The sequence below is a fragment of the Doryrhamphus excisus genome, linkage group LG12 (genome assembly GCF_037039965.1).
Source record: "Doryrhamphus excisus strain RoL-2023G ecotype Guam linkage group LG12, RoL_Dexc_Guam_v1.1, whole genome shotgun sequence".
NCBI lineage: Eukaryota > Metazoa > Chordata > Actinopteri > Syngnathiformes > Syngnathidae > Doryrhamphus > Doryrhamphus excisus.
This window is the reverse complement of record NC_136368.1, coordinates 16,457,121-16,736,485: the sequence shown is the minus strand read 5'-3', so window position 1 is coordinate 16,736,485 and position 279,365 is coordinate 16,457,121. Positions and strand designations below refer to the sequence as shown.

The window sequence follows — 279,365 nt, the reverse complement described above, 5'->3', positions numbered from 1 at the left end:
TCTCCTGGCTTGGCTCCAGCGGCCGTTAGGTTAAGCACCTTGTCTGTCAGAGTGTCCTGCTCGCTGGCCTGAATGCCATGGAGAAAGTTCTGGTACATGTCATCCTGGAGTATCAAAAGGCTACGTGGCCTCAAGAGCAGTGAGAAAAGATACCGATTCTCCTCTGCCAGTATGGCGTTGCCTTCCAGCTGATGGATGGGTTTGTAGAAATCCAGTAGGGTGTGAGAGCCAAGATTGATAGTGGTGACTGTCGGGTGGTACAGGGGACCATCTTCATGTGGCATAATCCCTTCTCCTCGTTTGTACTCATTCACCAACACATGGTTGGCTGTTTTCCCATTGAATGCACCATAACAAGAAACTTTCTCACAATATCCATAAAGCCAGGAAGGCATCCTTTCCTCCAACATGCCTTTAGGATGTGGCAAACCTCCCCAGTTCTGAAGCCTTCTGCCAGACAACTGGGTCCATTTAGGTATAGGTGACTTATAGATCTGCTGCAGGAGGTAAGACTCCTCGTCTTCAGATATGAAATTTGGGATGTAATACACTGTAGATGGAGCACCATGTACAACAAATTGCTTCAATTCCTCCGAAACACAAGCTGGATGTTCCATGTCTCCTTAAGAAAAATTACATGAAATGCTCGTTAAATAGAGTAAATATGACAACTCGCAACGTATCCACCTTTTAGCGACCCTATCACCGTACTGTGTAACATAAAGAAGAGCCGTACTTGTCAGCTAAGTACAGGTTTTACACATTTTTACAGTTTCCTTTTGCCTTCTCGTCGAGTTGGTTGTTTGGAGTGCCTCAACAGGAAGCACAAGCTACACATCACCACGTTGTTATCATATGGCGCTCAAAATGCGACAATAATATATGATATAGTGCACGAATAAACACATAAATATACTTTACCTCGTTTGACAGCAATACCTTTCACGACTTATTGTGTGGTCAACAACATCAGCCAACTCAACTGGCTCTATAGCGGAAATGCTACGGCAACTCGACTGGGACAATTACGGTTCTAGCGGAAGTGACGTCAGTTATGCGACCCCATGGAACCGGCGATCCGACCAGAAAATAAAATAATCAACGATTAGTTCCATCTGTGAAATAGCGAGGAAATGCAGATTTATTGCAAATACTCGTCTGCTGTCTGCCGTAATACGCCAAAGCACATCCGTAAAACAACAGTGGCTTTTCTCAACTAACGCCAAACCGCGCCCCAAGCTTGGTGCGTTTATGGCCACCCAAAAATTGAATTACACTACACTATCCACAGGCAGTGAACCTCTCCTTCAAGATAGCTGGTAAATATACTACGACGGACTACAATAATAACAACATAAATAACATTATATGTAGTATATGTAAGTATATTGTCATTAAAAAAGCTCACTGTGTACTCCGGTGCAGTAGGTGGCTGTATGCAATTTACATGGTAGCTTACCGGTTGAAAAAATGGAGACGAAAAAGGAGATGCAGACACAGAAGAACTTTCGCAATTGAATTGTAGCAACGAAGAAGTAATTTATCATTTCTTTTAGATAATCTTTAAATTGACATTATGTCTTTCTCAGTTCCTTTTCGATTTAAACTAATCTTTGGCTACTATTAACGTCTGTTAGCATGTTCGCTTCGAAAACAGCAACTATACACAGGCTACTACAATTGAATCGGTCAAGTAGATACCTTGTATCGGCGAGGAGCTGCCCACGACTGGTTTTGGGTATTGAGACAAGTTGTGATGACACAGGGGCGGCTGTTGTCGATGAGACTGGGACTGTACTGGGGGAGTCTCTACACTCATAGAAAGAGGTGCATCTGAGGTGAGAATACTTCTTAAAAGTCATTGCTGTCCTCTGTGATTTAGTTTTGACCTTGGTGCGCTTTTCCCAATAGGGCAGGGGGTATCATTCCCACTGTGGCACAAAAGCTCCATAGGGAACACATTGAGCATGTAGTCAAGGAGGCTTTGGAGAGGAGCGGTGTGGACCCAAGCCAGCTGTCAGCTGTGGCCACCACAGTGAAGCCAGGTATGGCACTGAGCTTGGGCATTGGTCTCGAGTTCAGCCGGAGGTTTGTGAGGCAGAACAACAAGCCCTTCATCCCCATCCACCACATGGAAGCACATGCCCTGACTGTCCGGATGTTAGAGCCCGTTTCTTTCCCATTCCTGGTATTGCTTATTTCTGGTGGCCATTCCCTTCTTGCTGTAGCTCGCGGAGTAGACGACTTCCTTCTTCTGGGTCACACTCTGGATGAAGCTCCTGGTGATTCACTAGATAAAGTACGGCCATTAACAATGATGTTCTAATAATGATATAAAGCTAATATTTTGTCTTTGTTGATTAACAGGTAGCAAGACGTTTGTCACTTATAAGACACCCACAGTGCTCCACGCTGAGTGGAGGACAAGCACTAGAACTCCTGGCTAAAGATGGTGACAGGACAAAGTTTTCTTTCAAGACACCTATGGGACAAAGTTATGATTGTTCCTTTTCTTTTGCTGGCCTTCGAAATCAAATTAACATGACGATAATGAAAAAAGAAGCAGAGGAAGGTATGAGGACACATGAGCTCCTTCATGACAACGCAGCTGATTTACAAGTTTGTCATTTTCAGAGCACTGTGGATTTTTCTTTATATGATAATGTCATAATCTAGTCCAAACTCATACAATTTATACTGATGTAATAGAGATTATATTTGGAATTATTGCTGCACTGTTAGCCCAACAATGTCCACAGTAGATAAACCAGATACAATTGATACATGATACAAAGGAGATGATTGGTTTGTCAACACTTATCTGGCAGGGTTGATTGGCCTAACCACTGGCATTGCATATATATTTTTGTTCCCTTTGTCTACAGGTATTGAACGTGGAAGTCTGCTGTCATGCGTGAATGATATCGCAGCTGCGACACAGCACACAGTTGCCTGTCATCTTGCAAAACGTACGCATCGGGCCATCTTGTTTTGTAAGGCCAATGGACTCCTGCCGTCAGTCAGTCCTACATTGGTAGGTGTATCACTCGTTCTTCAAAAATTCTAAATCTATTCCTGATCAAAATCTTCTAACACCTCAATGGTGAGCGGTATGGGATGCGAACAAAATTTCAATTTGTGTTTTCAGTAGTTAAATTTAACAGTTAGCATAAATATACAGTGGAACTTTTTAATGTCCCCAAAGATGTGTTTTACTTTTTTTGTGGAGCAGCACAGGGTGTTAAGAGATGATGAGCATGACGATAGAAAAAGAATATACAAAAAAAAACCAGATTGTGCTATTTTTTTTTACTAGGTACTGTCTGGAGGAGTTGCAAGCAATCAGTACATTCGCAAGGTACTGCGCATCATCACTGATGCAACGGGCCTTTGTCTGCTGTCCCCTCCTGCCAAATACTGCACTGACAATGGAGTGATGATTGCTTGGTGCGTAACAAGTAGACTGTATTCTTTTTGGCATTGAAATATATTTCACAAGACTACATGAGACATACCTTTTCTGTGTATGTTTAATCAGGAATGGTGTTGAGCGACTCAGGGAAGGAAGCGGGGTACTCCCTCCGAATGCAGAGATAAGCTATGAGCCCAAGTAAGCAATGTGAAGCGAGTACTATTTCAATATATGTTGTGATGCCAAACTAAACTGTGCTTAAATATTACATTGCAGGGCACAACTGGGTGTTGACCTCACAGCAGCCGTGAAGGCAGCAGCTATTAAGTTACCACCGGTCAGGATGAAAATGTAAAGAATCAATGGTGTATGATATACTGTGTATGTATTTTGTGCATGAAACTGTATAAAGGAAAATTACACAGATGTGATGTTGGTTTAATGCAATGTTGTTCTCTGTAATGGCATATTGTCTGATATCTTTCAATATAAATACTGGCTATCCTGCACAGGTTCGCACGTGCAGATCTTAGATGAGAGGTAGGGTTGCCAGTTAGTCACAGACCACGTAAGAGACAGAGCCATTCACACAATCATTCACACCATCGATGGGAACTGGCTGCAAAGAAGTCAGTGTGAGTGAAAATATACTGTAACATGTACAAAAAGAGTTCAGACAAAACACTGTTGACATCCGTCAGTCTCAGGAGACTACGGTAGTTGCACCTTGGATTAGTCTGTGGTAAGGTTGCAAACCCTACTGTGACTGTACAGTCCAATCCTGGTAGTGTATTTCAGTGTATTTCAACATACTGAGAAATAGCAACTACTATAGAAACTACAGCTCATCATGTTGATAAATGTTAAACTCCTTTGCACTGATAAAGCCATCTTTGTCACTGTCACTCTTGCGGAATATGTCATTCAAGATCTTCTCATAGAAGGGGTCATCTCGTGGCTTCCCATCTTTTTCAAATGAAAGTTTCAAGTAATCTTTTACCTGCAAACAATTAAACACCATGACAATTAATTATAGTTTAACAGCCACCATCTTACACACATGGTAAATGTTAAGTTATTTTTCTAAATACATCTCTTATATTGTGAATATTTATATATTGTTGTGACCAGTGAGTCTTTCTAGGTAAACACAGCTAATGTGTAATTTTTGTATAGTGTAAAATCTACATGGAATAATAACAATGATTGATTGGCCAATATACAATTTTTTTACATACAAGCCAGCCATCAATTTTGTCATGCTTAATTGTTACCTCTGCTTTTGTGAGACTGCGGTCTTTATCAATGTCTATGTTTCCAAAAGCCTCCATGCTGCGTGGTCCCCTGGACACGGAGAAAACCTCCACTTCAAATACGACAGTAGCGTTTGGTGGCACGGGGCCTAGTTCAGTCAGATGCAAAAAGCAAAACATCATTTATTGAGTATGTTTATCACTCAATATCAGAAAGGGAAGCAAAGCTGTCAGAAAGAAAATGCACATTCAGCAAAATAAATGTCTCAATGACAGCAAAACTACAGTAAATGAAGAATCTCCTTCAAAATAGCAATATTGGAGCTTTCCATAATAGGATTGCCATCATCGTGCTTAAAAAAGGTGACGCTGTTGCAATGCCAGTGAGAAAGGGTGAATGCTGTAGCAAAACATTAAAGCCTTCCCATAATGCACTTTGTTTAAGCAAACCATTTCATTGGAGGACAAGCAGCACAGAAAATGGTGGATGGCGCTGCAATGTTGCTTCTGTACACCTGAGGGAGCCAGAGGACCCAGAGCTGATAGGGAGGCTGATGTAATTGCAGCGCCCCAATGAATGCGTTGCTCAGATGTAATGCATTACGGAGAAAGCTTTATAAGATTTTTTGTTGTAATTTCAATCTCCTATTGGTACATGTTTCTATGTTTTTTATGAGGTATACCTTCAGAGTGTTAAGTTGCTGTGTGATGAGTTCAGTGTTACGAAAATGTTGATGACACCGTGAGTTAGACTTTTGTTATAATGTTGTCATATATAATGACCTCCTGTGTTTTACTTTGGGTTGACAAGCTTGTTGTGAGTGCACTGGTAGCTTGTGATTGGCTCCTGCCAAAGAAAGAATAACCATTTCCTCACTGACTTGCAAACAGCACAATATATAAACAATTAGTAGTGGTTCTGAATTGAATGCGATGTCACAAGATGAGAATTTAGCCATAAATTAGCAGCACCACTGTATAAACCGCAAAAAAAGTACACCGGAATTCAAGGTAGTAATTTATAGAGGTGTAGTACTCATAGATTAAGGTAAACATCAATTTCGATATAACCTAATGTTGTGTCCTCACTCTCTGCTGGTGTGTACATCTGTTTACCTTTGCCGTTCACTCCAAAGGCCAGGGCAGGAGGAACTGTTATCTTCCTTTTCTCCCCTGGACACATATCCATCATTCCAATGTCAAGGCCCTTGATAACTTGCCCGACACCCAGTACAAACCACTGTGGGTGACCAGCTTTGTCAGATCGACTGAAAAAGAATAGAAAATAGTTAGTTGTATGAACTTTTGTACTTTGGATACTGCTTCATCTTGCTTTCCCCTTCAATTTGGTATTAAATTAATATGCAGACTTACGCCACAGCCATTGTGAGTAAACAAAAAAAGTGAATCTCAAATTCAACCCATTCAAACAGAAGGATGGGACCATCAAATCGGAAGAAAAGAAATGTAGAATGATGATTACTTACCGATTTATCTGCGCTTATGTGAAACTGACGGAGGTGTTTCGGAAATGCTTATAAAGTTACATGAGTGAACATCACGTGACTACACTTGCGATGTTCCATATGTCTGAAAAGGAGTAGGAAGAAAAAGAGCTCATTTCATCCTCCCCCTTTTCCATTTGTCAGTATTAACTTATCATTCATTCAGATTGTGTGGTTAACATGTTGATACACGCTCACAATAAATGATGCCTTTACATTTTGTCATTAAACGTTAGTTCACTTCATTAAACCAGGTTTGTAAAGTGTGTCTACTACTCAGGTTTATGGATTCAGATTGTCCAGAAAGGGAGGCAAAGCTGTCAGATAACATGCACATTCAGCAAAATTACTTTTCCAAATGACAGAGAGACTACAGTAAATAAAGCATCTTTTACATGCTAGCATTCCATAACAGGATTTCCCCCATCACGTCTAAAAAGGTGAAGCTGTTAGTGCAACGCAAGTGAGAAAGGACGAAAACCTCTTTGCATGCTTAGTCATTCCATGGGGAGATGAGAAGTTAACACTGTAGGAGATGTGATGCCCTCTCAGCTCAACGGCTGTAATGTAAAACAGAAGACAAAAGCAGTAAAACAAAAACAGCCATGCAATACAGTTGAGAATTGGAAAACCAACATACCAGACTTGTTTATACAGTGCTTTAACAACAACCACGGTTAAAAAAAAGCAGTGATCCCATAGCCTGCACATACAGTAAGAATTGAGCAATGTGGTTTAAACAAAGAACAACAGGAGTGTGAAGGTGACTGTAGGGGTGTTATTTCCTGTCCACGGGGCTCTGATGATGGTCAAAACTGTATTTTGAAAGTCGTAAGCACATTTTCTACGTTTTAACTACTAAAATATACCAGTTAGTAATGCTGAATCCTAATTGAAATCACTTATCACAGTTGGGTCTTGAACCAATTCACCGTGCTAAATGAGGGACGCTTGTTTATTGTCTAATATGTTGAAACACGGTGGTTAAAATGGAAGTCACTGGGATTTTTTTTATTGTCTGCCGAAGTAGTACAACAGCATTTTAACAGAGTTTGGTACTCTGGTTAGCGCGCCGGCCTCACAGCTAGGAGACCCGAGTTCAATTCCACCATCGGGCATCTCTGTGTGGCGGTACCTCTGTTCCCCCGTGCATGCGTGGGTTCTGGTTTACTCCCAAATTCCAAAAACATGCTAGGTTAATTGGCGACTCCAAATTGTCCATAGGTATGAATGTGAGTGTGAATGGTTGTTTGTCTATATGTGCCCTGTGATTGGCTGGCCACCAGTCCAGGGTGTACCCCGCCTCTCGCCCAAAGACAGCTGGGATAGGCTCCTGCATGCCCATGACCCTTATGAGGATAAGCGGTACAGAAAATGGATGGATGGGTATTTAAAGGGTTAAAATAATTGTTTAAAAAACTCACGTTTATTGTGAGATTTGAGCAAAAAGTAGAAAAAATATGAATATTTTATGTTCAGAAAGAGAGTTAGCAATTAAGTCAGGTTAATGAAGTTCCTCAAAGCACTACAATTGTCTTCCAACTAACCTGCAATAGAACTGGGAACCATCTTTGGCGAGGAAGCCATCGTAGTGAACGTTCATCAGATCTCCTTTTTTGCTTTTTTTCTCGCATTGCTCCGGTTGGAGCACAACTTCAATCTTGACCTCATCGTCCAGTTCTGCTGCCCAAACACACACAAAACTCAGCTGAGAAGACACAAAGAGACAAAGTGTGTAGGTCACAAACTTCCACATCTTTCTGCTGCTGCAGTCGTGGCAACTTGAGGTGGGCAAGTCGATCCAACTCTGGATATTGTCGATCGTTATATGACCGATACTAACGTAATGAGAGCCATATTTTTAAACTTCTCTGTGTATCTGTGCTACTAAAGTAGCTGCATTAGTTTGGTTATTTTGAACTATTGACAATCGTATGTAATAAAATTGTATTATAATGTATTACAATATTTGTTTGTATTGTTTGTATTCCACATTGTCAAGTTGTTCTCAAAGAAATATGTTGATATCACGAGTTTTTGGTGGTTCTAATCATGGTCGACAAATAAAAAAAATCAATAATAATAAAAAAATCATCCAGACAATGAAAAATATCAAAGTAAAACGTATTGTTATCGGCCTACTGCATTCGGTTAGTATCAGATCGATAGCAAAATTTGTGGTATCGCACACTTCAAGTTTCCTGATGACGTTTGAACACTGGAAAGCTTTGACGCTTAGCCCTGAGTTTAAACTGACAGGTATTATTAATTCATGGGCGCTGTAGGAAAACACTAAACATCAACAATAATATGTTATATTAATGTTAGCTTATCTGCACTTGTTTGGTATTTATGACACTACGGGTGTTCTGATGCACATAACTGAAACACATTTTAATCCTGTAAAAGGAAAAGTAGGGCAGAACTTTATTTGATCTAATAGCCGGGCATCCATTTTTTTCCCAGTGACTCGAGGCAATTGTGATAGTTTTCATTTTGTGAAAAAGGCTATTACCAATATCCAAACTACACTTCTTAAAACCCAAAACACATAAGAACACCATCGATGGGAATTTTCATTTTGCTACATTATTCTCATTTTATATACTTTTTTCTAACACACGTACACACATACAACATTCACACACATTTTACTATCACGTAAGTAATCCTGTTAGTTACATTGGCATAATAGCTCAGGGGACACCTGAGCTATTATTCACCTGTTTGCATATTTACAAGCAGTTGTAAGTGTGCATGCTAACTTTAAAGGAGTGTCATGTCTGACGTATCCTTTTAACCAATAGGAGCGAAGGGGCGGGGGTGTGAACGAGGCCTGTATTTATAAGTCAGTGGCGGCTTAGATGAGTCATCGCCTCAGAAGTACAACGTTTTATTTGAGTCATCTTTCCCGACGCCACAGGATACATTCGAATCCAAGCTTGTCTCTCATCTAGTCTGACGGGATTGAGATGTTACAGTTTGGGTTTTCGACATTGCTTAAGGAGTTTTTTAAAGCCAACCTAAAACGTCCCGCGGCCGGCGCCAGGCAGAGAAGCTGGTGGTTAGCGACCCGCCACTGCTGCTTCGGTACCGCCTCTGTGGACTGCAGATCTACCCAACTGACTGTCCTCCATGGCTCCCCACGGCTCACAGCGTACCATGCGGCGAATTCACGCCCCTACTGCACGAAAGCTGAAGGACAGTTGAACTTGAACGAACAGACGAAGAAGGATGGCGTCAACAGTGAAGAAGACACCGACAAGTAGGTGCTGTCTTGAGCAGACAGGCTATTGCCTAGCTATGGCGTCGTTAAATTAGAAAACAGCCCAATACATTTGACACCCTTCGTATACTGTATACTCACAAATTTCGTTTTGAACTGAAGGATCTTAAACAGAGCTTGTAAATGCAAAAAGAAGAAGTGAAAGTGAGAGAAAATATCCAGAGGAAGTAATTTATTGCAATCAACCATTAAAGAGGCTGTTCATCAGCTGATCAAACGTTTAAGACCACAACATTTAAAAGCCAAAAGCTTTGCAAGAATTTGGATTCAATGTCATTTTCTGTCAGGTATTCACACTTGTCATGATTTCTTGATGGCAAAGGCAAACATGCTTTCTCTCATGGAATGTGGTTGAGACTGTTGAGCTGCATAAGCAAGACTGGTCACAGCATGCCTTGCTGCTGAGGTTAGACACATTAATGACAGTCATTTGAAAGTTTTGAAAAGATCCTGAAGGTTATAGAGCAAAAACCGAAAAGAATGTTACCAGCCATGAGCCTGAGATTCTGATTGGTTGGGGTGATCTCAGCCCAAAGGATTGTTGTCACTGGTGTCACTGGTATCAATGATTAATAAACAATCGGTTAACATAAGAAAGACATTGTAAACACAGTCATTTTGCAGAAGCAGTTAATGTATTAAAATATCTGTCTTGTACATGTGTTTTATCCAACATAGGAGAAGAAATTCTGGGATTCTACCGAGTCTGGAGGATTTGCTTTTCTACACGGTTGCAGAAGGTCAAGAAAAGATTCCTGCTCATAAATTTCTCACAGTAAGTTTTCATCTCAGCAATTCTCACCTATTGTCAGATAGCTAAAACCTAGTTCTATGTACTTCTATTTCTTTCCTTTCCCTTCAGGAACAATTGTGTCATGGGGGCACATGGAGTTTAAAATAAATCAACAACAAATTAAAAATACTTGAATAAAAATGTAATCCCAGATTTACCATGCATATTTAAATAGACATACAAAAATAGTACAAAATGCATATGAAAGCTCGTAATCATCCGTATAAATATCTACATACATCAGGTCGAACAATAATGGGAAAACTACAATGATGTAGGTATGCTCAGATCGATCAGCCACTGATCAGCATCGTCCGATTTCCGTAAAAAAACATGTGATTGGCATATGTCAAACACCTTTCAAAGTTGATTATAAAAACCAATCGACATGCAGCGGCAAACCCTGCATGTCTGCTGTGTCACATAGGGTTGCCAACAAAATTACATGTTTCATATTGAGCTGACAAAGGATGCAAAACAAGTTTGTAAAGCCTCAATGGCCTCAATATCAAACCTGTTGTCCTTCGACTTTCTTGCATCTTTGTTTGCACACATACAAAAAAAATGCACTGCTATTTGATAGATTAGACCTGAGACTACACTGACCCGGATGAATGATAATATTCAGAAGCAACATTGAGTTGCTATTAACCATGTTTCTCATATATTTTATTCAGCCGTAGATTTAAAATTTTTCATGTTCACATTTTAGGCTCTTAAAGGCACAGGACTTCTCACAGGAGATCCCAGACTAAAGGAATGCATGGACACCCTCAAAGAAACCTTAAAGACCACGCCAGATGGTGTTACACTGGACAAGCACCTATTCAAGAAGTGAGTCGCCTTGCATCTGTCTCTTACACACCCATCACAGTCAATTTACAAATATAATTTTATTGTTTTGTCATTGCCTGCTCTCAACCTCACATCTGTTCTGGTCCAGACACTGCTGACCTCGTGAAGCAATGGAATCGAACACATCACAAAACAATTCTTTGTACTTCAACTGCATTTTTATACTTCCATTCACATGTTAGAATGAATTTACTTTCTTCTTCTGGTTGCCATCATTCGTTTCGGTGGCTGCAGAGAAAAAGCAAATAATTGAGTTATCAGCTGCTGAAGGTGTGTTTTTTTTGGGACACATTTGATACATATTTAAAGACAAAGCTTTGTTATTACTAGTTATTGGTGTCAACATTTCTCATTGTGCCTTTTGTGCTATTGTTGCACTGGCAACTCTTGCCGGTTTTGGGGACTGAGCTCAGGGCTGGGTGCATGCATCTTTTGGCGGAGAGCGGTGAGTTGTACAAGCGTATGAATGTGTTGGTCGCCCTCCGGGAGGGGAAGGTCACTTATGTGATAATGCATTTATTATTATTTATTATTATTCTTTGTTATTTTGCGATTGGAGCGGAGAACGATGTGATATGTATGGGATATAAGCAAATTCCCTGGAGTACCTCGTCCCCACAGCCGTTCTGATCAGAGAGCGCGATGCAATGATTGTTTGATTGGCTTCGTTAATATACAGTTCATATTTTCATCTAGCTGACTGATTTTACATTGATAGTAACATCTGATGTATTGTCTGGTGTCTTTTATCACCACAACAGACATAAACATACACGCATATTTGAACAGCAGTTGCCCAGTTATAGTTTTAGTTATTCTTAATGTCTACTGTATTTGGTAATACAAGTGTAAAGGTTAGAAAAAACTCTGAAGCAGAGCATTCAGAGCCATTCCAAACTTCTTTCAGGGCTCACTTCCAAATGCGCTGTGTTGTGTTTTTCATGTATCTTTTGCTCAGGATACTTTTACGCGCGTGCATTATGGTGTTTCTGATGAGTTTCGTGTCAAATAACACTTGCCGCAAATATATTTAAACCCAGTAATGGCATGAATTTTAAGTGTGTTGAAATGTCACCCAAACCTTGGATAATTTTGTAATGTGGATGGTTTTATACAGCTTGTGGTTTGTAGTTTGTCATCTCCTGTATAACCAATACAGAGATGGCAAATGATGTGCTGATGAACTATTGATACTTGGGATGCTCCGATCAGGGTTTTATGCTGCTAATTTTGATACTGCACTTGCGCACAGGGACAGACTGCAATACAGTATGAGCCACAGGTGATCGGCGTTGAAAGGCATTTAACGGCATATGCTGATCACATTGCCTTTGTGCCTTTCGGCCAGGCCGATCGATCGGAACATCCCTCATTGAAACACTGTGATGAAGCCTCTTCATCAACCACATCTTTGAAGTTTGTTGTAAATCAGAGTTGCAAACTTGATTGACAAACTTTTTCCTTCAGTTGCATGCAATCACTGTGTTTGAGCATGCCATTTGTTGTGTGTTCATCAGGTGTGTCCAGAACAATATTGTCCTGCTCACGCAGGCCTTCCGCAAGAAGTTCGTCATCCCAGACTTCCAGTCCTTCACTTCCCACATTGATGACCTATACGACAGTGCCAAAAATCTCTGTGGAGGGCAGGTTTGTCTTTAAATCCATTGCCCCTTTATCTCATGAACCGGATCTTTTAATAGCAGTTCTCTAGGTGCACAGATAAAAGTTGTGATAATATTTTTGAAAGCCATCCATCGTCTATACCACACCATTAAGATTTCCTAGACTGGTTGGGCACATATATACAAACAACCATTTGTTGTGTGTTGTATGAAGATGCAAACTCCACACAGCGATTTTCCGACGGCGATTTGAACCCAGCGCTCCTAACTGTGTGACCAGCATGTTAAACACTAGACCACAGGGCAACCAATTTTAAAACCCTTTCTTGCATAATATATGAACATTCAGGTACATTGCAAAAAATAGTTCAACTTAATGATATGAGCCATAAGAATCCCAGATGCACAGCCTGACCAAAAGGTTCCTGTCAGAAAGTGTCTAAAGTCATGATGATGGCGCCTCTTCTGCTGTGTCGTGTGGAAAACTGCTCAAGGGGAATGTCCTTGTCATGCCAGTAATGTTGGAAGCCATCATGACCATAAGCTTCCATGTTTTTCTCATCAAAGAATACAATTTTTTTCCCAACTTTCAATGTCCCATGTTTTGGTGCACTTGTGCATCCAGTATTTCAAATGGGCAATTTTGTGGCGTTGGAAGAAAACAAGGCAAGGTGCACAGTGGCCTAGAGGTTAGCATGTTGGCCACAGTCAGGAGATCTGAAAGGTCTGGGTTCAAATATCCCTTCAAATCTCAGCTTGCATATTTTAAAGCAACTGATATCACTGACTTGAACAGGTCAGCTCTTTTTGATCTGTACCTTGAGGGTATTTTTTTTTTTATTGTTCTGTCTGTTATGCATTACGCTACAAGTGGTTGCTGTGGTCCTTGATTCAAGTGCCTTACTTCTTGTGTTTGATGTTTCAGGTTGCAGACTACATCCCTCAACTTGCCAAATTCAGTCCGGACCTGTGGGCTGTCTCTCTGTGCACGGTAGATGGACAGAGGTAAGACTGACACAAGAACAAAAGCAAGTCCGTATTTATCCACCATGCTCAGTTAGCACGTCTTGGACCATCATGTTTAAAATGCGGTTTGTTCGCTCAGCTGCTTGCTTGGGACTACATAATATATCTCAGAGACTGTAATGATTTACTGGAAAAGGAAATAAATAATAATTAGTTAAATTGACATTAGCAAGCGAGCCTGCCACACGACTAATGTTAGTTTCTAAGGTACATTATTAATGTTCACACGTCATGTGACATGTGACAACGCACGTAAATTTTACCAGTTAGATTATTTTATATACACTGCTGGTCAAAAGTTTTAAATCGAATTAGGAGGAAAAAGCTGATTACAAAGCTAAATGCCACAAAAATACACATCAAGCCTCCGTCCCGACAGTCAACACTCTGAGATGTTTGGTTGAACTAGTAAATAAAAATGGAACAGTGCAAAATGGTGTATGTGCACAGACAAGAGTTTTCTACATTGTGAAAGAAATGCTGCTTAATACAGTTAAAAAGCCAACATTTCTAAAAATGCTGCAAATATTTGACAGACAGTACGAATTGCCTGTCAGGTCTCAAAATAATGTTGACAATAAAATGTATTGTCAATTTGTGGGGGGGACAGTGTATAGTGAGGTTTGAGTTTTAAATATCTAGGTGGATATGTCAAGCTAATAATATTTTTTTTTGCCTTTTGTAGACACACCGTGGGAGACTCAAAGGTCCCCTTCTGTCTGCAATCCTGTGTCAAGCCTTTGAAGTATGCTGTTGCTGTTCATGACCATGGCACAGAGTATGTGCACAGTTTCATCGGGAAGGAACCCAGCGGTCTCCGTTTTAACAAGCTCTTTCTAGATGAAGATGGTTAGTATATGTATCTTTATCTGTATTTGGGATTCATTCATCTGTGTGCATTAGTTTAGCATCTCAGCCCAAAGTTTTGTTGCCTAAAACATTGACATCATGTTTCCATACTCGAGGAGAAATCGAGGAGAATTGCCTGAAAATGTTGCTGACAAAATGTCGACCTTGTTTTGTACACGGGGTTAATCTGTAATAATTCTTGTCAATCTATGTCTGTGTCTCTATTCATGTCCCTCGTGGCATCACAAAGGCTGCATTATAATAGTAAATAGTAATATGAATTACAGCCTGCATATTTCAAATTGCATATTTACAGTATTACATTACTGTAAGTATGTTTTTAGTGAGATGGGAGTTTAAACCCAAATGTTCTGTTGGGATTTTGAAAAGAAATACCAGTATTCAGAGCTATCTTGTCATTTAATGAAGGCATTTTGCCAGCCTGACTGGTATTGTGCAAAGAGATCATGTTATTGATGAATTATAGTTGACGCAATTGTGCCACATGAACTCGTAAAGAGTTCAGAGGCTTGCCGTCACCACCTTCTTGTTTACAAGCTATTGCTGCAACTGTTGATAGTGGGAGGTTAAACAAGGTTTATTTGTGTTTGGACAATATTGGCAGAATTCTCATGGCATCACCAACTAACAAATGATTCATTGCAATACACCTTTTCAATAGAATAAATGAATCAAGAATGGGTTTTTAGGCCCTTTTGGTGAACAGAATTGTTGCTTGCCCTCTTTGGTAGGAGCTCATTGTATTATTTTTAGTATTTTGACATAATTCAGCAATTGAGTATGCTTTGTTTCTACACGCAGCGTGAGGATATTTTTACACAATTACAGTTCACATATTAACTAAAGTTTTCTTGATTTGCAGATAAGCCCCACAATCCAATGGTGAATGCTGGAGCTATTGTTTGTACCTCCTTGATAAAGGTAAAAGCAATACATTGTTTTTGCTTCTGTAAATGGTAAAAAAAAATGAGTTTAATAGATTATGGCTTGTATGTGTACAAATAGACACACAGTACCAGTGTGGTAATTATTATAGCAGGTATTTTACATCCTACATGCAAATCATTTGGTTCTATCTTTCTTCTTGACTGAGAAGGATTTCTTTTTTCCCACTGTGGACTCTTGTGGTGATTTAGGGCCAGTCCCCACAGAAACGTTTTCAGGTCAAAACAGCAAAAATATTTTACCATTTCAGGCTTTCATCCACACGGAAATGGCGTTCTGGGTGCCCTGAAACAGTATTTTTTGAAACTGTTTACAGAATAGAAAATTCTGATCATGCTGGGTTGTCGTTTCCTTGTAGAGAAGCAAACTGCAGCTTTCAGGAAACGATGCCACCACACTATCATATGACCAGAAGTGACAAGCCATCATATTTTCCCAATACTTTAACTGGCATGACTCACCGCCCCATTTGACGTTCCTTTTGCTGATTCTGCAAAAGACCACAGGCTAATGCCCATGTTTTTTTCTGCTTCTATCGGTTGGTGTGTCACTTGGTTTGTTTACAGTGTCACATTTAGGTGCACTTAATCATCCTTTTCAGTGATTCATTCACATGCTAATCTGCGTGGATGCAAATGTTCACAACTTGGGGGGGCAGGGGAAAATTCCCAGGAACGTTTCCGTGTGGACAGGGCCCAAGATTTGTGTTAATCGGGAAATCACATCAACTCAACTTATCAATAACCCAGGTAGTAGAAGTCACATGTGGACAAATGCAGTGCAGTTATAAATGAACAAAAACCAATATGCACACGATGCCGCTGAAGTTTTCAAACTAAGGCATGAAACACTTCGGTAAACACCTGAAAGACAGGCACCCAACTTATTTAAATAATTCAAGGTGAGTTTCAGTTTACCGTTTCTGGTGTCAAGTTACACATGACTCGAATATGCTTTCCGTTATTCCGATATTGAAATTTGATAGCCATCTTACTATGATTGCAGAGACGCAGGCTTCTAATACTCCCTCGGTCCTTTTATGTGAACAGTGATGGTTAGTTGATAATGTAACAACGCTCTCTGACAGTCTCTGGGCTTATGCTATTTGAACAAAACCTTTTTTTCTTTACACTGTAAACCACAACACGGCCCACTAAAGCCACAGTACCAACATAAAATGAACAGTAGTGGAGTTGAGCCTTTTGAATACATATAAATGACATCTATTTTACATTCAAAACAATCAGCAGTTCGTTTTATGAGTATGTTTATTAGTACAGTATTGTTTTTAGATAGTGGCCAACGATATACCACTGCTGCTCTTTTATGAATGTATAGTTTAGGCCAGGGGTGTCAAACTCACACCAGGTTTTCTTTCTAGCTTTCACCAAAGCAGTTGAAGGAGCTCATCAATTAAATCACCTTCTGGAGAAACTGGTTTAGCCCTCAATTGACACGTGGTTTAGGCATACACCATTTACCAGTTTTAAGGTATACTATAGTATGTAAAAGTCACGGTTTCAAAACCACTAAAACTGTCCCGTTATACCATTCCTGCAGTTTAAGAAAAGGTGGAGATCTGGTGTGGCCATTACATGGAAATACTTTGTCACATCCAGTGTTCCTTGCAGTCATAACAGGCCGTCAATGTGTTGAAACTATTAGGCTTGTGCCGTGTTGCCAAAAGACAGTCATAGATAGCGTCGTCGTTAGCTGCCTTGTTAGCATTGCGTGGCGCCTTTAAGGCTGCTGTTGGTCGATATATTACTCACACCGAGGGTCACCAAATATGGAGATTCAGAATGGGACAGGAGTCGAGGGTACGTTGTATAAACCGTTTACAAGCAACAACCATTTAATGTTTCAGTTGCTAACAATGACCCAGAAACAAAAGTTTGTGGAAAAGTTTGACCTGCATATTCACCATTATGAAATAATAATGCAGCATCATCGGTTTTTAGCTGTTGGTGTAGACTGAAAACATTTGGGCCTCACTAAACTTCTCCCACACCAGAGTTATTGCCTCAACCACCGTAGAAGCCTGACAGTACCTATCAGCTGGTTCAGGAGCCCCACAAGCCATCCACCCTTGATCGCTCAATAGCTGCAGCTTGACAGCAGCCCTAACATCGGTTCAGGTTCCGGTTTTGCCGCCATGACTGGCACTAATCACTTTGCGGCCACAACTCTGATCGGCTGCCCAAGCAATGGAGACACAGAGTACGGCCCATTCTGACTCTATATCCTCATCCTCCCCCGGGATGCAGGCGAAGCTTTGCTGGAAGTGAGAGTTGAACTCGTGACGAACAGGTGGCTCTGCCAGACGTTCCCAGCACACCCTCACCTCACATTTGGGTCTACCAGGTCTGTCCGGCATCCTCCCCGCCATCCAATCCAGTTCATAGCCAGGTGGATCTGTTCACAGTTCAGCCCCTCTCTTTGCTTGCATATTCAGAGCATGCGAACACAGGCCTGATGATACGACTACAGTCAATCATAGACCTGCCGCTCATGGTGTCCTGGTGCCAGGTGCACTTATGGACATACTTGCGTTCGTACATGGATCCAGAACCAAACTTTGGATCTACTTTTAATAATATTAACTACTTTATTTATTATGTTTGGCTCCTTAGCCCATTTGTATAGCACTTTGTCAACAGGGTTCTTTTTTAAATTGCCAGTATGTATAAATTTGAGCATTAAGAGGCAGTTTGGGTATCTACACTATTGTATTTTTTAATATGATTATTATACATTAATCATTTATTTCTCTTAAAAGGAGGGGGGATCTCTCCAATCAATCTAACGCAAACCAAAACATATGAGTACATATTAAATATAGTGCATAAGTAGTTAATAAATGGTAAACTATCTCTCAGTCACGTATATTATAGGGGACCTTTTATTCTCATTTGTATTGAGTTGGGGACTCAGAGTAGCTACACACGATAACCCGCACAGAACGCTTTCGAGATCTTCCAGATTCTGCATGTCTTTCTATTGCTTCCCGTCCAAACTGTTAAATTTACTTCGCCCAATCGGCTGTGATTGGTCACATTCCCAAGCATTCATGAGGACGTCCGGATAGCTGCCCAAACCTAAACTAATTTTGCCACTACAGGAGTTGCAAACAGCAATTTTTAATTAGGTGTACCATTTCTTAATAAGACTGGCAGCTTTTCCGCTCTTTGTAATTGATCTTTACTTCTGAAAACTGGTATTCTACTGGCTCAGAGGGGTCCTATTCCAGACCCCCACAATATCTGTACTTGGAGGGGGTCGTGTATGAGAGAGAAGTGTGTGTCTGCACCCTTTGGCATCAGTGCCTCCATTTTTTTTGAAGGGCAAACCAGTAGTTTGCCTAGTAAACTTCACTCTTAATGGGAAAATGATGGTATGTTGGAGCAGTATGCCCCAAACTGTTACCTAGTGCTTGAAGGCTACATATTGTTGCTGTTTTTGTATGTTGTTGCATATTTTCCAGACTTAGGAACTGTGGGAAATAATGACTGCTGCTGCAGGTCAAATGACGTTGGTAATTTTTTACTTCCTTTTCCATATATTTCTCCATGCACTCCCCAAAACCCCTGACCTCCCCTCTTATCCTTTCCTTCTCCAAATAGCCTGTAGAAATCCTATGTAGTGATTCTCCATCAGTGTTATCGTTTTCTTCTTCTGCACAGTTAAGGGTAGAACTTTAAAAGAAAATGTGTTGTCATTAACATCTAATTACATAAGGTCTTCCAACTCTAAAAGTAAAAACTTGAATGGTTCACTGTTTTGAATGTATAGTAAGTATGCATGTCCATCTTTTGCAGTGTTTTGTTGGTGGGAATAGGCAGCATGTAAAACTTGTGTAGAACACTGGGCCAGAGGTTTTGAAACGTATTCACCGATTGGGTTCCTTTTTAAACACCCAAATAGAATACATGGGCCCACTTTTTGACACACCCGTACCAACATCTGCGCCCTGCCTCTCACCCAAAGTTAGCTGGGATAGACTCCAGCATAGAAAATGAATGAATGAATACTAACATCTGCATTATAGAAATGCCTACAACTAATTTCATGTATCTCAAAACCTGTGCATCAGACTTCATTTAGAAACACATACACTGTGTTTTGTTGTGATTTTGTACATATTCATATGTAATGTTTAAGCGTTTTTTAAACTGGTAACACAGGTCCAAAAATTTCCACGAAACTATAAAATTTCCCTCTCTGTAACAATAACACAAGCCAATCTGAATCTGTACTGTTTAATTCATGTCATTACTATGTGATTTCACAACATATCTGCTTATTCTTTAGTGGTCTGCAGTAGTATTTGATTTCATTGTTATATTTCACTTCTGAATAACCTTGTAAGACTTACATTAACGGCAGTGTTTTATCCCCCCTCAGCAAGGTGAAGGCAATGCAGAAAAATTTGACTATGTAAGTATGAGAAGTTTAATTCCATTATTTTTTTTCAATTTCATTACAAATGACTCCTATAACTGACTGCTCGTCATACCTGTTTGCCACTTTGTCAGATCATGAACTTCTTGAAAAGCATGGCAGGAAACGAATATGTGGGTTTCAGCAATGCCACGTAAGTCACTGTTAAAATGTTTTAAATACATTCATGTTGATATGCATTGATCATTAATTGGGTCTTTTGTGAACACGCTCAAAAATGATTCTGTACAGTGAGCCATTTGACTAAACAACTAAACAATGTCATTTAAAAGTTTCTAAATCAGATAAGCAGTTAACTGTAACATAGCCACATATTTCCCTTTCAACACTCCATCAGAGAGAGTTGAATGGTTCTACAGGTTTGGAGTTTTACGTGAACTGTAATGACTTGTAATTATTCCTCCACAGTTACAGTACAATTGGCTTCTCTTGTAAAAGAAGTGAATAGAAAGAGGGAGAAGATGCACATAGTCAAAAATATTAGATTTTTCTTTATATTTAATTTTATTAAACTGACGATGCGATTTTTCAGTTGCTGCTCCCGACTATAGTTTCTCGTTACTTTTGGCTTTGGACTGCATGAAGTGCGCCACATTACTTACTGCGCCACAGGTTATCTTATTTAATCATACTCAGATGTATTTCACTTTAGGTAGTGGGCTGTTGCAATTAACGGGCTCATTGTGTGCACAGGATCGATTTATGATTCAATTCTTTGATTTCAGTGTGTAAAATACACAATGTTTACTGATAAGAACTAAGTTAGAGATGTAAGGGTTGTTTGTCACATGTGAATGATTTATGATGGGAGCTATGGTGCAAGACTGTGTACTGGGATCCATGTTGTAAGTTTGGCACGTTACTGCACGAGTGTATTGGCTGTACACACACAAGGGCCCCACACAAGGGCAATGGAATTTTAACACACTCATACACGTGCACGCACACACAAAAACATGTCCTTCCTCCTTGTAATAGGGAGTGTTCTGTTTACTGACAGATTCCAGTCTGAGCGTGAGTCAGGAGATAGGAACTTTGCCATCGGCTATTACCTCAAAGAAAAAAAGGTTTGTCCACACATGTATTATGTTCTTGTTTTATACAGTGCTTAGTTAAGTTATCTCAAGGTACGTTTACACAGTGCATGTCTAAAACCACACTCGTCATACATTAAAGAGAACCAACTGAACCTCACGTGAGCAAGCACTTTGCAATGGAGGCAAAGCAAAAACTTGGAAGAGCTTTCTTCCAAGGAAGAAAGCTCAAATATAACCCAGGCTCTGTGGGGCGAGTGTCTCTCTTGAAAGGTGGTGTTGCTATAGGGCGATAGAGTAAAGGGACGGGGGTATATAGAGTTATCGAATAGAAGGGTTGAGCAACTGTCGGGATGAGAGAAACGGCCATATCAGATAACAGTGGTAATCCACAGCAACAATGCTAGTGGTCTGCTCCCACGACCACCCTCACCACTTAATTAATAAGCAGGGAAATGTAAAGGTACAATGGTGCCTCTGCCTGCTGCATCTCTGGAAGCAGGGCGCCCCAACCACAGGGGGGGAGACATAGAGAGAAAGAGAAACAGGTTATTAACATATTACATAGATGGGGAGATGGCGGAACACCTAACAGTAGTTGTATTGACAGCAATAGCCATGATATTATAAGTACATTGAGATAGAGGTAGGAAAGAGAAGAGGTGTAAATGTTTTTGTTTAAATGCAGATTGATTTTGCATACAAGGAAGTTGAGTTAAGCAACAGCTCTAATTAGTTACAGATATTTTCTATTGGCAGGAAGTAATTATGATTTCATGGAAGACATTTTTATTTGCAGTTAACAGAAATCTCCTTTTGTGGAAATCAAATTTTCTCTGCAGTGTTTTCCGGAGGGGACAGACATGACATCTGTACTGGACCTCTACTTTCAGGTGACTTTGTGTATTTATTCGCTTTTCCAAGGGCTACACCATCAAAAGATATTTTGTGTGCACCATGATGTAAATAGCAGAACATGAAAGGGTACTTAGAACAATATAATATATGCTGGCTGGTAATTCTCCAACAGGCCTATATACAATTCTCAAATTAAAAATATACATATACAGAAATATGGAAGGTTCGGATGGAAATATGACCCACCAGCCTCATTTGAATTTTATCACTTTGTAAAATGCCAAGAAAAAAACAACAACACTATTCCCAAGTCTTCAAAACAAATGCCCAGTACAGCCTCTGTCATTCTGTCATTGTAATTAACTTGGGATGAATTAGATTGGCGAGAAAGGTTTCAATAGGGAATGCTATTTGTTTGTCTTAATTTCACTGTGTTCAACCTCCAGTTGTGCTCCATTGAGGTGACCTGCGAGAGTGCTAGTGTGATGGCCGCCACACTAGCTAACGGGGGCATCTGTCCGATCACAGGTGAACGTGTGCTAAGCCCTGAGGCTGTGAGAAACACGCTGAGTCTCATGCACTCATGTGGCATGTATGACTTCTCTGGACAGTTTGCCTTCCATGTAAGTAAAACATTTCTTAGTACATTGCTGTAGTAAAACAAAATGTGTTTGACTTTCAAATACAATTTGCATTTCCATTCCTGTGACATCTATTGTTCAACATGAGCTTTAGTCTCATAGCAAATTGTTTGCATTCATGTTATGCGTTACAGGCCGCTGATGCTGGCCACACATCTGTAAAGGCAGGAGCAGTGTTCTAAACTGATCATCTGTATTCACAAAAGTTATTCCTCATTCCATACATTCTTTACCTTATGAATAAGAGAGCAGAACACTTAAAAGTTGCATCTATGTCAATGAAAATTCTTGATACCCTGTTTGGCAAGGTTATCAACACTCACAATTTTACTGTGTCTCCATAATTGTTTTTAAACCCTGCTTTTTGCTTGAAATCAGAATATATCATTTTTTTAAAGAAAGAAATGATTTTGTTTTTGTAGGTAGGTCTTCCTGCCAAGTCTGGAGTAGCAGGTGGAATCCTGTTGGTAGTGCCCAATGTGATGGGTATTGTGTGCTGGTCACCTCCATTAGACAAACTGGGCAACTCAGTCAGAGGAATTCAGTTCTGCACGGTATGTAACACTTGATGCCTGAAGTATACGCGTTATTTAACATACTTGGTAAGTGGGTCAAATAAGGAATGTACACAAAGTCAATAGATGTGGCATGATGCCGTTCACTGGACTAACAGTGCTGGCCTTTGTTCGGCCTTTATATTGACCTCCAAAACCAATTCTCAAATTAATTAATACTGCAATTCTCAGACACCCACGGAGTGTTGCACAATGTGTATTTGGTCCAGCATGACAACTCAACATTATCTCAACTTATTGAGGAGAAATAAAAGTAGAAATATGCATACAGTGCTACCTCAAGGTTTCTGTTGACTGTCAGTATAATTACGCACCTTGCCTCAACGTGTTCTCATTTTCAACATCTGGCCTGGACAGATTTGTTGAGCATTTAATCTAAATTTTAATTTAAATGGTCCAAGATTTTTAATAATCAAAATCTATCTAATTCATACAATGATGTTTGTTGATCAGATGATTAACATTATGCACACAATAACTTAGTACCTTTCATCCTAATATATAGTATGTATCTAATGTGTGCTGCATAGTTGAAACCTCATCGGACAATTCATAGAGTTCGTAAGTCTGAGTGTAATTTTACATTTTGACGAGTCATCTTCAAGTGTTTATAGTGAGTGCTAGTTAATATACTGTCTAGTCTCAATGAATGTTGCCTTGCAAATCTACCCTGCAATTCAGTATAGGACAGATTATATTGTTTCGTTTCAGGCAGGTGGAACCTGGCTCATTGCCCTAGATCAGTGGCTGTAAAGAGCCAAGTTATGTAACAGTAATATAAATAATACGCCATAAAAATATGCACCACAAAAAACTGTGACACTGTGTGCTCTGTCAACAAGGCAATGATTGTTTATATGCACCAATAAAATAACGTTACTTTTGCATTACAGGATCTTGTGGAACTTTTTAATTTCCATAACTATGACAACTTGAGGCACTTTGCCAAGAAGCATGATCCTCGCAGAGAGGGAGGAGACCAGCGGGTAAGGACACACAACTGTGTTCGCTCAAGCGTGTGATTGTGTCATCAAAACCGCTTTAGGCAGTTTTGACATAACATTTGGTCACTTTAAACAGCCACCAGGTTTGTGTTTTGTCATCTACTTATTAGCAGCTGACAAAGCTGTAATGGGGTTCGTCATAAACGGGTGAATTCTGTGGTTAAAGGGACTGTATGCAACACAAACTTCCAGTTGTCAAGAGGGCGTTTTAATATACTACAAACATTTTATTTTATCCCGCCTCTTCCTGTAAGCCAGAACGATGTAGCACAAGCGTGCACACTAGTTATGTTATGCTAGGTAATCATAGCAATTTGGCAAAGTTTAGCTATCACTGAATGTATACTCTATCATAACTTGTCTGACGCTTCTCTGAGACGGATTTGTGCACGTGTTGTAGGCGTACAGTGGAACCTTGGTTAACATCCACCCTGGAAGTCAAAAATATACGGCTAAATGTAGCCTCGGTTTGCATGCATTGTGCAGTTAGCAGCATGCATCTTATTGTAAATACACTGCAATACATCTGTATTCTTGTTTTTTTTCTTCCAATTAGCTAGCTAACAAAATGTGAGCCGTAAGCTGTGTTATGCCGCTTGTCTATTATGTCATCAGACATCACTACAGATGACTTGACTCCATGCAGTGAGATCAACCAGCATCTCCTTCCCGTTTTCCTGTTGCTTATTCTCTTGAATTCAATTGTGTTTCTCACCTCCATTGTCAAAATGACAACTTTCTTTTGGGTTATTGAAGTGAGAAACCATATTGAATTCAAGAAATAACCCATGGCAAAACAGGAAGGTTGTGTTGGTGGTTTTGAATTTTCGTGTACTTCTCGGAACGTCCAGTGGATGTTCTTGTTATCTAACAATTGCTGAGGCTGCTCCTCCTTTAGGAATAAGTGTTACAAAAAGTGAAAGCAACCGCTATTTTGAGGTACACTGAAGCATAACGATCAACCTGCATAGCAAATTAAAACACGCCAAAGCTGATGGGTCAGTGTTTTGTTGAGGATTTGCTTCAACTACACACAAGGAAAAAAAAGAGACTAATTTGTTATTCATGTCAATTGAAACAGCAGCAATTCTTCGGGCCGATGGACTATGACAGTCTACAACAAGAGCTAGCCCTGAAAGCCCCCCTCTGGAAAAAAGTGTCTCCCACAGAGTCGCACCAGGACACCTCCACTACTGTAGTCTATAGAGTGGACAAAGTTGGCAAGTGAAACTATAAAAGACCAACATGATGGTTCCTCACCCTCTAATATTTATGTAAACTATTTAGAGAATTGTTTTATTGCTTGTAAAGTAGTTACTGTGTGGGCTGATTTTTATTGTATTTTTCTGTGATGGGATATGAAGCGAGGTTTTCCACAGGATTAACTCCCAACCCACTAGTTGCCTTAGTGTGTGGAATCTGGTATCCACATAATGAGCTTGTAGTTATTAATGCTTTATCGTACCTCTCAGTGGGTAAAAAGCAAGTTCTCCATTAGGGTTGTCACGATACCAGAATTGCTGTTGTTGATACCGATACCTAGCAATATCTACCTTATTCAATACCGCAAACTCATTTTTAAATTCACTACATTTTCAAACTGTCAGATCTGTGAGGGTGCTTGCAACATCTTTTTGTACAGAATTAAAATTTCAGTACCAGCTGCCTAGAGGTAACTATACATTCAAAAAAGAGCAGCAGTGGCTCTATAGCATGCTAGTCTCTCAAAACAAACAATACAGTGCATGTAAATGTGCTCAGAAATAGCTATTTTACATAAAAAACAGCAGTTCTTTTGACAGGGAATATATATTTGAAGGTTCAACACTACTGTTATGTCTGTTTTTTTTCTTTTTCTATTTTTTTTTTGGTTGGAACCGTGGTTATAGTGGGCTGTTTTGTGGGTTGGACCTTGGGCCTTGGACCTTATTCCCCACGATTTGGCCTATCATCCACACAAGGCCGCAGATATCTGGCACTAAAAACGAAGGTTTTCCAAACCTCTGGCCAAAGTGTGGATTGGAGATACGGTTATGTGTTTGGGTATGTATGTAAGTAACCGGAATTATATGAAAAATTAAATTTCAAAAAAGTTCAAATAACTCATTGACAGAGAACATTGTGGATGTAATGTCATGTATCGTTACATTATTATCTCTGTTCACATAAGGAAGCAAGTGGGTATGTGAAGCCTGCGCCTGTACAAGCATAGTAGCATGGTTTTCAAGCCCAAATAGCAAAGCATAAATTTGGGTCATGTATAACGTGACACTAGTAAACAATGGTGGAGAAAGTGGAGAAAATGAGTAAGGCTGAAGGCGGAGGAGAAGCTCAGAAGCTCATGCAGAAATTGTCGCTAATCAGAGAGGTAGCTTTGTAAAATGGAAGTGGTTTGTTTTCGATAGAGCAGATGTTGTATTTACATGTGTAGTACCCGAGTGAAAAACTGGAATACACTTGCTTGCTTTAGCCACTCTACGCAGTGGCATAAGTAAGATTACTTTAAATTGTCATTTACTTGCTGAGACATACAGTATTTGTAAAGATAGCAGATGTTCTTCTGCGCTGACTGCTAAGAGAAACGAGCTACTAGCACTCTGAAAAAGAGAACATGGAACTTGGAAATTTGCAAGCTGTATTACAAAAAAACCAAGCCCAAAGTCACTTATAATAAGTGGACTTGGCAACACTGCTGCTCAGTTGCCTCAATGCTCATACCTACACGTATACTGTACTGTCCACGTCAGTTCGAATATATATGTATTACTGAATCTTATGCATATTAGTAGCGACTTGGTATCAAAGTATCAATTATTGTGACAACCCTATGCTTTTCTATAAAGACTATAGTCTGAAACCAAAAAATATATTTGCGGGTGTGCGTTTGTGTTCAGCTTTGATACAACCAACCTTCAAGCTTCTTTACTGTGACACTGATTGTATCAACGCAATGAAAAATGGCCATTCGGTGTTACTTTTTTTTTAGTCCGTTGTATGGTCGGGCGAAAACAAATTGATTTGTTGTTCGGTTATCATCCGCACAAATGGGCTTCTTGCTGTTGGTTCTGAATCCAGTTCTGTGGTTAATGTGTAATAGATTATGGCTGCTTATTACTCAATCTGCTGAAGATTAGTGATCAAAAGTAAACTGATCAATCACATACAACATTTATTGACCTGTTAGGAGCGACAGGACGTGTTGTATTTAATAGGAACATTATTAAACAAGTGTTAACTGTGTTAAGTGACACTGCTTTAGAGCAGGGGTGCCCACCCTTTTTTTAAAATGACATGTACCTACTATAAACATCTGCTAATCCTTACTGGTATATGTATATACCGTATTTTCTGGACTATAAGTCGCTCCGGAGTATAAGTCGTACAAGGCCAAAAATGCCCAATAAGGTAGGAAAAAAGTCGTACTGGAGTATAAGTCGCATTTTTTGTGGGTAATTTATTTTCCAAACTACTTGAACAAAACAGACATTACGTCACCTTGGAAGGCAAGTTCTAACATTAATAAAAGAATAGAGAACAGGCCGAATAGGTGTAAGATATGCTAACACAGTAGTTATTCAACTACATGAAAAATATTTTTTGAAATTTTGAAATTCCAAACCAGTTTATGAACATGTATTTCTGAATAAGTGACCTCAGCACGTATTGCTGCTCTAATATTCCTAGTTTTTTTAGCGAGCATACAAAGTACCTCATCATCATCATCATCATAGTTTTATTCTGTGGTGGTCTCGCTCTTTGTTTCCCCATTATGTTTTTGTGCAGTATTTTGTTTTACAAAGTATTCAACGGCCTCAAACAGGCATTTCATTGGCCTTTTTTGGCTTTCTTGGGTTACATAAATCAATAAAAGCAGATTACTGTTTGAAAATGATCTAATGCTGTTATTGTTAGGACAATCGTTTTTAGATATGTTACAATTTATAAAGATTGGAGGAAACTACGCCAAAGCTATGATTTATTATACAGGATCATTTAGTATCCTTAGGACCTTAACTGTACAAACAGCCTGGAGAAAAGCTTTTGGTCACGGTCAGAATGCCTCAGCTCTCTTTCCTCTAATTGGCATGTAATGTCAAATTCTGGCCTGTCATGTCACCTATTAGACTAGCCAGGAGGCAACCAATCAGGATGGATGACACATGATTGACGACTGATGTCACACTTTAGTTTCTTTGTATCCCAATGAACCTAAACAAGCCTCATGCTGTGTTGGAGGGTATGTGAACTTGGATCATTCTACTCGCTCTCTGTTGCACATCCTCATGCAATATAAAATTCATGAATAGAGCTGCAATACTTGATCGATTAATTGATGACTAATCATTAACTAATTCATCTACAACTATTTGGCTATTTGATTTAATATTTAAAAATGTAAATTTCAAACTTTTGTGTGAATATTTTTTAATTTGCCTCATCCATGAAAGCAAACGTATTTGTGTTTTAGGCAAAACAAGATATTTACACATATCAGCTTTGAAAAAACATTATCGCCTCTTTTCTGATATTTTGCAGACCAAACAGATTACTCCATTAATTGGGGGGGGGGGGACAAGATTCAAATGAATCGACTAAGAGAATAATTTCTAGTTGCAGCCCTAGTCATGAATAAGAGGCTTATGATTAAGATTTTTCATCATGTTTGCATCTAAAGTGTAATACTTTACTCTTGCATGCTCATTTTTGTATGAATTAAATAATGCCTGTTTAATCAAATATAAAATCATATATTGTATGTACTTTTAATTTCTATCCACTTATTATTTTATGTTGTTTTCTGTCTGACACTGCATATGCATATGTTTTATACATAAACATTGACCATGAACTTGGAAATGTAAGGTTTCTGGTGTTGAACAAGTAAAGACAAAATTTATTAAACCGAAACGTTACATTAGATTTGTAAATAAATATACAGGACTGGATGGAAAATGTCCTTAAATCACATAAGGCTTGGGTGTTGAGAGTGGTGTGGGAACTTTATCTCAGCCATGGGAAGGAAGTACATTTTGGGACACATCAGTAGTGCGCCTTTGAATCATTGGACGTTTCGGCCTTTCAACACTAGACACTCCATTCAAAGGCATAATTAAATCCTACATTAAATATTCATGATAAATTCCGCATATAGCTTGTTCATGAAATAACTCTACATTTCCAAGTTAGTGCCATCAAAATTGTTTGTCTTTGCATTTCTTTTCTCTGTCCACATGGGTGTAATTCTGAGTTACACAAACCTCTTAATTGTAACTGTGTGTTGTTACATGTAAATAAAAAAAGAAAAATGAATCATTTTCAGCACTCGTCAACACTTGGACATCTGACCATAACATTACCTTGTTGGTTAAGAAAAAGCCATATGCGTACTCCACTATGTGTTTAATTGACGCATTTCTATATAAATATTTCTATACATTTTTATAGGGTAAACTCCAGTAATGCTCTATGTCCCTCGATTACAGCGGTTAATTGTTTCCAGGCCCAACCGTGAAATTAATTTCCTTCTTTCAGGACTTCCAAATGCACAAATCCCATTATCAGAAACTTTGGCATCGTTTAACAGGAATTAATTTTTATTACATTTTTAGATTATCATTCAATTGAAATTCAGGAAAGTATTTGGGCAGAATTGATAAGAAAATATAAAATATTTATTAGCACAATAGATATTTTTTTATTCGGAAACAACACAAAATGATAAACAAAGCCAACCAAATTATCACACAACAAAGTCTTTGTTCAAGTAGCATGGATTTTCACATAGCAAAGTTCCATCTTGAATGAAACCGCTGCAGAAAACCAACTGAAGCCTAAGTTACAATGTTTTTACATTGGTATCGATCAATATTGATATTTGAATCGGGCACCATTATGGAATACTTATTTGGAATATGGATTTTTGGTTCATGGAGGACTACAAGGAGGAGCAAAATGTTTTAACAATGACACAAAAACACTACAGTCGGACGGCGCCGGGACGAGGCACATCAGAGGAATGAATGCGGTGAGTCCCAAAATTTCTTGTGTCCAAGAGATTGAACAATTTGAACTTTGAAAGTGTTTAAACAAGAGAGACGTGTGACAAAGTTTGAGGGGTTGAAAAGGTGTAAGGATTGGGATTATATGTTCCTGTCTTTTAGTACCAGTTAGCGAGCGGGAGGCTGCATTTTGAACCAGGCGTTCTGTTTTTCCTCATTAAGCTAAAGGAAACTGCTTAATATCTTTAAGGCAGTTCAAAAGGGCAGAGAAGGAGTCTGTACCAGATTTCAAAGACGGAAAGATTTGGCAATCATCTGCCAAACAATGAAATGTCAGGTTATATTTTGAGATAATAGACCCCAAGGGAAATATGTATAGAGCAAACAAGGGTGGACCCAAAACTGAGCCATGAGGCACACCAGACTAGCTGCTTTTGAAGTAAAGTGACCCACAATGACAGAAAAAGACCTTCCAGATAAATCGGACCGAAACCGTTGGATAAGAGTTCCTTTTTGACCTACATATAGGTCTAAAACAGCACATGATGTTAGAATAGAGGATCAAATAGCTCAAACCTTGTTGGTGGAAAAACACCAGAAACTGATCACATACTTGATGAGGGCACCATGCCAACATTGTTACAGGGCTTCACTGTGCGATTAAGCACATTAAAAACAACATGAGGCCTTTGCAGTCTTATGTTGTGTTGTGTTATGTTATGTTGTATGTAAAACACATTTGTCACTATAGTTTTACATTCATAAAAAAAATTCCAAGTACATCTAAATCATGAGTGAAGCAGATAAGTGAACATTTAAGGGTACTTTAACCTTCACATGAGCACACCATTTTCATATTTTGGCATTTATCGTGTTTCTCACACTCTTTATCAAATAATGACACTTTCTTTGGCTTCATTTTGGGATATTTGGATTTACATGATTTCTGAGTACGTTTCATAGTCTGACATGGAACGGATTAATGACGCTATCAAGGTTCCACTGTACATAAAATATATAAATTTTTTTGTATGGGATTCCCGGGCCAGTTGCATTGACTATTATCACACGTATCATATCGCACGTCCACTCTATACTTACATTCTTTTGTTGTGCAATTTACAACTTTGTACTCTCTCTAATCCTCAGGTCAAGTCTGTCATTAACCTGCTGTTTGCCGCCTACACGGGAGATGTTTCTGCTCTGAGGAGGTTTGACATTTTAGTTTTTGACGGGCTCTCACTTTAATTCACACTTCTTTGACCCGATGAGAAGGTGGATTTAAAGGCATTGAGGGAATAGTTTGGATTTTTATGACATGACATTGTATAACGTCCTAATCAGCAGTGTAGTGCATCAACTGTGACTTACCATCCTGTAAGTTCTGGTTGGTTTTTCTGGGACCTTCTGCATTATGCTAATTTTTTAGCTCTTTGTATTGAGTTGTTGACTCCTATAGAACAGCTACACACAATAACCCACACAGAAAACTTTCGAGATCTTGCACCTATTCCAGCTGTATTTCCTTGGATTTTCAAAACCGTCGATATAGATTTAGAGAGCTACTTAAAAGTGATTAGGAGCTACTGGTAGCTCATGAACTACTAGTTGGAGATCCCTGACTTACTGTGTATGAACTCAATAGTGGTAACGTAGGCACCACTGGCCTGGTGGAGCTCAGAAGAACCGGGACTCGAGAGTGATGCAGCCACCATGCCAGCCCGAGGAGGAGCACTCATTGTCGGGCACACTTTGTCAGAGGAGATGGCACTCAGAAGCCAGACTTGAGAGCGCCACATTTACCAATTGCAGACATGCTTGGCACAATATTGGTAGTGGAAATGTGGTCATTATGCGTTTTTTGTGGAACTAACAATGTTGCAGACATCGGTGAGCTTGTAATTTGCATGTACTCACTTTTGTGACATTCTGTTTGTGTGTGTGTCCAGATTTGCCCTGTCATCCATGGACATGGAGCAGAAGGACTATGACTCAAGAACAGCACTCCATGTAGCAGCAGCTGAAGGTAGCGTGTTGTCTTATAGCAGCCATTCCAAAACATTTGAAAGCACATACCATTACAGTCAGGAACAGTTAGTTACACTTCCTCCTTTTTCTTGAAGTCCAAAGATGGGCTTTAAAAGCATGGGGGTTGCCATGTTGCATGTTACTGCATTGATCTAAATATATGATGACTGATGATGTGCATTCATTCATTCATTCATTCATTCATTCATGGCATGTTATTGCCCTGAGCCAAAGACACCTTTGTGGTTACAGGACACTCTGAGGTTGTACGTTTCCTGTTGGAGGCCTGCAAGGTCAACCCGGTCCCCAGAGACAGGTGGGTCACCTCCACCCTCCACAGCAGAAATCATACAGCATCATTCATAGTTTTTACTCCAAACTCCAAGAAATTCCAGAATTTGTGTTCGAACATTTGAAGTCGCACTAGGGTAGAGAAAGTTTAAACTGCTGACATGTACATACATTTTTACAGTCATGTAGATGTGGCAAAGACATGACCCTGAGCAGAGTAGATGGTATAAGAAATACATGGATGGATGGAATGGGGATGACATTGAAATACGGTGCATATCACAGTTGTGTCTATCTATAGTATGTGCCATGGATATTTAATGGTAATGGTAATGGTTTTATTTCATTTGAACATGCATCGGATTACAATTGAATGCATCACATAATCAGTTCACAGTTCCACATGTCCAAAAAGAGTAGGAAGAAGCAAAGCTTATTAAATCCTACCCCTCCATCTGGTACTTTTACAATCAGTAACTGTTACATTTGTTCACTTCCTGCTTTCTTAATAGTTTAAGTTTGTTTGTTTTTTTTGTTTTTATTTTTGTTATGTACCGAAGTATGAGGTGATATGACCATACATTGACATAATGGGTACCATAGTAACTGTCAATATAGTGATATGTATAGCACATCATGATTGGTTCAAGACTCGTCATCCTTGTATTTATGCATTACTACTATTGACAATATTTTCTTTATAAGCTGCTCTTTAATTAGCACGTTTTATTTCCCTGCCCTGCACATTTAAGAAGCACATAAGTTGTACATGCATAATTTACACTATGATAAATGTGTACTTGTACAGATGGGGCAACACACCAATGGATGAGGCAGTGCACTTTGGCCACCATGATGTTGTTGTAATCCTGCAGCAATACAATGACAAGTACAGCCCACCTGTCAATGCTGCTGACACGGAGCGGGCTGAGAAGAGTTTGGACAGTCTGCTTTAGGCACGTCAGTGCAATAAAATAACAAAACACAGTGGACTATTGTGCTATTGAGCAGGTTGTTTTTCTTGTGTTGTAAATCCATTGTACGCTTTTCTTTCAGGTTGTATATCTTGGCTTGATAGCTCTTTGTTGGAGTGGGCGTCCGTATTGTTTTATGTAAAGAACTGTAGAATGTATTCTATCCATGGAAATTATTCTCTACCAGTTTTTGGGGTCCACTGTGTGGTAGTTGTATGAGATTTGTACAATGGGGATGTAATTGTGTGAATCTTTCATTGCATAACTCCGTAAAAGTGTATTGAAAGTATAAATTTAATGTCCACTTATGTATATTCAAGCTGTTGGCATCCAATTTCAGAACAGTATTATCAATTCACTGATTCACAGCACAAAACACCAGTATCTCGCAAAGAATGTATTTTAAATGTATTTTTTAGTATTACTTTCAACAGAAGCGTATGTGTGACTTTTCAAAATGTACATGCATTGATGATAGATGTGTTTTGTTTCAATAGAGATCATTGAAAATGCAATTTTAAACAACCAATACGGTATGCAATAGCAACATGATGATCAACATGGTTACCATGCAGTCATCAAATTAATAAACGCTCAATACCGAGACGTCCAGGAGAGCTTACTACCTGAGAAAAATGGATTCTGTATCCTCACTGTAATATATTCTGTGTAGTTAACGGCAGTTATGCAGTTAGTCATACTCTGTCATTAGTATTTCCGTTCTGTGTGGTTTTCTTGACATTACAAATATGCACATATGTATGATCGTGTCTGTCTTTGTTAAATTATGTTATACAAGAAGTGTTTCTGAGCCATAGTTGAAGTCATGCCTCACTCTAAAGAATAAAATACCTTTTTGGCTGGGTTATAACTTACTGGCTGTAATCAAGTTTAAATTGATTCGGTTCAAAGTCCTGCAATGAAGTACCACCCCTCGTGATTGTGACGTCATCACGTTTTTTTTCAATTGTTTCGCGGGTCTGAATTTGACAGCAAGCGCCATTTTCTTTACGCTGAAGACAATTCAATTGAAATAGGTAAGTCTGTCAAAAGTAGCTCATATATAAGTTACTGAATTATCATTCATGTACTAAACTATACCATATTTTGTTACTGAAAAGTTGTTTTCATTAAGTTTCAAAAAGCTTGTGGTGTCACTCAAGTATGCTCACTGGGATAAAAGTCCACCAATTAGCTGTTTCTTCTTAGATAGCGCCACTCTCAACTGCAGAAATGAGTTTGTATCCAGGCAGAATATTAATGCACTGATAGCTGGACTGAAGTCAGTCAAAAACTATGATGCCAAGTAGCTGTCAAAGAAGTAACCAAAACAATAAATGTTCTGTCACTAAAGACCACTCAACCCCATCCAAAGAACTACAGACCTCTCATTTAAGGTCGTGTTCACCATAAGAAAGACACTGGCCAAAAAACTTTGCAAGATAAAAGGCACTGCTGAACAAAAAGGCTCATCTCAATTTTTGCCAGAAAATATCTTGATGGGCCCATTGCAGCGATACGTCTGGATGTGGCAGATTTGCCCCTTAGAGAAATACAAGAAAATGGACCAAACTTAATAAAAATGTCTATTTTTATTATGTCAAAGTCAATAAATTCTGTTTGTAAAATGTTAACTGTCAAATACAATCAAATGTTTTTTTTCCAATTACCTGTGAAAGGTAATTGCGTGATTTGATGATCCGTTTGCCCTTACCACAGGCTGTCCGCCATGTTGTCTGTTTAAGACAGTGCTTCTCAAACGTAGTCACTCATTTCACACCAATTTGATCCCATCATTTCAGACTGTAATCCTAATGCATTTCAATATGATTTAAGCTTCCTTCACTGGTCTATGAAGTCCATGCTTGAAATGTTGTTGCAGATCTCAGTTGAGCTGTTGCTGGAAATGGGGATGGGAGACTGACGCCGTACATCAAGAACAAACTACAGGTGATAAGAAAAGAAAACACATTATTTGTTTGAATAGATCCACTCCTTACCAAATAACACATGGCAGCTAGAAATGGACAATACAAACAAACAATAAATTTACCAATCAACAGAACGACTCTTAGTGACCTATGGAAGCCGGCGGTGGTGGTCTGTTTTTCGGTTTAAATAGAACTTAATCTTGAGACAGCTGCTTACAGCCCATTTTTAATACAATATATGTATTATTACGTACGTGGTCTGGTATCTTGTATGAAGGTTGGAACCATCCTTTGATTCTCTTCTTCTGAAAGAGGATGATGTATGCGATGAGCGGTATGACAACAACCAGGACAATTACAACTGCGACTATTGCTTCCATTTTTTTTGTTGCTGCACCTGGAAAACACACAGGGGAGGCACTGATTATCATGCCTATGTGTTGTTGTTTTTTTTTAATAGTTGTACTGTTAGGAAGTTTAGTGAATGAATAGTTCAGGGGGAATGAAACATTATTTTCACACATGGATTGGACACAACAGTGGCAAAATCAACACCTGAACCCTATTGAGAATCTTTGGGATATGCTGGAGAACACTTTCAGTGGTCCAATCGATACAATACAACACAATATAATTTGAAGGGCAAGTCACTCATGCAGCACAAAAGCAATCTAAGCAGAGTGGTCTGTTAACCCCATCACAACAATGTTTTTTTTTACTTGTCAGAATTAGGCTTGAGAGTAATTTCAATGCCATAAAAAACGGCCACTAGGTGGCAGAAGTTCATCATGAGAGGAAGGAGAACCGCACATGACAGGAAGAGGAACTTCTGCTTTTATAATAAAGGTATTTCCATATAATAAAACCTTTTTCCCTCCCTTAAACAGATGCCTTTATCAAGACAAAAATGGTTCGATCCAGAGCATGAGTCAAAGCAGATCCTAAAGCAAGGGCCATTTACACACACACACACACCGGTACACACAGAGACACATGCAGATAGACACACCCACCCACAATTTTTGTTTCCATGTTTGTTCCTAAACTTATTCTTAAAATTAACAATAGAAGACATCCACTTCTTGTTGCCAAGTCCAAATGAGTGCAACACAGAAGAAATGTATGTGATTCTTAAGGATAACCTCCCCAGACAAAGAGAACATAAAGGATAAGGAACTTTTTAAAATGTACACATGGATTATTAAACATAAATGGAGACTTACTTGAATGGGGGATGGCTTTGCACTGGGTGCAGCTAGCCACTCCGATAGGCGTATCGAAGTAAGTGTACTGCACACTTGCACAGTAATGCTCTCCATCCTTTAAATTAGGAATGGGCACTGAAGACACAGCATCTTCATATGCCTGTTGAAAAATAATATTTTAAAATATTAAAAGAATAATGAAAATAATGCTATTCTGGCCTTCTCTGTTAATTTTCATGTTGATTATGCTAAGTTGACTATTTGCAGCAATACTATTTAACACATTTTTAAGACCTTTGAAAATTGTATTTAAGACGTTTTATGAGAACATAATATACATCAATTACAAATAAGTTACATGACAAATATGCCTATCATTATTCAAACGCTGGATATGCTGGATGTCTTACCTCTAAGGGTTCTCCTTCCTTCCCAAAGTAAATCCTGTGTTTCACATGGTAACCTTCCAGAGAAATCCCACTGTTTCTACTTAAATGAACGATCAAGGTGCCAGGATTTGCACTTAAGACAACTTCAGGGCTACACGAGTTACCTACAGGAGGAGGAAAAAAACAAACAAAATCAAGAATGATCATCTGATGATGACTGGGGAAGATGACTATGAGGGAGATTGTTCTGAATAGCTTTAAATCTGTATCTTTTAATATAAATAGTTTACAGTAAGGCACAAAACATTAAATTCCATTTGTTTAGCCTCCAAGACTAAATGGACAGCTTTACAGAAAGTAATGATAAGGGGAGGTGATTTCAATTTTTTTTACTGAATGAAAAAAAAAACATGCTTACCTTGACTGCTACAGGCTCTGGCTATTTCTGAAGTCAATCCACGCCTCTCTGCTAGCACACCAATCAGAGCACAGCCATGGTCTGCCTCCGCTTTCATGAAATTGACATTACAGGAAGTGGAAGACATCTGCTTGCATGTTGGGACGTCTTTCCATTGATCAGCATCAAAGCTGAATTATAAAAAAAAAAGATAGCGGACTGTATTTTACAATGAACCACCTTATTTAAAACAATCACAAGCCTAAACACAGTTATAGTTTCTAGGTTAGTTTTATTTCACAGCATGCTGGCTTTTCAAAGAGAGATTGATTGAGTCCTTCTAGTGTATATAACCGTTTTAACAATTTTCAGACATGAAGTGTTGTTGGGAGTTCAGATCCAAGTTTTAGCTTGTTGCGGCAAATTTCAGGATCCCTCCAAATCCAGTGCTCAATTTCATGATTGTTTCTTTGTGTTTTATGCTACTCCCGTTGACCTGCTTTTTGTACACTTTTTGCAGTGGGATTTATCTTCTGTTCTGTCTGACCCTACTGCTCTGTTCGTTGATTGTGAACAAATACAGATTACACTGTTGTACAGACACACACGTAACCTCACCTGTGGTACCAAACTGTGTAGGTGACGTTGCGCTCTTCCTTGGCAGGGGTCCATGTCAACTGCCAGTTGTTAAGATGGACATTCTGTGGCGGACCTGGAGGAGCCTCGCTCAGTACTGGGACACATTAAAATGAAAGGTGAAACACAATGAAAAGCAATCAACTTACAATTTTACAAGGGACAAGATTATAATTAATGCAAAGTGCAGGTTTTCAGAATATTCAGATTTTGATCTTGCATCAAAGGACGCACGGTGACCTAGCGATTGGGGGTGGTGGATGGATGGATGGATTGGAACCGACATGTAAAAACGTGACCCAACACGTATCGTGTCACTGCAACTCGGGGGGAAGCCAACAGATAACCAAAACCAAAGGGAAACAAACACGTTCCCGCGAAAACAAGACTGGATAACTTTATCAGAAAATTGTCTAGTATAGGACTGCAGTCAAGTCATCGAGACAAATAGCACTTTACTCACGCACCTTTGGTGACGAGGAGAAAACACAATACAAGCATAACCATCGTGGCCGTGTCATTTCACCTAAAATCGGTTACTAAACAATTGTATGTCCAAATATTGCTGTCTTAATGTCTCTTGGTTTTCATTTGAATTTTTAAAGTTGTCAGAGCTACCAGACAAGGCAAACGCTAGTGTTGTAACGCTACTTCCTTCTATTTCTTCTTTTGGGTGCTTGACAAGTACCACAATCGTGCAATACCGCCATCTACTGCTCCGGAGCCTGAAACGGCGTATTTTTTTAAATATAAAATGTCCCTTTGTAGAAATGTCTGACTAAAATGGTATGTAATTATTGCAAAGAATACCGCATTCAATTGTCACATAGGTGCTCAAGTGCCATAGGATTACCATATTTTGATAACCAAAACCAAGACACTAAGCTGGCAATAAGATGCTCAAATATGTCTTATAATTTCAATATATCATTTTTTTTTTTTCAATTAACACCATAAATACTGTACACCAGTAAGATATCAAAGCTCTGTTGCAAGAAAGCAAAAATGGAACCTACACGCACCTTGGCCTGCCTCACTGTCCCTGTGACAGCTCAAAAGTGGTCAGGTAAAGTGTCCCTGGACCCATTCACCCGGTTCTCCTGATCAACACCCTGGCTAAGAGGGCGAGGCATTTCACCTGGAAGAATATCCAGCAACGGCGGGGTCCAGGGCTGCGGGCGCCATCAACCTTGAATTGAGCTCACATGTTGCCAAAAAGTGCAGTTAAACGATGAAGCACACATACAAGAATGTATTCATGCAGACTGATTTGGTGTAAGAATACAATCAGACAGGTTTTGTTAGCATTATTTTCATTATGTCTGACATGGAAGATAAGTGTTCATTGTTGATAGGTCTTCATGCATCACACTGGAGCAAATTCATTCAATGACATGCACAAACATGCATTAGTTATATGCACAAACAACAAAAACGGTCCTCAATTCCCGATTCCCGAACGATCTCACAATTCCCTCCTTTTTATTTCAAATTTTAGTAATGAAATAACATGTTTTAGAAACTGCCGCAAAAAATGTATGTCAGGACAGACATGTCCCACATGCAAAAATTCAGCAAAGATGAGTCGGCCTAAATTCCTCCACAGCATTGTGAGAGACTCATTGCAAGTTATCACAAACGTTTGATTGCAGTTATTGCTGCTAAAAAATATGAGCTCAGGAAGGAAGCAATGAGTGGACCCCTCTCTCTGCAAACACGTCTTGTTTTGCTTCTCAATACTGCATGACACCCCATCCTCCCCCACATACTGGTGGTCAAACTGAAGGACCTGGGTTTTTCACACTTGCGTGTCCATGTGGATCCAAAATGTCTTGGTTGGTCGCAGCCAGAGGGTTTGAGTGGGCCACCACATGTCCACGGCCCTGAACCTCAGCACTTGTTCCCCAAAGGCTGTGTGTGCCCAGTCCCCTGTGTTTCATAGTTTTTCCCTTTAATTTACTCCTCTTTGACATAAGAGGCAGTCACTGCTGCATATATAGCTAGAAAGCTAACACAATAGCCTCCCATTTATTTATTCTAAACCAGCTAGGAAACTCTGGTCCTTCCTGTGGCAGGGGGGTTGGTTTCTGCTGGCTGGGACCAGATTTTGGCACCTGAAGAGGACTGAATGTTGTTGCTCCGCTGCTGGCTGCAGCTGCTTTCTGTGGAGTAAACTCCAGAGTCGTTGCTTCTTCTTTTATTCTGATGACTACATCGACCACTGCAAAACAAAACAGGAAGCACATTCTGTTAACTAGATACAATCACACAATTACAAGTGGCTGAGCTTAGGTGCCAACACAGTAGTCGTCAACGTGTGTGCGTGCATATATGGCAATATTTTCTGCATAATTTTGTGCAGGTTTGTGAGTTTGTCCTACAAATTGTTCATATTTGCCAAATTACAGCAGGACGTAAACTACATTTCATTTAGCAAAACAACATAAATGTGTATTCAAGCAACTAAAACGTCTGTTTTCAGAATATGTCCCCTTTAAAATGATTATTACTTAAAAGCAATTGTACAAAGTAATCAGTTGACCTGCTATATGATTCCGGGCCTGAGGTGAGCACAGTCGGTACCTCCAAGGGAAGACAGGAAAATTCTGGACGTTTTGCACATATTGTTACTTTATCACGAAATAGCTCTGCTTCTGAGCCCAGGGATAGTAGACAAGGAGTATCCGATCCAAAGGAGTCATGAAGATACTGAAAAGACATATAGTATATACAGTAGAAAAAAAGATTGAAAATGTGGGATATTCATAGAAGAGGTGAAAATAATACTACTAATAATACGTACCTCTTGAAAGAATGGCGGAAGTTGGATCATGGGGTAGAGAGTTGCCTTCAAGGTCATGAAGAACTTCAATAAAATATACAAGAGGGGCAGCACAACCACAAAACCTATCACCAAGGAGCCCAGGGAGTACAATAATATCTGCCACAATGGGATAGTGCCTGTTAAAGGTAGAAAACACAAAAACGATGATTACTGTGGACGTTCACATTGTCATGTATCCACTGAATCACATTTTGCTATCATGTGGCCATTGTCAAAGAGCACAGAGAGATTAACTCAACCAGACTACCAAACTGTTAATAAAAGATTTGTCAAGTTAGCCTAAAAAAATATTGACAAAATGTGAGTTTAGGATGCAGAACTATGTCACCACACATGCTTAAAACATTTTACCTTTGGTCTGAATGCATTGGGCTGAGGTAAACGTGCTGCTCTTATTGTAGAGATCATAACGTGACCGGACCTTCACACAGTACCATGTCCAAGATTTCAGGTTTGGCAGAGTCACCATGGAAACTTTGCTGTTCAAAATCTGGGGTTTTATTTCCTGAAAGACGAGTACAAAATACTGTATGTATTAGGTGCCTTTTAGAAAGCAGCACACTTTTGTTTTCAGCCAGACACAAAGCATGAAAAGGGTATGATTAGGCCTGTCACAATATCAAAATTTTGATAATTGTGCTACAAAATATTGTCCATCCATCCATTTTCTACCGCTTATCCAGGTCAGAGGTCGTGGGGGCAGTAGTGTCAGTACAACAGTCAATTTTATTGCAAATGCAGAAATCTGAGGAGAGTTTTGGAGGGGTACCAATCACTCATGGATTTTCATAATTTGCTGGTAGGCATGGAACTCAACTCCTGCGAAAATCTACTGTATAGGTCTTAAAATTTTACATTCTTTTTTTTAATTTTAATGATAATTGGGAATTCCTACCTGTGTGTCTACATTGTACTCCCAGTACAAGATGTTGTAGTACAACTTGGAAATTTCATTCTTCATGGAGCGGTTTGAACTGGTCAGCGGATCAACGACGTAAACACTGAGATTGCTTTCATCAGCATCCAGGTCCACTTTTGATGGAGGACCGATTACAGCTAGAAGTCAGAAAACAAAGGATATCAGAGAACTTGTGACTTTATTGTTATTATTTATTTATTACACTGTACAGTGGAAACAAAAAACTAAACTGCCATCTCCAGTCTACTTATTTAGAGAACTGGCAAACTGAGCCACTGCTCCATACATTATGCAATATTTTACCACCTTTCTCACCATGCTTATCAGGACAAAATTCTTTCAGCACCCAGTTGGAGTAATTGGCATTTATTTTGGCACGAACACGGAGCACATAGACACCCAGATAATGAATGCCACACCCAGAAAGGTCACATGACTTGTAAGCTGTGTTATCACAGGCTACGGCCCATTTGTGCCTTTTCTTGGATTCCAGCTTGAACTTCCTGCAGAAACAAAGAAAACCTTTATTAATGACCATCAACTTGAAACACTGCAGTATTCCAGCAGCTGGCAAACTGATTTTGTCAGAGTTCGGTTTGGATTTCAGTGCTGAAGAAAGTAGTTCCAGCTAGTTGCTGGGGACAGTTAAGTTATTATTTTCTCCTATCACTTCGCACTCCTGCCTGTCCAGTGTTAGGCACATTTGCTTCACTGGTTTCACAGCGTTTACCGCTGAGATAGTGAAAGTAAACAGTCAGCAAATGATTTTCAGTGGCCTATACCTGTCTCTTACAATTACATTATCCTACTCATAGAATAAAAGATGACAAATCAAACCAAAATCAAGAGACTACTTACCCTATACATTGTGCAGAGAAAGAAACAGCTTGACCGTTTGAAATACTCTCATCCCAATCCCACTTCAGCGTGTAATGGGTGTTCAACGTAATCAAGTGTACATTCTGTGGTGGAGGCAGCCCTGCTCTCACTAAAACCAACCACAAAAAAGACGGGATACATTAGTTCACAGGCCGTGCCATATATGTGTTTGCTTGTTATGACTATGCAATTTAATCCAAGGTGCAAAGGTAAGAAAAGTTCCAAAGAACAAACAGGATCTTTTCCAGAAGCTGGAGGAACTTTAGTGGGGAAGTCTGCGCTCATCTGCCATGCTTAACCTCTACATGTTCTAAACTGGTGTTCTCATATCTCCCAAGAGAGCTGAGAATCACGTGATTGCCATCCAGCCAATAAATGAGGATCAATCAATACTGTCTATCTATCTCTATCTAATATATCACTATATTTATGAACAACTGCGTTTCATGTGCAACCAAGTCAGCTGTGGTTGTTTTGTCAGGCTTCTGATAGGCAACATGCAAGTGGCAGCCAGTGAGTGTGTTTTAGGTGGACAGACATTTTTTTCCGTTAAAAGAAAACTACATTATCTATAAATTTGCCCAGTCATCCACAATCTTTATGTGAGACATTTATGCTCCATTGTTTACAACCCACATTACTGTGTACCCATTATTAGTGTGTGTGTACATTTGTTTTGCCCCGTTTCGGTGCGAAAGTCCCAAAATGTGTGAGTAAATTGTAAGTGTGTGTACAGTTTTTTTGATGTTTATCCTAAACGGCCTCCCGTAAAATCCAGAATCTTTAGAAGTTGAAGTTGTTGCAACACGGCGATGTCACAAGGAAAGTAAACAATGTCGTGTTTCGCTAAACACCCCAGGGTCTGCATAGGCCTCTAGTATACATCTCAGTATTTTAGTAAGCCAGCAAAGCACACAAAAATGGAACTTACCATATTGGAGCCAACAGAGAAGGACAATGAAATGACCACGATATATGTGTTTAAACGAGCCCATTTGTTGTGTCTCTTAGAGTCGAACTGGGTTTTCAGAAATATATTCTCCGAATGTGTCGATAACTGCAACCATACAACACTATTAAACCGCAAAATATGTCAGAACCAAAGAGGCTGCTCTCATACGAAATAGTTTGCTTAGGACAGGAAGGTCCGCCATGTTGATTGTAACACGTGACCTGGGCGGGGCTCACCAGCTCCGAGATGGGTGTAAAATAAAGTTACCACAATGCGTCACCTTCGATTAAATGAATGAATGTTACTTATTGAACAGAATTAAAAAGAGCGGAAATATAATGCGTCTATATTTTTTTTTAGAAAAAGCACTCACATTTTTTAGACATAAACTTTAATACACACAAAAAGAATCTCTTGATAGTATGTCAGTGTGTTATATTATATGGACAATTAACTTAGTGTTTACACAATGCAACATTTTCAGTCATGGTGTGTAGTAGTTGTTCTGCAACAAATTCATTCCATTCATTAATTTTCTACTGCTTATTCTCACGAGGGTCGTGGGCATTCTGGAGCCTATCCCAGTTGTCTTCGGGTGAGAGGCGGGGTACACCCTGGACTGGTCACCAGCCAATCACAGGACACATATAGACAAACAACCATTCACACTCACATTCATACCTATGGACAATTTGGAGTCGCCAATTAACGTAGCATGTTTTTGGAATGTGGGAGAAACATGCAAACGCCACACAGAGATGCCCGAACAGGTCTCCTAGTAGCTGTGTGGCCTGCACGCTAACCACTTGTTAAAAACAACTGGAAGCCCTGCTTGTCAGTCAGCCCTGCACATAATCACTCTGGACTGCATCCTGCACAGTTTTTCCTGTTATTCAGCGGTCCCTCGAGCAACTTTTCTGTTTTTCATGGTCTCACAAAGATGGTACTGTAACATCAAGTTTTCTGCCGTAGTAAGACACTGCCTCTTCCAACGACTTTCTGTTTTTCCGTTGACTCATTATCTGCAATAACTCTGACTGATTTGTATATCTCCTCACACTCTTAAAAATGCTGGGTTAAAAACAACCCAATCTGGGTTGTTTCCCAACCCAACGCTGGTTAAATATAGGACCAACCTCGCGTTGGGTTATTTTAACCCAACAAGTTGGGTTGGTTCTCTTAACCCAACAATTGGGTTGTACATTGGGTTGTTCATATGACCCAACGCTGGGTTCATATTTACTACACGGCTGGGTTATTTCAACCCAACAAGTTGGGTTGCCAATATACCATATATATATATATATATATATATATATATATAATTTATTTATTTTTATTGTATGCTAATATTATTAATAATATATTACAATGACACCAATGTAACAATAAAATATTTATTTATTATATATAATATATTTATATTACATTTCCAGAACATACAAATATAACAACTCACAACATTTCCTTCACATATGAACAAATTATGTCCAAAAAAATTACATTTTAAGAACGGGTGAGGGGGACAGCTATGAGAGAGTGATATATACATAGAACAAGAGGCTCTGTGAGCAGCAGCACAAATGGGTAGGCGATTGTGCCTGCTGCAAGTATTCCACCATGTTAGCTCCGACCTATGATGAGAAAAGAAAAAAAGGTAAGTATTTTGTAAGTATTTCTAGCAGTGCAGAGCAATTGTCATCAGCTCTCTACTGAAGCTATTTCAATATATATTCTACGGGGAGAAGTGTGACACCTGTAAAGTCAATGGCGTGTTCAACAATTTATTCAGGGGGTTTGGCCAGTCTAATGTTTGGTCTGTGGTTTATACGTCACACATCACTATGGAGTAACAACTTACACCAAGTTACAACTTGTAAGAATAGTGCTTCATGAAATGAGAAACAGCCAAATGTTACGCTGTCACACATTCCACGAAATACAATCGTTTCAAGTCGCTCCTCATAAAAAGAGTCCTGCTTTAAAACTGTGTAAAAGAACAACTGGAGTCATGTCACAATTCATTTACATTTTAATTTCTGTTGAAAGGTAAATTACTTACCAGCTTAACATCGATGAAGGCTCTCTTCACCTCCTGAATACTCGCCCGGGCCAATTTCCTGCCCTTTTTAAACACAGGCAGAGGGAGCAGGATGGGCAGCAGCGTCATGGGCAACTTCTCCCCTGGCATCTGTAGGACAATTATGGGTGTCATTACCAGATTGTTGAGAACACGAGTTTTAAATATTATAATATATTACAATTTTAGATAAAACTGTTTTCAATATGTTCCACTACTGTGCAGTGTTGTCGTATTGCAATCAACCCTAAAATAATATTGAGAAAATGTCTCGATTATGTTTACTTGGTCTATATTAAAACACAAAAACACACCCCAAACATTTTTTTTTACCAATTGGGATCATAATGTGTACCATAGAGGGTTTGTCATCATTGTCTCGAGCAGTGGTGAGCAAACTTTGACTTGCAGGCTGATATAACAGCAATATATATTGGAATCACAAGATGGCTCACCCTGTTAAAAATTTGGGTATTGGTACAAGCAACAGTGACTGACCCACCGCCATTTCTTATGTCTATAACATATAGCAGGCACAGTAGCTACTGTAAAACAATACCCATAAAATGAAGGCATGAAGATGACTTACCTTTCAATCAGCCCCGGTAGCTGCCACTCAGTCAATTTGGAACTGACAAACTCATCCATAGATACTTTTCAGCGAACTGAAACATCACAAAGAGGGTCCATAAGAACAAACATACCATGAAATGAAATAAGATTCAGTAGTCCAAACATTTATATGCAACTTACAAAACTGTCGTCGAATTCGCGCCCAAACTGATTAGTATACAGTGGACTATCGGTGGCTAACGGAAGCCCGCTAGCATGCAGCAGTCTAGCTTAAAAAAACACCGGTTCATCAGCACGCTCGTATTAATTCACGAGATTCTTTAACTTGATATCACATAAAATGGCAAATTGACGAGATAACTGACGTTGTCCTCATAACTATCACACATGTCTCTTGTAATTTCAACAACATAGTTTGGTTCCTACATAGCTCGCCAGCGAATGTGTTCGCTTGCCACTTTTGGAGGGAATGGAAGTTTGCTAAGGTTACCGATCGATTCCTCAAGCTAGTACTCAACAGTGCTTCACGAACTTACATTTTAACACGTTTATGAAGCGTTATATAATAATATAAAGTCATTTATACGGTAAAACAATAGTGGGAATGTAACAAACCTTGCTCCGTGCTGAAATTGGTCTCCTCAGATGAAATGTGGGGTCCGAACGAAGTAAGTTTTTGGGCGGGGCTTTGTTGCGCATGTCCAAAATTCTACCCAACGCTCTGGGTTGTCCAAAATAACCCAGCACAATATAATGGTAATCACAACCCAGCAGCAAATAACTCAGCACCCAACAGAGATAACCCAGCGAATTGGGTTCTCAGAATACCCAACTCAATAACAATAACCCAATTAAATGACCCAACAGGCTCAACCCAGCGATTGGGTCAAAAAAATAACCCAGCATTTTTAAGAGTGCAGGTTGGTCAGAGATCTTCATGGTCCAGTCGTGAGGCGAGTTCTGGGTTTCCAATAGATGCTGGAAAGAAACAGCAACCAAGTCAGGCTAAATGAGGTGTGATTACGTTGCTAGTACATAAACATTGTCACACATTTGTGTCACTTGCACCTGGACACAGTACTAAAACACACAAGTCATTATGCTTGGCATAGTGTATAATGTTTATATATACATAAACCCACAATCAAAACCAGCCCTACTTCCAAACATTGGTATCAAAGTGGGGGGGGATCTTGTACCAGGGCCATGGGGGGGACATGGGACATAGAGTGCAACATAGCAGGAATTAAATCATTACATTGCAATATATTGTCATATATTTTTCATTGTACTTTTCTTAAAAGCAATGTTAAAATGTCATCTCATGTCATAGACATGTATGGTCTCATCTTGTGGACCGAGTGTCTCGTGACACCCCCTACAATAGACTGATTCTGGACAGATAGTGTCCAGGTTCTACTGTGCTTCATTTTCTTCCAAAAAAAAACCCATACTTACCGAAGGCAGCACATCTTGCGGACAAAGAAGATGGGAAATCGTTTTCCTATAAGCCACTGCAATCACCACAAGGGTTACTGTTAAGGTCATGATGAAAAACGTGACCAGTGCCGGCACCCATGGAGCTTCCGGTTCTGTTTAAAGAACATGAATGAACTGACACAGAATTTGTTTATTTTACAATAAAAAAACAACAATGATGAGTGACGATGATATGGAATTTAATTGGGACAACCGGCGAAAAGTAAAAACTGAACCCAACTATGCGAATGTCTGCTCAAGAGTGTTTTGCTTGATTCCTTAACATTCAGCCCTCTCTGCAAAGAAATGTCCAATTTCTGAAAAGCAGATGAAAGGGCAAGGCATTCAGAGACTCCTGGCTCTGACGTTGATGCACTATGTACCCGTTTTTGAACACATCACTTCTATAAATGCTGCGTGCTACCATTGCTCAGTAGAGATAAGAACGCCAGTGCACTCAGTGACTATTAACGCCGGGGGTGGAGCTATGGCATGGCCAGGAGTGGCCGTGGCCATCCTTGGTCTGTTGATTACTTGCATGAACCATGATTACTTTGGATGGTTCTGGTCAGGTTTTCAATTCTGAAGCATGATTCAGTACATAAATCTCGGTTCTCTGAAACCACTATTGGTAAGGTAGGTTTACAGTCTGCTGATTGTGTTTTTTTTTGTTTGAAAAAGAAAAAAATATAATTTAGAGACAAAGAGGGATAGCACCTTTAGTTATGACAGCCCCTATAAAAACATAAAGAAACAATACAGACATTAAAATAGATGCAGCAAAAAGACACAAACCAGTGGTGGTGCTCTCACAGACAGTGCTGCTTGGAATGCTTAGCTTGGAGTTCCCCTTTGTCATCTCCCCTGCATTGATTTGGACCTGAACACAATACTTCGTCCAGAGGTCCAGTTTGCTCAAAATCACTCGGTTTTGCAGACTACTTATGCTTCTTGCCTGTGAGAAGCAAAAACAGTTAGCCTGTTAAATCTACTGCTGATGAAAAAGCCAGGAGAGTTCAGCCAAGTCTGATTTGGGGGCTTGTTTATGCTGCAGGAGCTTGCTTCTCCATCTCCAAACACTCTAATGTGGAAATAACTGGAAATAACTTCCTTTTTGTAGTGTTTATCTTCTTCCACTAAATAAATATTATGGATAGTGAAACAAGGGGTCACAATTTCACCTTTTCACTCTGGTCATCTTTCCAGTAGGTGATGTTGTAAGTAGCAGTACTAAAGACATCCCTGAGCGTTGAGAGCGCAAACACTGGATCTTCAATAGTAACATCAATTGTAGCCCCATTGGAAAAGAGCGAGACATTGGGTGACCCAATGATGGCTGAAAAGAAAAAGAAAAGAAGACCTTAGTGAAAACAAAAATGACAACGGGTCAAACATAGTGTAGTGGTTCACTCGGCTGACTTCCTTGCAACTAGCACCCATTCAGTGATGGTGTGAATGTGTGTTGTAAATCATTGCATGTCTCCATTTGGTCATTCCTTCCTTCATTCATTCATTCATTCTCTACCGCTTATCCGTACTGGGGCCTATTCCAGCTGTCTTCGGCCGAGCGGCAGAGTACACCCTGAACTGGTCGCCAGCCAATCACAGTGTCTCGATTTGTTTTCTCAGTCAATCTTTTCATTAACAGGTTTGATTCCCCGTCCGGCCATCTCTGTGTGGAGTTTGCATGTTCTCCCCGTGTGTGGGTTTTCTCCGGGTACTCCGGTTTCCTCCCACATTCCAAAAACATGCTAGGTTAATTGGCGACTCCAAATTGTCCATAGGTATGAATGTGAGTGTGAATGGTTGTTTGTCTATATGTGCCCTGTGATTGGCTGGCGACCAGTCCAGGGTGTACCCTGCCTCTCGCACAAAGACAGCTGGGATAGGCTCCAGCATACCCGCGACCCTAGTGAGGATAATCAGTATAAAAAAATTGATGGATGGATTGGCTAAGTAAACAAAAAATACATAATTAAAAGAGAATAAATACTTATATAAGAGACATAACAATACATCAATATGACTCACTATCAATGTCCATGGTAATATTGTTACTTTCCACCCAAGGAGAGCTCTCTGCCCCCCGCTGAGCGTGCACTCTGGCTGTATACGTTCCGTACATGCTGAGGGGGAATTTAAGGCTGCTGAAGTCACATTCAAGTGTTGAAGTGTTCACACAACCCACTCGGTACATTGTGACAGAGGTCCTGTGGAGGTGGAAGTTGGGTAGGGGAGCAGGTGGGGTGGAAAAATACAGCTACGTCATATCTTCATAAGAAACAAAACGCTGTGCTTTTATGACCTGTTCGCCCTTGCTCATGGAGACATTATCATTGTCATTACGACTGTCTGTGAATGTACTGTAGCTTGCTGTTACAACTCCATACAGTCGGTGGCAGTATGCATCGTACCACCGCTTCTTAACACACTTCATTAGCATCTGCCAGAGAATAAGAAGATGTAAAAGAAAAAAATCATAGCCAAAGTAAATATTGTCATCATACTGTAAAGACCTCAGTTCAAATGTGTGTGCAAACAAGCGGTGGTCTGAACTGTTTGTGTTAGACAACAAGGCTAACCTTTTCAGGTGTGCTGAGCTGCTTTTGATAAAGGTCAGGCTAAACGATACATACAATGATTCTGCAGTAGTTGTAGTTAATGTATGTACAGTCATCCCTCGCTACATTGTGGTTCGAACATCACTCCCTCGCTCTACTGTTTTATTCTTAATAATTGTTATAATTGTTGTTTCGTAGTTGACTATGGCCTATTATTAGTCAAAAATATTAAAAGACAAGTTGTATGTAGCATTTGGGATGAGCAAGTACACCACTATCTGTATGTGTTCACACATCTAAATTATCTGTACACACAATAAACCAGAAATGGGTGGAGCTTAAATTGGTACATTATTTTAAGTCTGAAATTGCCATGGATTGATCACAAGTTGCTATATTTATTGTTCATTATTCATCTATGTGTACTGTGTATTTGATCTCAGGACTTAATAGTTTTTAGTATCAACTCTTCTGCAACTTTGAGTTTTCGTTTTAGTTACTTTATGCTTTTGTTTTCTGTACTATAATTACGAAAATATTGTTAATTGAAAAAAACTGCATCCTACTTTGCGAAAATTTACTCACCAATTAACCGTGACAAACAAGGGGCAACAGTATAAAATAATACTATTATTATATAATGTAGGTATTAATATAGTATGCAATATGTCTTACAGGATTACATTACTATCATTGTGGTGATTCCGTGCTTACATTAAAGAGACTTACTTGACCTCAGTGGTGTAGAGAAGACCACCGGTTAGACTCTCCGGTGATGAATCCCACCTCAGCACCAAATTCATGTTTATGGAAGTTAGGCGGACATTACTTGGAGTGTTGAGAGCAGCTAAAAATCACAAGATATTCACAATGCAATATTGGGATTACACACACAACGCTAAAGATGACATTGCATTCGTTTTGGCTACATGAATATGAACTTGGAAGTGAAAACGAAACCTTAGGACCCTCTCGCCGTCACAGGTGGTATATTTGATCATGAGCTGCGCTACAATACAAAAGCATCATAATTCAAATTACCTCTGGATCCACCAAGTATAAACAACACCAGTACAGCATTTAAAGAAGTTGACGGCATATCGAAGAATATCTTTCATCCAGCTGATTTCGTGTATTTCCTGGAAGCCTGTGTTGATACAGGAGGTGGCCGCCAAAGACGTTACGTAGATAAGACTGGTCATTACTCGCATGGAGCAGAAAGTTCGCCATGATGGTAAGCAGCAAGAGAGGAGCGCGGGGCTAGGTTCACGTCGATGTACGAGTGTATATCACTAACTCGGAGCAGAGTGTAAAATAAAATATGTATATATGTGTGTAAAATGTACTTTAATGTAGCGTTCTTGTTAACTTTGACGCCAGTTCAGATTGCACACTTGTCTCTCCCTCGCTTTCGTTCTCTCCCAGAACACACTTCCTCTTCATCCAACGATAACATTGACAGTTTAAGGTGCTTTCACCAACATTAAAATATACAACATCAACACAACACCAATAGTTCGTGATAAAACTGTAGAAATATGACCGACATGTAGAACAAAACAACAGCAGCTGTATGAAAGAAACGTTTCCATTCTTTATTTTTACTTTTCCCGTACCTACCGTGTTGCCAACGGATAACATGCAATATACAAAATCATAATAAATAATACACATATTTCAACCGAACTTGGATTTGCAGGAAAAAAACATTATTGCATTTACATTTCTTGTTTTACTCCAAAACATAATTGAAAATGCACAAAAATGTTGCACATACATTTTCATACACATATAAAATGGTCAGGAAAACAATCACCATATATTTACTCTATTGACCAACAGTGGGTAGGACCACACATGGAATCATTAATTACCATTCCAGTTGTTTGATTTAAAAAGGTCAATGACAATAAGGCACAACAAAAAATAGATTTAAAAGTACTTATATGATATAAGTAAATACTTCGAGTTCACTAACTCAAAAGTATTTACTTCAGTGATGGCATTGTTAATCTACTCCTGCGACACAAGAGTTCTGCCACCTTGCGCAACTGCGCATAACAAGGAAACCAGTTGTAAATGAGCTAAATCTTATAAATGTGCATCTCTTTGAAGGAATGGATCTTTGACATAAGAACAATGTTTTCACCTAAAAATGTTATATTAGTGTATATTGTTATTTACCATATGTTTTAAGCTGCAACGTGTAGTATCAGTACCTGTACAAGCAATGAAACAATGCAAATTATTAGGTTACGCTATTCACATTAACATGAAAATGTACTTAACTCGTCTTATGTGCTTACGCATTAGTTCGATAGCTGCAAAGCCATGTGAAATACACACAGGACTCCATGAGGGCTCACGTTTTGTCACACTGCCGCTTGATGCTAATGAGGCAGCTCAATTCTAGCTATGGCGCGACGGTTAAGTTGCTTTCTTTTGGCATCACAGCTCATGCCTGTGGTTTCAGCACATCCAAGCCCAGTTCCAACTGAGGGGAATAACACAGACTATACCTTGAAACCGGTAACCGGCCCATTCCTTGTATCATTAAAAAAATTAAAATGTGGGGAAGCAGGGCAGAAACATAAGTCAAAGTGCTAAACTCGTTATGACTGTCACATAATATTAATTTCTCCAGGTACAGACAGTGAGTACTCCAACACTCCATAATAATATAGACATATGTGGGATTTCCAACTACTGTATACGATTAAAAAATAATGGCACATATTTCCAAAATTGATATCTATTTACATGAAATTTGATGTAATTATTTATTTTCATCATTGCACCTGAAAGTTTCCCGCATCCTGTATCCGGGTTTGGCCCCTATCACGGCCCGGTCTATTGGGGACCCCTACTCTAACACTGACCAGTAGGTCACAGACAAATGACTAATATTTATCTGAGACAGGAGGGAAAAAAGACAAGTACCAGAGTGATGATTAAAGACTAGCATGGCATTATTTTGGCATAGGTTAAAATAGTGAAGCATATTGTGTCAGTTTCATCTGGAGGTATGGGTGGATGTGGAAAATATGCTGAGGTAAATGCAGACGTTCAGTCTTTTTAGTACTTGACTAAGTAAACTAACTAAACTAAACAGTGAATATATCTCAATATCACATCTCGATTTGGAATCTGAGACTCTCAGATGTGACAGATTTGAACGAGGCAGTCGAAACACAAGTGAGGAAGTACAATTGAGTAAAAACACGATGACATAGAAGAATAGACACCCTTTGAATAAAAGGCATGTATCTCTTAGTGAAGATCATATCTCAACACTTCTCCCGGTGCTGCACCAATGAACTTCAACATACCTTTTCATTTGGTCACATGGCATAATAGTGACGACTACCGAGTTCCAGCACTTTATGAGTTGTGCCCCCACGTGTGAAGAGAAATCAAATCAAGCATTCTATTGATAGGCACAGGGTGGTGCATCGTCTGTGGCAGCAACCAGATGATTCACGTTTACCACCTAATAAGACAAACAATAACAAAGGGATGGAAAAATGTGAATGTTGATGAGCAATAGATTAACAAAATCATGTTATCGGTAATCAAAATAATCGATTTATAGAGACTCATTGACATTATTTCACCTCATTGCATGTTCCACACAGAAATCCATTGCATAGTACAGTTCATAGTTCTACATGTCCAAGAAGGTGTAGGAAGAAGCAAATCTTATTTAATCCTATCCCCATCAATTGCAATATTTGTTCACTTCCTGTATTCCAAATGTACTCTCATACATACATCACACATCGGGAAATGACAAGGTAATATAACATTTACATCAATAATACTATCTTTATCATCACCCAAACCGAAATTCAGCAGTTACGTAGAAGCACGGGTGTCCAAAGTAAGGTCTGGGGAACATTTGCAGCCTGTAGCTTGTTTTTTATTGGCCCACTGCACATTGTAGATATTTACATTAACAAAAAGAACAATCCAAAAACAGAAACAATGGGAAATAAAGAGCAAAAGCTTTGTCACCTATAACACAGACCTGACACAAATGTGTCTTTAAGTACAATAATGTATTTTTTAGACTGTTTACAAATAAAAAAATATCAAAATGGGCCCCCCACATTTCCATATGCGTTCATTGCTGGAAAAAAGGACATGTACCATTACTGGCCTTCATTCCTGTCAATCTGGAAATTTGTTTCTGTAATTTGTTTTTCGTTTTGTTACTTAATTTGTTGCAAATTTCACATTTTGAGAGGATGTTGAAAAGCTTTACATGAGGAAAAAAGGCACTTTGTTTAGGTATGTTCACCGTAACATCAGTTACAGTTGGCATGAGTCAGTAACACAGCAAGGAGCTTGACTTACTTGAATCTGGATCACGACCACAGGCTTCCTTCATTTTGAGAGACGGTGTGCAACGGAATAAGGCTTTCACATAGCTCGTTGTCCTCTGGCAGTCTGAGGGGAAAGAATATACTTTTTACCACATTCATTTTCACTGTCAATGTGCAATTATACAAAATACTCTCAAAAACAAGTTTTTCGGTTCACGTCTGTGTTGTGTTTTGGGGTGTCCACAACGGATCGATTGCATTTACGTATATGGGGAAAAAAATAGAGATTGTGCCAAAAGAAATACAAAAACTGTTACTGCTGGTATTGTGTCATCTTGTAAACTCAAGGAGAAGAATGGTGTTTACCTCTGGATACGATGTCTTCGAAAAATAAACGTGTACAGTCTTCTCAGTGCCACCATGACAGGATCCCAGTTGTTGTGGTGGCATAAGAGTGTGGCAATAAGGAAGGAGAGGAAGACGGGCACTGCCCCTGCAAAAAACAGCCATGAGAAACGTACCTGTGAATGAACACAAGGGAAGAAAATAGATTAGTATGCCGCTTATTGATATAGTACTATTATACTTATACTGTACCGTATCCAAAAACACATCTCCAAATGAATAATAATCTATGACAAATGCATACTTAAAAAAATGGAATGTGCAGAGTTCTGTGCTGCTCCACCTCTTGCAGGTGAGGTAAAGCTGCTCAGTCGGTCGAGTTGTTGGGGAAAAAAGATTTTGCAACACCAACTGATTAATCAAGGAATTGTATAACGTCTGAATAAAAATTAATTTAACTTGAATAAAATGACGAATACTAATAATTGTCGGCCTGATGTCAACATAGAATTGCGGTATCAGGATCTTGCCTTTATGGAAAGGCCATGTAAAGTCACAAAACTGCAATTTTGCTGGTTAATATTTCCCATACCTGTTACTCAGTGTCTTAAAGAAAGTATACAATGAATGTATAAACGAGAGGCATTCACTTAAAATGTCTTTGTAAGAAAGGTGCTTAATGAAAGCAAGACGAGAACTTAATCGATCCCACTCAGTCGTAATAATTCACATATATCAGCTATAGGGCCCAAAGTAGTGTATTTAACTAAGAGCCAACAAAATGACTGTTCTCTTTTAAGAGTATTGCTACTTTAAAACAATGATACTCAAGAAAAATATATGTGATGTTACACATATCGGTATCTGTTGATATCGGAATCGGAAATATCGGCAGTTATCGGCCAAAAGCCAATATCGGACATTCCTACATGTGACTGGGTGCTCAGTGTTGACTCTGCGTTGACATAATTGTTAAAGATATATCATATGAAAACTGACCTTCTGCATGCAAATATCTGCCAAAATAGACAGCGGTATGGTGAGACTCAGGGCCATTGTCCCAATCAGGGATGACGTGAGGAAACAGCCCCTGTGGAGAAAAAAAGGGAACCTTATCTAAAATAATAAATGTTTAAAATGCAATACATCTCTGATGGCGGACCCACCAGAGCCAAAGAAACTCTGAGAGAACTGTTCCAATGAGGCCATTAACGAGGATGTAGGTCCACACGAGCTGGCTGGGAAGCTCAAAAGTCTCAAAACCGGTGTAGTGAAGCAGGAGGAAGCCAGGCCAGAGTAGCAGCAGGTTGAACAGACCTACAAACCCTGAGAGACACACAAACAGCTCCAGCTTGGACAGCTCCTAACACAACGTTAGTTATCCATGATGATGAGAGTGATCTTACCAAAGAACATGGGAATATCTAGCTTATCCTCTCGATCTACCAGTCTTTTGATCATCACAATATAGACAGCATATAGCAACGCCCCAGCCAGCGACCATAAGGAACCTGCAGAAACATGTGCAAGACATGACATATACTGAAAAGCAGTATACTATATGCCACAAAAGAGAGAGCACCCCTTATAATTATGGAAATATTTGTTATATATATTTTATTTATATAACATGAAACACACTTTGATACAATGTAACATAGTCAGTGTACAGCTTTTAGAACAGTGAAAATGTACTGTCTTAAGGGCTGCAAGACAGGAAAAGTGGATCTGCAATTGGCTGTGGATTGGGTGACAAACAACAGTGTTGTAGTAATTATAGTTGTGTATCTGCTGGTCTTTTGGGTTTACCGATAGTGCCTTTTTCATCAGGCCGGTCCGTGCTGGAAAGACTCACAAGGGCAACACCACCAATACTAAACGAGAGAAACTATATGAATTATGGAAGGTCAAAACAAACAAAAGTACCTTTAGTTGTACCAGGCATTAAAATTAACAACAAAGGTGCTCTAATAATTTTCCCATGACTGTATATGAACATAATATTAACAAATAGTACCCCCACTGAAGTATGAATATTTGATCCGAGCCTTACCTCAGTGCCACTACTAACAATTTGGACAAGGTGAAACGGTCACTGCTGCTACTGGGAAATATGGCAGCAAAGATAAGTGTAAACAGGCCTGAAGACAGAGAAGGTAAAAACAAATTTAGTTTGACTAACCAAGAGATGTCAACAATCCTTTCTTTACTCCTGAGCTAAATTGTTTTACTGCATGGGAGAGTCACCTGATGTGGACGACAAAATGTTAACAATGGCAACCTGTGTGTCGGAGAGAGCCTCCTGATAGGACAGGTTGGCCAGGAACCACTGCAGGAGAAACAGAGGAAGGCAGGGCCAAACATGCCAAAGAGTTATGTTCCAGTTTTGCATGACAAAAATATAGAGAGAGACAAGGTACAGACAGAGCAAAGCAATAGAAACACAGTAAGTACACTGCACGTAATAAATCCATAAAATGATTGGCATACAGAAAACAATGTTAGTGACATGCGGTGAGATTCATAGCTGGTGAGTCACTGGAGTTCTTAAAAATCTTTATACATTAAGGATATTAATGTATGTATATTAAAGTTTGAAACAAAAACAAAACACTGGCTTTGGCAAGGACATATTAATTTGTTTTAAATGTTTCTCAGTTCTATGGGAATTAATGTAAAGCTACTTACCACAAAGCAGAAAAAGAAACTGATTTTGGCCACATCCGTGATGGTCAGCTTTCCCACTGTGCGCAACATTGCCTCATGGTCCTTGGCAGCAGGGTAGGACATGCGAGACAGTTTGGCCTCCAGGGCTTGAGTAGAGGGCAGCTGGCGCACCTCCATAACATTACTAAAGCGCACCCGATGCTTCTTAGAAGCTGCTGGGAAGCAGAGATGAGAAATTTGTTGAAGGGACTGAAAAAGGAAGCAATTAGCCATCCAAGTCATTATTTGTGTTTAAAACCCATTTAAATAAGCGCTACCAATTCTACCAAGAAAAGACAACAAATATCCAGCCAAATTTATGCCAGAACTTCGGTGATTACTACACAAAGTGTCTGGTTGAGGTCAAAACTGCTGAGTGACATCTCACCAGTTTTCTTGTTTTCAAAAATCATTGAAGATATATGTTGTATTATCATGAAAGGGACCAAAATTGACATGGCATTTATTTGTATGATGAATGTTTGTAAACTTCTGACTGTAACCGTAAGTATTGTATATGCAATAGATATGAAAGTTCTTCAAAATCGTCAAATTATTGTGGTTTGCGCAGTTGAGCCTTTCACAGACTTGTGAGAAGTCACCTACTCCATCCTCCCTTATACGGGTGTGCCCAGCACAAGCGTGCAGGCTACAAGCTGTTAGCAGTGCAAACTGAGTGGGACCAATCAATGCGGAGTGGGCTGTGGGTGGAATAAATTAAAATAGGCCGTTTTGGAAATCCAAAGAAATACAACTGGAATAGATGCAGATTCTCAAAGATCTAGAAAGCTTTCTGTGCGGGTTATTATGTGTAGCTGCGCTATAGGAGTCCAAATGAGCATAATAGATCCCCTTTAATATGTTTTTTTTTTCGTAGTCACATACATTTAATTTGATCATCATTTATTCCCTTTGCTGAACACCTTTCGTTTGTCCTCAATAAAATGTAAAGCTTTACAAAAAATAAATGAATAAATTTAAACTCACTAGATTTACAGTCGTCAATGAAACCATTGGAATGATCAGAGGGTACGTCTTGAAACGCCACTGGAACATATAGTGGTTCACTCTGCATATGGAAGAGACAAGGTCACTTAAAGCAGGGGTTCTTAACCCTTCTTAAATTCATCTCAAATATTCTAACACATTTTAACACATGCGCCCTACGATTGGCTGGCAACCAGTCTAGGGTGGACCCCGCCTCCCGTCTGAAGTCAGCAGGGATCGGCATAGAAAATGGATGGATGGATTTTAACACATGACAAGCGTACAACTGGTAGCACTGATATTTCCATTTCCATGGATTTGGGGGTCGGTCTAAAACGTGTCAGAAGCTAAAAACAATTAAGTCCTTCAAATCCCACAATTACTACCTACCAAGCAGTTGTTCACAGTGGTGTCACTGTTGCAGGGAGCAAAGTAGGCCTCAGCATCAGTAAACTGCAGACAGATAGCATTTATATTGGCAATTGACAGGTAATAGATATTCTTGATTGACAACCCCTCTTATCATCCCTTGAAGATAAATGGAAAACAAAATGAAAGGCAAACTTTAGTATAGAGTTAGATTTTTTTTAAGGCTACGGTCTAAAACTTTTGATCAGCTGATGAATAGCCTGCTTGAATGCTTTTAAATGAATTGCAACTGTTTGTTTTGATGTTTTATTTACAGTCTTGTTCCAATCCCCCGTGCTTCAGAAGTGTATTACTGAATGCTCTGCCTGACTCACCAAGGACACGTACAGCATGGAAAACAGTTTAGGTTTTTATTCAAAAAGACCTTTTAGGACATTTTTAGGTAGCTTTTATTGTTTTTCTTTGTTTTGTTAGTATTTCTTGATGTTTTTAAAGGTATAGTACATTTCAAATTAAATGTATCATTGTTATTAGAGATCCTGGTCTCTCCATAAGCCCTCAAAGTCTCACAATTTAAATTGGATTATGTCTACCTGTGTAATAGTGGATGGTGCGCTGACATTATTTTTTTGCATATAGAAATTACAAAAATAAAAATTTTGACAACTTACAAATGAAGCATGTTGGCATTTGTGGGAACCATTGCACTGTTGTCTCCACGGCCGCCACAGCAGGAAACCCAACAAATAGAGTACAAACATAGAGGTCTTGGTGAATGTGCTAAAGAAAGGCTTGTTGTACTCCTGATGCTTGAAAATGTACTGCAACAGAGATGGAAAGATGAAAATTGTAAGATAATTCATTTGCAGAATAAATTTCCACAATTTATGCTGTATCTAGATGCCAGTGCATTTATGAATAAACCTAACATGAAACAGATTACATGTTTGAAGTCTACGTTGAGTAACTTTCCGCCAATATACATACACTTGTTTGTACATTGGATTGACTCTTCCAATTCTTGAAAAAGAGGGTAAAATATCCAGCCACAATTATGCCAGAAGGTTGTTGAGGGCTGTAGCTTTGGACTGTCGAGTCTTTACTTCCAAATCGGATTTGGGATGCAACACATATGGCTGTATGTTAAAAGCGGACATTCAAAAGGATAAATCGCCATTTATTATCAACTCCTATACTGTTTATCACCTGCTATAAAGTTTGTTTTGGCAGCTATCCGGAAGTCCTCCTGAGCACTTGGGAATGTGACCAAACACAGTGGTCGTGCCTGGAGGCGGGTCGTGGGTGGAAATAAATTAAAACACACTGTTTTCACAAGAAGCACAAAATCCCAATAAATACAGCTGGGACAAGTATGGATTCTGGAAGATCTAGAGAGCTTTCTGTGCTGGTTATTGTGTGTCGCCGCTCTATAAGAGTCCACAAGTCAATATAAACGCCTGAAAAATTACCATAATAGGTCCACCTTATGCTCATATCCCATATTATACCAGCACAATTGCAAAATTGTCCTTACTGAAGTGATCTCAGATGAGGCTACCCAGATGACATCCACTAGCAGGAGTATCACCACCCCCAGAGCCAACCGTCGCCGCTGGGATGTAGAGCTACCCTGAGAGCTCATTCGATTCACCATCAACATCCACTCCATTGTGACACTATGAGACAAACAAAAATGCACACAAACAACAATGAATGGCTATTTAAGGTACCATGAAATTAACCAATTGTTGATGTGGACCGAACAATAAAAACACAAAGAAAAGAATGTAGTAGTACTCTGCAGTGTGCTTGTTATAATACAGAAGTTTAAATTAATAACAAGAGTAGACTAGAACAGACATGGCGTTGTAAATAGCTTATGGTTGCTCAGTACAACATCTGTCATAGATACACAACATAATAAACATAACAAACTAGCGAAGTCAGTGTGATATATCTCACTTCGACGCCTTCTCCTTTTCAGTCGCTTTGGGAAAGCTTTCGCTGGGGATTTAAAAAAAATCCTTTGCTGGTCTGTTAGAAGTAGTTTGGAGATGCCTTACTACCCGTAAACGTTTATAGCCGCCATTTTTACAAGTTTAGTGGAGGAACAAAAACGTCCGGAAGAACCCTTCAAAATAAAACACCGGAAGCGCACTTATTGGCATAACAATTTTGCTTTCAACGTCAATGAGAGCTATAACAAAGTTGTTCGCTTCCATGCTATGTTTGAAATGCCATCTATGACACTGATCTGAACATCTGAAACGATTAACAAATATTTATACTTAATCTCGACATGCTTGATCTCGACCATAACAACCCATTTTAGTTTAGCTCGTTATTGTTTGTTGCTGACGCTGAATAAACGCTTGTATTCACATTATGTGTGATAATATAATTCTGTGTTTCATTCGTTTGTTTGTGTGCTCTATACACCGATTCTTGTCCAATATTGCACTACCGTACTGCATTAACAAAATATAAAGATGTCCAGCAGGGGCACTGTGACTGTGATGCAAAGTCTTCTTTTCTACAGAACAAGAAAAACACTGCAAGTCAGGGCTTCGTTCACGAAAGAGAAGCGTCTGTGTCATTTGCGTTAAGGTAGTTTTAAAGAAAAATCTTTATTAAGATGTTGGTCACAGTTTAGGTCTGTTGAGATAGAATGTTTTTTTTTCAGGTTACATAGATGTTACACGCTTTTGTAAACAATTACCACAAGGTTAGCTAGGTAGTTAGCACGATCTCGCTAGCATGGCTGTAAACATTCAATTTATGTTGGGATGTAACTATAAACAAATCGGGTGTAGATTTACAAGGGATGTTGACATTTACTATGTTGATCTGTTTGCGTTTTCACACCGAGTGAACATTTTCCACGCGTTTATGTGGAGTATTTAGTTATACTGTAATTTAGTACTTGTGGTCGTCTTTGTTAATCGCTCACATCTTTTACAGAATTTGGGATATCATGTTATACATATAGTGAAGGAATAGCAGAACACAATAATGGCGTTCTCTGCAGAGGATGGAGACACCCCCAGTTTCATTGATATTTCAACCAGTGAAAAGGTACAGTATATCCTATTGAATCTCTAGTACGTGAAAAGATAATGGTTGACGATATTCTCAGTTGTCATCTGGATAATATGTGGAGATATTTACATTTTGAGCTATCAGTCTCTCAGCATGGTTACTTATGCATCAATGTACCTTGCATTGATATGGTGGAATGTGAAAAGTGATTTTTTTCCTCGATAAAATAAGTAAACCCTGTGTGTATTAAATTAGCATAAATTTGCCTTGTTTCAGGTGGTGGATCTTCTGAATCAGGCTGCCTTGATATCCACAGATGAAAAGCTAATGGTGCTCAAACAGGTCTGTGATCTCTCTTTGATACTGCTTATCCTCATTAGGGTTGTGGGCGTATGTCTCACATGATATTGTGAAAAAAACTTTTCCTCCCATTTTGTTTGGAAGTGGTAAACGCTTGGCTTCATACTTTGTCCTTCTTCACTCCGTTTGTAACCCTGTGGCCATCTCTTGTGTACCTGCAGTGATCCCATAGCCTGTGCATTAGCAATGTGGTGTAAACAAAGAATAATAAGATTGTAAAAGTGACTCTAGCAGTGTTATTTCATGTCTCCAGCCCTCTAATAATGGCAAAAGATGTATTTAAAAAGTAATTTTATAATCTAATTACACAAATATTACATTCATCAATATTCAGTGCTAATTTGTAAAATGTACTTATCACGGTCAAGTCTAGAACTAATGAGATAAACCAGTGATGACTGTATGAGCCAAATTGAATATGGGTTTAGGAGTGTTTAATGTTAAAAGTTGGAATGTTATATCCAAATAATTTAGCTTTTCTTTTTCAGGTCCAGGAGCTTATCATCAACAAGGATCCCTCTCTACTTGACAATTTCCTAGATGTATGGAAGCACATGAGCATGTTTCATACTTTGCTAAATTGAAGCCTTGCAGAATTATTGCAACATCATATGATTGCTGTCATACCCTGCAGGAGATAATCGCCTTTCAAACTGACAAGTCCATTGAAGTGAGAAAGTTTGTTATTGGCTTCATAGAGGAAGCATGGTAGGTTGTTCCCTAATGTCCTTGTGTCATTATTGGCCGTTGGTGATAGAAGACACCTTGCAGTGACATTTTTTTGTGATATTTTCTTTGCAGTAAACGGGACAATGAGCTACTCCTTAGGCTGGTTGCAAATCTGAACATGTTGCTCAAAGATGACAGTGTGAATGTAGTGAAGAAAGCCATTCTTACGCTCACACAGCTATACAAAGTTACGCTACAGGTGTGCGTACTGCTTACACGTAGATATATTCATGTCGTCTTGTACTTTTATAAATAAGTAAATGTGTCTAAAACTATCCCCTCCTTTCTTTTCATTCAAGTGGTTGGTGCGATCCAAAGCAGTGTCAGACATGCAGGAAGCATGCTGGGATTTGGTTACGCAGATGAAAGGAGATGTCTTGGCATTGCTGGATTCTGAAAATGATGGTGTGCGCACTCATGCAATCAAGTTCACGGAATCACTTATCATCACTCTGTCACCTCGGGTTCCGGACTCTGATGTCCCCAAAAGACAGGAGAGTGACATCAGCTTGGACAAAGTACTCAAAGACCACACATACATTCGTTACGGTATGAGTATTCAATGTTTTCCTTGAAATAACAGATTTCAATCCATATAAAAATCTGTATGAAATCAGGAGGGGATCAAGTACTTATTCTCCCCGCTGTAATTGAATTAAACTAATATATTCCTCTGTAGATGTTTTGTGTGAGGAAGGAAAGGCAGCATTGGACAAGCTTCTGAAGTTCATGGTACATCCTGCCATATCCAGCATTAACCTGACCACAGCACTTGGCTCACTGGCCACCATTGCTCGTCAGAGGCCCATGTTTATGTCAAAGGTGGTGCAGGCATATGAAACATTACACGGTGAGTACTGAATGTTGGACAACAATTGCATTGTCACAAACTATATGGACTAGGTGCCAGGTCCTGTTATCAACCAGCGGTATCCTTATAGTCTATTAATGTGCACAGCATGTGTGATTATGTAGCCTTAATGAAAATTAAATTCAACTAACTTTATTTTTTTTTTTTTTAGCTAATCTGCCACCTACCCTAGCGAAGTCTCAGGTCAGCAGTGTGCGGAAGAATCTGAAGCTGCACCTAGTAGCGGTGCTTAAACATCCCTGCAGCCTGGAGTTCCAGGGTCAAATCAGCACCCTGTTGTTGGATCTGGGTATGCCTCAGAGTGAAATAACTCGCTCCACCCCAGCAGTGAGAGAACAGCGAAAGAGGTCTCGCCACGAACACTACACAGACGGCAAAAAGCTCAAGATAGGTGAGTGTTAATTTGACTCAATACGTTTCTGTTTATTTTATTACATGTTGTTACCTGTTGTCCGGGTCACTCCCTGGGCTGTGAACTGGTTCGTATTTATATATACTGTATAAAGACATAATAGATGATGACTGTTTTGACTGTCTCGTCACCTCAGAATCATAGGTACTGGATTACAGGTGACGACTGTTACACTCAAATCACAAATGTTACTTGAGGTCAAAATCCACTCATTGCGCCGACTGGGATGCTGCTACATGCTGTTATGCTTTTTACTCATGCCTTTGTTTTGTTCATATCTGTTGTGATCAGAGCCGACTCTCATCGAAGATGATGAAGACAAAGAGGAGCCGGCTCCTCTTTCAGCACCCAAGCCTGCTCCTGTCCCAGTGGCACAGTCTGCCATCGACCTAACTGCTGACTTTCTGCGCCCGCTTCTCAACTCTGAGAATGTAGCCAATCTGGTAAGCTTTTCGGCTGTGTCTTAACATTTTTTTTTATTCATGGCAAACCTCAGCGTGTGGTAACTGCCCGTCTCTTTTCATTCAGGTTCTCATCAGTATGGTATATCTGCCTGACATCATGCCAGCATCCTTTCAGGCCACTTACACGCCTGTTGAATCAGCGGGCACTGATGCTCAAATTAAACATTTGGCCAGGCTGATGGCTACGCAAATGACTGCAGCTGGGATCGGTCCAGGTTGGTAAACAAAATGACATTACATTAATTGCATTACACAGGGTTCCTTCAACGCTTTAGTAGGAGCTAATTGCTTGGAAATTATATGGTGACATCATGGCAGTCAGTACATATGGCAGACAGTACATATTCAGAATAATGAAATCCAATTTTTGTGGCGCTCCAATGTGAATACTGTATTTAGGACTGGAGCAGTGCAAAGCAAGAGAGAGCGATGCAGGAAAAGGGGATACAAATGAGGACGATTCTGGCACCAAGGACCTGCTGATCAAGCGCAAAGTTCCAGTGATAGTGGGACAAGCCATCTCTGTAGTGGGAGATTACACTGATAAAGAAAAGGCTTCAAACCCTACAGCAGTCAAGAGGCTTCCAGAGCCCATCCTCCCTTCGGCACAAACCAAGTGAGTTCGTGTAACAACAAAATGGCAGAGGAAATACTGTCAGCTTAACATGGTTCACTATTGTTTCATTTTTCTTTTTTCTTTAAAAGACTGGCAGGCCCAACGGGGAGGAAAAAAGTCTTTAGATTGTCAGATGTGATCCAGCCTTTGTCTGACACACAGATCGAACAGTTAACCTCCAAGACCATAAAACGCATTCTTCATTCAGAAAAGACCATCGCTCAAAGCGGCATGTCCCATGTAAGAGATCTACATCTCATAATACCATTATGATCTATTATTGATTTTTAAGTAACCATGCTAAGTTTCTGTGACAGGTCAGAGTGAAGCTCCTCTCCAAGCTGGTGACACAATTTGAGGGCATAATGAAAGATGATGTGCTCAAGTTTATCCTGGATGACATTAGGACAAGGAGCGACTTAGCCTTTTCTCTTCTTTATCAAGAATACAACACCTACCTCAGCCAGATACCTTCTGGTCTGCTAGACAGTTACGACCACTGTCTTTTCACTCTTCTGTCAGGACTGCAAGAGAAACCCGAGCAAAAAGATGGGTGAGGACATGTTTCCTTATCTTTCTCTTTTGTACATAAAAAAGTAAATACATTGATTAAAGTATCTTTGCTGTGAAGCCTTTGTTGCTAAGAATATAACTTTTAATAAGGACAGTGTGTGTTTTTTCCCCTCTGACAGACTTTTCACCAAACTGGTACTTGAGGCTCCCATCATAACAGAGTCAGCACTGGAAGTAATCCGACGATACTGTGAGGATGAGGTACATGGTACACGGTGTATGTAATTGTAATGTAATGGATGCCGCAGGAGAGAGGAATGACTTGGATGAGACTTTCTTCTGTCAGGATGGCAGGATGAACACAGCCTTAATTTGTTCAGCAATCCTTCTATCGCATCCACTAAACTATTTGTACCATGTTGTTGCAGTCAAGGGTGTATTTAGGCATGACTACTCTGAAGGAACTTATCATCAAACGCCCTTCAAGGCAGTTTCAGTATCTGCATGTGCTTCTGGATCTCAGCTCCCATGAAAAAGAGAAGGTGGGAATATTTCTAATCTATATTTCACATAACTTCTTTATTTTTTAATGTCTTTATCTTTCAATGTATCCATAGAAGTTTACTTTTGGCAATATTCTAGTTTCTGTTCCGTCATTGTTGGGGAGCGAAGCCACTGTATCTATCCATCAATCCATTCTATACAGCTTGTCCTCACTAGGGTTGCAGCTTTTGAGTGAGAGGCAGGGTACACCTTAGACTAGTGACCAGCCAATCACATGGAACATGTAGACCAATAATCGATTTGAGTTGGAAGATATATTGGAAGTTTGTCCGATTTTCTGTGCCCGTCTCACTATGATTGGTTGATTTGCAGGTGCGAACCACCGCGTTGGCCTTTCTGAAACGCATGTATGAGAAAGACCAGCTGAGGGACTACATTGAGAAGTTTGCTCTGAACTACATGCAGCTTCTGGTCCACCCAAACCCTCCTTCGCTGCTCTTTGGGGCTGACAAAGACACAGGTACAAAAAAGATTAACACTAAAACAAAAGCTAAGGTGAGAGATGAATCGGGATTAAAAGAAGAGAGAATGTAAAGTCTTGCTGCAACGCTAACTCTCGCGCCACAGCGGCCTTCATCCGTGCATGTAAACGCTGGAACATATACACAAAAATGGACAAACGGCAGCACGCAGTGATACGAGAAAATAACACAGGGCGATTGAGAGGTCTGACTTATTACTCTTATTACAACGCATATTGTTTTGAGAAGCAAAACGCTTAACCTAAGAGACTCCAGCAACTAGCCGGTTGTTACTTTTCCTCCACAGTGACCAGAAATTGAAGTGGTCTCAGTTGATGCACGACACTGCTGATAGGGATGCCATACGACTTCATGTCAAAAAATCTGAACTATCTATCTCTTTTAGTCGGCATTCAACAGTTACTGTAAATTGGAGTGGCAGTAAAATGAAAAAGCAAGGTTTTGGCTGGCTTCATATAGTGTAACGCTTTGATGGAATTACTTTTCAAATGCTGTATACAGTACACGTACATCAACATGTACACATAACAAGCTCCCATTGACTTCAAGAGGAAGCATTAAAGTAAAAGGGCTGTGCATTGATAGGGGGTATCCCAGCACATATTACAGTATAATGATGCTGTAATGTAATATCTTTATGTTTGTTTGAGACAGAGGTGGCATCCCCCTGGACTGAAGAGACAGTCCGTCAGTGTCTTTTCCTCTACTTGTCTCTGCTGCCTTTGAACCACAAGCTGGTGCACGAGCTGGCATCCGTCTACACCGAGGCCATCGCTGACATCAAGCGTAGCGTGCTTCGAGCCATAGAGCTCCCTGTAAGTCACTCCATGGAGTTGCTATGTTCTTAGTGTCGTTTGTCTTGTCTACCTTCTTATATTTGAAGCTCTCAGGTAAGTCTAACATCACTTGTCTCAGGCCGTGTTTATTTGAAGCCCACAATGTGCGACTACAATAGCACTGACCTAGTTTCGCTATGATACCAGATCCGTGGAATGGGGATGAACTCTCCGGAGCTGTTGCTTTTGGTCGAAAACTGCCCAAAGGGGGCGGAGACACTGGTTACTCGCTGTCTGCACATTTTGACAGATAAAGGTAAAAACAACTGTAACATGTTAGTTTAGTTTTATTTTTTAATTATTACCATGAACAAGGGGTAACCAAATGTTTCTTTGTTTCTATATGCAGTCCCGCCATCTCCAGAGTTGGTGGAGAGGGTGCGCGACCTTTACCATAAACGAGTCCCTGATGTTCGTTTCCTTATCCCAGTCATCAATGGTCTAGAAAAGGTACGTAAGATTGGCAGGGAACCATGCAATAGTTAAAATTAAACATTTGTTCACCCTGAATAAAATAATTGCCGTTCATGGCTGTATCTTGTACAGAAGTACAAAATGTTCAATGACAGCTTAACTCGTAGCTAAACTCAGCCACATTGCTATTATTAGCTGATAACAAACATAACTAGTGCATGCGTTACCTCTTATGTGCAGCAAGAGGTGGAACATAATGCTTTGAATGTTCTCACCCGCGAGGCAGCTGGGGAATCCGCTGCATACAATCCTTTTTTCAAAACTATTTTTGTAATATAGATAAATTGTGAGTCATGCAGGAATCTTGATTGACCGCTGTTTGTCCAAAAAGAGACTTGTCACATTTCACTTTTGCCTGTTTTGAAGAGTGAAGTTATCCAGGCCCTTCCTAAGCTGATCAAACTCAACCCTATTGTCGTAAAGGAGGTTTTTAATCGTCTCTTGGGAACCCAGCATAGTAAGTCATTCACTTTATTTATTTAAGGATTTAAAGATATTTAGATTGTGAAAGATAATTTCACAGGAGAAACTCTGTAATGTTCTTTATTCTCTTTTTCATCATTCAGGTGAGGGAAGTTCATCAGTGTCCCCTCTTACACCAGGAGACCTGCTGATTTCCTTACATAACATAGACTCCACTAAATGTGATATGAAATCCATCATAAAAGGTCAGAGTTCAGTAGATAAACCCCAAGACTACTATCCTAGATGTTTTGGTTGGATTTTATAGTTTGTTTGTTTTTTTTGGTGTTTGTATCATGTTCTTTTTTGAGACTTGTAGTTGTTTTGATAGCAATTAACATCTGCAGATTGAGCCATTTTTAATGTTTTCTGTCATGGTTTTGCATCTTTACCATATTGTTAATGACTAATTGCATGTACAGCAACCAACCTTTGCTTTGGGGAGAAGAACGTGTACACATCTGAAGTTTTGGCGGTGGTGATGCAGCAGTTGATGGAGCAGAATCCCCTTCCCATACTTCTCATGCGAACTGTCATCCAGTCTCTCACCATGTACCCCCGACTATGCGGTTTCGTCATGAACATCCTGTCCCGTCTTATCGTCAAGCAGGTAAGAGCCACACTTAGTTTCTCACTCATAGTTTTTGCAGGCGTTCTTATGTTTGTGTGCTTAATAGTCATGTTTAAGGGTTAGTCTGCAGTGCTTTAACTTTTTAATTGTACAAAGTCGGCCCTCGATACATCCCTGGCTCATTCTGTCACAGGGCACATATAGACAAACAACCATTCACACTCACATTCATACCTATGGACAATTTGGAGTTGCCAATTAACCTGCATGTTTTTGGAATGTGGGAGGAAACCGGAGTACGCGGAGAAAACCCACGCATGCACGGGGAGAACATGCAAACTCCACACAGAAATGGCCGAGGGTGGAATTGAACCCTGGTCTCCTTGCTGTGAGGTCTGCGCGCTAAGCACACGACCGCCGTGCAGCCCCCAGTTCACATCTTGATGAATAAAAAGTGTTAATTACAAGTTGCGCGCAAAATTGTATGAGAGAAAAATCGTGAGACTGTGATTGGTCGGTTTACCATATAACACCTAAATTTATGTTGCCATGAAGGTGTGGAAGTATCCCAAAGTGTGGGAAGGATTTGTGAAGTGCTGCCAGAGGACCAAGCCTCAGTCATACAGCGTGCTCCTGCAACTTCCTCCCGCACAACTCACAAGTGTGTTTGAACGCTGCCCAGAGATGAGGGAACCCCTTCTATATCATGTCCGCTCTTTCACACCACATCAGGTAAACGCTTTGTCTCAACTTCAAGTTCAAACTAGTCTTCAGCCTTTGTTTGTCTTGTGAATGATAACCGTTTTTTTCCCTGTGCAACAGCAAGCTCACATACCAGCCTCTATCATGTCAGTTGTGGAAGCAAGTAAAAAACCAGAGCCACAACCTGTTGAGCCTGTGAGCAAAAAAGAGGTAACATGCGATATCGCGGTGTTGTCATTTGTGGACTAAGCTATTTAAAAGGTGGTTCAGTCCTACCTTAATTACGTTTGTTCTTGATGGGCTCTTTGATATTTTTCCATTCATATAACAGATTGAACCAGCTCCTGCCCCAGCGTCACCCATTCTGGGAGAGATGCCTGCAGAAGATGAGCCGGAAGCAGCTGACCAACAGCAGAGCATCGTCTTAAATGATGAGGAGGAGTCCATGGAGCAAGAAAGGCCTGATCCTGTGAGACACAAGGACACTATAAATACTCTTTCTGAGGTAAAATGACATTTCTAGGCTAAAAAGGAACTTGGGTATATAGCATATACATATTTTATTGCTACATTAAAAGTTCCTTTCGTGTCAAAGTGAAAAGTTAGAAATCTTTCAGGTTAAATTTTGTAATTTATTTTGATTTTCTTCAGGTTGAGGTAACAAGAGCTGAGGGAACACAAACACCTGAAGCTGAAATAGAAGCTCAAGCCGATCGTGACCCCGAACCTGAAGATGAACCTAAACCTAAGCCAGAGGCTGATCCACAGCCAGAAGCTGAAGCAGAACCGGAACCTGAAGCTGAACTTCAACCTGTGCCACAGTCAACTGAGGAGCCAATGGAAACCTCTGATTCGGTCCCTTCACACCCTCAGGAACCAGCTAAAGAGGGTGATGATGGTGATGTGCCGGATGCTGTGAGCAGCTGCGAAGAATTTTAATGTCAAATAAATTCCCTCTTTTGCTTTTGTACTAAATTTGTTTAAGGAAAATGCAACGTTATGAGGAAGTACAGGAAAGTTGCTTGCTTACCTTTTTTTTTTTTTTTTTGCCGTTTCTTTGTAATGCCAGAAAATAAACAAACAAGCACACCCTCTCTGCTTCATTAGCATCAATAGATAATGATCCATATACTACTTGAGTTGTGTGACAACATATCAATGTTTGTCTTCAAATTCATTAAAAATGAATGCAAATGGTGCAACACTGTGGCTATACATAACTCCAAAATATTTAAAGAAAAAAAATATATAGCCATTTCAGTTAAATATATCATATAGCAGACCAACACAGTGATAGATGAGAAGTGACATTTTAAATGCTATGAAACCATCGTTATTAAATGGGGTCTAAGATGATGTTTATTGTAAACATTGCAGTTTTCAGTTGCACTCATCAAACGAGGCGGGGCTGTGGTCCAGCCACGTGACACACCGGAAATGACACTACAGGTCTTAGGCGCCCATATTACCTTCCCTTCGGTACTTGCTCTCAGGTAATCCACGTCACCATCATAAGTGTCGTTTCATTTCGAAAAGTTAAAGTGAATTTTGGCTGAGGGAGCGAGTCAATCTCGATCACCAGAGAGTTGCATATTACCCACAATGCACTGCAGTGGTTCAAGAAACATACAGCCACGCGGTGGCAGTAATGAACATCAACTACTGGTGGTTGACCCTTCTCGGAAGAAGAAGCATACAACTGATCATGTTCATGATTCAATTTGACTACTTTTGCAGTTGTAAATTATGTTTTAAAATAACATACAACAAATACGGCTTAGCATAATTTTAATAATAATCGTAGTATTTATGTGTAGATATAACTCCACTCCTATCAGTAGTCGTCGACACATGATTGCTTGGGCTGAAAGTACACGAGAGAAGGTGTGTTCCATTTGTAACACCGACTCCTCCCTCCGCTTTGCAAGTGACCTCCGCATATCTTCGGCCATGACTCAAACCAAGTGGCGAAGGGAGGTCAACGACAAAACACTTTAACTGCTATTGGAAGGCACCCTATGAGTACCAATGAAGGCTGTTATTCTCGCTGCTGGCTATGGAACTAGGCTCCAGATGGACGTGGCGGCCGATACGAGCGAGCGCTACGCTCACCTGGTCGGTGTCGCAAAACCGCTACTTCCGGTTGGGAACTGTGCCTTGGTTACCCATTGGGTCCGTGCCCTGAGTGCCTCGAACTGCGTGGACGGTATCTTTGTCGTTGTGAGTATTTTACCGGTGTACAAGCGGTTCTTTTTGGACATTATAAAACCTAACATGTCACATTACACAAGGGAAATGTACTTTGCCCAGACAAGTGTCAATTTACAAAATGAACTGTTAAGAGTACACACCGTTTTTCAGCACATAAGTTACAAGTCAAAATGAATCAACCTATTATTATGAAACACAATGTCTTATATATATATATATATAAACTCAACTAAAGTTGTCAGTTCATCAAAATAGCTACTCGTCGTTCATTATACATAGGTTCTAAACAGTTCTTTTTTCAGACCAGAGTTAGCTAGTTTTTCATACCTGACCGTTTTGACTGCTAGCCAGGGGCGGACCTACCATTAGGCAAACACAGGCAATTGCCCGGGGTTCTGAGATTGCCCCTAAACGTCTCTTCCTGTATATAAACATAGCTGTGTAACTAGCAACTTAAGCTAACAGACAACTGTAACAGATTTCAAAAGCAAGTGCCAAAATGACATACTCACATTTTGGAGGAAAAAAAATGCAACTACTAATCCCCATTACTAATAGTGTGAATGTAACATGGGCCAGCGCTGCTGATTATGAAGGCCCTGGGCAAACCACATTGATATGGCAACACAAAGAAGCTGAAATCTGATTGGACAAAAAAAAAATACACAGTAAGAGTTATGCTGTGCTATTGGACTTATTTTGCTCAAACAATTGTATTTAATCAAGTAATTTTTATTAATATTGTTAAATTGTTTTGTTATTTGTATTTGTCAAATAAAGTTTGTATTGATAACTAAATTTGCAGTGTTGCCCAACCCTAGCAGACATGAGAATGGATGATTTCCTCTGATGTTCCTCTGATGTTCCTCTGTCGTCTCTCCACAGACTAACGCTCTGTATCTGGCTGCATTTCAACAATGGGCTGCACAGTTTTCAAATGTCAAGGTTGTCAGCGATGAGACAAGAAGCAACGATGTAAATATGGCTTTTACACTTTATCATTAACAAGAGAGCTGACAATAACCATACCTGCCAATATTTGCATTGGGAAATATGGTTTTTTTTTGTAAAATGAGGGCAAATAAGGGGATCGTTCAAACAAATGGCTTTTGCTTCATTTTTACACTAGATGCCCTTGGAAATGTATTATTTATTTGGCATGGAAGGTGGGGGGGGGGCTCAAGCATCAACACATCAAACCTTATCAGCCACCAGTAATGCTGGCATCGCTACAACACTCTGGGTCAAGTGCTTGTTCCTATCGCCGCAGCATTTGAAAATTGCAAAAAAAAGTTTTCCAGAGACGACTTAAGGGCTTAAGCAATTTGTGATTTAATCATGGAAATGATGACTCTGGATGACCATCATTGAAGATACAGGTTTTTGTCGCCTAGTGGAACCATGGTTTGAACATCTGAGATGCTTTTTTGTGTTTTGTTAATGGTGATATTTGGTAAGAGCAAATCTACAGGTAGGTATTGTCTGTAAAATTAAACTTTGTGTGAGTCGGGAAAAAAAATCAAAAATTTTTAATGTAAAAGGTTTTTTTTTTGTCGTCCCCCATCTTAATTCACTATAGGAACGTCTCGGTGCTGTGGCCTGCCTGCAGCTTGCAGTAATGCACTTCAACATAGACGACCATGTTGTCGTCATTGGAGGGTGAGGCATTTTTGGATGTACTTCATGGTGAGAAATGTTGATGGTATTTATTTCAATCCCAAATAGTGACACCCTCTTCAAAGAGGATTTCAGCCTTGGGAAAATTAACACAAGGTTTTCTGAGCTCCAGGCTCAGTGTGAGGACAACTGCATGATGCTCTACTATCAGTGCAAAGATGATGGTGAGTCTTTTACTGTCAGTATTAAACCAGTTAGTATATGCCATGCTCGTGGATGAGTGGCAGGATCTCATCACAGCGTATGTGTGCCTTCAATATGCCATTAATAAAATACCCCCGCCCAGACCATCGCGCCACTCCATCCACAACACAGGACAGCATACTCACCCAGAACGTATTTGGGATGGAACCTCATTGCTCATCACTGCATTCAGTATATATATTGGAGTAGACATCATTAATAGTAGCATCATAATTCTCTGGACTTGTGTGCAGAAACTCAAAAATACGGAATAGTGGAGGTTGACAGTGACCTTCGAGCGACATGTATGAAGGAAAAACCTCTGCCCTCCGAGACTAAGTCAAGAAGAGCAGTAAGTTCACCGCATAAAAATGAACCATAATCACACTTTTATAACTTCTTTAGACCAATGTATTGTAAATTTGACACAGAATCACACCAAACTTCAAAAAGTGTGTCAATTTATGATGTTGCAGGAGAAAGAAAGCTAATTATTCCCCCCCTGTAACTCATGTTACACTGGCTTCCAGATTCAAGAAATTTTATAATTTTTTTTAAAAATGTATAACAAATATAGTATCCCAACATAGTATCTGCATTTTAATGACCAACCAGCTTTTCTAGTATTTCAGTAATGCAGACAGCCTTCACTAAAACGCTAATTGTTGGCTTTACCATCCGTTCCAGTGTCCATGTTTCTACATGTTATCAAAGAAAATCCTACCTTTGTTGGACACCTTCCTTGAGGAAAAAAGGGTAAGTTTACTTTTAATATTATGAAGCTGGCATGTATCCACTATCTTTTTTTTTAATCACATACAATATTTTCATCATGCAGAATGCTTGTGTTGAGGAAAAAGATGCTCCTGGAAACTTTATGTCTTGGCTCATTCCAAGGTAAATCCAAGTAACTAATGTACAGGCGGAGAAGAATCACGTTTATTAATATGTTGATGCCTCTTTGTATGTCTTTTACAGAAAGCCAGTATATATGTATCATATCTCTGGGCGTTTCGACGTTGGAAACCTGCAGTCCTATACACAGTGTGACCTTTATTTCAAGGAACATTTCCATAACACTAAAACATACATGATGTAGATGTTTCCCAGCCTTTGCTAGGCTAAGGTACGCGTTTTAGATTAGACAAATCTCACGGTACACTACCAAACAAAAATGTTGAATGAATGGGATATATCTAGTAGAAGAGTATTTAACTGTTCTGCCATAGATTGATGAACATTTGTAGTAATTGAATAATTTACAGGCTAATTAAGTGAAATTCTCCGTGTGTGTGGGTTTTCTCCGGGTATTCCGGTTTCCTCCCACGTTCCAAAAACATGCGAGGTTAATTGACGACTCCAAATTGTCCATAGGTATGAATGTGAGTGTGAATGGTTGTTTGTCTATATGTGCCCTGTGATTGGCTGGCCACCATCATTAAAATGGAGGGCGTCAATAGATCTACTCAGTGAGGAGCCTTTTGCATCTGTCAGAGGCCTTCTCGCGTTTGTTCTCCATCTTTGCAATGCGGGAACCGAACTGCATTGCTCTCTTGGGCAAGACCGCTGACGAGCCGAGGCCGAGTTCTTTGGCAGCAAGTCTGAGGAGGAGTTTCTCTCCAACGCCTCGAGGAAGTGACAGGTCTGCCTTCTCGCACATGGGCAGAGAATTCAAATAATTCACCACACTCTCGTCCAAGTAGGGAAATCTGTAAACGTCAGTGACATTGAATTATGTTCAACAAAACTATAATATTTGCTCTGGAAGGTCAATGTTGTGTACAATGTGTACTCAATTTGATAGGGCATGTAATTGACACCAATTGTATTCAGTTTAGTGACAACGTAACATAGGTGCATCAAATTTGAATGGGAAATTTTAAATTCATAATATCAATTTGGCTGGCATTCCATTTCTTTCCAATGAACATAAAAATATGTTTTGCAAAGTTTTGAGGAAATCCAGTGAAATTTAGGGGTGCCACCTCACACATAAACTTTTGTAAAATTTCGGAAAATGTGCAATTTCTAGTCTAATTGCCAAAAAGTTGACCTGGAAATGTTGAGTACAATGAACTTCTATACAGCATCATTTTAAAATAATAAATAATATTAATTTATTATCATTATTAATATTAAAATAAATGCACAAGTGTATATCAGATTATGTAGGACTACAGTACTACTCTCAATAAATATGAAGCATCAGTAATACTGTCTACTCTATATTACTGTTGTTGATGTTAGGCTTGCTCAGCTATTAGCTAACTGTCATTAGCAAACTGTAGCTAGCTAATGTTAGCTACCGTAGAGGCAATGAGCACTAAATGCCTATAAATATGACTACAAATCATTCAAATTACAAAGACAAAACCACAAATTTGCTAGTAATATGAAATAGGAGTATAAATACCAACAAAAACAAAGATCACCTCAGATCTCCATGGCGACCATTGAACTGTTCACCACTTTATTCCACAAAAACATGTATGGTGGCACCCCTAAATAATCATGTATTGGGGAAAATATTATGTATGTGTTGTTTCTACATATATTGGAACACTTTCAGTACCCAGCCATATCAAAATTCAATAATTGTGTTTTTTGATGCACCCTAACGTACACATACCTCGCCTCTTTTCCATGGTCTGCAATCACCCGGTCATCTCTGCCCAAATTCCTGGAGGAAATCCTACCCAGCTCCATAGCAATTTCCTGGATCAGTCCTTCATGTCCCGATTCCTTGAATCGCATTCTGTGTCTCGAGTAACCTGCTAGCTGCTCATCTGCTCCAATTCCCGTCAATATGACCTGTCATCATATTTAGAGGAACTTGTGTGGTGCATCATGAAAGTGGAACGTAATATTTAATCAAAGTTAAGATATTGTTTCTAGAGATGGGTACCTTGGCTGATGAGGTGTACATTTTCTGGTCGTCATTCTCTGTGATGACCCCCGTGCCTCTCGCTGCAAACCACACCGCACAGCCGATGCTGTCGTCAAGCACCGTGTCCAGCGGATGCACCAAGTGACAGATGCGTCCGTGTCGCATTCTATGCAGCTCCTCTTGTGTTACATTGATTTCCACAAAATTCCATCTTCTTTCAGGAGCCAAGTCTTGTAACTCCCTGAGGCCAGATTTACCTGTGATTCGGTCTGGGACATCAAAAGAACTGAATGTTTCTGATTTAGTTCCATCAGCCTGTCTAATGTGAGGCAGATTAGTTTTGTGTTTTTGGTTTTTTGCGTACTCTTTCTGTACCTTCGGTTCCTGAAGTTGAAATGCTACGTTTAGAAGATCTATTGGATGATTAGCAGGTATGTGAGAATTAGCCAAGACAGCTAGAATCATAGAATCGATGCCACCTGAGAAAAGTATGGCAACAGCGGCCTCATCGTTGGTCTCGGAGTCATCATTTATGCTAAGGGGCATCGACTGAACGCGTCTTCTGACTGCTTCGCTGAGAATATCAATAAGACCTTTCACGTCGTGGTTTTTCTTGACTTTGGTTAAAAGCTGATCCAGATCCTCAATATGTGGCTTTACATCAACTTGATGCTCATCCGACATCTCCGGGGTCAACCTATTAAGAGGGCCAACAGGTGACCGGAGCAGACCTGACGGGTTCACCAAAATTGTACAGTTGTTCGGGACATAATCCCACATAGTTTGATAACGACTAGAAACATCATCTTCTGCATGAGTCCAAGCATGAAGCTCTACTGAAAGCGATCCGGATTCAAAAAGTGCCTTCAAGTCAATCCTGTACACACCGACTGCTGGAACTTCTTGCCATGTAGACTGACCAGGTCCGCCGGTGTTGCTCGCCACAGATGTCAGAGTCAGGGTCTTTATTTCCGCATCATATTTCCACAGCAAACTCCGTCTGCCAAAGTAATCTCTCCCAAACCACAAGTACTCTCCAGATTTTTGGTAGTAAACAAAGGCCCATGGTCCCCTTATAGTCGAAAGGACGGACAGAATCTCTGAAGAGCTGCTGCACGATGACAGACACTTCAAGACAACAGCCGTGTCATTCTGGGATGGCGATACTTCCAAACCTCCAAAAATCTCTCCATTCCATACCAGGATATTTCCAGTTGTGTCCTCAATTGGCTGAGGGGTCAGGAGGCCTCTCATGTGAAGAACATGGGCTGAAAAGAAGCACTGATAATGATGATGATGATGATGATTTGACCCCGTAACAATGCAATCCTTGCTGGAGTTGGGCCCTCTTCTTTTCAAATGTTCAAACAGGACATTGTCGGGCTTAAAAGGAGCAGGCGATGGACTCAAAAGACAAAAGATGCCGCACATGGTTGGAGGGGTGGTCTGCTTTACATATCCTGCAAATCCTTCTTCATGCTATCCAGTTTCCCTGCGGACAAAGGTACATTTGTTATCACAGCCATATTCACTACTATAAGTGGTCCTGGTTATGATGAGTGTCATCCTTACAACTAATCGTAAGCCAAAGTTTAGTGTAAGTCGGAATTCCCATCCAAATGAGCCATTTGAAATCCACGCTATTATGCGAAGGGGCATGACTGTGTGCACGGCTTGTTATTATATCGCACTAATTGCACGCTGATCCACATGTTTTTTCATAGGCGATACACTATGACATCCAAATCAGCTCAAAACTAGCATTGGTGGATAGACAATAAGTACTATTATTCTTCTATTCTACTATTTTTTTTTAGTTATTTTAGTCCAAATATGTTGATCGGTGCACAGTAGAGCCTCTATCCTTATTCTCCATCACTGTACTTACTGTATGCTGCCTCCTTGCACAATGACCTGTGCCAGTTTGCACCCGTCTTCCAAACATGCTCAAACTGCTAACTTATTAACATCTCTTCCTCCTATAATTTGTGTTACATTCATTCATATTCTATCGCTTATCCTCAAGAGGGTCGTGGGGGGTGCTGGAGCCTATCCCAGCTGTCTTCGGGCGAGAAGCGTGCTACAACCTGGACTGGTCGCCAGCCAATCACAGGGCACATATAGACAAACAACCATTCACACTCACATTCATACCTATGGACAATTTGGAGTGGCCAATTAACCTAGCATGTTTTTGGAATGTGGGAGGAAACCGGAGTACCCGGAGAAAACCCACGCATGCACAGGGAGAACATGCAAACTCCACACAGAGATGTCCGAGGGTGGGATTTAACACGGGTCTCATAGCTATGAGGTCTGCGCGCCAACCATTCGACCATCGTGCAGCCCCTTGTGTGTTACAATAATCTGCATATACTCTTCATATTCATGAAAGCAAAATTGACTGCCAGTGCTATGTTGCACTCTGCTAGTAGATCAGCTTTGCACACAGTTTGCACATTTTTTTTTTTATACGTGCAAAATGTTAGTATATCGGCCCCATAGTTTATTCTTCTGCTATATCTAGTTCCTGGCTGAGTCTCGTGTTGACAAACCAAAAAGTAAAAGGACTCAGCTCTTGACTTACTCTTGCATGAACTCAAGGTCTGTCCTCTGTCAGCCAGGAAGAATATGTTGCTGTTCCTTTGCTGGACATATACTTTCTAAAGGGGAAATGTAAATAAAAACATAACACAAACCATTGTATATATACACCTATAGGTGTGTCTAAATCAATATGATATTTTAATCAATTCTAAATGTTTTCTCTTTAAAGGGGATTTATTATGCTTTTCCCACTTTTCCATCTTATAAATGTTGTTACAATGTCACCATCACCATTTGGGTCGAAAGCAGGAAGACTATGGAAACACTGCAGAAAAAGGGGCAGTAATTGGAAGCCCCAGACAGCTTTCTATGCAGGCTATCATGTGTAGCTTTTCTATAGGAGTCCACAGCTCAATACAAAGCACCGAAAATGAGCATAATAGATCCCCTTTAATAAACGTATGCAACACATTTAGGCAGACTCACCCTGTTCTTCTTCAAGTTGCACAGCTCGTCCACAGCCACCTTTTGCTCCTTAATCTAACAGTTGCAACACAAACATGAAATAACAGATAAACTATACAATAAGGTAGATAATATATGACCAAATTGAGTGGGTTCCTGCATGTTGAATTGTGCCAATGCTACCTTTGTAACTTGTTCGGCAAGTCTGAAGCAAATTAACCATACCATGTCAGAATAAGTTCAGTCAGTACCTGTCTGTTCAGCTCGTCCTTAAGTTCAGACTGTGCTTCTAAATTGACGTCATTATTGTAGACTTTTGAAGACATTTTTGCTGTAAACAAAAAAGCCGTGGGTGACAAAATAGCTGCGTGGTACCAGTAGTGCAAGCTAGCTAAGCCATGACCAACATTAACATACAGAGAGTGGTAAACGCTTCCGGGTTGGCAGTTCCTACTTCCTGTTTTCGCCTTTTTATTTATTTTGTTTTGTGTGTTGTATTCTGAAATTTGTTGATTGGATTTATTTAAATTAATTTAAATAAATAATTTTAGTAACGCAAAAACACAAACGGACAGAAACTCATTTAAACAAAGTAAATCTTATTGTTAATAATGCGTTCGCAATTTAGGTTTTTGGTTGTTATTTTCTGGACTGCATTGTCCCCATTAATCAGTTGTTAAATATTTGAATTGTAGTTATTCATTTTTAAAAAATCCTGCAATACGTCCAAATTCCTCTAGAGGGCAGTATAAACATGAAGTCAGCACCGATCTCAGTTGGCGTTAAGTTTCTCATGTATTGATCTGAAACAGCTGTACAATGTTTACATTTTCAATTCTTGGAAAAAAATGAGTGGGTAGTAAAAAGCAGCCAAGACTTGTCTGGCTGCTGTCCAGAAAGTGGAGTTGTCATGCACAAACCAAGGCCACCAGCACTGAAAATACTGAAAATACTGTTATCAATGACAAAGCACCTTTCTCCCCATACAGTATATGACAGATACCTGCACCTTCCTGACTCACAGCCCACTAATAGTCCATCCATATGTTTTCTATGCCGCTTATCCTAACTAGGGTCGCGGGTATGCTACCCCATTTGACTTTGTGTGAGAGGCGGGATACACCCTAGACTTACGTATACACTATATTTATCATATTTGCTGGTTCTAGTCAGGACTCGAGCAGCAGCATTAAAACAGATCAGATGCTCTATGAGTAGAATGTTTTTTCCTTTGTCATTTGAAATAACCGGATAACTATGTTTTGGAATGTGGTAGTAAACCTGAACACCACCCCGCACCCACACGCCCCCCCCCCTCCCTCCATCCCCACCCCACCACACACACAAATGATAAAAAAAACCATGCAAACTCCACACAGAGGACATTAGGCCACCATGCGGCTCGCTCCCAAATACAAATACATCCAAATGTGTGCTTTGTGTGCAATTTCTGTTTGGTCAGTGCCAGTGACATTCTGTTCGTCAACTGCTTCTCAAGGACAAAGCAATGAAGAGAATCTTTGGTGCCTGAATGCTTGTACGGCATTGAATGATCTGTCAAGTTAGATAAATCGCCTGCATATCATTTTATTTCCTTTTATCACTTTAATTAATTCCTCAGTTGGAACTGTGTTAATGTTTTCTTAGGTTAAGATGTGTTGAAAATGTCAACAGTAAACGTTATTGGGGTTGACTAATACACATATAGTGCTATGTTTTACATATGATGGAAGATGAATTTACTTTTAATTTCCAACTTTTATTAGGGTAAACGTAAAGTAAAGTTGATTTGGTATTGGTATATCATTTATTATAATTATATGTTCACAAAAAGATAGGATAAAGGCAGCAATAACCTCAACCAAATGTTTCCTGTAGTTGCAGATCAGACGTGCAAAACAATCAGCATGAATTTCGGACCATTCTTCTTTACAAAACTGTTGCGGTTCAGCAAGATTCCTGGGATATCTGGAGTGAATATCTTTCTTGAGGTCCTGCCACAGCATTTCAATAAGGTTGAGGTCAGGACTTTGACAGTTTTTTTTTTAAAAAGAAGGCAACTTAACCTGCCACTGGAATGTAGCCAATTCTAAACAGGTTTATTTTCGCTAGTGGTCAGAGCAGCTTTAAGCCACACCTCCACTTTTTCGGAATTTCCAGACTATAGAGTCCATGGGATATTAAGTACACAGAAATTTTTAATTCAATAAATGCTTTTTTTTATAGAAACAGTGACGAACAGTGCATGTAATCGGCTAGTTAAATAGTAGTCTACCAGAAAATTCACTCATTGCTGTCCTTGTCCTCTTGCTGGGAACTTAAGCCACTAAAGTCATCTTCTTCACTGTCAGTAGCAAACAGCTCCGGAATTCTCTCCCCAAACATCCCGTCAGTCTTTTATTGCTCAGTCTTTTATCGAGAGAGGGTTTAAGGCATGAGAGAAAATGAGCAGCTAAAAAAACATTGGAAATTACTGAATGTATGTGTGGTATTTAAGCAGACTGTTTGTCTATTACTGTGATTTAAATCAAGATCAGAGTACATTTTATGACCAATTTATGTAGAAATTTAACATATTCTCTTCAGTATTTCCTGTAGGTTTTAACATAATCAGAATTTGCACATCAAATTTAGGACAGGAACTACAGATGAGGCTGCAGCAAACATCTACTCGCCTTCGTAAACTTAGTTGGATGGCGTGTCGCCAATACTTGTATATATATATGTATATGTTTGCTCATTTATCATGACTTTCTACAGCCTTTGTAATGTCTTTAATGTAAGTGTGACATCATTATTCTTGCTATCGGACAATGGAATACAGAGTAACGTCATACGGCAAGAAGTACAGTGCTCCTCATCATGAAGGGACGAACGCTTGTTGCTGCTGTTCTTCTATAGCGAGTGAAAGTCAGCATTAGTGTTTTTTTTTTAACTTTATTGAAATACATAAGATGCAATGGCAGCATCAATGTATAAGCTCGAGTCAGCAACTAGTCAAGTATAAAATAAGATATTTTTATGCTCTGCTGAATGAATTCATCTGACTGACAAGATGGAGGACTTTGTATACAAATAAAGGTAAGTTTGATAAGAAACCTGAGAAACATAATTAACTTCAAAAAATAACTTGTAGCAAAATACAAAGGTGTCGTCTGTGTGGCTCGTACCTCACCTTTATTGTCAACGAGCGTCTTCAATGAAAGGTAACAGAGATGTTAAAGGGGAACTGCACTTTTTGGGAATTTTGCCCATTATTCACAATCCTTATGTGAAACATGAACTCATGTTTCTTTAAGACAATAAGATAATATGAGCTAGCTTACAACGGGCGACATGGAAAATACCTATTTTGAAGCTAAAGCCCTCACAAAAAACAGTGTTCTATTTACATAACTGACTTGTATATAAACCAAACTACAGCGATATTATTATTGTAGCAAACTGTTTTTATCTCGAGGACTAACACGATGCGTCGCTAACCACTAGTCTGAGCGTCACTCACGGATGGAAGAGTGGATACCTAACTCTTAATTTAGCTACAAAGACATTTTTTACCTGAGGACTGGAGCACACGTCTTGTGCTGGAAGACACAGCCATCCCAAGGAGAGCGGACATCGTAAGTGTTGTTGCCGCTGTTGTTATTTAGGGAACTAGCATAAATATGTGTATCAATGCAGCACAGGAAGGAAATTTAGATAGTGTTTAAAACAATGCAACGTTGCTGGAGATTTTTTTAGAGGGCTTCATAGTCAAAATAGGTGTATCCCAATGACGCTTGTTGTTAGTGAGCTCATATTAACTTGTTTTCTCACACAAAAAGGATAGAAATATGTGTATCACATAAGGATAGTGAATGATGGGCAAAATTCCTAAAGAAGTGCAGTTCCACTTTAAATGTTCATTTATTCATTTAATTTATTGATATGTAGTTTGCATTGTTTTCTGGATGTTAAGCTAATTATTATCTACAAAATGTGTTTTTGGCTTATATTTGGGGAGTTTGGAACAGATTGCTTTACTTCTTAAAGGAACAATTTATTCGGTTTTCATATGATTCAGTTTTGGGAGGACCCTTTGAAATGGATTTATAATGAAAACAGAGGCAACACTGTACTGTAATTTTAATGATTATTCATTCATTTTGTACCGCTTATCCTTAATATTCACTAATATTAATTTAAAACGTTATTATGTTTGAAATAATTACACTTACACAGCCATTACAAGTGCACGACAATGATGAGGTGAGATTACCGATATTGTGCGGGTGAGCAAATCAAGTGCTCCTTTTTTCTCCTGCCTGTGATGTTAACCTTCCATTATAACTCCATTAATTGTTTACAAACAAAACATTTATCAGCCACCTGAAACGCCAGCGCCGCAACGTTAGAAAAGTGCAAAAGGTTTGCCAGAGACCTTCGTGGCATCAAACCAGCATGTGTCCAAATACAATGCACCTTGCTGGGCCACTGGAAGCTAGTTTCTCCCGCTTTATATGACGGTTCTTCTGATCTCCGTAGCAGCACAGCTTGGAGCATGTGTCCAAATATAGTGCACTTTGCTGGGCTACAACATTGGGCTCCGTCCGCTCTACAGTATATATATCCATACTCATCCACGTAAGACATCAGCAAGAGTTTTCGAAATGTTGAGGCACCGAGAAGCATCACGTGACCAGAAATGGAGCATGACGGGTCACGTGACGCGGTGGGACGGCTATACTGGAGCAGGACATAAACACAAGAGCAGCACAACGGAGGCGATAGTGGAAGAACCGTCTGCCGAAAACACCCCTTAGTTTGGTGGGTTTTTTTCGATATCTTCCATCGAGATATTTCTTTCCAACTTCAGCTACAGTGATAGCTAAGTTTGGAGGGGAGGAAAGGGGAGATACGCTGCATTTCTTTTCTTTTCTTTTTGACGCGATTAGATGAAGAAATAACCGTCAAAACAAATCCACTGTTTGAAGCGAATACGCCAGGTCTACTTTCAGCTTTAAAATGGAAAACTCTGCACCCAAGAAGAAGTCTTGCTGTGGTACGTTGCTTTTATTGTCTTATGCACATAGTATGTTTCTTGTTGTTATTTTCCAAGCGGACCACTATTGTACTGAAGATTCATTAGCATCATCTGAAATCACGATTTAATTCTGACATGGAAATATGTCTCCCTCGTAGAATCTATTCGAGATTTCTTCACCTCAGCAAAATTCCTTATCTATATGGGACATGCCCTATCAACGTGGGTAAGTGAACACGTTATATGTTTCTGTTGTTACGTGATTATGCTAGCTTGTCACATAATAGTAGGACATGGAAATGGACAAAAAGCACCTGTTCATATTTCTAGATTCATATTTCAGTGGTGTTAGCTCAGAAATTTGGCTGTATATTTTTTAAATGGTCTGATAAACAACTCAATTAATCAGTATTTGGTGATTAATAAGTCTTCGTGTTAGGTTAATTGATGACTGTAACCCTAGTGAGGACAAGAAACATAGAAATGGATGGATACAAATACAGTACCTGTGAAGTTATACAATGTATGCATTTAACAATGGTAATTGTAATGGTAATGGTTTTATATCATCATATAACAATTACAACAATGCATCATATAATCAGTTCACAGTTCCAAATGTCCAAAAGGAGTAGGAAGAAGCAAAGCTTATTAAATCCTACCCCTCCATCTGGTACTTTTAAAATCAGTAACTGTTACATTTGTTCACTTCCTGCTTTCCATATTACAGTTTAAGGTATTTTTTTAATAATGCACCTCGTACCAAAGTATGAGGTGATATGACCATCCAATGACATAATGGGTACCATAGTAAGTGTCAATATAGTGATATGTATAGCACATCACGACTGGTTCAAGACTCTTCATCCTTGTATTTAGCAAACATCAACTGCTTGTATTGTTTCTTGAATTGGCTCATCATTGTGCATTGTTTGAGGGTCTTACTCAATCCATTCCATAGTTTGATTCCACATACTGAAATGCTATGGCTTTTTAACGTAGTCCGAGCATATAAGTGTTTCAAATGTACTTCTTCCCTGAGATCATATTTCTCCTCTCTTGTAGAGAAGTATTGGATGACATTTTTAGGTGATTGGTTATCAGCAAGTTTAAGTATTTGTGATTTTAGAAATAAGGAGTTAGTATGTTCTCTGTAGGCGGCATTATTAATTAGTACAATATTACAAATATTATTACAATATTACAAAAAAAAGCCTCAGTGCTCATATGTACCGTTTACGTCACAACTCACAGAGGAAGTATGATAGTTGATACTGATGGTACAAAAAAAAACAGTTATCAATGTATATTTCATGTGTTGATATCGACTTGGTATTAAAATATGGAATCTTGTGACCAACTTAACCTGAGTTTGAACCCGTAGGGTGATCGCATGTGGAACTTTGCTGTGGCAGTGTTCCTGGTAGAGCTCTATGGGAACAGCCTCCTGCTCACAGCCGTGTACGGGCTGGTGGTGGCCGGCTCTGTGCTGCTGCTGGGGGCCATCATTGGGGACTGGGTGGACAGGAACCCCAGACTCAAAGGTGAGTTAGCAGTTGATTGTTATCAACACAAGTTATTCATAGGAATTGCCTTATTGGTTGCTTTGTTTGGGGTACTGCAACCTACAAATGAGTATATTCCTGCTCCTATGTGTGTTACTTTTGAGCTATTAATAGCAATTTGTCAAAGTTTACCTACTAACGTTAACTAGCATTGAATGTAAACACAATGACTCCAAATTGCTTCACTGAGACTACTCTTATATGTCTGTACACGAGACAGTAATTTTGGGTTGGGTTGAACAACATGTTTAAAACTGTTCATTGGCACCACAATTGGTAACATCTGATAACCGGTGGCGGTTTTTTGTTTGAAGAAAATGTAGTCTGGACCCAAAGAGGACAGTACTTTTAAATGAACCGATCAGCGGACTCATATTGGCATAAAAATTAGATATTGGGTTCTTTTCCCCATAATGATATCAGCGCAAGCGATGATGACCATAGAGCAGGGGTGGGCAAATATTTTTGTCCGCATCGAGTTAACACAATTAACAAAAACTATTTTATGCTTATAATTTTCCTTGAATTATTTGTCCAATTTTATCTGTAAATTTAATTGAATTTTTTAAATTTAATTTTATATTAGTTTTTTTTTTTTTTTACTAAATAAGACATCCTTCATGTTGCCAGTTTTTATGTTAAAAGTTAAAATATTTAGAAAGCAACTGGCAGACCAGATTCAAACACTTGGTGGGCCGCATGTGGCCCCCCGATTGTAGTTTGCCCACCCCTGCCTTAGAGCGACGAGCTGGCTCGCTCAGTATGGCTGTTGGATTGTAAATATGCAGTTTAAAGAAACTTTTTATATAACTTCTATTGCATATTGCAGCGTTTGTCTTATTTAGCACAAATGTTGTACTTGTGAAATGCATCCAGTGGCATCGCAGTAAAAGAATCACAATGTGTTTATTACATTAATGAAAGATAGAGCTGCTTGCTATATCTGTATTGGTTGATATCTGTATCACTAAATCGGATATCTGCAAGAATATAACATAATATATAATCTGGAGCATCTCTACAAAAGACATTTGACATGAAATGTTTAGGCTTTGCATGGTTCCCTAGTTCATTTCAATCTCTTGTATTTAGTCACATTTCTGTTCCAAATGTTGTTGTTGTGCGTCCACAGTGGCCCAGACGTCTTTGGTCGTCCAGAACAGTTGCGTCATCGCGTGTGGGATTCTCCTGATGGTCGTTTTCCAATTCAAAGAACAGCTTGCGGAAGCTTACAACGGATGGCTCCTGGTAAGTGGCTTCGTGTGCTGCTCACTCTTTTGAGGGGATCTGATGGAAGCGTTCTGACCTTTTATCCTCAAGTACAACAGTCTGACCCCATATGATACCTACTTCACTGATATGGACCTCCACGTCAATATTATTTATGACTCTTGGAAAAGCGCTTATATATGCCTGAAATGAGTGTGGACAAAAAAGATGACTTTTGTTAAGTTCTAACAAAGCATATGAATTCCAGAAACGACATTAACGGCCTTGTGAGTGCCAGAGGCATGTTTACACTTGTTGAACCATGTGACTTTTTGTTGCCTTGCCTCAAAGGTTCAGACCTGAGTCTAGACCTTCCAGACTCCTAAGTAGTTCTACTTGTGATGATGGTGGGTCTCTGTATTCATGGTGGCACTTTGCGATTTGAGATTTTTGCCATGTGAAAGAGTTTACAGGGTCAGCCGGTGTGTGTGTGTGTGTGTGTGTGCACGTTCGTGCTAGGGGGCGGAGAAACTGTTGAAAGAGGAGAATGGATGTCAGACTGCAGGGGCTGTGCAAGTCAGCAGGTTCTTCAAGGCTGGTCATATGGCACACAGTGAAATGTGGGCTGGCCTGTTGATGCATTTCTTTTGTTGTTATTCTGACCACCGCAGCTGTGTGTGTTGGACTACATAAGATCAACAAAAGTTAGCCCACTTAGTACACAAGTGAAGCGTGTCCACATTCAGCCATAATACAGTATATTCTAATCTTTATTGCTCTGAACAAAGTCACATGTTGAGCATTATTTTCCTGGTCATGAGTCCATAGCCATTCTACAAATGTTTTTTCTTATCACGATGAACAACTTGGCATGTTTAAACCTTTGATATTATCATTTCTATTTCATTAACTACACCCCAGACTTGTTTTTGCCATAAACACAAAATAGTAATAAACTACAGTATAATGGAAATAATTGTTTTTGCTATTCATGTTATGTAAATGTGGTGTGGATTAATAGATGCCCATTTTTGCTGTGATGGCAATAATTCACAAGTAATTGATACTCCCGTGAAAATATTTTTGTCAGTTTGCTCTTACTGTTCCAAACCCACCTGCTAGCTTGGCATTGACGTTCTGCTCCGATTTCAGATCAACATTTGCCATTACTGTTGGAATTATTAGACAGCTCCAGTTTTTCCTCTTTAATTGCCATTGTTTACTTGCGACGGATGTTCACAAGCTACATGCTAAACGCACAAATAAAGGTTTAAGCCCTAAATATGCATCACATACTTACAGTATAAAACATGTTTTCTCATTCGTGGACCTTATGGCTGGGACGATAATTAATGAATCACACAATAAACAACAATTAATGTGCTAATTTTGCCGGTCTCAATAAAACGCCATCTGCATGCGTGTCCGTTTTCCTCTTCATCTCCCCACAGTAAATATATAGCTGTCAAAAGATGTTTATATAAAATATATAATGCTTTTCAGTCTTGTCGCTATCATGGAATAATGTTTAGAAGACATGATGTAAACAAGACATGACTTGCTGTCTTGTACCAACTTTGTCTTAGTGGTCGTTCTTTGTTTTCTTGATTTTTTTTCCCTGTGTAGCGTTGGAATAGCATGGGAGATACTTCTTGTACAGTTGTTCCTTCACAGCGGTGATCAGTGAAATGATCACTGTAAAGGAAATAAGTTGAGGTGGGCATTCATCTGTGTCTTGTTCTGTCGGCCATTGTTGTGTTAGACTTTTTTTTGGAAAAGAAAACAAACTTACAGTATCACTCGGGTACTATGAACATCCAGCAGCAACACATTTTTTTGCATGACTGTTATTTTGATGAAAAATATACCGACCTAAGTAGAAATATAAATTGGAATTTTTGCAAATTTATCGTTCACTTTCAAAAGTCAAACAATGTAGAACATAATTCCAAACAATATATACCATATTTAAGCAAGGCTGATGATGAATTTCTGGATACTGTATAATACAATAAAGGTTATCATTATCATAAATGTGTTGTGTGATATGATATCCAACTTCCCTATTTTCCAGACCACCTGCTACATTCTGGTGATCAGCATCGCCAACATCGCCAACCTTGCCAGTACAGCTACCTCCATCACCATTCAGAGAGACTGGGTGGTTGTTGTTGCGGGTCAGGACAGCAGCAAGTTGGCAGGTCAGTATTTGTGCTTCACGCGGACTTCACGTGATCCTTATCACATACGTTCAGTGTGTCAGACTTTGCCCCTCAATTTGGTCTTCTCCTTTTTACATTTTATGTCCTTACAGTTTTTTTTGTTATTGTGTTGTGTTATGCTTGTTTGATTTGATAAAGTATACCTAAAAACCAAAAAACGGCAATAGACCATATCAGATAGAATCACCGTACCTTCAACATGAAGAGAACGTTAACGTTGTTCTGCACTCTGCATCTTTCCCGCTCACATCAGACATGAATGCCACCGTGCGGATTATTGACCAGCTCACCAACATCCTGGCTCCTATGCTTGTGGGCCAGATAATGGCCTTCGGCTCCCATTTCATTGGCTGTGGCTTCATCTCGGGCTGGAACCTGTGTTCCATGTGTGTGGAGTACATGTTGTTGTGGAAGGTCTACCAGAAGACGCCGGCATTGGCTGTGAAAGCTGGTCAAAAAGAGCAGCGTGAAGAGCAGGAGCTCAAACAGCTCAGTCCTTTGAAAGGTAAACGAAACGTAACCGAGGAGCTTACTTGGTTTAGAATAAGACGCCTTTGTGCTAATCCAGACTATTCTTTTGCAGAATCAGAGAACGGCCAAAGTCCCGAAGAGTCATCTCAGCCACTAATGAACGAAACCTCAGTGATCAAGTTGGACTCCCCGAAAAAAACAGGATGTTGCTATCAGGTGTCGGAACCCCTCCGCACCTTCAAGGCCGGCTGGGTGGCCTACTACAACCAGAACATTTTCTTTGCTGGCATGTCCCTGGCCTTTCTCTACATGACGGTACTGGGATTTGACTGCATCACCACCGGCTACGCCTACACGCAGGGTCTCAACGGCTCAGTCCTCAGTCTACTCATGGGAGCGTCCGCAGTGTCGGGCATTTGTGGCACCGTTGCCTTCACGTGGGTTCGCAGGAAGTGTGGCTTGATCCGCACTGGCTTCATCTCCGGCATAGCCCAGCTGTCTTGTCTCATGCTGTGCGTGGTCTCCGTCTTTGCACCCGGGAGCCCCTTAGACCTCAGCGTCTCGCCCTTTCAGGACATGTACGGCCATCTAATGGGACAGAAGATGCTGCCTGAGGTCGGCAACGGCATCACTAGCGCCGTTACTGGTGGGAATGCTACTACTGCTAGCACACCGGCTGAAGATCTACCAACGGTGAAGACCTACATGTCTGTTGGCTTGCTGTTTGCTGGTGTCATTGCTGCGAGGGTTGGTAAGTAACATCTCACCGCCATTGACCAAATGTTTTGGAGATATATAGCACAATATGACTGACATTTCATTCTGGGGTAGAAGCAGCTCAGTTCTATAGAACACGACTTTGGGGATGTGGGTGTTCAAGCTTCAACTTGTTAGAGATGCAAGGTTGTTCAAGGACTATTGATGTGTCCTTGTGCAATGCACGTCTAGCTATGACAACACAAAATGCAGTTTTTAAATAAAACTTTATATTAAGGGAGAAAAAAAATCCTGTGTGAAAGCCCCCTCAACCAAGTACCTGATTGGGACACCCTCAGCAGCAACAACTGCAAGCAAGCGTTTGCTATAACTTGTAATGAGTCTCTTTGGAGGAATTTTGGCACTCATCTTTGCAGAATTGTTGTAATTCAGCCACATTGGAGGCTTTTCCAGCATTGACCAGCTTTTTAAGGATTCAGGTCAGGACTTTGACTAGGTCACTCCAAAGTCTCATTTTGTTTTTCTTCAGCCATTCAGAGGTGGACTTGCTGGTGTGTTTTGGATCCTTGTCCTGCTGCAGAACCCAAGTTGGTTTCAGATTGAGGTCACAAATCTTCAGCAGAATTCATGGTTCCATTTATTATAGCAAGTCTTGGCAGATCATTATACTACCACCACCATATTTTACTGTTGGTATGGTGTTCTTTTTCTGAAATGTGGTGTTACTTGGATTATTTGCCCAAAGGTCTTAAATGAGGTGTTAAATGAGGTTTGCAGTTCTTTGGATGTTTTGGGGTGTTGTTCCATGTTTTTGACATTTGTGGATAATGGCTCTCACCATGGTTTGCTGGAGTCCCGAGGGCGGACGCACAACCGAATAGGTTTAACTTTTTGTTCTCCCCTAATAATAAAAAGTTTAATTTAAAAGCTGCATATTATGTTGTCGTTGACTAATATTTCAAATTGTTTGATGAGCTGTGTGACGAACAAAGAAAACAGGACAAAGGTGAAGTCATCAGTTTTACAGGTTGACTTTACCATGTCTATAATTTCAACCCTTGATGCCAATAATATTGCAATATACCTCCAACAAAGTCATCGTGAAAGTAGAGTGATGTCACTCTGACCTCTGTGACTTTGTCTTACAGGCCTGTGGTCCTTTGATCTGACAGTGACTCAGCTCATTCAGGAGAATGTGATCGAGTCAGAGCGAGGCGTAATCAACGGTGTCCAGAACTCCATGAATTACCTGTTAGACCTGCTGCATTTCATCATGGTCATTCTGGCACCAAACCCGGAGGCGTTCGGTCTGCTGGTCATCATCTCTGTGTCCTTCGTGACCATGGGTCACATCATGTACTTCAGATTTGCCTTCAAGAGTCTGGGTAGTCGTCTATTCCTCTGTTGCTCGCCGGAGCAGAAGGTGGAGACGGACGACATCCCTTCATCTCCTACCACTGTCTAACGTCACTGTCCTTGGTGTATCTTTCCAAGCTTTCCATAGCCTTACAGCACTAACACTTGACTAACACCTTGACATGCAGCCAATTGAGTGATTGTCTTAACACGAGAACGCTTACTTCCAGTAGTGTGTTATACAGAAACATTATTGAAGCATTAGTTGCAGGTGAGAGTTTTACAGAGTAGTTTCAGGTGGCAAGAAACGTCCAGGGATGTTTGTCAGGCTGCATCCAACATACGCATATCAACCGTATATGCCTCTCATTAGCAGCCATGTCACACATTTGCAATGCAACATTGGTGCTTTGAGTGTAGAGCCATACTGTATGTGTGTGTTAGCTCACACATGAGAACCAAACACAGGGACTGCATTCAGGAAATGCAGGTAGTGTTTTTTTGATGATCATTCATGGTATGCAACCACTTCATTTGCTTTCAGTTACCAAAGTCTTGGGTCATATATGGTGTAAAAGGAAATGAGGGAATCCAGGATCCATCTTGAATATGTTTTGCATCATCAAGGATTCCATATACAGTGTCATTCATTCATTTTCTACCGCTTATCCTTACGAGGGTTGCGGGGGGTGCTGGAGCCTATCCCAGCTGTCTTCGGGCGAGAGGCGGTGTACACCCTGGACTGGTCGCCAGCCAATCACAGGGCACATATAGACAAACAACCATTCACACTCACATTCATACCTATGGACAATTTGGAGTCACCAATTAACCTAGCATGTTTTTGGAATGTGGGAGGAAACCGGAGTATCTGGTGAAAATCCACACATGCACGAGGAGAACATGCAAACTTCGCACAGAGATGGCCAAGGGTGGGATTGAACCCAGGTCTCCTAGCTGTTAAGTCTGCGCGCTAACCACTCGACCGCCGTGTAGCCCATATACAGTGTCCTACCGACTAATTTTTTTTTTTTTTTTTTACTTGTTAATGTCCTCATATAGTCCACTTTAATTTTGTTGTAGTTCTCTAGGATATTTTCCAATTGATTGTTACGCCAGCACTTTAAGTGATTGACATCTGACATTAAGCCTACAGCTAATGTCCGAGCTGATATCCGATCATTTGTTTTTGCACAAGTCCGAAATCCAGATTCTTTGCCAAGAGGTGGGGTGTGGCTTGAAAAAGTACTCACAACTACAGAGTTGATACACGCATATTCAGAGGAATTTGTGGGATAACCCTGACCTTTATATTTGCATTCTTCCTCACACATCACAAACCAACAGCATCTTATCAACACAAATGTCTACCTCACTCACGGTGCAACCAAAAATAACACCACTTGTGGAACACACAATACACAACTAACCCACGGACTGCAGGGATCAAAATGATGCAAAACAATACTATTGTAGACACATTTATAAGCCGCAAGACATGCTGGGAAGCACACATATGCTTCCCACAACAGGAAGTTACCCAGCATGGCTTGGGGATGATAATTTGTAATAATAATTTAAATAGTATATTAGTGTGTGAGTTCAATACTCATAGTCCATGTCCTGCAGTCACATCGTGAGTGAGGGGGGGAGTGTTGCAACAAGAGTAGCCCCCACGGAAACAGTGAATCTACTGTATTCAGCAACAATCCCTGTGAGGCAGGAAGTCTGAATGTGGGCAGACCCAAGTTTACCTTGGATATTCCCAGTTTGGTTCTGAAGGTGGGATAATAGCGCAAGTGTCTGCATAGCCTTGGTGTACCTCAATGTTTGCATATTTTCCAGGGTAACAGATTCAATAAAGTATGTATTCTATATAGTATCTTATACAGAAATGACTGCAGTAATTAGGTTTCCTGTCACGCAGAGCCAAACCACACGGATCAGTCCACAAAGCTCTTCAGTGGTTCTTTACGCCTTTGTTGAAGTGGCAGCACCCCACCCAGGAAACGTATGCTTGTCCAGCTGGGATTTTGGTTATGGTGCAGACATATTTGTGTTGGACGTAGAAAATATTGACACTACATGTGAGAATTGTAGGCTAGGTCTGTAGTAGTACCAAGTACCAGTGCTAACATCTCTTTAAAATGGAGCTCGGTTATCATTTTCTGAAGTCAGGAATAGCAATAAACAATTTTCAGTGGCAACAAATACAGTCAATTCTATAAATCAAATTGGGAAAAACAAGTATGTATTGTCATGGTGTTTTGGGTTTTAAATGTTTTTTATATACCTTGTGTTAATGTTTTGGGGATGTAATCATTTATACAACATTGCATGAAAGGAAATTGATCTGTATGTTTTTTAATTTCTTAAAAAAAATGTAATCAGAAGTTCATTTGTATGTGTCACTCCGTAGAATATAGATTGATGGTAATATGTATAATGCATGATGTGTCTTAAATAAACAATTTGCAGTATTTACCTGTCTCGTTTCGGGGATTCTGTGGTAATGTGAGACACTCCCTGTATCTAAAGAACAGAAGACATTTGTGGTCATGTGACCATGTTTTCTAGCCCCTCCCATTGCACTGCTCCAGTCTCTGCAGGCGATGTAATCCGTGATAAGTCAAACACAGCTACAGTAGATACAAATAACTTTGGTCTTGCTACAAGAGCCATCTGCCAGGGCTTTGAAGCCAACTTTACAGTTTCAATTTCAGTTCATGCAGTTACAGTGCTTCAAACATGAGGAGCGCACGTTACTGGCGCATCAAAAAATGGCCGCCCTTAATGGAATCTTCCGTTAACTTTGACAGCCCTAGTTATAACCAAGTACAGAAGCTATCATGCAAATTGATTCTGATTTTGTTTAGACGGATTTGACTGATTGGATTTGTTGACCAATCCCCATGATTCTGTTGCTAGTCTGACATTGGTTCTAGAATGAGGCATTAATATTGCAACGATACCACAATTGATTGAAAGTGCTAATTTGGACTTAAGACATTGCTTACTCGGGTAAAAAGCAAGGCAATGTCTATACATACATGTTGTCCAAATGGGACAGATAGAGGTGGGAAGTATAGGCAACATCTGTTAATGGTTTCCTGCTGATGGCCACAGCACAGAACCATGTCCCATAACTCATCCTTTAAGGTGGTTTTAAGGTGACTACTTTTGATTTTGTAGTACCCTCGGCATGCTGCACAACACGTGGAAGCTGGAGTGTATCCCAGCTGAATTTGGGTAAAAAGGTAGACGAGGCCATCAACTGGTTGCCAGTCAACCACAGGGTGGACATTGGTCCTGAGCAGGCATCGGAGTGCAAGTACTCCAGGTTGTTACTGCTGCTCAAAGATAACGGAAAAGAAAAAGTCCCCGCCCCCTCTACTTACTCCGTATTTGCAGGATTTATTCTACAGTCCCGAACACATGCAGTCAATAAAAGTAAACAGCCAGCCATGCTTGATAAGAAATATAGGTTGACTCAGTGCTATCACCTGATTGAAGCATACAGTATAAAAACGTTGCAAAAGGAAGTGAAAAATACAACCTGTAGTTACGTATATTGCTGCCATAAACTACATTGACCGATGACGTACATTACAAAGCCCTAACATGTGACTGCTGAAAAATAGGCCGACCGGATGTAGACACCGATTGAGTTTTGGGATTACGGATTGCGCAGTGACAGACCCTACAACAGCAGGCCTCACCTCAGGGTTCATACGTCCACCATAAGAAAGACATCCAAAAACCAGAAACTTTGTGAATGACCTTTGGGAAAATACTTTCAGTCTGACGAGACAAAAGTTAAACTTTTTGAAAAGGTGTGTGTCCCATTACATCTGGCATAAAAATAATGCCACATTTCCGAAAAAAGAACATCATACCAACAGTAAAATATGGTGGTGGTAGTATGATGGTCTGGGGGTGTTTTGGTGCTTCGTGACCTGGAAGACTTGCTGTGATAAATGGGACCCTTAATTATGCAGTCTGCCAAAAATTCCTGAAGGAGAATGTCCGGTCATCTGTTTGTGGTTTCAAGCTGAAGTAAAAACGTACTAAACTAACATTAATAATTATATTTATTGTAAAATAGACCAATGAAATGACCCGAGATGACAAATATTCAATGTGATGTTCACATTTGTATTCATCAGTTAACGCAAGTTTATATTTACAATTCATATAAGTGAATGCTAGCTAAACATTTTCAAAGATAATATGGTGGTTACCAGTCCAGGAGGCTGCTCATCCACCGGTGGTCTAGTTTTTTCACTTTCCTCAGTTCTTTGGCCTGTGCTTTTGTGAGAGCAGGGGCTGCAGATTGTGCTGCTTCACCTTCCACTGACTCCTGCTTGGGTCTCGAGACGCTGCATTCCATTTCCTCCTCAGAGTCCTCTTCCTCTTTCTCGCTCTCCATTTCCTCCTCTTCATGGTTTTCTTCTCTGGGGGCATCGGCCAAAGAAAAACAAGGATTAGGATGAGTCTGCAGATTTTCAGTCCAAAACATTTATTTTCCCATGTGATGTGCCTCGTGTTTAGCTGACATCAACAATTCATGGTGAAAATTGTGACATGTATTATTACACCCTTTGAACCACCGACCAAAACAACACATGGAAACAGTCTTAATAATCATAATCATAGCAGCCATGGTGGTTAACTGACCTGGAGTCAGTCACAGAGATGAGCAGTGACTGTACAAACATGGCGCAGAGGAAAGGTGTCGAGGGGAGGACGTGGGCTGGGGTCTGCAGAAGCTGTCAAAGACAAAAAGAATTGAAGATTGAAAAAGAAGATTGATTGATTTACTATTTTATCTTTTTTTCCATAAAAGCATATTATAATGGCGATGATAGACTCTGTTCTAAATTCGTCTTGAGCAGAGTAACGCCATCCACAAACTAGCCGAGACTGAAGTCAGAACGCCAACTAATGCACTCCATTGTGCCTCAATTCAATCAACACGCCATTAAACCAAAATCAGTTGCACAAATTCTTATAGCTCGTTTAATCGAACGATTAATTATTGCGGTTTCATTCTTATAAAGCACATGCAAATAGGCTACAAAGTTCTGACCTCCTTGACGGCAGCGGAGCCCTGTGGAAGCTGTGGTCTCTCGGCAGTCTCACTGCTCACAGCGTCTTGTTCTTGGTGACGGCTGCCCAGCAACAGGTGGAATGGGGTCTTGGCGACAGTGTTGTCGACGAAAAGCTAGTAGGGGGAAGAACATGCTCTTATACGGCGTTGCTCCAATGAATCAAAACAGAAACAGATGCAACATGGGTAAATATTATACACAAGGTCGCTACTTCCCTCAACAACATCAGCATGTCAAGTGCATGTGTTTGCTACTACTAATCATGGCCGACTTTTGGATGAGCTACAGGTTTTAGAAGCTGAGCAGGCACAAAGAGTCAGGACCGGCATGACTTGACGATGTAAATGTGGAACTTACGAAGCCATGCTGACACAAATGGAGTGTTTGTGCTGCACTGAATGGCCTACAGTGTTACCAAGGATGGAAAGGCTTTGTGTGTATGGCGAGAAGGACATTGCATCACTTCGAACGAAGAATTATTAGCTGCAACGGTAGAAACCAAAATGAACTGGAAATGACACCTTTGAGGTCGACGCCATCGAGCAAGGAGCCATATTTATTTTGATACTATGAAAGTCATATGCAGTACAGTCCATCAATTCGTGTATGGAATGTTGGCTAATATTTTACAGCTAATTTGGTTGTCAGTCGTTCATACGCTTGTTGTTGCTTCCTAGTCTACATTCTATCAGATTGTTGCGGAGTGGGCCCGTAACCTTGGCAGTGGTGTGCTGTGTGTCACTACACCAGGAAAATGGTTCTTCGTGTTAACTACTACAATAACTATCACTGTAGCATGGTTTATGTACAGTTCAGTTATATAAATACAACATTGTTGACCTCTGGATTCTGTTACATGCATTGCTAGCTTTATGTTTTGACTGTTGACATTTTAGTTAAAAATGCCCGTCTTGATTGAAACTCGATGGCGGCAAGAGTTTGACCCTGATGCAGATTTATTTTTCGAATGGAAGATTTGTTTACCCGTGGAGATACCAGATGTTTAGATTTCGACCATTTAAATGTTTGTTGCCATAAACCGTGCTGTACCTGTTTATTAGACGCCATCAGTCGGTTCTCCTCCGCCTTGGTGATGAATGTCATGAGGTCCTTGCAGAGGTGAGCCCACGCCATGTTATTTAGTGGTCAGTAAAGAGACAGATCCTTGAAAACATTAAAAAAAAGGGCGTTCACCCACCATTTTCTGGGTGAGGAAGTACAGCTGGGATTGGTTTAGCCATTGGCAGCTCTCCTCACAGCTTTCTAGTACCGCCTCCCTCGGGAAAAAGACAGCTCCCATCACCTTCCCTGGACATACTGCCTTCTGGCAAAATAGTGGCCGTGGCTCACAGGGCTTAAAGACAAACACTATGAAGGAAACAATAGATAACACCATTCATTAAGGATGTCAAAACAACAGAGTAAACATCACACCAGGGGGATTACAGCTCCCTGAAAGCGATTATATTAATATCACAAAAAACAAGGTCCCAATTTAAAGCTGAAATTAGCACGCACGCAGCATAGCGCTTACAGTTAGAGCCTCCATCTTGGCTGCAGAAAGCAGCCATGTTCTCAGACAGTGGGTCAGCCACCAGCATGCTGATTTCCATGGAGGTGCTCCACTCCACTACCGGATAGAACAGGAGAAAGAGAGACCCGTTTAGAAGTTTGACAACTTAAATGTTACTCATAACCATGTGCATGGAGTTCAAATTTTCAATGTGGGAGCTTTACAGGAGCATGTGAGGAGATTCCAGCAGACCAGGTTCTTCTCTGTAGTCCCCAGCAAATATTTGGAGCACATTTGTTGCCCAAAACAAAGATTCCTAGTGGAAAGAAAAACAAAAATTTATTTTTAGCGATTGAACATCACAATATCAGCATCATTACAACAATACACAAAACTACCACAAGATAATTAGTAATCAATTCAACTCATCTCTAAAAAGGTGGGGTATTTTAATATCTGCTCAATTCAGAAAATTATGCCTCTACTTCATGACACTTTATCACAAAATAGCATTAATAGGTTGATTGCAGATCTGCTGCATAAATAAATCCAAAGGCTCAGAAATAAATCACCTCTCCTGTTCGGCAAAGTAGCTCTAACAGTGAGTAAAGTTGGAGATCCCTGCTCTAAGGCAATCCTGCAACATGAGGCCTCCACATGAAGCAGATGAGCTCAGTATCATTATTTGGGAGTTACATAAGTCAGAAGATGGCTGGGTTTGAGGTCAAGCAATTCAGCCATCTTAACATCATAGGTGGTGCTTATACAAGTGCTTGCTGGCAGCTGTCAAAACAGCTCAAGGGTTTTTATTTTTTTTAATCTCCCTTATTACACACAAAAATATGATTGTAAGCGTTTAAGCTTCCAAATTGTATCTCTCATCTCTGGAGATTTTGAGAATTATTTTGAGCAGTCATCTTGACTTGCCTGTCTTGCAAATACACAAAAGGCTGACTATGATAATTTCAGAAAAAAGTGGTACAGAAACTAGGAAGAACATGTGTAGCCAACATGCACACGCACATACACGCATGTGGACAACGAGCAGTCGTAGCTCAGCAGGAAGAGGTGGAAGTAAAGAACATTCAGACGCCAGCGCCCCCCCCATTCCAGTCACACATACAGAATGCATCATACATGAAATCATCTATGTTGTGGTTTTGCTGGCGTTTATCGGTTTGTCTCTTTCTTTATGTTCAAAACAACTTGGTCAGAAAAGGGATATGGCAGATCCAGATCAGTCTGGATTTAGGATTTTTTTACGGATGTTTCAATATTGCGAGATAGGAGTATTTTTGGCATTTGTGAATATAACTGCACAAGAGCACTTGGGGAAAAAACTATATAGGACATGCTTCCAACAGGTTCTATAATATATCAAAGACTAATCCAGAAAATGGAATCATTCCGGATACTATGGCTCAGAATATGAAAATAAAAAGTAGGGGACCTGGCATTTTCATCATACTGTATATAGCAAAGACACTGTGGAATCTGGAGGGTTCAAATGGATTTGTTGTACCTTCAAAAGCTATGGAGCTAGATTCAGAAGAAGATGGGTTGTTTGTCTATACTATGTGCCCTGTGATTGGCTAGCGACCACTCCAGGGTGTACCCTGCATCTCGCCCGAATACAGCTGGGATAGGCTCCAGCACGCCTGCGACCCTCGTGAGGATAAGCGGTAGAAAATGAATGAATCAAATTGCTAATGCTATGTTTTCATGGTCAATCAATCAAATTATGTAAAAATATATAAATAAACAGATTAATATTTATGGTGTAAACTCTGGCACTTCGACTTAAAGTAGTAAACGTCAAGCTTTGTTTTAGTGTAACTGGAAATTAACGAGCCATGATTAACTTAGGGTTATAGTGGGATGGAGAAAGCCTGAACAGTTGGCCTGTCTTTCTTCCAAGGTGGTATAAATTTAGGTGACAGAACAACACATTAAATTTTGTCTGCGCATTTCCATGTCCTGGACAGTCATCTGGTTGCTACGGTAACACTCTTGGTAAAGAAACAATGCAGATACACAATCCTCTCATTGGTGCTGTTATTTGTGCAAAGTAGGACAAAGCTTGAAGCCCTTAAGTTAAATACATTTTTGAAAAAGGCTTTAAAAGTTTTTCATTGAATATCTTTATATTTTCACCATTGCCTCATTCTTAAGAAATACTGGAATATTTCATTCACACGGGACCCATGTAAAAAAAAAAATCAGATTGGGCCCTCGACCACAAACCTCCATATCTTGAAGCAATTATGACCCCCCAGGGTGCCCCACTATTGGGAGTCACACTGAATTATGCCACTAAAATACATGAACAATGTTTTCAATCTGACCTGATGTCACCCGGTGGCTGGGAAAACGTTGTGAGGAGCTCCCAGGAGGCTGGGCTCCAAACAGTCACCACCTTTTCAAAGCTGACGGCAAGCAAAGAGCCATCGGCTGAAAAACAGCAGCACCGAGGCACCAGGCTGTGATAAGATCCAACAAAATCGCAGGTCCATGATGAAGTGTCATCTGTCAAGCCCAATCAAGAAAGAAGAAGAGGGAACAAATAAGAGTTGCGGATTAGATGTGTGAACAGAATAGAAGACTCCACTTCAAAAATGATAAAAGGTAAATAAACCCCGTAAAAAGACTTTTTATATAGACGCCAAGTATGATGGAATGAACGGATCACCTTCTGTGTGGGTGGGCATAACCTGCTGCCAGGCTTTGAAGTGGCCGTCCTTGCTGGTGGAAACCAACGTGGCCATGTGGTTGACTGCGGTGGAACAAAGGCACATGTCCGTAATCCGAGCCTCGTGGGGGGCTGAGATGGTCATGTTCAGCACAAAACTGCAGGTGATAGGGTGCTAGTGTTAGTTTTATACTGAAAAGGATTAGATTCCCTTCGGCCAGTTCCAATTCTGGTCATAGTAAAAACTACATGAAGAAACATAATGGTAACCAATACATACTGAAAACTGCTTTCTTATAGCCATTTTAAATGCTGTGACATATGCATATTTAAATTGTTCTACACAGATATATTGTCAGAGAGACAGGGGTGTGTACATGAAGTACATCAAAGTGTTTGACGGCAGTTTTCCAATGGAAAGAAGGTGGCTAATCATTTAAAAACACAAACATAAGTATTGCCATACCTCTGTGATTGTTTATCATATGCCCACAGTTTCAAATAATGTTCCAACTCCTCACTGTGTGGTTTGCGCTCTTCAAGAGTTGCGAGCCAGTTTCCGGTTGCATCGAAAACGGCCTTTGCCACCTCAAACTGATGCAGTCCTGACTGGTTAATGTACTCTTGCTGCACAATGTCCAACTATTGGGAATAAAAGGAAATGAATGCCGTTCAACTCAACATTAAGACGGATATTACAAGTTGTCAGTGATTCAATGCTCTGAGAAAAGTGTAATTTAGAACAGAGAGTAATTATTGTTCGTTCATGAGGAAGCTAGAAAATAATTTCATACAAGAAAAACAAAAAAAACACCAGAACAGCACTGAAGTACATTCAACAATGCCTAGCACTATGAATTCTTGTCTTTATGCTAAACACACTAACCTCAGTACAAATTATATTATAAAATATTTATACTATAGCATCTATAGCTCGGGTAAAGAAAAATGCTTACATTAAAAATCAGCTTATCTCTCTGAAGGGAGTAAAACTGCAGGTGGCCTGGTTTCCCATTTAGTACCAATGATTTGCTGAGAGGGTCCACCATCAATCCTGTGGATATACATGCTCCTGCACAAGGACAGAAACAATATGCAAGCCTGTACTGAATGCAGGTCAAGAACAAGGACCCAAGTTCCTACTATTTTCAAATCTGATGAGACAATTCAGTCATTTGTCCATACAGTGTAATCTAAGTTTATCTTGAGTTATAACTCACCTTGGACGAGACCCTGAATTACTGCACTCACTTCTACACAGTTCCGGATGATGGTAATTTCTGAAAGAAACACCACCGTTAAGTACGACTCCCAGCATTTGTTTATACTGTCATAAAAAACAAAACAACAAAAAAAATTGTTCAAAAGTAAACAAATTATGGAAAAACAAAGAACTCAGCTGATCTTTCCTCCCAGCATGTACAGTATTTATTTTACAGTAACACCATCTGCCTCAAATAATGGCGTATACGATTATATTAGTCAAATTACAGCTAGGAACTGATTTAACCTATGAAAAAAATGTCCCCATTAAGCTACAAGCCATGTCTCATTGTTTCTCAAAGACTGTACTTCTTCAATGTTCTCAAGGCATTTGTTGTATCTTACTGTTATCTGAATGTGTGGTGCAGAAAAGCGACCCATCAGGGGAGACGGTGATGTGTGTGATTGCTCCCCCAAGTCGGGGAAGAAAGTCCTTCTGCTCCTCATGGCCATATTTCCACTGGACGAGCACCGACTCAAAGCCTCCACTCAGCATGTTTGTGCCTGGTTGAAAACAACAACATCAAAACATAAGACCGTTGTGGGCACAGTATAAATACATTCAGAAGTAAATGGATTAGCTTGAACTATTTTACTAACAATTTCAGTTACTTGGCAATGTAATTCATGGCAACTGAAAACAGGTTGTGCGTACCTTCTGGGGTGAAGCAGAGGGAGCTGACAGCACTGGAGTGCCAGTGTATTGTGGTGTATGTATATTCCTTTGTGTGGGCAAAGTTCCTCCTACAAAACAACAAAATAATGTTTCATTTTCAGGAAATGTCAATATAAAAATATTCTAGGAGTAGCTCAAAACAATAGTTTGCTTTTTCTTGTCTTTTTCCCCCCATTGACACCTTAAATTAAATCCAGTCATTCATGAATTCATCCATTCTGTACCGCTTATCTTATTCAGGGTCGTGAGTTGGAGCCTATCACAGCTGACTTTGGGACAGAGGCGGGGTATACTCAATTTACAGTCTTCCATTCACCTAACATGCCTGTTTTTGGACTGTGAGGGGAAACCGGAGTAACCGCTGAAAACCCACATAGGAAGATTCAAATACACAACCACTTGGCTTGTGAGGCTCCCATTCTAACCACACAGTCATCGTGCTGCACATACGTAATACATTACCATCATCAATAGTACACCATCCATTAACTTACTGTACTTAAATGGTGCAATGCCATATATATATATATATATATACACAACTCACCACAAACGGATTTTCCCATCACAATGTCCAGTGGCAATGCAGTCTTCTTTTGGGTGACAGGAAATGCATGTGAATGCGTTCTTATCCAACTTCTTTTTGTCTTCTTTCAGTGTAAGCCTTTTGACAACGCAACAAACACAGTCAGCGCCATCAAGATGGGGCCTACCTTGCGTACACAATGGCACAGAAATAAATATTAAGTTTCTTTGTTGCTCACCTGTTTGACCTCTGCTTCTTGAAGAAAAAGACATCCAAATGCAAATCTTTGGTTGAAACAAGATACTGCCCCTGTGAGGACAACCATTTTAGACAATGGGATCTGCTCATTTACACCAAATCTGCAATCTGAGAAGCAAAAACTACCACATTGATGCCAATACAAGATATATGACGTATAAAAATAATGTTTTGGTAATACTGAAATGGCCGCTGATTACAATAAAAGTTATATTTCTTACCTGCTATCTGATTTCATTGATCACAGTTATTTAAAAATTGTCAGAATAAATTTTGCAATTTTTATTAGAATTTTCCGTTAGTAAGATAAAAGTATCTTAAGAGAGCTCACACCAGTGTTTGTACTACATTTTCCTAAACATAATATCAAACATCTGCAAGTGAAACTAAATAATTCATATGTATTTTAAATAACTAAATAAATAGCGATATATTACCTATAGTGACTACGAGCAAGTTGAAAACAAAATATGTATGTACACAGCAGCAGTGATGAATGGGAGTGTACAAACCCCTCTTCCGAAGGCGATGGCGTTTGGGTTGGAAGAGACATCTGGAAGCACAGAAGAAAAATCTAGGGACTCCGTCTGATGTCCACTAATCTGGGGTAGATGCACCGCCACTAGTTGGAACCGCTCTGCACAGAAACAACTGGTGAACTGGTGACCTTCTCCTTAGTCTTCCCCCCCAAACCCAATGCACCGGAGAAGAATACATACGACACGCAGCAGAAGCGTTCATTTTGTGCCTCGTGCGAAGCGGATGAATATACACTGTACGTTTCCATTATTCACATGTTAGTGTGGCGTCCTTGTTTATACACATTCTCTCGACTTGGCCATATGTTGTGTGCCTCCCAAAATGCTGAAGTGATGGCGCTGATGCTCCTATCAGCATCGGCATTTGTGGTTGACCTGTTACACCACATATAAGCAAAGAATCTTGGCCAACGTTGCCAGGTTCGCCAATTACAAGTGATTATGTGCTTGCTTTTTTTGTGAAGATGCTTGCAAATTCCAAAGTTTCTCATTTTGGTTTAGCGCTTGTAAAGTCACTTGTAAATTCCCAAGTTCCCTGTTGTTCTGGGCTTGTTTTCAGAAAGATTGTTGCTTGTTTATCTTGCAAGACCTGGCAACATGAAGAAAGAAGAACCTACATGGTGCTGTCAACCGTCTCCCCTGAAGTGATTACACAAAGCAATTACCTGCCATACACAACTGTTGCCCTATATTCAAATTATGGAGAGTATCTCGACATGGATAGCTAGCCAATTGCACAAAAACAATGTTTGCTTGTTTTGCCAGGCAGGCAAGGTGTTGCTAGGTGACAGAGGAGTGTCTCCAAGCTCTTAGGCACAGTTGCCTGTCAGGGGGTTGGGTTGCGGTGTGGAGGGCTTTCAGACCTGCATTGCAGTGCTGCTGCACACTCTCCACTTTACTGGGCAGATATTTTAGCCTTTCTTGTGAATGAGCTTGTATTTGATTTCCAAATAAATGCATGATGGAAGAAACACTTCCTATCTTTCACTTTTATGTGTAAATTAAATGTCAACACAGGTCTCTTCTGCTACATCTTATTCTCTGCAAACCAGGGGTGCATGAAGCGGATATTGCCACAGTCGTACTTTATGAGCAAAGGTGGACAGGATGCACCAAAGCCATTCTGTGGCGGGCCAACAACTTTTTAAAGGCCTTGAAAACTGAAAATTGTATGTATGACATTTGAAAAAGGACCTGCAGGTACCCGGGCAATAAGCAAACTCAGCCCGAAGGTGTCCCCCCACAAGAGTTTTTGTTTGACTTCTATTGCAAACTTGTTCTATGCAGTATACACATCCTATTCAATGTAATTAGCAATGGTCGCTATGGTTTCACTAATGTCCATTACGCCACTAAAAGCATACATACATACATACATCTGAAGCATCACATACCAGTCTCTAAGGTTGTTTGTGTGGGGGTAACTATAAAGAAGACTCCTTCATGGTTGGCAGAGGCATACATGGAGTGAATTGGATAGCCGACATCATAAGACTGAAAGATAATTTTTTGAGAAAACAAAACAAAGAGTGAAGACACAAACAGCAAAAACAACTGGTCCAGACGTGTGCACAAAATAAACTGCACGTCAGACTGCACCTTAATGAGGATACCATCTGCAAAGTCCCAAAGCTTAACAGTGCCATCTGTTGAAGAAGAGTAGACCTGCAGCGAGACAATTTCATCACTATGAGTGAACATAATAGTAGTTAAACAGTGAATGACAATACCACAGTAGTTACATAGTTAATCTTTTTTGAAAATTGCTGGCCATCAATTGATTAGATTACTATAAATTATAAATGAATAACACAGATTTGATTTATGTCTTAAATGGCTTATTTTCTCTGACTTTATCAACTGTATTACAAATGCAAAGACGACTATAGGGGTGTTATTCCTCTCTGCAGGGCACTTATGTTAAAAATGGTATTTAGAAGATCATAAACCGGTTTTCTATGCCATAAAAACAAAACATTCCATTTATAAATAAAGTGCAAATCCATCACCGATTATAGTAAAAAGAAAGTGGATTTGATAGGCTGGTTGTTCACCAGTCACTCTGGGCAATGGCAACAACAACTGTACCGTGACCACCCCTAGGTGATGCACCCACCAGAGACATAGGTGGGGGCTGCAAGTTGGAGTAAGGAGGTAGGTTGTTGTTCCTTAAACCTTCATTTTTTAGGTTTGCTGATGAAGAACCAAATTGTACTTGATGGGAATGTAACTCAGAATAAGACTGAGCATGAATTGCAGTACAATATACTGTCAAAAGGTCGATAGCAATGGAAGACTGTGAACTTTTGAACTCATGCATCTTTACTTTTAAGTGATGAATGGATGTACCTGTAAGTGGTTGCTGGGTTTGATCAGCACACCTGTAACCACATCAGTGTGTCCCTGTAACTCGTGAATACACTCTTCTGTGGCTGTGCTGTACACCTTCAGACAGTCGCCAGAAGCACACAGGAGGAACCTGCAATCACAATATAATGGGCTTGCTTTCCATACATAACCGCCATGTAAATTGGTTTGAATTACGACATAACTAGGATATTAACATTTCACATTTAACCCCTGATACGTCATTTGGTTCAACTTCAGTGTGGCATTTACTCCTCTTCGCAGAACGTTTCAATGCTAATGGTAAAGCTCAGTGTTAGCCAACTGTTAAGAACAGTTTTAAGAACCGCAAAAGTCTCACGTGTAGAGATGCACAACATGATAAAATGTCAAAACATATACTCACTTGGAATCATGGCTAATAACAGGAGTTCTAAAATTGATTTTTTGGCCGCCTCGACGAACCACGCGGATACCTGTGTCTGCAACCATGTTTTTCCCTTGGTTCAACTATGACCTCTTCTTCTTCGTCTTTTTTTTGGCGGGTGACAACCAACGTTTTGTACATACCGCCACCTACTGTACTGTACTTGTAGCGGAATGTGTGTTCTTAGGATGATTACAGTGCCAAACCAGTGCATGTATTAATGAATACAGTACAGTAGATTTAGTTAGAAACTGTAGGATGTTTTAAGTAGGATGGTAGGCAGATGTTTAGATTTTGGGAGACCCTGGATGACAGTAATGGAGTAGGTGACATATTTAGGACTGGGATTGCGACTCAATCAAGAAGCTACTGTAACAGAGTATGTTCTGAAGCGGTATGGACATTTGGACTGACTGTCAATAAACAGCCTGGGAGCAGGAACAAAAAAGTAGTCCCTGTATAGTACAGAATGTAAATATGAATAAAAGGTTACGTGTTATATAATAAATTCTTGAATAACAGCAAAGATGACAACAAAAATCACACCACCAATTCAAAATGTTAATAGTATTCCAAAAAAAGCTTTTATTGAACAAAAGTATTTAAATTCTCATCATGTTGTCGGTGATACAGTACCATAGTTTTGTATGCTAGAGCGCACCTCATCTTATTTTGGAATATATACATACAGTGGAGACAGGAATTAAATAATACTCAATAACATTCAGGTATAATCCTATAAAAGCTCGACCATCAACACTTAATAAACGAACACACAGACAAAAAAACAAAAGTGTTTGGTTCGACTAGACCGGTTTCCTTTATAAACTGGATTTTGTTTTCTTTATGGTGATGATCATTGGATACTGATTAGGTTTGTGTTCCCAGGACAAAGTGGAGACAACAAATTTGGCACACTTGAAAGTGTTTTGTGTGTGTTTTTAGTGTATATAAATCTATGATGATGTTGATTTTTACTGCATTCATTAGTAGATGCGTATCATAAAAGTGTTTCTCTTCTTTATCATCATTCTAAGCAGTTTCAAGTTGTTATTGACACCATGTGACACATTTAGTGATTGTAGTGAAGACCTGGAAGAGGGTGGCACATTTGGTTACACTCGTTAACATTCAGACAAAACAGGGAATCAGCCCCACCCCGCCTTGGCATTAATGTTCTGTTTTTAAGTACAATTAAGTCCAAAAACTTTCTAAAAGTGTAGGAATGAGTGTCTTCTAGCTGTAAATGACGCCCAGCAGTGGCGAAAGGTTATAAGAAGTTAGGTTGTTATGTTTTTATTTGAATTTACAGTCGTCTGCAGCATTTTAAAACACTGATTCTCAAACTGTGGCACCACTCCCAGTGATGTGGGATAAAAAAGTAAAATGCCATTGGAGATTATATTGATGAAAATAAAATATAAAACATTTCTAAGGGATGGCTTTCAAAATGGGAGGTGCAGCAGCTTGAAAAACAGAAAGAAAATCTTTCAAAACTAAATTGTGATGGCAAGCTGAGTCAGCAACTTACTTTCAAAGTGTAAGATTTTTGAGGTGGCACTAAACCACACTTCAAAAGGATCTTGGCTACTGCTAACATAATGTAGAGCAGGTGTTTTTCAAGAGGCGCAGCAGCTTGAAAATAATAAAGAAAAACTGATTGTGAGCGTACCAAAAAAAAACAAAACAAAGGTACATGCAAGGCAAAATATTTTTTGGGTGGTATTTGCAGAAAAAAAAAAAAAGAAAATGTTGTGAGAACCAGTGTTCTAAAGGATCCTGGAAACTATCTATCATCCCCTAGAGGAGGCATTTTCAAAATGGAAGCTTGAGAAAAGGCAAAATGACATTTTCTTATGTCATTTCCACCGAAAAGACACCCATTCACCACATCAAAATGCACTTTAACTCAAAATGTGAATAATTTTGGCCTCAAATGTTCACAATTTTTACTCAGGTGCGTACATAAGGACCGAAATGAGTCAGAATATAAAAAAAAAAGAAAAATATATCCACGAGTAAGGCTGGGCATCAATCAACATTAATGGGCACCTGGAGTAACATTCCAATTCTCAGTGTTCATTTAAAAAAATTTCAATGACTACTTTCGGTGATAAAAAATGGCCGCATAACACCAACGAAGAAGAAACAGCAGGCAGCATTTTTTTTCATCCATTTAAACCATGAACAGTGAGCAATGGCGCTCAAAGTCTGGCTGAAATTCTGCATGGAAAATGAACGTACATGTAAAACACTTTCATATTATATAAAGTGCTGTTTTTGACACGCGGCGCCAGACTTTTTCTCACCAGCTGGGTACATTTTCATCCACGCATGACCTGATGATAACACTACCTTTATCCAGGAAGTTGATCAGACTACGTGTATCAAGTGTTACTCCATTCACCGTACATGTTTGATATTCTGCACGCAGGTTAATAAGAACTCACTAATATGGTTAAGTAGAACTTACCCTCCAGCACATAAACAGGGTGTCTAATTGATTAATTAATTTTTTCATGAGATTTTCATAAATAAAAATCATTTGTGAACACGTCCTTAGTAAAAAGACTTTGAAAGAAAGAAAGAATCAGAATGGGGAGTCATTAGGAACTGGAATTGAAACAAGGAAACAAACTGATGCCCAACCCTATCCATGAGTGGGGTGAAATTTTGGACAGAAAGGCAAGAGAGTGAGTCTGGTCACTTAGTGACGTGCAATGATGATTGACAACTCTGAAGAGAAAAATAAATCAAAATAAAACATCAGTTTGACAGCGCCTTGCAAATATTTCTTTAAATGTTTGTCCATTTCGTTTGAGTTAAGAGCAACAGTGTTGGAGGCCCCTGAAAAAAAGGCTTTTTGTTTTTATGTTGGGGTGGAACTGCTCACCTGTAGGTCTTAAGAGGCAGCTTCACCTGATGGCCGCTGGGGGGCGACAGAGGCTGTTGCCATAGTGTGTGGCTGCCACCAGAGAAGGTCCAGATAAAGCCTGGATTAAGACAGCTAGGGAGTGGTGTTGTGTATTATGTGTGTATAGGGGGGGGGGATCCAGTGTAAGAGGGTGTCACAGCAGTGCTTTGACCAGGTACAGCTTCTCTCCATGCTCACTGGTGAAGATAGGGGCTTTCTTGTAGTGCTCCACCAGCTCGTCCATGGAGTTGAACCTGCGCTGGCCGATGCAGTAAACACCATCAGATAGCTGCACTTTAAAGTGCTTGTTCTTGCCCACGGCCTTCAGAGACACTGAGAAGTCACTTGGCTAGAAAACACATAGAAACAGCAGAGGGAGTAAATGATTTGTTGCACTGCTCGCAGTACACAGTACACCTTCTTTTCCACCAGGCAGTGGTGTAGTTGACAAAAAAAAAAAAAAGAGTCTTCAAACGTTTCAGTTTCAGTCCCATTAAAGCTGTTGCAAAGTAAAACAACTGGGGACTCCCAGATCAACACTTTTGGCCTCCGATCCCGATCAAATACAATGTTATTATAGATTATGGAACACAAAATGTTTTTCTCTAAATCTGAATAACGGTATGTCATTTTGCAGAGTGCCTCAGTAATCACGATTTCACTCATACCAAACATTTGTCAGAGGCTAAAATCTCCTGACCATTTCTATATTACAGGAACATATGACCAATATTAAAGAGATCGCCTGTCCACTGTTGTGTATGTGTTCCGCAGTGTTTACATGCATGGATAAAGATTGCTGCGATGTGAGACTCTCGCCACATCATCCGCTGTGGACCAGCGAAACCACAATTCCATCATGGACCCGTTGACCAGAAGTGAGTTTGCCGACAAGCCAACATATTATCTGAATATTTTGGTCTAAAACTGTCTAAATTGCCAGTACTGAAGGGGTTGTCTTTAGAAAAATGGCTGGGATTTAACAAGTTAAATTAAATTTGTAGTCCGAAGACCAGAGCTGTCCTGAAATACATATATAAAAAAACTCTGTTTTTTTTTGCCAAAAATGTGTACAAAGAGATTGTCAATTACATATTCAGGTGGTCTTATGTGTGAAATGAACAGTAACTGGCTTCTACTTCTAGAAGCCAAAACGAAGCCGAAACCTCTAATAATGTTGCATCTTCCACTATATTACATTGCTGTGATCACTGCTACATTGTTGCAGTTTTTTTTGTTTTTTTGTGAGGGTTTTAGCGTCAAAATAGTTGTAAGCTAACTGATATTAACTCATTTTCTCATGTTATAATGCACAGAAAGAGGGAAAGAAATATGTATTCATGTTTCACATAGGGATTGTGAATGATGGGCAAAATTCCCCCCAAAGTGCAGTTCCCCTTGAACTTACCGATGACTCGCTGTCCCGTATGAGGAAGTCACCCTCGTCAGCTCTCTCGTTGAGTATACATTCTGCCTGGTGCCTGGTAATGTTGCCGTAGTACCAGTCCCTCCCTGCAAACTTTCCCAACCGTGCTGGCGCCAGGTAGCGATTCTTCGGGGACCCCGTCATGAAGGGCGGTGGGTGACCAGGTTGCTCGTCCAGCACCATGACATAGTTTTTAGGTACCAGGCCCACTATACCGCGCGAGTTCTTACACCTCCACCACTCAGGGTCATTCTCTGGCTTCTCCACCACCTCCATGATCTCCCCCTTCTCAAAGTTAAGTTCCTCCTCTGTGACAGAACTGAAGGGGTAGAGCGTCTGAACCAGGTCGAGGACGCTGCTCCGGCCCCCGATGGTCCCGTTGGCAAGCAAGGTCCCTTGGGTGTGGTAGACCCGCGAGGAACCCCCCTCACCAACTCCGTCATGAGCCTCACCCAGTCTGTCATGAGCCTCACCCAGCTCCTCCTGGACATAGTTGGACGGGAACCAGCCCACGCGGCCTGCCTGACTGCCCCGCCACCACCCGTCGCTGCACTTCTCCATGACCACCACCCTGGAGCCCTTCAGCAGGGTCAGCTCGTCATCCCGCTCCGCTGTGTAGGTGAACTTGACCACGGCGGGGGTGTTGAGATCGTAGATTCTCTCCGCTGCCCCTCCTCCTGTGCCCCCACCTCCACCGCCATTGGAGGGGTATTCGGTGTCCGAGCTTGGTGTCGGGGAAGCATCACGGGTGCTTGTCTTCCTCTTTGTTTTTCCCAAACCTGGGGAATGGACGGAACCAGGGACACAAAAGGAAGCTAATTTTAGAAACACAACAGAAACACAATACCATTCAAGATCAAAGCTATCTGTCTTTATAGGTTTTTGTTCACTCTTTACTCGGATAAAAAATAAAACTAGATTAAGTTCAAACTTTTAAATGTTTTCTAAGCATTTTAGGTAGTTGGTCAATGTCATCTGCGCTAGTGAAAAACTAACATCAAGCCTGCCATTGAAGTAATCTCACAGTGGCCCGGTTATGAGTTATGTGTTGCATACAAGCAGAGTTCTGACTGGTGCTTGGATGAGAAGGGAGAGAAAGCATGTGTCGGAGGGCGAGTTGGAGAAGAACGACAGCATGTTGAAAAGACAGTTACAGTAAGTGTGCAGATGTTATTCTGCCTTGATTGTGGACGACAATAACCTTTCTGTTCCAATAAAAATATAGTTGATCATCAGTCTTTCAATGTCCAGATACATCCCAGATTATTAATTTAGCACCAATAGCTACTTCATTTTTCGGGCTAGTTATTGCCGATTACGCCAGCAGTGGTTCCATCATGGTACAGAGCATCCCTAGTTATGACTTTTTATTATAAACAACACCTTCAAAAATGTACAGTGTATGCCTAGTGTATTTTTGACAGTTGAGTCTTTTGTCGTCAAATCCTTTTGTTTGTGTGTTTCTGTGTGTCTTGACGGCTAATCTCCCAGTTTGCCCACAAAGCCTGCTGGAAATGCCATAAAAATGTCACCGCCGATTGCCGAGAAGACTTGTATTTGCATTGTGTTGGAGCGTGGCAGAGTTCACGTAGAGTAGCATGAAACTTGTTGGCGGAGGGATATGAGGGGGAGAATGAGAATAAGGAGAAGAAGAGACAAGGGGGTCCCTCTGCAGCTGTTACTCGCTCACAGAAGACCACAGCTGACAATGAGGAGGGATGAGATGAGAATGGCAAAGCAGATCATGTTTATGGATAACGTGGTGCATCCTACATGTTTAATAGCCGTGTGTGTGACAGGGAGGTGTGTACAACTGCTGCTGTGTGTGACGAACAAAGGTTACTTACAACCAAGAGATCGCTGTTCGCCTGTTGCGGCATAGTGACATTTAAATACACATAAACACACCTTCACTCAGGGGCTATCCACATGTTTCAACCATGTCACGTGACTAAAAATGGTTTCCAGATTGATCAAATCTGAAAACGCTACCTTGTCATTTATGTATGGCTAGCAAACCCACTACAATTTAAAAACGATTACATCACCGCCATATCACTGTCACGTTTAGACAGTTTATCCTTACTTTGCATACAGTATGCAATTGCTGATAAAAGTACATTTTGTTATAACACAAAAGGATACATTTCACATTAAAAAGGCATACGCACGATCCACGAAGTACATGCAATCTTAAGCAACACTCAAGTGTGCGCGTAGCGTCCATTAGCTCCTGACCTCACCTCTCGCTCGTCACCTCATCAAGAAAATGTTCTGAAGCCACAGGATATGCTCGTGAGGCTTTTAACATAGGATGCCTTCCTGCTAGTGAAATGGAGTGAGGCCATAATGTGACAGTCGATAATGTAACAATCTGGGACAGTGGAGTAATTCATCATTCCGCCACATCCATTAGATGGATGCTTTCTTGTCTAATCAATCTAGATATCATTGAAGAAAAAAAAAAAACAACGCCTAAACTACAGTGATGGATGTGGGGAAAGTGTGGGTGACGTAGTGGGGGAGTTGGGAGGACGACGGCAGTGGCAGGCTGTGCCATGCTGGGTCGCTTCATGCCACAGAACAGAGAGAGGTGACTCATGCTATGACTGTCAACCCCAGTTTTAATGCTTTTCTTCATTAATTCATGCATTCATTAAGCAAAAATATTTACTTTCAGTAAATACTTTAAGATTTCTCATTTGGAGAAAAGCTGTCTCGCGATAACAGGGCAATCAGGAGTCAGATTGTGAACTATGGCATCGCTACTATGAATCATAATGCAGTAATATGGAAGTGGCAGTGAACAAGGCATTATCGTAACTCGGCATTTAGTGCTTTACGCACACTATGAACGTTGCAATCCCTCCGTGTTCCCAGCATCAGCGAGTGACGAGATTTGTCAGGTCAAAGCACGTAGATGTTTAACCTTGTCTGCACCTTTAATCACCAAGCGGTTTTATTTATCCTCGTACATTTGATGGATCGCCAACTTGATAACGTGGCAGTCCGCCCTCACATGCACTTCGAGGGGCAGGATGCACACACTACATTTTGCTTGCTATGTCACGCTTTTGTTACTTCTTTCAGGAGAATGACCCTGTGTGTGGATTTAGCCTATCAAGATATTCAGTGAAATTCAAATTCATTCAATGAGCAAAATATTCAAATATTCAATGCCAGAATCCTGACAGCTGACAGTAACAGGCAACTTTGCCAAATCCCTGCAGTGTGCAAGGGCAAGGCACTGCTAGAACAGAATATAAAATGACTGACATGAAAGGTAAAGTACAAAAGAAAAAGTTTACCGAGCGTGTCCTTGATATTCTTCACCAGCGAGGCTTTCTTCAGGCTGTTCTTGCGCTCCACATAGTTTGACGGCACATAGCCCGTTTGATTGGCCGTATTGCGGACGCGCCACCATGTTTTAGAGTCATCCAGCAGGAAGAGACGCTCGTTTTTACGAATGTCAAGTTCCTGGTCCTGCTGGGCCGTGTAGTCCCACTTGGCTACAACAATCACCTCCTCTGTCATCTTTCATGGAGTCCCCCTGAGGAGGGAAGAGCAGGGATACGTGTTATCCTATTGATGACAATAATAATAGAATGTCAACAAGGTACAGCATCACACAAAAGTGACTACACATCTTATCCTTTATTATAGTATATCTTCTCAAGAACACTATAGAAAGTAAACTTAGATATGCTTTAGAGTAGTCAGTGTCTGTCAAAATTCAATTTAAAAATCTGGCTCATGTGAGTCTTGATAAAACCAAATTTGTGTGTGCATACTGCAATGATGAATTGTCTTTTCATAGAAGCACAAGTCTGAAGTACCACTTTCAAATAAAGCATATCTTTGCTAATGTTAGCAAAGATGCTAATAATGATGTGGGATCAAGCTCAAACTCTGACTTGTCAACAACAAGTAGTTCAACTAAGAGATGCCCGAGCGGGGAATCCAACCCGGGGCTCCTCGCTGGGCGTGCTAACCACTGGGAGCCACCGCGCAGCCCAAATACCATACCTGTATTTCATTCATTCATTTTCTACTGCTTTTCCTCACGAGGGTCGCGGGGGTGCTGGAGCCTATCCCAGCTGTCTTCGAGCGTGAGGCGGGGTACACCCTGGACTGGTCGCCAGCCAACCACAGGGCACATATAGACAAACAACCATTCACACTCACATTTATACCTATGGACAATTTGGAGTCGCCAATTAACCTAGCATGTTTTTGGAATGTGGGAGGAAACCGGAGTACCCGGAGAAAACCCACGCATGCACGGGGAGAACATGCAAACTCCACACAGAGATGCCCGAGGGTGGAATTGAACCCTGGTCTCCTAGCTGTGAGGTCTGCGCGCTAACCACTAGACCGCCGTGCCGCCTACCTGTATTTCTTTTATCTCAAAACATTCAAGTTAAGTAGTATTTGAAAACAGAGATTCTATTTATTAGCTATATAGATTCATGTTATTAAGCCCAAGTAAAATGTGTGATTAATTGTAGAGATGTGATTAGCTTGATTAAATTATTCAATCACTCGACAGCACTAATTTATCCTAATACTCACTACAGTTCTTTAAAAAAAATAAATTAGTTGCAGATTAATTTTTAAAGCTGCAAATACACTAACAAAAATAAAGTCGGCTTTAAGCCCTGGTCGTCACATGAACATCACCAGGCCTTAGCCAATGACTTTGCCAGACAACTTCTGAGGGATTAGACAAGTCTGATGGTGCGGCAAGGTCGTGAGAGATTGTCAAGACAAAAATGCATGCCGAGATATGGGAAGCTTGGTTTGTTTCCCTTCTATGAAAAAAAAAAGTTAATCCCACAGTGTGAGAACCAGCCAAGCAATTGGGTTTATATTTAGCTCAGCAGCCTGCAGCTGGAAACACGATCACTGGAATAAATAAGGGAAGTGGAGGAGATACTATGCAATTATTCATTCATATGCACACCCTATTACGCAACTACTAGTGCAACTGTTTATGAAACTAAAACTGAAATCATTTATGAATGAAATGTAACGCTGGTGCACAAATCACAGTAAAAGTTCAGCAACAGGCCACACAGACCTAATGAACGGCTTGGGATAGCTCTAATGGAGGAGCCTTGCAAACCACAAAAGAGAGTTATGGCTAATGAAGAATGCAGCAGCCAAAATTGGCTGACATAAAAAGATCCAATTATTGGTGGAATGATTGATATCTCTGGTGCGCGGGCTGCAAACGGCAGCAGTAAATTCCATCTTCATTAAGCGAGGGAGAGACATTTTAACCACACGCTCGAGATGTGTCCCTACATGTGATCGTAATCTGTATTTTTTTGGTCCGGAACACTCAGTACAATGCAAACGCATGGAGTTCCCACATAGAACACAATGAATGAGGGACAGTAAGTGTGACTGTAGGGTTTTCACTACATGTAATTAATTGATTGTTGTGGCGTGCCACTACAAAATAAAAGCCAACACATCTTAGAAATTAATTTGTTTGTTTTTTTTTAACTTGAAAACAATTTTAAGGAATACCATTGTAAGAATTGATATACATATAAGCTATACAGGTTATTTACGCACATAGACCACAATTATACAAAAAAAAAAATTAACCTTGTATTAATATTTTGATAAGCACTCTGGCACTTATGTCTAACCGGATATGCGGCACGTTGTGTGTTGACTTACACTTTGTTTCTTATTATTGGGAGAATAACAATAGCCCACAAAATGTGTAGTCAAAACGACAGCTTGCCACATGCTAAGCCTATTTATGCCCATATGTGTGATCACTCACATTTCAATATCATTCAACTTTCTGGCATTTTTGTTTACAATGAGCTACAAGTGGCTAATATGTTCATGGGATACATCATCATCACAATCTGCGTTCGTAAAGTATCACTTAAAATCTTGTTATCTTGCAATTGTCTTGCAATGTATTCCCTGACTTTACCAAAGCGAAACCAAACCAATGATGTTAAGACCGATGTGCATACTGAACTGTGATTTGCAGCTAAAAGCACCACCACAACAAGCACGGCAGGGGTGACGTCATTGCATGAGCATGTTGAAAAGTGCTACAATGGAGTAGACAGATGTGCCTCTGCTTGCTGTCACTGAAGCTGTCAAACGAGATTTTAGAGGGGTTGTGCAACACAGCAGTGGGAGAATCTGCATAGCATAGATTTTTACTTCTACTCCGGCTCTTCCTTCCAGAAGCCAGGAGGCGTACACGAACAAGCTGTGGCCTCTCTATTGGCCTCAGGCTACTACTGTACTGCTGAATCATACCAAGCTTCTTTTTTCTTATTTGGCAGTGCAAAGATTGCCCCTGCATAAATGGATGAGTCACCATAATCACTCTACTGTGTTTCAATACAATCATTGCAATATAAACCAGATTAGACATGTTTAGCGGCAAGCACTGCTGCTGACATGCCAACGAGAGCGATGACTTGGCAGTGAAGAACCGATTTGAGATTGAGTCTTGGTCCAGTTGTTCAATATTCTCAAGAAGTGTGAAAATAAACTTCAAATCAAATCAAATGCACCAATATATTCGCTATTTCTCCTCTGGACATTTTCTCTATTTCTCTATATTTTCGCTATTTTCTCCTCCGAACCATCTTAGTCTGGCCTCTCTGACTTTATCTCCAAGCCCTCTAACATGTAATGTCCCTCTGATGTTCTTGTTCCTGATCCTGTCTATCCTGGTCACTCTCATTGTCATTGGGAGTGACAAATCAGTGTGAAATGGCTACGTACAGTAACTACTTGAAAATGTGTACACAGTGTCAACCTGTTTGGGTAATAACTGTAGGTTTCGCACAGTAAGTTTCAAAATAAAAGTATGTCAGCATTAAACTGGATTCTACCACAGCAGCTAAGAAATTGAACCCATTATTTTATGTATTTATATATTTTTAGAAATTACTGCAGTGGCTCTGTAAGATAAGAAAAAAATACCACATGAAAACGGTGCATAAATTGAGGACAATGATGTCAACCAACTGCCATAGGTTGAAAAAGGCAGCCTGGGGGGGCTTTGACATAAACATGTTCCACTGTATCTCCCTTCCCTTTCATGGTATCAATGCATTTGTCTCCTTAACGACACTGCTCGTTTACCACAGAGATGGAACGCCACTTCAAATCAAGCCTGGCCTCCTCTCAGGCCAATTACGTGCATCAGAGTGGCCGTTTGAGCATGCAACACTGCTCCTCCTGACATCTGCAAACACGCCAGTGCCTTGGCAAGTCAGTGTTGCCATACAAAACAAATGATTTAGTTTATTAAATAACTCCCAGCTTCTAACTGCAATGCTATCCAAATATATACACAAAAGAGAAAATACCTCTGGAGGTTCATTCCTTTGAACATTGAATGAGCAACAGGCTGCTGAACTGGTCTTCACCAGCCCTCCATGATGGCCATTACTGAGACGGGAAAGCTCGGGGTCTCTTTCAACAAGGCACAAAGAGAAAAGGGACGTAAAAGGGGATTATTTGAAAAAAAAAAAAGGAGGAGATGTTTAAAAAGAAGAAAAGGTCTGGCAGCGCTTTCTGTGTTTGCCACTCAGGTCAAACACAAGCAGCATTCAACCAATGGGAACCCATAACACCTCCCAGCCCCCACCCTTCTGCATCCCACACAGTTTCAAGAGGGAAGCAATACGAGAACATTTGGAGTAACCTAAATAGACCGGAACATGACGGAACAGAGCCAGGCGCTCTCAATTTGAGGCTCCACAATGTTAATCAGCCCGATGGTCCTATTCAATAGTGAGGAGCTGGATCATTTTTATGAGTACAGCTGCTGCTGGTGGTTTAAAAAAAAAAACAAAGATGTTGACTGGATGCTCTTGGAACACATTAACTTAACAAGCTTTCAATCTGTCTCAACACATAAAGTGAGGATTTGTAGCCATAAATCTTGAGGTGAAAACTCATTCTGAAGTTGAAATTGTTTGATTACCTGTTTAAAATAAAAAAGAACCATCAACCCTTCAGACAGTAATACACTCCAGATCAAAATCTAAGACTAGTTGAAAAATTGCAAGAATTTACATTTTGCATTGTTGGATCTTAAGGAAGTGCTCATCATCAATGATGCAGATCATGCTGATACATGGATTAACTATACATTTTTCACTGTATTTATTGGTCGGGGCGTTGAATGACTACGTATCTTCGTTGGGGTTGGGTCTCTGGCATCAGCAATGTGAGCAAAACATAACTCTGGCTTGCTTTCTTTGTGTAGCGGGCAAGAGATGGTGGTTGACGGGGGAAGCGCTGGTCAAGCCATTACAACAGTCAGCAAGCTGCATTGCCGCAAGCTGAAATGTTATTTTGTTTCTATTCTAGTGGGGAACCACCCCCTGCCCCTAATGCAGAGTTCCAACTGCACATTAATATGCTTTAAATGTAACCATAATAGCACCCCCACCCTCCCACCGTCCATACAGTGAGCTATGGATATTTATACAACCAGCAGCTACAACACGCACAGAACATTGTGGTAATGATGTGCGTAAACTACCTGATCGCTATTGTGCGAGTCCCCAGAGTGTAAGCGGCTCGTGGCTGCATAAGTGAAGGCAGCCTGAGAAGTTTCAGAATCAAGACAGTGACCTACTTGCTGACGTATAAGTAAGTAAAATATAAATCAAATACAGAGCAACTAAGATACAAATAATGTACACTGAGATTTATAGAAACAAAAAACATGGCAGGTGAAAATAAATAAGAAAATGAAAGTTTGTGGTCAGGGTTAATTTTTTATTTATTTATTTTGTTTTACACCTGGGTAAAAACATATGTTTTCCCGGGTAATCATGGGTAAAATGTGGTAGAAAGGGGGCAAAATTGTGGCGAGATACCATTGATCCATTAAATAAAACAGGATTAAGTCCTCATTTTAATGAATTAATTTATTCCCAATTTTACAAAGACATTAGCTTTGACTTCAACCCCTTGAAACACCTTTACAAAAGACACTTTCTAAAATAGAAGAGTGGATCATTCACCCATGTTAACAGAATGATTTAAGTCCTTTTATTAACAGTGCACTGTATGAGCCGCGTGTGACTGTGGACATCATTTAAAGTTCATTCGCAGCTGCTGAGTGGATGACAACACACACACATCAAGTGGGAGAAGTGTGGAACTGTGCTCATCGCTTGCAGTTAAACTCTCGACTACCAAGCAAGACCAACTGTGCTTCTGCCAACTCAAGACCCTGCAGCAAGTGTGTGTGTGTGTATGCGTGCATGTGTGAGCATGAGAGACTCCTGTTTGTGTGCCGTCTTGAATTCTCCAGAGAACCCTGTGGCACTCGATCCATCTCATAAATAAAGCAGGACTTCCTTCAGCTGCAACCATGTGCTTGTGTGTGCATGTGTGCGTGTGTGCGTGCGTGTGAGAGAGATGAAGGCAGAAGGGTGGAGACAGTGGGTCAACAAATGGATTAGGAAGCCTATCATATGCTTCCACTCAACCCTGCAGCAATCACGGTGCACCCCAGGACTAATGCCCTTGAAGACAACATCACAAAATGAGATGGCTGTTGACGTCAGCTATGTTTATACTACAGGGTATGATGACCAATTGGGATTTTTTGGTTAAAATCCAATCTTTTATGTGGTTGTTCACATTAACAAAATAATGTGACTTGTAAATGTGAACGCGATGCGTCAATTTCAAGGATTTTGTGCCACCGGAGTCAACATTTTCTTAACCAAATGATTCCTTGTAGGAGAGAAAAAGGGCAAGAATTTGTGCTGCGGCACTTCGTAGAGAACCTGCTGCGATGTCAGTTCTAAGGAGCATGTTAGTGGATGTCACAGTGGTGAGTCATTTACATGAGCCCCTTCAACTTTTGCCGACATCTGTGAGTACCTTTAACCAAGTCTTGCATGACAGAACACACCTTTTGATGACATACACATAGGTCAGAGGTGTCCTGATCATTCAGACTGCAGCAGATCGGATTTAAATTCCGGTGTATAACCCGCTCCTTCTTTCTTAAAGTGCTAACCCTTGCTCCCTCTGCCTACACTGCAATGGCCCTACAGTGAAAACCCTTCAGATGTGAATTGGACTGGTTAGTGGAGAGCTGAGACCTCTCACAGCCTTCACAGGAGTAATTGTAGACTGTTAATGAGGGCGAACCTCAGAGGGAGGCATGTTAACATGGCCTACGTGGCTCTATGGGGAACCTGCTAAGCGTGCGTCACTCTGTGAAATACTGGCAATATTGCAGTCTGGCTGATTGTCTATTCGAAGTGCCAAAGGCAGGAGAACAGTCACTTAATCAAATGAATTAGAGCATGAAGGACCGTGGCCTCCGCTACAAACACAGTAGTGGAATAAACAAACAAATAGTTTCACTCCTCCAGTCACAGAGAAACTGAGCTAATGATAAAACAATGCAGAGCGCCTGGAATGGGGGTTCTCTTCCCAGATCTATGCTTTTATTTTGTCTTTGGACAATGTGATATTAGAAAATAATCAACAATCACCACGCAGAATTGAATTGACTGAACTGTCTCTGCCAGTCATCAACAAAACTGTAGTAGCTAAAAAACAAGTATCTTCCTTTGCTTTCAAACTAGCCATTAAACGAACAATGATGCTGAATTCAACATCAATGCAATATCTTTTTTTTTTTTTTACTAAGAGCACTGTGGCACCAAAAAGAAACAAATTTAGGAGCGTAAACAGAAAATTTAGTGGCACATTTTTAAACGATTCTTAAAATGAGAATCATTTTAGTCCTCACATTCACTTGACTCTGTAGTATCTTCTGACATCACTGCAGCATTCACATCATGCTCACAAACTGGAAGCAGCTTTGACTCATTCCCATCTTCCTCAATAGTTTCCCTCTCTGTATCCCCCTCAGACGGAATCCCAGAGCAGGATTAGGCCTGCTGCCCAGTGGTAGTACAAGCACCGGTTGATAGAATGTTACTTCAGTTGAAGGAGTTCGGAACTCAAGATGGGGTGGCTGATGACAGAAATGAAGGGTGGTGAGGCCAGAACAAACACACTTTTGGGGAAAAAAAGTAGAATGCATGGGAACAAAGAGCTTAACATGCTGACTGAGCAGTGAAAATGCAGGCAGATGCTGGTGGTAGCACAAATCCTCTTTCTCTTTCCTAGAGAAGAAGTGAGCTCCATTGTCTTTTAACACAGTAAACACTGCCAGTTTAATGGCTGCCTACTGCCCAGATTACAGCTGATTACAATAACAATGGGATGACCTTTATCTTGCCACCCAGTCGCGCTAGTCACCAGTGTGCCCATCTGTGCAAAGCTCTTCATTAAATTCTTTGCTCCAATAAAGACCCTGGGACCAATTCATGGGATAATGTACACTGGTCTACATCAGTGCCACGAGTGGTATTGTGCTGATAATCAGGGATTGCAGGGAGGTAACCACCTGTGATATATAGTTGACTCATTCATGGTAGAACCTACAATCCGGAAATCCGCTCGAGAGACTGTGTGTGACTTCATACTCCATGTAGTGTGTGCTCCCAAACTGCAGGGGGGCACTGTATCAAAAACAAAAGTCTGCCATTGTTTACTCGACTTCCAACATAGTGACACCTGGTTGTCTTTCCACGTGTCTCCATCCATGTAGAGTGAACATTTTGGAGGGTGCGTAGAGCGGCAATTTTCCGCATGAAAGGGGCCGTTTGAACGGTTGTGTTTGTGAAAATGACGTAATTTCTCCGCACGGAGCTGTGCGGACTTTGCAGATGATGGAAGCATAAAACAGGCTTTTGGGTTAGGTTTAAAGTGCTCATGACACCAAAACACACGTTAATTTTCAAATTTCCGCTGTGAAAAAATAACATTGAAAGTCATATCTTGTATTAGATGCATGCTGGAGTTCTATTTTTAGAACTTCCGTCATTTCTTCCGGGTCTGGGGAGGGCGGAGCAAGTGACATCAGATCTTTTTTGAGGGTTTCGTAGTTCAAGAGAGTCAATAGTCAATAGCCTTTTTCTAGGGTCTGTATTGAGGAGGATTGAGGAGTACAGATTGTGGGTGATTTGTGGCTGTGTTTTCTTTGAGTGTGGTAAGGATTAAGGTTAGGTAAGAGAGGCTTTCGACAAAGGGAATTATAGACCCTGGGCATCCATCCAGAAAAACTCAGACCAAGCAAGTATTGGTGGTCCTTGGTATACTTTGTTCCACCTTTCACCGTTTCGTGGTTACATAGAATAAACAAATTACTTAATTTTGGTCGATAAACATGCGACTCACTCAAAATGGAGTTACAAAGTGTTGCGCTGCAAAACAATATGCAGCTTGTGATGCGCCACACTATTGTCACGAACATTTTGCTGGTCGATAATAGCTAGCAGCCATAGCTAGCAACCCAGCCTCCACAAAGCAGCTGAATGAAGAGTAGATGAAAGCACACTCTCTTCCTTCATTGAACTTAGAAAAAGAGAGCAGAAAAACGAGATGCTTTTGTGAGCATGATGTTCATTTCTCCGTGAGCATATTAACAAATACGTACGTTTGATGATAGTGTTGTGCATTACAAGTGTTTAATCTGGGAGATAACATTTATATTGTGTGCAGAATGAGAGCTGGTCTTCTTACATGGCACTGTGACGAGAACGTTTGAACCTGCTGATTGGTTGCACTGAGTTAGAAGTCGCCCAGATTTGCATGTTAATGTTTTTTATGCTACACGAATAATATATCTTTTTGGGCCGTTGCAGCCACTTTGTTCTGCAGTCCTTTAACGCACCATAGTGTCATGTGATGCAAGTTGAAACTGTGTATATCTTTGTCGGACACCGCTTCTCATCTTGTCCTTGCTCACAAATGTTAATGCTATGCGTGGATGCATAGAGGTGAGGTTTAATGATAATGTTGTAAGCTCTGTGCTACCAAGTGCCTTTTTGTTTGATATGTAATCTCCTGCTTTTTTTTTAGCTCATATGTCCATTTAGTGCAGTATTAAGCCTCGTATTGAGTTAATTCCATTATCGATTTTTGTACTTTATGTACCTTTGCTTTGAGTGTTTATGTGTAACCTCAGGTGCATTGTCTGGCCGATTATTGCCATTTTGTTGCAGACCACAGCAAAACACAAGCAAGAGACCACAAAAGGCTCAGCTTGTCACCACTAAATACACCAAACAGAAGACAAACACACCGTGTTCCAAAACTTGGACAACTATACCCTTGGCTACTCTAAACCAGTAAATTTAAGACGACATCTCCCCTCTGAGACTCACTCTTACATTAGTAGCCTATGTATGCAGTTTGCAAATAAGACACAGGATGTTTTGAGCAACGATTAAGGCCAGAAATACTATACAGACCATGCCTTCATCAAACAGCTAGGACAGTGCATACAAGCCAGTGAATTTTACACCGGACTGGATCAGGTCCGGAACCGCAACTGTTTCAGTGTGAGCCCGGTGTGCCTGTCACCCACACATCAAACAACAATGTTGTAATCTTCTCTCTGGAAAATAAACTCCAAGCTCATACCCTTTTGCTTTTTTGGAAGCTACTTTTCTGGTACCCTTATTTGGTTTGCTACAGTTACACAGGATGTACTGTAATGCGAAGCATTTTTATCGTGAAGGTTTACATTGTGCTTGTCTTTGTTTTATAGACTGTACAACACATAATAAACATATAAAATTACAATGCCCCATGTAATCCTGGAGTCACTGTATATTTGACTGGTGTTTTTACAGTATGTCGAGTTAAAAACAACAGAGTACTCCTGTCATAGAGAGGATCTTTAGCTGAGACAATTTCTATCCAAGAGAAGACTGAGTAGCAAGAAAACTAAGCACTGCAGCCACGTGGGAGACTGTGGAGAATAATACTGCATCGTCCACAGCTACAGCAACAAGATAAGCAAATGTTAATCTTCACTATTATAATTTCTAGATGTCTATCCTCAAATGTTACAATGACAAAGTATCTCTCAGTATGCTTTTTGGCCAATGGAAAAGTGACGAGGCACTGTGCACCAGAATAGGGGCCCTGTACCATAGGGCATCATCATTTTAAGACTAATAAAGCATACAAAAGTTTCGATGAGGTAATGAAGCGAGTTTAGTTTCTGCAGCACATTCCTGGCAGTCTTTATTCCGCACGGCTTCCACATACCTGACATGTCAAGCGAACCTTGTCCTGTAAAACCACCAAAGTGGCCTTTAACAGAAGGGTGTGTCTGCAAGAAAAGGTGCGCCATGCAAAGTGCATTACCTATCTATCTGCCAATACTTGCAGCACGCCTGCTCAAATCTCTAAAGTTAACATAAATAAAAATAAATAAATCTGTCTGGCACGGAGGAGGAATCCCACATCTGTGTAACATTGCAGCTACCATTGAGAGCCATTCAAAACAATGACAGGCTACATTGACCAAATGACATTCACTGTTAGCTTTCAACACAAACAACACCATGAAAAATAAACCTACTAACATTGTTTAACAAAAACAACATCTCAAGGAAATAGGTCCAGCTGTATTAAGACATGCCTGTAGATGTCTCAGTCACTGCTTAACACAGCTCCTGCACGTTTATGTATATTACAATTTAACTATGATTCATTAAAGCACTTTTGGTTTACTACGCTACATGATGCATGTTACTAAGAAAATAGGGCCAAATGCGGAGCAAGCGGAGGAGGAGGAAGCACCGCGTCTGACCGCTGGACAAAGACCCTCAGTAAATAACTCAAAGTGACGACGGCACGCAGGCGTTTCTCCCATAACTTTTACAGCTGTTTGCAAAAATATCTCCAAAACCATAATAATACAGAGTAAAAAGTTGCTAAGTTGTACTGCTTGTGCTTACCTTAGTGTTAGCTCCAGGGAGAAACGGCGACACACACACAGCAACCAGGAGACAGCCGCCTAGCTAACAAGTACGTAACTTGAATAATGGACGTTTAATAAACACCAAATGGCGTATTTACAGTTTCTCCCTTTTAGATTAAAGTGCAGAGAAACAGTTCGAGATATATTGGCTTTTTTTGTCTGTCGCAGGTTTCACTGGCTTCAGCCTTCCACACTGTAGTCACTGGGAACAAGCTAACTATGGCTGACGTCGTTACATCCGGCAAGCACTTTCAAAATAAAACAATCCACTAGTGTTGGGCGATGTTGCAAATTTTTGGTATTGCCGATACTTTCAGGATTCTTGAATGAGGACAGCGTTTTTTTGTTAAAATGTTAAAATATAACACTTATTTGTGAACAATTAATGTAGAAATACCACAATATGAAACAATGTCGCAATATCAACTAAATGTGAAAATGATTCCCTTTTATAACATACAATTGTTTGAGCAAAATGCAACATAACTAAATATAAGACAAATAATGGTATTGGCTCCCTTTCAGATCATTTGTTTTTTTGCCCCCATAGAACCCCCTGAGTTTGTATAAATATAACAATTCCAACCATGTCGTGTAATATGAACAAATTATCATAAAAGAGCAGTTAAAAAACACAATTCTCATCACACCAGGATTGAATGTTACTGTCCTTATTATATGTATTATTATGTTATTCAAATCAATAGTTTTTAAGTTTGCTGTGAATAAAGTCAGTCAAAAACGAAAGCTTAATGTACAAAGGTCAGTTTTTCTTAGTTTTTTATTTTGAACGTATTGTAATTTCCGGTTTGAGTCGCCCGATGATGTCTTGAAGTGCCTGCTGGTGACGTCACTAACTCCACGACCGGCACAAGAGATCGTTGAGGAAGAGCGACACATAGTGGGGAATCATGGAGAGATTAAAAAAATATACACTGTATATTGTTTCCAAACTTAATATATATGAGGTGAAATAAATAGATCATATAAATTATTATTATATTGTTACACAGGCAGGTGCATGAGTTACATGTAATCAGTGTGTACCATGATGTGTGTGTAAACAACTAACAAATTACCCTTTTGTTTGGTTGCCCCTTCACCGATGTTAGAAGTTACCGATGTTGTCGCCTATAAGAAACTTTCAAATGTCATAAAAAAAGTAGTTGGAGGCATAGTCTTAATAAAAAAAAAAGAATATTTGGGGTTCAACTGTACTGTATATAAATATTCATTGTGGTGAATATCATTTTATAGGCCTGATATTTGCCTTTATTCAGCAGTTGACTAATGCATCAATCTTAAAGGTAAGAAATGCAACGAGTGACATTTTATTCATGTGAGATTGTTTGGTCTTGTTGGAGGCTGTCATTCCTTCCTCCAGTTTCGATCACAAGGGGGCAGAGCATCCCTGGAGCTCAGATGAGCTTCCCTAGACTTTCATCTTAGTGTGTGCTTGCACGTTTCATGACTCTATGAAATAAAAATCAAATTTTACATGCACCTTTACGTAACCACACATCAACACAATGATTAGTAGTAGAAACAACGGCTGCTGTCGTTATTATCATTTTAGTTTTTGTAACAATTTGTGGGAAAAAAAGGTTCACCATGTAAAAGCATGAGGTCAGCTGAGGTCATGCACGCAAAGTTGTAAAACATTTCAAATTGTACCTTCATTTGTTGCGACACTGCTAAATAAAAAAAGTCCTATATTTTGTCATTGTAGTTCTTTTTACACTTTGAACATTAATTGAACGACAGTTTGACTCAGCATGTTTGTATTCATTCCTATGGGAGGGGTTCCACTAAAGGTTTACATAGGAATTACACTGGTTATTATCTATGTTGGCTGACGCTTCATAAAAAATGCAAAATCAATCTCCTCACACCTCTTCGCATTCACTCGAGGGGGATGAATTTCTAATTTATCAAGTCAGGGTTACACATTACACTGCTCTTCTACAGTATGCGGCACCGCTTCCACCGGCCCATTTTCCTTTACCACCCTCCCTCCAGCTCTCACCTGCTGGAGCTCAATAATGGCAGTGAGTGACTGCTGAGTAGGGTGCAGCTACAGTTACAGCATCCAAGGAGATGTTTTATTTTGGTCCAAGGAGTTGCCTGCCTTTAAGTCCACCTGATTGGAAGTGATGATGTTGCTCTGACTCAGTGGCTCCTGTGTAATGTGGTCTATCTTAGTGGTATGCAGGCCCTCACTTGAGTCACGCTTCAAGTGCCTTCAATGCACCATACTGTAGATAGTATGGTAAAACACGTGCACACATAGTAGATTGGTTAAAGGCTTAGTATAGAATTGCGCCCTGTATGTTTTTTTTAAATAGATACAGATTTATCCATCCATCTACTTCTGCTTATCCAGGGTTTGGCCACGAGGGCATCAGCCCAAGCAGAGGAATCCAGACTTCCCTCTCCCTGTCTGATCAGTCCAGCTCCTCCCGGGGGATCCGGAGGGGTTCTCCAAGCTTGAGAGGCATCCTAACTAGAGGCTTGAGCCACCTCATGTGACTCCTCAGATGTGTAATGTGAAGGTTGTACTTTTATGAGGAACAGTGGCTCCTCCCAGATCACCCTATCTCTAAGGGAAACTCATTTTTGGCACTTGTACCCGAGAGTTTGTCCTTTTGGTTCACTGCCCAAAGCTCATGACCATAGATTAGGGTAACAATGTCGATTGACTGGTAAATTGAGAGATCCTCCTTTCACATTGAAGTTTAACCCAGCAAATGACAGGGGAGACGGTTCAGAGTACCCACATTTTTTGGATTCTCTAGAGGGCATACTGGAGAGTCCTGTTTCTAGGGATTCCCTTATTTTGTGCTCAGGGCACCAAAAGTGTCATTGTTTTGATTTTTCACCGTTCACAATTTTTGACAATAGAGACATCCATCAACAAATGTTAGTCTATCCATTAGTATGCTAACAAAGAGTGCCAAAAATGATATCGTAAAAACACCAAAATACTTCATGGAAATGGGAACCTCCCAAAATAATACTTCTCAATCCTGAATGCACCTGAGAAGAAAGTTCCAAAATATCGATGGACCTTTATCCGATATTGTACCCTCCAACTATATCTAGTGGTCATTAAAAGTCTAACACAAAGCACTACAATTCCAAGCTGCATGTAATGTAACAAAATGAGACAGGCATAGTGTACATTTTCTTTGAGTCAAAAAGAAACCTTATATCAGATGTTACTTTGCACGAGGGTGGGGGGGGGGGTGTCAGCTTGACATGTCTGCAACACTTGTCCGGACAAATAGAACAAAGACAATCTTCTAAATAAAGGGGCAGCTGGGTTCAAAACATCCCACTAATCTTTGCAGGGATTTATACGCCTGGAAACACAACACCGAGTTAAATGTGTGCGGATTTGCCGTGTCATATATAGACCCTCATCACTCGCCATGGCAAAAAACGCAGACGGCGAAAACGACAGCTAGCAGGATCATCATCGTCAAAGGTGACTCAATGAGGTGACAAATCACCATGCTAACCCGAGGAAAAACGGTCAGGGATGAAACGGAGTGTCTAGCGTCGCAAATTAAGTATCAAATTACTAAAGATTGTTAAATAGAAAAGACAGAAGCAGAACTGGAGGTAGCAGACATAAGGATGCTGAGGTTCTCTTTGGGAGTGACCAGGATGGATAGGATCAGGAAGGAGTACATCAGAGAGACATTACATGTTAGAGGCCTTGGAGATAAAGTCAGAGAGGCCAGACTGGGATGGTTGGGACATGTCCAGAGGAGAGATAGTGAATATAGATTAGTATTATTTCTTTTTCTATTATTTTCATTATTTTCTTACATTTTTAAAGGTTTACTGGGCTGCCGAGTGGCTAGCACGCAGACCTCACAGCTAGGAGACCCGAGTTCAATTCCACCCTCAGCCATCTCTGTGTGGAGTTTGCATGTGTGGGTTTTTCTCCAGGGACTCCGATTTCCTCCCATATTCCAAAAACATGCTAGGTTAATTGGCGACTCCAAATTGTCCATAGTTATGAATGTGAGTGTGAAGGATTGTTTGTCTATATGTTTGTCTATATGTAAATTGGGTATACCCCGTCTCTTGCCTGAAGACAGCTGGGATAGGCTCCAGCCCCCCCGCGACCCTCGTGAGGATAAGCGGTAGAAAATGAAAGAATAAATGAATGAAGGTTTGCTGTTCTGCTGTATTGGTGTGGAATTGAAATTTCTAGATTTGCTGTGACATCATATTGCATAAAAAAATAGTCCTTTTAACTAGAAGTTTTCTGGATTACTGTAGATAGATTAGATGTTTTCTGGGATGAAGCCCAACTTTTTTTCTTAGTATCCCTTACACTTACTCTGTTATAAGTTTCTTTATTTTCCAACTCTGTGTCACATTTTCTCCATCAAGCAGTCATTTCTTACTCATTCTTCAAATATTTCAGTCAGTCACATCTCACATGTGAGACAAGAAATGTCACATGACATGACTGTAAATATGAGCCGGTACCTTCCTGTTTAAACAATTATAGTGTCATGCCCTGCCTCTTGCATGTAGCGTAGTAAGTCTTAAAAGACATGTGAGATGAAACATGGCTGTAGCAAAGTGACTTTAGTGATTTCAGCATTTTTGTACACGCAATGTTTTCTTAATGATATATGTCAATTCATTTCTAACTGTAATTCAGGCAATTTTGTACAGATTTTTTCGGTGACTCATCTGTACCACTAGGATCTAGCAAATTACTTAAAAAAATCTAATTGGATATAATGGAAAAAGAAACACCATAATCTATTCCATTGTAAAAGCAGTTTTAAGTTGCATTTCTTATGTCATCTGACATACAAATATAAAAAGAAATGAAATACAACAAACCGCGAAATCTTACCATTAATGAAAGAATACGACAAATCAAAAATCAAACGAAATTGCCATCCTTGTGCAAAAAAACACAAAGAAGCCAAAGCAAAAGCAAAACATGCACAGTTCCTCCTTTGTCAAAATGTAGCATTTCCCATGAATTCGCATGATATTTTGCCATGAAATATTCTTTAATCTATTTATCGGGGTCATTGGAGTCATTGGATCAGGGGCTGATCTGTTTTTCGCTGGATCAAATTATGAGATTCTTTTTCGTGAACAACTCGAAGATATTTGTAGCATTCATTCCTCACGACTCATGACACTCATGAGGGAAGAGTCTTATTGACAACATTATTGGATTATACAGTATAATAAACCAAACGATGTGCTGTGCTTCCTCATGAGGCACGTTTGACTGATTTTGGTTTGGAAAAATCCTTACGTTTATGTGTTTTTTTTATGTGCGGTAGGCTCCGTGGGAGGATAAGTAGGAGTATTTCAGCAGTAGGCATGGGCCGGTTACTGGTTTCATGACTATCATAACCAAATAAGTCGCAAGTCTCATTGTTTAATTGCTTGTAAACACATATTGACTGTACATGTTGCAGCTTAAATTATATACATTTACAAGGTTTACCCCTTTTACAATATGTTTCCTTATTTTATATGCATTTACAGTGGCAGCAGAACTCGATGAAGGTGTCGTTATTCCACCAGTACTGCCGCGCTGTTGTCATCGTTGTCGGTCGACATACTACTCCCAGCAAAGGTCACCAAATGTGGAGATGTGATTCAGAACGAGACAGAAGTCAAGGGTAACTTGTGTAAACCATTTACTCTACACTAAACAACAAGCAACAACTACTTAGCAACGGTTGCTAACAACAATCACATTACCCGGAAATAGAAGTGAAACTCGCTGACGCAAACAAATAAATAAAATCTTAGCAATTTCAAACACTTGTGGACAAGTTGTAACCTGCACATTACATAACATTCCGAGTTTTTAAAAATTATTTGCGTTGTGACCTTTTTTGAGTCACTGATAGAGCCAGTGATTGCATTTATTTGCAGTTTGCTTCTTAGTAAGAAAATATTTATTGCATTGTCACATGAGTCGCAGGATTAGCCACCATAGACGCATTAAGAACTGCATTTTATTTATTTATTTTGAAATAATTCAGTTATTTTCTCTTCCCTCATGTTCTGTTACAGTGTTTAAAAATGACCGTTTCTTTTCAAGAAAGATATTTCAGTACATTTTAGAACTATAACTGTGATATTTTTGTCCAAGGTGCCCAAGGTTATCATAGCGTCAGAATCTCACACTGGCCCATGCCAAATCGGCAGATATAAAGTGTACTCAACCTGATTAATTATGGGCACCTTAAAACATTCCTGCTCGACTTGCTAAGCTGTTCCCTTTCCTCATGGGGGAAGGAGCTCAAAATGATTCCTTCCTCTCCATCAGATACAGTTGCTCTTTTGAGACCTTTGTTTTGGCGCCAAATTCAATTGCCGGGATCTATTTCAACCAAAGACTTCTTCTAGATGATCACATTGAATCTTGGATGACCCACAGAAATTCCAGCACAATTGGTTGCTGGGGCATTAATGATTGACGATCCAAAAAGTGATGACGGGGTCCATCTTTCCTGACCTTTCCGAGCAGACTCTTTGGCAGCACAAGTACACGGCGAGCTGAAGCATCAGGAGAGACCTTCGCCATGCCCATGACAGCTGCAGTTTTATCCCCTTGGACTGCACAGCTGAGCTGGTCGACAAGGTTTATAATGGGAGGGGGGTCACTATGGGCCACATGGATGGCTCCACACTAACAGGTCAGAAGTGTTGAGACACCTGGTCTTGGCTGTTGGTGGCAGGTTCAACAGCTTCCAGATTTTGTCTGGAAGGAAGGAATTTTGTATTGTGACTATGGTTGGGCGATATAAGCCAACTCTGCTAGCTTCCATACATGCGCAGAGGCTCTGGCAACCTTTGCCGGTGTTTATCGCCATTTCTAACTGTTTACTTCCGGAGGAGGCGTTTTAGTGTTTATAGTGAGAGCGGTCCGCCGAGTAAATACTTGGCCACATGAACGTTCCTTCTTCTCACAATGACAGCATAGTCGACTTCAGCGTGGACTACTACTCTGGCTTGTTTACGTTTTTCATTTATAATAATAAAAGTAATTTTCTTATCACTGGAAGACTCTTTACCGGTGTACTTTTACTAAGCTTACACAACACTCTGCTAGCTTATTTCATTGTGGATATAAAGCTAACAGGTTAATTTCCACGACACAGACTGGCTGGGCTACAAAAACGGGTGACATATTGCCACCCTTTTCGTTTGCCTCTCTTCTCTCACCTCTCTCCCTTTCTTTTTTCCACTCCCAGCAGCATAATTTCACTCCGCTCTGCCGCAACCGCCGACTGACAGGCAACACCTGCTGCTACAAAGCACCGTGAAGGCAATAGTGGACCAAACCATTTCATGTAGCCAAGGGGGTGCTCAGTCAATATGGAAGACGACTTTTGGTCAATGTGGATATATAACTGTTAGTACCAATTACATTAGATTGTCGTGATCTTTTTTTTCTGATAGCAAAATTATTTACCAATATATTGCAGCAATTTCAGTCGTGGGCCCTTGGAATCGTCCTAATAAAAATCATGTCCCATGTCATTTAAAGACACAGTAATCCAATCTGTTGCTAGTCATGTTCTCCCTAACAAACACAACATGTTTCTTTGTCTACTATTGAACCGCATGTCATCTGATTTCAATTAGCAAAATGGAGACAAAGGAGAGAACATCTTGTTTGTCCACGCATCAAGTCTAGAGTGTAAACTTCACTCAGATTTTTAAAAATTATGTTTATTATTTGGCTCCTTGTGGATGTCCAACAATACAGTGTTTTACTTATAGCATAATCTTTAAATCCATCTGTAATTTATATTGCTTTGCCACAGTTATGCATGTTGCAACAGAAAAGAGCCACAAAATGAACTTAAGACTTAATAATACAATTTTAATTTGACAACATAAAAAGAAAAAGATTGGTAAGTAGTCTTGTCCCATTATTGACTGATTCAATAATCGAGTAACCATAAACTATATCTGGTCATTTGAATTAAAGCTGAAAAATGCCGTGTGACTCACTATGTGGCGATAGATTAATAATGTGTTATGCAATGACAAAGTTATAAGTAAATATAATGAAGGATAAGGATATCATACTGGTGCATATTTGTTGGAAATAATCTAAAGGTACTGATAAAAAAAATGCTGATGGTTTTAAAGTAAAAATGGTCTTGTAAGTATGACAAAACTTGCAAATGTTTATTTGAAGGAGTAGAAATTACAACTTTATTCTCATAAGATTACAATTATTGTCATAAAGTGACTTTTTAAACCTCGCAAAATGACGATTTTATTCTCATAAGATGGCTCACAATATTTACTCATACTTTTTTGTAACATGATGACTGAATTATTTTTTTATTCTTGGAAAATTATAAAAAAATTCTCAATAAAATAAAACCTTTTTTTGTTATTTTAACCTTTTAGTAACACTGCAATTTTACTGTTGTGTAGATGTTTTTTCATACTTAGTTTTTATTCAGATTTTTTAAATGTAAAAATACAACTTTTCTCACTATACCACAACACTACATTATGACTTTCTATAATTGTTTGTATATTTATTTGTACAAAATATCTGCATATTAAAGGGGAAAATGATGTTCATTTTTCAACCATTTGTATTGAGTTGTGGGCTCCTATAGAGCAGTTACACACAATAACCCACACAGAAAACTTTTTCAATTTTGCAGAATCCGCACCTATTCCAGCTGTATTTCCTTTAATTTGTGCTTTATTAATTGATTTGTGTTTTAATTTATTCCAATGGCCTGCCTCCAGGCATGCCCACTCCGCTGTGATTGGTCACATGGCCAAAGTGCTTCCTAAATATGAACCATTTAAGAAAGCCCGTCCCTCTGTGATGTCACAAAGGAACAGAGCGTTTTAAGCCATCCCAAAAGTCTTTTAAGATTCACTTCATCTGAAACTTTGGCATCATTTTCCACAACAATACAATATTTATAGGTCAAAAAAGCCATGTCATGCCATGCTAGCGTGCTAATGCATTTCAGCAGTAACCATAACCAGAATCAGCTTTGGTTAAAAAGAGCAATACATTTAGCTGCATGAAACAACTCCCCTCATTTTTGTCCTCCCTCCCCATACAAACTAATCTCTTCATGGTTGTGCCACAAATAGAGCACTCGGGGCTTAGTGAAGCACTGCTGACGTGTTTCTCACTGGAGGGAGTCCAGGGACCATTGGGTCAGGAAAACCTGAGAGAGAGCGAAGCTTTGGATGAAAGAACGCTGCACTATATATGTGTGTGTGTGTGTGTGTGTGAGGGTGAAGAAAATAGCGCTATAATTTGGCACCATGTGGGTGTCTGTCATCAGCACGTCTGGATACAATATCCAATACGGTGGACGTTTGGGATTGTATACGTCTTCCCCAGTGAGTGAAAGTATGAGACACACAAGCGGAATGGGGAGGGGGGGGGGCATCTTGGACACCTGACCCTTCTACTGAACAAATATTGTGATGTTATGTAAGTTGTGTTTGTGTCAGATACTCCTGACATGGCTTCTTTCAGGAACAGGTTGGGGGGAAACCAAACAAAAATATTAGATTGAAATAATGGCGGATAATGAATGGCATAACATGGTGACCAACATAAAACTCCCCATGAGTGACCGTAAAAGGCCACATGGTGAGTGAGTGAGTGAATGGGGGGCCTCCGGGGTTATCTCTGAGAAGCACTGCTTTATTTATAGTGCTAAAAAAAATCTCTCCAAAAACCACCCACCCTTTTTTTAATGTTGCCCCTCCTCCATTTTCAATTAGCCCCTCATGGGTGGAGTAATGCAATCAGGAGTGACTACTACAGATCTCCCGAAGAGTATCGCCTCAGTCTGATCCAGACTCCGCACAGGCGCAAACTCCCCACACAGGAAGGTAAGACCAGACTCTGTTCAACTATCCATCCACCATCATCTTTCCTCCCAAGCCATTCTCTCACCAACCCCCCCCCCCCCCCCCCCCACTTTCCATCTTCCCATCTCCAGAGTTCTCCTCACTTTTCCACCCTCCTTCTCCTCCACCAACCATCCCAGGCCTCCAGGCAGTAGCCTCTTTGGTTCTTCTATCCTAAATGTACGCCCAATGAGCCTGGAGGCCATTTCCATTCCACCTTTATTTCCTTTCATTCCAGCTCCTGAACGTGTTTCTTTGGCGCCAGTAATGATGCCTGGTGACCAGGAAGTAGTCATATTCAGTTGGAATAGGCTCCATCTTTTAACAAGCCCGAACAAGATAAAAAAAATATAGAAAGTAAATAGCGAAGTGATTCAGTTAATTAAAAATAATCCCATTATTGAGTTACACAGGCATGCATACTGGATGGTCCATTTCTTTGCATTTGGAAGATTTTTGGAACATAAAATATGATTGGTTAACGCTCCTCATTGGCATAAGCCAATTACTTGTTAGCAAGTTCTTACTTGTACTTGTAAATGGGACTTGAAGTAACATGTTTGATATTTGATTGATTTTGCAATCAGCTTTGATTACTATTAGTATGAACTATTAGTATGAACACTAAACCAGTGCTTTAACACCTCAAGTACTACCTCAAAAATATTTTGCTTGGTAAGTATCGCCACTTACTGTCATCATGATATCGGTTCAGATGTGTGGCTTGTACTTGCAGGTAAAAATTGAGTTGAGTTAAATAGTAATATTTCCGCAAAGGAAAATTAAATTTGAATTCGAGTGAATCTTAGGTTAATAAATTGTATATATTTCTAATATAACTTTATGTTATTGGGTACCATCAGATGGAGCTTGCTTCCCGCCAGTGGTACCGTACCACAGTTTGAGAATCAATACATATTACCACAGCATTACTACTTTTACTGAAACAGTTATTGTTACGTGCCTTTTTTCTAGTACATTCTACATATCTAAACCCAGCTAGTGAAGGCAGCACAGAAGTGACTCTATAATTTTTATTTTTATTTTTCAAAAGGGAATCTGTTGCCAATGGGCTTACCCATGCTGGGTTCCAATCAAAATACACTATGATGTTTGATGTATTTTGTACACCAATGATTCTCAACCTGTGGTATGAGCACTGAGGGTGGTACGTGGATTTCATTTAGTGGTACTCAGGTACACATCTGATGTTATTTAAAAAAATATATTTTACCACATGCATTTAAGATAATTGCAGAAATGCACATTTACTAAGCAAAGATTTGCCAAATTTTAATTGAAATTCAATCTTCCTTTGTGGAAATATTCATATTTAACTCATGTCATACACTACAAACCAATTACCAGTGATGACAAGTCACATATCCCAAGTTCAGGTGATATATGGTGTAAAACATTTAACTTTTTCACATGAATATGCAATAATCATTGTTAGTAGTGATAACACCATATCATAGTATTACTTCTGTCATTGATACAATTATTGTTATACACGTTTTTGGTATTATTTGGTATTCTATTCTCTCTCCCTAATGGGTCGGTCACAATGCACAATTAATCTCAAGGGAGTTTTTCCTTGCATCCTTCACCAAAGATTCTAGAACTGCTGATCCCAAAACGCTTAGTAAAAAGTCCTGAAAATATGTCCCATATCTTTGAAAATAGATAGCAAGGTTATTTGCAGGGACAGACCCTGGGGGGGGGGGGTCCCGTTCATCCACCCATCAAAGGGCAGTGCCCAGTATCTGGGAAAACAGCTGCAGCGGCATGTTGGACTCGGCTGAGATTGTATTCTGTGGCAGTTCAAATGAGCAAGTTCTTATTTTTAGGAGGCAGATAAATCCTTATATAAGCTAGGTGAGTCATGGCGGCAGGAACAGACAATGGGGGAATGTGGGTGGGTTCAGTCGGGGTTGGAAAGATTAAACCGTTCAGCTTTGAGCCTAATAAGATATGTCAAAACATGGCACATATCTGGAATGGACATTTAAAAACACAGAGGAAGGGTTTTGGACAAGAAACAACCAAAGGGGGGTCCGACTATGCCGATTCCAGACAGCTGCAGCAACGAGGAGTCAGTATTATTATTATTATCATAAGTAACCACTCCTTTGTACACACACTGACAAGGAATACTATGGTGCTGACAGCTGGAGGCTGTGTGATGGATGCATACAGTAGCAGGGTGACGCTTTGGTATGCACACATTTCCCGCCTCTCAAACCCCCCCCCTCACACCTCAACTAGACTGATAGGAGGTATTTATAGCCTCCAACTTAGAACCTGCTGTAAGATGGAGGCTAGATCTAGAACTTTGAAACATGCTAATACTGATGTGATACTGATTATGATATCCCATACCAGCATGGGCAAATAAATTAGCATTTTTGGCCATGAGTGTAGCTGTGTATTATTGATATCAATATTCACCTGTATGCTGTCTTTCTGGTGTCATGTGACCAGTTGCCAGTCAAAATGACAGAGCGCTACGACTGCCACTACTGCAAGGAGTCCCTGTTTGGGAAGAAGTATGTCCTGCGAGAGGAGAATCCTTACTGTGTGAAATGTTACGAAAGCCTGTACTCCAACACCTGCGAGGACTGCAAGAAGCCCATTGGCTGCAATACCAGAGTGAGCACACACTGATTCACACACACATTTTGTCAAAGAGTGGCATGCTAACCATATTGTCATTACTGTATATAGTGAAAGGGATCAGTAATGATAATAATAATAATAATAACATCAGGGTAGTTGGTGTGAGAGAGACAGTGTTGGATGGAGGCGGTTGATTTGCTGTGGCACTGAAACTAGAAATCAAAATGAACACCTGAATAATCCAGAGAGAATGTTTAGTCCCAGTTGCCATTGATGCTCGAGACCCGATGCCCAACCCTATATCGGTAGGGCATTGATACATTTGGAAAATTAAAATGAATTTTAGAATTCTACAAATTTGAAGGTTAAAAATTTTGGTACTTGAATGAGTAATATTTGTTCTAAATACCAACAATGCATTTCCTCAAAATTGGCAGAGATATGAATAATTTTAATATGTAAAAAAAACCTTAAAAAACCCAACAGGAAATAGTCGTCTTATATTTGTCATAGATTTGCAAATTTTAATATAACAATAATGCATGAAGCTGTCATCAAACAACTGTTCAAAAGCTAAGAAATATGATATCAATTAGGAATGTCGGATATTGGCTTCCTTTGCTGAAAACCGATATGCCAATATTGTCCAACTCTGAATTTTTAACCGATACTGATATGTATACTGTATACAGTATACTGATACTGAAGTTTCTTGTATACAGAATTTTTTTTAAATATTAGTTTTCATGATTGGGAAGAAAATCTGATGCCTATATCAACCGATTTTTATGATAATATCAATTAAAATGTCACAAAAGTATTTTGACGGGCTGTCTTATATTCGGGCCAATACTACATACTGAAAAAAAAAGATACACAACGCTACCTGGTGGAGTACCACCTGCCTGGCCCTAATGCAGGAGTGTATATACGTACACTATGCACTCCCTTCTGGTCTCTGATCAAGCGTCTTTGTTCATTTTAGGACTTGTCTTACAAAGATCGCCATTGGCATGAGGACTGCTTTAAGTGCTTCCAGTGTAAGCGCTCGCTGGTGGACAAGCCGTTCTCCACCAAGGATGAGCAGCTCCTGTGCACCGAGTGCTACTCCAACGAATACTCCTCCAAGTGCCACGAGTGCAAGAAAACCATCATGCCAGGTAAGGAACTCATCATATGATCGATAAAACTTCTCCATTCTTTGTCTTAACATCACTCAAACTGTGCGTGGCATTGCTAAGGCTCCAGGAAGATGGAGCACAAGGGCAACAGCTGGCACGAGACATGCTTCACCTGCCAAAGATGCCAGCAGCCCATTGGCACTAAGAGCTTCATCCCCAAGGACAACCACAACTTTTGTGTGCCCTGCTATGAGAAGCAGTTTGCCATGCAGTGTGTGCACTGCAAGAAGGTAGGAGGGGGGGGGGGGGCAATAGGCTTGTTCCTGTAAACAAACACATTACAGCAATACAGTCGTCCCTCGCCACTCGTGGTTCAAATTGTTGTTGTGCACTAGCCCATCACTACTGGCGGGGTGACCTACCGTGACCAGCCTTGGCACAAAGATTGCTTCCTGTGCACCAGCTGCAAACAGCAGCTGTCTGGCCAGAGGTTTACCTCCAGAGATGACTTTGCCTACTGCCTCAACTGCTTCTGCAACCTCTACGCCAAGAAGTGTGCCTCCTGCACCACACCCATTAGCGGTAAATCATTACGCTTTTTAACGTTTGTACTTAAGGTAGTAAATGTGTGGAAGATTCCCAGCAATTTTGAGGAAAATGTTCCATGCTTATTGTTGTAAAAGCTTAATATTAACTGTGGTTAACTTCTTTTTACACATTTTACCAGAATGGTGGCAAGCCAATCACAGTTAGGAATGTTAAAAATGTTGTTGAAATAATCAGTTCCAGGATCAAAATGACAACATCATAAAACTAACCGGGTTGCACGGTGATCGAGTGGTTAGAGTGCATGCCTCACAGCTAGAAGACCCGAGTTCAATTCCAGCCAATCACATAATCTTTGGCGCGAACTGGCGCCGGCCCAGTGGACCCCTAGCATCATTGGCGCAACTTGGCTCGTGCCATTACATTCCAGTGGATTCCAATAGGCGGATTGTTTGCGACATTTGGTTCCACTTGGTGGACACAAAGATTTTAAACATCTAGAAAATTTTCTTACCGCCAAACTAAATTTTTGCCGTTTCAGGCCACCACGAGCCAGTTGGGAGGCAGTTTGCGCCACTGCACACCACTCGGCACCACAACAAATTGCATTGGCGCGAATTGGCACCAACTGGCACCAGCCCGGTGGACTCTTAGCATTAACAACTGTCATTTGACACCACAAAAAAGAGAAACCATACTTATGCTTCTACCTTTAGAGGATAGACACTTCGGATCCTGCGCCAACTCATCAGTCTAGGTTGGTCAGATTAGTGTTTGTCCCACCTAGTCATCGAGCATGTACTGATAACCTGCTTCTAAGACATCCTGAACAGTCCAGTAGCGATCGATTCAATGCCCCGAGAATCCTTTTCCTGTACATTGCCATGCATTGTTATAGAAATATTCCAAGTTTGATCTTTGTGTGTCCATGTGTCAGGCCTGGGAGGAAGCAAGTACATTTCCTTTGAGGAGCGCCAGTGGCACAATGACTGCTTCAACTGTAAGAAGTGCTCCGTGTCCTTGGTCGGCCGCGGCTTCCTCACCGAGCGCGATGACATCCTTTGCCCGGAGTGTGGCAAAGATATCTGAAGCAGATTAAAGCCAATTAAAACATCTGATTGCCATGCCAGCCATGCTCGAGCACATACTGTGGTGTCTTTTACTCCCTTCTAAGCAGTGATTGTACATTGTTGTACACCATAGCTACCATTTTTGACTTTGGAATGTTGACTACAGTACTTGCATGAATGTAGAGGACATGTTTGCAGATTTAAAATATTGTTACCCAATCTATATATACAGTATGCATCTTTAACTCGACTAATTCCTGTGTTGTGCATGGGTTAGCTTCTGTGGAACTCTGATGTAAACTGTAGATGTGCATGAAATCAACTTTTATGGACTGCAGAATTATTCAACCATAAATAAAAGACTTACACACATTCACCACAGGAATCAATCTTATCTGTTGCATTCATTAATTTTTTAACCTTAATGCAATGGAGTGCCTGAAAAAGTGGAAAGGAAAACTTTCCTTGAGCAAGTGGTCATATTTTGCCTCTCATTTGAGCATATTGTATATTGCACAACACAGCAGTATTAGAACCAATGTTGTAATAGAGTTACGGAGCAAACTGCACAGCTAGCATTAATACAACCGATGAGTTCATTGTAAACAACTGTAAGTGTAGCTGAGTAGTGCAACACAACCAATTTCTTAAAGTCCAAGCAGAAGTAGATAGATTTGCTGGATGCAGTAATACTTCAAATGCAGCTACTGCTATTTTGTGGCGGTAATTAAAACCACTACATCAGGAGGTTGCCTACAGCCACAGCTGGTATTGCCAGTGTTATTTGAATAAACCTGGTTAAGATTGTTATTATTTTAGACAAATAAGTTGAGTATTATTCGACTGGTCATACGATGTAATAAAAGCAACAGTAGTAACCATTTATATTGACACACTTTATTTATAAAACAAGTGGGTACAAATATAATGTTGCCATTTCTGATTTTAAAAGATCTTAAATCTAAAGTCCATCAAAACTGAAAACAGGGACCAACATTTAAAGTTCATGTTTTTTTTTTAACTATTTAATAACCATCGTTATCAGTGTGATGTACATTGCTTTGATGTCAATATTATATGTACTATATAGTACCAAAAAACCCCTTTAAAACAATTAACCTCACTGAGGTTGAAGTAGAAAGAAAATGAATCAAGTAAACATGTTTTCATTCTAGACAAGATAATACACACCTGAAAGTAAAGTTTGTATTATTGTAAACAGCTACATTAACAACTACTAAACACTTGTGAGACTTTATTTTATGTCATAGAGGGAAGGCAAAAAATACTGTAATGGAAGCACAATAAAATTTACTGTTGATTTGAAAGGACTGATGCACTCTCTGCAGGGTCCCTCAGATTTGACATTTCAAAATTCCATATTCCATACACATGTTTTCCGGGATGCGTCGCCCACAAACATCTTAGCAGTCCTAGCATGCGCCTTAGAAAAACATTTTCTGTTGCTTGTCCTCACTGTTGTGGGGGTGTATGCTGGAGCCTATCCCAGCTGATTTTGGTTGAGAGACAACCTCGACTGGGTGTCAGTCAATCGCAAGGCACATAGAGAGAGCAACACACTCACATTCACACCTATGGGCAATTTACAGTCACCAGTTAACCTAACCTTACAAGAACAAATCAATCAATTTATTTTTCTTGTGTAGTTATTCAGAATTTTATCTTTTTGAAAATACAACAGTGGTAACAGTCTTGGAAACATGAACGTTTTTCCATACTTGAGTTTCCATTTGCCATACTTTTCCAGACCTGGAATTTTATAAAATCAAATTCTATACTTGTTAATGAGTAGGGGTCAGATGTCACGGCCAAGTCACATGTTGGATCTTTTTCTTCACCTCTGGAGACTTCAGAACACCCTGAAGATATGGGGAAGAAACATGGTGGTTTAAAAATGTGGCCAAAAGTGTCCTTGGTAGGTATTATACTGCATGGCTGTGTACAAATTAAAGCTGCAATAACTGTTAGAGGCCCGAACCGTGTTGTCCAAAATCAAGCCTAACCATTCTTTAGTAATCAGCAGAACATAGGTAAGTTTCAGCAAAATATAATTTCTCAACAAAAAGGGAGAAAAACTGCTTTTTGTGAAAGATACATTTCCAACTTTCAATTTGACCCAAATTTAGCCATATATACTGTATTTAGCCAAAACATAAACAACATAAAAAAGATTAGTGTTTTACATCAAATTAAAAATCTATTTACAAATATAACATTAACTATGTACAGTTTTCACATTTGGAACTGAATTGTGTCAGGGAATTTGCAAGAGTGTAAAAATATCTGGTTCCTACCGAGCTGTTTGCCTCCCGTTTGAGGCTTGTTGTGTCAGTGCTTTGTGAAGAGGTTTGGCTGTAAGAGGAAGCTGATGATGTCGATGATGATGAACTACCAGAAAGTCTGCGAATAGGGTTGGACAAGTTTACAGCCGGCGGAGGTTTTAGTCGATCGGTGACTCCTGATGACATTGTGGTGGTCTCCATTTTCTTCGGTTTTAGTAATCCAGAGGAATTAAGGTGGTCCCTAGAGGCCACAACACCACTTAGTTAGCAATTCACATACAGATTCATATACAGTACAGCATATTGTGACTGGAAGCATACCAACGTGGCGAAGACCACAAGTCCATGTAGCTGTTAATAATACACAGCCATCATAAATGTTATGTAGCAGCTTCAATGTTTGTGATTTGCTGCCTGTTCCGAGTGTAATACCATTGTAAACAAGGTGAAAGGCGGCATCTAATTAGCTAGTAACTAGCTCTTACCTGCTTGATTAGTAGAACTCTTCAAAACATGTTCCTTTTTTACATCATGCATATAGTTTTGAGAAGCAAAACGTTTTACTTTAGTGACCCCATAGCTGGAGCCACTTCCCTCAACATTGAAAACAGACCAGAACTCTGGAAAATTCACTGATGATGTTGATGTCAGACAACTTCATGTAAAAAAAAAAATCAAACTATTTCCGTTTTGCTTTGAGGTGTAATAAATTGTGGTATGTCTTAGAAATCTCTTCTTCGAATTGACAAACTAGGACCCCCACAATGCTAGAAATGGCCCTGCTCACCTTTCTGCCCTCACGTTAGGCGGCGTCGATTTTCCTCGGGCTTTCGCCATCCTCTTTCCCCAGCGATTGTTAGGTAACGTCCGCTGGGGCCGGGGGATAACATGTCGTATGTAAAGGTCTACGAGTTGGTCCCGACCCCCGCAATCTCTGATGTTGACCCTTTTCTGCAATACAAACAATAATAAGTAAATTCAACTCGTCCGTTCATGACTTAAAAGTTAACCAAATAGAGTCGATATCATATGCTAACATTATAGCCTATTTTCTCAACTTTCTTTACTACAATACACCCTAAATGTGTATTTTGGGAATATATGTCTCACCTCACTTAAAATGAGCTGGAGAAAATCATGAGATAGCAGCTCAGGGTGCAATAACACATCCACTTCTGAGGCAGAAGTAGCTTTGTTGGCTAACTCACCGGAGGACGCCATGTTTGCTACTCCACAACATCTTCTTCTTCTCTTCTTCTTTGTCGTTTAACGGCGGATGCAAACTATGTTACTGCAATACCGCCACCTCCCGGATGAGCTCAATGATTTACCCGCTGTGTCAACACAGATTAGGACATTTTAAAGAGGCAGGAGAAAATACGCACACGCTCAGCTAAAACCTAAACTAGGAGACGTCACACTACGGCTTCATTATAACTGACCTCTTTTTGGCTTTATCAGTAAAACACACAAAATTTTACAGTTTACGAAAGCTTGGATTTATTCAATGTGCCCAGCGACACAACAACTGTGACTGGTTGGATTGAGCAAAGATTGACCCACCAACCTTGCAGGTTTTAGACAACCTAGCTGGGATAGGCTCCAGCATGGATAGTTGGATAGCGTGGCCACCCGTCATAAAGTCTCCAGTGATGTGAACACTGGTCTTTTGTATCCCAATCTCAATTCATATCATGCATACTTAGCTCTGTTTACATTGTGGAAACAATTAAGAACCAACACAAGACCATTGTTTTAAAAATTGTATTTATTTGGCTTCTTCTATCCTTGTCAAATGATTATATGCAGGTAAATACTGTATGCTTACTAATTCACTCATCAAATGTCTGAGAACATCACTGGACAATAGTAGCATTCCCCCCGCCTTTTTTTCTGAAGAAACATCACTGACCTAACGATTACCACGAGGGATGGCCATTTTATTCAATTATTTAATAATTGCTAAGAATTTGGGCTATCGTGGAACTGATTTATCATGTCGTCTTGATGCAGTTGAGGCAAAATGGAGCGCAGTACTTAGCTGCTACTTATTGGCTGATAATAATACCAATGAGATGTCAGCTATGGCACTTTTGGCTACCTCCACAAACACTTCTCCCCCGTCCCATTAAATCCCAATAAAATATAACAGTTAACAGTTCTGTCGTTTGTGTTGATAGCGTGCACTGCCGAGCTGCAACCAGCAGAGGCGCTGCTGATTCTGTATCAACTACTTTGTTCATCAGATATGAATTACATCCACTAAGACTTCTGTTATGGCACAACTCCTGCTTTCCTCCTCACACAATACAACACTGACATCGAAACAGGAGTTCAGAACATTCAGAGAGAAATTTGTGTTTTCTGTCTAAACAAAGGTAGCATGATGCCGGCAACAATATGACAACAATTCATTCATTTACTTTTTGTAATTCTGTTAGTTTAGTGGAAATGATTGTTATTCTGCTCGATACTTCTCGATTCAGAAAGCGACTCAATAATTAATTGATTTTTTATCAAATAATTATGAATCAGTAGATCAGGGAAAATTGAGTAAAATGCCCATCCCAGTCACCACTGAGGCCCAATGTTGATTAATGGAGTCAAAAACAACACACCACTGATGATGAAATATCACAAGCAGGAGAGAAAATTGACATTGGACAATGTGGTTGTTTTTTACTGTCAGACGCCATGGCCACCATCATATTGACAAGACAAAAAGCGGCCATCTTGTGCCTTTCAGACTGCAGATTGTGTCTCGCTGCAGATGTAAATGTTGCTGGGTCGCACCCTCCTTCTGCTCCGTCCCGCCACCCTCGGACACAGACGGCAGCTCTTTGGGACAAACTCTTGACAGGCCTCTCTGAACTTCCGGATCCTCCAGCAGTAGATGATGGGGTTGAAAACCGTCTTCAGGTAGCTGAGCCACAAGGCGCCTATGCTGATGGGATAGAAGGCCGGGCTGTAGTAGAAGCGGCGGCTGAAGACGGCCAGCAGGCTCACCACAGTGTAAGGCAGCCAGCATGCTGAGAAGCCCACAAAGAGGATGAGGATGGTGGTGAAGGCCCTGGTTTTGAAGCTCATGTCCACTTTAATGTGGGGGTGTCTCTGCAGACCGATGAGCCTCCTTTTGCTGACTTGGTTGAGAGCCGGCAGGCAAGAAGGCTCGCTGCCGTGGCTGTGGACGCGCAGGGTATTGTGCCGCACCGTGTTGAGGATGCACAAGTAAGAGTAGAGCATGACGGAAAAGGGAGCGAAGAAGACCGCCACCGCCAAGAGGACAGCGTAGGCTCTGTCAGCCACGGACTCGCTGTAACCCAGAACGCACTGCGGTGCCCAGGCATCCCCTATGTCGGCAGCGCCTGTCCTCCAGCCCACGACAGACGGTAAGGAGATGCATAAACTCAACATCCATGAACCTGTGATCAAGACCTTAGCTCTATGTGGCGTCAACTTATCCTGGCGCTGTACAATGATGAGGAAACGATCCACGCTGATGATGAGGAGTATGGACACGCCCTCCAAGACAAAGAGCCAGTAGAGCATGATGGAGGCACGGCAGAATCCACTCCCGAGGCTCCAGTCGCCGCTTCCTAGTGTGACGGCGGTGAAGGGCATGCAGAGGAGCGACAGCATGATGTCCGAGAAGGCGAGCGTGGCGAGGAGGAGGTTGATGGCAGAACGCATGGCCGGCTTCTGGTAGACGATCAGGCATACGATGGAGTTGCCCAGGAAACCGATGGTGATCATAAAGATCATGATGGCAGCCAGAGTCACACGCAATGTGACCGATATGAGAGGAGGCCCGGGGTCGGATGGGGGGCTTTTTGCGGTTTCAATGACATCATCCGGCTCCATGAGGTCGCACCCCTCCAACAGGCTTTCATTGCAAAAAGCCATGATGGTGCTTTACCAGAGGATATTGGCGTGGAAGAGGTGTTTGGGCACTTTCAAAGGCTGCTGCCATCTGAAACAGAAACAGAACATGAATGAATTGCACACTTCATCAGGCCTGTGACATCAATCAAAGAAGAAAATAAATAACTTACTGTAATTTACAACTGACATTGTTTACTCAAAAACATTCATTCATTCATTTTCTACCGCTTATCCTCACGAGGGTGCTGGAGCCTATCCCAGCTGTCTTCAGGCATGAGGCGGGGTACACCCAGGACTGGTCGCCAGCCAATCACAGGGCACATATAGACATATAGAACATGCACAATGGTGCGTTCAAGGACTGTCGAACAAATTGGGAAAGGTCACCACGTCCAACACACAACCAAATGTTGTAGTGTTTATCGCATTTGACGTACCATTAGGTTCCCCCGCCCCTTGCCCGAAGTCTTCTGGGATAGGCTCCAGCATGCCCCGGTGACCTTGGTGTGGCTAAGCGGCATAAAAAAATTTATGCAATTTCATTCATTCATTTTCTACCGCTTATCCTCATGAGGGTCACGGGGGTGCTGGAGCCTATGCCAGCTGTCTTCGGGCGAGAGGCGGGGTACACCTAGGACTGGTCGCCAGCCAATCACAGGGCACATATAGACAAACATAGAATATTCACAGGCATGGGAATATGACAAATAATGCATTGGTTTTATTTGGCATTTATTCCTGTATTTTTTTCTCTGCGGTATTTACACTTGAATAACTTGAAATAATGTTAAAATGTTACTAAAGTCATTCAGTTCAGTTTGTTACGGTTAGTTTTATTCATTCATTTTCTACCGCTTATCCTCACAAGGGTTGCAGGGGTGCTGGAGCTTATCCTAGCTGTCTTCGGGCGAGAGGCGGGGTACACCCTGGACTGGTCGCCAGCCAATCACAGGGCACATATAAACAAACAACCATTCACACTCACATTCATACCTATGGACAATTTGGAGACACCAATTAACCTAGCATGTTTTTGGAATGGAGGAAACCGGAGTACCCGGAGAAAACCCACGCATGCACGGGGAGAACATGCAACATTGACATGGCGAACATGGCCGAGGATGGGATTGAACCCTGGTCTCCTAGCTGTGAGGTCTGTGCGCTAACCACTCGACCACCGTGCCGCCCGTAAACAGTGTCAGTCATTTCATATTAAGCCAAACAATAAAATGGAATGTGTGCGCTACAACCAGACAATAACCTGTGACACATGTTGTGTTACATTCCCAACCGGTACCAGCAAAACAACGCCAGACCTATTGAGCACAATTTTGTCAACATGAGTGCAGACTGAAGGTACTAGTGTCTATTTACAAACGCAGGCACATTCAGGCCTGCGTGTAGTTGATGATTAACAAGTGCACGCTTACACCGCCATCATTGATCCGACTATACTGTATGTACTAAGCATATTATTGTGTTTGTAGACCTGCACTGCTTGATGGTCACATTTGTGGTATCTCAACCCACCCAAATTCTAACAGGATGTGAACGACAGGGCTGAGTGAGGATGGTTTCTGATTTAAGGGGATGTATGGCTCGTTGCATGTCCCTCAGCTGCATACATGAATGACTACAGCATATTCCTGAGGTTTATAATCTATATCATACACAATACTAGAATATGGGCCGAATGTATTGCCTGCAAAACTGTGACTCTATGCGTGTATTATGTAACACATGAACCACTGTTTTATTTCTTTTTGGTTGTGCACAAGGAGACCACATTGTAACACATCACATCAAACTACAGTATATATGTACATTCATTCATTTTATTTATTTGAGGAATAGTACTATTTTATCAGTGGTTGATCAACAAGAGCGCCATTCTTACACACAAGCGCCGCATAGTTTTGCTGCCTGTTGCTATGGCAACAAGAGGTTCACAGCTCCATGGCAACAACCATCCTATAGCTCTGTCCTCCTTGAAGATATATATTCTCTCCAATATAGTAAATACTGCTGTTTTTTTTTTTTTTTACACACAAGGTCACCGACTCTTTGTTTGAATACTTCAATTCTACATGAAATTTATAGATCTAAAGGCAGTTATATAATAACAAACATTGATACATTAAATTAGATATTAGATGTAAATAATACAAAATAAATAGAGATTTAATTAATTGTAGCCAAAATAATATTTAAAAAACTGAAATAGTGCCTTCATTATCTTTGTGTTTATTTATTAGAGTCATAATTCCGATTATTTTTGTATCATTTGTCATCGAGCAGACGTGACAGCAGTTCAAGGGAGAAATCCAATGGACCCACCTTGCAGCTCACACATTTGGAGCATCATCCTGTCATCATCGTTTTGGTGTCATGTCGCCCCCATCATACATGGTGGTGCCTTCACTGGTGCTCCTCAACCGCCACAGCATAGCATGTCACAAAATATAAAAGATAATAACAAAAATATAAAAAAAAATCTCTAATCAATTTGAATATTCCATAGCGGACTCGGTCGTCACTGTGCCGCTTGGAGACGGCGTAATGACGCCACAAGATGCAGGTGGAAGCGATTTAAAGGAGCAGTGCGTTGGTCGTAAAAAAAAAAAAAGAAAGAAAATTGTCTTTAACATCTTATTTGGCTTGATTTTTTTGTAAATACATTTCTTTATAATCTGCTATCACATAAAATTAAAAACGTGTAAATTAGTGCTAGTGGTAGTCGCAGTAGTAGTCGTTGAAGTAGCACTTTTCTTAAAGTAAAAAACGAGCATATGCTATACTGTTTGTCCACAAGATGGCAGCATTACACCATATGCTGTATTTTGTTATTTGCAATAAAAAATGCTCAAAATGCCAGGGCTCAATTGTATCTACAACAACTGATTATTCAACATAAATGAGTTTTTTTTTCATAAATTTCAATGTTTCTCCATTCATAACATGACATCAAAATATCATAATATCATCTTCCCTCCGTGGCCTTGTGTTGAACATGACCACCTCAGTTCCACCCCACTGATCTGACACGGGCATGCACATCACGTCCGCTGGCACCCAACACTGGCAAAGAATTAATTTCTTTTATTCAGCACATCTGCCGAGATGCCGCCACTCCATCAATTCAACTAAAAAGCAAACAAACCTGCATGAAAATGTTCCTCTGGTTCAAGGGGGGGTAGTGGGGAGGAGGTACAAGGAACAGAGGGTTACATTTAGTGCACAACAGCAATACTGAGTCTTGTATTGACACCGCTAGTGACTCCTCCAGCTGTGCAGTTAAGAGTCTCAGTTGTGTGCTGCGTGTTAATCAATGGTAGGACTGATGGTTAACTGCTCTGTGCAGACTGAAAATAATTAACACCACACATTTGGGAATGTGCAGACCTCTGTGGACCCTGACTTTGACATGTCTCAACAGTAGCTATAATTAATATAACTATTGAGGGTGTAACACCGGGCTACATTTACAATTTTGATGTGAATATAAACAAATATTTCTGGGTTGAATCCTCTTGGGGAGCTCTTTTTGTGTTTAGAATTGCAATAACGGGCAGTGGCGGAGCTACGGGGGCCACCCCCACCGCTGGAGGACAATTTTGACATTCATGGCTATGTGGTGCAGAACGTTAGTCCAGCCGAACCGGCATTTCGGCTTGGACACATTTCACTGCAGCACACAACTTTCCGTGGGAGAGCAGAAGAGAGTTGCCTATTTTGTGGAGGGGCGGTCACTCTCTGGTCACCCCACTGGCCATCTAGACAATTGCGGTATCAACTTATTGCCACCCCTATGGGGTTGAGTAATGGTCTCACCTTGGTCACCCCGATGAAAAACGTCCTTCTGATAATGATAATGGGCCACCAATATAGCCCTGTGATCTAGTCAGTTAACAGTTAATGCTAATTTATTGTGACCAGGCACTAATTAGAAACCCTGGTGGGTATTTACTTTTGTAGGCCATGCACCTCGCCACTAAAGGAGACTTGGCAGTAAACTGAATAGAGGGAAACGATTAAGTTAGCAAAGATGTTTATTTTCATATCTCTGTATAAGTTAAATATTAACATAGAGTGTCCTTTTTTTTTTTAACTTTTTTGTGGCAGTTTTGACCCGAGCTCACCTTTCACTTGCTATTTTGGCACTCTTGGGTATGTTTTTTTTTCATTCATCATCTACACGTTTGCCCGGTGTCGCCTCTGCTAAATGATTTTCAGCGTTTTAGCTTCAGAAAATCATATAGGAAGTAAATTTGGATTTACCAGTGCTTTAGTGTAGAATGTAAGTAAGTGTACGACTGATTTATTTTACGATCCAAGTAACATTCAGGCTGCTTAACATTTAGATGAGATCTCAATATTGTAGCGACTTTGCATTGTTTTCCTATTAATAATACACATGATCTCAAATGACTGAAGTCAATAGTTTAGTTTGAGCGTCGATTTTAGAGCATAGCAATCTGGAATTGGCGGTAATATTTCAATATGAATCCTCCGATTGTCTCGGGCTGCATGAGTGCTGCTGACACTGGTGATTTGAACTTGATAATCTATGACAAGACCACACAAGTTTAACAAAACAATGATAATGAATGATACCGTTTGCCAAATAGTGAGCTCATAAGGTGAAGTCCATTTTGGAAGCACTTTACACTAAAGCTAGCTTTAGAGGGGTTAACACATTACAAAGTCTTCAAAAACCATAACAAGTATGACCAGGAGCATTTATGGTCGTACAATAATCCCTCTTTTGTCACGGCTAATTGCTTCCAGATGTCAATTTCAGTGTGCCATTGCCATTTTGTGATCTGCAAAAGTTTGTCACAAAGACAAAAAAAAAAAAAACACAAAATGGTGGAACTTACGTTTCAGCTTCAACGTATTTTGCTGTATCTAAAATGTGTACTTTGTGTGTCGCAGTAAATAGGGGAGCAGAATGGGTGGAGGACAGGAAGTGACGTCAGGGCTTCAGTGTTGAGTCTAAGTGCTTGTCGTGGGTTATAGTTGCAATAATAGCATGTGTTATTATTATTATTATTATTATTATTATTATTATTATTATTATTATTATTATTATTATTATTATTATTATTATTATTATTATTATTCAAGAATTATTATTCAAGAATTATTATTCAAGAATCAATCAAGACAAATGCTTGTCTTACCAAACAATTACTGACCCCCAATGACCAATATAGAATAGACCAATAAAGACCAATGTTGAATCACCTTCTGATTGGCTTATATTTGTATTTTAGTGAATATAAAAATGCTTAATTTAAGCAAAAAGTACAAATGATCTGCTTAAATACACATACTTTTGACCAATAATAGCCCATATTCAACCACAAAACAGCATCATTTATTAATGAGTATTTTTGATGTACTGTAATAGAGTGAAGCGGTGAAATTTGAACTGTAGGGACCTTGATAAACAAAAATATGTCTTACACATTATAATAAGGACCAGACTATTAACTTTGCAAAATAATGAAGTTTAATTGCAAGTGCATTATGAATTGTAAATTATGACGCTTGACAGTTCTTTGCTATGCGACATGTAGAAATTATTTTATGCTATTTAGTTTGTTTGGACAATGTAATATTTCTACATGTTCATTTTGTGCTGTAAGCAACAAAGTGTATTATTAGTGTTATATCAACATTTTAACATTTACTCATTTCATAGTTTTTTTTAGTCTTTTGTTTAATGGTATTTTTTAATTGTGCCCCCGGACTGCACTTTGGACACCCCTGTTGCAAACATACAGTGAACTGCATCAATACAGTGCATGTTTCATTATGATTTAACCCATTTTAGGTGTTTACTTTAATTCAGTCTTAGTTGATTCATAAACAAATAAAATTCCACACAGACTGTAAATGCAGCAAATTGAAAAGAATCATAAATATTAAGTTATGGTATGATTAAATCAACTTAGTTTCTCCCAGTTTTGGGATTGTGCAAGTGTTAACATGTGATGTACTTGGATGCAACATGTTTGAAATATTATTAGCAATGGTTAATAATATCACAACCCCTTGTGTTCAATAACGATGTCCTCATCTTTCATGTATGTCCAATTTATTAAATAAATCATTGCTTCACTGAAAATAAGCATGAGAAGGAAATAAATAGTGCAAACCATCAGACAATACACACTTCACTTGTACATGTATAGGGAAGGTTTTTGACTTTTTTTAAAGCATGTTTTTAATAATGAAAAGGAATACTGGAACAATTGCTGAAATTGTCATCTACGGGTACAAACACAAAGAAACACAATGAAGGGGGGGGGTATTCATTATTGCTTCCTGGAACAAGGCAGTGTTAAATTAAATCAAGTCTGTGACTTAATTAGGTTTTGAGAAAAGGATGCATAAAACTTGACCTTGACCTGCTGCTTTGAAATGACAACACTCACACACTCCACGTTAGAGTGGATAACGGGACACGCACCCAAGTTCATTCTAAAGCTAGTGAGACGAAGACAAAAAAAAAAGTTTGCATGGTGATGCCTTCACGTGTCGCTGTACATCCTCTTGCAGTCAATGGAGGGTGACGGGGTGTCGGCGCCCATGCTGCCCACCTGCGAGTACGTGTTGTCCGGGCTGCGTGGAAGCCCCGGCGGCGTCATGCGCTTCTCCTTCTGCCTGCGGTTGCAGAACCAGACGCGCACCACCTCCTTCTCAAGCTGCAGCGTGTCCGCCAGGCTGTTGATCTCCTGCGCGGACGGCTTGGGGCACTTGAGGAAGTGGCTCTCCAGCGCGCCCTTGACGCTCACCTCAATGGACGTGCGCTTCTTCCTCTTGCGCCCCTGCGTCGCTATCTTGTCGATGCTGGCGGGACTCCCGGTACTGGAGTCGGCCTCTTCCAGCCACTTATTCAGCAGCGGCTTCAGCTTGCACATGTTCTTGAAGCTCAGTTGCAGAGCCTCGAACCGGCAGATGGTGGTCTGTGAGAAGACGTTACCGTAGAGAGTACCTAAGGCCAGACCGACGTCCGCCTGGGTGAAGCCCAGCTTGATGCGACGCTGCTTGAACTGCTTGGCAAAGTGCTCCAAGTCATCCGAAGTCGGCGTGTCCTCATCCGAATGCGCCTCTTGGTGGTGATGGTGATGATGCTGGTGCTGATGGTGCTGGTGAGCGTGATGATGATGGTGATGGGGATGGTGGTGATGATGAGGGTGCTCCAGTTCTGGGGAGTCCCCGCGCACCAGCGCACCGGGGTGCACGAGGCTCTGAGTGCTTAGCATCCCGTTGACAGTGAAGGCAGCAGACTGGGAGTAAACGAGGTTCTGCTGCTGCTGCTGATGCTGGTGGTGCTGCTGACCCTCACTGATGCTGATGGCTCCCCCCCAGCCTCCGGTGTGCGCTTGATGCCCACCCAAATGAGAGCTCCTGTGGTGCAGAGCAGCCGAGTGCAGGTCCTCCCTCCCTCCACCAGCGCCTCTCTTCACGTCCTGGGTCTGAGAGCTGGTCGGCCACGGAGCACCGACCTCCGCAGCAGCGGCTGCCGCCGCCGCTGCCGCGGCTGCTGCGGCTGCAGCGTGGGGTAGCGACGTGACCCACTGGTGAGCGTGACTAAGCATGTGCCCCCCGTTGCTCGACACCATGGTGGCCCCTTGCATGAAGTCACTCTGAACCATTTTGACCGAGGGGTCCCCCCTGAACACGCTGGAAGACACCGAGGTCACTGCAGTGTTGGCCGGCTGAATGCCACCGACTCTTCGGTCGGAGTGCGAAACCGGACCGGATAAAATCCTGCTGCTGGCAAGGTACGGGCTGGAGGTGGCTGTAGCCATCCCCCAAATCATCAATTTTGACTTCTTCTTTCTTGATATTAACTTTAAAGTCCCGTTTAACTCGAATTCAAAAACAAACTGTGCGTAAAATCAGTCCTGAGAGAAAAGCAGCCACAAAAATATGACAAAAAAAGCGGAAGTTAACAGTTTAACAACAAGTTTAGCCAGTCGGAGATAATCCACAGAATAAATCCCTGTCGGACTGGAATTATTTTACGTGCGTAAAAGACACCCCTTTCTTCTTCTAATTTATGAAATGATAGGTGTTAAAAGTCTCTTGTAATGTCCAGGCGCATCCTCCACGGAGCGAAGGAGGCGAACATGTGTTTACACTCCGTCCACAGCCGAGCTTCCCTCTCCCATCTCCGGCCAATTAGGAGCAAATAAATCCTCAGAGTCTTCTCTGATTGGGCGTTCAATCTGAGAGGAGTGCGTTTGCCCTGGTGTGCCTGCTTGTATGTGTGTGTGTGTGTGTTAGTGTGTGTGTGTGTGTGTGAGGGAGATGCACTAAAGTTGTGAACATTGTATGAATGAAAAATGTGATATGCTATACATAGACTCCATACAATATTTAGTTTCAACCAATGCTAAATACAAAGATAATGCTGTGTTCACTGACACAATCAGAGAGGTATTCATTTAATGTGTTTGTTATTGTAGTGGTAGTAGTAGTGTAGTTGACATATAGTCAAATATCAAAGTACAGCAGAACCTCTGTTTACAGATATTATTATTATTATTATTATTTAGTATGATTAGTTTTTTTTTTTAAGAAAACATTTTTTGCAGTTTTTTGTTTGTTTCTTTCTCTGCAAATAACCCACCACGGGGCCAAAGAAAGCTGCAAATACCAACAATTTGATAAAGAAGGTGAAAAACACTTGAATTCATCCTCATAAAGTATGAAGATGACATCCGCTTGGCGATCTCGCCAGGATGCACAGGAAGTACCATAAAAAAAATCAAAGAAGTTAATGTCACGAAAGGGTCCGAGGTGTAAACATATGGATCACAAACCAGTTATGGTGTCACACCAGTGTGGCCTGCTGTCCCATAAAGCGACGTTTTGCGTGCCGTAAGCTCCCTGTGGGATTGCATCGGTTGACGTAAATAAAGTTGTGTGAGCACATAGTTGCTGTCCATGCGTTCTTGAATCAAGTCAAGTCAAGTCAAACGTGCATCTCCTCACCTCTCCCCTTCTGCATCTGCGCTACTTGCGTCAACATGAGTCCTCAGCAAAAGTAAAAGTAGTGTTAAATGTTCATTTTATAATTCCATTCATAATTTTTTTATTGCTTTCTGTATGTAAAACTATAATCATGTGTTTTCTGTTACATTTTTGGGTCTCTCAAACAGATGAATTGGATTACATTATTTTGTATGGTTTAGGTTTTAGACCAGGGGTGGGCAAACTTTTTGACTCGTGGGCCATGCTGAGTTAACAAAATTGTCAAAAATATATATTTAACACACACACTATTTTACATTTATATAATTCTAACATTCTGCATTGAATTCATTCATTCATTCATTTTCTGCTGCTTATCCTCACGAGGTTCGCAGGGGTGCTGGAGCCTATCCCAGCTGTCTTCGGGTGAGAGGCGGGGTACACCCTGGACTGGTCGCCAGCCAATCACAGGGCACATATAGACAAACAACCATTCACACTCACATTCATACCTATGGACAATTTGGAGAAGAAACCGGAGTACCCGGAGAAAACCCACACGCGGGGAGAACATGCAAACTCCACATAGAGATGGCAGAGGGTGGAATTGAACTCGGGTTTCCTGTGAGGCTTGCGGGCAAACCACTCGGTTGCCGTGCAGTCATATTATTTTGATATTGATATAAAATAAAAAGTCCAGACTTTGAGGAAAGATGGAAATGGCAGATAGGGATGTCTCACTTCCCAAAAGAAAACTGAAACGCTGGATGTGACTAAACTAAAAATCAGGTTAAATATAAATATGTAATTAGAGTAATCACACAAGATAATTTAGTAGAAAAAACATTGTTATTGTTAAGTGTCTTGACAATGTTGAGACATTATTTCCTGCCTTTCTGTCCATGATATTCTTGTAAAAAAAAGACAAAAAATATTGTGAGATAGATAAGAAAAACCTTTTTTGACACACACTAGCATTGGAGTGTTCGAATGTTCATTTTACAGCATTCTCACAATTAGTAAGTATCTATACATTACTGATAGCATAACAGCTGGAACAGCTCTCTATAGGATCCCCAGCTTTGGATACAAATGTATGTACGCCTTTTGCATGTTAATGCACCCTGCCTCTCAGGTCGTAAAGAAAGAACAGCATGACAGTGAGGCGCAAAAAAAATCTGCCACCGTGGACTTTCCGAGCTAAATTTCTTGGCGTTATATTACCAGATTATCAGATGTGCAACTGTTTTGTGACAAATACTTTGGTTGCCTCAGTTTTGATCCCAGAGCAGCCTACCATATGTGCTGTTCATGTGCTACGGGATCTTGGGTCCACTTTAAAAAAGGACTGATAGACTTTGATTTGTATTTAAATCTTTTTTCCAGCTCTATACAACTTTAAATTTGTTCATGGTGTCAATAGATTGTGTTATGCAGACACATAACAACCGTCTAATGGCACAAATAAATGGGATCCAATACAAAAACCTAATTAAAAAAACGGCCCATACAGAGAAGGACGGCTTTTGAAAATTGTTGCAAAATTTGAACTGCAATGTGGCGAGAGACGACAGTATAAACATATTTTATATTATACTACATTTGTAAATTTTGTCGTACAATTAATTCATTATATTAAAAAAAACATGCCCTGAAACACTTCTAATCAAATCACCCCTTAATCAAATAAAATAACTATTGTAAAGTGTATGTGCTACTAATAATATATTTAGTTAATAATGAATTATTTTTACTTTTAGAATATTCAGAGAGATTTTTTTTAAACAAGCTGTGTGCCAAACATGCCGAACACTTCAAAATCAATCATTTCAAATCTTCCATTGGAATGATTGTGCTGTGAAACTGTTCAAATAATAACTAACTTGTTCAAAAATATATAATAAAAATACACTAAAAAAACCCAGCATGGCTTAGCTGAGTCCAAAAGCAGCAGAGCATGTTCCAAGTCCAGCGGCACAATGTGGACGAAGCCAGATGAGTGCGGAGGGACGCAGTAATGTTTTGCATGTGTTGTGCTGGCTGCTCGTCTTATTTGTTATTCATGAAGGAAGCTGGGTGAAGAGGCCGTCATCTTATGATGCACATTTCTCTCGCTTTCTTTCTGCCATGTGTTTTGGTTGCAGGGACTTTGACTATTAAACTGTATGCAGTAAGCATGACACTAGCAGCTAATTGGAAAACACTGTTTCTGCTGAATCATCCTCTAATCATTGCAACTCTCACCATGCAGATCGGCCACTGATTATATCCCTGAGTAATATATATTTTTTGGGGGGGTAGACTTTTGAAACATCTAAAGCATAGGCGAAAAGGCTAGTAAAAACGTCATTTCGACTCAGGGGCGTCACTCGGTTCTGAGGACAGGGGAAGCATTGCCCCCTGGAGATGCACAGGATATGAATGAATGTTGTAGACATTCAAAAAAATCCAAAAAACAAATAACGAACAAGAACCGGGATATCACTTTCCTACTTTTGGACAGATTTAGTAGAGATATTTTAGGCCACCATTAAATTTACAAAAGTACACACAATCTACTACAAAACTACTGCTCAAGCTTCGCAACCATTCTGTCCAGTGATCAATTATATAATAATCATTATTATATTATTAATTAGCCTATTATTATTACTATCATCATTATTCTTCTTCTGATTATTACTATAGTAGGCTAGTATTAGCCTGCTTATTGGCTTGCTTATTAGCCATGCTTTTGCCTTATTATATGAAATTTTTCAGAGATGTTTTTTGTAAAAAAAAAAAAATCAATAGAAAAAATCTATAAAAAATATCAAATTATTTAGGGGGACGTAAGAACATTTTAGGGGGTCTGACGTTACTGTTTTGACCTCTGGAGCCTACAGTCCCAAAAAACTTATGTTTAATTAACATTAACATGTAAACAATAACCAAACATAACAAACTATTATGGGTGTGGTCATTACAGTTGAAAAACTTTTAACCTTAAGAAATGTGACAAGTCCCACTTTGTCACTGTAAATGGCATTGTAAGCAAATGTGTACCGTACTCAATTTTGATTCATTTTTTAAATTTGGATTGACTGCGTTTGTTTGTGTGCAGCACAATAATTTAGTAGGATGTGCATCAAAAATTAATTGTATTAAGTAGAAAACTGAAATTTCTTATTTGTAGGAATGTTGTAGGATATACCAAACAAATTAACTGTAATAATTAGAATTGACACATACATATGGCTTCATGATTTTATTCACAAAAATGCTATCCCCACTGTTACTGGCATTATTTGCAAAGGCTTATGCTGTCTTTTTTCTGAGCATTTTAAAATATTTTATTTGATTGTACTTTAAAAAAATCTGATTTTTATTCCAAAATACTGTAAAAATATGTCTTATTGTTTTTATTGAGGTTTAAAATGGAATTAGATTGTATTAAATTGTTTAGTGTGGATCCTGGCATGATCATTTAGGAGGATATCCAACATAAATCAACTATAATTAGCACAAACATTTGGCCTCCAATTGCCACAATTACTGCCATTATTAATAAACACGTATGGTGTTGTGCTGTTTGTTGATGAGACTTTTTTTTTGTTTGACTAATTGCATTTTAATCGTTACAGTTGGGATTGTTCTCTCTAGAATTTAGTTTAGCCCACAAAAATGAACTGAAAATAACCAAAAACTGTCACATTTCGAAAGCAACTTTTCAATTATATTTGAATTATTACAATTTTGTAGAATATCCTGCAAAAATGTACTTTAATTGCTATGTAGCTTTCACATTTTTGACACCATAGTGAACTCTAATGTGGAATTATAATTTCAAATCCAAAAATTAGTAGTGTGTTTTGTTTATATTTACACTACTCATTACATACAAAGAGGAACAATGTGATGATCTACATTAGAAAGCTTGAAATTATGGAAAAATATACATAAGCGGTAGAAAATGAAAGAATGATTTTATAGATTGTTTTAGAATTATATGTATGTTTCCATTATAGTGTGTATGGTGGTGCTTGTGTTGTGCATGTGTGTGTGTATATATGTTAGCAGCCAATAACCCAAATATTGTGTTCCAATGTTTATGACTTTATTGTATGCTTGTGTTTACAGCATGAACTTTACCGAACACGGCGGAGGGAACTCCTCGGCTTTCGTCTGTTAATTCCCCCCGCTTTTAGCGTCATCCCGCCATTCTGATCGTGAGTGTGTTTGACCTTCAGCTGCAGAGCTCCTTCACAGCGTGAGTCCCTACCCACAACCCCCTCCCGCTGGGCTCTTTAAATCAGAAGCAGGCCCAGCCGCGGAGCTCCAGAGATGAGCTCAGCGGGACCGTTGGAGCTCAGGATGGAGGCTATGGTTGGAATGGTCAAAATAGATGCAAATGCCAAGTCCTTATTTGCAGACAATGGCGCACAAATACTACACGTTAATAAAAATGGAGCATTTGTGTGTTTTACACATTTGTCGGTGTTTTCTTAGGGCCTCAAAGAGCAGACAAGGAAATACATTTATCATCAAATTATTATGATTATTTTGTTTTGTTCTTTTTATGTGGATAACTTCTATTTACACTTTTTGGAACTACAGTTAGCATACAATATGGCACTCGTCTTGTTGTGTTATTAATACTAATACATGGGTCCAACTGTCCCCCGTCCATGATGGGGATAAGCGGTATAGAAAATGGACGGATGGGTCCAACTGTGTGTCACAAGACAAGCCTGTTAGCAGCCTTTTAGCACAGAACTCGAAACAGGAAGTCATTGTCCCTCAGTTCCGTCCCACCCGTCTATGATGTCAATATATACGTATATAACTCAGTAGTATACATATGCATTTTTTTAAATTCTTTTCTGCATGTAACATTATAATTGTTAAGCTATAAAAAGTGTTTTATGTCAACATTTTTGTGTGTATGGATTAATTAATTATGTTTGCTGCATTTCTTATAGGAACAATGTATTGAGTATGAGTTTAAGTCTGATTGTCTGGAATGAATTAATGACGCGAACAGAGGTTCCAGTTTATGTCCAATTTCCAGTAGTTAGAGAGTTAGAGGACAGGCAAAAAAAAAAAGGGGGCGGGGTATGGGGATGCAATAATGTTTGCTAATGAGGAACAATTGTCAATTACATGCCCGTGCTGGGCTGTAAGTAATGACACCCAATGGACAGATGTATGGCACCAACACATTCACCACTACCCCCTCATTATGCATGAAAGGCGGGAGTTAATGCATCAAAATTGCGACCATCAATTCCCAGAGATAATTTGAGAAGGCACAAATGGACAAGAAAAAGCCAGGAGGATCGTCACGGCGACAAGCAAGACGCAGACACAACTTTCACTCCGCTCCATGTCTGTACCTGTCAGGTGTTTATTAACATAATGGTGGAACCAAAAGGATGGAAAGAACGGCGGCTTAGAAGTCTGCATGAATATTGATGCTGACCTGGCAGAATTTAGAGAGGTGAGAGAAACATCTGGACCATGATAGAAATAGAACGCAGACCTCCACCAAGGAAAAAAGTGGGCTAATTGAGTACTGCAGCTTGGTGGTCAATACAGTTCCAGGTGCTACAAATGTCATTTACAATCATGGACAGGAAGTTGTGTCGAAATCACATTGTGACTCCATCCTTCTCTGATGACCGCTTATCCACATTTCCTCCTCTTGCCGTGTCTCTCACCTAACTAGCATCAGCGTGTGACGGAGAAATGTAGTTCAGGAAATACCTGCAGCTCTGCAGCTCCTGCCCACAGACAACTGCAGGCCTGTGTAGCTGCACAGAGCGGGCGGCCAAGTCAAACAGCAGGTGTCCCCCTGGGGCCAGGCGGTCTGGCGCACTCAGCGTCTTTCATGAATGGACGGGATTCTCTGTGAAGCTCCCCACTGAGGTCCGTGTGGTTATAAAGGCCCTCTGTAGTTCACATGGTTCCTCAGGTGAGGTTAAAAAAAAAGGAAGCCATAGATATGAATATTAAGTGAGTTCTGGTATGCTTGGTGGCATTTGAAAGCATCATCATCATGGCGTGTTGTCTCAATGAGATATACGATTCAAGGAATTCCCTTATGTTCCTTTTATGTTCTTTATTTGATGCACACTGAAAAGCAACCTAAATAATACTGGTTTTATAATATAAGCCCATCATGACGCTAGAATAAAGACCTGATGGAGATATCAATGCCTAGCCACACATAACAAAGTTAATAGAATATAAAGCCAACTAGCATGACACATTTTCCTATAGCTGGTGACATATCCCTAGCAAAACATCACAGATCATGTGATGCTGAAACAGTGATGCTATTTGTCCAAGGATTTGCGTAAATGTTCTTCTTTTTTAGCACATTTTGAGGCACACTATGTGGCAGGAAAGACAATACAGTTAGGCTAGTTTAACGTCTGCCTGGTCTAATAATAGTGATTATAGACACGTGACCATATCGGGATGCGGCTACACTTCCTGTCCCCCACTTAATGTGAACCGTGTGAGACCTCACCTCAACCGATGGAAGCCTTGAGCTTCATCCCAGGATCAATGCCTCATGTCAGGTCCTTGTTGTCATCGTTTGACTTGACCAATCTACGAGGACATGTACCGCAGACCTTGCTGCTAACCTGCCATCATGAGGCCGGACGGAGCCGTAAGTGCGAACGGCATCCAAGCATGATGAGAGATGACCTTGGCATGCAGGCGGTGAAAAAAAAACAAACCAAAACACACGGTCCGATTCATCGTCTTTCTTTGATGTGCATCATCAAAGAGCATCCTCCTGCTCTCCTCCTTGGACCAAAGGCTACTGTTGTTTTTGTTGTTGTTATTGATATTGTTTTCCAGCTGTACTACACAAAGGAGTCTGACCATGACTCTGATGCTAAAGCGGAGGTGGAGAGGGTGTTTTAATTAGCTGCATAATAGATCAGAGGGGCTCAGAGGGGGTTAGAGTAGGTAGCAGCCGACATCAAAACACGGCGTGAGCTTGTGTTTTTCTCAAGCCATGACCTCTCTCCGTACATCAGCGGCTTCAACATACAACATGGAAAAGTTCCGCCACAAGATTAAGAGATAAAACCCACCGGGGGGGAATTTAATTGAGAAGATGCAAAACATCCATCTATCCATTTTCTGTACCGCTTGTCCTCACAGTACTTGTAAAAACTTGTATTTTTGTCATACTTCTGTGGGAAACTCCTGTGTTTTACCCTATTTTCAACGTGTTCAGACGTGGTTGTATTTTTTAACGTCTACCAAAATGATCCTCTTTGGTCCTGCCAGCAGCTGGAGCAGCACAACTCACCTCGGCCTCAGCAACACTTTGTCAACATTGGCGTAACACCAAAATAACATGCTTCATCGCACTTTTATATTAGAATTAGTATTATGGAGAAATGAGGGCACTGACCATTTCTCGGTCTGGTCTTATGAGAATTGGAGTGAATTTACTCGCATCACAAACGTTGGGTGATACTGATGTTTTTTCTCATTTACAGTATTTCTTTATCTATTACCATTTTCACGCTATAACCTTTTCATTCATTCATTCATTTTCTACTGCATGTCCTCACGAGGACAGCTGGAGCCTATCCCAGCTGTCTTCAGGCGAGAGGCAGGGTACACCCTGGACTGGTGGACAGCCAATCACAGGGCACATATAGACAAACAACCATTCACACTCACATTCATACCTATGGACAATTTGGAGTCGCCAATTAACCTAGCATGTTTTTGGAATGTGGGAGGAAACCGGACTACCCGGAGAAAACCCACGCATGCACGGGGAGAACATGCAAACTCCACACAGAGATGGCAGAGGGTGGAATTGAACTCGGGTCTTCGAGCTGTGAGGCCTCCACATTAACCACTCGACACTGTGCAGCCCCAAAACAGAATATTTTCTTGAAAAAAATGCCGTTATTAATGAAACGGCCCCGCATACCCACGTCATAATGTCGGGCCTCCACAGTTTGAAAACCACTGTGCTAACATTAGGATGGCGATATATACAGCGTTACAGTTGTCCTTTAAGTTGACCTTTCCACCCTTTCAGAAGAGTGCATCCCCATTTAGTAATCATCATTGAAATGATAGGAAAAAAGGAACTATTTGAGCGATTAATGCTAATGCTAAAAGTTATTCCAATTCCCCATAATGCAGATGTACATAGTAAATATGTAGATGCAATCATGAGCCACATTAGGACCAAAGTGTTGGACTGAATAGACTAGAACTTATGTCAACATCATACAAGCAGAAAAATGGCAAAAAGTGACCTGTGGTCTTTGAAGTTCAACCCAAAAAGTGCACTTGCTAGAGGCCCGTGCAACAAAAAAGACGTGTTTACCTTTGCTCCCCTTCCAGGAGGAAGAAGAGTGGGGAAGGCGGGGGGGTGGAGGGGGGATTCATTAGCGGCTGTGTAAATCAATCTGCTTCTCCTTAAAGACCTGTCAATTTGGGCCTGATGTCTGGCAGCCTGACACCACTCACTGGATATTTAACTTGAAAGCCAATTAATCATCATGATTAATTCACTGACAAACCACACGGAACCATTCAACTTAACCTTACGGAACAAGAACACCGACTATATTGGTAAGAGGGGGAAGACTCATAGCTTTTGTATAATACCATATAATACCCATAATCTCAAACTGCGTTCATATGTGTGGTTAAAATCTATGGTCTGGACCAAAATTAAAAAAAGATGGAAGCATTCAAGTATTTTCGTGAAATATTAATCTTGGGACCAAAGGCCAAAGAACATAAACTAAAGTCTTGATTGAAGGAAATGTGATTTTCATTGATTATACGCTGTGCTGGAATAAAAATTGCATACTTGGAAGTGTGACTACATATTCTCATTCAGCATGATTATCTTCCTTGAAGTGTGCTGAATGATGAGAGAGGAGGTTTTGTTACTGCTAAGTGAAAAGATGTCATCCCTGCTAATCGTTCAATCATCAAACAGTACTTCTTAATTCATAGAGGCAAGTGGAATTCCATCCACTTGTTTAAGTGCTCTGCTACAGTCCGTATTAGGCAATTCCACACCTCATCATATACGCCTTGGGCTAATATTCCATGCAAACACAAGCATAGCTGCCCCCTAGGTCATGCAGCCCTGTGGAAAGTTATGAATTTCATAAGGTTTGATATATTACACTATGTTTGCTTTAAAACGTAACCACTCTAACTTACGCTGTCATCCATAATCTTTTGAAATGGTTAATAGCATTCAAGGGTTGCACGTTGGTAGAGTGGTTAGCGTGCAGGCCACACAGCTAGAAGACCAGAGTTCGATTCTACCCTCGGCCATCTCTGTGTGAAGTTTGCATGTTCTCCCCGAAAGACATTTTTATGTATTTAATTCTTAATTAACTAAATTAATTTTGGCAGATCAGAATAGTAATCCGCTACATTTGTTATAATTGTTTTAATTGTGCAGGCCTCACAGCTCGGAGACCCGAGTTCAATTCCACCCTCTGTGTGGAGTTTGCATCTTCTCCCTGTGCATGCGTGGGTTTTCTCCGGGCACTCCAGTTTCCTCCCACATTCCAAAAACATGCTAGGTTAATTGGCGACTCCAAATTGTCCATAGGTATAAATGTGAGTGTGAATGGTTGTTTGTCTAGATGTGCCCTGTGATTGGCTGGCCACCAGTCCAGGGTGTACCCTGCCTCTCGCCTGAAGACAGCTGGGATAGGCTCGAGCACCCCCGCAACCCTCGTGATAAACACATCTATAATGAGTTTTGAGCCCCCCCCCCCCTTGGAATGACCTTAATCTGCCCCTGATTTTAAAGCACACGCACAGGTAGATAAAATGCTGGGTGTGACCAAATCAAATGCAGCTACGGCCAACTTGTGGAGTTAAAACAAACAGATCAGGAGGTTGCCAGTAACTATAGCTGCTAATGACAATGCTAATTGGTGACACTGAAGGTTATTTAGTTTTGTGTTGTTGTGGTAAACATTTCACTTTTTTCTCATCTGTATTGTGTCTTATGCTGCTTTTGCTGCAAATTGATAATTGCCCATGACCACTAACGTGCACCTGCACTGCCGCAGCCCACAAACACATTCGCATAAAAAAAGTATCTCCTTAGGTGCACAAGGCAGAGTGTAAAGTGCAAAGTCAGCTGTCAGCGCCTATCGTCACTCTGCAGTGACAGTGATCATTCGTCGCCTGGAAAGTGATTAGACAGCAACTAAATGTTCCTCTCAGTGGAAATCTCCCGTCAGAGATAATATGATTGAGTGATTGATCGTCTGCTTATGTCCTCGCAGACTTGCTTTCGCAGATCGGCGTGCACACGACAGGAAGTCTTCAGTCAGCCATCGGCGGCCATGAATCATTCAACCTTTGACTTTATTTCTTTGTTGAGTCAGCCTTTTGCCGATGGAGCTGAATGGATTGGATGGAGGACAAGCGAGAAACAGGCTTGTACAGGATGTTACCAAAGATATTTTTATGTATTTCATTATGAATTAATTCTAATTTTGGCAGATCAGAATAGTAATCGGCTTCATTTGTTATAATTGTTTTAATTGTGCTGCACGGCGACCGAATGGTTACCGTGCAGGCCTCACAGCTCGGAGACCCGAGTTCAATTCCACTCGGCCATCTCTGTGTGGAGTTTGCATGTTCTCCCCGTGCATCCGGTTTCCTCCCACATTCCAAAAACATGCTAGGTTAATTGGCGACTCCAAATTGTCCATAGGTATGAATGTGAGTGTGAATGGTTATTTGTCTATATGTGCCCTGTGATTGGCTGGCGACCAGTCCAGGGTGTACCCCTCCTCTCGCCCGAAGACAGCTGGGATAGGCTCCAGCACCTCTGTGACCCTTGTGAGGAAAAGGAAAATGAATGAATGAATGTTTTAATTAAATGACTTTTTTTCAATCCATCTTCTTCCACAGCCTAAGACGAGAAACCCAAGTTTCTTTTGCCTCGATTCTTCCACCCGATGGATTCAGAGGTGTTCATAATCTCTCCAAAATGTTCTGGATGTTCCCTGAGAACTCCCACCAGTCAGACATCCAGGAGGCATCCTAACTAGATGCCTGAACCTCATCTGGCTCTTCTCAATGCGGAGCAACAACAAGTTTTTCCCAGATGATTCTCACCTTATCTCTAAAGGAGAGTCCAGCCACCCTAAAAGAAACCATTTCGGGTGCTTGTACCTACAATTTTGTCCTTTTGGTCACCACCCCAAAGTTCATGACCATAAGTGAAGGTAGGACGAAGATCATCGGGTAAATTGAGAGCTCAATTGATCTCAAGTCCCATGGCCCCCGACTTGGAGGTCTATCTCCTTAAAAAAGTAATGTGATCAATCTCAAATGATCACATATCTATAGCGAACTGATCAAATCGTTAGCAGAGCTCATTGTTTTATTTTGAGGTGCGTAGCGAAGCCTGCTTTTTTTTCCTACGCTGTCCTCTGTGACGTTTGATGCTCGTAAACAAGCAATAGGGACACATTGCTGTCATAATATCATCAAAATGTCAATTTTGCATAATAGGCGACCTTTGACACCGAGCCAAACTTTGTACCTTCACGTCGTCGGTGGTGCCGCCATCGGCTTCAATTTGAAGACCAGCACATAAAAGCAACCCTCCACGTCAGCCCCATATCGGATCTTAATTAAAAAGCCTTGCATATTATTTGCTTTAACAAAAGGACATTTGGAAGTGGGGGGGTTCATTTAAATCCAATTAGACCTGTGCTGATGCCTCGGGAGATGAGAGAGTAATTTGCTGTTTGAACATGAAGGTCTTTGTTCGGGGGCTACAATAGACGGAAGCAAGAAGGGCCGACCTGCGTGAGGAGTTTTTACACACTCTTAATATGACGAGGTGTAGCAAGGGAAAGTTTATTTGGAGAAAAACGTAACTAATTTGCTCTTCGTTACCGATTCTGATATCAGCTGCTACTGATATTGGCAGCAGCTCTTCCATTACAAATGAGCAGTGTTGAAACTGCACTGCAAAATAAAGCAAGTATTTGTTTTACAAAAATGCCATATTTATTGAAGAGATTGCTCTCACTTTAGTAGAAGGTACACAAAAATACAGTAGGTACTGAGAAACTAATGAAGAACTAATGAGGAACTAATGACTAAGGCACATAAATGCACCTTGCCTCGCCTTTAGCATTGTTTTAGCTCTGAATGAATGTTTAGATATTTTAATGCATATAGATATTTAATGCAAATAGATGTATTTTAATGCATCTTTTACTCTGTTTTTACTCAACTTTATTTTTATTTATTTTTCTCTACTGTAAAGCGTCTTTGAGTACTCTGAAAAGCGCCATACAAATGAAATGTATTAATATTATTAGATAAGTAACCAAGCAACTAATGAATAGAGTAGTTACTGACGAACTAAGGCACATAATACGTACATATATGGCACAATAATGAGGAATTAATGAGTAGTGGGTAGGATTATTTAGGTTTGTTCCTCATTAAGTACAGTAATTGTGTGTACCTTAAAACAAAATACAGTCCACGTAAGGAGTGACATTATTCATTCATTCATTTTCTACTGCTTTTCCTGGAGCCTATCCCAGCTGTCTTCGGGCGGGAGACGGGGTACTCCCTGGACTGGTGGCCAGCCAATCACAGGGCACATATAGACAAACAACCATTCACACTCACATTCATACCTATGGACAATTTGGAGTCGCCAATTAACCTAGCATGTTTTTGGAATGTGGGAGGAAACCGGAGTACCCGGAAAAAACCCACGCATGCACGGGGAGAACATGCAAACGCCACACAGAGATGGCCGAGGGTGGAATTGAACCTTGGTCTCCTAGCTATGAAGTCTGCGCGCTGAGTGACATTATATTAAGTATGAAAGGAAATCAACTTACCCCCCGGCGGCACGGCGGTCGAGTGGTTAGCGCTCCAAATTGTCCATAGGTATGAATGTGAGTGTGAATGGTTGTTTGTCTATATGTGCCCTGTGATTGGCTGGCCACCAGTCCAGGGTGTACCCCGCCACTCGCCCGAAGACAGCTGGGATAGGCTCCAGCACCCCTGTGACCCTTGTGAGGAAAAAGCGGTAGAAAATGAACGAACAAACGAACTTACCCGCCCGGCAACACACAAATAATCCTTAACAGTCACTGCAAGTTGCATATTTACAATCTGAAGACAAAACTTCTAAATAATTGAGTTAACTTTTTGTTAGACCGGTTAATGCGACTCATTCAAACATTGCAGTACAAGCCCAGCATTTGAGGATGTTTAAAAAAATAAAGAGCAGGCGGTACCACCAGAACAAACAAAGAAATGAGTGAACAGTAAGCAAAGTGTCCGAACCCGCTGACAAACAGCGGAGAGGCATTCTATCAAATGAAGTGGAGCACAACAGGAGCAAGACCTGGACTTAGACCGAGACTAAGAAGTCATTTTGCATGAAATGAAAGTTCATGTTATTATAACACTTCAGTAATACCATTAGGCCGCTAATTATTACATCAATACCACCGACCAACTTGCATCCTAATAGACAGACATTCCCCTCACATTCATTTGAATGACTTAAGCTCCGCCCCCTCTTTTTTTTTACTTACAAGATATTTATTTGACTCAAGCAGGAGTCACATCTGGCTCCGTTCTTGGGTACGCATGATGAAGGTCGGAGGTCATCTTTCTGGCTTGAGGCCAAAGTCAAGATGGCAGAGGTCAGCGTCTTGACACGTCAGCCTCATCCCGCCCTTGGCCTTGAGTCGATCAATGAGAGCATGCTCTCTGCTTGCCTCAGCCAAACAATCAATTACATCTACTGTGGTCCCAAGCCAAGCTAGCTGCTAACTTATTTTACAAGAAAGACCGTGGATCTATTGCTGGGTTTCAACCACGTAACCTACAGGCTGTTCTGGGAAGCAGACTGCTTCCCAGCAGCACTCAGTATGTTTGTACGCTGAGTTTCTTCAGCTTTTTTTTCCTGTTATGATGGACTATTTCAGTAAGAGTATTTTGCAAAATACATATTTGAATGATTTCCACGTGTCAACAACCGGATGTGACGTCACATGAAAGCCGGCGCTTGTATTTTCTTGCAATGATCTTCACAGTCTTTCCACCGTTTTTTCACTTGGTGCATTGCTAGTCCCACAGCAATTATACACATGACTACACAAAGAACTCTAGCGGTGTTTATCACCAGCCAAAGAGCATCAGGACCACATGAGTCCATGAGTAAAAACTGAATTTTGCTCTGTTCTTTTAGGCTGTGTTGACACTTGTAGTTCAGTACCCTGGTCCGGACCAAAATGTAAAACACGACTTGGTTAATGCTGGTATTTTTGTCAGCAAAGAACATAAGCATACAGTAAGGACTTGTTTGGGCAGCTTTTGCGACTTATTACTTAATGCAAACCAACAATAAATACAATATTAAAAACAAAATCAATAAATACAGCACCAACATTACAAACAGTCATTGCTGTAGACGTTGGATGCAGTAACAGTCATTTTAAACTTATAAGATCCTGAGGGATATAACACCCTTTCAATGGAACAATAGAGCTTCGGGTTGTGCAGGGGCGTCAAACGGTGTGGAGATGTTGCAGGAGGCATCACTCATGACTGAAGGCCCTTGTCTGTGTGGTAATGACAAAGGACTTCTTCCAATATCAATACAAAAAATATGGATATATTGTATATAATGTCAACTGTGGGCTGCACGGCGGTCGGGTGGTTAGCGCCCAGATCTCACAGCTAAGAGACGAGGGTTCAATTCCACCCTAGGCCATCTCTGTGTGGAGTTTGCATGTTCTCCTCATGCATGCGTGGGTTTTCTCCGGGTACTCCGGTTTCCTCCCACATTCCGAAAACATGCTAGGTTAATTGGCGACTCCAAATTGTCCATAAGTATGAATGTGAGTGTGAATGGTTGTTTGTCTATATGTGCCCTGTGATTGGCTGGTGACCAGTCCAGGGTGTACCTCGCCTCTCGCCCGAAGACAGCTGGGATAGGCTCCAGCACCCCCGCGACCCTCGTGAGGAAAAAGCGTTAGAAAATGAATGAATTATGGTGTGTTCAAGGACACCTGACAAAAAATCAGTAAGCAAAAACACACAATTTTTATCGTATTTTGACCAAAACAGCGTAATTTGCTGGGCTGTAAATTCTGAATTGAGGCTTTGTGACAATAATAATAATAATAATAATAATAATATGGTCCCTTTAAGATGTACGAGCAATACAGTCATGTCAATATACCAAATTGTCTTGCGCTTACCTTGACTTTATCCTGGCTATAGTAAATGTTACCACTTTATTAACATGTGTTCTTGTATCTTAACCAACTAGGTAATTATCGAGCACACATGCATATATTTTTTTCTAAAAATCAAATCTTATGTAAATGTTAACCATCCTCTGTGCGGCGCGTGATTATTCATGTCTCTCGGAAGACTTGATTAAATATTCCTTATACCCTCAGAGCGGCGGAACAAATGAACCACGGCGGCGTCCTAACAGAAGCTGACACTTCTTTTAAATAATGTTTATTTATCACCGGTAACATTTAACCAGCCCTTTGCGTAGTGGCGCCTCTGGCTTGTGATCGCCGTTTCTTCAAGCTTTTACTCACTAAAACTTTGGAGAAGTTTTTTTTTGCAAGGGTGAAATAAGGAAAAGGAGTCGTGTTTGAGTTTCTTAGAGTTCTCCAACCATCAGGTAGTCATACATGGAAAAGGCCATCTGCAAGAGTTAAAGGTATAAAGGCGAGCTAGATTACTGTACGATAAGTATAAATGAATACATGAATACGTGAGCGTTCACCATCTGCATGGAGATACATTATTCACCGCGTCCCCCCTCGTTCTCGGCCTCCATGCTAGGGATATCATTATACTTCAATTAATACAAAGTATACTTTTACCATTGCAAAACTCAAAGCGCAGGATCTTACTTTCAGAGAATGTCAGCCCCACTCGGGGTCAAAGGTATAATTTTGTGCATGGAAATCCGTATATAAAAAGCACACAGCAGCAGACGGCGACGCCAGATGAGCGGGAAGCCTCCGACGTTGGAATAACCGCCTTTTCCGTGGGGAAAGTCAACAAAAGAGGATTTTAAAAGGAGGAATCTGAAGGTTTGTGTTGATTAAGTGCTTGTTTTGTGGACTTTTTTTGTAATTCTATTGCATGTATTCTCTTTAATGTTACTTTTTTTGCTATATGAACGCTGATGTGTTACATTTTGTATAACCTTGAGCCACAACAAGAGTTCAGCTCCTTGTCAGTGTTGTTTACGTAAGCAGCAGCAGCATAGGAAGTAACTTTACCCACACGTCACCTACATTACTGACCAGGCGATGCGACTCAAATGTCAGGACCGGTGTAGTTCAATTGTTAATAATAGGCCCCCCCCTCCACCCCCGTATTTGCTTTGCAATCATTTAAAAGCCTAATACGTCATTTTCATAAATGTGGCTCTAATGAAGTCTCTTATGAATACACATGAAGAGCAACAGACAAAGGGAGCACGAGTCATTTGAATAGTTACATTAGAGTTGTACATAATTTCTCTCTATTAAATATGGTAAGCTGTTTTAGTTTTTATAAACGCATCTATACGCAGCGACATGCGTAAGACAAGCGGATATGACAGCGCCCTTTTGTTTAAATGGCATTAATAAACATCACAGCAGGCCGCTTTGGGCTTTTTGGCTTCAACTATGTGGAAGATTTTAGGTAACATATTCATTTCATTTTAGAATCTTTATCCCAGTTTGTTCCTATATAAAGTATGTTACATTTTATTTGACAAGTTATTTCATTGATAATTACTGGTTGTAAAAACATAATACTTATACACTTACAGAGTTATAAACTCTTTAAATAATATGTCATTGTATACTCTATGTTTTATTTAAAGACATGAAAGAAAAATATTGGACTTGAAAAAAAAATCTGACAGTTTTTAATGACAATTTGTACATATTGTTTCTCAGATTTAAGCATACAATACAATAATTGTTGAAATTGTTGATGGGGGAAATATTTTTGATAAAGCCATGAGGATATTTAATAATAAAGAATGAAAAACGCAGCATCATAACTTCCCAGCTGTATTAAATCTACAATTCATTTGTAAATTATATTTCATAACCAGTTATACAAATTTAATTATAGCATATAGACTATAAATATGAATATAGTACCAATGAATATTTTGAAAAAAAAAAAGAAAAATAATTTAACAGCAATTAATTAAATTCATTAATTAATCATGAATATATATTTGGATGACCATATCACCAACAATATATATTTTGTAAAAAAAAAAACAAAAACATAAATAAATAATTAAGTGAAAGCTTTTGGTTATTTAAGTCCTGGGGAGTAAATAGTTCTGGTTTATTTGTTTGGGACAAAAAGTTACATTAAGGAACCTGACATGTTTACGCTTGCAGAATTCAACATATCTGAAAAGGAATAGAAAGAAGCAGAGTTTATTCTCTTCTAACTTGTTCTTCTAACTCGTTTCTCAGCTTCACCTCCTTCAGAGTTTACTAAATATTTAATAGACGGGAAATATATGTTTGATAAAAATATATGACCAAGAAATCATACGTAAATAATAAAACACTTACCAAATTTAAAGATGAAGCACGATTGAATATTAGCTACACAAAATAAGCAAATAAGACAATGTCATCATCTGGTTTAGTCTGCTTGCTGTTTAGACTTATAGTTTAAGGCCGCATAAGAAATGATATGCAAGAGGTGTATTTGAATATTCATGACAGAATCCATCAGCTGTTTTGACTGCTGCATTAATTCATTGCCCAAGGTGAGGCTACACACAAATAAGGAGGACGGGACACTAATGCCGCCTTATTACCCCCCCAAAAACTGTTTGTAAGAAGTGTGTAACATTGTGTGCTTCTTTTAAATAACTTGCATGGCTGTATTTAACGTGATAACAAAGTAAACACTCTTTTTGCAGTAAAACAACCCTTCACTTTAAATTAGGTTTTTTTTGGGGGGGGGTTGTTGAGCATTTGTGGCTAAATATTAAGAAGTGAATGAATATGCAAGCGGAAAAGCCGGTTGAAGAGTCCCAATCAACTCCTACACTAAAAGAGAAAGACATTAGCATGCCTTTGAAACAAGAGACCTTGACTATGAACAAGAGCCATCCATGCACACTTTGGAATGTCATTTATATGCACAAAGTGAAGCGTGAGGCCAGAGGATGTGAGGGTGCATGTGGGGCGGGGGGGGGGGGGGGGGGTGGGTCGGATGCAGGTGGAGTTCTCAGTGGCTGAAATGGAAGTTTGAACACATCAAGGAGTTGCTGTGAACTTCCACACTGTGCCAAAAGGACACAAAGGCATAACGTACAGCAAAAAGCATTTACATTTTCTCAGGTTACTTTGTGTAACGGTTTAAAATGTACTTTTTCTTCTCAGAAACTTCAAGTAAACTGCACATTTAAAAAAAAAATTGCCAATCATCCACAATTGTTCTTTTTTCTGTGTTCTAAAGATATACAAACAGCTAAAAAATGCACATAATGGTGCACAATTCCGCCTAAAAAAAGCTATTAAAACACCCCCCAAAACCTCCAACAAGGTTTTATATACTGTACATGGTGTGACTATGTACAGACACGCATATTCATGATAACACGTAACGTCTGGAGGTAACGTGGGTTTCAGAGTTGGGTTTTAACTTACGGCTGCAAAAGTAGTCCTTAGCTTTATCAGGGATTACTGTGCCTGTTGTGAGATCATTCAAACCTGCAATAAAAGCCTGTTGTTCCAGCGATCAAATCTGTGTATCCGCCCAAACAAGACATTACTGACACCTAGTGACCGGTGGAGAATACTACACGTCATTGAATGTATCTTTTTAAGCATTATATTTGCATTTTTGTATATTTAGGCCTTTTTGTGCTTAACTATGACTATGTTTGGACTAATAATAGGCCATATTTAACCACTAAACAGCATTATTTATTAATACTAATCATTTTTCAACTGAAAAATTCCATTAGCAGAGGCTATTCCATTTTTTTTTAACATTTTATTGTTTCAACGTTTCATTTTATTTCACTCGCAAGACGTTCACAACATTTTTTTTTAAAGCTAAGAGCTACCTTTCGGTTTACTGCATACATTAAATACATTTTACGGTTATCTGTCAATCATCGTTATGCACAACTGAAGAAAAAGGTGCCAAAATTCAGAGTAAAATGAAAAATGTAGACCTTTTCAGTGCTGGACACCGGTATGTTGACTGTTTATCTGCACATTTGATCTCTTCTTTTGTTGATTTCCAAATGTTTGTTGATGACCAGAGTTTTTTTTTTGGGGAGGAGTTGGGTCGGTTTTTGGGGGGGGGGCTGGGGTGGTCCACGCATGCCCTCGTGCTCCTCTTTCTGAATTATGCATGGTGATTACATGATGATGGAGTTCTCTGAATTGTAAATCCCCACAATTATACAGCCCATTGTCTATTCATTATTTCAGAACCAATGGGGAATTATGTAAAACTATCTCCAAAGAGGACGGCGGCGTGTAATGTGACTTGCCATACTGTTCATGCAATGCAAATACTTAGTGTGTTTGCCGAGAGTTGAACGTACAATGGTATTTAAATGGAGGCTGACCTGTGTGTGCGTCGCGTTGGATTAGGACGCATTTGAAAGATGAGCTATGATAACCGCTAACCCACCAGGCAACGGGTGTATCATCCTGGAGTCAAACCTTACAAATTTATGCTGTTTTAAGTTCATCAGGACAGGGGGGCTGTTAAAGAAATGCTTTTGTATTCTGTAAAGTTAAGCAGGACAGATTTTTCTTTTTCTTTTGCACCACAAAAATGCTGAAGAAGTCAATGGTTACCTTTTTTCATGACAAAAACAAGACAGTGATTAGCTAAACATGGCTTGTTGATGACTAAAATGTGACAAGTTGCATGTGAGTATTCGGTGACAAAACGAGACTGGACAAAAAAATGTTCATGGGTGGTCTATTACAGTGGTCCTCAACCTTTATGGACCCACAGACAGGCTTGTGTCCCCCCCGCCCCCAGCATGAACACATTGAGGCTGTTCACCAACATTTATGCACATTAGCACTCAGTAATGTCATCTTTTATGCATTCCTAAATAGTATCAGTATTTGGGACCAAATGAAAAACAGTAAAATACAATATAGTAGTCTAGTAGTCAGCTTGGGAGAAAGTTAGAACATGCACAATGGTGCATTCAAGGACTGTCGAACAAATTGGGAAAGGTAACTACGTCCAACACACAATCGAATGTTGTGTTTATCGCATTTGACGTACCATTAGGTTCCCCCGCCTCTTCCCTGAAGTCATCTGGGATAGGCTCCAGCATGCCTCAGTGACCCTGGTGTGGCTAAGCGGCATAGAAAATGGATGGAATTTTATTCATTCATTTTCTTTTCCTCACGAGGGTCGCAGGGGTGCTGGAGCCTATCCCAGCTGTCTTCGGGCAAGAGGCGGGGTACACCCTGGACTAGTCGCCAGCCAATCACAGGGCACATATAGACAAACAACCATTCACACTCACATTTATACCTATGGACAATTTGGAGTCGCCAATTAACCTAGCATGTTTTTGGAATGTGGGAGGAAACCGGAGTACCCGGAGAAAACCCACGCATGCACGGGGAGAACATGCAAACTCCACACAGAGAAGGCCGAGGGTGGAATTGAACCCTGATATCCTAGCTGTGAGGTCTGCGCGGTAACCCCTCAACCACTGTGCAGCCCTGGATGGAATTTAACATCTTATTATTATTATTACTATAACTGCTCAACGAACATTAATACGGTGACAGTTTCACACCAACAGTGAGTAGCAACATTTTAAAGCGGACGCAGAGGTAGGTGTTAACCAAAAGAGTGGAGTTGGTAGAAACTACATCAGGAGGTTGGGTGTAGTCACAGATTACAGTTACAGTAATGGTGTTATTTAATCCTGGTGTGCTATATATATCACTATATTGACAGTTACTATGGTAACCATTATGTCATTGTATGGTCATATCACCTCGTACTTCAGTATGTGACAAAAAAAATAAAAAAACATCATTATAATAATAATAAAATTAAAATTAATAAAATACATTAAAAAAACTTACATTATATTAGGAAAGCAGGAAGTGAACAAATGTACCAGTTACTGATTGTAAAAGTACCAGATGGAGGGGTAGGATTTAATAAGCTTTGCTTCTTCCTACTCCTTTTGGACATGTGGAACTGTGAACTGATTATGTGATGCATTCAATTGTAATCTGATGCATGTTGAAATGAAATAAAACCATTACCATTACCATTACCATTACCATTACCATAATCCTTGGCTGAGGTCTCACCCTGCGTGTTGACATCCCTGACCTTCAAGTTTCGGCTCCACTGTTCCACTGTATGGCAAACTACTGTATGAGTCTTCATGCTTCCCATTCGTCATCTCATCCTCTATTCTCCTCCTCGCATCCTTCACGTCCCGCCACTGCCGCCCCTGCCGCCCCTGCCGCCCCTGCCGCTGTCTTGCACAGGTATTTGTTTAGGAATCTCTCGGTGGAAATTACACTCCATCTCCGGTGCTCCCTATCAACACACAATTATCACGGGCAATCATGCAGAACAGTGTTCAATTCAGCTGGAACTGGCGCTCCTGATGACATTACCAAGTCGAAGGCTGCATGAGAGCTCCACACCTGCATTAAAAGCTGCTGCGTAGTGGCTGGTGGCACTTCCTTTTTTCATCTTATTTGGATTTCATTCAAACCAGGAAGTCAACCAGATAAGAAATAACATTCCCAGGAGACTGCAGGTACAGCCAAGACTAATCATGTGATCTTATCTTACTTCATGTTATCATCTGGCAACCTTGGTAGCTTTATCGTGTACTCACTTCTTTCTGCTATATGCTACAAGTTTGGACTGTACATCCTGTATGTAATTGGAGGTGTTAATGTCCATTGGTGCAGGTGCGTAAAAACAATGAAACAATGAGTACACAATTGATTGAGACACATGAGAGTCAATGCCATTTCCATTCCATATCAAATGTTCCACTCAGGAGTGGAAATTACCATCTGTTTCCAAGTTATGTGACTTTTCTTTGTGATTTTTTTTTTTTTTCATTTTAAATGGAAAAATATATTTACTTTTTCCTGTACAGTTTTTCTGAATTAGATTTTTATGTTTTATGGGCTGTGTGGTGGTTAGGTGGTTGGAGTGGTTAGCACTCAGGCCACACAGCTAAGAGACCCGAGTTTGATTCCATTTGCATGTTCTCCCCGTGAACTCCCCGTGCATGCATGGGTTTTCTCCGGGTACTCCGGTTTCCTCCCACATTCCAAAAACATGCTAGGTTAATTGGTGACTCCAAATTGTCCATATGTAGGTATGAATGTGAGTGTGAATGGTTGTTTGTCTATATGTGCCCTGTGATTGGCTGGCGACCAGTCCAGGGTGTACCCCGCCTCTCGCCTGAAGACAGCTGGGATAGGCTCCAGTACCCCAGTGACCCTAATGAACCTTACTAGCGACGTAGAAAATGGATGAATTGATTTTTTTAATACTGTTTTTTCTGACTTTACTTTTGTCTTTTCATGCAAAAAAAAATTACCTTTCAAAAACAAATCCCAACATCTTTTGGAAAAAAAATTATTCATGTTTTTTTGTTGTTTTTGTTGTTTGTCATTTTTAATTTATTTGTGAACTAGTCTTGTTTTTTCTGGGAAAAAACTCACCCGAAATAACATTTAAGAAGTTATGTTTTTTAGATGAAAATGCTTAAAAAAAACTTATTACATTTAAATATTTAAACCTTCTTATATTTTTCACACACAAAAAAAACCCAGAAAATGTTCTCAAAATGTATATTTTGAAGATGTGGCTCCCCATTTGTGCAGGCAATGTTCCTGCATTGAGTTATGCATTTTTGAGTGATGTATTTTTAAGAAGTGTATTATTAAGCTGAAAAAGAGGCACACAGTTGATTGAGACGCATGAGATACAACGACGGAAGAGTCCATTGACGTTCTGCATCAAATGCTCCATTCATGAGTGAAATTACCATCCGTCTGTCAGCCAGGAGGTGTGAATTCTTTCATCTTCTTCTCGGGCTGCCTCTCAACTTGTGATGAGATGCATAACACCACATGCACTCCACATGGAGGCTGCATAAGCAAAATAGGACTCCTGCCTCTTTAGAAGAAGGAATCATGAGGCTCAAAACTGCTCTCTTGTGGTTCTTTGGGGAAATGGATGCCAACTACATTGGTATTCCAGGGTGAAACTGTGGCCGTGATAAAAATCTTTATTAACCGTACAGGTAATGTTTTGAAACAAATTTTAACATTCTTAACATGGCATTGAACTAACTACAATTTAGTAAAAGTTAAATAAAACTAAAAGTAAAACTACTCACCCTTTGATGAGGGGATAGTGTTTGCAGAGTCATACTGACACCTTGTGGCCTTATGCAGTATTGGCATTACTGGATGTTTGCCTTGTGATGCAGTTGTTCATTACAGCATAAAACACACACACTATTATTATATTGAGATTATTATGTAACAATCTGTAAAAATCTGGTATTATTGTTGTTGTATTGTATTATGATGTTGTGTATTTTAGATAATTACACAAAATACCTGAAGTATTCTCCTTTGTACTGTGTAACTAAGCGGAATGTTAACGACAGCTTGTACCCCTGCTACACCTAATGACACTTGGCCATTATACGTTTGTGTTGAGGATCATTGTTTGTGTTGATTTTGTCAGATACTGCAATAAAAGAGTGCGGTACTGTGCAAAAGTCTTGGGCCACCTCTAGATTCCTTGTTCCTTGACTATTTTTACGGCAGCATGGAGAAAAATACAAATGTATGGAGAGAGACCACAGCATTGGGTTACTGTACAAGTGTCATCTATTTATTCTCCACATTATTATATATTATTTATTATTATACGGTAGCCAGGCAACGGCATTTCGTTGGCAATTTCAACTGCTGTGTTATTATAAAGAAAGTTTATTAAAAATGTCAGTCGTACTATCTTGTCCTACACTCGCTGTACTTTTGTTTACAATAAACTTATTATTAATGCCGGTTGAGCAGTTTGATCCTTGCTGCTAATAAATGATCATGTGGTCACAGAGCGCTTGTTTTTTTTATCACTTTATCATGCACTCCAAATCATTATTACGGTTGAAGTTAATCACTGTGCACACTTTGTTTTTTTCTGACTAATTATTGCCTGCATCTACAAATGCTCTGTCCTCTCTGCAGTTTAGTTGAATAAACACCCTGGCGACAAGGGCCGTTGACGGGAGAAACCAGTATCTTGTCCTGGGCCCAGGCATGAGGGGTGGTCCCTCACAAAAATGTGTTTAATCATTCTGTTGATTCGGGGGAGAAAATGTGCCATATTTACATGCAAATAATGCCTTTATTATCTTTGAAAATAGAGTCAAGAATCCCCTTACCACTCCTTAATGGCGTAAAAAAAATATTATTTTGTCCCACGCCCATGCAAAGCTGTCAACGGCCCTGCCAGGGACAATTAGAGTACTACTAGTATACTAGTACAGTACACGGTACATATAGCATTGCTCAAACAACACATCTAATGGTGTCCTCTAAGACTTTTGCACATTACTGTAGCTCGTTAGCTACCCAGCTTGATGACATCTCCGTGTGTGTTTCCCTTATAATTTCAGTTAGCGGTAATGGATCTTGATGGTTCGGCCAATGAGGAGGAAGAGGAGGCCAGCCAGGAGGGAGAAGAAGATGCCAACAGGAGCAAACATGAAGGAGAGGCCATAGTTGAGGGTCAAGTGGAAGTTTGAACACACAACGGTACGCTGGTAGTCCCGGTAGACATCAACCACGTCCAGAACCTCGATCCACAGCACGAACATCACCACCACGCACAGCAGGAAGAACCCTGGGAGGACATGAACGATTTTAATTGTATCATATCAACAAAAAGATACACTGAGATGATTTTACCCGATGCCAGGAAGAAGCTACCACCCGTTTTGTACAAGCAGTGGTTGGCAAAGGGGGCTGCACAGATGATGATGAAGCCACCGAGAATCACAGCTGCCACACCAATGAGCATGAAGATGCTCCAGAAGCCTCTGTAGACTGAGAAGCATGCATCGTTATACCATGGAATTATCACCATCGAAAATGGTAACACTCACTTATGGCGGATTCGTAAGCGGTGGCGTTGTGGGTGTGATGGGACACCGGGAATGGGAAGAGGTAGGAGTGGATGCATACTTTGAAGTGTGGCTGATTGGCTGAAGAGAAAACAATATTATTAATGAATTAATCATAGCATAAAAACATGTTTTCTGATGTGTTTTCTTGGTGCTGTAGCCTCCCGGCATCTTAAATTCCACAGCTTCTCACAAAGGTCCTCCTTCACGGTGCTGGAGGGGCCGCCATCCAAGTCAACATCAAAAAAGTCACAATAAGGTCACATGACACAGATGTCCAATGACAACATACACTGTAAATCCGAATAAGTTAGCAGAACTCAAAAAAAGTGAGGCAATCAGTTGCCACATTTTATTTTTGAGTTCATAAACTCAAACATTTGAGTATATCAGAGCTTTAATATTTGGAGTTGATATTACATATACTTTTTAAATTTTAGGGTGAAGAGAGAAACAGCTTTTTTTTTCGCATTCTCTCTGCCATGCATTCTCCATTCTTTAATTTTTGTCCTCATTTCAACTGGTTCAATATACTTTTTTTATAAGTATCTACAAATTATTTTAAGTATGTTACACAAATCTGCAAAAAGTTCATATTAATCAAAAATTAAAACATTAAAAAATGCAACTGGCAATCAGCATTAAGTAGAACTTTTAAGAAAATTTTATGTTAACTATACTTATACCAATTAATTATTTTGAGCATTCCAATTTAGTGTCTTAAGTTGTATGTAAACTATGTTTTTAAGTTAATCTTACTTAATTTTGCCATAGTTCAATTTAATCAAAACATATTAGTTATAAGTACTCAAAACGGAACAACATGTTAAATGAACTAAATAATTAAGTTATTAGAACTTTTTTAAGAACTTTGAGTATGCATAACTTCATTTATTTAAGTACTTTGAACATTCGGGTTTAAAGTGTAGTGTTGGTATTTTTATTTACTTATTTTTTTCAGTTATAAAAATACAAGTTATTTGAATTAAAGAGAAGGACAGAGGCCAGAAATAAGAGGAAAATAGTCTTAGCCAGTGGCGGTCCTGGCTTGAGTTACACCCTGGGCGGATTGACGCTGTTGCGCCACCACCTCGCCTACCCAACCCAAGCTTTTTTAACCTTACTTAAAAAAAAAAAAAGCCTGGAGAATGCCGCCCTTGGCAATTGCCCATATGGCCCATCGCCAGAACCGCTACTGGTCTTGGTGATGCTTTTTAAGTATACACCCTGTACTTGACTGGTTCAATTGTTTCCCCATTGAACAGCAGCAACATTTTCAACAATACATTTCTTATTTTCTATCAGAATTAGTCATGGTGGGGTCGGAGATAGCACTTTGGTTCCTCCATGGAAAATCTAAATTGTCCATAGGTATGAATGTGAGTGTGAATGATTGTTTGTCTATATGTGCCCTGTGATTGGCTGGCTGGCTCCCCCAAAGTCCAGCATACGCCTGTGACTCTAGTGAGGATAAGTGGCATAAAAAATAGAAGAATGGATTTTCGGTACATGCGATTTGACCTTGAATTGTGAATAAAATGTTATAATAACAATTTTCTAATTTTTACGGCACATTTCCTGCCAGATGCAACCCATTTACCCTGGCTCACTTACTGAACCAAAGCTTCCATTGCAGGTCATCATCTTGCACGTTGCCCCCAAAGGAACACCTCCAGAAGAAGCCCTCGTGGTACAGCGTGACCCCACTGGTGACATTCTGCACCACTATGTCTCCAGGCTGCAAGAGAAAAGGACATCGTCAACTGTTGTGGGTTCTATTAAGTCTTTTTTTAAAATTGTAATTTAGAATTAAAGTCACGACAGGCAGGTATGCAGGGCATTTTTTTTTAAACTTTATAAACGTCAATTAAGTCATCAATTAAGTTGAGTTGAATTACAGTTTTAATGTAGTAGTTTGACATTTACTGGTTGAATGTTTTACAGTGTGCTATTTACCCTTTTCAGGATGAGCTGGAGACTATCCCAGTTGCCAAAAGGTGGATTACACCTGTCAATCAATTGTGAATGGACCATAGATTCCACTCGGGTATGTGACCCAGTGCTGTACATTACCAACACACTTTTTAAAAAATGACTTTTTTTGGAACCTGTGACACATACACTAGGTGGACTAGTACATCCCAAATTTTATATTAAAAATATAAAATTCTTCTTTCATGTGAAATACAGGATAGAGCTGTTATTACTATTACTATGATTATTTTCATTGTCTTAAATTTAAAGCATCTTTGTGTGCCAGACAAGTATTATTATTATTATAATTATTATAAGTTTTAACTAATTTTTAAATGTTTTTGGTGGTACAGTTGTCTTATCATCAAATAGTCGATTATTCGAAGACACCTCTAATTTTTATCATGATTATTACATTTCATTAAAATGACAAAAATATATATTTTTATGAATTTATTTCAGTTATGTTTTTATTTAATTTAAATTAACTTCTGCCTTGATATTAAAAGAAATCTTCAGGGATTTACACTGACATGATTATTATTATTATTATTTTAAATGTGGGTTTAAAAAAGTTATTGTTATGATTTTATATTGCAATACAAATTTCATTAGAATTATTAATTAATTTTCTATCCTCACTAGGGTCCCATGAGTATGCTGGAGCCTATCCCAGCTGACGTCCCTGGACTGGTCGCCAGCCAATCACATATGTAATTAAAATTAAATGCATTTATTTTGTTTCTACATATTCACTTAATTACATAAAAAATGCTCAATTATGATGAAATAACAGAATACTCTATTGAACAATATGTGGTTATAGTTCACATTGCTGACAACTCTGCTATATATATAACAGACGGGGGACAAATATTGCAAAGATTATACATTAGAAATATTAGAAACATCTTCCACTTCCAAACTACAATCGCAGTATTCAAAAATATTGTTAAACCTACAATAATAATAATAATAATTGTACACCAGTATCAGATCTCATCAGGTTGTCCAGGTGTTCCTAATAGTTTGTCTGTTGAGTGATGTTCCATTGAATAACTACCAGCAGCAGCTGTGCCTTTAATGTACAGTATTTTGCCATCTTTATTTAGATATAATAGAAAACAACAAGTTAGAGTCCCTCTTGTTGCTCTATGTAAAGCTAGCCAGTGATATTTAATCCGGCCATCATACCACACATAGGACCACTGGTATTTTGTTTTGGTGTCATGCTGAAAGCCGGTTCTCCACATATAGCTGCAAACACTTCACTCACACCAAGTCCCATGAGTACTTCATCTCCTAGAGGAAACAACTGTTCTCCATGCACGTACCTCTGAAGTGGTGTCAATCTTAGGATCACAGCTCTCCGAGGCCAACAGCCAGTAATCTGTTCCAAAAGAGAGTAGGACAAAGACGACGGCCACGGCTCCAAAAAGTCCTGCAAAAAACAACGCCACGCTTAGCTTCATAGCTGAGGTGGTAGGAATGAGCAGATAGTCTCTAGAAGTGGACACCTATAGGAAAATACTGAGACACGGATGTGTGCATCCAACACAGGAGCTGTCACTCTAGTCAAGCTGCACTACATACAGTATGACTGGGGGTTGAGGCTGTTGCACATGACTCCTCTGGAACCCCCCCGCACCCACCCATCTTCCACTACCCACCCAAAAAGCCTGTGGGCTATTTTTAAAGTCTGACTGACTTCAACTGACTAGTGCGGGAAAATAACTAGCAGCAACTGGACACCCAGTGTGGCATGGGAATGTCAGGGTGTGACAATACTCAGCAGCATAGCACACGCAATAACGCAGTTATAACATTGAGCCATTGAGTCGTCCATTGATGCGCATTTATGTTGAAAAAAACACATGACGGGGTGACACACATGACATATTTGTGGCATATTTAGCAGTGAACCTATACATAGGTGCCAGGCTAATTTACACACTGATGTGACCCCATGCAGGCCACGGAACGACCCCACCCATATACTCACTGTTAGTGTGTAGTATTTGAACATTAATAATTCAATATTCCCCCTTTTTAAACACATTTTTATTCACAAATGTCACTCTTATTAAACTCCTAAGAGTAGCGTTTAAAGTTGACAACAATCGGGATAAAACTTAAGGTTAAGTTTTGATCTGGTTACTAGCCTCCTCGGCTACAAATGACACAGTTTGGAAAATTCTGAATCAGAATCAGAAAATTTGTTTGTATAAGAACACCTTGCAAGCATGTTAGCAATAGAGTTTCAGAGACCAAATTGTCCAAAAAAATGGTTATTTTGTTCAAATATTTAAAAATGAATGAGGTTTACAGGCCCCAAAAGGGAGAGTGGCTGTCACTCACAGGCCTCTGCAGCCACATACGTACCCATAATGTATGGCACATCACAGAAAAGGGAAAAAAAAACTATATATATATATATATATATATATATGTGTGTGTTTTTTAGAAAGACAATTCCACTATTTTTGTTTCTCTTTTGTATGACATCATTTTGGCCGGTAAGTCGTGCTACATTCTCAAAAAACGATTAAAAGATTATGTAAAGAACCAAATCAGTGAATATGAATAAGCCATAAAAGTGGCTTTATAGTAAAATAAACAAATGAAATGTTTTGTATCTGTTTTTTTTACACACTCCACTCCCAGTGTAATACTGATACTATTTTTGCTGGTGCAAAAAATAATAGTTAAATAGTTCTAGTAATTCTTAAATAGTTAAATACTTTTTCAATAGTTACAAATAAAACTTTTCTATACCACTTGTCCTTACCAGGGGGGAGTGTTGTCACTTGACAGGCTTTTATATTTGTCGAATATGAATTGTTAAAAAAAAAACATTGTTTAATACTATTTAATCAACTTCTATATTTGGAATGTAATTAACGTTGAAAAAAGTCACACGAAGGCAGGTTTAAATTGTCATCCTTTCTCAAATTAAATGCATTTTTTGAGAACGAAAACACTTCCGCCTTTTTGGTGACGTCTGTGGGCGATACCAACAGTCCCAGCAACTACGGGTGTAAGTCGGACCAATCTATTCACGAGTTTCACACTTTAAATAACAAACAAGGACACCGTCGTCTCGGCGAGAGAACATCGATTTCTTTGCTGTAAACGCCGCCTTTTTCTCAACGAAACTTAGTTTAAAAGTTGCTATCAACCGTGTACCTTATATTCTTAACCCCCCTCTTTTTGAGGGACCACCACGGATTTTGAGAAGTGTTTGGGTCATCTGCTTGGAGTCGCTTCCGCGTTGCCGGCAGGCGTGCGGTGACAGCAGGACGATGAACAACCATAAATATAACACTTTGTATCATAGAAGCAGAGGACGGACGAGGATTATTCAGTGTATCTATGTGGTTGGCTTCATGGTGAGTAAAGCACAATGAGCGCTTTGTGGACGCACGCTTAACCAGTCTTGCTTGTTCAGTCATGACTGGGGAAAGTACAACTTGATTTATTATGACACGTTATGCTTGTACACGAATCGACAAACGGCATTAAAAGTAGCTAAAAGTGAACTTTTTGCACTGTGTGAGTAGGCGTGGTCACCCTGACCAGCCTGGTCATGCTGTATAATTTGCATATTGCAGGTTGTCATGGAAACACACACTCACTGCATCACTGTCACTAAAATGTGTTGCAAAGTGGTGTTGGCTCTCCATTGTTTGACATAACCACTAAATGACATTCTACATTTAATCATTAGCTGAACTTTGAAATGCAGGTCTGCGCAGTTTGTGCTCATTTGATTAAAAGTAGTGAAATCAGGCAGACAGAGGTCACTGTGGATGCTAACACTAATAAACACATTTTAAAAGATTTAATTGGGTTTCCGTGGACAGGATGAGTGGAAACATGGCCGTGCTTGTTTTTTTTTTCCCTCATGTAAGGACATGTTGCCTGTATTTGGTACTGTAGTATATTGAATTCCAATGTCTGGCAGAAATAAGAGGAGGAAGGTGTTGATCTCGCTGCCGCTGCCACATCAGGTCTTTGGGAAGAGGCACAATGAAAATAAACGTAATCTTCAGTGTTCATTTATCCCTTTCGTTCGTCATTTATATATATTTAGAATTGTTTTATACATGGAAAACTATAATTATAAAATTAATGGTTTGATGTTTTGATGTTCCATGTGTCTCAATGTTTTGTGTTAATATTTTTGAGACTGAGACTGATCATGTGTAGCTGACTCTGGGTTCCGGTTGCCATTTTGTTAGCAAGCTATTAAGAACACAGTTGGACTCATGCAGTGTAGATGCACGTCATATTCTACACAGTAAAAGGTATGCAAACCAAGGTGAAATGTTGACGTAAATTTTGGACATTATCCGAAACATGCGCTAAACAGGGCGTCCACTAACAGAGGTTGCACTGTAATTTGTTAAAGCGATCCAGAAACACCTTTTCTATAGGTTTACAATTATAGTTTTATATACAGAAATGCATATACATTAGGAATAAAGATCATAAATGAACAGTTAAGTTGACTTTTACCTCTATCGAGGACCTGATTGTTGGCAAAGATGACAATAGGGCAGCGAGATCCACTCAGTCACCACCTTCCTGTTTTGCCACTTATTTCTTCAGTTCATTCATTCATTCATTTTCTACCGCTTATCCCCACGAGGGTCACGGGGGTGCTGGAGCCTATCCCAGCTGTCTTCAGGCGAGAGGCGGGGTACACCCTGGACTGGTGGCCAGCCAATCACAGGGCACATATAGACAAACAACCATTCACACTCACATTCATACCTATGGACAATTTGGAGTCGCCAATTAACCTAGCATGTTTTTGGAATGTGGGAGGAAACCGGAGTGCAGGAATGCTGGAACTTGCTACTTTCTTTGGCTCCACTGTAGGTTATTCTATAGTCGTGATCAAAGGAAAAGCAGAGACATGTTGCGTAACTGTGTTAGTTAACAACATGACAAGATGAGCACAATTTCATACACTAACCGGAAAATGTATGTAAACCAGGGCAAAATTTCTGTGTATGTTAACCAAAAAACACACGCTGAGGCGTACGCTAACCGAGATTCCACTGTATATTATATTCCACTGCTTCTCTCATTCTCTCATGCTTTCTCTTTGCCACTCACAGGCATTGCAAAAAAAAAAAGAAACCACACACATCTTGCGTCAGGTGACACAATGATGATGATGATGATGATAATCATGATAATGATATGTTCTTGTAGGACTTGTTTGGGGTGAGCATGATCATCCCGCTGCTGAGTCATCACGTCAAAGCTTTGGGAGCGAGTCCGACTGTTGCTGGTATTGTAGGTAAGACACTCATACATTCACCGTCATGTAACAAAACAAAAGGGACAATACTATAGAAAGCAAACTTGGATATACTTCAGTGTACAGCTTGTATAGTAGTATAGTTGTACTAGAATAATGGACTGTTTGACGATTTGATTTGGTGGAGTCAACTATTAATCTTGCAGATGATTGACATGACAATGGAAACGGGCTTCATTCATGAACCATTGTGAAGAACAAATTATTTCAAATTTGTTCTTGGGTAGGAATAAATCCTACAAATACTAATGAGCACTCAGGGGTCCAGTTGATGGCTCTCTTAAAAATATTGATATTTTTCCCTACTGCCTACCTGAAAGTACCATCTCCCTGATGATGACCCTGATATTATTCGTAGAAATGTTTATAAAAATTCATTGAAAAGTTCAGACGTTTCATCCAAGAAGGTTAGCGTGTTCATTTGAAACATGGAAACCTTTTTGATCCGTCTTTTAAAAGCATCGGTATCAAGAATTCATTCTACCCACTGTAGCGTCCGCTGTTGTTGCACACCTACCATCTGAGTGATTTATCCCTTTTATTCAGGAAAAAGTGGCAAATTAAATCTGTTTATTTGTCCAGCTATACTGTGCTCTTAAAAACAAAACAAAAAAAAACATTTGACGATCAATGGATTATTGCAAAATTGAACAAATCAATATAATATAATTGTCTAAATAGCTGGCAACACAAGGGAGTACACCTCACAGTAAACGTGTCCAAAGAGTCAATATTTGGTTTGAGTGCCATTGTTATCTAGCACTGCCTTAATCCTCTTGGGCATGGAATTTACCAGAGCTGCCCAGCTCTTCCACTCCTCCATGATGACGTGATGGATGTCCTCCGCTTTGTTTCCTTCGACTTGATGGACGTCCCACAGCTGCTCCATTGGCTTCAGGTCTGTAGGAGACCATCTTTTCATCTTGAAGGTACAAGTATTCATCAAGAATTCATCTTTCCCTCAATAAACCACAGTTATTGGCAGCACTCATGCAGCCTCAAACCATGACTCAGCCACCACTGTGCTCGATTGAAGACTTGTGTTGCCAGTTAGACAATGTTTGTGTGTTGACTCAGTGACAGTAAATGTGTACTACTATACAAACTGTAAACTGACAACTCCAAAGTTTACTTTCTGTTATTGTCCCTAGAGAAGATATGACGTCATAAAAAACGCTACTGACGTTTTGGTTATATTGTAAGAATTCCCAAATGTAAATAAACTAATAAAGTAGTATCTTTAATGTGAATTTTATTTGTTGTGGTCCATCATATTGTATTATTCTTTACTTGCATTTACCCATTTTTACAGTATAATTTAGCTAAACTATTGACGACTTCTAAACTCCTAGGGTCCACATATGGCGTCTTGCAGCTGTTCTCAAGCACAATAGTGGTAAGTATGAACCTTTTTTTTTTTTTTTTTTAAATCTGTGTGTCTGCTCAACCAGACATGGTCACATTTTGTGCCCAAAATGGTTGGACACTGTCATCTGCAGTATTTCACGACAACAATAAACAGAGGTTGAAGGATGACTGGGGTCACACGATACATGCACGCTCCACGTGCTCGTCAGCCTCCGATTGCACGGAATAGACATTTCTCTTGTCTTCGTTTGACTTGTAAAGGCGGGAAAAAAGACAGCCAGTAAGTAGTAGTAGTAGTATAATGTACTGGTGGGAGACTCTCAGCGCCGTACCGTCAGCTTTCGACATACATGGTGTAATTCTTTTCTGTGGGGTCATGCGACCAATTAGACAAGATAAGGGAGCATCTGTTAGTCCTAATGACATTATTTCATCAGCTGTGTGTGTGTGTGTGTGTGTGTGTGTGTGTGTGTGTGCATGTGTGTAAGGAACTGGGTGAAAATCCAATGAAGTATGTACGACTGTTGCTTTAGTAGGAAATGTCAAAGACCTTAGCCACATTTCTTTGTCCTTCTCAATTGTATCTGCTCAAAAAGATGTCAAATATACACACATGAGTATACATTTAAAGGGGACCTATTGTGCTTTTTCCACTTTTCTGACCTATAAATATAGTTCGAATGTTGTATTCTCGACTTAAACGATGCCAAAGTTTCAGATAATGAGGTTTGTGTATTTGGAAGTGAGCCCTGAAAGAAGTTTGGGATGACTTAAAACGCTCCATTTCAAAAGGCGTGGTAATACAGCCCCTTTGTGATGTCACAGAGGAACGCACCTCCTTATATGGGCATGGCTGTAAGCCAGATAAAGCTGTGCTACTCTGTTTACGAAACAAGCTCAGACAGAAGTTATTGTATTTGGTGATTCTCAGCAAGAGAAAAATATTTTCATCTGTCAACGGCATTTCACACGGGACTGTTTTTGTGAACATGAACGTGAAATATTTGCCAAACAGTTGCGGTGCCCCTAATTTTGGACATACTGTGCATTCATGCAACACCCTCATGTCCGGTTTCTGAGCTCCGCCGCACCAGCGGTGCCTCTGATAAAGTGTGTCCGACAATGAGCGCTATCCCTTGGGCAAATGAGGTTGCCATAGGTCCGAATTCTCCTAAGCTCCACCGCAACACAGTTCATACATGGTAAGTCAGGCGGGCCGTATAAATAAAAACAGACTGTTTTGCCAGGAAGCATAAATCCAAGGAAATACGCCTGGAATAAGTACAGATTCTGCAAAATTGAAAAACTGTGTTATTGTGTGTAGCTGCTCTACACACTGCATTTTGTGTTGATAAAGTATGGCAAACTGTATATATGTACATGTGTGTATATTTTTGTATTGTGTCGTCTGGGATTGTGTAGATGTCCCTATTGAAATGGTGAGTGTATTTTTAACATTTCTTTCTATCTTCTGTTTATCAGGGCAGCTGGAGCGACGTGGTGGGTCGTCGTCAGTCTCTGTTGACGTGCTTGCTGCTCAGCGCTCTGGGCTACAGTCTACTGGGAATGTCCACCACCATCGCTTTGTTCGTGCTCTCGCGGATCCCTGTAGGTAAGACAGGATCACATCCTCCAGATCAGGGCGACTTCACTTTTTTTGATATCTGGGACCAACTTTTCCTGTTCAAAGTCCACCTGTTGACCGTCTTGTGTCTATGTATCGTTTCATTGGTTCACCTTCTCATCTATGTTTGGAAATTCATTCATTCATTTTCTACCGCTTATCCTTCGAGTGAGAGGCGGGGTACACCCTGACTGGTCGCCAGCCAATCACAGGGCACAATTTGGAGTCAGCAATTAACCTAGCATGTTTTTGGAATGTGCGAGGAAACCGGAGTACCCGGAGAAAATCCTACCTATCCATCCATCTATACATACATACATACTTACATACATACATACACACACACTCACTCATATATCATACATACATACACACTCACTCATATATCATACATACATACATACATACATACACGCTCACTCATATATCATACATACATACATACATACATACATACATACACACTCACTCATATATAATACATACATACATACATACATACATACATACTACTCTTATATCATACATACATACATACTCATATATCATACATACATACATACATACATACATACATACATACATACATACATACATACTCATATACATACATACATACATACTCACTCATATATCATACATACATACATAAATACATACGTACATACATACATACATACTCAAATATCATACATACATACATAAATACATACGTACATACATACATACTCACTCATATATCATACATACATACATAAATACATACGTACATACATACATACATACATACTCAAATATCATACATACTCAATGTTTGGTGCAATTAAAAAAAACATCATTTGAAGTTCCAAAGTGTATGTAAAGCTAGTTAGCGTGTTAGCCGTTGGAAAGAACCATAATTGTCCCGTTTCTCTCAGGGCTGTTCAAGCACTCCCTCTCCATCTGCAGAGCTCTGCTCTCTGACCTGGCATCTGAGGCCGAGCGCCCCCTGGTGATGGGACACTTCAACGCCGCCTCCAGTGTAGGCTTCATTCTGGGCCCCATGGTGGGCGGCTACCTCACTGAGCACGAGGGCGGCTTCTACACTTCGGCTTTTGTTTGCGCCGCCATTTTTCTTACCAATGCAGGTGAGCAGCTGGATGGACTTTGACAAATGTATCTACACATGCTAATCATGGTGTCTTATTAGGTCTGGTGTGGATGCTTCCATGGAGGGACATCCTTCTTCACTGTAATGGAACTGGCAAGTCTGTAAGCAACGGTTCTTCTGCAAATAGTCACGCCCCCTCACACAGAGACCCCACCCTGGAAGTGCAAAGCAAACAGGCTGGGGATGGCCGGTGGTGGCACGATGCGTCCTCGCTGCAACCGGCCTGGAGACAGCTGTCCTCCGTGGGGTCCCGAATTCGCATGGTGGCTTCGTCCGACATGTGGGACCTCTTCCTGGTGCGCCTGCTGATGGCCGTGGCCATCATGCTCTACTACAGCAACTTCTCCCTCGCCATGGAGGAGCGCTTCTCGCTCAAGCCCAAGACCACAGGCTACCTCATCAGCTACAGCAGCACGCTGGGGGCACTGGCGGGCTTCCTGGTGGGGCCCGTCACCAAGCTGTACGGCAACAACATGGCCGCCCTGCTGCTTCATTCTACGCTCCTCACCTGTCTGCTCATCTTCATATACGCTGCTGCCCCCAGCGTGTGGCAGGTGCTGCTGACCTCCACCTTCTTCGCCATCTCCACCACCATCGGGCGCACCTGCATCACAGACCTGGAGCTGCAGAGGGGAGGGGTGCGGGCCAGCGGCACCCTGATTGGAGCAGGTCAGTCGGTGACCGCTGTGGGTCGAGTGCTGGCTCCTCTTCTCTCGGGTGTCACCCAGGAGTTCAGCCCCTGTGGACCCCCCAGCTTAGGGGTGCTGCTGGCTCTGGCGGCGGTAGGCGTGCTCCTCGTTAGGATCCCCAAATGGAACAAGAAGTCAACTAAATTGGAGTAAATAAGTAAGTCAATGGACACTGCACTGAACTCTTCCTGCTGTGGACTGTATACATTTTAATATATTTAAAACTTTTGTATCTATTTTATTGTGTTTTTTTAAGGTGTCTTCTAAGCACCATTAATGGCTTAGGATGACATCACTGACAACCAATAAATATCATTTTCTAATACACCTTAGTATTATACTTAAGCACACAAAACAGTACGGTTCTTGCTTTGGTACAGAAATTGTGACTGGCAGAGCAACATGGATTTGACCTTTGACCCCAAATAACTAGCAATATGTGTGTTCTGTTCAAAAGCAGCAGGTTTATTGCTCTGTTGCAGAGCAATCGGCTCAGATTTTTATAAAATGACCTTTGAGATGCTCTCAGCTATTTTGTCATATTGCATCATGTTCAAAATCAATAGGGTTCTTGCAGTGGTTCAGCACAAAGTTCTGGTTAGTACGATACTATAGATCATGCCTGAACAACTTCTTACTATACGTCTTATATGGCTTAACTGTGCATCGTGAACTAAGGAACCCTATAAATCATATAAAAAAATATATACTATAGACATGTAAAAACACAAATGTACATGTCTTGAAAAACATACTATACATCTTGTCCTACTGTACACACGTTTTAAAAAACAACTACTATAGGTACTACGAAACATCATATGCCATATCCTTAAAAATGTCTGATGACTATCTGTATGTGTAATTATGACTGGTTAAGAGTGCTAGTAGTGATCATGTACTAATTTGACCTTCGACCTCCCCTCCCAGCCATGTGTTATGTATATGATAAAAAACAAAGATGGTTCTTGCTTTAAATAAAAACATGGTTTACTGGTATAAAGAACAAATAGCGACAATAGAATAGTTGACGTACATTATAAAAATTAAAAAAAAAAACAATTAAAAAAAACAAATCTGAGTGGCTGATCAAGAAATTGATTGGACCATCAAGTCAAGTCTCTTAAGTCCCTTATATCTTCTTCACGTTCCACTGAGGTCTCCTAAGAAGAGGGTTACGTGTCGTGTTATCTCGAGGTTCTGCAGCCCAGCCTGGCAGTGCAGAGGAGTTGCTGTCATTTTCAGAGGGCTCGAGCCGTAGCCGAGGAGCATGGAGGCGTGGTTCACTGGATGAGGAATGGCTTCTGGGTAAGACACGGTCCTGTGCGCTACTCCGCGTCTGTCTTTCATCCAGTATGTCCACAGACGGGACCTCCTCCAGGGTGTCCAGCCTGCGCAGAGGAACCACGGCTCTGGATGAAGAGCGTGTGGGCGGGGTGAAACGAGGGCGTCTGGCGGGAAAGGACACCTCTGACATGGTTTCATCTGGAAAGAAAAGACAAATGTTGAATGCTACCTTCAAAACATCAACTTTAACTACAAACCCATTGACACAAAAGATGATGTAAAGGAACAATTTACCTGTGTCGGTCCTTCTCCCAGGTGGAAGGCTGGAGTCTAGACTGGCCCCAGCAGGAAGTGAGAAGTACTTGTGAGATTTGGGCACCACCTTCAAAAGCCACAAAGATGGTTTAAAGACTTTTTTCCCAACTTCCAGGACATGCGTGATAAAGCTTACCGTGGTCTGGAAGCTTCCAGGGCGGAGGCTGCGTCGGATGCTGGAGTGACGTCTGATGAGAATCTCTCTGGTGCGGCTGTCATTGGGGAGCGCGTGCTTGCTCGTGTATGAGACAGTCTGATGGAAGACAACATTAAATCTTATCACACCTGCCACCATTTTACTTGTGACTTGAAACAAACGCACCCTGTAGAACGTCTATGTCTATTGATACAAACTTCAAAATTACAGTTGTTGGCATCATATTGTCCACCAGATGGCACTGTTTCTCCCTTATCGATTTTTTACAATTGCCAAATAATGCCACCCAGTGGGTGGTAACTTCCTGTTCGTCTGTCATTTAACAGCCCAGTGGGCTTGATTATGAAGTTTGACTACCAACAACAGGATTCAACAACCTGTGGCGTCACCACGCAAAAAAAAAAGATGATGTGCTTTTATTGGATTGTTTTATTGGTTCTACATACTCAAAGTCTTTGTCATCCTCATTCAGTAAACAGTGTGACTTTTTCAACAGCACACACACACTATAACTATTAAATTTTTTTAAAAAGTAATGTACTACAATAATTTTTCTGAAGCTACTTTTTTATTGCAATATTTAAATAAGTGCACGATATTACAACAAAAGAAAAAAAGAGCTTACCCGTTGCCGGATCTTATACATGTTCTTGGCCAGGATGTCGTGCATGTTCCTCAGGTCAGCAGCCAAGAACCTCTTCTTAGGTTTAACAGGCCCTTTCTTCTCCTCACTGTAACATATTTTCCACTCATAAGTCCTCCAGACTACAACGAGATGATGAAAAAAAAAAAAAAAGTACAAATAGATCATACTGCAGAGAGCGGATGGACGGTGCGGCGCTGATGTCGCCAGACACCGTGTCCAGAATCTCCATGGCGTTCTGCAGCTCAAGCTTCTTGTACAGCGCCACAATGCTGGACTCTGCCCGGTTGTCCCGGATGAGGATACGACGCAGGATGCGATTGTTGAACTTCATGAACCTGATGGGAAAAGTGAGAATGCCGACTGACTCCAGAAGTTGATAACATCTTGTTCAATCTACAAATGTAAACAACCTTTCTTTGATTTTGACAAAAAGTAGAAAAGGTCAATGGGAAGTCGGCTAGCCAAATTAACATCATAAGTCAAATACAATAAAATATGTTTGTGGGCGAGTTTAAGAGCCAATATGCTAATAATAAAGAAAAATAGTAATATGACTGACTGTATGATTTTAAATAATGCTCCTGGTTCTGGAATTAATATCCTTTTACATAAAACTTGATGTAATTATCGTTGTAGTTGCACATCAAATCGTTTACCAAAGCGATTTCCCCTACTTATTACAGATAAAAATGTATTTATATCTGCGATTAAATGTGATTAATTGTGAGTTAACTGGATTTTTTATGTGATTAATCACGATCAAATATTTTAATCCATTGACAGCCCTAATTTCAATGCTTTAATAACAATGACAACAAAAAGTTAAATGAATCTACTGTATGTTTTATTATGATTATTATTGTTATTGTTACATGCTGTACAAATAAATGCTTTATATGAAAGTATAAATATATATGAAATATGAGTAAAGTTCTAATACTTCAGGCTTCTGTGAAATACTTACGTTAAATGTGACATGTTTAGAATAGTGTTTTGTGTTAAAGGAAAAAAACCTAAGTAGTACATATAACATATTACAATTTAGAGGCAGTAATAATATATATATATATAATAATAATAATAATTGTTTTCATTTTGTAAGCATAATGAGGTCAATGTCTGTGTGTAATTTCCAGTAAAAGAGCCAACCACTAATGAGGAACTTTAGGCAAAAGACAAAAACCAGTCTGGCAGCTGAACATGACACCTCGGTCCGAACTTCCCACAATGGCAGACAATAGCAGACATCATTCAGTGGAAGCCACAAAAAGAGGAAAAGTATCTTTCACTCGTGTATGTCCGCTCAATGAGACTCACTTGTCCTTCCAGTAGAAGTGGCTCCACTGTCCACACAGGTCCTCAATGCCAGCGATGGTGTGCTCCATGACCTGACGGCAGAGAGACAACAAATAAATGACACAAAACAACAACAACAACACAAAAGTGTAGACTATGTGTTACCCTGCAATGGATCTCAACATTGATGGTCTCCAGATTGCGGTTGGTTCTGCGCACGTTGATAAACTCGATCAGAGGCCGGATGCTGATGCCCTGCAAGCCCACATAGAACACAGGAGAACGTACAATATGAAAATGCTTCCTTTACAAACATAACACTCAGTTTGCATTGACACTGGAAAATAATAGAAAAAAATAAGAGAAAAGATTGTCAAGACTCAAATAAGGAAAACACAAATAAGGAAAACATATAATATAAAAATAATATAAAAAATAATCTAACATTATAATATATATATTTTTTTATTACTGTGATTTTTTACAAGATCCAAATAATTCCTAAATAAAATCGACAAGATGTTACTTTAGTCAGTGAGTTCCAGGAAAACATTGACCCACACAAAAAAGCTTAGTATTTTTATCCAGACTTCAATGTGTGGATAAAAACACAACAGCGGCCGCCTACCTGGAGAAAGACAGTGAAGATGATGATGGCGATGGTGGCGGTGACGAAGAGCTTCTTGCGACCGATGTTGTCGGGCAGCGTGAAGGCCAGGGCGAATGAAATGGCGCCTCTCAGGCCACCGTAGGCCAGGCCAAACTGATCCTTCAGGTTGAACGGAATGGTCCGGAAGGGGTTGATGATTTGCGTCAGTACCAGGACGCCTGCCAGGGAGGAAGAGGAGGAAGAAGAGATGAAGACAATGAAAAAGAAGGGAACTTTTAGGTGGCCACTTCCTTATTTCTTACCGAGGCCTCTCCACAGGAAGGCAAAGAGCAGCGTGAAGAGGATGTAGCCCCAGTTCCACTCGTGCTCTGTCGTTATGGCGACCATGCCCAAGAAGAAGAAGATGAGAGTTTCTGAGATGGAGCCCAGCATCTTCACAACGTGGCGGATGGTAGTGCACGAACGCTGCGACACGTTCTCCTCCACGTAGTACTTCATGGTGAGGGCGCACGTCACAATACTACCCGAGTGGAGAAAAAGGGAGACGCCATTAATACCTGAATGTCCGGTGTGGTTATTTTATTATCATCATCTACTCACGCCATGATGGACGAGATGGCGAAGAGCTCCGCCACCAGGTAGGCCAGGTAGCTGTACATGAAGATGAAAAGCGGCTCGATTTCCCGCACCTTGGAGGTGAACCTGGTGGTGAAAGCCGCCACGAAGCCGAAGAGGACACCGAAACCCATCCCGCCCAGGCCCACGATGAAGAAGCGGGCAACGCCCAGGAAGACGTCCACCGGCTCCACCACCGGCATGTCTGCCACAAAGTTGAACATGTTGTACAACACCTGGGAAAAAAATGTGTGTTTTAAGGGTGGGGATTGTGGAGGAGCTTGTGATGTCATTTTCTCACAATATTTGGAGGATACCACAATACAGTAATTGTGGGAAAATGGAAAATGGACCCCCATCACAATATCTACATATGTAACTGAAGCAAAGGGTTTGCATGGGGAAAACGTTGCAGAGTAAATACGAAACGATGCAATTGTGTGATATTTTGCTGATATGAACATGAATCTAGGGAACTAGGAATGTCTCGGTCCACATTCTTTGCCACCGATCTGATTTTTTGGCTTTGTTGATGGTTGCTCGGTTACATGCTCTTCAACGTAATAATAATTTATTGACAGTCTGTAGTATTAATAACCAGTGATTAAAGGCGCACAAAACAATTTTGTTACGTGACTAACTTTAAAAACACAATTTACGCACAAACTCTAATGGTAACTCCATCAGAGGTCACGGGAAGGGGTCAGGGTTTGTGGTCTCCCATGACACGCCTCAAGATAAAGATGTGTTATGGGAATATTTACTTAGTGTTTTGACAAAGGCGACAAACACAAGGTAGCAATTAGCATCTAGCATACATTCATTCATTTTCTACCGCTTATCCTCACAAGGGTCGCGGGGGTGCTGGAGCCTATCCCAGCTGTCTTCGGGCGAGAGACGGGTTACACCCTGGACTGGTTGCCAGCCAATCACAGAGCACATATAGACAAACAACCATTCACACTCACATTCATACCTATGGACAATTTGGAGTCGCCAATTAACCTAGCATGTTTTTGGAATGTGGGAGGAAACCGGAGTACCCGGAGAAAACCCACGCATACTCGGGGAGAACATGCAAACTCCACACAGAGATGGTTGAGGCTGGAATCAAACTCAGGTGTCCTAGCTGTGTGGCCTGCGCACTAACCACTCGGCAGCCGTGCCTCTAGCATAAAGTGGTTTGAAAAAGTGTTTGTCTCATTCCTGATTTCTTTATTTTTTTTTTGTTTTTAAATGATACAAGATCAGCTGCGGCGACTCCGTGGGGAAAAAGCCGAAACAAACAAACAAAAAACATGGTTGGTGGGAACTACTTTTTCTGTTCCGTCAGTCATTGTCTGTGGTGTGAATAACGCTTCCATTCTTACAGTAGTTCTTAATAGCTTTTACTTTAATTGTTTTATTATTTTACTCATTTTCTTTTTTATTGTTTAAAATACCATTTTCACATATTTTATATGGTTTTGTCCTGTCTTTTCTCTTATTATATTGGTATGTTCCAACCCCAGCACTGTGCACATGAGTTCTTTTTGCAAGGAATGTCTTAAATTCTCCATGAATTAGTTTACACCACAGGAAGCCACGGAGCACTTAGCGTCTTATTTTACTGCTGTCGCCAAGTTTAGTAGTAAACACAAGAGTGGCCACGCCAAAGCAGGTTAAATGTACTGTAGGTGGGAGTGTTGACTACAATAAGACAAGGGAAGGGTGTGTGTGGGGGGAAGGCGGGGGGTCTCTTTTAAGTCCTTGCCGTCCAGTTTCGGATGATGGTGCACACATGATAACTCCTCCTATCACATTTGCAAGAATGACCTCAGACAAACTGGTTTGGCGACATCTGAGCAAATAAACTCCCAACTGAACTTAAAATCTCCCGGAGAAGCATAACACTTGTAGATTGTTGCGTTTTTTTTTCAACTAATCTTGTTTCGAATACTGTGAAACTAATCTTTGAGGAGAAAGAACACAATAGTGCTTCTAGCTTTATGTACTTGACAATAAAAAAGTGTGGAGGTGGGGTGGAAACTAGAGGGTAAATGGAGGGTGGAGCTGGTCTAGTAGAAGACAATGCTGTGTTCTTCTGACTGGGGTTCAACAAAACATGAAGGTTATGTTTGCATGACAGGTTTCCTGGTTTCTACTACAGGTAATTGACCACAGCCATATAAAAGAACTCCACTATTGAAATGTGTGTTTTTTTGTTAAACTACTATTTCATGATTAAATGAAAAGTGTAACCATTGCTGAAATCTTGAAAAATCAAAAAATAATGAAAAATAATGCAACTTGGACAATGATGTCATAATAAATAGAGACGCAACAAATAGATTCCAGTCCTGGGGGAGACATCACTGTGTTATGTTGTTGATTTCTACAAATGACTGTGTGTGATAACCACATGACTTCATGTCATCAAAACAAGTGAAGACAAAATAAACTCACCACAGTGACAGCATCGTTGAAGAGACACTCTCCAAACACTACGATATACAGCTGCTCGTTGACCGACACGTCCTCGAACACGCTCAGCACCGCCACGGGGTCCACGGCCGAGATGATTGCAGCAAAAAGCAAGTTCTCCTGAAGATTGATATCCTGCACGCCAAAAGCCTCGATCTGGCATATGGCGAAGAGTGACATACCGATGCCTATGCTGTTCCACAGAGTACCCACCACAGCGAACCACAACACCGTGCCAATGTTTTCGAAGAAAGGCTGTGTGGGCATGAAGTAGCCCGAGTCCAGGACAATCGGGGGGAGCATGTAGAGAAAAAAGACGTTGCTGGTGAGCACGGCAGGGGGCTCCTCGTTGACTGAGTGCATGATGGCACCCACGATGAGGCCAATGCTGATCAGGAGGCATGACTCGGGCACCCAAATGGTCATTTTGTTGTACACATGGAAGCCTGGAGCAGGACACGGTGGTCAAATAAAAACAGACATCATTGTACATTTAGGCGAACATTTGACAGGTCAAGGTTCATAACATTTGCACAAGGGAAAAAACATAAAATGACATAAAATGTAATTTAACAGAATGGGAGAATTTCTGAACTCCTACAACCATGCTAATGCCACCCAAGGGAGTTGTACGGTGGTCCAAATGGGACAAAATGCCTCAATGTACTGGACTGCTAAATATATATGGGGTATATTAGTGTAAATTGTACAAAGACAGTGTTTTCTTTGACTAAATAGTTATTGAAGTAAGTAGTTTATTGTACTTTTAGGGGTAAAATGACTTGCTACAGGTGTTATCCCCTTTTGTTTTCCACCATTGACACACAAGTTTTACAGTTTGGGGATATTTCTGTAGCTTTTTGGCTTGGGAAAAACACAAACGGAGTACAATAATTAGCACTACAGTGTGTATATATCGTATACTACTATCCATAAGTTTTTGTTTGTTTGTTTTTTGCCAAAAACTCACAGAAATAAGTATTGGTGTATTTTAAAAGTCGTAAACGACGTTTAAGCTTCATTGTCCCAATTTGAGGACATTTGGAGTTCAATAATTAGGCCTAAATTAGGCTTAAATTCATTGTTGTCGTGTTTTGGGAGACAACTAGCAACATACAAGCAACTAGCTTAAATGTAATAATTAGCACTAGTTGTGTTTAATTAGTGACAAGGCAGACTTACCAATCTTTGCAAAAGAGGCCAGCAACACCCACAGAGTGACCTCAAAGGGTATCTGTATTCTGGGGTAGTCCATTGTAAAAACGGGTAAATTGTCCTTTTCGGGATCCGGGTAGGCTTGGGGCTCATCTGGTTTAACCGGGGGCAGCACCGTGACACCACCAGTGGGTCTTGGAGGGATCTCTCCTCCACAGCCACGGAGGAGACATAAAGCGATGCATATAACGATTAAAAAGTCCGTCTGTTTGCTAGGTTTAGAATCCATTTTAGGAGATCACAATAATAATACTAATCCAACTTGAAATTAAAATAATAAATTACTTTTTATACGCGTGATGTCATTTACTATTCTTCATCTTTGTCTCCGATGAAACACCCAAAGATGATGGCGGCGACATGTTGGTTTAGGTTAAGAGTTGATGTAAAAGTTACCGCTACTAGTCAGACACACCTGTGTGCCCGTCTGCTCGCTACCTGAGGGGCGTGCGCGTGAACTCGCGTGCATTCTGGGAGGAGTCTCGAGCTCCTCGCCCCACCCCCAAATTGATTGGATGTCACGTGACTTGGGTGGAAGGTGTGGTGATGTGGATGAAGGGGGACACAGTTTCGACCCAAGTTTCAATTACTCATATTAAATATATTTGAACATATTTATTGTACCTTTGGGCTGACAAATTATTGAATATATTTTGAAAATGCTTTGTCTTACAATTATTTTTAAATGTATGTTGTATATAGGTATGTATATTTAAAAACTATTTTTTTCCTACAAATTATTTTTTATAATTATTAAGTATTTTTTTACAATCTTTTGTCCAACAGTTAATTATATGTTGATTTTCAAATGTAAGTTTCATATATTATAATATATAGCCTGTGTTTTGAACAATAATATTTGTTTTACAAGTTATCGAATATTTATTGTATATAATTACATTAAAACAATTATATATATTTTCAGACAAATAAATTTTTTAAAAGCTAAGCATTTGTTACATTTGCTCTTTCTTAAATAGTTTATTTAAAAAAAATTTGACTTGATTGTATTAATTCAAAATAATTTGTATCATATCTACGTTGTATAAATGCTGCACCAACAACAACAATAATAATAATAACAATATCAATGATGTTATTTGGATGGTTTATTTCCAGGCTAATGGCAATCTTTCATGCATTTGTCGCCCTCTAGTGGACATACGGCGTGAGTACAGCGTGTCAGAGTGAGTCAGGGCGAGTCTCCCGCAGACGTCGAGCAGGATGAGAGCAGCATCAAGAAGACAAGACGTCTTATTCTTTCTTCTACAGAAGGTTTGTGGTTCTAATTTCCATATTTCACTTTCTAAACATAGAATGCTTTGGGTGATGATGTGGAGCACACATAGCAGCAAGGATTTGTTATCAATAATAATGTCGATGTGTGTGTTTTGTTGTCATCTCGTGCCCACCCTTCCTCCTTTCATCCTGTTTTTTTAAATGCACCACTCAGCATCATTAGACATTATGACGCAAATGTATATGATGGTGTTGTGTGTCTGATGGCGTCGTGCAACCACTACACATGCAGTGCACGTAAACAGACGGGATGACAGCATGTTTCACGAGGGATTAAAATACAGGCCATTGGTTGTGGATTATGAGGAGGAATACGATGTTTTTATTGGAGCCACTGCACATTGACAACCGGATGTGAGGCGTTTGAGGAGAACGTGCAAAAAAAAAGCTTGCCTTGACATATTTAAAATCTGTGTGATGCATAAGTTGTTTAATAGGAGACTTTAACTCTGATGTCATGAGGATAATTGATTATTGGCTCCAAGGTAAGTCAAGAGTGGAGTAAACAGTTGTATAGTGTTTGGGTACCACCTCAATGCTTAGCTAGCTAGGTTAGCTAGTACCATTTTGTTTACTATTCAAAATAATACATAACCTATATATTTGTAAGTGTTTAGTCTTTAAACATTAATTCATTCATTTTCTACCGCTTATCCTTAACCGGTGCTGGAGCCTATCCCAGCCTATCCTATAGACAAACAACCATTCACACTCACATTCATACCTATGGACAATTTGGAGTCCCCAATTAACCTAGCATGTTTTTGGAATGTGGGAGGAAACCCACGCATGCACGGGAGAACATGCAAACTCCACACAGAGATGACCGAGGGTGGAATCGAACTCGGGTTTCCTAGCTGTGTGGCCTGCGCGCTAACCGTCTTTGCTGTCTTTAAACATATTCAATATATTTTCATTTATTTTATTTATACAAATTATTTATACTATATATTTATACTTTCTTTTTCAAATAGAATTTTAAAAAATCATATAATAAATCATGCATAAATTATTATTCATGGCAATAAAACCTTAGTTTTTTTTACTATTATTATTGTTTAATTATTATTATTTATTATTATACACTCGATACGTTACTTTAAATTATGTTACTATACATGTTTGGTCTTTCAAATTATTGAATGCATTTAATATGTTTTCAAACAATGTCATATAATAATAATAATAATAAAACAAATGTATTTATTGCAAAAAAAATTTTAAAAACACATTTTAAAAGCCATATTGCATCATGTTATTTGCATTTGACCCCTTAAAAGGTACAGTAATGTGGGTTACATCTGCAAGATAATAATGCAGCATCAGGACCAATAGCGCTTCCTCCTATTTTATGACACTGATGACGTGTGACATGTTCTCTTAGGAATTGATTGCTTTGCACATCCTCTTCCTTCTCCTCTTCCCATGTGACAAAGAGGCATTTAAATGTCTCATGCCCAGGGTGTGTTGAGTCCATCAATATATGATAGCAAGGAGAGACACAGGCGGGTACATTGAGAAGAAGAATGTGGGCAAAGAAGGCGACTGAACATTTTCGGTTTAAAAGCCGTAGTTTTGTTGAAGCGATAAGGAGGCCCAGCTGCTTCTGACAGCATCTGCAGGCTTCCAGCTGTGAGCTCTGCAAATGAACACATGCACTCACCGGCCATTAGCATGTGCATGTTTTATAATAGGCCTGAAAAAAAGAGCGCAGCATATTTTAGCCATCTTCTGACAACATGCAAATTTACCCCATCAGCGGATGTGAGTTATGATATCTGATAAGATACACATGTCATAATCTATTACACTTCACAATCTGCACTTTGCTGCAACAGCCCGTTTTTATGCTGCCCTCAGTCTCCTCTCGGATAAACTCAGATGAGTCAGGAGTACAGCTCTATTTGTAAGCAGTGTATGTTGGTTTTTAATGAGCTCAAAGATGAAGAAGCACGCCACATGTAGTCAGTGATGATGATGACGACCACTGTTAAGCGCATGTAGTCATGTCGCCATGACAATGATCTGTGACCACCTGTGTCATTGCACCAAACCCACCGTGCTTCTCCCACAGAGCTTCCCACCGCGCCTCAGGCACACACCCGAGCGTGACGTATTAGTCATCTGTGACTGTGCAGCATGTATTAGATTGGGGGGGGGGGTTACGTCAAAACAGACTCTTGTGTAAAAATAGAGCGCCATGGTGGAGCGTCTTACGCTTGAATACACAGTTCTTTCCTTTTTTGTTAGTGCGGCATCACATGACCGACTGGCTCCATAGTCCCTAATAATACCATAATACATCTATATATACCATACTTTATTTACAGTCTTTACACTTTGCCCATAAAATCTTAATTGTATTTTTGTATTTATGTATTTAATGTATTTATTATACCAATACAATAAATGATTATGATTTGTTATTTTAACTGTACAATTCTATTAAAGTGTTTCTTATTTTTGTTTTATATTTCTATTATTTTGTAGTACTGTATATGTTATTTCCTACTTTAACAGTTACTGTACAAAATATTAAATACAACCATGCTACCCGATACCCTACCATGATGTTTTTATTTGTATGTATTTTGTAACATATAATAACAACAATAATAATATACATCAAGGGCAGCACGGTGGTCTAGTGCTTAGCGCGCAGACCTCACAGCTAGAAGACCAGGGTTCAATTCCACCTTCGGCCATCTCTGTGTGGAGTTTGCATGTTCTCCCCGTGCATGCGTGGGTTTTCTCCGGGTACTCCGGTTTTCCTCCCACATTCCAAAAACATGCTAGGTTAATTGGCCACTCCAAATTGTCCATAGGTATGAATGTGAGTGTGAATGGTTGTTTGTCTATATGTGCCCTGTGATTGGCTGGCGACCAGTCCAGGGTGTACCCCGCCTCACACCCGAAGACAGCTGGGATAGGCTCCAGCACCCCCCGTGACCCTCATGAGGAAAAGTGGTAGAAAATGAATGAATGAATACACGTCAATTTAAAAGTGATGGGTAAAATTTTGAGACTTTTTTATTGATTATTTAATTACGGGTAGCCTAAATACTTGTGTCCATGTGGTATAGTACAGAAACAGTACTTTTATGACAAGCCATTGTAAGCCTTCCAGGGCCAATTAAAAGTGTGCAGGAGAAGCATCCTCAGGTAGCAGCTAGCAGGTGTATATTTAGCCGTTTGTCACTGCCTACATTAGCACGTTAACAGAGGCATGCAAGCCGCTAATTGCATCAATGAAAATACAGCCAGCTGTGTGCGGGAATTACGTCAGCATCGTTTGCCGTCTGGCCTGTCTCATCTGTTCCCATGGTGACAGTGGACTAATTCTTCATTTCCTTCCATTAGTGACTCATGCGTGACAGCTGAGATCGAGACGCACATATTACAAGATTCAGGGTCCGGTTGACGTCGGTTCCATAAAGAAATCAATTTTTAAAAAAATGCATCCTCAGCCACGCCGTGACCCCTCCATGTCAGGGAAAGAGCGCAGCCCCCGTCACAGGCCGTGGTCAGTGTACCGGGCCAACACGTTTGATCTCTCAGCGGAGATGATGGGGCTGGCCCTGTCAGGTAACCACAGTGACTGTAGCCGTGGTAACCACTTTCCTCCTGTGATGATGAAACGGTATTCTAATAGAGCTTCTTATTGTTTGTGTTCTACAGGAAACAGTCAGGATCCAGATGAACCTGTCTTAGAGTTCAGTTTGGGTAAGTCCAACATGCAAAATAGTTTAGACCCAGACTTTGCATATGAAACCAAATTTGGACCAAATGACCCATGTAACCAGGAACTCACATAAGACATTTGTGTTGGAACTGATGACCTTGGACTATTTTGAGTCTTTGATCAAAGAACTCGTAGACCAGAAGATATGGATGTGGACCTTGGTATTTGATAGAATCTTGAGAAGTGGCCCAACATCTAAAAGCATCATATTCGAAAGGCCAGCAATCTTACCGAGTTCGATTTCCTGTTTTTTCCAGTCTGCAGTGAGCTGGTCACAGCTACTGTGGACCGTAAACCCAGCAGCTTTGTGGCTGTGAGTTGCACCACACCCCCTCAGGCCTTCTGGACCAAACACTCTCAAACTGAAATCATTGAGGTACGGTACCTAGTAATCCTTAAGGTTTGCCATAAGAGACCGAACCAACTTAGACTTTCCTCCATCTTGCCTGCAGGGCACCAGTAACCCCATCTTCTTGAGCAGCGTGGCCTTCTTTCAGGACTCTCTGATCACGCAGCAGACCCAGGTCAAGCTGTCGGTTTATGATGTTAAGGATCGCTCCCAGGGCACGGTAAGTCACATCCAGAACTGACTCATTCTCTACGAAATCCTGCATAACCTTATTGTGTCTTTGTCTGAAACAGATGTACATGCTAGGCTCGGCCATGTTTTCCTTGAAGGAGCTCCTACAAGACAAACACCACCGCCTGCACCTGACTCTTAGGTAGATCACCTTCCTCCTCAAAAGACACCTCCGGTTCATCATTGAATTTACTTCCTGTTTGACCCCAGGTCGGCTGAAAACGAGAGTGTGGGAAACATCACGGTGATCGCTTGGCAGATTGAGGAGAAACGCGAGCAGAGAGCTCCCATTGCAAGACTACAGCGAGGAGACACCATTAATGGAAGGGTGGGTTGAGTTGGTAATCCCTAGTTCACTTCCAGACAAGGTCAAGACAAAGCAGTAAAAAAGTAACCAAGGCATGATCATGGGGCGGGGTTTCAGATGGTTCTTCCTGTGGATGAAAGTTTAACTGAATCCAAAGGCATCAAGTCCAAGTCTTCGTCATTGTGTAAAGACCCCCTACTGAAGGCTGGTACGTTTCATCACACAGCGACTGGACGTCTGTCTAAGTTATCTTACTGAGCCATACAAGTATGTTTCTACTTGTGTTTCAGTCTTTGGGGGAGTCATGTCGCAGACTTATCGTTTCCCCATCACGGATGGAAACCATCTTCGGGTTCTGGAGCAGATGGCTGAGAGCGTCCTGTCGCTGCATATCCCTCGACAGTTTGTCAAGCTGTTGCTGGAGGAAGACGCCGTCAGGCAAGCAAACTTTGCATGTGTTTCTAAAATCGCCCCAAAACAAAAAGCAGGTTATTCTTACTCATTTATCGCGTTTTGGGCTAAAAGCTCCGTAGATGTTCTAATTAAGGCCTCTCTTCAATTAACTGGTCAGTCTCCTGTACGTAGTTACTGTGTGGTCAACACAAGTTGACGCATCATGAGTGGTCAGCGTTGAGAAAATAGATCCATAACATGATGTATTGTGCTGGATAGGAGTTGGCTTGATTGTAAACACACTACATACTTTTAGGGTGTGTGAGCTGGAAGAACTGGGTGAGCTGTCTCCATGCTGGGAGAACCTCCGAAGGCAAATCATAACACAGTACCAGACCATCATCCTCACCTACCAGGAGACCATTAGTGACCTGCATGAGTACAAAGGTCAGAACCACAAGTTTAACAACTACAAATACATAGCATGTTAGGTTCATTGGCAACTGTAAATAGTCCATAGGTGTGAATGTAAGTATGGATGGATGATTGTATGTGCCTGTGATTGACCCCCTTTGGCACTGGTGAGGATAATCAGCACAGAAGATGAATGGATAGCTAATTTACACATGTTTATGTGGTTTTGTTTAATTTCAGGTCCTTCGTTTAAATCTAGCACACTAAAAGCGGAGAGAAAGTTGGAGTTTATCCCGACAAACCTGCACATACAGAGAATGAGAGTTCAAGGAGAGACCGGCTACGGTAACTTGGTCTTGCCTTAACACTACATTAGCTAGTAGAGGTGTTACGGTTCGAAAATCAGTCAGTATCTGCGGTGATTTGGCATTTTTCTTGTTTTGAAGTGACCTAACCGTGACCTTAAAACCGAGGTGGAGTACAAACCGAACCATGATTGTGACGTACCGTTACACCTCTTATAAGGAAGTCCTGCCTTTGTTATGGTTATTATTTTCTAACATGTGCTATTTGATCAGACCACACATACGACGTGGTGACCATTGGTGCTCCTGCAGCACATCATCAAGGCTTTAAAGGCTGCGGCCTGCGCAAACTGCTGCACAATCTTGAAGAAGCCAGAAAGCAGTAAGTAGAACGTATTTATTTTCTGGTGCACCATGATTCATTACCGATAAAATGCCCCTCTCTCTCTTTTTTTTTGCACCATCAGCACTTACGAGGAGGAGAGGTCAGAGTAACTGATACATTTTTGTTATTTATGCCACAAATTAAACCCCACTTTTTTTTTAAATATATAAAGCTCTGCAGGCTCAAGAGCAATGGTGTACCAGCCGCAGGATGTGGTCAGAGCGAAGGAGCTGATTGGACAAATTAATACGCTAAAGACGCAAGTGTGCTACTACATCGAGCGGCTGGCTCGAACGGCCAAGGAGCGCTCGGCTAACGCTCTGGAGAGAACCTTGGCCATACTCAAAGAGAAGGTGAGAAGAAGAATGATATACTATAGGGAAATGCAATCATGTGTTAGCTTCACTAATGTCATAAATTTAGATTTTTTTATTATTATTAGAGATAATATTATGTCATATGGATTTATTTATGACTTTTTTAATTTAGTGTAACTTCCTCGCGGGTTATAGTACTTATATTCTACTATTTATAAAAATATGTTTTTGAAAATGTTAAATAATAAATCTACTGTCTGGCCTCTTTTAGACTCGTCAGTTAGTGAGCGTGTGCGACTCCAAGCTCTTATCCTCCGCCATCATCGCCCTGGCTGCTGCCCGCCCGGATCCCGCCCTGCGAGGCACACCGTCCCCGTCCTCTTCCTCCCGCTCGCCATCCCGTTCGCCCTCCCACCACCCGACGTCCCCGTTGCGAGCCGATATCTCACCCTCCCGCCACGCCACTCCCCCTGAGTACGGCGAAGGGAGTAAAAGCAAGCGTGCCTCCCTGCAGGCCGACTTACATGAAGAGGAGTGGGTATGAAAAAGTCCACTGTCGACTCTTTGTACACTACATGCCTTCATGGAGAATTAATGACAAATATGTGTATGTGAGCAGAAAAAGGTGTGGCTAAATGTCGACAAGAGTCTAGAGTGTGTGATCCAGAAGGTGGACAGATTGCTGCAGAGAGACCAGCTGCAGAGCGACAGCAGCTCTGATGATGTGTTCGCTCTGGCCAGCGAGGAGCCCAAAAACACCAAGAAAGGTAAACACAAACATAAAACTAATCTATTCATGATAAATGAGGAAAAAATAAGATATGGGTGACCTCACAGTTATTTGCACACTCAGATGATGACACACAAGACCGGGTCGCTGAGAATGAGACAGGAGATTTTAAAGGGGACCTATTTATGCTCATTTTTTGGCCCTTTGTATTGAGTTGTGGACTCCTGTAGAGCAGCTACACATAATAACCAGCACGCAAAGCTTTATAGTTCTTCCAGAATCTGCACCTATCCAGCTGTGTTTATTTAGATTTCATAGTTCCCGTGAAACGATCTGTTTTAATTTATTCCACGTGCTGGAAATAGCTAAAAAAAAAAACTTGCTTAAAGCTTAAAGCAAAATGGATGACTTCCTGTTTATATTCAGGCATGGATCCTGTGGACAATATTTTGGTCTTATATTTCTCGCTCTCTCACTGCTAGGTAACAGTCCAGAGTTGGAAAAGAAATCACCAGGTAAGAATTTAATCGGATATGCCGTTGGTATTTCCTGTTTGTATGTGTTTCATCTCGTACTTCAATTTTGACAAATTTGTGACATTTTGCATTGATAAAACTAATTTATTAACTCTAAGTGTGATTACACTCTCACTGAAACACATGAGAAACATTTTGAAGTTGCCTCGCGGGATACACTGTGCTGATCTACTACAATTAGCAGTTTCAACTTGAAGTGACTCCTACTTGCAGGTGAGTGGAGCGAGGCTCTGCACCCTCTGCTGGCCACGCTGAGCGACTGCACCTCACTGATGAGCGACAAGGCCAAGAAGGCCATGGTGTTCCTCCTGATGCAGGACAGCGCCCCCACCATTGCCATGAGTCTGACACTGCAGTACCGCCGTGACGTCGTATTCTGCCAGACAGTCAGTCCACACACAACCTGCATTTGGACTTTGATGATGGTTTTGATTCTGATGATGTGTTTGTGTGCTTTCAGTTAACAGCTCTGATCTGTGGCTTTGTTCTAAAGCTGAGGAACAGCCTCTGTGATTCAGGCTTCCTCAGGCAGCTCCACACCATCGGCCTCTTGGTGCAGTATGAGAGCTTACTCAGCACCTATGGTAATGTGTGTGTGTGTGTGTGCATATCTACAATTTGAGTAAAAAACCATTTATTGCGCCATATCACCATCACCATCATTGATACATGATTCTCTTTGATGGCTAAAGGTGAGGAGCTGGCTATGCTGGAGGATATGAGTGTGGGGGTGAACGACCTGAGGAACGTCACTTTTAAAATCACGCAAGCAAGCACAGCTTTCAGCCCCGACATGCTACCTGTGATCACAGGAAACAGGAACGGCTTTAACGTCCGGGTACCGATACCGGGCGCAATATTTGACACTCTTCCACGGGATATCCAGAACGGGATGCTGCTACGCGTGCAGCCGGTCCTCTTCAACGTGGGCATCAACGAGCAACAAACGATGGCTGAGAAGTAAGTAACGGGAATGGAAGGGAGGGACAACCAAAATAGCACGGATCCTGAAACTAAATCATGATAATAATAATAATAATAAAGTATAAACCTTTAATGTATAGACCCAAATAAAAGACAGAAACGTGGGTTCTCTTTATATTTGGGGTCTACAGATTTCTACATTTAAACCAAACTACTTTTCTCAACTTTTTCATTGTTTTTGGCTTAGTATTAACTTTTTTTGTGTTATTAAATAAGAGGGGTAAAGGGTAAGAGGGTATAGGTAACTATAGGGGTGTTATTTCATGTATGCGGGGCTCTAATAATGCCAAAAAGTCTATTTAGAAGGTGGTAAACAGGTTTTCCAAGTTTTATGATCTACTATATTGGGAAATGGGAGCATAAAGGTGTTATTTCATGGCTAGAGGGCTCTAATAATGTCAACATGTGTATTAGAAAGTGGTAAAAAGGTTTTCCATGTTTTATGATCTACTATATTGGGTAATGGGAGTGCAAAGGTGACTATAGGGGTGTTATTTAATGTCTAGAGGGCTCTAATGTCAAAAAGTGTATTTAGAAGGTGGTAAACAGGTTTTTTGTCTGTTATTATATCTACTATATTGGGTCATAGACGGGTAAAGGTGATTATAGGGGTGTTATTTCATGTCTACAGGGCTCTAATAATGTCAACATGTGTATTAGAAGGTGGTAAAAATGTATGTTTTATGATCTACTATATTGGGTAATAGGAGCGTAAAGGTAACTATAGGGGTGTTATTTCATGTCTAGAGGGCTCTTATAATGTCAAAAAGTGTATTTAGAAGGTCGTAAACAGGTTTTTTGTAGTTATTATATCTACTATATTGGGTCATAGACAGGTGAAGGTGACTATAGGGGTGTTATTTCATGTCTATAGGGCTCTAATAATGTTTTTTTTTTAATGGGTTTACTTTCGCTGCATAGACAAACATACCTGTCTTATTTCTGTGTTTGTGCAGATTTGGAGACACATCTTTACAGGAGGTGATCAATATAGAGAGCACAGCACGTCTCAGCTTGTACTATGACCACTTTAAAGAAGTTCTGCCTGAGGACTGTGAGTCAAAAAAAACATCAGTAGATGTTAGGAGTCACCCAATGTTGTCTTATTTTACTCACATTTCCTGTTGTTGTTGTCTCAGGTCTGCCTCGCTCTCGCAGCAACACCAGTCTGCCCGATCTACTCAAACTGCTCAGCCAGAACGTCAACGCCAAGAAGAGCAAGAACGTGGAGATTCTGTGGCAGGCGGCTGAGGTGCGCTCTTGTGTTTGCAGGTTTTTTCAGACTCTACTCGGCTCCTAAAAAAATACCATCATCCAGGATTTTTTTCTATCAGGCTGCATGTACTCGTCCACTGTGGAGTGGATTTTGTTTCTCTTTCATTCCAATAGTCTATTAATAACATTTTGTAGCGTGTTTTCGCTGTACTGCTTCCGTAAGGAATTTTTTATCCAATCAGATTTCAGCTTCCATGTGTTGCCATGTCAATTTAATCTGCCCACGGCCTTCATAATCGGTAGTGCTGGCCCATGTCATACACACACTGTTAGCAAAGGGGTTGTTTTCTGGCACATTTCAGATTCACTGCTAAGGCCAGCTAGCTGGCCCACAGTGACTGCGACATTTTTCCGTTCTCTGATTGGTTGATGTATGAAAGCCTATTCCCTCATACTCAAAGTTACCAGTCCCCTTGAACGCATCATCACCGGAACAGGAGCACCTAAGGAGAGGAGACAGCCACTGTGTTGTTCATCGTTCTGTGTGCGTCACAGTATTACATATGTTACTTACTTCTCTTACTTCTAATTTTCTTCTTAAAAGGCGTGCCGACGCTTGAACGGCGTGCGTTTCACCAGCTGCAAAAGCGCAAAGGACCGTACGGCCATGTCCCTGACCCTGGAGCAGTGTCAAATCCTGCAGCAGGAGCATTCCCTGGCCCCACAGGTTTTCTACCAGGCCTTGGACTGCATGCGCAGGTGGGTTAATCACCAAATGTGCATGGTAAAATATTCATTTTCCCTAATGTCTGCCACATTTGCCATCCTCTTGACTTCCCCACAGTGAGGGTTGTAGACGAGAGAACACCATGAAGAACGTGGGATGTCGTAAATATGCCTTTAACTCGCTCCAGCTCAAGGCTTTTCCCAGACAGTATCGCCCTCCGGAGGGCACGTACGGGAAAGTGGAATCCTAACTGGAACAGCGAAAGAGGACTGAGAGCACCCTGCAACACACACACACAAAAAAGCAACAACAAACAAAACATCTACAACGTGCAGCAGTTGTTGTGTTTAGTCACTGATAAGGAGATATATTTATGTTCGAGTATAACTATAAGTTGTTTTATAGTGGTTTTGCCTCTTATCGGTTATACTAGAACTGCCAATGAGTCTATTATGTATTTCTCTTTATTGGTAAAAGGGCAGGAAATGAGAGTATGAAGCGAGTCAGCGACACAAAATGTTACAAGTGCTGCTGTGTGTTAATGTGCAACTAAGTACAAATATCCTCTTCATTTCTTAACCCACTCAACCCCTTAAAGAGTGTCCAAAAGTCAGAATCGACAAAAATCGAAAGGTGTGTGGGGCCACGTTGATATTTTTCACCTTTTAATTCATTACACTCGGGCATCTGTGGAGTTTGCATGTTCTCCCCGTGCATGCGTGGGTTTTCGCCGGGTACATGTGGCTTCCTCCCACATGCTAGGTTAATTTAAAAAATGCTCGGTTAATTGGTGACTCCAAATTGTCCATAGGTATGAATGTGAGTGTGAATGGTTGTTTGTCTATATGTGCCCTGTGATTGGCTGGCGACCAGTCCAGGGTGTACCCCTGGAAAATGAATGAAGAATAAAACACCAGATATCAAGAGCATGATAACTCCTCTTTGTTTACTCTGACGACCTAATCAATATATTTTGCAATCTAGCAAAAATGCAAGGAATTTGCCTGAATTAAGACGTTTTGCGGGCCTGATGTGGCGATCCGCAGTTTGCCTGCCCCTGCTCTACAACATGCAACAGCACTTGGTTATACATTTGTATGCTAAATGAGAAGTTGATTTTGTTATTCCACACAGAAAGCTGCATAGGGTTGAGCATTTCTTTATGTTGCAACATACAAAAGCCTTCTGATTAATGCGGGATTAGCATTAGCATGTACGTATCTGTTTGAATCATATGCAGAATGTTGCACTAAAAAAAAAAGGAAAAATGTTTATAACTGCATGGGGATTTCTTTGAAGAGAGAAAAGTACGAATGGGCGCTAATATATAGTATTCACAGCATGTACAGTATCTTACTGTACAATATTTACAGACACTGCCAATTTTATTTTACAAATGTTATTTTGCTTACAGCTATTTATGTCTGTATGTATGTTAATTATTAAAGCTACTGTTATTGCGTATGTTACATAAACACAGAGGTGGAAAAGTGGTGTTCATGAGATGGATGGGACCTAAAATAAAAGATTATCTGCTCTCAATAAGTGTGGCTTTAATGGTAAATGACCCAAGGATAATTAACATGATCACAAGTGCAGAGGACATTGAACCCACAACCTTCAGTGTGGGAGATTGTAACTAGTCAGGCCTCTACCCTCAGATCTGTTCAACTTCTGTGTACTTGCGTGAAGACTGTTGTAATAGCTCTTACCCCGGGCTCACACTGAATACGTTTCGGGCTGATACAGTCCGGCTTACAGCAAACTGCCACTCTCACGATTCCGGTAGACTCAGCAGTGAGCTCCTGCACAGGCTACGGGAGAAAAGTAAAATAAAAAAAATCATACAGCCAGATTTTACCAACCAACATTCTATTAATCTTTGTTTTTCGTTAATTATTAGTTTCTGTTTCCTCAATAAAACACGCACGTCGGTCTCTTTCAAAACACAGACCCGGAAGTGACGCCACTATATACATAGCTCGTGTAATAATAAAAGGATGCGCTGTACTCCCGTACCCCATAATAGCATCGTCAACATTAATACTTGCACAAACTATTAACATAGTACTGATATGTTTGTTATGAAGATTTATAAACGATTTTCTTAATATAAGTAGTTCTGTCCGATTTCTACTATTTAAAGACGCAAACGTCACTAGACCGATTCACGTGACAGAGTAAGACCTCTTTATGGATGCAACTATCTTTAGCGGGCGGTAAGCCTCATTTCACTAGTGTATTAAAAGATGCGTGGATTTTTTATGCACTTTATTGTATAGTAGCGAACGGCGTTGAGATATTGAGTCTCTCTTTGAGACGAAGAGCACCTGTAATCCTTCTCAGACTTAATAGGTAAGGTACCTTCCACGCTGGTGAGCCCTGAAACATATAAAAGCTCTGTCATTAGTGTACTTTCCTGTTAAAATCAGCCATTATTTGCTCTCCTTGGGGTTCAGAATGAGGAAGAAGCTATTGGTCGATGCAGATTGCGGCGTGGATGACGCCCAGGGTATCATGTTGGTTCTGGCAGCCCCGAACGTGGACCTCCTGGGGGTGACCTGCGTGCATGGAAACACCACAGTGGAGAACGTGTGCAGGAACACGCTGCGTGTCCTGCAAGCTTGTAATAGACTCGACGTGAGTACGCTGAACTTTACATGATGTTTTGTTTTTGTATGTGCAGGCTGTCGCACAATTAGTTGGAATTTATTGAATGTTTTACTATCATGTGACGTTCAGGGATAGTCGGACAATGAGTTTTTTGTCCAACATGCAGGGACGCTCAGTTATCTGTTTTTATAGTGCAGGGGTAGGGAACCTATGGCTAGAGAGACAGTTTTTAACATGTTTTCATTTTTGTTTTGTTTTCAATTTATTTACGTATTTTTTAGCTGACATTTTAAAGTAAAACATTACAGAAATCCCAGTGTTAAAAATATAAATTTTTCTTCTGCGTTTTTATCCACTTTTCTATGCTAGCTGTCCTGACGATATTTTCTGGGTCAGACACCAAAACTGATTTATTTGTTGTAAAATTATTATTTTTTTCAATTTAATCATACATAACTAAACCCAGCAGATCTGGTCAGTAGTTTATTACACTTTAAAACAGGTGAGCCCAAACTTTTTCAACTCACATATTGAAAAATCAAAGGATGCTGTTTTGATCTTTTAGTTCTGGACACCTCCGCTTTAAAACATTGCTTTTAACTTTTAACATTTTTAACAACAATTTCCTGTGCTAGATTCCCGTGTTTAAAGGTGCCGCTAAGCCCCTCCTTGGCAACACTATAAACGCTGGAGAGTTCCACGGCCAGGATGGGCTTGGAGACGCCCCGGACCCAAACGCTCCCGGTGTGGATCTGGTGCAACAGGAAGACGCTGTGTCGGCTATGATCAGAATAGTCAAAGAGAACCCAGGAGAGGTGTGGAGACCCCAACAATTGTTATAATTGATCACCACAATGTATTCCATGGGCATTCATCAATTGCACTGGTCTACACATTTTTGGCACATCTGCACATCAGGTAAAAGTGGCTAAATCGAATTAATTTTGATAAGAGTAACTGAAGAAATGGTGGTTAGCTAGTGTATTCAAGATATTATTAGTGTTATTGTTATACATCAAATTAGCATCTGTTTATGCAATAAAGTAAAGTATCACTTAATACAACAAAGTTCCCTTTATTCAGTATCTGAACGACGCTTTTTGGATTGTCTCTTATACTCAGCAGCATAGTCACCCTGACCACATTCCAACAGTAGTCAGCAAGCATAAATGGATTCCATATTCCCTGATATCTTTTCTCCATAGCTGCTATGTCCTGGTGGAATCGTTCCGCATGCTCATCGCTTCCTTTTCCACAGTTCAATGAAAAGAAATGTAGATGGGAATGCAAAAAGTTTACATATCTTCAGTGATATATTGCAGTCAAGGACATTAGGTTTGACACCTGCTGCTTATAATTATCTGCAAAATTCCAATTTCTCTAAATGCATGCATTTTATCCACTTCCAGGATAGCGATTTCTGAAAATAAAAACATAAGAGTTTATGTCGAAATTCTAGACATATTAAAATGAATGTGCAGACAAGCTTTCAGATTACGTTCTGATAAACTACCGTTTTTGCCTTATTTTGCATAAATGTCCTATTTTGACTCAATACTGTATCTTGGAAACTATAGCCAATCTTCTGACTTATTCTTTATTAGTGACCTAAACCAAGAAAAATGTGACTACTTTTGTTCCGGAAGCATTTAGCTAATAGACCAGTGTTGCTTATGGTAGTGTATGATATAAGTCTATCAGGTTACAAAAGTAAAGTTCGAAACATTTCTTTGATTTGACGTGTAACTCATAGGTATCTCTGGTTGCCACGGCGCCCCTCACCAACCTGGCTTTGGCTGTGAGGATAGACCCGTCTTTGCCGAGCAAGCTGCGAGGACTCTACATCATGGGAGGCAACACGGAATGTTAGTACAGTGGAATGGAACCCTGTGAAGTTGGTCCTGCTTATGTCAACCAATTAATCAAGTCCCGGTACACAGTGTTGTTCTTACTATAACTAAAAAAACAAAAAAACAAAGCTCACTTAAGTCAACGTCAACATACACAATATTGTAATAATGATAATCTGATTTTTATGGGTAACGAGTAGGTGTCAATGTTTTTTTTTCATCTTATTGCGCAGCTCGAGGGAACACCACCGTGTGCGGCGAGTTCAACTTTGCAGCCGATCCAGAGGCAGCGTACATTGTGCTGAGTGACTACCAGTGTCCAACCTACTTGGCATGCTGGGAGTTCACTTGCTACAGCAAACTCTCCTGGGTGAGCCGCCTTCCATGCTACATGTCAAACCATGTACCGTAAAAATGTTGGTGTATAAGCCGATATGTTCCAAAACTGAGGTCATGGTTCACAGTTGGAGAAGGTTGGCTAATTAACAGTATATTAACAGTAAAATGGTGTAACAGGATGGACAAGTTCTTATTTACCACATTAGAGAGACGATATTAAAGGTTAAGAGAGTAGAGTGAAAAGTGATGCTTACTCTACGTCTTGTACAACATTTCTGTCTAAAAATATTTAGCCAATTTTTGAAGGTCATTTGCCGTGTTTGAAGGTTTATGCACCGGAGTAATGGGGGGACAGTCAACACAGGGCATAACTAAAAATTGAGTCATATAGAAATTTGTTCAGAAAGTGGATAAATAGCCTGCAGCTGATGTGGCAGCGAGATTAACACAGACACCACATTCCTGTTTTGCAATGAGTTATGTCTTGAATTTAATAGTGTTTATCTGAAGTATCTGCTTTTGACTGCAAATGGAGTCAAAGAAAATTGTAATTACCAGCATTTGATAATGAAGGTGGGAAACAATATTGAACAAAACACCAATGTGGTGTCTGGTTTGATCTTGCTGCCACATTGTGTCTTTGGCAACAATCACATCAAAGTAAAAGTAACCTAAAATGTTCATTCATCATTTATGAATGCATGTAACATTTGCATTTTAACTACAAAAACATGTTTTGTATTATCATTTTTGAGAATTGTGGTGTACTGTTAGTGTCAACCGCTGATGACATCATAAACGGGCGGCTTCCTGTTTCCATGTATTAGCAAAATAATAGACTGCTAACAAGGATGTTTTGTGATTTTAAATCTATTACGAATACAATGTATTAATAATACAACAAGATGTGCACCATATTATATGCTAATACACAAACCAAGGCAAAATGTAGCCGATAAACACACTAACTGGGGTGTGCGCTAACCAAGCTTCCACTATAAATGCATTTTTATCATTATGTTTTTTTTAAATATTGTATTTTTTAATTGCCATCTACCACCAGTGATACTTAGTCCTGGTAAACTTGGTAAAACTTGCAAAACAGGGATCAATAAGGAATTGGGAATGAAACATGTCTTTTTAAAGACTTTTTAATGTCTTCTCAGGAGTTCTGTGACACCTGGTTGGCACAGGACACGCACAAAGCTCGCTTCATGGCGCGCATCTTCCGCCACAGCATCGAGGCGTCACACAGCGAGCGCTTCCAGAAGGAGTTTGTGGCCGGCACCGGCTTCATCTCCTGTGACTCGTACGCCATGGCGGCAGCCGTGGACGATGCTTTCATCACCGAAAGTGACTGCTACGCGGTTAGCGTGGAGCTAACGGGCACGCACACAAGAGGCATGATGGTGGTGGATACCAGAGGCGTGCTAAAGAAGACTCACAAGGCTTTCATCATAAAGAAAGTGGATATGGAGAAGTTTGGGGAGATGATGATGGCGGCGTTGAAATAGAGCAGTGGCTATGCAGGCGGTACATGGAAACATTTAATTCCCAAGATGAGTAAATATTCTGTCCTTATATTACAGCAGTAACAAAGTGTAACGTGTCCCATAGTAGTTTCCCCTTAGTTATTTAATGGGACACAACTTCCAAAAGGTTTAACTTTTGTCTTGTCAAACCACAGAATGTTTCCCCCAAAATATTGGGGATGATCAAGATGTTTTCTAGCAAAATTAAGTGTACTTTTTGTTCAGCAACTTTTTGTTGTCTCTCTTATGGTGGAGTCATGAACTCTCACCTTACCAGAGGCAACCATTGAGGAATTATGTGTAATTATCTTTATTGGCAACTACTATCAACTACTTCGATGACCTGTAAATACTGAAACTGTGAATGTGAAGCTTGTAACATTATCTAATTGAGGGTTTACTAAACAACAAGACTTATACATTTGTCCAGCTCAGGTTATTGAATTCTGGTTATTTTGACTAAATTCTGGGCAGGCAACTTAAAATGTCTTGGAAAAAAAATCGCAACAATCTTGATAAAAAAAAAAAAACAGCATAATTTATTTTAAAGTAAAGTGTAGCTTCAGCACGTTCCAAAAACACTCATTCATATGTTCATACTGATCATTTCTCCCAATACAATCGAGGATGTAAGATCGCTAAGCACAACGAATAGCCCCCCCCCCACCCCCTTTATTTGCTGCCAATGTTAGAATCCAGGGTATTATTAAATATCTGACAGTCCTTTTTTTCTACCCAATGTGTGCATTTGATTCAGTAAGAAGGTGAATCACACTAGAACAGTTGGTCAACTTCATGTGACGTCATTTGGGGCCTTTAATATCCTTTTCTTCCTCTGAATCTTGACCTTGTGTCAAGCTGTATAAAGATAAGATGAACTGTGAGTTGGTTATCATTTCCAAAATATTATAAGAATGGGCTTCATACCAAACATATGCCTTTCTAATGGGACAGTTTGAGTCAATTAAACGAAAGCTATTTGTCCCCTGGGGAATTAAAGTAGTTCCTTAACTCACCATGGATCTCTTGCACTCAAAGAACAACGTCTGTAGGGCTTTGCAATGGCCTTCTTTCAGACATTCACTGGGCATCTTCCCCTCCTAAGAAAATATAAAATATACACACAAATAAAACTTATTTGGCCATTTGACAACAGCACGACAAATTCAGGTAAACTCTACCTTAATGACGCAGTCGTGTTGAAGGAGACATGACTTAAAATCCTCCTTGACACCGGCACATGCTGTGTTGTCTTCCTCTTTATCTTCGTAATATTTCGGCATAGTGAAAACTGCTGGTAAGTGCAACGTTATTTAATTGTAATAAATTAACCAGTGTATAAATAAAATTAAAAAAAGCTAGTGGCAATAACACACATTTATTTGTTGCTATCAAAGAGTTCGGACGCCATTTTTAAGAAACGTTGCATGATGGGAACCCGGAAGTACTAGCCCAAACGGAAATGCACTCTGGGAACGTTTGTAGTTTAGATGTCTACTTTCGTATTTATTACTGCTTTACAAGGCAGTTAGTATATATTTTTATCAGTCTATTAAAATAGGATTTCTTATAATTTAAAACAATTGTAAATATCTCAATATAATCTCAATATTCCTGTATAATGCTATCATTCCATGGTTCTGCTGTTTTACACTGCCATGTTTACATTTTTAATGTTTCAGACAGTACTTACTACATATTTACACTAGAATAAAGTCCTCGTATATACTATACCTGACAATGAACCTGTTTGATTTAAGAATTTCAGTACATTTAAAATATATCTCCACAACACAGGAACTTGAGGTCAAATTTGTTTTGGAATGTAAGCAATATTTTTGAGGAAAAATGTGCCCTCTATAAAAAGGATTTAGAACTATGTGAATGATATCCCTAATTTTCACAGCACAGTTGTGATAATTAAATTAAATTTGTAAAGTTTGAAATGTTTATACTGAATCTCATTAAGAAATTATGTCATGGCCAGGATGTGTCCTTTAATGAAAAGTGAATGTGGATGGTATTGAGAACAGAATCATGGCATGGCACTTTTTGTTTTCACGATTTATTTGAAACATGTCCATGAAAAAAAATGATGTCCCAACAAAATCAGCAGAGGCAGGCAATACGCATGTACAAGATGAAGACATGAAGGCACACAAACTGATGCGTTTACTGGGTGGGGGGGGGGGGGGGGGGGGGGTTCTATCTGTTGTCCATTGATAAACATTCACTTGGTGTAAAAGAGACAATCCGGGTAAGTGTTGGAGTCTCTGTCATCTTCTTCTGGAGTAAGCACACCGTATCAAGAGTTCAAGCATGTAGATGGTTTAATCAAGAAGCCTAGCTGCTCTGGTCAGCGAAACAACAAAAAATACTCCTCGGGTACTCTTTTATGTACAAATGTGCATGTAAAACATCTGTTCCATTAAAAAGGCACTTCGCTACCGGCCATGAATTAAAAAAAGAGCCACAATAAGTGAATAGAGCTATCAAGTAAGGTGGAAAGATGCTGACAGACAGATGCTCATTGCTTTTTATATATTCCTATTTAGAAAAAAAGGAGAGGAAAAAAGTGCATTCCTATGACGATCAGTAGTCATGACATTCCATTCCAAAAAAAAAATAAAAATGTGAGTGCAGTCTTTTATGTGGATTAGGATGCAAAATAACGGTACAAAGTAGTAAGGGCCACACAGGAATTCAAATGTTTCTAATTTTTCCAAGATATCTTAGAATACAATGTTTCCCTTGTACATTTATGACTTTTTGGAGTACAATTTAGATTTTTTCTCAGATTTTTTTCTTGACATTTTAACCATTTTAGTCTAAGAAAAACTGACTTTTTTGTAATCCTACTTCAATGTTAGTTCTTCATTCTCACTCTTTGTCTGAGGAAAACTTGAAAAAAAAGTGACTTGACTGTCCCACTACATTACTTTGTTATTCTCATAAAAAAATTTTATTGTCATGTCATGATTTAGTTTCCAGTGTGGCCGTTAAACTCATTGGTACCGTGCAAAAAGAATGGTCACGATGGTGATGTAACAAACAAGCAGTGCAAAGCTAACAGTTTAAGTTGTAATGTGATATCAAGTTCACATTTGGAGTCACATCCGGACACAGATTCAACTGTCTATTTTGACAACAATAGTAGTAGTAATAATAATAATCATAATAATACTATTTCCAGCAAGTGAGGCATTGGCAAATGTGATTGAAATAGCTGATACACAATGAGGGGACCTGATATAAGGCACATTTCTCCACATTTGACGCACAAAACTTTCAAATAAGTCTATTCCAGCCCCTCCTATCATTTAGCATTCGTGAGAGCAGTTGACAAAGTGAAAAGAAATGGGGGGCGGTGTTAGAGAACACCCCCAAAAATCATGACAGTGCACAATAAAACCAAAAACACTACCATAAACATCTCAATAGATTAAAAATATATTTACTTTTTGTACAAATTAAAGGATTTATTTCCAATAAATTAAAGTCACCTTCATATCTGTAATCATAGATCAATATATTCCTTCTGAAAACTGATTTGTTTTCATCTATACACAGACCATCATCAGAGAGACGTGGCAGAAATCTTTCTAGGTGGGCTTTCGAGGAACTTGGTGAGATTTCTTTTATAGGTAAAGAGAACACGTGTGGTTTTGGGCTGGTGACAATCTTCAACCTGTCTCTTTTTTTGTTTATACCTCAGGAGAATGATGGCAGGCTCAAGTGCTGGCGCTAGTGACAGTGCAATGTCCCCAGCTCGCCTTAGGGTGGCAGCATTGAGTAGACAGGGAAAGATTTGGCAGCATCAAGTGTCCAGGTGACTGACTGGTGCCATGATTTATCGTCATTAAATCAAGAATGAATTTTCCTAAGCTGCTTGCTGGGTGGGTCAGATTTCGGCTCACGCAGCTGTTTTTTTTGTAGACAGTAGTATTCACATTCTCACTATAGGAGGTAAGACCACAAGAGTGACAGAGACCGAAAGTAAAGACTGATAATCAAGAAACAAAAACAACGGATGTTCTTCAAACGAGCAGCTCTTAGCAGGCTTCATTGGTGCGCAGTCTTTCCAGATTTTTGGTCTCCCAAGGGGCGCAGCCATTCAATTCAGCCTGCTATCCTCTTTATATGGATCTGGCGAACACAAGGGAGATATTATTGAGCATTTGACTAGATTAGCAATAACATGTTGCAGTTTGCTTACTTCACTGATGATGGCCCACACAGCCGAGTCTTTGATCACAGATAACCGCAAGGCCAGGATGGGATTGAAGGAGGGAGCGACTGCCCCCTCGGCCACACCCTTCTCAAAATGACCTGTGTTTAAATGCATTGCACATGAGCAGTGTAAATGTTCACCTTTGCCCTTGTAGCTATGTACTTGTCTATCTATGTGCAAGGGAGAGATTGATTCAGTTATCACAGGCATTTATTTAAAAGACAATACCACCCTTTTACAGTGGAATCACAAAAATCAAACAATGCGTTCAAGGACCTCCCATTCTTTCACATTTTAAAACATTTTTTCCTCCATTCCTTAGAGCCTCAGGGCAATATTTTTCAACTGGTCTTAAACTTTTAACCAGGAGTGTATTAGAGAACGTGAGCCAGGCCAGTGTGTGGCATGAAGGTTGTACCTGCTGCTGAAGTTTATGATAGAGATAAAGAGAACATCTCTAAGCGTCCACAAATTTGTATTTAAGTTTGTAAAAGACTCTCTCACTCCGGCTGTAATAAGTGAATTTTTGCCACATAATTATAAATTCAATATTTTATAATATTGAATATTCTAAAAACATTCTAAAAGAACATGTTATCTTTCAAATACAATTTTTAACATTAGAGCCCTCTTAAAATTAAATAACATCCCTATAGTCACATTTACACTCGTATTACCCAATATAGTCAATATAATAACAGTAAATAAGCCCTTTAAGACAAAAGACTTGTGCTTGTGTGTGTTAATACTGTATAAATGTGTTCCTTGGGGGAGCTGAGTGACGGACCGGAAGTAACGTCAAGATCTGAGTTTCAGCATTGTGTGGGTAACGGCCGCAACAGTGACAGGGATTATATTGTCTTGTTCAAACCTGCAATAAAAGCCTGTTGTTCCGGCAATCAAATCAGGTGATTGTGGCGTTCACTGACACCTAGTGACCAGTGTAAAATACTTTTATTCCTGGAAATGCTTCATTGCGGCAAAACATATGTACCATTAGCTTTAACATGCATATTTTTGACTAATGGACAGTATTCGACCACAATACTAGATGATTTAGTTATCAATGTACTTTGGACAAGTGGTGGTGGTCAAAATGTTTCGTTGGAGCCACCTTGTAAGTGGAGTGACCCTTTTAAAAAGAATCCAACATATTCAGGAGGTACTATTTGGCCCCCAACTGTGATCCATGTGTCTGATTGTGTGATTGCATACACTCACCGATCCTGTAAAAGCGGTCTTCAGTTCTCTTGTACATCTCTTTGGTCTGCAGTCCAGTCTCCTAACAAAAGGCCAAGTTAAATTATGCAACAGTTGAGTGAGTCAACACAAGTGTTAATGATTTGTCATTTGAACGGCAGTGGCGGCCAAAGAGTCACATGGTCTTGTGGACCGGCTATGTGAGCGGGGTGGCCCCTCGGGCAGCGCAAATGATGTCCCACGCTTACACTAAAATCATTATACCGCATCGCTCAATGAAACCAGACCAGGGTAATCTAATGATTACTTTCATTTGGTATATGGATGTGTATGTGTGTGTGTGTGTGTGTGCGTCCTTACGGAGACGGGCAGTATTTCCACTGTGGTGTTTTGCATCTTGTCCCCCGGGTGCTCCACATTACCGCTACGGAACAGGAACCTGCGATAAAAATCATCTAGCAATTAAAAAATATGCTCATACGGATACAAATTTACACTGAAATTCATAGATAATTGTTTAAAAAATAAATAAATTGCACTTATACATACTTATTTCCATGCCCTCATATTCAAGTCAAGTGATTTGAAAACAATCAAGTCCAGATTTTAAGGTGAGTTGAAAAAAATGACAAAATGAAAAATTTACATTTTGCACTGTTGGATCTGTTCCTAGTAGCGCTTCAAACAAGACCACAGTCTTTAAAAGTCAAAATCTTCACAAAAATGTGTATTCAATGTCATCTTCTGTCAGATATTCACACTGTCATGATCTCTAGATGGCAAAGGCCTCTCACAGCGTGCCATTGCTGCTGAGGTTGGACACAGTCAGAGAGACATTTGAAACTTCTGAAGGTCCTGAGGGTTATGAAAGGAAAAAAAGTCACTGACCCTGAGTCGGAGGATTCCGATTGGCTGTCCATAAAAGCAAAGGTTGTTATCCGTGAGAGAAGGGTTTTTAAAAAAAAAACATCTTCAAAGACCTGGTTTCCTTCAACACCAAAAAATTGCATGTTTGGAATGCATGAGGGCATCAAACATGGGACCTTGAAAGGTTTCTCTGATTAGAAAAAATGTAACCTTAACGGTCCTGATGGCTTCCAACGTTACTGATCCCACTGACATGTTTTCCACACAGCACAGTGGACGGGGCGCCATCATGATCTGGGGTGCTTTTTCCTTCAATGGAACTTGTTTGTGCAGGGGCGTCAAAAGGCACTTGGCTATGTGGAGCTTTTCCAGGGGCATCCCTCCTGACTGAAAGCCCTCGTCTGTGTGGTAATTAATGGATTTTTCAAAAGGACAACGCTGCAGTTCACAACGCCTGCCTGCCAAAGGGCTTCTTCCAGAGGAGTAACCTCACTCTTTTAGATCATGCTCCGTGTTCCCCTGATCTAAATCTAATTGAGAACACGTGGGGATGGATAGCAAGCCAGGTTTTCAAAAAAAAAAAATCAGTTCCAGACAGTTGAAGTGCTCCATGAAGCCATCGTCAGCACCTGGAGCAACATTCCCACTAGCCTCCTGGAAACACTGGCATCAAGAAAGCTGAAAACATGCTTTGGGGTAATTAACGAGAATGGCGCTGCTACTCATTCCTGAGTCCTTTTTTGAATACAGGTATTATACAATATTTCTACTACACTATTTCCAACAATGCAAAAGGTAAATTCCTAAAAAAATTCACCTGGTCTTAAAATCAGGAGTGTATGAGCCATAGGATGTCGTGCAAAGTGAATTACTGGTAATGTGTTATAGGCTCAAACTGTTAGCATCATGAAGCTTTTATTACTTCAATAGGGAATATTCTAAGTTACACTTGTCACCTGTCATACATACAAGTGCTAATAGTGTAATAAAAAAACAAGCTAAACTAGTCCCCTTTTCAGACATAGTGGATAGTAAACATGAAGTTGTCTGATATGGTCACCTAGTGCAGATTTAGAGGTATTACTGGAAATAAGTGGCGTGTTGGTGTAATAACTGCATGTACATGAGTATCTGCTTGATGTAACTTGTGCTGAAATAGTTGGACTGCTTATTTTGTACCAAGTAGGTTACCCCTTTTCCTCTTTTGCAATAAGTTTCATTTTTGGCTCGTACTTTCTCAATGTGATCTATACCAACTATGTGTGTCAGTATCACAGAAAACCCCCCACAAAAAAACCCAAGGCAAAAAAAAACCCCAAAAAAACCAAACTTAAGCGAGTTGACTGCTAGTTCTTTTTTCACAGTCTGTACATTTGTACGTGCAAATACTGTATGAGAGCTAAGAACCTAACCTAGCTAACAAGAAAACCAATCCTTTTCCTACCTCTCTATACTGACAGGTCTATCAAATTTGAAAAGCATGTAATCTCCCGCTTTAGGAGTGATGGCCCAGAAGAAATCCTCCCCAAGGTACGTCTTCTCCAGTGTGTGACCTTGATACACCTAACAGACAACACACACTATTAAACAACTCTAAAAGTGCGGCAATACTATGAACTTGGCAGGAAGTCTACCTTCATGGAGGTGGACACCTCAGCAGGGGGGTTAATATGCATCTTGTGAAGAAGCGGCTTCAGGAAGTCTTTGTCCTGCAGACGCAGGCAGAGAGCATCATTTGCTACAACGAACGGCTATGGTGACTGAGTGACTGCGGTGGAACAGGACTCACAGTGAGCTTTTGGATCTTTCCAGGCAGAGAAGAATGGAGGCCCACATGTTGAAACAAAGAGGGCCTGAAGCGTACGCGAAGGCTAGACTTCTGTCGCTCGCAGTGTTTCTGAAAATTCAGAAAAAGAGTGGACAGAGAACACAGAAAGAATACATTTATTGTCATTGTACACTAACCTTAATATTTGACTGTGTCTAAGGCAGTATTTTTTGGAATGTAATAAAAAAATGGGGAAAAATACAGTTTAATTACAATTAAGAAAACTGTTGTCATGCTTCAGTATAAAATGCATTACTGCAGACGGCGCTCCAACCCGCCTGACAATGTCGCTCTACATCCATCCCTCACTCATTCGACCCCAATGTACTTCAACTCCTTCAATTGGGGCAGGATCTCAACCCTGACCCAGAGATGGCACTCCACGCTTTTCCAGGCAAGAACCATGGACTAATACTTGGAGGTGCTGATATTCACTCTGTCACTTCCCACTGAGCTGTGAACCAGTGATAGTGACCAGTGTACATGTCCTGGCTGTTCAGTCCACAGGATGTGTCAGAGTTAACAGGGCTTTAAGTTAACCTGACCTTTTTACAGTCACTATTTTTCACATTTGCCTGTTTGACACTGGAACTGATCCCTGATCCCGGTTTCCCATAGAAAGTAATTTGACAATTATCATTATAATCCCTTCAATTTTTGCAGTGCTACTTCGGTAATGTGCAGAGCTCAACTAAATGTTGGAAACACTTGGTTTGAACATACCGCATCTTTCTCAGGATTGCAAACTTTAACCCAGAGAATGTGGTCCAGCAGCCAATCGATGGGCTTCTCCTTGTAGAACATAAAGATGAACTCAACAATAAAATTCAGGTCTGGTGCCTGGAACATCTTTCCTGCGAGGGAGCAGATAAAGCTTTAATGAGTATCAACAGTACTGGCACAGACGCTCATTAGCAAACAGCAAAGAGCTTTATTAACAAGTCTTTGGGGATGTGTAAACAGGAGACCATGACCAATTGGGGGCAGAAATACTATAGTTACAAAACAAAGTTAGTGAAGGACTTGTTCAGAGAACCTGTCCTCACTGTTTTTGAGTACATGTCATACCGATGAATCCCAACTGAGAGAACTCCAGGACCATCCAGTCCTCTGATGAGAGCTGGAGGGCAAAGTTCTTCATGGTGGCAAAGTAGTTGGGCTTGGCCACAATGTCGTCTTCCAACTGAGATGTACAAAGAGGGAGTTAAACACACAACAAACCAAAGAGAGAGGTTGCATTAAGATAACACAAAAATGGTACTGTTTAGGACTATGGGCAATGAAAACACTGCAGAACTGCACCAAACTAGAGCAGAAGGAAATACCTCTTCCCTCCAGGTGAGAGCAGGGAATGGAAAACGACACACCGCATGCATTAGATGTGAAACTGACAACAAAGTACGCATGGCAGTCATTGGTTAAAGAAATGCTACAGTGGAACCTCTAGTATAGTATGTGAATCTTGCTATAGTTGAACCATTACAAATTGAACCTATGTTTACAAGAAAAAAGCCAACATCATGCATGACGTTGTACCAAATCTTAGTGCAGCTAGCATCAAATGGTGAGCTCCGGGAATGCGTTGCATACTAGCAGTAGCTGCCGATTTACTGTCTGATGTATGGCGATGTTTGGTTTGAGAATGGATTCCAGAGCATGTAGCGCTGGCATCGAAAGTATAGATATGCAAGTATCGATCTGCACATCACCAGCCGCTAACATGTGGAATGGAATGGAAATGGAAATGGAATGGAATGGCCTTTATTGTCATTATACAAGATGTACAACAAAATTGGAGAGCTTCTCCTTTCAGTGCAGTAGTCGAGTTAAAAAAAACCCAAAAAAAGTATATAAAGTAGAGTAAAAAAGACAATGTACATAGCAAAATAGTGGACCGTTGTGAGGAGCAATGCAAGGCAACATAATAAAAATACTGTAAAGCCAAATATCACAGCTCTTGTGTGGGAATGAGCAAGCGGCCCATCAACACAAATGAGCCAGTATACCGAATTCATTGCAAGTAATGCCGACAAAATGAAACCGCCCACCTTAACCATACCTACCCAACCCAGTTTTCCCATTTGGGGGGAAAAACTACAACTACAGACATCAACACTGAGATGTTTAATCAGCAAAGTAAATGCAAACAGCCAAAATTGTGTGCGTTCAGAGCATGTAGTTTAATACATCCCTGCTCTTTAATACATGCTGCTCTTTAATACAGTTAATAAGTGCTCCAAATGTTTTAAATACAGTGTGAATTCCAATTCCACCACTGTACAAAGTGTAAGATGACATTATGATATATTATTATAACATTAGTGCTTTATTTCAATGGTCTCAATGGCAGTTAGGGTACATGAGTGGCTTCTGTTGTCCATCCCCTTACTTGTTTTACAGTTGAAGTTACAATGTTGATTAAACTGTTACTTGTACGGTTAATAAAAGGCTGGAATTGACTATTTATGTTTTATGTACTTCTTACTAGTAGAAAAAAGCACTAGTGTTCTTAAGTGGACTGTGTTGAATGTTTAGAGGTTCCACTGTACACTCGCAAATTTTTCCAAACATTTCCAAATTGGAGCACTAAAAAGACAGATGAGTGCGGCAGAAGTCTAAGAGGATTAAGCGGAGAGTGAGCTAAACAGGCGGTGGTTTTAATGAGGGGAAAAACAGACTCTGATGGACTGCAACACCACACAGTTTACTTTGCGACCGCCACGGTTTAATTGCATGCGACATTTCAGACTGAAGGCACCATTTACCTTCATTTAAGGGCGTACCTGAACGTAATAAACTCCTTTGCTGACTGCATACATCATGAGGAAGGAAAAGTCCAGATTCTGTTTGGTTCGCCATCTAAACAACATAATAAAGAAAAATCAACACATTACTTCGTATTTTCTTCCTGTGTAATTACAGAGCTCCTAAGGATCCATGCTGAGAGAAATAGAAGGTGCTTGCAGGGAAGTATTATGACTGCTTGGAGACCAACTAGACGAGCAGGCCCAATTAGTTTCTATCCCTGCACGCTATTATGTAATATGCCATTCAGTCATATGCACACACAACCCCATTAATCTATAGAATATTGACATGTCAAACAAGACACATGGCTTATATTACTCTGAGGCATCTCTGCTGCAAACACCCACTTCCACACAAACAAGATCCTCCTTTGTGGCCTATTATCTGTGTACATACAAACTGCTCCATAGACAGATTTCTATTAAGCCGCTGGGTCGCTGACTATAAAGAAAACATCAGCGACAAAAGCTTGTTGAGAGCGAGGGAAGGCTCCACAGAGCAGGAGACAGAGGCTGCTGCACTGATGACCTTGATCTGACATTGACAAATGCTAGTAGAATACTAAGTAGCAACCCAGTCTAAATAAAAAAAAAAAGAAGCTCTGGCACGCTTGTGCTCCTCTCACTGAGTCATCCTTCTGGTTGTGCAGTCACATGTCACAGCTCACTTTTCTTTTTCAGCATCACCATTTTCGCCTAATTAGATGAATGACACAGTGGCACAGGCATTGTAGCGTCTTACCGGACCCTGTCTTTGGAGTCTCCAAAAGTCTCTTTGAGGTCTGTGAGGTTGGGGTAAAATGCGGCAGGAGGTGAGATGACCTCAAGCAAGCCTGAATTCAGCTCTGTTGAGAACCTGAAGAAGAACGTTAATATTGATGAGAAACCGTGAAACAGAAAACATGGCCATCATGTAGTGCACGTACTCTTTCTGCAGGCCGGCAACCACAGTTTGCACATAGTCCAAGTCAGTCTGCGGGAGAAGGATGCACCATTTTGAGTATCAGTTGCTACAACCATTTGTATCATATGTGGACTGACTTGAACTCGACCTCTCACCTCTCCAACAAAAACTATAATCACACAGTCGAGTTTCTCCTCCGGGGACAGCTTGTCTATGAGGGAACGCAGCGTCTCTGACAGATACGACTTCACCTTCCGCTTCACTGTGGGGATCCCCATCACTATGGTAACTGCGGAGAAGAGATGACTTTTAAATCAAATGGATCCAAAATGGCAAATGAGTGATGCTGTTGGGACATTTAGCTGATTACATTGGCTGACATCCACAAGGGTAACATATGGACAGATGGTGGGAGGAAAAAGTGAACACTCAAGTCGGCGGCCATGTATGCATACTACTGGTCTACACAGAAAGTCATCTATGTGAATCAACCCTCCACGGTTCAGAAATCCATTTTATTCTTTTCAAGGGACAATACTATGAATGAAACTTGGATACACTTTAGAGTAGACAGTGTACAACTTGTACAGCAAGATATAATTTACTAAAAAGAAGGCAACTAAAGAGTACACCTTACAGTAAACATGTCCGAATTGTGTCCAAAATGTAATTCACCAGATCTGCACAGGTTGTTATTGGAATCCTCTTCCACTCCCCGCCAATGACACCACTGGTCACACTGGTAAGACACCATGTGCCCACCCACCTTGTCTCCGTCCTTCCGCTTGTCGGGTCTGGAAGAAGCATACCTGTCAACTCCATCCCCTTCTTCAGCTTCCTCTGCAAGTTATTTTGCACGGGAATCTTGCTCTGCTTCCCAATGTCACAGTACATGTTGGAATTGAAACCATAGCTCTGGCAGCACTCATGCAGCCCTTGATCGTTAAGTTACCACCAACATGCTAGACAAGACACACTGTACACACTGCACTGTTTAGTGTGCGTTTAGTCATTTTAAGTGGATAATAAATCTATGCTGCTATGCAACCTGTATACTGACTAAGCTGTATCCAAGTTTATTTTAGTATTACATCTTGCAAAGGTATGCAGTAATAAAAATGCTGGCTACAATGTGAGGGGTCATTTTTGTGAGATAGTGTATTGTTTGTGACAAAACATTTCAATTGACTGCAAGAGGTGGGCCACAACTGACAAAGGGAAACAGACGAAGTAGCAGAGTGATGCTATTTGGTTTCAAATCAAAACAGCGACATTGCAATTACAGTCGCTTCTGAATTTATTCATGAGCTTCTGCTAAAGACGGACATGCAGAACCTGCTGTCGTAACGATAATGACCGTTGACTGAAGGGCAGAGAATTGCTCAGATTATCCAAATTTCCCCCCTAGCCATTTATGGCTGAATCAAACACAAACCAACAAAAAGATAAGGATTTGCTGCTTGAAGGAAAACAAGAGGAGACAGGAAGTGATAAAAGCCAGTGATGGGCCGTTATCAAGGTTTGTTCTTTTTATGATACAGAAAAATCCCCACCCACAAGTCCAACAGAATCAATTGAGGACATCAGACAGATCGAGACAGGACATGTGTCCATGTCAAAAAGGGTCATTCGAGGATGTGAGATGAGAAAATCAGTCTGTGCACAGCAGGGATGAGCATGAGTTATTGATTATGGCTTGAGAATTTGCTCAAGGAAATTGTTTTTTTTTTATTATACAGCCACGACTATTAAACTATTAGGCATGACTATTTTGCTACCTTGTTGGATGATAGACCCACAGCTATTAGGCTATTAGGCATGATTATTTTGCTGCCAAACAGGTTTCCAAAGAAATTAGAAAATAATGTAAAAGTAGGCTGTGTTTGCTTGGTCAACTGTGAATGCTATGACCCTAAATATATATTTTTAATTACAAATACAGTTTAATCACTGAAGGTGAAATCTCATGTGGATGGAGAAAGCTGCATTTGATGACACAAAAATACTATTGAAAACATAAAACTCTGTGCCAACTAAAAAGTCAACAAAATATTCTTAAAACACAGATAAAGTCAGGATATAGCACACATGTTTTGCATTAAAATATGTTTCATAGAAAGAAAGACATTTCAGGATCTAAATAAAGAAACTGTAAAAACAGCACCTATGCTCTGTATTATCTTGAGCTGTGACATCGTCTCAGTTAGACATCCTGTTGCCATATTGCTTTCTGTGTAGCTGCCTATAAACATCACTACCTTTGGCGAGAATGCCAAGACTGTGTTGCAGTGGAGTGCAGTAATGGCACAGCTCGCGGTGTTCGTCTTTTTAATTGGCCGGAAGTCAAAAAAAAGTTGCCAAGCGCTAGACACAATTCATCAGGAACACGCAAGTGCGAAAGGGGCCATTGAGGTGGTCGTCGTTATGCTCTGTGCATTTCAACAAAGATTGCTTTTACCAAGTTTGCAGTGTTGCCAGCGAGCTGGAATGCAAGATTGAAGCCTTTGGTTGTGCCTAGCATAAAATATCCCTTGATGACTTATATGTCCGACAAGAAAAAGCGGCAAAACTTCACCCGTTGCAGCTTGAGAAACCAAGTTTGACAGCCAGACCTTTGACATCAATGCCTAAGAACCAAGTTGCGACGCTGTTGAAAAGCTAAATAAATCTAGACTAAGCAAAGCAGTGTAATTTTGTGTTTCAAATTCCACATTTTAGCTAAATAAGATAGCATGTTGCAGGTGCATTTTTGAAAAAATAGTCCCTGAGGAAAGTACCTGTAACGGATTGGTTCCCAAACTTTTTACAGTCACATACTCTGTGACCTGTAGCCATGTACCCCCGACTCCTGCACACTTAAAAACATAAATCTCATTATGTTACTTAACTTGAAATATTGAAGACAATTCATTTGGTTCATTCATTTCATAGTAAATTGATGTCTGTTATAAGTAGTAACATTTTGTAACATTGTCTTATTGTTGTATGAGCAACAAGTGCTTGTTTTTGTAAATATCACCTACTTTGGCCTGCATGTCCATGTGTGGGTGTGTCCCTGAATGCAGCGGCAACTTGTGTCCCGGGAGTTACGTGTTGCACCATTTTAGAAAAAGCTTAACTAGCACTGACAGCAGTCAGCTAGTTTTGATCCTGCTTGTTGAGTATGAAGTGTCCATTATCTGACTGGAAGCTTTCAAAAAGAACCGCTACCCCCTTCTTATTAGCATCTAAAATACATACAACAATCAATGAAGCCTCATTTTCGAATATCCACTCACAGTGACAGGTTTTCACTGCTGCGCCGTGCGTGGATTAATTGGAACACTAAAATCTTCAAGTTTAAACACTCTTAACGCACAAAGTAATCATTCAAACTAACTTATTTGATGATTCTTACTGCTGCGGTCTCCTCGCACTGTGAGGCGTTCGGGCGCAGTAGGAATATTGAGTGTTAGACGCTTATTGTTTTTAATTTTGTTCCCTATGGCAACCCACTTAGATTTTTTTTCTTAGCCATTATGATGCCAGTAAATCCGTCAACCTAGCGTTCACCTCAGCTCCTTTGGATTGTGCCACTGAAACAGATGATGTTGTTAATGGGTGGTAAGTATAGGGCCTTTATTACACACAAGTCATTTTAAATTCTTTATGGACACAAATTAAGCTGATTTTCTATCAAAATAGACAACAAAAACAATGCAATTCTTTGTAAAAATGTAATCTAACGGCAGCCATGGCCACCCCCCATGTAGTCAAAATGGTACACATGATATTTTTATCCTATTCAATGGCTGAATTGATAGTTGAATCAGACTGCTTCGAATCGAATTGTCAAATAGTCAACTACTGTAAGACGTCCCTATACACTCCCTCAGTACGTGTAACCTCTAAAGGGTACAAAACCAAACTTGAGGCATAAATGCAAGCACACACGCACACACACACTCAAACACAGTGGACCCATGAAAAAGGGGCCTGCAATCTGTGCAGCGTGGAGAATCTGTCCCAGTTTTGCTTGTTTCTCACTCCGATCTCCACATTGTGTGGTAACGCCCACCAGCAGAATGAAAGAAAAAAAAAAAAAAACTAGGTCGAAGATGAAAGGAGAGCGTGGGAGACAGGAAAAGAGACAGAGAGAGTGACAGAATGCGGGACGGTAGTAGACAGTGAAAGAGTGATAAGGCACGCAAATACTGCATGACACCAAAATTTTACGCAATTAAATGAGTTAGCGCCGTTAATGCGTCATTTTTAAAAGCCCTACAAATGGTATGTCGTATTCTGGTAACAAGACATCAGTAATGTTACATTGATGTGACATTCGTTCAAGTGAAATTCAGGTACAATATGTGCAATACTACCTTTTGTTTACTGCAATTCCACATTTTGGTTAGTCCAATTGTACATTTTGTTTACTGTATAGGGTATTGTTTTTGATATACACATATTTACATTTATTCTGAACAGCACCTGCCACTTTTTATATTTATATTCTTATTCCTTATTTTATTTTTGTCCTTATTTTTTTTTTCCTTTCTACATAATGCATTGCACTCAAATTTCGTTGAATGCAATACAATGACAATAAAGGTGATTCTGATTCAAATTCTTCTGATCAACTACACACTGCATGCAGTCAGCCATGTCCAACATGATAAAAACGTTCTCCACTCATTATGTGTGGAAGTGGTATGTTACTTTGTCATTCCCACTCCATTTGAAACGCTTTAAGTTTAGAATAGTTAAATTGGAGATTTCTAAGTTAGCTTGGTAGGTTTCCATGCCAACGCTGGCATTCTCTGATGTAAACAAAGAATAATAGTAGTGTAAGGGCGACCATGGTGGTGTTATTTCAAATAAATGAGAAAAAACTCTTTTCAGTCTAGGTTGTACATGTTTATCAAAACTATGCAGGTGGGAAAGAGCTTCTAAATTTATGCATGACATCTTTGTTTTTTGTGCTTTTCACATGAAGCGCAGAGCCACAGAGGTGTAGCCCAAAACTGATGAATAGACAATAATGAAAGAATACGTTTCAGCAAGTGAAAACTACTTCACAGGCATGGATCTTCCCTGTGCACCATAATGCTCACAAAATATAGTATTTTTAAGATTTCCTACTCAAAGCGTTTAACTTGTTCTTACATTAAAACATGTCAAACATTGCCTGTACAGCTAATATTTTTTTTTTTTTGGTCTTGTTGTGAAGGACTTTTTTCTACGATTTCCATTGTCAAGTTCTAGGGGTTGAGTGCAACACAAAATATAACATGCTTGGATTTGTGCAAATTTATCTTTGGACATGAGTAAACACTCTTATCAGGTGCATATTTACAGTATAAGGTCAAGCTCTGAAGGGAATTTTCCGCAAACAATGTTGTCACGTTAATATATTCTAGAAAAGGTAGTTGGAACTGCGGAGGCACTGCAACCTCTTCTGAGGTAAATGAATGGCTCTTTAATAGTCTATTATTTCTGCAAAGACAGATAATACAGTAATCACACATTTATCGTAATACATTTAGGACTTAGCACTCCTTATTTATTAATGGAATAACTTAATAACGCCCCTGTAGTCTCCTTTACACTTGTATTACCCAATATAGTAGATATCATCAGAGAAAATAATCAATTTAAGACAACTGGTGCTCATACTAGAATACTACATATCACAATATGTATTTTGTATTATATATATATTGTATATATTTTTGTATGTATTTTCATACAAATTTAATGAGTCTTTTTAATGCCTTATATTGTTAATACGTATATTTATGAAAAACGTGACAGAGTGAAGCCGTAACCGCTCCCATCAAAAGGGGGTCAGATCCTTGTATTGTATTTATGGGACATATTGTATCTGCAAAGGCATGCACTGTGTACACGTCCAAGGTTCAGCAAATAGTACATATAATAGTAAATCAACCTGCCATATGAGTGAGTATGAGTTTATTTAAAAAAATACCTAGTTGGCTAATGATATGATTTTGATTTTGGTAAAATAAATAACACATAATGTGGGAGGATACTGTATATCAGAGACGAAGAGGATAAAGAATAGAGAAACTAAAAGAGAAAATTTGCTATATTAGTAAGGGAGGAACTAAGAAAGCTGCAATGAGTCCTAAAGATATTTACTGTGACAAACTCAGCGTGTACAGCCACGACTCTCATGACCTCTTTGTGCATCATAAATACTGCGTTCATTAGTTGTGTCTCACCTCCGGTGCGTCCGAGGCCGATTTGCATGGCGGGGTGCAGACTGCCCTCATTGTTAAGCAGGTGAGGCAGGTGGTGAAAGATGTTTGGCACTTGGAGAGGTTTTCTACTGGCCAGCTCCTTCAAGAGTTTCTGTGTCTCATCTAAACAGACAAGAAATTTGAGTAAAATAAGCATATACGATAACAGTGATACTCTGACCAACAAATGTCATTTTCTTATTGGACTGATACATAAGCTATGTTGTAGGAATGGGAATAACTGATTAAATGTCACAAACTGTGTCAATTGTGTGAAATTGACTGTTGATTAGTTGCAATCATCATATTATTGATTGATTAGTGCAGTACTTGGCTACAACCAGCATAAGCGCTGTTGATTCAGTCTCAACTGGTTTGCAGTCAGAAGAAGGTCAACATGATGTCAGTGACGCGGTTGTTTGTTTTTTTTTTAACAGCACATTTAATGTTTAGTTGTTAAAACAACGGGAAAACATGTGTAATCTCAAAATAAATGTGGAAAAACTCACACAACATTTCCTTCCATCTAGAATGGACACAAAAACCCAAAAGACATTAAGTCAACAGTAAATTATTAAATTTCTTTAATAGAATAGTTATTGACAAAGGATATTCTAACAAACCAAATAATATTCTTTATGAAGAAAATAATAAGCCTGGCCAATCAAGTACACTAAGAGTATGTCCAAATAGGAACATTTTCAGGCGAAATGGAAAGTACTGTATCATTTGTATCATTTCAGCCTTTCATTACACACAGCAATGTTGTTCTTATATTTTTTTAGGAAGTATATCTTAGATTTTAGCATGTCTAACATGGTACGTGCATGGTGAAGGAAAGAATAAGCATTTCCAGATGTTTATTTTCCTTATATTCCAGTTTTTTCAGGGTAAAAAATGTGCAACAAATGATGTTTGTTTAGTTTGCGTGTTCTGATGAATGAGTCACCTGAGAAGGTTGTGAGGGTATCTTTGCTGCTGTTGGTTTCGGCGATCGCCCGTTTGAACTGCTCAAGGATGTTGTTGAGTTCCGATGAGCGCTGCAGTGTCCTGTGCTCTGCCACATGAAGGCGCTCTTTCAAGGCATGGAACTCCCGCTGGTATGCTATCAGTTTCTCTACAGGAAGGAATGACAAAAAGATAAATTGACAAATTAAGCGGGCTTGTGTGAGACATTTTATGTACCAAAGTCACCCATTTGAGTGAATGGTAAATACATCTCAATGGTGTGACAGGTTTAATTGATATAACTGGTTTAACTGCTCCGTAGCAATGCGGTTGATTCTGCTGTCATTCATCATACCTATGGACAATTTAGAGGCGACAATTACCTGGCATGTTTTTGGAATGTGGGAGGAAACCGGAGTACCCGGGGAAAACCCACGCATGCACGGGGAGAACATGCAAACTCCACACAGAGATGGCCGAGGGTGAAATTGAACCCTGGTCTCCAAGCTGTGAGGTCTGCGTGCTAACCACTCGAACTCCGTGCAGCCCACTTTGAACATATTCATTCATTCATTTTCTACCGCTTTTTCCTCACGAGGGTCGTGGGGGTGCTGGAGCCTATCCCAGCTGTCTTTGGGCGAGAGGCGGGGTACACCCTGGACAGGTCGCCAGCCAATCACAGGGTACATATAGACAAACAACCATTCACACTCACATTCATACCTATGGACAATTTGGAGTCACCAATTAACCTAGCATGTTTTTGGAATGTGGGAGGAAAACCCACGCATGCACGGGGAGAACATGCAAACTCCACACAGAGATGGCCGAGGGTGGAATTGAACCCTGGTCTCCTAGCTGTGAGGTCTGCGTGCAAACCACTCGCCCGCCATGCAGTCCACTTTGAAAAAAATAGTAATGTGAAAAACTTCTATGCTATTCTATGCTTCATCTATGCTAGCAACAAGATCTATTTCAGTCTAAGAAGTAACACATATGTTTTTTTTTCCATTTATAAGGAAGTCAAACAGGCAGTCTGCTTCTAAGTGTTTGTTCGCTGGAGGTGTCGTAGTGTGTTGACTCATATGACTCGCACTCTTATGGCTCCAGGCGTTCCCCACAAAGTTGTTTTGCCACATTAGTATTTTGTCTCTCTTGTACTGATCATGCCGGTGCTCATATAATATTTGTATTCTTTCCTGCCTTCCCTTTATCTTGCCCTCTCCGGCTATAAGCTATTGTCTGTCCTCCTTGAAACACAGATGCTACCATTTGGGCCAAATCCTTGTGAAAAGACCAGCTTCAAAAACCCATAACAGACTTTCATCTTCACAACAGGCGCTTTGATTGCGGCACACCGGACCTGTTGTGGAGGTGAAGCCACACCTGCAATCCCATGGTGCAAAGACGGCAGATAAGGTTTCTATTAAGCTGTGTTTGTAGCATAATGAGCAAAAAAAAAAAAGAATGCCGGCCTTTCACATGTAATATCACACATTCTTTCAAAGAAGAGCTTGTTCCCATTAACTAGGCAACAGTAAAAAGCAGAACCTCCTTTACCTAATGAGAACTATGCCTCTGAACATGGTGCAACAACAAGATTACTGAAGGATCTTGCTGACCAAAAGCTAAAATGCTTCTGAATGCAAAGCCACAACCTTCTGTGCCTATCATCGCTTTTCAAAGCCCTACAAAATTACCTCTCTCTCTGCAATAAATTCCACAATTGCCAACTATGCATCCATTTAATGTGTTGGCTACAATGAGAAGTGATGATTGACTTCCTGATATCTACGGTATTGCAGGGCTTTTCACAGAACTGCATTGTAACTGGCTCGGGATTGGGTGAGGATACGAAAGATGACGTCTATTTTTCATAATCGGTCATGGCGTATGTGTATATCATTTTTATGGATTCCCGTCTCCCATGGAAAAGCGGCATAATGATGTGTTTAAGAATACTAACAGGTAGTATTTCCCATCTTCTTAACTTGCAAAACAGTATTTTTGCAGAGTAAAAAAGCCTATATGAAGTCACATTAACCTTGAATAAAAACTGCACTTTTTGGAATTTTGCCCATCAGCCACACAGTTTTTTTCCCCTTTTCTGTGCGTTCTAGATAGTGAAAAACTAAGAATGGACGTAATGGGGAGTCATCTATTTCGCCTAAACACAAACAACCACCAGCATCACTCTATTTATATAATGTGACCTGCATATTAACCAAGCACTAGCGACAAGTAACTAATTTTCTGGTGTAGTGAATCGGCTAGATCAGGGGTCTTCATTAAAACCGAGCAAGGTCCGTTGATGCAATTTTTTCTTCCACAGTGAAGGTCCTATCCTAATTTTGTCTGAAATGGCGTCCAACAGACTAGCTCATTTAAAAATCAAATGTAATGAAGGCACGGTAAACTGTCAGGGGGACGTGAGAGGGAGGGAGGCCTTTCAATTAGTGCAGACCTGCCAACATAAAGTATACCAATTTGTCGTACTCAGCATGCAATTTTAATATGCTTGGATGCGCCGCTGCTCTCCATTTTGTTGCATTTGACTGGTTTCACTTTTGGGTTTGGTCTGTAGTGTACAGATAAATATTAGATATCAGTTTCTCAACCGTATTTCAAATGGGCGGGAGGGGGGGTCTCCAAGTGGGGGCAGAATAATAATTGAGAAGCACAGCCCTATGACACTTACTTTGGGAAAATGGAATCAAATTTCACATAAATAAGTTTGAAAGCACAAACAATAAATTAACATAAGGGGCTTATTTTCAAGTGAAATAAAATGATCATTTATTTGAAAAAATAATATTAAATAGTAATTTAGTTAATGTCTCGTTCACAAAAAAGTTGTAGTAAACGATTTCACTGACGGTGACAGTAAAGTAATTACGCTCGCCAACTGCCACTGAAATCGGTCTGGGAGCATTATTATATGATATTGTATTTCCCATTCACTTTAATTGGCCATGGGTCCGTAAAGGGCCATCAGTGGAGCCGAACTGAGGTCCGCCATTTGCAAATGGCTGGGCTAGATGTACTGTATTTTTAGCAGTGATATCAAGCACTATGTATCAGAATCAATATCATAATGACTTACTCCGTATGGTCCAGGTGGTCTGGTCTAGTGGTTTAACCTGTCCTATACCGTCCCACGTAATCCCGAGACTTGTATACGGGTCCCGCTAACTTGTTTATACCTACACGGCCTAGCCTGCGTGATGCAGCCGATGCAAAATAAAAACCAAAAAGATTTTTCAGACCAAAGTTAAACCACATATGCCTTGCCTACGGACTTGTATGTCATCACTCTCCTCTGACTTTTTCACACCGTTGTATGTGTCCTGTGCAATTTACAACCTCATTACATTTGCATTACTGCTTCACTTGGGACAAGAGTGATATATCTCATATATATATATATATATATATATATATATATATATATATATATATATATATATATATATATATATATATATATATATATATATATATATATATATATATATATATATATATGGGTGGACTTGTGTCATGTCACTCTCAGGATCCATTATAATAGAGTGGATGAAACCCATTAAACAATTAGACTGACCCATTTCTTCACAAGCTCATTATTCTTCTCCATTTCCCCAGGAGTTTTCAGGGGAGGGGCTAAGCTCTACCTCCGGCATGACAACTTCTCTTTACCATACTTCTCTTTGCAGTGCCTTCCCCTCCTTAAGCTAATATCTTTACAAAATCGTTTCTGTATCTAAACATCTTTAACGACATGCAACCAAATTCGATGATGTGCAATTTTTTGTCGTTTCCCTTTTATGACATTCCGCCGTGACTGTGCTCTTCTCAAAAACACTGCTGTATTTATTTATTAATGGAGGCATGTGATAGGAAAAGGGCAGTGGGAATATGCAATGGACATGTAATGAATGCATAAGAAGTGGATTAAGGCCCGACACTGTGCTAAATGCAAGCACACGAATACACAATGCTAAAAATAGTCACCATGTGTCAGCTGAGTGATGTCATATGATGTGACTACAACATGCGATATTTCAGGTTGATTATAGTGATGAACTGTGAGAATATTTACTCCATCAAACATGAAGGAAAAGTCAGTGACAACAGCTGATCAGGAGTTGACTTTTTCCTGCTTCACTTCTGTTTGGAAGTTGCTAGAAAATAAACAGAATGACCAAAAGTGGCGCTTAACGCACAGCTATGTACTTATGTCCTTATGTTTCAACTGACAGGTTAAAAACAAATTGAAATATTGTGATAATAATCAAGATCCGACTATATAATAAAGTATATCGGGTTTATTTTGCCATATCGCCCAGCCGTATCGCTCGTCCTTGACCCCGCACTTACTTGCTAATGCATACTGCTGACTGCACTAATGAAGGGCTGCTGTTGTGACACAAAATGTGCGCATTAAATTAAACACCCAATCAAAACCATGCACAAATGACTGTTTATGGACTGAAACCCTTGACCCTGCTTAGTTTGGGGTCAGGCTGCAGACACCAGGCTAGTTCTAACAGCAACAGATTCAACCCAGCATAGATGTTAATGAGAGCCACATGTATGCTAAACATGGTTGTGCATTATGCATGAGGAAGCCCCCTCCAGTGGTGCACCTGTCAGCCAAGTTGGTTCCACATTGGAGCTGCACACACAACACAAAACGTTGAAAAAGGCTCTCATCACTTTCAATGGGGGCTAAAGAATTTAGTAATATTTTGGTCACTGTGGCAAAACTTCTAGTTGGATGTTGTCTTTTTTTTTTTCTTCAAAAAGTTTTTTTTTTAATCAGAAAGCATCCTTCCTCGACTCCTACAGCGTATTAATAACATGACAAGATGCTCGCATTGTCGCTTAACAGTGGCAAAATTGTGGTGTCAATTTTCAAAGTTAAGCAAAAAAAAACATGCAAATGTTGACTGCAAATTGGTTAGAATATTAATTTAATTTTTGCTTCATGTGTCACGCTATTGGTCCGTTTTAAAGAGAATGATCCATAACCATATTTGAAAACAATAGCTTCTGTACCATTAAAATGGTCCCCCATTATGAAAAAGAGATGTTTTTAAATGATGTTCTCACAGTAATGTGTTTCTCCAGAGCCTGGTCATAAGCATAACATGTGAGAAAAATCCCTCATTTGTTTATTCCACTTTTTAGACATGAGGCACTCAAAGTATCTTTTTTTCCCCCAAGTTCTGGTTTTTCAGGGCATTATATAAAAAAAATGAAACTGCCCATCATCAGCTTTTAGCCAGATTAATTGATGCAATACATTTTTGCAGGCAATATGGATGCAGGGTCAAGGCAGTCAATCAATACAACAAAAAGCCAGACTAGTCGTGGTCTCTCTGGCATCGTTCCGAACCAGATTCTTCATTTTACTTCCTCGCTGTGAGCTCATTGTTTCTCTTGACCTCCACCCACTCTTGAGGTCCAGCAGCTTGCAGTGAGCGTCACTGGCACAACAAAGTGGAACCTCTGAGCTGAGCATAAAATACACTCTAATTTTGTTTAGGACAGCGCTTACCTTGTCATAAGAGGGATACTTTTTATTATTGTCCAATTATTCACTGCACACACTCTATGGTGGCAATGGTATTGCAAAAATGGAATTCCAAAGAATTTACATGGAATTCGTCTTTTGTTTTGTTTTTTTAAAAAAAGGAATGCATAGGGCCCCGATTTAACAATTAATTCTCTACTAAAACTGTAATGCTTAAAAGATCTACCGGTCCTGAAGAAAAAAAATAATGCCCAAACAAAACATGAATGTTTTTATTAAGGCTTTTTGAACTATCTATTGGAGAATTTCAAAATAAGAGTGTGACAAAATAGCGATATGCTGAACTGTTCATGATATCTTGCCCTCAAAACACTTGCTGTTTAACTAAAACACATTATGTGAACAAAGAAAACACATAATTTATACTGTTTTAAATTAAGCAGGATAGAGGTCTGTTGAAGAAATATTTTATTCTGTTAATTTTATTCATGCAGCATGAAAATAAATAATTGAAGAGTTTCACATTACGCTAAACTAAAACATGCATCTAAGTTCAGGTTCAAGTCAAATTGTATAAACATCTCTGTGTAAATGATCAGTCATCTAGGTCATGGTAATTGTAGTATACGGCGTGTTTCTCTCAAAAATGAAAACAAAAAAACAACTCAGTCAACAAGGATGTGCATTCTCCCCAATCTAGTGTTAAAAAATATTAGAGAATAGGGAAGGGAGCCACATGCGGCTCCAGAACCGGAGGTCAAAGATAACAGGTGCACTTTCAATTTATTGTACTCAACGTGCCACGTGAATCTTAAGTATGCTTCACAGCTCTCCATTTTGTTGGATTTTGGTTTCAGTTTTGAGTTCAGTTTGTACAGGGCAGATAAATAAATATTATCAGTTTCCCAATAGTACATATTACATTGTGGGGGCAGGCATGAAAACATATCTGTCCCCTAAGGGGGGGCAGGACAGAAAATAACTTTGAACCACTGCTCTAAATGGAGGGAAACATGCTGGGGAATTCTGTGCAGAAGTAGATATATCTGGGTAGGAAGCAGCGTGGGACACAGGATGTTGTTAGCAGAGTAGGCGGGTGACTATAATGAGTTAACAGTGCAAGATGCCCAATCCTGTTTCCGACAGTGTAAAACCGCCTCGAAGAACAGGAGGTGGATGTACATATGTGTGTGTGTGTGAGAGAGAGAGAGAGATGCTAGGAAGGACACATGCAACAAAGAAGGATCCCACTTGTCTCACTGCCTTGTCAGCACACTGGTGCCTTCACATACAGAAGCCCACCGCGGGCACTTGCCATCCTCTTTCCCTCTTTTGGAATTTGGCCCCCTCCTCTCATCCTTCCAGGCCACTGAGGATTTGTCTGGCAGACCACCTCTTCCTCTCTTTAACAGCACAGAATCCAAATGCACAAACCATACATGATATGGGTAGACAACAAGTAATGACACATGCAATGAAGTATCTACACTGTGTGTGTGTGTGTGCTTGTATACATGGTCATGCTATATTTGGACTATTGTGTTTGGAACCCTGCGACAGAGGAGGAAAATTATCTATGAGGAAGGGTGGATGGGAAGGCACAAGGTCAGCCGGGAGGAAGTGGCAATTACACAACTTCCACTCTTTAAGAAAAAAAAAAGTAATATAGAGTGGAAACTCAAAATTCACAATTTCGCAACCCAAGCCCAATTACACAGAAAACATACTAAGTCCTTATTTCTAAAATCAAAAATACTTGCTGATATAGTTAATTTTCAAACAGCTAAAATAATGTGTAGGGCTAAAAACAACCAATTACCTAAAAATGTCATCCAATACTTCTCTACAAGAGAGGAGAAATATGATCTCAGGGAAGAACTACATTTGAAACACTTATATGCTAGGACTACGTTAAAAAGCCATAGCATTTCAGTATGTGGAATCAAACTATGGAATGGATTGAGTAAGGACCTCAAACAATGCACAACGATGAGCCAATTCAAGAAACAATACAAGCAGTTGATGTTTGCTAAATACAAGGATGAAGAGTCTTGAACCAGTCATGATGTGCTATACATATCACTATATTGACACTTACTATGGTACCCATTATGTCATTGGATGCTCATATCACCTCGTACTTTGGTACGAGGTGCATTATTAAAAAAAACAAAAAAAACAAACTGTATTATGGAAAGCAGGAAGTGAACAAATGTAACAGTTACTGATTATAAAAGTACCAGATGGAGGGGTAGGATTTAATAAGCTTTGCTTCTTCCTACTCCTTTTGGACATGTGGAACTGTGAACTGATTATGTGATGCATTCAATTGTAATCTGATCAATGTTCAAATGAAATAAAACCATTACCATTACACTTTGGCCCTTTAGGCATGTAAACAATTAATAAAAAGTGTGTTATGAGGGTTTTTTTTTCCTCAGTTTTGTTTTGTATTTTATCGTATCTCTATCTACAGTCATTTACTATCAAGTTCATAACTTTAATTCCGCAGTGATTGGCTAGTCGTTCAGGTTGTGACTAAACTACCGTGTCATGATACGTTGTACAGTGGACCACGTCTGCACCGAGCGATGCAAAGAGGGTTGAAACATCCACCATGCAGCCCAATAAGGGAGTTATATTTACTAAAAAGAAAATTATTTACACTGATTTTATTGATTGGCTATGTAGTTTTATGGTTTGTATTTTTTACCCTTATGGTACAGAATAAGAACCAGACCATGACTTTTATACTGAGGTACTGAACCATGAGGATGCTGTACCAAAAAAAATGAACACAAGTAGTTGACATTATTGAGATTCATCACTCTGATGTTTCGCCATGTGATGCAACCAGACAAGAGACAATCGATGCATGAGAGTCACGATGGAGTGTTTATACAGCTGACTGACATCGGGCCCTCTTTGTTGTACATCACATGTCCATGGAAATGTCTGAGATGTCAGAGGGGAAGAACAAAACTCCTCCAAGCTCAAAAGATAGTACGAAAGTACTGCGAGGCAGACATTGCATATATTCGTCATATTGGAGTTTATGCCAGGTTTTAAGGTGGTGAAAAATATTTTTTAATTCTCTGAAATCTAGGTACCTCCTTATTACTGCTTATTCCACCTTCTGCTCTGCCTCTCCGTCCCTCCTGCATGCAAGTATGAGGGAGATACAGCGCAAATCCAGTCTATATCGATACCAACAATATGGTTGGTTTTGATATTGTGCTTAAAGTAAATATCAATATTTTTATAATATCGATATAAGGTATAGTATATCAATATACACTCAGTTGACACTGTGTGCCCCAATGAGTAAACTGGTCATAAACAAGTGTGAAGTACGAGTTAACTGTGCAGACCTAAGAAAAACACACAGAAAATGCTGAAAATTTCAACTTTTCTGCCATGCTAAATTTAGTAATTTTGGCATGCATCATTTTTGTGAACTAATCGTCAACACCGGAACCTACAGTATGTACAAACAATGTGGGTGGCGCGTATCAAAGCATAATGGGTTCACAAAAGAGGACCAAATAATGCCATGTTTGGTTCACAGATGCAGGAAATGGTGGTGACAATGCATACCCATGCAAAAACAACATACATCACGGGATGTAAACATTACTTGATGTGTAAATCATCCAGGTCAACCTTGTTCAACTACTACTATAAACACTAGACTACTATAAAAAAAAATCAAACTGGAAGGCAAAATTGTCTATGATTTCACCACTACAACACCACTTTCCTCAGCTCTAGGGGAGTTAGCTTGGCTTGCCTGTGTTGGCTTAGCTCTAGTTGAGCCTTCTGGTGATCTGCTAAATTTGCACTAAATGTTATTTGCATTGCTTCGCTCATTTGCCCGATAGACAAAGCATCTTCAAATAGGAGTGCAGGTTTGTCTTCAAACACCTAAAACCGTCAGCAGAACATCGCTACACTAACACCCGGGTGAAGGTGACAAGTGAAATGGCAGCACAGTGACTGAAAGAAGAAAATGTGGATGTCAGCTGTGTTGTCACATTCGTAGTACAGTAGCTGCCAGTAAATATACATTTCACAAAGTCCAAACTAATCAATCAAGTGTATAGCTTCAAAATCCAAGGAAACAAAGCCGGAATAGGTGCCTATTCTAGAAGATCTAGATAACTGGAGTCCACAACTCAATACAAAGGGCCAAAATTCAGTGCAATCGGTCCCCTTTAACACTGCACAAGGTTTATAGCATCATTATTTTAACTCCTAGTTTATTGATATCTTTTCACACAATCTTCCGTTCATGCAGGAAAAAAACAAATGATGGAAAGTAAAATATTTTAAGTGTCAACAAGTAAACGTTACAGTGTGAATGAATCATAGACATGGGGAATGGGTAGGATTAAAATAAAAGCTGCGCTTCTTCCTACTCCTTTTCAGACACGTTGAAGTGTGCAAATTAACCATATGCTGTTTGGTAACAGCAGACAGGACACGCACCAGCAAATACAAATAGACGGTGTAGACACTGAAAGAGTGAAGGAAAATACATTTCTGGGGATCACAATAGATGAAAATATGAGCTGGAAACCTCATATTACAAATGTATAACATAAGGTGGTCAGAAATATTTCAATATTGAACAAAGCTAAATTTGTTCTCAATCAGAAATCACTCCACACTCTTTGTTGCTCTCTGGTTCTACCATATCTTACGTATGGTGTGGAAATATGGGGTAATAACTATAAAAGCAATCTTCACGAGCTATATGTACTGTAAAAAAGGTCAGGAAGGATAATTCATAATGCCGCCGACAGAGAACATACTAACTCCTTCTTTCTAAAATCACAAATACTTAAACTTGCTGATATAGTTAATCTTCAAACAGCTAAAATAATGCATAAGGCTAAAAATAACCAATTACCTAAAAATGTCATCCAGTACTTCTCTACAAGAGAGGAGAAATATGATCTCAGGGAAGAACTAAATTTTAAACACTTATATGCTAGGACTACGTTAAAAAGCCATAGCATTTCAGTATGTGGAATCAAACTATGGAATGGATTGAGTAAGACCCTCAAACAATGCACAACGATGAGCCAATTCAAGAAACAATACAAGCAGTTGATGTTTGCTAAATACAAGGATGAAGAGTCTTGAACCAGCCATGATGTGCTATACATATCACTATATTGACACTTACTATGGTACCCATTATGTCATTGGATGCTCATATCACCTCGTACTTGGGTACGTGACAAAAATAAAATTAAAAAATTATTAATAATTAAAAAAAATTAAACTATATTAGGAAAGCAGGAAGTGAACAAATGTAACAGTTACTGATTGTAAAAGTACCAGATGAGGGGGTAGGATTTAATAAGCTTTGCTTCTTCCTACTCCTTTTGGACATGTGGAACTGTGAACTGATTATGTGATGCATTCAATTGTAATCTGATGCATGTTCAAATGAAATAAAACCATTATCATTACCATTACCATATGATATGAGGTCTGGAAACAAACATACCATACCAATGCCCACTCCAAAAACTCTCCAGGAATGAACAGTTAAGGAAGCAGGGGAAAATCCTAAGCAAATCCTAAGCGCCAAAACCAAAATACCTGTTGTCAAAAATACCAAATCATACCACGCCATGCCATGGCTGTGGTGAGCCTACCTTTGCCATTCTGCCAGGCTGTGTACCAGGACAAGCTGAGGAAAGACGTGAAGAAGATAATCGCAGTGGCCACAGTTCCATTTCTGAGCCTCATTTCATTTCACCGAAGCCTCGCTTGTGTTGCGGCTGCCCTCCGATGCCTCCAAGACGTGCGGAGGCTCGGCCAGGCGGGGCGTCGATGGTTACGAAGCTCCCACCGAATGTGTGCCCCGCACTTCGGACTTGGGAACCAAGGCGTCGCGGCTGGCTCCTCCAGATGGGTGGTCCGCTTTACGAGTCGACGATATTCCGTGTCAGAGGGAATTCGTTTACATAGCGTGTTAGATGGGTGAGGGTTAGCTGCCGGTGCTGTCCATTTCTTCCAAGAGGAGCTCCGATGTTCTACGAGTCACGAGCAGGAAGCATTGCGGCTAAGAATTCCTGTGTGTGTTTCACGGGCAGCTGATGATGAAACCTCCCGCGTTATGCTGCTAGCTGTCTTTTTGTTTTTTGATCGTCTGCGCCCCAAACTCACGCCTGCTGCTACAATAAGCAACAGATGTCAAACCCGAAAGCTGTCTTTACCTACTTTTTCCTTTCCGATAAATTCTGTGTTCGACGTTTATTAGCCAGTTCTCGAGCCGCCGAGCTAACATCAATACATGCCAACTGTAACCAATAATACAAAATTGAATTAATATACTCCCCGCAAAACGCCTAGTTTACTATGATAAACTCCATAAATGTCAACTTTACAGGTTAGCATTCCGATTAAAAACGAAAGTGGTGCATTTGCCCCCAAAACTGAACTGTGTGGCTTCCTATCGTTCATTACCTTCCGTGTATACGCTAGTTTCCGGTACTACCTTTCCAAAATAAAGTAAAATGGTAGCCGCATTTTCAGCAATAAGAAACATTATTTCACTAAATGAATTTGATTTTTCTAGTTTTTAATTCCGTTTTAAATAAACAGTGCATCTCAAACATCGACTAAGATGTAGCTTTGTGTTAGTACCAAGTTCTGGTGCATTACCGGAAGTAAAGCAAGTGCAACTTATTTGACTCAACAATGTCAAATCTAAATCGCCATCTAGTGGCTTTTTGATGTAGTACAAACCCTACCACTGAAAAACAATCATGACCCACTAGACGACGCTCACCCCTTTCTAGTTCCGTGTCTGTACAAAATTGAATGAATTTAATTTACATTGCAAAGAAGAGGATCTCGTATGACTTGTTTAACGAGTATGCTTCATTAATCAGCGTCATGTTAAAATTGGATGACGACCGCTGCGACTCTAGAGCTAAGGGGAGACCAATGTGAAACATGTACAGACAGTCCACCGTTCACAATCCTTCTGACTTTTTGGGTTTCAGACAAGCTCACAGTGGTCAAAACGGTTTTGTGATGCAAATGCATTACTCTTTTGAACACATATTGTTCTGAGAAGTTATAGCAAAAAGCCAAAATAATAGCAAGAATATGCAAGCATTCTTTAATTAAAGAAAAAAACCCACCAAATTTTAGGGTGAACCTCAATACATTACATGATTCACTTTCCGGCAGCACATCAGTATAGTGGTTGGCACTTCTGCCTCACAGTTAAGAGATTCAGGTTCAAATCTCCTCTGTGCGGACTTTAAATGTCCAGAGCATACCCCACCTCAGCTTGGATAGGCTCCAGCCCAGCGGCGACCCTAATATAGGCAAGCGGTACATCATATCGATGCACATTCTATGCAAGCTGTGATGTCACATACCATTCAATTCAGTTAGCTAATTTGCTAGCATCTCCACTTGGCCATCTTTGTGTGGAGTTTGCCTGTTCTCCCTGTGCGTGCATGGGTTTTCTCCCCAAAACATGCATGCTAGCTTAATAGGCCACTCCAAATTGTCCATATTGTCCGTATGAATGTGAGTGTGAATGGTTGTTTGTCTATATGTGCCCTGTGATTGGCTGGCCACCAGTCCAGGGTGTACCCCGCCTCAGACCCAAATGAGAATAAGCAGCACAGAAGATGGCTGGATGGATAGTTTGCTAGCTTTACACCCCAGATTAAATCAGCAATCAATTAAAACCACTTATTCATAGCTTCTCTTGGAATCTTTTTTTTTAGGCTGACTGATGTGATGATGCTGAGGAAGCGGTTTCCTCAGAAGGGCAACGCTCTGAAGTATTCCTCCAGCGGAATGAGCGATGTGCCTCCGAGCCAGTCCTGCAGCCAGACTTGGATGAGATCCAGCTTCATGAAGAACCACTCGTGTCCTACAGGCCACTTTGTCATCTGGGGATGCCTGTAAAACAAAAACAGTGGTATTTTAAGACACTGCAAGTGTGCCAAATGTTGCTTTGATTCCCAGCCAGCAAACATTTCTCCTCCTACCTGGAGAACATTGCCTCCTTGGCAAAGGCGAGCTCCTCTGGAGCTATCTCCACCATCTTGCCTGTCAGCGTGAGTCGGGCACACCTAGGATCTTCTGGATCATACACCATTTGTCTTGAGACACATAAGGGAAAGTTAGCGAAAAAAAAGACCACAACAATACAATGTGTAGTATTATACACTCGCCTGCATAAATCCCCTTCAGCCTCTGAAAATGTGACAGAAGCGAAAGGGTTCACTTGCAAGTCCACCACTGTGATATCCTTGGGGGTCATATAAAAATAGATGACTCCGGTGCTGTTTTCCACTGGTCCATCGCTGACAGAGAAAATGTTCCCAAAGGGCACACCTTTGATCTGAACACACACACATGAACAGGTTTCTTAGTCAATTTCAAAGATTCATACTGTGGAAAATAATTCAGCGGATACACCGAATTACTACTAATTACTACTATACACTAGTAATGTGAACACACAGTCTTGTAAGGTTAACTCATTTTTTAATGAGTACTGCTTTCTGAACATAACAGAGACCTTTAAGTTATCTGAACTTAGATTTTATAGTCAACTTAACTAATGATCTTGACACTCAATGTTAGAGCCTTCCACTCCCCTCCTATCCTGACTACTTTCTACAGAGGGACCATCAAGAGTCTGCTGACCAGCTGCATCTCCGTCTGGTCTGGGAGCTGCAAGGCCTCGGACTGGACGGTACTGCAGAGAGTGGTGAGGACATAGCAAACAGCTGCTGCGTATCAAGAGCACGTCGGATCTACTCTGACCCCAAACCTCCCCAGCGTGGACTGTTTTCTCGCCTGGCGTCTGGGAGAAGGCTCCGCAGCATCCGCTGTAGAACAACCAGGTTTAGAGACAGCTACTTCCCCCTGGCCATCAGACTGCTGAATGCCACATAAGCCCCTCTACCTGCCCACACGCACAACCAAAACTTTAAATTATTATTATTTATTCTAAATTATTTGTGCAAATTACATTGTTCATATCTGATGTAATCTATTTATTCTCCACACTATTATTTATTATTATACGGGAGCCAGGCAACAACATTTCGTTGGCAATTTCACTGCTGTGTTATTGTGCAATGACAATAAAGAAAGTCTATCTATCTATCCATCTATGACATGAGTTGTCTAAACCTAGTTATTTTCAGCTTTAACAACTTCAAATTACTGCTTTACCTTACATGGAAATTTTGAGGCTTTTTCAAGTAACGTCAACAAATTAATTTTTACAGTGTAACAACAGGAATACATGTTTTATGAAAATGACAGACTATTTCCATTATTTCCCATGAGTAATAGGACCTTGATTTCCAAATGAAACATTTGCTTTCGCCATAGAACAGGACCTTGGACCATGGCCAACAGTCCAATTCTTTTTATCCAAAGCCCAGGTCATATTTATTAGCAAACTGTGTATGTTGAGACTGAGTAACAGTCTGAATATTCTAATATTGTGACACATGGATTTGGGTTTTTTATGGGGGTGTCAGACTATATATTTTACACGTTAACAGTCCACCTGGAAGTATTATATCTGTATAAGTGTGTGTTGTGTCCCTTTTTTTCAGGAGCACTTTGTAAACAGCAGACCACATAAAATAACAAAATTGATAAAACAGCTACTTAAACTACCAAAAGGTTGGCTCAAGCCATGATGCCATGTTGTATTTTAAGTTTAAATTAAATACTTTGGAAAGAGGGCGGCACGGCGATCGAGTGGTTAGCGTGTAGACCTCACAGCTCGGAGACCCTCGCCCGTCTCTGTGTAGAGTTTGCATGTTCTCCCCGTGCATGCGTGGGTTTTCTCCGGGTACTCCGGTTTCCTCCCACATTCCAAAAACATGCTAGGTTAATTGGCGACTCCAAATTGTCCATAGGTATGAATGTGAGTGTGAATGGTTGTTTGTCTATATGTGCCCTGTGATTGGCTGGCCACCAGTCCAGGGTGTACCCCGCCTCTCGCCTGAAGACAGCTGGGATAGGCTCCAGCACCCCGCGACCCTCATGAGGAAAAAGCGGTAGAAAATGAATGAACTTTGGAAAGAACAGGTGGGCCGTATTCAAACACTTGGCGGGCCGGATGTGGCCCCCGGCGCCTTAGTTTGCCCACACCTGCTCTACACTGTCGAACACATATGACATATGTCACAGGAGTAATTAAACTCGCACGTCAAAGTACCACTGTACATATTGTGATGTAATATATTGAATATGATACTCAAGGTGTTAAAGGTGTACCATTCCCACCTGGTGTTGAGTGGAAATGGTAGCCAGGCATCCCCAGTCGCTGCTATGAGCGATGTACCGAGCCGTCCTGGCGGTCTCCTGGTGAGGGGGAGGGTCCTTTCCACCGCCCGCCTTTGCATTCTTCTCCCGCCTGTAGGAGAACAGAGGAGAACGACCCTGCACCGCACTGGAGTCAACCTCTGGCTCCATTTGCTCCTCGGGACTCTCCCGAAGGACCTTCGGGGAGGGATACGCCTGCTTCCATAAACCGCCACCATTCACGAGCAAAGCCGGCGCGACTTCCTCCGACAGGTCGGCGTCTCCCACCACATCGTTGGCGGCGACCACCCAGGAGACCGAGCTCCTCAGGGTGTAGCCCCGACACAGAGCTGCCAACACTGGCAGTATTAAGTAGAAAGTTAACCTCATGAATTCTGACAATGGCGGCCTTCTCTCTGTTGTTTACATGATGTCTTTTAGTCACATGTTGTCGCGAGCACCAATCGCGTTCGTATTCTACGACCAATCAGAGGCAGTTTCTTCAAGGGTCCAAACATTTGACCAATCACTGACGAGAATTGTCTTGTGCCCGCCTTTCACATGCTTGAAATCAAGGACAAAAAAACAAGCCGTAGATCTACTCATATAACACTGGGGAACACTCAAAATGTTGCATTTAAAGTAAGACTTGTTTTTAGTCAATTTAAGTGTGCTGAGTTCAAATCTGAAGTTAGTTTTTTTCTGCAAGCTACAGATTTTATGCAATCTTTAATTTTTATTAAAATTATTATTATTAAATTATTATTATTATAGGACATTGCAATGTCAGCCACAAATCAGTATATTTAACAAGGCAAAAGAAACAGAACATTAAAATGTGATTTTAGATTAAAGTACACCATTGTTAGAAGTGCCATATGTTTTTCTGGAAGCGTTTCTCAGAAAACAGTCTTTATCGAAACGTGAGATAAGCATAATTTACAACGTTCTTCAGATAAGAGTCAATCACAGCTAATAACGCTTATCACTTTCTGTCAGTACAGTATTTTATGCCCCGTAAACATTGCCATTATGCAAAAGAACACACTTGAGACTGCGTTTAGAACTGTCTATAAAGAGCCGCCATTCAGTTGGATCATAGTGAGGAACACCCAGTTCTTTGAGAAGACCTGGGATATCATGGCAGTAAACAAACTGTCTTCAGAAAAGAAGGTCACAAAAAGCTGGTCGCGCTTTCTGTAATATGACACTTGACACATGACACATCACAGTGTGATCAACAAGATTTTTGCCTTGTAATGTTGATGCCAAAAGCTCAGCTGCTTTCTTTGAAAGACCTAAATCCCGAACTAAGTCATTCAGTTCAGTTTGGTGAAGAGGCTTGGGGACTGGGGGAGATTCAGTCTCTGAAGAACATTCCTCGGATTGTTCCCACTCAGTTTCTGGCAATTCATTGTCTCAACTGTCTTCCTCGTTCGTATCATGTCCAATGTCTTTATCGTTTAATGAAGGCAAACCTTTGAAAACTGGAACAGGAACTTCTTCAGAGTGCAGAGCAGGCCGAATAGCTGAGGGAATGTTCGGATATACAATCTTATGTCTGTTTTTCTTGCCCACACCCGCTGTGTTTACCATGCAAAAGTAGCAATCAGTCACATGGTTGGTGGGTTCTCGCCAAATCATTGGAACTCCAAAAGGCAGACCATTGCGTTTTCCTTTGGTCCAGTTTCGGAGCATTTCCTCACAATTGTGGCACACAACATGAGGAGCCCATGGCTTGTCTTGGTCACCAAGATGAACGTCAAAATAAGCCTTGTAGGCTCGCTTCACAAACAAGGATATGTTACGTCTCTGATGATGGAGTGTGTAGCAACCACAGATGTAACAGAAGGCATCAGGCTTGTTTCTACAGTGATGTCTTGATGAGGAAGCCATGTTTGACCGGGAAAAAAGAAGCATGATAAAAATATTAGAATCTATCTATGTATATAATGTCAAAACGCATAGATTTGGGTTATGTAAGTTCATATATTTAGACTATTTCATCTATCTCAAATTGCATGAAAACTAGAGCTTATGGAGAAAAACTAATTTCAGATTTGAAATCAGCGCCTAAAAATCATTCAAAATCAGTTAAAAAATCCAATGCAACAGAAAGTTGAAAAAATTGTGTTCCCCAGTGTAATTAATGTTCTGAATCTCGTAGAAAACCCTAACATATATATTTTAAATTATTTTTATTGTTTGCCAGTTATAATTATTAGTGTTACTTTTTTTTTTACTTTTTAAGCCAGTTTTGGAATTAATTACTTCTGGAAGTGTACTGAAAAGTTGATTCCACACTTGTATGTATGCATGTAGTATGTTGTCTATCATCATTTAAAAAAAAACCTTATCCTATGGCATGTTTACCTGTATGTTATGAGAGCCATTTTCCTTACTAAGCCACTCACTGATCGTTTGCCTCTTCACCTCACCTCACCTTACCTCACCTGAAAGCCAGCAACACACACATTAAATATTTGTTTTATTATATAATAATTAATAATAATTAGTTAATATTATGAAAGTGAAATTACATCCAGAAACATTTATCTTAAAGTGGTGGAGTGGATTTTTTAAATTCACATTGTAATAATTAACATGGCAAATGTACAGTATATTACAGTTCAATATCCAGCCTTTTGAACAGCCTTAAAAATGTGTTGAAAGTTTGAACCCTGTATGTTTCAAGGTGTTGTTTCACCAAACAGACATACCGCAAATAAATCAATAACTTTTTACAGTCATAATATACATAATATATTCCCTCACATTTCAGCAAGGATTTTTTTTAGGAAGTCAACTTGGGATATATTTTAAGAGTAGTCAGTGTACAGCTTGTGTACCTGTATAGAGGTACTATCCATTGAACATGAGTCAACATGTAGCCATTATTGTCTGAATAGCTTGCAGCACAAGTGAGTATCAAAATAATGGTGTCTTGCCCACAGTGGTGGGTACGGTCATGGTCTTGGGCTGCATGAGTGCTGCCACCTGAATTTCACTTATGTTCAGAGGCCCGTAAATCTATACTAATATACAAGTACACTGACTATTATAAAGTATATCTACATTTACTATCTATAGTATTGTCCCGTAACAAAATTGAGTTGCTAAAATGTGAGGGGCGTGTTTACGTTTATCCCTTCAGTCCATTGTCTTGTCACTCCATGCCATGGACTTCCTCTTGGCCAGTTCCATCCAGGAAGGCTGATCACCGTCAGGCGTGGACCTCATCGTAGGTGGAAGTATAGGTGACGAAGAAGGCGACAAGGAGGACGCTAGGTTTTTCCGCATCCACTTCTCCTCCAGAGGAACGCTGGTGGGGCTCTGGGTCTCTGAAAGACAAAACAACGTGACTTTGCTGCAAATCACATTTGGAATGCGATGCACCTGCATGTTTAAACCCTTCTCTCCCTTGGGTTTTTGTCTCTGCGAGGGGTTCACCTGATGTCTTTGAGGCTTCCATTTGTGGTTTCCTCAGAGGATCCGCCTAAGAGGATATTAAAAAGATGTTGCTGTTTCTGGTGAAAAGAAAGAGGGATGACGGTAGTAAACAAATACAAACCCCCTTGGCTCCAGCAGTCCACTCTGCACGTCTCTCCAGAAAGGCAGCCTTCTCACTGACGGATCCAGCCCATCCCCCCCTCTTCCCTAATAGTGATGGGCTCTCTTTTTCCAGGAATTCCCTTTGCTCTTCATCTACTGCAGGTGATGTGACAGCACCCGTTTGGGCTGATGTTGTCGATTTGGGCAAAGCGGGGATTGGCTGGAGACCTCGGTAGCTCCTAGATGGTGGGCTTGACTGTACAAGGGATGGAGTGACTGGTCCACATGAAGATGGGATTTCTGATTGGGGAGAAGCATGCGAGGGGGATTGGCTCGCATATTGATTTGTCAGCACAGATTGATGGGAGACAACATGTGGGAAACACTGTGCTTGCGGTACTTCTGGTTCTGTCCAACTCTTGATTGTTGTCTTACTTTGCTCAGTGGCTCCTTTAGTACTCTCAACCTGTACTGGCTTTGCACTTTCCTGCAGACCTACAGTGTGAGACTTGACTTGTTTCCCATTTACAACTTCACCAGGATTTGGCAGTTGTGTTGATGTTTGTGGACATGTCGTGGATTGCCCCCCTGAAAAGTCCTTGGGAAACCTTTTTGAAAAAAGTTGCTGGAGACTTCTGGTCTTTTCCATTGCCAGACTCACCCAGGACACCTCGGGTGAAGTACTCTGTGGTGCAGACTGAGGCTCCAGAGATAGGTTTGAGGAGGTGGTTTGGGTTTCTGTTGGCAAGGCGGGAGCATTGCTTGTAAGGGCTGGATCTGTGGATAGAACATAGAAGCATTGTTTGTCTTTCACATAGACTATGTTGACTTTGCAGGGTTTGATGCCCAATTTGGATTTTTTTTGTACATTACCCCCCAAAATTGCAACATGTTCATGTGAAAGTGACGTTGATGCGCAAACGCATGTGATGTGCAATCCCACTTATTTCATTTCCAATCCGATACTGGGTACACTTCAGGCTGGTATTGGCGATACCGATACTTTGTGAGAATACACGCAATGTGTCTAGTACATTTTAAAAAGGCAATATATCAATTCGGGCAGCACGTTGGTCTAGTGGTTAGTGCGCAGACCTCACAGCTAGGAGACCAGGGTTCAATTCCACCCTCGGCCATCTCTGTGTGGAGTTTGCATGTTCTCCCCGTGCATGCGTGGGTTTTCTCCGGGTACTCCGGTTTCCTCCCACATTCCAAAAACATGCTAGGTTAATTGGTGACTCCAAATTGTCCATAGGTATGAATGTGAGTGTGAATGGTTGTTTGTCTATATGTGCCCTGTGATTGGCTGGTGACCAGTCTCGCCCGAAGACAGCTGGGATAGGCTCCAGCACCCCCCTGCGACCCTCGTGAGGAAAAGCGGTAGAAAATGAATGAATTAATGAATATTTCAAATCAAGGCATCCTAGTAATTTATTGATTTACTTTAAACCCTGACGTATATTGAGGTAGTATGGGGATTTACATTAGCCAAACTAATATACAGCATCTAAAAAAAAGGATAAAATCATATGTCTGAAGTATCAATATTTTCCATCCATCTTTTTTCTATGCTGCTTATCCTCAAAATGTCGGGGGGTGCCTCAAATGCCATGGATGTGAAGCATTGTATTATGGTTGATAATCCATAATACTGAAAGAAATGTCCCAAACGGGCAACTGTAAACTCACCTGTCAGTGGAGAATCTCCTGTGGTGGTATTTCTACATATGTTGACGGTGTTATCACTGCTTTCTTGTCTTTTCGGTCCTTCGCTTTTCTCCTCCGATGGTTTGGAATGACACCTGGAAGAGCCATCGGACCAGAATCTCATGGAGTTCGATGTTGAGCGGAGTTTAAAGCCAAACACTGTCTTTCTTTCTTCTTCCGGACCTTCCTCCTTGGCCTCCACCGCCTCTGATGGACTGATGGTTTTCGAGCCTGTTTCAGATTCCACATTTTTCAGGCTGTTCTGCCTTTCCCATGGAAGAACGGAGCTTTTCTGCTCTTGTCGAAGTCTTCCCATGGTGAAGGGTCTCTCTTTGGGTTGTGGTACTTTTTGTTCCTCCAAGCTTGAAGGCGTTACAGCCTCGGCTCCGACCTTGTGTCTACTTCCACCTGCAAAACTGCCCGATCGTGGTCTGTCCTCAGTGCGGCTTTTGGCAGAAGTGATGGCGAAGTGGAAAGACCCAGACCCGGGTCTTTTGATCCCTCTTATGCTATCTGCTTCACAATGATCCGGATGACAAACAGGTGAGGACTTGGACACCACCGAGCCACAGCTTGTGGAGACATTCTTTAAATCAGATGGTTCGGTCTTCCTTAGGATATAGCTGTTGTCGTGGGTCTTGACAGGAAACTCGGAATCCCCAGTGGTTCCCTTCATTTCCAAAGAGGAATGTGGTTTCTGGCTTGATGTTCCGACCCCGTGTCTCTGAAGCTTCACTTGAAGAACCCGGGAGCATACAGGGGATAGTCTTCCAGGTAAGGCTAGGTCTGATACAGTACAAGATGTAGGTGCTGTCTCTGAAAGTGGATCCAGCTTGGAAGATTTTGGAGATGTTATAGAAACATTGGTTACATCCTGTCGTCTTTCCAATGCTTCCTCCTTGGGTCCAAGATCTGTTGCAGGTACAGTATGGTTGTTTAGGTTGTCCACCTTACAACCAGGCTGCTGAAAATAAACCAAAGTCCACGTAAGAAAAAAACATTTGTTTGTAAACATTCTACAAATGGCTTCACTCACATCCGCCACCCTCCTCTTGGTGCTGGCCCTCTGGTTTCGGGGCTTGACAGACATCCGGTGTCGGGCCGCGGATGTGTCCAAGGAAGGGATATATTGGACTGAAGAGGTGAAGTCCAGCGGGGACTCACAAGAAGGGGTGTCTGTTGAGGTGGGGAGGGTGAACGTCGGTGATGGGGTGGTGGGTCTGGATTTGGCGGCGGAAGGTTTGAAGATGGGCGGGAGCGAGGAAGAGCTCGGCTGGGATATAGCCTGAGGAGTAAAGTATATTCAAATATGCAAATATTCTTATAATGCTACATGTCATAGGAACTCACAGTACAAATTATAATAGAAAACCTCAACATGAAACAACTTGGGTTCTGCAGAAGGACAATGATCCAAAACGGCGGCCGTGTGGTTAGCGCACAGACCTCACAGCTAGGAGACCAGGGTTCAATTCCACCCTCTGTGTGGAGTTTGCATGTTCTCCCCGTGCATGCGTGGGTTTTCTCCGGGTACTCCGGTTTCCTCCCACATTCCAAAAACATGCTAGGTTAATTGGCGACTCCTAATTGTCCATAGGTATGAATGTGAGTGTGAATGGTTGTTTGTCTATATGTGCCCTGTGATTGGCTGGCGACCAGTCCGGGATGTACCCCGCCTCTCGCCCAAAGACAGCTGGGATAGGCTCCATCACCCCCCCCCCCCCAGAATTCTTGGCAGCACCCCTGAGTATTAATAAAGGTGTCATTATGATGACTGTTTGACTCTGGAACGGATTAATTAGACTTATATCATTTTCTATGGGCCAATCTGAATAAATCAGGGGTCATCCATCCATTCATAAAATACCTTGCTGAGGAGTCCATGGGTCGGAACGTCCCCCGCTGCTGAGATCTCAGGAAGCTTAAGCGAAGAAACGCTGTCCTCCGAGTGACCTCCTACATTATCTTGTTGCCTGACTGGCAGAATCAGGGGAGGAGGACCCAGATGCATCTTCTGCTGCTGAAGCTTCATCTGTGAAAAACATCATCTTAGATGTCACAGGGGTAAGTCGCTCACACACACCAGTAACCTGGTGACCCAAAGACAGTGGGAAAAAAACTGTCTATCCAGTTGTTAGCAAACTAGCAAACAACAGAGGAGTTATGATGTGAATTTTAAAGAAATGATTGATAAACCAAAACAATGCAAAGACAAAAAACAGGAGCGGCAAAGTTTTTGACTCGCAGGCCACATTGGGTTAAAAAATGTGTCCTTTTTATCGTGCAACAAAACAAAAACACAACACATCCACAACAAGGTAACGTATCACATAAATCAAATGGGTGAAAAACAACAACTAAGTGCTAAACATAACATGCAACTTTAAACTGTAATTTCCAAACGGCCACAAGGCATGCTGGGTAGTCCAGCTGCGACAACTCATTCATTTTCTACCACTTATCCTCACGAGGGTGAGGGTCACGCGAGTGCTGGAGCCTATCCCAGCTGTCTTTTGGGCGAGAGGCGGGGTACACCCTGGACTGGTGGCCAGCCAATCACAGGGCACATATAGACAAACAACCATTCACACTCACATTCATACCTATGGACAATTTGGAGTCACCAATTAACCTAGCATGTTTTTGGAATGTGGGAGGAAACCGGAGTACCCGGAGAAAACCCACGCATGCACGGGGAGAACATGCAAACTGGAATTGAACTCGGGTCTCCTAGCTGTGAGGTCTGCGGGCTAACCACTCGACCGCCGTCTGCAACAACTATGAACAATAAATTGGATATCATGAGTATGTCAACCTATGATAAAATGGGATGAAATTACCACAAGCTACCCAGCATGACTTGCGGTGGGACTATATGAGTGTTTTTTGGCATGGTGGGTATTGTGTGTAGATATTCCCTTGTATGCCCACATGGTGCTGTAGGTCGGTTACTTTGTGCATCTTGTGTATGGACAAGTCGTGTAGAACAGATTTGATTATTCCGACTCTCTGACTCTCATGTTGCCAGCTTCAGAATCAATGTTAAAGCATTATATATAAAGGTTAAAAAATAATTTGGAAATGCCCGGTAGGCTGGATGACTCCACTTGGGCCGCACCACGAACATGCACACATTACATTGGATTACATCACATTGGGGTCAATATGGCTAATTGACATTTTATGTTACCTGCAAAGCTTTAATTTTGCTGTGAACGTTCTCCTGCGATAAAACTCTCATCGGCTCCTCATCTGTCAGAACCTGGTCGGCCCAGAAGATGCTGTCGTGGGACAGCGCCCGTGATCCCATCATCCCTTGGGGACATCTGTTAAAAAGAGGTGAAGGTGGCAAACTTGACTAAACTGGAGCACCTTTAAAGGTGTGTTCACACTCTAGTATGTTTTCTCTTCTTTTTTGAGTCGTTTTGGTGAAGTGTGAACACCATTATCTGACAAAATTTGATTAATTTGACCTCAAATGTGTACTACAAGGACCAAAGAAACAGACCAGTGTTAAAATGATAGCACTATAATGATTGTTTTTTTTTTAATATTACAGTTATATCACATATTAAGTGCTTTAAACATAACATATATACGTAAGCTTTTTGGTGATATAAAAACTGGCAAATATAGCAAACTCTAAAAATAACCTATTCAACCGAGAAGATGAAATACTGGTTTGGAATATTTGAGTTACATCACTTAATAGGTCCAATCAAATCCACCTAAGGCATGTTCTTCACCATGCAGCCTTGGCAAAAATGACAAAAATCCCAGCATGAATGCAAAGAAAACTGTGCTTTGTGTGTACCAATGCATACTCACGCTATATGTTCGTCTGATCCAAGCGCCTTTCCCGCGTAGATGTCACTGGCTGATTGGCTGTGTTTGTTGTCAAATTCCTCATCTGGTCTTTTACATTTCCCAAAAAGACGAGACCTCAGGAACTTTATTTTGGACTTCCTGGTTCCTAACAGACACACGTGCACACATTTAACATCAGACTATGTCTTCATTTCCACTCGCATTGTCATGTGATCATACCTGAGGTGTCCTCAGCGCCATCCTCCGTATCTCCACTAAAGGTCTCCATCCCTGGGAGCACAGAAAACATCCAGGAGCATTAGAGGACACGCTCACATCGTGTTCTGTAGCAGGCACACGTGTTGTTTGAACATAAACAAGCCGTGCGATAGCCTGGAGATGTGACACATGGACTTGAGTGTCAAAGGTTTATTGGTTTTATCGGGACAAGCCTATACTGTAGAGTGGTAAGGTGTGCTCCATTTTATCACCCGCTTACAATAATATGATCCACTGCAAGAACGGTAACTTTTTATAGAGCTAAATTAACATCAGCATAATAGATTAATACCTATTATTGTCAATCATTACTCTGCATTGCATTGTATTGGATCCTATACTCATTATATATGTATACTATATACTAATTATATGTATATATACTCACTCACACAATTTTTAAGAAACAAACAACACTCAAATCTGTCTGCCACGCAGCTAAAGGACGCGTTGGTTGTTAAAGTCATTATATCCAAATGTCAATCAAAATCCCATGTGGCTTAACCTTGTGCAAGACGAGTCATGTCCTTATGTTAATAAAGCAAGTGCAAGGATTCTGCTCTCCGATTAAAAATACAGTGGAACCTCTTAAGTTGAAGGCCCATAAAGTTGTCCAAGTTGTAAACAGACTCTAAACTATATGAGAGAAAAGCTTCCACTTAACGGAGCCCAACTTTGTACAAAAAAAGCAGGCTTTGCTACACATCTTAAAAATAAAACTGTACCAACTATCCATCAGTCAGCTGCATGTTAGATTTAAGTTTGATCATTGTATTCCTTCAGTTCATGTTGCTGATGACGTTTGGGATGTTTTTTTTTTCTAACACTGGCTCACTGTGACATCACAATGGAGCCTTGTGAGAAGTCACAGGCTCCATCCAGCCAGTGACTTCCTTCTATGGGCGTGCTGGGGTACAGGCTGTACAAGCTGAGGCGGAGGCGTGTCTGGGGGCTGGATGTGGGGGGGGAATAAATTAAAACAGACCATTTTGGAAAATCCAAGAAAATACACATTGAATAGGTGCAGATTCTGGAAGATCTAGAAAGCTTGTGCAAAAGGGTCGTAAATGAGCATAACGGGTCCCCTTTAAAGCGACAGACACTGTGTATAGGTTTTACTACAAACACTTTTAGGTGCAGATTCTGGAAGATCTAGAAAGCTTGTGCAAAAGGGTCGTAAATGAGCATAACAGGTCCCCTTTAAAGCGACAGACACTGTGTATAGGTTTTACTACCAACACTTTTAAAATGTCGAAATTCAAGCATCATTGCTAGAATTTGTTAAAAAATCTGACACTTCTTATCATTATATATTTTTTTTAACAAAGCTGTCCTCCGTGTAGTGGTGGTTCTCATCCAGCTAGGGACGAGTCTGAGACAGTATTATGTCTATGAGGGTCACAAAAACCCAGCACAGGCTGTGGGGTCACCCATTTAGTGTTAGAAAGTCATTAAAAGGTCACCTTTTCATAATATAGGGGACAGTTTTACCCTGAATTATGCTACTTGTCCTCACTAGGGTTGAGAGGCTGGGTACACCCAAGAGAGGCCACCAGCCAATCGCAGAGCACACAGAAACAGCCATTCACACTCACATTCATACATATGGGCAATTAAGATTAAAAAAATTGTTTTGTGTCCCAATAAATGAGAGGTCAACGGTGCCCTAAATACAGGTTCCAGTGTATTAGGTGTTTACTAGGCAGAAAAGTAGCAAAATTGTGTAATAATTACAATATATTTGTGTTCAGCTGAAACACAGATGATCACACTGGCTCATCATCATCATCATCATCATGATCATCATGATCATCATGATCATCCTGCCTGCAGTTGTCAACAAAGTGCGGCTCATATGGTTACTGCACGATAAAGACAAGATGTCCCAGTTCATGGATGCAAAGTCCAGACTGCACCTCTCATATCAATGCACATAACACATAAGGCCCCGATGAAAAATAAGGTGTAAAGTGCACTAAATAATATAATTATACCGTTGTTTCTTATCTGATCCTCTTTTTCTTATCTATTTCATTCCTCCTCAGAACGCATGGCGGTTTTAACCTTAAACAAAAACAAGAGGATCATATAGGAGAGCCATATAAGACACAAGACACGACAAACTTGGTACACGTCACACAATAACAGCAAGAACAAAAAAAAAAAGTACCTCAATCCGTCCTGAGACCACCTCTTGGTGTGTTTGTCCCTCCCCCCCACCCTCGAGTTGTCCTGTCACCGTCCTAATGTTTGAACCTGCAGGCTTGTCGTCCACATCTGCAGAGAGAGGCAGAAGGGAGGGGGTGAGTGGAAGGAGAGAGAGAAGGTCATTCCATGGCGGGACGAGGACAACATGCACAATAAGAGAAAAGAGGACAGAAGAGACGGAGAGAGCGAGAGAGATACCCTATTACATTAGTAGCACACTGTGGCCCTCTGCGCTAAGCTTCTTATAAAACACTAACCTGATTTTAGGCACAGAAATGAGAGTAACAGAGCGAGGGAGGGAGGAGGGAAGCGGGAGGGAGAGAAAAAAAACACTCCAGTTGGAAAGAGGACAGGAATGAGTGTTCAAGTATCGGACAATGACTTATTCTATGATAAATGATTCAAACAATAAAACAATGAAAGGTACAGGAAATATTCAAGTCATTAGAGTGTAAAAAAAAAACATTAAACCACTGAACAATACAACTAAACAAATCAAACTACTCACTCCAACCCTGAAGACACATAATGATGAGGCAAAATGATGTTTTTTATTGGCACTGCTAGTTAGTAGCCATTATCCCAGACACTGTAAAATTAATTTGTGTACCGAACGGATACGGATCAGACAGACCCCATTTCTTTAGAATGTTTTCTGTTGGGTTCTATGGTTATCGTCATCTTTTTTCTGTGGGGAAAAAAGCCAAATGAAACAGCAAAACATGACAGGTCACACATATTTTCTTAGAATTTGTATTATAATGAACAATTTTTGTGTTTTTTTTATTTTATTGGATATTATTATTTAAATGGATCTGGACATTGAGAGAAATAACCTTGAATAAACTTCCTGTCTCTTATAAGATGCCTAGTACTCTGTGGGCCTGGTCACTATATAAAATTGTAATACATTTGGAGTTAGTAATAATACATTTGAATGTATTATATAATGTATTCAATGTGAAGCCACCCAGACATTACCTTTCAAATCAAAGGGCAGACTTCAAACTGTATATGAGTCTTGAAATACTGAAACCAGATTAATGATCAACACTGGCAATGATGTTGTATTTTGAAGCAGGAACGCAGTAGAGGTTCTAGCTAGGGGCCCAATGGACGATTTGCCCAGGGTGGCATTCTAATGAGGGCGCATGCAAGGGGGGGAAGAAAAAAAAATCAATTCAAGCCATAACCGCCACAGTCCCCACATTGAAAGTGAAAGTAAAGCCAGGAATGAAACCTGAAAGCTCATCATCAAACAATAACAGCATGAGCAGCCGTTTGGTTGCAGTGGGAGATGGAGGAATGTAAGACAACACTGCCGCCAAGTGGCCAACTGATGCAAAGACACACATAACGGCGCCATCTGGCTGATCCATATTCAGCTTTGTTGAGGCGGACAAACACATTTTTTGGAATAGGAGACATTATTTGTTGTGTATATAGTTAGTAAAGAGTAACTTCCTGAGGCTTGAAGATTATTATAATAAATATTTTACCACATTTATTTCATTTGCTAAATTTGCACAAGTTTGTGAATTATGTTTTACACCCTATTTGTATTCCAAGTTATAAGATTCATTACACAAATATCAAAAATATTAAAAATGTCCCTTCTCAGATTGGAGGTTTTTGGTGATTTTAGCCCCAATGTGTGAATACATACTATCAGAAGCTGTACTGAATAAAGGGAAAAAACATTTAAAAATAAAACTACATATAAAGGCTAAAAACAATCCTGGCCGCCACAGGGTTGCTTAATTGTAATAATTTGCCATTACAGGATTATTAAAAATGCCTTACCCCTAATAGATCCCTGGAACACACAAGTGAATCACGCACACCAGAGATGGGAAGCACTATGTAGGCCACTAGGTTGGAATCAACAAGGAGGAGGGAGCAAGCCGGAAGTGGGAAGCTTTTTTTTTTTTAAACAGTATATTTGTATTTGTCTTCCCCGATGAGGCTTGTCGTTACGCAAATCCCCCCCACAGGACCAGATGTTGGTGTGTTCTACCCCATGAAGCATGTGCATTGAGCCCTTTGCTTTATTCCTGCATTCATGGATAAATTTGATGTAATCTACACCTCAAGATAACATGTAAGGCTCACGCATATTAGAGTGATTTATGAAATATTTATGAAATAAACAGTTTGTAAACAAGCATTCATTGTGATAATTATGTGCCTCTCTTAAGGATTATCATATTCCCTCGTGGGCATGCAGATGAGAACTGTGCATATCGAGATTAAGGCCGATAGATAATCCGATCATAGGTTGAAGTCACACGGGTTATAATTCATTCAAACAATTTATCAACAACCTCCACAGAGTTAACATACAAAATGTAATAATAAAATGGAATAATGCTCATAATAATACTATTAATGTTATACTTTAAGGAAACTCTGTGTAGGCTGTGTGGATTACTACTTGAATTAGAGGCAGGGCGGGGAGGCGGGGTACACCCTGGACTGGTCGCCAGCCAATCACAGGGCACATATAGACAAACAACCATTCACACTCACATTCATACCTATGGACAATTTAGAGTCGTCAATTAACCTAGCATGTTTTTGGAATGTGGGAGGAAACCCGGACAGAAAACCCACGCATGGGCAGGGGAGAACATGCAAACACCACACAAAGATGCCAAGTGGAGAATGAAACCCAGGTCTTCTAATGCATTAAAAAAATACAAAAAAAGATATTTTTATTACAATACTAACCAACACCCAGTTTCCAACTCTCAAGATTAGCATTTGAAAAAATATCTCACAACAACTGTTGATAGGAGATTACATTATTGTTATATATTACAAGTGTTAAGACAGATCGATATGAAATTAAAAAAATGAGAATGTCTTTCTCATAGGGTTTTAAAAAAAATGAGGACAACTTCCTCATAGGGTTTTTGTGTGTTTTGTGTGGAAAATGTCTACTGTGGTCTCGTGGCACTGCCTCAGGTCGTAGTCACAATATCCAATGGAGAATCGGCCCTGTGAGTTGGTCAGAGGTGTAAATTGTAAATATGTAAAAAAACAACAACTAATAAATAAAAACATTAATGTATGAAAACTCACTTTGGGTCTCTTGAAGTAATCCAACCCTCTTCCGATTTTGATGATCCAACCGTTATCAAACCTGGAAACATTTCAAATTGTGGAATGTGGAACCTCAAAATTTGGGGAAATATACATACGTGATGCCATCACAGAACCCGGTACAGACTGTGTAAACCATAGAACCGGAAATTGAACTCATTCTGAATGTGGCGGTGAAAGCAATACAAGACTTTCTGTCTTGGCTGCTCAGTACAATATGGCTAAAACGGCGACAAGCTGACTATACTGACAGGATTCACCTGCCTGGCACACGCTGTAGTCCTCCTCTGAATACTTTTCAATGTCATCGGAACTAATGGTGAGTACAGAATTTCCCGTTTTTAAAATAGTTTCACCATATGTAGGCTAACTTATTTTTGCACTTGAATGACAGCCCTAAAACAATGCCACTTTGTAACATAAACTTCAAAGGTCGACCAAAATACACACCAATGATGAAGTGTGGGTACCTGATCTCCCTGTCATGGATGGTGGAGGAGTACTGCAGGTCCAGAGTGACGCCGTGAGCATTGAGGCTGTCCTTCAGCTCGCCGAGAGCGCTTCTCTGTTGGCTAGCGTCGGCCTGCAGAACAGGGAAATAACTCCAAAATTCTACGACTATATCAAAACTACCACCAGAAAGAGTATAAGAAATCATTAGATGACTAACTGTTTGATAGATCCATGTACTCTAGATGCAGAGAGAAGTATGTAAAGACGGGTATGCCTCACTGTTGCCCCCTGTAGAGTGCAGGAAGTGCTGCACATCTTTTCTAGTTCAACTGAATGAGGCTGGGATGTACTGAATACTTTTCTTCCATTGTATTTAATTACAAATTGAAGTTACCAAATATGGTTCCTTGCCCATAAAATCGCGAATAAACACTTAACTAACAAACCCCTGTTGGCATATTGACATATGCCATTTTTTTTCACCGCCTAACACTAATGGTTTGTGACAAAAGAAAAATACCTACCTCGTCTGATGATGTAAGGAGATGGATGGTTTTCACCTTGCAGGACGCTTTGAGTAACATCTCGCAGAACCGCAGGATGTTGTACAGCTGCAGCACACACACACACACACACATTGGTGTTTTGTGTGTGTTGTTTGACATCGTTGTCAAAAGCACAACCTGACCTGGTGAGTGTGTCGTATGTATGGGTCTTCCACCCAGACTTCTGTGAGTGTGCTGCTGATGTAAGGCTTGAAAACTGCTTCATAGCTGTAACCTGTGGCATCCTCCGCTATCTTGATCTGCTCGTGGTATTTCCCGTCTGAAAACCAAGACAATCTCAATGACAGGCATATTTAACAGTTAGTTCATACATTTTATGATAGTTACCTTCTTTCATTTGGTTCACATGAGCTTTGATTTGCTCTGCCCTGTCAATGTAGCCCTTGATCTTCTCCCTGTAGTGCCCTTTCTTTGACTCATCGTTCACTGCTGCTGACAAGACAGACATCATTAAAAAACATGTGTTTAAATAAATTAATGTGGACAAAACAGAGATGATGCGGAGACCTTTCAAGACGTCTATGAGCAGTTGGACGCCCTCTTGGTAGCAAACAAGAGACTCCAGGAAGCGGCCACTCTGGTCCAACTCCACCGCCCTCTTCAGTACAGAGACGGCGGACGTCTCCATGCCTGAAAGATGATTTTGAGTCATGTTTTCTTACAATAATCTTAACGTAGTTACATAAAGTAGATGACATAAAATGAATGGAACGCCAGCATAAACATAACTGCGTGTCCCCTTTCTGGTTTGCCAGGGGTACGCCGGCAAAATATATCCCCTGGGAAACTTTATCGTTGCATTCTGTTCCGCCGTTATACGCTAGCTAAACTGTGGCACGAAAACCCACCAAAACATACTCCAAAACGATATTATGTACTTGTAGTGTTTTAAAAATTTTAATAAAAGCTGTGCGGAAAGTAGCTGTAAATATCGCTAAATGTGTCCCTCGGAACATTCACGGCTGCACTTACTTTATTTCAGTTATATGTAAACTGAATTTTAATTACTAGATTGCATTAAACCACATGGTAAATGTTTTTAATTATACGATTGTAAATAAAATATGCATATTGTTTTTGCTGTACCATTTTGTATTAGAATGCCTAAAGGAACTCGTAGACAAGTATATTTCCGGTTCCGGGTTACCATAAAATCGTCTTCCTCGTAGGTGCTTGACTTAATTTGTTCTGCTTATTTAATATCTTATAATATCAACGTGTGTAATTTAGTTTTTGTACTATACATACTGTTGGGACGCTGTAGTTTACAGGCATATTTACGCTGATTTTGACGCCATAACCTTGGCCTGCATGTCGGTCAGATAACACCATTGAATGGATGTACTAAAGAATTAAATAAAACATGTCAGCACTCGGTTTAAAGTCGTCACAATTCAAGGTAAGGACATTGCCGGGATGTATTAAAACGCCCGGTTTTACAAAATACTCCAATACCAAGTAACTTTTCGAACCGTGCTAACCCATGCTAACATTGGGTAAATGTTTTTGTGGACAGACACTAACAGCAGCTGCACTTTCGCGTTGCCTCACGTTTGTGTCCGCACGCAGCAAGTTCAGCAAAGCAAGAATTCCGAAAGAGGTAAAAACTATGTCTATAATGTGTGTGTGCATAATACACCTACATACGGTATATACCAGATGTGGGAGCAAGTCAGTATTTGCACATTTGAGTCCTTACAAGTCATACGCACAGTCTCAAATAAAATGCCAATTTAAGAATCTGAAAATCTATAAAATGTTAAAATTGACAAATAGAGTGAATGCATTTTTATATTTAAAACATATATAATAAAATAAGACAGGTGTGACAAGATTTAGTCACAATAAGAGTGCAGACATCGCACTCAGGATTTAGTAACCTCACTGGGCATTGAGAGATGCAGTCAATGGGGCAGATTTAAATGAAAATATGCTGTCTTGTTGGAAATTACATCATCACGTTAATTGAATACTTTGAATTGGGAAACATTTGACTCTTGTCACATTCACTGAAAGTCAAGTATTTTCAAGTCATCACACTGAAGTTTGAGCCATTGACTTCTAATCTGATGCTATTCTTGAGAACAATTATATATATTTATATTTAGTATATTTTCAAATATTCAGTGATCTTGTAGTGCTCTAAACTCAATTTTTGTGCCAACAGATTTTTGCAGAGCGGTCACAAGAACATGAAAAGTACGGCGGTGACCCTAACCAGCCCCACAAACTACACTTAGTGACCAGAGTTAAAAGTGTGGTGAGAAGGCCATACTGGGAGAAAGACATGGTCAAGAGATTTGGCCTTGAAAAGGTGAGGCAGTTCCTCCATTAACATTTTTTAAACTTTCTTAAGGCACCGAAAGCATTCATATAAATATATACCGTGTGACATGCAGTGTTGTCTTAATATGTAGGCAAACGTACCCGTCATCCACAAGAACACACCTGCAGTCAACAGCCAACTGAAGTTCATCAAACATCTTATCAGGTAAGACATGACATTTAAGTGACTTAAGATACATTTGTATTGTACTGTATTATTTGTATGGTATAGTATTTTGGACTAGATGCCCTACAATTGTATGTAGTATAATTATGTAGAGACATTATTAGATACCATAGTTTGGCGACACTTGTGACCACACCCTCATATAGGCATACACACTGACTCAGTCTATTGGTAGCGACATTCTTTTAAGCAGTGATAATTGTTTTAATTCCTCATAATGCTCCATAGTAATTTCTTGCTACTCGTGTAAAACAGCAGCCGGGATCAGTCCATTTTTGCCCAGACATAGAATATGAAGTAAAATGTGCACTGAGCACAAAGCAGAGAACCGTACTTGAGAAGGCAAGATAACCACCGTTGCAGTAATGTTTAACTCTGTAATTTGAGTTTTGAGTTGCATCATGGGCACCGGGTATATTGAGCTACTTTTACAGTATAGACCCCTGACATCAAACATGTCTCTCATCAGGATCGAGCCACTGAGGACTCCATACGGACTTCCCGCTGAGCAGGACATGGCTGACTCCTACATCAACAGCAAAGGAGAGCTGATTGTTCGACGCTTGCTTCAGTCTGTTGACACCAAGGCCATTGAGTCTTAGATTATGAATATATAAAGATGTAGTTACAACTGGTGGAGCCATTAAACATTACAAATTAAAACATGTGACGGCAAGTGTATAATGTCTAAGATTCCATGAAGAGTCCTACACCAGATTTGTTTACAACCCTCAGCTTATATTCAACCAGGCATCTTTTGTTAAAGAATTATACAGTTTTGACAAAATGTTTTTCACTTGTCAGGTGCTCAGTGCATGACACAACTGCCACAACTTTATACACAAATGGTTTTAATGAGTTCAATCTCTATTGGTCAAACTTGCTACATGGAAATGAGTAAAAATATTTTGAAACAAGATGTCAGGAGGAATAACTTGTTGACCTAACAAAGCCACAAATTGTTAGAGCAAGAAAAAACCAGCTCGGTATTAATGAGCTAAGCAGTCTTCCACCTAACAATAATGGTCATGTTCCTCTCTAACAATGAAAGCAAGCAAACATCCTGTCACCAAAGACAAATGGGTCATCCAACGTGGAGACTGTGGGCTGACTATGTGACTATAAAAACGAGGTAGCACAGAGAGAGGAGCCAGACATCTCTCAGATGTTCCTCAGTCATCATCATCAGAGTCTGTGTCGTAGCCTCGCCCTCGGATGCTTTTCTTCTCCACCTTGGTGAACTTGGAGTGGGACTTCTGTGTGGCTGTAGGTGGCTCCATCAGGTTACCACTACAACAAAAAGTTACAATTCCCTCAGACAGTGTGTGTGAACAAAATGATATGCTAAAAGGGCCAATAATGAGATGAATTTAGGAATATAATTTACATTTTTTTCAAAACATTTTTTTAATTTAATAATTTAAAAAAAATCCCTTTATACAACCAACAATCAAGAGTGATTTTTTTTCAAATATATAGGAAAAAAAACTTCTGATTACATATAAAAACATTAAAATAAAATTCTAAGCTGAAACTGTGGTGGTAAATGAGTGTACATACCTGTAGTTAATAACATCGGCACAGCCAAGTCGCCACTCCAGCATCTCTGTACTGAACTCGTCTGTGTTACCCAGATCGCTGAATCCGACCACGTAGTCCTTTGATTTCCCGTCAATGAGCAGCGCCAGGGTGGGGATGACTTTAATGCGCAGCCGCTCCGTGAGGAAGGGTGCCTTTTCCACATTGAGTTTGATGAATTTGGTCTCCACATGTTTCTTTGCCAGGAGGGACAAGTGTTTGTCCAGGATCTTACATCTGTGTATGTTGACAGTGATAAAGTAAATCTCTTTAATGTCTACTGGCTTCACATGGTAAATGCTCTATATATTGCCAGGGTGTTTAGTTACATAAAGCGTAGAGCGACTGGCCGTTAATTGAAAGCAGGCTATAATTGCAGAGGCTGGTATTTACAATTTTTTTTTAAACTTTAATAATGAGTATGAGAAAGTGGAAATGGAAACATAGCTGTAGTCCTTGACTACATAATCACTTATTAACGAGTATGTTGCATAAAACAGAACTAAGGAGCCAACTGCTTGGGTAGCATTAATACCTGTAATGAATTCATCATATACAACAGTGCAGCAATGAACGAGTTTCACATCAACTGATTAGCGCATCAAACGTTCTAAAGCGCATTGCAGTGGTAGATTTAAGTTGATGGATGCTGATAATAATAATAATAATAATACCTAAAATGCAGCTACTGCCATCCTGTCCTATCGGAGTTTTTAATGCCACTGTTTTGTGACTTCTTTGGAGACCCTGGTGGTTTGCTTGTATAGAAAACGCCCCCGGCAACTATATTGATTCAGTTGTTATTCGGAGCACTTAAAACAATACAATTTGGAATGTCTCTGGTTTGAAAATAAAAACATGATGTCACCTGAAGGTTGAATTTCTATAGAAATGGCAGACAACGTTCTTGCTCTCTTTGACCTCGCCGAAAAATTCCTTTTCACTCGGAATTTCACGATACTCTCCATGACCTTTAGATAACCACTCCTGAGACACAAACAAAATAACAAAAATTATTCTCACTGTATATTTGCAAGACGAAACCACGTGTATGATATGAAAACTGAATGATGTGGTGGTTAATGGTCTTCAGGTAACCAGATATTTTTCATCAGTGACGTTTTTCTTCCACTGTTTTTTTTAAGCTGTGTTTGATCTAAAATACTTATAAACTTCATCTTTACCGATACCATGTCTGCTCTGCAGGCAGCAATGACATCTTCCACCACACATCATCATCCTAAATGTAATTACAGCCCTCAGTTGGTGCTACCTGATATGTTTTCCTAAGATTGAAAGTAGATATTTATCTGAGGTGCCTTACTAATTTCAGTTATTAGTTGGCGTAGTTATCAAACATGCGTAAAAACAACACACACAACCCACCTGCTTCTGTTTCTGGGCTTTCTTCAGTGCATCTAATCGTCTTTCCCTCATTCTCTCAAAATCATCTTCATCCATTTCATTGAGTTTGGTCAACTCTGCATCCACTTGATCCTCCACCAGCTTGGCGGACTGCACCAGAACCTTTGTGATGTTCTCAATCATGTCGTTGGCCATGTTTTACTGCCCTGTGTCAACCTGCAGGTGTTGGCTGAAACACAATAGTAGTCATAGCACACAAAACAAGGTTTAAAAAGAATATACCTAAGGTTCAGGTTTAAAAAGAATATACCTGTAAACCCTAAGGTTCAGCTTACAGAACAGGAGTGTCCAAACCTTTCCACCAAAGGCCACATATGAAAAGGTTAAAGGATATGTTGGCCGTTTTGATACTTTCTACTTCATAAAATGATAACGTTTTAAATGTTTTTAAAAGGCCAAAATTTAGTTAGCTTTGCATAATAGGTAACACAGTATAGTAGTATTACCACCTATTATTACATCTTTTTAAAATCATCATTACTGATCTTATATTTCAGTAAAACACGACAGTAGATTAAACACTATGGCACGTATTTTGAATTTCATTTAACCAAGACAGCATTGACGTAAATGACAATGCCAATTTCCTAACGGACACGCCTCAACCATAGCAGAGCAAATATATCGGCTACCTATTGTTTGACGTATTCCGCTTCCACCGTAAATAATTATACTTCTTAGATAAACAAAAAGTCCTAAAAATGTCGAATTGTTCCATCAGAAGCGGGAAAACATGCACAAACCGAGTTAGCAGCTGATGGTGGCCTATTTAAGCTAGCATTAGCCTCGCGCGGTCCTAACGTAAAGAGAAACAGGGGTGACAAGTCAAAGCCAGAAATGTACCTAGTCGTTTTCAGATATGTGGGACAAATACAAAAATTGACTGTATACGCGTTTTACATACTAAAACACACATTATTCACCCGTGTTCGCTCGTTACCTGATAGTCACGGTACAGGAAGACGAACGTGTAGCGGAAGTAATGTCAAAAAGCCAACGCGGAAGTGTCGTAGAATAGTAAATAAGTTGGTTTTATGACAGGAAACGTCACATCGAGTCAATTACATGTTTTTGTTTAATTCGTTATCGGCTTCAATGTAACGGACGTATTTATTATGACGTGTGTTACTTTGCATGGGGTCACAATATTTGGTACAACTGCACATTGATGTTACAAAAGCCAATATAAGATGTATAACAAGCTCTGCTTTTCCAATTACCTCATTTTACGACACATCGTAAAAGGTCATAATGTAGCATTATCAGTGTTTTTGAGTGACTTAGACCAGCAATATTAAATATCAGTTGCAGTTTATTACTAACAAGCTTTAAAAAACGTTCACAGCTTCAGGTCTTCAGG

At 40.3% G+C, this 279,365-nt stretch overlaps 31 protein-coding genes and 2 long non-coding RNA genes across 54 annotated transcripts in view; 10 read left to right on the top strand and 23 right to left on the bottom strand.

Annotated features, from left to right (window-relative positions):
• Positions 1-1,054, bottom strand: part of alkbh6 (alkB homolog 6, nucleotide demethylase) — a 1,470-nt gene extending 416 nt beyond the window's left edge. The window contains exons 1-2 of one of the 2 annotated variants that reach the window (XM_058081247.2): positions 922-1,054; positions 1-622 (exon numbers count right to left, since the gene is read on the bottom strand). The exon at positions 1-622 is cut by the window's left edge and continues 416 nt beyond it. In XM_058081247.2, coding sequence (XP_057937230.2) covers positions 1-617 — 617 coding nt within the window. In that variant the 5' untranslated portion in view covers positions 618-622; positions 922-1,054. The remainder of the gene's footprint in view (positions 623-921) is intronic. The other variant, XM_058081248.2, reaches the window with a different exon arrangement.
• The window catches only part of adat3 (adenosine deaminase tRNA specific 3), a 6,079-nt gene extending 5,022 nt beyond the window's left edge, over positions 1-1,057 (bottom strand). The window contains exon 1 of the mRNA XM_058081246.2: positions 922-1,057. The gene's annotated coding sequence lies outside the window, so the exon portion shown is untranslated. The remainder of the gene's footprint in view (positions 1-921) is intronic.
• A 67-nt stretch (positions 1,058-1,124) lies between these two features.
• osgepl1 (O-sialoglycoprotein endopeptidase-like 1) lies at positions 1,125-3,767 on the top strand. The gene is made up of 7 exons (XM_078795250.1): positions 1,125-1,838; positions 1,912-2,299; positions 2,368-2,572; positions 2,886-3,034; positions 3,317-3,447; positions 3,539-3,610; positions 3,689-3,767. The coding sequence occupies exons 2-7, from the start codon at positions 2,048-2,050 to the stop codon at positions 3,765-3,767; spliced, it is 888 nt and encodes a 295-aa protein (XP_078651376.1). The 5' UTR covers positions 1,125-1,838; positions 1,912-2,047.
• A 17-nt stretch (positions 3,768-3,784) lies between these two features.
• fkbp7 (FKBP prolyl isomerase 7) lies at positions 3,785-8,244 on the bottom strand. 5 transcript variants are annotated; one of them, XM_058081252.2, is made up of 6 exons: positions 7,919-8,238; positions 7,718-7,853; positions 6,652-6,730; positions 5,782-5,933; positions 4,687-4,814; positions 3,785-4,412 (listed from the first exon to the last, which is right to left on the bottom strand). In XM_058081252.2, exons 2-6 carry the CDS (start codon positions 7,755-7,757, stop codon positions 4,251-4,253), a joined length of 561 nt encoding a protein of 186 aa, XP_057937235.1. In that variant the 5' UTR covers positions 7,758-7,853; positions 7,919-8,238; the 3' UTR covers positions 3,785-4,250. The 5 variants fall into 5 exon arrangements, with proteins under 5 accessions (XP_057937235.1, XP_057937234.1, XP_057937236.1 ...); XM_058081251.2 differs by having other exon boundaries at positions 7,718-7,850; XM_058081253.2 differs by having other exon boundaries at positions 7,718-7,850; positions 7,925-8,238.
• A 742-nt stretch (positions 8,245-8,986) lies between these two features.
• On the top strand, positions 8,987-34,321 carry glsb (glutaminase b). Of its 5 annotated transcripts, XM_058081236.2 has the most exons (18): positions 8,987-9,435; positions 10,135-10,231; positions 10,962-11,083; positions 12,622-12,751; positions 13,652-13,731; positions 14,438-14,601; positions 15,485-15,543; positions 19,972-20,004; positions 20,103-20,161; positions 21,029-21,095; positions 21,905-21,955; positions 22,367-22,543; positions 22,984-23,115; positions 24,030-24,122; positions 31,289-31,350; positions 32,089-32,165; positions 32,420-32,483; positions 33,267-34,321. In XM_058081236.2, the coding sequence occupies exons 1-18, from the start codon at positions 9,143-9,145 to the stop codon at positions 33,412-33,414; spliced, it is 1,908 nt and encodes a 635-aa protein (XP_057937219.2). In that variant the 5' UTR covers positions 8,987-9,142; the 3' UTR covers positions 33,415-34,321. The 5 variants fall into 5 exon arrangements, with proteins under 5 accessions (XP_057937219.2, XP_057937221.2, XP_057937220.2 ...); XM_058081239.2 differs by lacking the exons at positions 8,987-9,435; positions 12,622-12,751; XM_058081238.2 differs by lacking the exons at positions 31,289-31,350; positions 32,089-32,165; positions 32,420-32,483; positions 33,267-34,321 and adding an exon at positions 25,225-29,446.
• Positions 34,322-35,011: 690 nt separating this feature from the next.
• On the bottom strand, positions 35,012-38,686 carry LOC131136002 (uncharacterized). The gene is made up of 7 exons (XM_058082448.2): positions 38,458-38,686; positions 37,973-38,087; positions 37,376-37,545; positions 36,979-37,121; positions 36,587-36,728; positions 35,618-35,760; positions 35,012-35,376 (listed from the first exon to the last, which is right to left on the bottom strand). Exons 1-7 carry the CDS (start codon positions 38,495-38,497, stop codon positions 35,275-35,277), a joined length of 855 nt encoding a protein of 284 aa, XP_057938431.2. The 5' UTR covers positions 38,498-38,686; the 3' UTR covers positions 35,012-35,274.
• Positions 38,687-39,165: 479 nt separating this feature from the next.
• Positions 39,166-43,799, bottom strand: LOC131136000 (interferon alpha/beta receptor 1a). Its single transcript, XM_058082446.2, has 8 exons — positions 43,565-43,799; positions 42,613-42,742; positions 42,070-42,257; positions 41,731-41,891; positions 41,187-41,340; positions 40,794-40,951; positions 40,533-40,699; positions 39,166-40,211 (listed from the first exon to the last, which is right to left on the bottom strand). Exons 1-8 carry the CDS (start codon positions 43,626-43,628, stop codon positions 40,037-40,039), a joined length of 1,197 nt encoding a protein of 398 aa, XP_057938429.2. The 5' UTR covers positions 43,629-43,799; the 3' UTR covers positions 39,166-40,036.
• A 176-nt stretch (positions 43,800-43,975) lies between these two features.
• LOC131136001 (interleukin-10 receptor subunit beta-like) lies at positions 43,976-51,477 on the bottom strand. The gene is made up of 8 exons (XM_058082447.2): positions 51,320-51,477; positions 51,008-51,125; positions 49,749-49,927; positions 48,899-49,053; positions 48,513-48,672; positions 47,697-47,830; positions 47,158-47,216; positions 43,976-44,642 (listed from the first exon to the last, which is right to left on the bottom strand). Exons 1-8 carry the CDS (start codon positions 51,375-51,377, stop codon positions 44,540-44,542), a joined length of 966 nt encoding a protein of 321 aa, XP_057938430.2. The 5' UTR covers positions 51,378-51,477; the 3' UTR covers positions 43,976-44,539.
• Positions 45,024-46,846, bottom strand: LOC144901576 (uncharacterized). Its single transcript, XR_013629632.1, has 3 exons — positions 46,255-46,846; positions 45,648-45,776; positions 45,024-45,219 (listed from the first exon to the last, which is right to left on the bottom strand). It is a non-coding gene; the product is annotated as an uncharacterized LOC144901576 (long non-coding RNA).
• A 2,002-nt stretch (positions 51,478-53,479) lies between the features above and the next one.
• Positions 53,480-61,122, bottom strand: LOC131135999 (solute carrier family 35 member F5-like). Of its 2 annotated transcripts, none has more exons than XM_058082444.2 (15): positions 60,973-61,122; positions 60,545-60,686; positions 59,682-59,831; positions 59,032-59,094; positions 58,642-58,723; positions 57,637-57,830; positions 57,196-57,277; positions 57,002-57,089; positions 56,758-56,822; positions 56,355-56,459; positions 56,115-56,274; positions 55,948-56,038; positions 54,970-55,124; positions 54,635-54,727; positions 53,480-53,768 (listed from the first exon to the last, which is right to left on the bottom strand). In XM_058082444.2, exons 2-14 carry the CDS (start codon positions 60,677-60,679, stop codon positions 54,646-54,648), a joined length of 1,452 nt encoding a protein of 483 aa, XP_057938427.2. In that variant the 5' UTR covers positions 60,680-60,686; positions 60,973-61,122; the 3' UTR covers positions 53,480-53,768; positions 54,635-54,645. The 2 variants fall into 2 exon arrangements, with proteins under 2 accessions (XP_057938427.2, XP_057938428.2); XM_058082445.2 differs by having other exon boundaries at positions 57,637-57,827.
• A 393-nt stretch (positions 61,123-61,515) lies between these two features.
• sympk (symplekin) lies at positions 61,516-71,264 on the top strand. Its single transcript, XM_058082580.2, has 27 exons — positions 61,516-61,617; positions 61,972-62,085; positions 62,326-62,391; positions 62,898-62,951; positions 63,044-63,117; positions 63,211-63,337; positions 63,438-63,687; positions 63,818-63,988; positions 64,161-64,400; positions 64,713-64,864; positions 64,950-65,100; positions 65,285-65,501; positions 65,591-65,741; positions 65,819-66,054; positions 66,194-66,275; positions 66,443-66,556; positions 66,891-67,038; positions 67,715-67,875; positions 68,044-68,152; positions 68,246-68,346; positions 68,737-68,827; positions 68,937-69,038; positions 69,255-69,442; positions 69,959-70,135; positions 70,226-70,315; positions 70,437-70,610; positions 70,757-71,264. The coding sequence occupies exons 2-27, from the start codon at positions 62,023-62,025 to the stop codon at positions 71,042-71,044; spliced, it is 3,777 nt and encodes a 1,258-aa protein (XP_057938563.2). The 5' UTR covers positions 61,516-61,617; positions 61,972-62,022; the 3' UTR covers positions 71,045-71,264.
• Positions 71,265-72,022: 758 nt separating this feature from the next.
• LOC131136083 (uncharacterized) lies at positions 72,023-75,637 on the top strand. Its single transcript, XM_058082583.2, has 8 exons — positions 72,023-72,325; positions 73,202-73,291; positions 73,896-73,975; positions 74,042-74,157; positions 74,431-74,528; positions 74,864-74,932; positions 75,015-75,073; positions 75,155-75,637. Exons 1-8 carry the CDS (start codon positions 72,134-72,136, stop codon positions 75,273-75,275), a joined length of 825 nt encoding a protein of 274 aa, XP_057938566.2. The 5' UTR covers positions 72,023-72,133; the 3' UTR covers positions 75,276-75,637.
• On the bottom strand, positions 74,592-80,483 carry asnsd1 (asparagine synthetase domain containing 1). Its single transcript, XM_058082582.2, has 6 exons — positions 80,327-80,483; positions 80,097-80,150; positions 79,651-79,726; positions 77,082-78,555; positions 76,806-76,987; positions 74,592-75,885 (listed from the first exon to the last, which is right to left on the bottom strand). The coding sequence occupies exons 4-6, from the start codon at positions 78,492-78,494 to the stop codon at positions 75,639-75,641; spliced, it is 1,842 nt and encodes a 613-aa protein (XP_057938565.2). The 5' UTR covers positions 78,495-78,555; positions 79,651-79,726; positions 80,097-80,150; positions 80,327-80,483; the 3' UTR covers positions 74,592-75,638.
• Positions 80,484-84,800: 4,317 nt separating this feature from the next.
• Positions 84,801-93,243, top strand: slc40a1 (solute carrier family 40 member 1). Its single transcript, XM_058082549.2, has 8 exons — positions 84,801-85,116; positions 85,257-85,324; positions 86,483-86,642; positions 87,796-87,911; positions 89,947-90,073; positions 90,348-90,599; positions 90,678-91,316; positions 92,431-93,243. Exons 1-8 carry the CDS (start codon positions 85,080-85,082, stop codon positions 92,745-92,747), a joined length of 1,716 nt encoding a protein of 571 aa, XP_057938532.2. The 5' UTR covers positions 84,801-85,079; the 3' UTR covers positions 92,748-93,243.
• Positions 91,793-108,089, bottom strand: wdr75 (WD repeat domain 75). Of its 3 annotated transcripts, none has more exons than XM_078795212.1 (22): positions 107,966-108,089; positions 107,563-107,692; positions 106,813-106,878; positions 106,608-106,707; positions 105,187-105,311; positions 104,655-104,725; positions 104,438-104,554; positions 103,870-103,958; positions 103,560-103,718; positions 103,172-103,231; positions 102,908-103,023; positions 102,418-102,593; positions 101,952-102,109; positions 101,608-101,788; positions 99,487-99,578; positions 99,284-99,379; positions 98,948-99,117; positions 98,800-98,859; positions 97,728-97,862; positions 97,316-97,407; positions 96,880-97,092; positions 91,793-91,856 (listed from the first exon to the last, which is right to left on the bottom strand). In XM_078795212.1, the coding sequence occupies exons 1-22, from the start codon at positions 108,049-108,051 to the stop codon at positions 91,808-91,810; spliced, it is 2,541 nt and encodes an 846-aa protein (XP_078651338.1). In that variant the 5' UTR covers positions 108,052-108,089; the 3' UTR covers positions 91,793-91,807. The 3 variants fall into 3 exon arrangements, with proteins under 3 accessions (XP_078651338.1, XP_057938531.2, XP_078651339.1); XM_058082548.2 differs by lacking the exon at positions 91,793-91,856 and adding an exon at positions 96,009-96,689; XM_078795213.1 differs by lacking the exon at positions 91,793-91,856 and having other exon boundaries at positions 96,780-97,092.
• A 458-nt stretch (positions 108,090-108,547) lies between these two features.
• Positions 108,548-127,423, bottom strand: nck2a (NCK adaptor protein 2a). Its single transcript, XM_058082934.2, has 4 exons — positions 127,185-127,423; positions 115,635-115,876; positions 112,309-113,105; positions 108,548-111,249 (listed from the first exon to the last, which is right to left on the bottom strand). Exons 2-4 carry the CDS (start codon positions 115,858-115,860, stop codon positions 111,055-111,057), a joined length of 1,218 nt encoding a protein of 405 aa, XP_057938917.2. The 5' UTR covers positions 115,861-115,876; positions 127,185-127,423; the 3' UTR covers positions 108,548-111,054.
• A 9,565-nt stretch (positions 127,424-136,988) lies between these two features.
• On the top strand, positions 136,989-142,860 carry fhl2a (four and a half LIM domains 2a). Its single transcript, XM_058082063.2, has 6 exons — positions 136,989-137,110; positions 139,613-139,780; positions 140,733-140,907; positions 140,989-141,158; positions 141,264-141,450; positions 142,352-142,860. Exons 2-6 carry the CDS (start codon positions 139,625-139,627, stop codon positions 142,501-142,503), a joined length of 840 nt encoding a protein of 279 aa, XP_057938046.1. The 5' UTR covers positions 136,989-137,110; positions 139,613-139,624; the 3' UTR covers positions 142,504-142,860.
• Positions 142,861-143,382: 522 nt separating this feature from the next.
• Positions 143,383-146,052, bottom strand: lg12h2orf49 (linkage group 12 C2orf49 homolog). Its single transcript, XM_058082119.2, has 4 exons — positions 145,898-146,052; positions 145,575-145,738; positions 144,800-145,028; positions 143,383-144,364 (listed from the first exon to the last, which is right to left on the bottom strand). The coding sequence occupies exons 1-4, from the start codon at positions 146,006-146,008 to the stop codon at positions 144,308-144,310; spliced, it is 561 nt and encodes a 186-aa protein (XP_057938102.2). The 5' UTR covers positions 146,009-146,052; the 3' UTR covers positions 143,383-144,307.
• A 508-nt stretch (positions 146,053-146,560) lies between these two features.
• gpr45 (G protein-coupled receptor 45) lies at positions 146,561-151,226 on the bottom strand. Its single transcript, XM_058082118.2, has 2 exons — positions 151,007-151,226; positions 146,561-148,757 (listed from the first exon to the last, which is right to left on the bottom strand). Exon 2 carries the CDS (start codon positions 148,688-148,690, stop codon positions 147,530-147,532), a length of 1,161 nt encoding a protein of 386 aa, XP_057938101.2. The 5' UTR covers positions 148,691-148,757; positions 151,007-151,226; the 3' UTR covers positions 146,561-147,529.
• Positions 151,227-154,771: 3,545 nt separating this feature from the next.
• pou3f3a (POU class 3 homeobox 3a) lies at positions 154,772-156,836 on the bottom strand. Its single transcript, XM_058082307.2, has one exon. It carries the CDS (start codon positions 156,502-156,504, stop codon positions 155,209-155,211), a length of 1,296 nt encoding a protein of 431 aa, XP_057938290.2. The 5' UTR covers positions 156,505-156,836; the 3' UTR covers positions 154,772-155,208.
• A 16,858-nt stretch (positions 156,837-173,694) lies between these two features.
• Positions 173,695-197,318, top strand: slc67a2 (solute carrier family 67 member 2). 6 transcript variants are annotated; one of them, XM_078795108.1, is made up of 9 exons: positions 173,695-173,793; positions 182,415-182,964; positions 184,558-184,689; positions 184,887-184,968; positions 190,119-190,206; positions 191,580-191,623; positions 193,078-193,207; positions 194,137-194,346; positions 194,409-197,318. In XM_078795108.1, exons 3-9 carry the CDS (start codon positions 184,649-184,651, stop codon positions 195,209-195,211), a joined length of 1,398 nt encoding a protein of 465 aa, XP_078651234.1. In that variant the 5' UTR covers positions 173,695-173,793; positions 182,415-182,964; positions 184,558-184,648; the 3' UTR covers positions 195,212-197,318. The 6 variants fall into 6 exon arrangements, with proteins under 6 accessions (XP_078651234.1, XP_078651232.1, XP_078651233.1 ...); XM_078795106.1 differs by having other exon boundaries at positions 183,082-184,689; XM_078795107.1 differs by having other exon boundaries at positions 182,415-184,689; positions 194,409-195,215; positions 196,217-197,318.
• Positions 182,119-186,490, bottom strand: tmem182a (transmembrane protein 182a). The gene is made up of 5 exons (XM_058082754.2): positions 186,230-186,490; positions 184,536-184,659; positions 182,904-183,002; positions 182,707-182,844; positions 182,119-182,641 (listed from the first exon to the last, which is right to left on the bottom strand). The coding sequence occupies exons 1-5, from the start codon at positions 186,365-186,367 to the stop codon at positions 182,415-182,417; spliced, it is 726 nt and encodes a 241-aa protein (XP_057938737.2). The 5' UTR covers positions 186,368-186,490; the 3' UTR covers positions 182,119-182,414.
• Positions 196,063-204,104, bottom strand: slc9a2 (solute carrier family 9 member 2). The gene is made up of 12 exons (XM_058082749.2): positions 203,630-204,104; positions 202,430-202,893; positions 199,970-200,220; positions 199,672-199,889; positions 199,388-199,587; positions 198,925-199,014; positions 198,781-198,851; positions 197,631-197,798; positions 197,443-197,548; positions 196,797-196,913; positions 196,640-196,727; positions 196,063-196,543 (listed from the first exon to the last, which is right to left on the bottom strand). The coding sequence occupies exons 1-12, from the start codon at positions 203,889-203,891 to the stop codon at positions 196,191-196,193; spliced, it is 2,388 nt and encodes a 795-aa protein (XP_057938732.2). The 5' UTR covers positions 203,892-204,104; the 3' UTR covers positions 196,063-196,190.
• Positions 204,105-204,824: 720 nt separating this feature from the next.
• inpp4aa (inositol polyphosphate-4-phosphatase type I Aa) lies at positions 204,825-217,132 on the top strand. Its single transcript, XM_058082437.2, has 24 exons — positions 204,825-204,937; positions 208,322-208,546; positions 208,640-208,684; positions 208,961-209,079; positions 209,156-209,272; positions 209,346-209,425; positions 209,494-209,611; positions 209,708-209,798; positions 209,881-210,028; positions 210,300-210,430; positions 210,638-210,742; positions 210,976-211,084; positions 211,170-211,187; positions 211,260-211,440; positions 211,676-211,942; positions 212,024-212,171; positions 212,617-212,649; positions 212,884-213,056; positions 213,131-213,254; positions 213,363-213,630; positions 214,611-214,708; positions 214,794-214,906; positions 215,474-215,628; positions 215,714-217,132. The coding sequence occupies exons 2-24, from the start codon at positions 208,417-208,419 to the stop codon at positions 215,844-215,846; spliced, it is 2,904 nt and encodes a 967-aa protein (XP_057938420.2). The 5' UTR covers positions 204,825-204,937; positions 208,322-208,416; the 3' UTR covers positions 215,847-217,132.
• LOC131135997 (uncharacterized) lies at positions 212,556-215,049 on the bottom strand. The gene is made up of 3 exons (XR_009131680.2): positions 214,771-215,049; positions 214,586-214,706; positions 212,556-213,046 (listed from the first exon to the last, which is right to left on the bottom strand). It is a non-coding gene; the product is annotated as an uncharacterized LOC131135997 (long non-coding RNA).
• A 649-nt stretch (positions 217,133-217,781) lies between the features above and the next one.
• Positions 217,782-222,610, top strand: LOC131135995 (inosine-uridine preferring nucleoside hydrolase). The gene is made up of 6 exons (XM_058082438.2): positions 217,782-217,951; positions 218,056-218,236; positions 218,845-219,024; positions 219,963-220,074; positions 220,293-220,429; positions 221,565-222,610. Exons 1-6 carry the CDS (start codon positions 217,794-217,796, stop codon positions 221,910-221,912), a joined length of 1,116 nt encoding a protein of 371 aa, XP_057938421.2. The 5' UTR covers positions 217,782-217,793; the 3' UTR covers positions 221,913-222,610.
• coa5 (cytochrome C oxidase assembly factor 5) lies at positions 222,603-223,360 on the bottom strand. The gene is made up of 3 exons (XM_058082440.2): positions 223,112-223,360; positions 222,947-223,030; positions 222,603-222,788 (listed from the first exon to the last, which is right to left on the bottom strand). The coding sequence occupies exons 1-3, from the start codon at positions 223,211-223,213 to the stop codon at positions 222,747-222,749; spliced, it is 228 nt and encodes a 75-aa protein (XP_057938423.1). The 5' UTR covers positions 223,214-223,360; the 3' UTR covers positions 222,603-222,746.
• Positions 223,361-223,474: 114 nt separating this feature from the next.
• Positions 223,475-252,999, bottom strand: mgat4a (alpha-1,3-mannosyl-glycoprotein 4-beta-N-acetylglucosaminyltransferase A). The gene is made up of 16 exons (XM_058082504.2): positions 252,163-252,999; positions 240,959-241,126; positions 239,992-240,132; positions 233,923-234,056; positions 233,790-233,836; positions 233,606-233,719; positions 232,840-232,915; positions 231,125-231,239; positions 230,780-230,910; positions 230,018-230,125; positions 229,863-229,937; positions 229,673-229,791; positions 227,722-227,800; positions 227,383-227,443; positions 226,147-226,259; positions 223,475-226,076 (listed from the first exon to the last, which is right to left on the bottom strand). The coding sequence occupies exons 1-16, from the start codon at positions 252,254-252,256 to the stop codon at positions 226,050-226,052; spliced, it is 1,602 nt and encodes a 533-aa protein (XP_057938487.1). The 5' UTR covers positions 252,257-252,999; the 3' UTR covers positions 223,475-226,049.
• A 624-nt stretch (positions 253,000-253,623) lies between these two features.
• creg2 (cellular repressor of E1A-stimulated genes 2) lies at positions 253,624-257,281 on the bottom strand. Its single transcript, XM_058081115.2, has 4 exons — positions 256,796-257,281; positions 254,713-254,882; positions 254,527-254,640; positions 253,624-254,437 (listed from the first exon to the last, which is right to left on the bottom strand). Exons 1-4 carry the CDS (start codon positions 257,201-257,203, stop codon positions 254,296-254,298), a joined length of 834 nt encoding a protein of 277 aa, XP_057937098.2. The 5' UTR covers positions 257,204-257,281; the 3' UTR covers positions 253,624-254,295.
• A 1,980-nt stretch (positions 257,282-259,261) lies between these two features.
• Positions 259,262-268,426, bottom strand: cracdla (cracd like a). 2 transcript variants are annotated; one of them, XM_058081111.2, is made up of 10 exons: positions 268,329-268,426; positions 266,120-266,170; positions 265,901-266,045; positions 265,263-265,398; positions 263,940-264,104; positions 263,109-263,357; positions 262,055-263,033; positions 260,385-261,142; positions 260,264-260,309; positions 259,262-260,154 (listed from the first exon to the last, which is right to left on the bottom strand). In XM_058081111.2, exons 2-10 carry the CDS (start codon positions 266,166-266,168, stop codon positions 259,964-259,966), a joined length of 2,718 nt encoding a protein of 905 aa, XP_057937094.2. In that variant the 5' UTR covers positions 266,169-266,170; positions 268,329-268,426; the 3' UTR covers positions 259,262-259,963. The 2 variants fall into 2 exon arrangements, with proteins under 2 accessions (XP_057937094.2, XP_057937093.2); XM_058081110.2 differs by having other exon boundaries at positions 259,264-260,154; positions 262,055-263,036; positions 268,329-268,424.
• Positions 268,427-271,077: 2,651 nt separating this feature from the next.
• Positions 271,078-273,280, bottom strand: mitd1 (MIT, microtubule interacting and transport, domain containing 1). Its single transcript, XM_058081116.2, has 7 exons — positions 272,998-273,280; positions 272,818-272,919; positions 272,613-272,749; positions 272,449-272,535; positions 271,942-272,054; positions 271,451-271,511; positions 271,078-271,366 (listed from the first exon to the last, which is right to left on the bottom strand). Exons 1-7 carry the CDS (start codon positions 273,140-273,142, stop codon positions 271,271-271,273), a joined length of 741 nt encoding a protein of 246 aa, XP_057937099.2. The 5' UTR covers positions 273,143-273,280; the 3' UTR covers positions 271,078-271,270.
• Positions 273,281-273,666: 386 nt separating this feature from the next.
• mrpl30 (mitochondrial ribosomal protein L30) lies at positions 273,667-276,860 on the top strand. The gene is made up of 5 exons (XM_058081121.2): positions 273,667-273,889; positions 274,007-274,090; positions 274,658-274,804; positions 274,908-274,981; positions 275,472-276,860. The coding sequence occupies exons 1-5, from the start codon at positions 273,854-273,856 to the stop codon at positions 275,602-275,604; spliced, it is 474 nt and encodes a 157-aa protein (XP_057937104.2). The 5' UTR covers positions 273,667-273,853; the 3' UTR covers positions 275,605-276,860.
• txndc9 (thioredoxin domain containing 9) lies at positions 275,804-278,997 on the bottom strand. Of its 4 annotated transcripts, none has more exons than XM_058081118.2 (5): positions 278,849-278,935; positions 277,967-278,174; positions 277,449-277,567; positions 276,563-276,817; positions 275,804-276,292 (listed from the first exon to the last, which is right to left on the bottom strand). In XM_058081118.2, exons 2-5 carry the CDS (start codon positions 278,138-278,140, stop codon positions 276,175-276,177), a joined length of 666 nt encoding a protein of 221 aa, XP_057937101.1. In that variant the 5' UTR covers positions 278,141-278,174; positions 278,849-278,935; the 3' UTR covers positions 275,804-276,174. The 4 variants fall into 4 exon arrangements, with proteins under 4 accessions (XP_057937101.1, XP_057937102.1, XP_078651144.1 ...); XM_058081119.2 differs by lacking the exon at positions 278,849-278,935 and adding an exon at positions 278,638-278,787; XM_078795018.1 differs by lacking the exon at positions 278,849-278,935 and adding an exon at positions 278,256-278,280.
• Positions 278,998-279,365: the final 368 nt, after the last annotated feature.

Excerpts from the sequence above, each read along its gene's own strand:
- txndc9 (XM_058081117.2), bottom strand. The coding sequence starts at position 278,140 with ATGGCCAACGACATGATTGAGAACATCACAAAGGTTCTGGTGCAGTCC. Across the intron at positions 276,818-277,448 it reads TATAGAAATTCAACCTTCAG|ATGTAAGATCCTGGACAAAC; the intron begins GTGACATCATGT and ends CAACATACACAG. Across the intron at positions 276,293-276,562 it reads GCCGATGTTATTAACTACAG|TGGTAACCTGATGGAGCCAC; the intron begins GTATGTACACTC and ends TTTTTGTTGTAG.
- LOC131136000 (XM_058082446.2), bottom strand. The coding sequence starts at position 43,628 with ATGGGCTCGTTTAAACACATATATCGTGGTCATTTCATTGTCCTTCTC. Across the intron at positions 41,341-41,730 it reads AGTACAATGTAGACACACAG|GAAATAAAACCCCAGATTTT; the intron begins GTAGGAATTCCC and ends CTCGTCTTTCAG. Across the intron at positions 40,700-40,793 it reads TTCCGCCATTCTTTCAAGAG|TATCTTCATGACTCCTTTGG; the intron begins GTACGTATTATT and ends ATGTCTTTTCAG.
- coa5 (XM_058082440.2), bottom strand. The coding sequence starts at position 223,213 with ATGCCGAAATATTACGAAGATAAAGAGGAAGACAACACAGCATGTGCC. Across the intron at positions 223,031-223,111 it reads AACACGACTGCGTCATTAAG|GAGGGGAAGATGCCCAGTGA; the intron begins GTAGAGTTTACC and ends ATATTTTCTTAG. Across the intron at positions 222,789-222,946 it reads TTGAGTGCAAGAGATCCATG|CTTGACACAAGGTCAAGATT; the intron begins GTGAGTTAAGGA and ends ATCTTTATACAG.
- gpr45 (XM_058082118.2), bottom strand. The coding sequence starts at position 148,690 with ATGGCTTTTTGCAATGAAAGCCTGTTGGAGGGGTGCGACCTCATGGAG.
- asnsd1 (XM_058082582.2), bottom strand. The coding sequence starts at position 78,494 with ATGTGCGGCATCTTTTGTCTTTTGAGTCCATCGCCTGCTCCTTTTAAG. Across the intron at positions 76,988-77,081 it reads TGTACACCTCATCAGCCAAG|GTCATATTGACGGGAATTGG; the intron begins GTACCCATCTCT and ends ATATGATGACAG. Across the intron at positions 75,886-76,805 it reads GACCATGGAAAAGAGGCGAG|ATTTCCCTACTTGGACGAGA; the intron begins GTATGTGTACGT and ends TGACGTTTACAG.
- wdr75 (XM_058082548.2), bottom strand. The coding sequence starts at position 108,051 with ATGGTTGCAGACACAGGTATCCGCGTGGTTCGTCGAGGCGGCCAAAAA. Across the intron at positions 103,719-103,869 it reads CCTCTGCTTCACCCCAGAAG|GCACAAACATGCTGAGTGGA; the intron begins GTACGCACAACC and ends GTTTTCAACCAG. Across the intron at positions 102,110-102,417 it reads TATGATAAACAATCACAGAG|TTTTGTGCTGAACATGACCA; the intron begins GTATGGCAATAC and ends TATCACCTGCAG.
- mrpl30 (XM_058081121.2), top strand. The coding sequence starts at position 273,854 with ATGTCAGCACTCGGTTTAAAGTCGTCACAATTCAAG. Across the intron at positions 274,805-274,907 it reads AGAGATTTGGCCTTGAAAAG|GCAAACGTACCCGTCATCCA; the intron begins GTGAGGCAGTTC and ends CTTAATATGTAG. Across the intron at positions 274,982-275,471 it reads TTCATCAAACATCTTATCAG|GATCGAGCCACTGAGGACTC; the intron begins GTAAGACATGAC and ends GTCTCTCATCAG.
- lg12h2orf49 (XM_058082119.2), bottom strand. The coding sequence starts at position 146,008 with ATGGCGTCCTCCGGTGAGTTAGCCAACAAAGCTACTTCTGCCTCAGAA. Across the intron at positions 145,739-145,897 it reads TCCAGCTCATTTTAAGTGAG|AAAAGGGTCAACATCAGAGA; the intron begins GTGAGACATATA and ends TTTGTATTGCAG. Across the intron at positions 144,365-144,799 it reads AACGGGAGGCAAACAGCTCG|GGTGTTCTGAAGTCTCCAGA; the intron begins GTAGGAACCAGA and ends CCATATCTTCAG.
- LOC131135995 (XM_058082438.2), top strand. The coding sequence starts at position 217,794 with ATGCAACTATCTTTAGCGGGCGGTAAGCCTCATTTCACTAGTGTATTA. Across the intron at positions 217,952-218,055 it reads ATCCTTCTCAGACTTAATAG|AATGAGGAAGAAGCTATTGG; the intron begins GTAAGGTACCTT and ends CTTGGGGTTCAG. Across the intron at positions 220,075-220,292 it reads CATGGGAGGCAACACGGAAT|CTCGAGGGAACACCACCGTG; the intron begins GTTAGTACAGTG and ends CTTATTGCGCAG.
- LOC131135999 (XM_058082444.2), bottom strand. The coding sequence starts at position 60,679 with ATGGAGTGGATGTTGATGGTGAATCGAATGAGCTCTCAGGGTAGCTCT. Across the intron at positions 56,823-57,001 it reads TTGTTAGTAGTGGCACTGAG|TATTGGTGGTGTTGCCCTTG; the intron begins GTAAGGCTCGGA and ends TCTCTCGTTTAG. Across the intron at positions 54,728-54,969 it reads CGAAGACATCGTATCCAGAG|ACTGCCAGAGGACAACGAGC; the intron begins GTAAACACCATT and ends CTTTCCCCTCAG.
- creg2 (XM_058081115.2), bottom strand. The coding sequence starts at position 257,203 with ATGAGGTTAACTTTCTACTTAATACTGCCAGTGTTGGCAGCTCTGTGT. Across the intron at positions 254,883-256,795 it reads CCATTTCCACTCAACACCAG|ATCAAAGGTGTGCCCTTTGG; the intron begins GTGGGAATGGTA and ends GTGTGTGTTCAG. Across the intron at positions 254,641-254,712 it reads GCTGAAGGGGATTTATGCAG|ACAAATGGTGTATGATCCAG; the intron begins GCGAGTGTATAA and ends ATGTGTCTCAAG.
- LOC131136083 (XM_058082583.2), top strand. The coding sequence starts at position 72,134 with ATGAAGGCTGTTATTCTCGCTGCTGGCTATGGAACTAGGCTCCAGATG. Across the intron at positions 73,292-73,895 it reads ATGAGACAAGAAGCAACGAT|GAACGTCTCGGTGCTGTGGC; the intron begins GTAAATATGGCT and ends AATTCACTATAG. Across the intron at positions 75,074-75,154 it reads ATGTCTTGGCTCATTCCAAG|AAAGCCAGTATATATGTATC; the intron begins GTAAATCCAAGT and ends TGTCTTTTACAG.
- LOC131136001 (XM_058082447.2), bottom strand. The coding sequence starts at position 51,377 with ATGCCGTCAACTTCTTTAAATGCTGTACTGGTGTTGTTTATACTTGGT. Across the intron at positions 49,054-49,748 it reads TATTACCATGGACATTGATA|CCATCATTGGGTCACCCAAT; the intron begins GTGAGTCATATT and ends TTTTCTTTTCAG. Across the intron at positions 47,217-47,696 it reads CGCAAGATGTGCTGCCTTCG|CATCTATTGGAAACCCAGAA; the intron begins GTAAGTATGGGT and ends GTTTCTTTCCAG.
- LOC131136002 (XM_058082448.2), bottom strand. The coding sequence starts at position 38,497 with ATGGTTATGCTTGTATTGTGTTTTCTCCTCGTCACCAAAG. Across the intron at positions 38,088-38,457 it reads TTTTCTCCTCGTCACCAAAG|TACTGAGCGAGGCTCCTCCA; the intron begins GTGCGTGAGTAA and ends AATGTGTCCCAG. Across the intron at positions 35,761-36,586 it reads CAAAGCCATCCCCCATTCAA|GTGCAGCAACAAAAAAAATG; the intron begins GTAAGTCTCCAT and ends TGTGTTTTCCAG.
- mgat4a (XM_058082504.2), bottom strand. The coding sequence starts at position 252,256 with ATGAGGCTCAGAAATGGAACTGTGGCCACTGCGATTATCTTCTTCACG. Across the intron at positions 234,057-239,991 it reads CGGCCTCGGACGCACCGGAG|TTACCATAGTGATGGGGATC; the intron begins GTGAGACACAAC and ends TCTTCTCCGCAG. Across the intron at positions 231,240-232,839 it reads AAGGAGTTTATTACGTTCAG|TTGGAAGACGACATTGTGGC; the intron begins GTACGCCCTTAA and ends TGTACATCTCAG.
- sympk (XM_058082580.2), top strand. The coding sequence starts at position 62,023 with ATGGCGTTCTCTGCAGAGGATGGAGACACCCCCAGTTTCATTGATATT. Across the intron at positions 62,392-62,897 it reads AGCTAATGGTGCTCAAACAG|GTCCAGGAGCTTATCATCAA; the intron begins GTCTGTGATCTC and ends TTTCTTTTTCAG. Across the intron at positions 70,316-70,436 it reads AGCCTGTGAGCAAAAAAGAG|ATTGAACCAGCTCCTGCCCC; the intron begins GTAACATGCGAT and ends TTCATATAACAG.
- slc40a1 (XM_058082549.2), top strand. The coding sequence starts at position 85,080 with ATGGAAAACTCTGCACCCAAGAAGAAGTCTTGCTGTG. Across the intron at positions 86,643-87,795 it reads CAGGAACCCCAGACTCAAAG|TGGCCCAGACGTCTTTGGTC; the intron begins GTGAGTTAGCAG and ends GTGCGTCCACAG. Across the intron at positions 90,074-90,347 it reads GGACAGCAGCAAGTTGGCAG|ACATGAATGCCACCGTGCGG; the intron begins GTCAGTATTTGT and ends CGCTCACATCAG.
- fkbp7 (XM_058081254.2), bottom strand. The coding sequence starts at position 7,926 with ATGTGGAAGTTTGTGACCTACACACTTTGTCTCTTTGTGTCTTCTCAG. Across the intron at positions 5,934-7,717 it reads GGTTCCCAGTTCTATTGCAG|TCGATCTGACAAAGCTGGTC; the intron begins GTTAGTTGGAAG and ends ATTCTTTTTCAG. Across the intron at positions 4,413-4,686 it reads GCAGTCTCACAAAAGCAGAG|GTAAAAGATTACTTGAAACT; the intron begins GTAACAATTAAG and ends AATTGTTTGCAG.
- pou3f3a (XM_058082307.2), bottom strand. The coding sequence starts at position 156,504 with ATGATTTGGGGGATGGCTACAGCCACCTCCAGCCCGTACCTTGCCAGC.
- inpp4aa (XM_058082437.2), top strand. The coding sequence starts at position 208,417 with ATGCATCCTCAGCCACGCCGTGACCCCTCCATGTCAGGGAAAGAGCGC. Across the intron at positions 208,547-208,639 it reads GATGGGGCTGGCCCTGTCAG|GAAACAGTCAGGATCCAGAT; the intron begins GTAACCACAGTG and ends TGTGTTCTACAG. Across the intron at positions 213,057-213,130 it reads ACGTCGTATTCTGCCAGACA|TTAACAGCTCTGATCTGTGG; the intron begins GTCAGTCCACAC and ends GTGTGCTTTCAG.
- mitd1 (XM_058081116.2), bottom strand. The coding sequence starts at position 273,142 with ATGACTCAAAATCATCTTTCAGGCATGGAGACGTCCGCCGTCTCTGTA. Across the intron at positions 272,750-272,817 it reads TGTGAACCAAATGAAAGAAG|ACGGGAAATACCACGAGCAG; the intron begins GTAACTATCATA and ends CTTGGTTTTCAG. Across the intron at positions 272,536-272,612 it reads ACATACGACACACTCACCAG|CTGTACAACATCCTGCGGTT; the intron begins GTCAGGTTGTGC and ends TGTGTGCTGCAG.
- slc9a2 (XM_058082749.2), bottom strand. The coding sequence starts at position 203,891 with ATGGATTCTAAACCTAGCAAACAGACGGACTTTTTAATCGTTATATGC. Across the intron at positions 202,894-203,629 it reads GGCCTCTTTTGCAAAGATTG|GCTTCCATGTGTACAACAAA; the intron begins GTAAGTCTGCCT and ends GTCCTGCTCCAG. Across the intron at positions 197,799-198,780 it reads CACTTCTACTGGAAGGACAA|GTTCATGAAGTTCAACAATC; the intron begins GTGAGTCTCATT and ends TTTTCCCATCAG.
- glsb (XM_058081236.2), top strand. The coding sequence starts at position 9,143 with ATGTTACAGTTTGGGTTTTCGACATTGCTTAAGGAGTTTTTTAAAGCC. Across the intron at positions 10,232-10,961 it reads CTGCTCATAAATTTCTCACA|GCTCTTAAAGGCACAGGACT; the intron begins GTAAGTTTTCAT and ends TTCACATTTTAG. Across the intron at positions 20,005-20,102 it reads ATGCAGAAAAATTTGACTAT|ATCATGAACTTCTTGAAAAG; the intron begins GTAAGTATGAGA and ends CCACTTTGTCAG.
- nck2a (XM_058082934.2), bottom strand. The coding sequence starts at position 115,860 with ATGACAGAGGAGGTGATTGTTGTAGCCAAGTGGGACTACACGGCCCAG. Across the intron at positions 113,106-115,634 it reads GAATATCAAGGACACGCTCG|GTTTGGGAAAAACAAAGAGG; the intron begins GTAAACTTTTTC and ends TCCATTCCCCAG. Across the intron at positions 111,250-112,308 it reads TACGGGACAGCGAGTCATCG|CCAAGTGACTTCTCAGTGTC; the intron begins GTAAGTTCAAGG and ends TGTGTTTTCTAG.
- osgepl1 (XM_078795250.1), top strand. The coding sequence starts at position 2,048 with ATGGCACTGAGCTTGGGCATTGGTCTCGAGTTCAGCCGGAGGTTTGTG. Across the intron at positions 2,573-2,885 it reads GAAAAAAGAAGCAGAGGAAG|GTATTGAACGTGGAAGTCTG; the intron begins GTATGAGGACAC and ends CTTTGTCTACAG. Across the intron at positions 3,448-3,538 it reads AATGGAGTGATGATTGCTTG|GAATGGTGTTGAGCGACTCA; the intron begins GTGCGTAACAAG and ends ATGTTTAATCAG.
- slc67a2 (XM_078795108.1), top strand. The coding sequence starts at position 184,649 with ATGTCTCCAGGCTGCAAGAGAAAAGGACATCGTCAACTGTT. Across the intron at positions 184,969-190,118 it reads GGACCATAGATTCCACTCGG|GACTTGTTTGGGGTGAGCAT; the intron begins GTATGTGACCCA and ends ATGTTCTTGTAG. Across the intron at positions 194,347-194,408 it reads CATTTTTCTTACCAATGCAG|GTCTGGTGTGGATGCTTCCA; the intron begins GTGAGCAGCTGG and ends GTGTCTTATTAG.
- fhl2a (XM_058082063.2), top strand. The coding sequence starts at position 139,625 with ATGACAGAGCGCTACGACTGCCACTACTGCAAGGAGTCCCTGTTTGGG. Across the intron at positions 139,781-140,732 it reads CCATTGGCTGCAATACCAGA|GACTTGTCTTACAAAGATCG; the intron begins GTGAGCACACAC and ends TGTTCATTTTAG. Across the intron at positions 141,451-142,351 it reads CTGCACCACACCCATTAGCG|GCCTGGGAGGAAGCAAGTAC; the intron begins GTAAATCATTAC and ends TCCATGTGTCAG.
- cracdla (XM_058081110.2), bottom strand. The coding sequence starts at position 266,168 with ATGGAGACCTTTAGTGGAGATACGGAGGATGGCGCTGAGGACACCTCA. Across the intron at positions 263,037-263,108 it reads CCAAGAGGAGGGTGGCGGAT|CAGCCTGGTTGTAAGGTGGA; the intron begins GTGAGTGAAGCC and ends GTTTATTTTCAG. Across the intron at positions 260,310-260,384 it reads GGACTGCTGGAGCCAAGGGG|GCGGATCCTCTGAGGAAACC; the intron begins GTTTGTATTTGT and ends ATATCCTCTTAG.
- tmem182a (XM_058082754.2), bottom strand. The coding sequence starts at position 186,367 with ATGAAGCTAAGCGTGGCGTTGTTTTTTGCAGGACTTTTTGGAGCCGTG. Across the intron at positions 182,845-182,903 it reads CGCTTACGAATCCGCCATAA|TCTACAGAGGCTTCTGGAGC; the intron begins GTGAGTGTTACC and ends CATGCTTCTCAG. Across the intron at positions 182,642-182,706 it reads TAGCTTCTTCCTGGCATCGG|GGTTCTTCCTGCTGTGCGTG; the intron begins GTAAAATCATCT and ends ATGTCCTCCCAG.